The sequence below is a fragment of the Phyllobates terribilis genome, unplaced genomic scaffold (genome assembly GCF_046119375.1).
Source record: "Phyllobates terribilis strain yellow unplaced genomic scaffold, ASM4611937v1 Scaffold_5__5_contigs__length_657084704, whole genome shotgun sequence".
NCBI classification, from domain to species: Eukaryota; Metazoa; Chordata; class Amphibia; order Anura; family Dendrobatidae; genus Phyllobates; species Phyllobates terribilis.
In genome coordinates, this window is record NW_027362765.1 from 584,198,618 (window position 1) to 584,486,975 (window position 288,358).

Below are 288,358 nucleotides of genomic sequence, written 5' to 3' on the forward strand. Positions count from 1 at the left end.
TTGTCCACATCTGAGGGACCGAGGGCTGGCTATTGTGCTTAGACGGGGTTGATAAGGGTGTCCCCGGCAAACTGCCGGTCTGTGAGGAAGATGCAGGTGGACATGTTAGGTTGCCTTGATCCAAAGGTGGTGCTATCGATGTCGGACAGCGCTCAACACCAGCTGGTGTTACCACCTCCAAAGAAAATGATGACCTGCCAATCACGCTGGCTGTTGCGGGTAAAGAGGTGGCAGGTCTGCGCCCCAAAACAGGTGTGACTGCTGTCCCCCCAGTCACAGAGGATGAAGAGGCCGCGGATGCACAAGATATGGCAGACGGTGATTGGCCCGGCCAGCTAGGCCACATTGTAGCACACTGAGCTTCCCACTGCAACTTATGCTTCATGTCCATGTGCCGGTTCATGCATGAAGTACTCAAACTATGTATTTTTTGGCCTCTACTTAGCTTTTGCTGACAAATGTTACAGATAACACGAGTTGGGTCATCTTTATCGATCTGAAAAAATGCCCAGGCTATGCAAGGCTTAGCACCCATGCGACCTGAAGAGCCACCACGACTTGTGGTGAGAGGCAGAGTTGTGTTTGAGGATGCAGTTGTTGACGTGCTTCCAGTACTACGTCTCTGTCCAGGAAGGCGCAACCTGACCTCGTCGTCACTAGCATCTTCCTCCACCTCCTCTGCTGACCTCATCTCTTGGCTGACTGTGGGTTGACAGTAAGTGGGATCTCCGACCTCATCATCATCACCCTGTGCGTTATCACACCCGTCGTCCTCAGAGCCAACCTGTTCCTGCCCTGACAAAAAACTAAAGTTGTCGCTCCAATCAGGTATTTGAGTCTTATCATCGTCTTCCTCATTGTCTCCACCAACAGGAGTTACAGTTTGGGAATGAGGGTCTACACTATGGTCAGAACCTTCTGCGTCTGGTCCTGGATCCGACTCATAAAGATTCTGGGCATCAGTGCAGATCATTTCCTCGTCTGGATTCACAGAAGCGCTGGAGTCGACCTCTGATTCCCAGGCTATAGTATGAGTAAACAGCTCTGCAGACTCAACCATCTGTTCTACCTCATACTCAGATGGGCAGCTGGAGATTTGGGAGCTGTGAGGAAGCAAGTGCGATTTGGGTGACACCTTTGAGGACTGGAGTATTTGTGATGTTGAAGTTGATGTGGAGGAGAGCCCACTTAAAGGAGCACTTGATATCCGTTGAAGCACCTGCTGTTTTTGTGCCTCATCTGGAATTTGTAGTGATTGGCGTGGCCGTAAGAAAGGGATCTTATCACATTGTCCGCTAAAAGAAGTAGACATTTTAGTTTGGCTGGAAGATGGTCTTTCTTCTGCAGATGTTACTGTTGCTTTAACACCTACCCCACGGACACAACCTTTTTTCCCCTTCCCAACACGCCTATTCCCCTTTCCACCAGCAGCAGGCCTTTTTCCACTCATTTTGGTGGTTAACTAATTCACAACTCTGGAGTTGTTTGCACAAAAAAACAATGGATGGTAACCGAGCAGAGCTGAGTGGCCAAACTGTGGTATTAGGCCAAAACTATTGGCTGGGTTAGATGCAGAAAAAAATTATTTTGAATTTGCAACCTGATGGAGGTCAGTATAGATGGACTAATACAAATAGTCCCACACACTGCTAGAAGCCCAAATATTTTTTCAGAGGTACTGTAGATGCAGATAAAAATTATTTTTAATTTGCAACCTGATGGAGATCAGTATAGATGGACTAATAGACCAAGTCCCACACACTGCTAGAAGCCCAAATATTTTTTCAGAGCTAGATGCAGAAAAAAATTATTTTTAATTTGCAACCTGATGGAGGTCAGTATAGATGGACTAATAGACCAAGTCCCACACACCGCTAGAAGCCCAAATATTTTTTCAGAGCTAGATGCAGAAAAAAATTATTTTTAATTTGCAACCTGATGGAGGTCAGTATAGATGGACTAATAGACCAAGTCCCACACACTGCTAGAAGCCCAAATATTTTTTCAGAGCTAGATGCAGAAAAAAATTATTTTTAATTTGCAACCTGATGGAGGTCAGTATAGATGGACTAATAGACCAAGTCCCACACACTGCTAGAAGCCCAAATATTTTTTCAGAGCTAGATGCAGAAAAAAATTATTTTTAATTTGCAACCTGATGGAGGTCAGTATATATGGACTAATAGACCAAGTCCCACACACTGCTAGAAGCCCAAATATTTTTTCAGAGCTAGATGCCGAAAAAAATTATTTTTAATTTGCAACCTGATGGAGGTCAGTATAGATGGACTAATAGACCAAGTCCCACACACTGCTAGAAGCCCAAATATTTTTTCAGCGCTAGATGCAGAAAAAAATTATTTTTAATTTGCAACCTGATGGAGGTCAGTATAGATGGACTAATAGACCAAGTCCCACACACCGCTAGAAGCCCAACTATTTTTTCAGAGCTAGATGCAGAAAAAAATTATATTCAATTTGCAACCTGCTGGAGGTCAGTATAGAAGGACTACTAGACCAAGTCCCACACACTGCTAGAAGCCCAAATATTTTTTCAGAGCTAGATGCAGAAAAAAATTATTTTTAATTTGCAACCTGATGGAGGTCAGTATAGATGGACTAATAGACCAAGTCCCACACACCGCTAGAAGCCCAACTATTTTTTCAGAGCTAGATGCAGAAAAAAATTATATTCAATTTGCAACCTGCTGGAGGTCAGTATAGAAGGACTAATAGAACAAGTCCCACACACTGCTAGAAGCCCAAATATTTTTTCAGAGCTAAATGAAGAAAAAAATTATTTTTAATTTGCAACCTGATGGAGGTCAGTATAGATGGACTAATAGACCAAGTCCCACACACTGCTAGAAGCCCAAATATTTTTTCAGAGCTAGATGCAGAAAAAAATTATTTTTAATTTGCAACCTGATGGAGGTCAGTATAGATGGACTAATAGACCAAGTCCCACACACTGCTAGAAGCCCAAATATTTTTTCAGAGCTAGATGCAGAAAAAAATTATTTTTAATTTGCAACCTGATGGAGGTCAGTATAGATGGACTAATAGACCAAGTCCCACACACCGCTAGAAGCCCAAATATTTTTTCAGAGCTAGATGCAGAAAAAAATTATTTTTAATTTGCAACCTGATGGAGGTCAGTATAGATGGACTAATAGACCAAGTCCCACACACTGCTAGAAGCCCAAATATTTTTTCAGAGCTAGATGCAGAAAAAAATTATTTTTAATTTGCAATCTGATGGAGGTCAGTATAGATGGACTAATAGACCAAGTCCCACACACTGCTAGAAGCCCAAATATTTTTTCAGAGCTAGATGCAGAAAAAAATTATTTTTAATTTGCAACCTGATGGAGGTCAGTATATATGGACTAATAGACCAAGTCCCACACACTGCTAGAAGCCCAAATATTTTTTCAGAGCTAGATGCAGAAAAAAATTATTTTTAATTTGCAACCTGATGGAGGTCAGTATAGATGGACTAATAGACCAAGTCCCACACACTGCTAGAAGCCCAAATATTTTTTCAGAGCTAGATGCAGAAAAAAATTATTTTTAATTTGCAACCTGATGGAGGTCAGTATAGAAGGACTAATAGAACAAGTCCCACACACTGCTAGAAGCCCAACTATTTTTTCAGAGCTAAATGAAGAAAAAAATTATTTTTAATTTGCAACCTGATGGAGGTCAGTATAGATGGACTAATAGACCAAGTCCCACACACTGCTAGAAGCCCAAATATTTTTTCAGAGCTAGATGCAGAAAAAAATTATATTCAGTTTGCAACCTGATGGAGGTCAGTATAGATGGACTAATAGAATGATGCTATGCCCAAAAGATTTTACTTCACTAGGTGCAGTAAAAAAATTGGTATTCTATACACAGGTGGTATATCTTGCAACACAGATAGGCTACTCCACTGACTAACACACTCTGCAATAGGCCAAAAAGGATTAGCTTTGCTAGATTCAGCCAAATGCTGTGAAAAAAACTTGCACAGCACTGGCACAGACCTGCCTGGCAAAAACTGATAGGAACTCATGTAACCTAGTCCTGAAAAGGACTCCAATTACAATTAGTCTTTACTCCCACAACCTATCTATTTAAGAGCACAGACCTCCCTGATAAAAGTCGTAGGAAATGCTGTAACCTAGTCCTTAAAAGGACTGCAATCACAACTATTCCCTACTCCCAAGCTATCTGTATATTTGTGCGAAAATTGGCTTGAAATTAACAAGGTATAGCGCACACAGCAACAGCGGTGCCGTCTAACACGCAGCTGCAGCAGTGAGAAAATGGTGGCGACGGGAAAATGGCTTGGTCTTATAGGGCATGGACATGTGACATACACTGCCAATGACACATGCCCTTGCTTGTGTGAAAAAAAGCACTTCGCTCCGTGTGTGCGCTGCTGATAGGCTGACAGATTGCACCTCCCCACTGCAAATGCGGGAAAGAGAAAAAAAAATGGAGATCTTCATTGTTCCTGCAGAGATCCATCCCCTGCCCCTCCCCCCACCCCGCTGTACACTCAAACTGCGTATTAACATTAATTTTCATCATTACTGAGAAAAAATCCAGTTATGATTTTGGTGCACGAACAGTTATCGAACATAACCTCGAACAGCCGAATTTTTCTCAAATTGTTCGTGTTCGCCGAACGGCTCGAACACCGCCCAAAACAGCTCGAATTTGAGATTGGCGAACAGTTCGAGTAGAACAACGCTCATCTCTAATTATCAGCATTACTGTGAAAAAATCCAGCTATGATTTTGGTGCACGAACAGTTATCGAACATAACCTCGAACAGCCGGATTTTTTTCAAATCGCTTGTGTTCGCCGAACTGCTCGAACACCGCCCAAAACAGCTCAAATTTGAGATTGGCGAACAGTTCGAGTCGAACACCGTTGTTCTCTACTATTTATTCTTTGAGGTTTCTCTGTACCTTTTTTATCAAGTAAATGGAAAGATAGTAAATCTTGAGAGTCCTCAGTGGACCTTAGTGATTGTTACATTTTAATATGGAATAACTTATTTTCAATTTGCCTTTAAAAGATATCAACTATATGGGCTCCCAAATTGACTAATAAAGTAAATATGTCAGCATGTTTTTCTATGTAATCTGACAGCAGCATTAGATAAGGATAGAGACCCTGACTCCAGTAATGTATCACTTAGTTTACTGAGTGCAGGTGTTATGATAGAGAAACAGTTTTCCCTGCTGCAGATCTAGCAGAGCTCAGATGTTGAGCTGTGTATGACCCACCACACCACAGCTTTCTATGTACATTGTATAGCGACAGAAATCTCCTAATTAGTGCTGGCAGTGTGGCTGGTCTACCGGTTACGAGGCCATGATCAATAGCAATAACAGCATTTAAAAGGCTAGGAGAGGGAGGGGGCTCCCTCTCCCACCCTATCGGCACCCCTGTGGCATGATCACGGGTGGGGTCTGATGGTTGCCATGGCAGAAGGAGGTCAAATAATGACCTCCTGGTCTGCCATCTACAGTCTCTTGTTAGACCATACCAAGAGCATGGTCTAAAAGGCATTTTGTTAGTGTAACACTAACAAGTGTAATGCATTGCAGTACTAGTGCATTGCAATTCATTATACCAGTGATCAGAGTAATAAAAGTTTAAGTCTCATAGAGAATTAGTAAAAAAGTTCAAAAAAACGTTTTACAAAATTGTAAAAATATAAGACAAAAAAAATCTAATAAATAAATATAAACTAATAAATATGTATATTTATGTAAAAACAAAAATAAACAATAAAGAGCACACATATTTGGTATCGCCACATCCAGAACAGTCTTTAAAACTGTCACACTCAGTAACTACTTCAGGGAACACCGTAAAAAAATGAACAATAACCAAGGCAAAAACTATGCATTTTCATCACACCGCCAAAAAAAAATTGGAATATAACACGTTCAAAAATTCGTATGTAAATAAAAAAGATAGTGTGGAAAATGTGATCTTATCCCACAAAGATATAGCTCTCAGAATACAGCTATGCAAAAAAAATATTTTTCTATAAAATTGTTTTTACAATGTAAAAGCGGCAAAACATAAAACTAAGGATACATATGTAGTATCTCGATTATCGTACTGACTCAAAGAATAAAGCTGCCTTATTAATTCTCCCACATGGTGAATGGCATAAAAAAAAAACAATTTCTGAGTTGCTGGTTTTTGTTCATTCTTCCTCAGAAAAAAATGGAATAAAAATGAAAGGAAAATGTTATATTTCCCCTAAAAATGGTACCAATAAAAACTTCAACACATCATGCAGAAAACAAGCCCTTACATGACTCTGTTGGCAGAAATGTAGAAACAATATAGCTCTCAAAATATGCAAAAACTTTTATTCGTAAAGAAAAGTGTTTTTAGTGTTTGATAATAGCCAAACATAAAAAACTATATAAAACTAGGATCGCTGTAATCGAACTGATCTGAAGAATAATGTCGTCAAATCATTTATACGGCGCAACGAATAGCATTAAAAAATAAATAAAACCAATTCTTGATCTGCTGTTGTTTATTTTCATTCTGTCTCCCAAAAGATCGCAGTAAACTGTAAAGAAATGCAAGGGTGCAATAGGGTCTTATCCACGTTTTAAAGGTTGATATTTAAAGGTAGAACTGCTCATTTTATGTAGTTGGGTGAGACATAACACTTCAAGAGCCTAAAAGCCAGATGCAGCAGCTTCCACTGACAAAGTGGATTTAAGTAGCAAGATTGGAAGTGTTTCTCTGGAGTATGACACAAATAGTGGTGAAGAAAATTGTAGGTTTATTGTCCACATGTTTAAAAGTCCACCGACTCCTTCAGGACAACCATACATAAATAACGAGGTAGTACAGGCATACAAGGTTTAAATACATAAAAAATTCCAAAAAGGGCTCCAAGAACAGAGGGGGGGTTATGTATAGTCACATGTCAAAATACCATATGTGAAGTTACATAGTTGCATATTTTTTACAGAACAACAAAAAGAATTTCACGTGTTTAGTTGTGCTGAAAATGATATAAAAATGATTATAATAAAGGGAATTTTCCAAAATTGTTCATTTTAAAAATATATAATGTGATGTGTTCAAAATGATATGATCCTTGTGACTAGTGGGAAAGAGAAAAGATAGAACAAAACACTAATGGTGTCAAAATCATCACTAAACCTGTAGATACAATTTCAGAGGGGTGTAATTTCCAAAATGGGGTCAATTGAGGGGGGATTCTGCTCTTCTGGCACATAGGGGCTCTGTCTATGGTGTCCGCAAAAGTATTCTAGGAAAATCTGTGCTCTAAGAGTCAAATAGCGCTTTTTCACTTTCGAGTCACGCAAACAGCACTAAACGGCCACATATGGAGTATTGCCACATTCACCAGAAATTGTTTGAAATAATTTTATGCTATTTTTCACTATTTCCCCATGTGAAAATTTAAAATCTGGGGATAAAAATTTATTTTGTGCTAAAAATATAAATATTATTTTTTCTTCACCACCCAATAGTATAAAATTCTGTGACACTCCTGTTGTGTCAATATGATCACTGTACCCTTAAATGAATTCATTGAGAGGTGTAGTTTGTAAAATGTGCTCACTTATGGGGGCTGTGCTGTGCTGGCACATCAGTGCCTCTGCCAATGTAACATGGCAATCGCAAAACCTTAACAGTAAAATCGACACTATAATATGGCACTCCTTAACTTCTGAGTGTAAGATACCTGGCGGAGTCCTTGCATAGTGGTCCATCTCCCACTGTGCAAGAGCGCGCACTTGTTCTCCAATCCAGAATGTCTCTCTGGCTTCCCTCCATGCTGTCTGTTTGCCTCTGTTTCTGCTGCTCAAGGGCGGCGCCCGATCACTTCCTGCTTTTTGTACCTGCTGCAGGCACAACCCTTGTGCGTCCTCAGCCTATTGCTGTCTGTCACCTGGTATTTAAACCAGCTGCTCCAATTAACCCATGCCTGAGCATCTTGCCCTGTCAGTTGGCTTCTTGTCTCTGACATGCCAGGTCCTGTGTATGTTACCTGTCTTGCAGTATCTGTTCCCGTGTCTGTACTGTGTCATACCTGTGTACTCTAACCTGCAGTCTGTACACGCTCTCTAGCCTGTTGTCTTCTGCCTATCCTGGAGGCTGTATTTCCAGGCCAGTGTGAACACTCTCCTAGCCTGTTCTTTCCGCCTTCAAGGGGCCGCATACCTAGATCTGTTCCTGTATCTTGCCTGTTCTTGTCTGTATACTCTCCTAGCCTGTTACCTGTTTTTCTCTGTCCGTACCTTCCCTTTTCTTGCAGAATCTGATCCCGTACCTATCTCCTACTCGTTGTCTCTGTACTCCAGTTTCAGAGTTTAGAGTCCACTCGCTACTTCATTGCAAGTATCCTGTGTGTACCTGGTTCTGCCTTTCCCTTGAAGTCTGTTCCGTCTGAACAGAGCCCTGTCCCATCCGCTCTGCCTTGCTTGCCGCTTCGGCAGTTCTTGCCTGCTCAGCCTTGTCCAACGCGTCTGTGGTTTCGCTTTGCTCGGCCCTGTCCACCGCGTCTGCGGTTTCGCTTTGCTCGGCCTTGTCCACCGCGTCTGTGGTTTCACTTTGTTCGGCCCTGTCCACCGCGTCTGCGGTTTCGCTTTGCTCGGCCCTGTCCACCGCGTCTGCGGTTTCGCTTTGCTCGGCGCTGTCCACCGCATCTGCGGTTTCGCTTTGTTCGGCCCTGTCCACCGCGTCTGCGGTTTCGCTTTGCTTTGCCCTGTCCACCGCGTCTGCGGTTTCGCTTTGCTCGGCCCTGTCCACCGCGTCTGCAGTTTCGCTTTGCTCGGCCCTGTCCACCGTGTCTGCGGTTTCGCTTTGCTCGGCCCTGTCCACCGCGTCTGCGGTTTCGCTTTGCTCGGCCCTGTCCACCGCGTCTGCGGTTTCACTTTGCTCGGCCCTGTCCACCGCGTCTGCGGTTTCGCTTTGCTCGGTCCTGTCCACCGCGTCTGCGGTTTCGCTTTGCTCGGCCCTGTCTACTGCGTCTGTGGCTCCGAATTTGTCTCCCAGTCTGTACTGGACCCTACTCAGCCTGCGCTCTTGTCTGCCTGTTCCTGTATTCCCCGGTGTGGGTCAACAGCCGTGTCCGGAGTCTGACCTGGAGTAGACCCTGGTCCCTCTGCTCGGTTCCTCCCTGGTGCACTGGCGTCGTATGCCATCGTGCGACCTTGGTCGGATCGGGCAGATACTTAGTTACGCCCCTCCAGGCACTCTCTGGTTCATGGCACAGTGGAACCACTAAACACGCACACGCCAGTCAGTCCGGGCGTGTGCATTACACTGAGCTTTCCAGTGTAAAGAAAAGAAGTTGCCGATTACATGTAGGGTATTAAGCATTCAAGAGAAATTGCACAACAAACTGTGAGGTCAATTTTTTCCCATAAGCCTTTATAAAAATTAAAAATTTGGGGCTAAAACAACATTTTAGTGGTAAAAATGTAATTATTCTTTCTTCTCTGCCCAATGGAATAAAATTATGTGAAATATCTATAGTGTTAATATGCTCAATGCACACCTAGATGAATTCATTTAGGGGAGTTGTTTCTAAAATGGGGTCATTTGTCTAGAGTTTTTACTATTTAGGCACATCAGAGGCTCTGCAAACACAACATGGCATCTGCTATCCATTCCAGCCAATTTTGCGCTCCAAAAGTCAAATTGTGCTCCTTCCAATCGGAGCCCTGCAGTGCACCAAACCAGTAGTTTTCCACCAGATATTGGGAATCATTGTACTCAGAAAAAATGGCACAACAAATTGTTTGGTTCATTTTCTCCGGTTATTCTTGTGAAAATTAAAACTTTTGGAGCAAAAGCAACATTTTTAGGGGAAAAATTGGATTTTTTATTTTCACGGCTCAACACACCTCTAGATAAATTCCTTGAGGGTGTACTTTCCAAAATGGTGTCACATGTGGGGAGTTTCTAATCTTTAGGCACATTAGAGGCTCTGAAAATTTAACCTGGTGTCCGAAATCTATTCGGGTTATTTTTGTGCTCCAAAAGTCAGTTGGTGCTCCTTCCCTTCTGTGACCTGCCATGAACCTAAATAGTAGTTTCACCCCATATGGGGAATCGATGTGCTCAGAAAAATGTGCACAACAAATTATATTGTCTACTCTCTCTTTTTACTTGAGATGATCAAACCTGAACTTAAAAGTTTGTGGTTCATACTGGACAGTTAGTGTCCGGTAATAGATGCCGAAAACGGACTTCTACTAGAAGTCCATTACTATGTTCAGAGTTCCAGGGGAAGTCTGGGAGGAGAGAGAGAGAAAGTTTTCCAGCTCAAAAGTTGGGCCCCATTCTTTTCAATGGGTTCAGGTTCTGGTTAAAGTTCGTGTATAGTATTGGTACCTGAAACAAACTTTGAAATAAAGTGTGGGTCAGGTACCAGAATCTGAACATCCACGGGTCCGCTCATCCATACTTTTTACCCTTATGAAAAAACAAAATATGCAATATTTTTATGAGAAAAAAGTACATTTTTTGCTTCCATATTGCATTAATTCCAGTGAAGCACCTAAAGGCTTATTAAACTTTTTGAATGTGGTTTTGAGCATTTGAGCGGTGCTGTTTTTAAAATAATGTCAATTTTGGGTATTTCCTGTCACATAGGCCCCTCAAAGTCACCTCAAATGTGATGTGGCCTCTAAAAAAATTGGTTTTGTAACTTTTGATGGAAAAATTAAAAATTGTTGATTAAACGTTTAACCCTTCTAACTTCCTGATAAAAAAGAAAAAGAAATGATATTTCAAAAAGGATGCTAATGTAAAGTAGACATGAGGTAAATATTATTTATGATCTATTTTGTGTGGTTAATATCTGGTTTAAGGGCAAAGCAGTTCTAAATTTGAAAATTGCGAATTTTTTTAATTTATAGTCAAATTTTAGATTTTTAGAATTTTTTGTTCTAAAAATAAACGCTAATCATATTGACCAAATTTTACCACTAACATCAAGTATAACGTGTCTCAAAAAAACATACTTAGAATTACTAAAATATATTGAAGCGTTCCATAGTTATTACCAAATAAAATGACACTGGTCAGAATTTAAATAATTGGCCTGGTCAGGAAGGTGATAACTGGCTGTTGTGAAGGGGTTAAGCAATGATTACATTGGGCTACTATAGTTTATGACAATCTCTGGTTTTATGTAGAAGTAGTATGTATGTGGGTGGATTTCAAATCTCCCTAGACCAATCTATTTATATAATCATCTAATTCTGTCTGTTTGTCTGTAACGGAAAACCTGCGTCGCTGATTGGTCGCGGGAGCCGCCTGTGACCAATCAGTGACAGGCGCAGTCCGGCCGCGAATTGGCGTGGGATTTGAACCATGCTTCGCTGATTGGTCACGCCCAGCCGAACAATGACCCCAAACACACCTCCTGGCTGTGTAAGGGCTATTTGACCAAGAAGGAGAGTGATGCGGTGCTACGATAGATGACCTGGCCTTCACAGTCACCAGACCTGAACCCAATCGAGATGGTTTGGGGTGAGCTGGACCGCAGAGTGAAGGCAAAAGGGCCAACAAGTGCTAAGCATCTCTGGGAGCTCCTTCAAGATTGTTGGAAGAGCATTTCTGGTGACTACCTCTTGACGCTCATCAAGAGAATGCCAAGAGTGTGCAAAGCAGTCATCAAAGTAAAAGGTGGCTACTTTGAAGAACCTAGAATATAAGACATATTTTCAGTTGTTTCACACTTTTTTGTTAAGTATATAATTCCACATGTGTTAATTTATAGTTTGGATGCCTTCAATGTGAATGTACAATTTTCATAGTCATGAAAATACAGAAAAATCTTTAAATGAGAAGGTGTGTCCAAACTTTTGGCCTGTACTGTATATATATATATATATATGTATATATATATATATACAGTATATATATATATATATATATATATATATATATATATAACTATTTATAAAAGATGTATATAACTTTTTAGTATAAGAAAAAGCCTGCCAAACCACAACTGCCACTCACTGAATGGTAGGATATATCAAGGCATATAAATTTAGGTTTACAAAACTCAGCTACAATACGTCCACTACTTTTGTCAGCCTTTTCAGCATGTTGCATGATTAAACTTTCTTTAAGTCTCAGCCAACAGAATTAATGATTTTTTGAGAGACTAAAAGCTGAGGTAGTGACGGAAAGTTCCTTAAATAGAAATATTGAAGTCCAGTTGACAAATGAGTAAGCTGTAAGATACTACAAAGCAGTTTAGGTAAACTAAAATCAATGATTCAGAGTTTTATGGGACTCTATAGTTTAATCAGGTCTCAATATATACTTTGGAATTTTTCAAAAAAGATACAGTAGGTTGTACAACTTCCCTGAATAAAATAATACATACCTCTGAGTATGTGAATATACACTGCTCAAAAAAATAAAGGGAACACTCAAATAGCACATCCTAAATCTGAATGAATGAAATATTCTCATTGAATACTTTGTTCTGTACAAAGTTGAATCTGCTGACTAGTGTTGAGCCACCCCCGTAGTGTCCGAGTTCGGTTCGGTTCGTCGAACACCCGTATGTTCACCGAACTGTTCATCGAACTGTTCGTCGAACACCTTTGAACACCATTAAAACCAATGGCAGGCAAACAAAAATACATAGAAACACATAGAAAACACCTTCAAAGGTGTCCAAAAGCTGACAAACTGCTCAGAAGACACAACTAACACATGGAAAAGTGACAAGTACATATAGTCATGCGAAAAGAAAAGAGGTGGAGGAGTAAAAGGAGGGGGAGACACAGATATAGGCATGTCATGCCCTTCTAAAACCAAAAAAGTGCGAAGCCAACACAGCCAGTCCGTTCCTGCCCGTGCGACCTCCGTGTCGCCGGGTTTGTGCCAGAGCCGCGGTGAACGCTGACGGCCAACCCCCCTATCCCAATACTGGTGCCTGTCCGCTGGTGGGTCGAGCGAGCCCCCCTGCGGTGGAGGCAGCTCTAATCTTTTTAATTTAAATTGTCTCTCTAATTTGAATGAGTTCACTTTAAATCCTTTAACAAGGATCTATTGGAGGGCAAGTCTCATGCCAGCAGCCGCCTAATTCTAGCTCCAGTCGCATCCACTAAAGCTGCTGCAGTTAAAAAGCTTTTATAAGGATCGAGCTTGGCGGTCCACCGCAAGGCGTCCTACCGCCAGTCCCAGCCCCTATGCCTTGGGGTGCCTCCCCGATGCTCTTCACTGAGTGTCCCGGAGGCCCGAACCATTTCCTTTGAAAAAATTAAGTGTCCAAACTACAGGTGGTGTAGCTTGTTTGGTGCAGCGGCATTGCTATAACGGTCTAGTATGTCTGTTTATGCTGTCTCCTCCCCCTCAGCTGACTGGTCACATGACTGTGACATCACACAGGTCTTTTTGCACAACGGAAGGTCTGGACACGTGACTGTGAGATAAGCACAGGTCCTGTGGCTGTTTCTATAGGATATAAAAACCCTGGTAATTTGGGACAGGTGTGCAGTGGTGCAAGGGGTGTGATAGGCGTGAGGCCTGTTCCCCGTGTGTGTGGCACCATGTGAGGCCTGGTGAGGCCTGATGAAGCTTGGTGGACTCCTGGAAGGTGAAGCCTGGGTCTTGTGACTAGACGCCAGTAAGCATTGGAGGGCCAGAGGCTAGAGACCCCCATCTGGGAACCAAAAGGCCTGAAGCAGCCATAAGCCGGCAAAAGGTAAAAACACTGCTGATATGGACATTGCTTTATTATTACCATGCTGATGGCTGGACCTGGAACCAAATGGGCCTGTCTGCCACTTGGGGCTCATTTGACATTATACGTGTAATATGCCAGTGAGCACTAAGATGGACTATGTGATCAGCAGTTTATGATGAGATAATATACTTTTGGACTGTGAAACACCGCAAATTCGTGGCTGGTGTGCTTTTGTTGATGGGCTGCAGCGAGTATCCCCCAGGATGATGACTAGCGCTGCCTTACACTTGCTTAACAGCTGGGATAATCCGCTGACTAGCAGACACTGCTACTAGGCACAAAGCATTTCCTGGGTTAGATGCAGTTAAAAATTTGTAATTAGATACACTCGTTGGATGCTGAGAAAGCATTCCATAGAGTCTCCTAGCACGCCATATATTATTCTCTTAAAAAGCTTGGGGTAGGGGTCTAGGGGACCCTTTTATAGCCAAAATCACAGCCCTGTATCACAATACGTCACCTAGGCTGAATATAAATGGAACATTTTCATCACCTTTCATAATCACCAAAGGGACAAGGCAGGGATGTCCTCTGTCCCCTCTCTTATACATCCTAGTGATGGAGCACCTGCTCTCATCAATTCGCCATAACCCCAATATTAGGTGGATTGAGGTGGGAGGCACTGAGTACAAGTGCTCTGCATTTGCTGATGATGTCCTAGTATATATCACTCAATCACATATATCCATCCCTGCTGTTATGGCTGAAATAGATCACTTTGTTACATGGTCAAATTTTAAAATCAATGCAGCGAAGTCTGAGGCCCTCGATGTCTCCCTCCCCAAATCCATACAGGATTCCATCCAGTCCAACTTTCCCTTTGCCTGGCCCTCACAGGGTATCAAATACTTAGGAATTCGTATTCATAGAGACCTCTCCCGTCTATGTTATCTTAATTTTGGGCCCTTTATTGAACAACTCCATACAGACCACGGTTGGCAAGTTAGAACTGTAAGATTCACTACGTGAACCACTGGTGTTTTGTGGAAAAGCACATGTACACTGTGTTCCAAATTATTATGCAAAAAGTGTTTAGGAGTGATAAGGTAAGATTTTTTTTGTTTGTCAGTTAAACTCAATGATGGTGATGTGTGTCAGAGCTCTTTATATCACTGTAAGCAATTGCAGACACCTGTGCTAATTAGTTTGGCAGGTGTGTCCAATGAAAGGCAAGACTACTTAAGAAGGCTGTCCCACATTATTAAGCAGCCTACATTTTCTGCCAAAATGGGAAAAAGGATGTGTCGGCTGCTGAGAATCAACAAATTGTGGAGTGTTTAGGTCAAGGCATGACTACAAGCAACATTGCCAAGACACTTCATCCTGATCATCGCACAATCAAGAAGTATGTAGCTGATTCACAGTACACATGTGTGCGTGCTGGTAAGGGAAAATTGAGGACTCTTTCCTACAGGCAATTACATCAGGTTAAAAGAGCAGCGGCAAAAAAGCCTTGTCATAGCAGCAGACACGTTTTTGAAGCTGCTGGTGCCTCCAACGTCCCCTGAACAACAAGATGCAGAGTCCTTCAGAGGTTTGCAGCTGTGCGTAAGCCATCCTGTTGACCTCCTCTATCCGCTGCACACAAGCAGAAACGGCTCCAGTGGGCCAAACAATACATGAAGACTGACTTCAAAACTGTTTTCTTCACGGATGAGTGCCGTGCAGCGCTCGATGGTCCAGATGGATGGAGTGGAGGATGGCTGGTTGATGGACACCCCATGCAAACACGGCTACGGCGCCAACAAGAAGGAGGTGGAGTAATGTTTTGGGCTGGAATCATGGGGAGAGAGATTGTCGGCCCCTTTAGGATCCCTGAAGGGGTAAAGATGAACTCCATAATGTATGTGGAGTTTCTCAAACAGCACTTCCTGCCATGGTTCAAGAAGAAGAACCGTGTATTCCGCAGCAAGATAATTTTCATGCATGATATTGCACCGTCTCATGCTGCACATAACACATCTGCATCTCTGGCTGATATAGGCATAAATGGGGACAAACTTATGGTGTGACCCCCATGCTCCCATGACCTCAACCCCATTGAGAACCTCTGGAGCATCATCAAAAGGAGTGTCTATGATGGCGGGAGGCAATTCACATCTAAGCAACAGCTCTGGGAGGGTATTCTGTCCTCATGCAAAACAATTGAAGCGGAAACCATCCAAAACCTGACAAATTCAATAGACGAGAGACTTCAGAAGCTCCTTTCGAACAAGGGGTCCTTTGTGCAAATGTAACATCACCTAGAATAAAGTTTTGAGTTGAAAACTGTTTGATTTCAGTTTCTAATAACCTGCTAATGCTTATAATTTCAAAAATGACCATTTTCTTGTTCTTTATTAAAATGAAAAGGTTGATCGAAGAGTGTGGGGGATCTAAGAGTGTGGCAACCCAGTAGTCAGGATTATTTCGAATTCTGACAATCTGAGGGTCATGTTGCAGGTATTGCAGCAAGAAGGCACTCATGTGTCTTCCGCATCTAGGAGCCCCAAAATTATGTTCCGGGCTAGATGCAGCTAAAAATTATAATTAATTTGAAATCTGGTGGAGCTTAGTAGAGATGGCCTAAAAGAATCAGTACTGCAAACTGCTACAAAGCCCAAATTATTTTCCAGCCAAGTACAGATAATCATCATTAGTAATTTTAAATCTGGTGGAGTTTAGTATAGATGGCCTAATAGAATCAGTACTGCACACTGCTACAAGGACCAATTTATTTTCCAGCCAAGATACAGATAAACATGATTAGTAATTTTAAATCTGGTGGAGTTTAATATAGATGGCCTAATAGAATCAGTACTGCACACTGCTACCAGGCCCAAATTATTTTCCAGCCAAGATACAGATAAACATGATTAGTAATTTGAAAGCTTAAAACGGTTGGTGAGGTGATTTTAACAAATCATCAAGCTTTTACTTTCCCCAGGATGACACAGGGGTAAAAAAGTCGTTTTGGATCCATGATGTGTTCATCTTTATGAATGTGAGTCTGTCTACATTATCAGTGGAGAGCCGCGTGCGCTTATCTGTCAGCACACCACCAGCAGCGCTGAACACACGTTCAGACAGAACGCTGGCTGTGGGGCATGACAAGATCTCCAAGGAGTATGTGGCGAGCTCCAACCATTTATCCAGATAGGAAGCCCAAAAAGAGCAAGGGTCCAGTGACACAGTCATGGCTTCAATGTTTATTTGGAGATACTCCTGTACCATCGTCTCTAGGCGTTGACTATGTGTCATACTTCTTGTCTCCTGTGGCCTTGCAAAGGATGGGCTAAAAAAGTGGTGAAATGATTCCGCAAAATTGATGTTACCAGCAGATACTGTGTTTCTCTTACGTTTTGAGTGCTGACCACTCGACGGTCCCACGGTTGGCAAGTTGGAACTGTGAGATTCACTACGTGCACCACTAGTGTTTTTGGGAAAAGCACATGTAAGATTCTGCAACAGTCTCTGCTGAAACTCCTGCATGCGTGCATCTCTTTCTATGGCAGGAATAATTTCTGCAAATTTACTTTTGTACCGGGGATCTAACAGTGTGGCAACCCAGTAGTCAGAATTATTTCTAATTCTCACAATTCGAGGGTCATGTTGCAAGTAGTGCAGCAAGAAGGCACTCATGTGTCTTGCGCATCCAGGAGCACCAAGTCTCTGTTGTGTTGGTGGCGAGGTAACAATCATGCTTCCTTCCTCTGCCCTCTCCCCCAACCTCACACGACAGAAATGTGATCAAGGTCTTCCTCATCTGATGAGTCTTCCATCAGTTCGTCCTCCACTTCTTCCTGGGCTCCTGAACCTTCCTCACTAGTTTGGCTGCTACCTTGCGCCCTGGTAAACCATCTCCCCCACCCTCACATGCCTGCCGCCTTGGTGCTGCCGACCGTCTGGACCTTGCAGATGTTGCTGATAATGGCATCGTCAGCACTAAACATCTTCATCGCCATTTCAAAACTGTGCAGAAGGGTGCATAGGTCCCTGATCTGAGACCACTCCTCCAGCGTGATTCGCCACACCTCTGGATCTCGTTGTTCCAGGCTATACATCAGAACGTGGCTTGCCGGTTCTGCCACAGTCGCTGCAACATGTGCAGAGTTGAATTCCACCGGGTAGGCACATCGCATTTTAGCCGGTGAATGGCTGGCTGTTGTGCTTAGACGTGGTTGAGAAGGGTGTCCCCGGCAAGCTGCCGGTCTGTGTGGAAGATGCAGGCGGACATGTTAGGTTGCCTTGATTCAAAGGTGGTTCTATCGATGTCGGACTGCGCTGAACACCAGCTGGTGTTTCCACCTCCAAAGAAAATGATGACCTGCCAATCATGCTGGCTCTTGCGGGTAAAGAGGTGGCAGGTCTGCGTCCCAAAACAGGTATGACTGCTGTCCCCCCAGTCACAGAGGATGAAGAGGCCGCGGATGCACAAGATGAGGCAGACAGTGGTTGGCCCGGCCGGCTAGGCCGCATTGCAGCACAGTGAACTTCCCACTGCAACTTATGCTTCATATCCATGTGACGGTTCATGCATGAAGTACTCAAACTTTGTATTTTTTGGCCTCTACTTAGCTTTTGCTGACAAATGTTACAGATAACACAAGTTGGGTCATCTTTATCCATCTGAAAAAATACCCAGGCTATGCAAGGCTTAGCATCCATGCGACCTGAAGAGCCACCACGACTTGTGGTCAGAGGCAGAGTTGTGTTTGAGGATGCAGTTGTTGACATGCTTCCAGTACTACGTCTCTGTCCAGGAAGGCGCAACCTGACCTCGTCGTCACTAGCATCCTCCTCCACCTCCTCTGCTGACCTCATCTCTTTGCTGACTGTGGCTTGACAGTAAGTGGGATCTCCAACCTCGTCATCATCACCCTGTGTGTTATCACACCCGTCGTCCTCAGAGCCAACCTCTTCCTGCCCTGACAAAAAACTAAAGTTGTCGCTCCAATCAGGTATTTGAGTCTCCTCATCATCTTCCTCATTGTCTCCACCAACAGGAGTTACAGTTTGGGAACGAGGGTCTACATTATGGTGAGAACCTTCTGTGTCTGGTCCTGGATCCAACTCATAAAGATTCTGGGCATCAGTGCAGATCTTTTCCTCGTCTGGAGTCACAGAAGCTCTGGAGCCGACCTCTGATTCCCAGGCTGTAGTATGAGTAAACAGCTCTGCAGACTCAACCATCTGTTCTACCCCATACTCAGACGGGCAGCTGGAGACTTGGGAACTGTGAGGAAGCAAGTGCGATTGAAGTGACACCTCTGAGGACTGGAGTATTTGTGATGTTGAAGTTGAGGTGGAGGAGAGCCCACTTAAAGGAGCACTTATTATCCGTTGAAGCACCTGCTGTTTTTGCGCCTCATCTGGATTTTGGAGCGATTGGCGTGGCCGTAAGAAAGGGATCTTATCACATTGTCCGCTAAAAGAAGTAGACATCTTAGTTTGGCTGGAAGATGGTCTTTCTTCTGCAGATGTTACTGTTGCTTTAACACCTACCCCACGGACATAACCTTTTTTTCCCTTCCCAATATGCCTATTCCCCTTTCCACCAGCAGCAGGTCTTTTTCCACTCATTTTGGTGGTTAACTAATTCACAACTCTGGAGTTGTTTGAAACAAAAAACAGTGGATGGGAACCGAGCAGAGCTGAGTGGCCAAACTGTGGTATTAGCCCAAATGTATTGGCTGGGTTAGATGCAGATAAAAATTATATTGAATTTGCAACCTGGTGGAGGTTAGTATAGATGGACTAATAGAACAAGTCCCACACACTGCTACAAGCCAAAATATTTTTTCAGAGCTAGATGCAGAAAAAAATTAGATTGAATTTGCAACCTGGTGGAGGTTAGTATAGATGGACTAATAGAACAAGTCCCACACACTGCTACAAGCCAAAATATTTTTTCAGAGCTAGATGCAGAAAAAAATTAGATTGAATTTGCATCCTGGTGTAGGTTAGTATAGATGGACTAATAGAACAAGTCCCACTCACTGCTACAACCGAAATATTTTTTCAGAGCTAGATGCAGAAAAAAATTAGATTGAATTTGCAACCTGGTGGAGGTTAGGATAGATGGACTAATAGAACAAGTCCCACACACTGCTACAAGCCAAAATATTTTTTCAGAGCTAGATGCAGAAAAAAATTAGATTGAATTTGCATCCTGGTGTAGGTTAGTATAGATGGACTAATAGAACAAGTCCCACAGACTGTTACAAGCCGAAATATTTTTTCAGAGCTAGATGCAGAAAAAAATTATATTGAATTTGCAACCTGCTGGAGGTTAGTATACGAACAAGTCCCACACACTGCTACAAGCCGAAGCCAAATTATTTTTTAAGAGCTAGATGCAGATCAAAATTATTTTGACTTTGCAAACTGCTGGAGGTTAGTATAGATGGACTAATAGAACAAGTCCCACACACTGCTACAAGCTGAAATATTTTTTCAGAGCTAGATGCAGAAAAAAATTATATTGAATTTGCAACCTGCTGGAGGTTAGTATAGATGGACTAATAGAACAAGTCCCACACACTGCTACAAGCCGAAGCCCAAATATTTTTTCAGAGCTAGATGCAGATGAAAATTATTTTGAATTTGCAACCTGGTGGAGGTTAGTATAGATGGACTAATAGAATGATGCTATGCCCAAAAGGTTTTACTTCACTAGGTGCAGTAAAAAAAATTGTATTCTATACACAGGTGGTATAGCTTGCAACACAGATAGGCTTCTCCACTGACTAACTCACACTGCAAGAGGACAAAAAGGATTTGCTTTGCTAGATTTAGCCAAATACTGTGAAAAAAATTGGACAGCACTGGCACAGACCTGCCTGGCAAAAAGTGATAGGAACTGATGTAACCTAGCCCTGAAAAGGACTGCAATTACAATTAGTCTTTATTCCCAACCTATCTATTTAAGAGCACAGACCTGCCAGATAAAAGTGATAGGAACTGATGTAACCTAGTCCTTAAAAGGACTGCAATCACAATTAGTCTTTACGCCCAACCGATCTATTTAAGAGCACAGACCTGCCTGATAAAAGTCGTAGGAAATTATGTAACCTAGTCCTTAAAAGGACTGCAATCACAACTATTCCCTACTCCCAAGCTATCTGTAGATTTTTGCGAAAATTGGCTTGAAATTAACAAAGTATAGCGCACACAGCAACAGCGGTGCCGTCTAACACGCAGCTGCAGCAGTGAGAAAATGATGGCGACGGGGAAAATGGCTGGGTCTTATAGGGCAAGGACATGTGACATACACTGCCAATGACACATGCCCTTGCTTGTGTGAAAAAAAGCAGTTCGCTCCGTGTGTGCGCTGCTGATAGGCTGACAGATTGCACCTCCCCACTGTAAATGTGGGAAAGAGAAAAAAAAATGTAGATCTTCATTATTTCTGCAGAGAACCATCCCCTGCCCCTCCCCCCGCCCCGCTGTGCACTAAAACTTCGTATTAACATTAATTTTCAGCATTACTGAGAATAATCCATTAATGATTTTGGTGCACGAACAGTTATCGAACATAACCTCGAACAGCCTAATTTTTTTCAAATCGTTCGGGTTCACCGAACGGCTCGAACACCGCCCAAAACAGCTCGAATTTGAGATTGGCGAACAGTTCATCTCTACTGCTGACAACAAAATCACACAAAAATCATCAATGGAAATCAAATTTATTAACCAATGGAGGCCTGGATTTGAAGTCACCCCCAAAATTAAAGTGGAAAAACACACTACAGGCTGATCCAACTTTCATGTAATGTCCTTAAAACAAGTCAAAATGAGGCTCAGTATTGTGTGTTGCCTCCACGTGCCTGTATGACCTCCCTACAATGCCTGGGCATGTTCCTGATGAGGTTGCGGATGGTCTCCTGTGTGATCTCCTCCCAGACCTGGACTAAAGCGTCTGCCAACTCCTGGACAGTCTGGTGCAATGTGCCGTTGGTGGATGCAGCGAGACATGATGTCCCAGATGTGCTCAATCGGATTCAAGTCTGGGGAATGGGCGGGCCAGTCCATAGCTTCAATGCCTTAATCTTGCAGGAACTGCTGACACACTCCAGCCACATGAGGTCTGGCACTGTCCTGCATTAGGAGGAACCCAGGGCCAACCGCACCTGCATATGGTCTCACAAGGGGTCTGAGGATCTCACCTCGGTACCTAATGAGAGTCAGGCTCCCTGTGGCGAGCACATGGAGGGCTGTGCGGCCCTCCAAAGAAATGCCACCCCACACCATTACTGACCCACTGCCAATCCGGTCATGCTGAAGGATGTTGCAGGCAGCAGATCGCTCTCCATGGTGTCTCCAGACTCTGTCATGTCTGTCACATGTGCTCACTGTGAACATGCTTTCATCTGTGAAGAGCACAGGGCGCCAGTGGCGGCTTTGCCAATCCTGGTGTTCTGTGGCACATGGCAAGCGTCCTGCACAGTGTTAGGCTGTGAGCACAACTCTCATCTGTGGATGTCGGGCACTCAAACCACCCTCATGGAGTCGGTTTCTAACCGTTTGTGCAGACACATGCACATTTGTGGCCTGCTGGAGGTCATTTTGCAGGGCTCTGGCGGTGCTCCTCCTGTTCCTCTTTGCACAAAGGTGGAGGTTGCAGTCCTGCTGATGGGTTGTTGCCGTCTTATGGCCCCCTCCACGTCTCCTGGTGTACTGGCCTGTCTACTGGTAGCGCCTTCAGCCTCTGGACACTATGCTGACAGACACAGCAAACCTTCTTGCCACAGCTCGCATTGATGTGCCATCCTGGATAAGCTGCACTATCTGAGCAACTTCTGTGGGTTGTAGAGTCCGTCTCATGCTACCACGAGTGTGAAAGCACAACCAACATTCAAAAGTGACCAAAACATCAGCCAAAAAGCATTGGTACTGAGATGTGGTCTGTGTTCCCCACCTGCAGAACCACTCCTGTATTGAGGGTGTAATTTCCATCTATTGTCTATTCCATTTGCACAACAGCATGTGAAATTGATTGTCAATCAGTGTTGCTTCCTAAGTGGACAGTTTGATTTCACAGAAGTTTGATTTACTTGGAGTTATATTCTGTTAAGTGTTCCCTTTATTTTTTGGAGCAGTGTATTATTTGCCCACAGTAAACAGTATATATACAGTATATATATATATATATATATATACAGTATATATATATATATATATATATATATATATATATATATATATATAGTTATATTTCATGTTAGTAAATTTACTATTTGTAAAATTAAAGGGAATCTGGCGCCAGTTTTTTTCCCGTCTTATCCGAGAGCAGCATGGTATAGGGGCAGAAATCCTGATTCCAGCAATGTATCACTTATGGAGCTATTTGCTATAGTTTTGATAACATCACTATTTTATCAGAGAAGATTATTATTAGAAAACCATTAAAACTACTGCCAGGTAGTTCTCCATGTTCATGAGCTCTGTATAACCCCACATGCCTACCTACACCACGGATTTTCAGCTTTCTGCCTATGCTCAGTGTACTCAGAAAGCAGCCAATCGGTGGTGTGTGCTGGGGTATCCAGAAATCAGCTTTCAGAGAACTGATAAAACAGTGATATAGCAGTTAGTAAATATTACATTGCTGGAATCAGGGTAACTGCCCTTCATCAGTCTGCTCTCAGATGGAGTAGCAAAAACATTCTGGTTTCAATAGAAAATTCAGTTAAAGTGGCTTTTCAGATCACAGACATAAGTTATATGAGAAAGTCACCTTGTATAAGGCCCCCCTTCACATGTCTGTTTTTTTCATGGATACCACACATACCCATTATAACTAGTGATGAGCGAGCATGTTCGCCACTGCTCGGTACTCGCCCGAGCATCTCAGTACTCGAGATGCTCGGAGCTCGCCGAGTACTTGTGCGATGCTAAATACCCGGGCTAAATTGTCGGGTACCGACGTTGAATTGCCGGCCGGCTTTTTTAAAGAGACGGGTGCATGAAATCACTATTATTTTTTTTTAAATAAATCATTTAACACTAAATGACAAGTACAGTAACCAACACTGTCACTGTACTTATTAAATATGTGACTGACATGTTTCTATCCATCCAATCTATGTGTGATGCTCTATTCTTTCTGTTCTTAATTGTCGGGTACCGGTGTATACTGCTGCTGAATTGCCGGACGGCTTTTTTAAAGAGACGGGTGCATGAAAATCGGAGGGCACTAGTGTGTTCCAAGTGCCCTGCTATGTTTTTCATGCACCCTCCTATATACCCTGCCTGCCTGTCTGCCTATATATTCTGCCAATCTGACATTTAATTGAGCACTGTTCCCATCAGTTTGGGCAATTTTTGACCTTCTGCAGACCGCCGGGGGGGACCGCCAGGAAAATGCTCGAGTTTCCCATAGACTTACATTCGGCTCGTTGCTCGGGTCGAGCACCCGAGTATTCCAATGTGCTCGACCCGAGCTTCGAGCACCTGAGCATTTTCGTGCTCGCTCATCACTAATTATAACCTATGAGGCTTCTCACATATCAGACACACTGATGGCAAACTGATCCAAAACATTGATGTCACCAGTATTGTTTTTCCGGTACCTGTTTTATACGGTGTAAGATGACCACCGAACAGGTCTTTGAGGGGAGATATGTATCTCTGAGGTTAGTAGCTTTGGTGATGTAAACCTGGGAAAAGCATACTCCAGCACACATAATGCTGAGAGGGTTAATAGGTCATATCAGGGCCAGTTTTTACGAGCAGTCATAAGAGATGGGAGGGAATGGCTGCTCACATATCCCACCCCAGGCCGTGCCTCTTGTAAATAAAATGGAGACCGAGACTCTCATTCACTGTCTGTGGCTGGAGGTGTGGAGACCTCCAGCGTGTCTGTGCTAAAAGACACTGACTGTGAGCGGGCGAACCCTCAGCACTGTATGGACTGTTTATTTTTCTGTTTTGTTTCTTTCTGCCGGAAAAGGCTGTGTTTTGTTTATTTTGAAAGTGCAGTTTATGAAGTCTGAATAAACCTGCCTTGGACATTTAAAGGAAAGTGATTCCTGTGCCTACCTCAAAAGTAGCTGAGTGAGTACCAAACCCCTACAACAGACATATGAAGGGGACCTTTGTGTGTGGTCTCAGACCTAAGCTTATTTCTAGAACCAAAAGTGTCTCAGCTTCAAGAGACAGTTATAGTTTTAATTTCCTTGTGTAAATGAGCATTCTCTTTTTTATTGCTCATATTTATAAAATAGTTATTAAAACCCAAGAAATACAAGTGGGATACATTTTTTTTATACACATCATTTATGATGGTTTTTCACTTTTATATACTGTTCATTATTGTAAAAAGGTACTTCAGCAAATTTTCCTATTTTAGTATTAGCCCAGTATCTAAATGGAGATTAGAAAGAATGAAAAGTGTGACACTACATTTTTAACTTGATTTTGTGTATTTTATGTAATTTATGTATTTTGCATTAGAGTACAAGTAGATCTGGGGTCAGTCTTTCTCTGTAAAATATGGGTTCAAGATCAGCATTAATTTCCCTCAAGATACTTATGTGGGGGTTGTATGTAACATGTAGAGGGGCCCTGTTGTTATCTTCATTCTATTGTACAGTGGCATGTAAAACTTTGGGCACTCCTGGTCAAAATTACTGTTACTGTGAACAGTTAAGCAAGTTGAAAATGAAACAATGTTTAACCCCTTTACCCACGAGGGTGGTTTGCACGTTAATGACCAGGCCAAATTTTACAATTCTGACCACTGTCACTTTATGAGGTAATTACTCTGGAACGCTTCAACGGATTCCCCTGATTCTGAGACTGTTTGTTCGTGACATATTGTACTTCATGACTGTGGTAACATTTCTTTGATATAACTTGCATTTATTTGTGAAAAAAATGGAAATTTGGTGAAAATTTAGAAAATTTAGCAATTTTCAAAATTTGAATTTTTATGCCCTTAAATCAGAGAGATATGTCACACAAAATAGTTAATAAAAAACATTTCCCACATGATTACTTTACATCAACACAATTTTGGAACCAAATTTTTTTTTGTTAGGGAGCTATAAGGGTTAAAAGTTGACCAGCGATTTCTCATTTTTCCAACAAAATTTACAAAAGCATTTTTTTAGGGACAACATCACATTTGAAGTCACTTTGAGAGGTCTTTATGACACAAAATACTGAAAAGTGACACCATTCTAAAAACTGCACCCCTCAAGGTGCTCAAAACCACATTCAAGAACTTCATTAACAGTTCAGGTGCTTCACAGGAATTTTTGGAATGTGGAAGAAAAAAATGAACATTTAACTTTTTTCACAAAAATTTAATTTAGACCCAATTTTTTTAATTTCACAGGGGTAAAAAAGAGAAAATGGACCCCAAAATTTGTTGTGCAATTTCCCCTGGGCACGCAGATGCCCCATATGTGGGGAAAGACCACTGTTTGGGCGAACGGCAGGGCTCGGAAGGGATGGAGCACCATTTGACTTTTTGATTGTAAAATTTGCTTGAATAATTAGCGGACGCCATGTTGCGTTTGGAGAGCCCCTGTGTGCCTAAACATTGGAGCACCCCCACAACTTACCCAATTTGGGAAACTAGACCCCCAAAGGCACCAATATAAATGCATAGTGAGCACTTGGAACCCCCAGGTGCTTCACAAATTGATTCGTAAAAATGAAAAAGTGGAAAAAAAAACACTTTTTTATTTTTATGGATTAATTTGTGAAGCACCTGGGGGTTCCAAGTGCTCACTATGCATCAAGATAGGTGCCTTGGGGGGTCTAGTTTCCAAAATGGGGTAACTTGTGGGGGAGCTCCAATGTTTAGGCACACAGGGGCTCTCCAAACGCAACATGGTGTCCGCTAACAAATTGAATGGAAAATCGTCTCAAATTAAGGACTCATCCACGCAGATGTCCCTTTGGGGCACGTACACTTCACCAAACTTGTTGTTGAACTGCTCGATGACCGGCCAAATTTGAAAAGATGATCAAAGTTCGGGTCATCGCGTGCAGGACACCTTGCATCATCTTGTTAATGCAAGAACTTGTGGATGGCCTCAAAACATGTCCGGGTCATGACCATTCGGAACACTGGAGTGTTATACAAAATGTCAACACTCCAGTATTGCCGAACCTCTGGTTTTTCAGGATCCCCATATGAAGGACCAGGCCCCAAAACTTCATAATTTCTTCTGCATCTACAGGAGACAAGTTAGAAAATGATGAAGAGTGGTTTTGTTCCAAAAATTGATGAGCATACAAATTAGTTTGGCCCACCATGAGGTTTATAAAATCCTCAGAGAAAAAGACTTTGAAAAAGTCTATTTCTGTGAGGCTCATGGTGTCAAACTTGATTCCTGATTCCGCCATGAAATCAGGAACCAGTGGCTCAAAATTTTTGGGGGGCAAGGTCCATACGGGATCAGTAGTGGGGGGCACTGGAACATCTTCTCTCCTGCGATGACTGCGGGGCGGTCCAGCAGCACCTGAGGAGGAAGAGGAGGAAGAAGAGGAGGAAGAGGAGGACGATGAGGCATCGGAAAAGTAAAGAAACGTGGGATCCTCGCCGTCGCTGTCAGTCTCAATGTCGGAGGCAACAATAGCGTATGCCTCCTCCGCTGAATAGCGAGTTTGGGATGAGCCGGACATTTTTTTTTTCTCGTATATGTGGTGCGTGTGTGTCAGTACTTTATTTAGAGTGTGTGTGTGTCAGTGTGCTTGGTGTGAACTTTTTTTTTCTGAAAAAAAAAGAGAAAAAAAGGAACTACCGTAGGTGGTGCAAAGAGCGAGCACAAGTGCGGATCGGTGAACTATGTCACCAATCAACTCTCGGCAGCTGCTGGGTGTGTGCGCAGATGTGGTGCAAAAGGTGGGGGGGGGTGAATTGACAGGGACAAGAAAAAGTCCTGAAAAGCAGCGAGCACGGACGTTGATCAGTGACGTAGACACTGCTCAGCGCTCGGCCGCTGGAGGACGCACGAAAAAAAAAAACTGGGGGGGAGGATTGAGGGTAAAAGGAGGGGGGGAGAGGAGGAGGGGGGGAGAGGGATGGATGAGGGGAGAGCAGAGATGGACTTACCAAAGTCTTCTCTGTTCTTCTTACAGCAGGATCAGCAGCAGGTTCTGGAAGAGGCTCTGGAGCAGGATCCGCAGCAGCAGGATAAGGAGCTGGAGACCCAGGAGACAGCAGCAGGACGCCGAAGCTGGAGACCCAGCAACCTGAAGACAGCAGCAGGACTCCGGAGCAGGAGATCCAGGACCCTGGAGACCGCAGCAGGATGCCGGAGCAGCAGCAGCAACTGGAGCAGGTAGGAGAAGGGTTTTGTAGTGTAACGGAAGATTCTGTGGCACTACAAGGCCAAGCACAGTGCAGATCAGACGTGACTGCTCTGTAGCAATCCTCACCAAGTGTGAGGATCTGCAGGGCGGTCACAGGGGGGTGACAGGGTGGTGACAGGCAGGTCACAGGCCGGTCACCACCCGGGCACCTCCCAGTCAGGTACTCTGATTGGTGCGATCGATGATCAGCAATCGATGCTCTTAGGAGCACCGATCCTAGGCTGCACATCACTGTTTCCGGCAATCTGATTGCCGGAAACAGTGAGAAATGCTGTGATTGGCTTTTCAGATTTGAACAGCCAATCACAGCGATCGTGGGTGTGAAGGGGCGGCGACACCCCCCGAGATGCCGGCACCATCTACGCTAAGGTAAGATGGCGCCGGAATTTTAATGCTATCATCGCGACTTCGGTCGCGGTGCCGCATTAAAGATAGGGTGTATAAACACGTATCTGGTCCATAAGGTCCAGGGCACAGATACGTATTAATACGCCCTATGTCGTAAAGGGGTTAAAAGGGCTAAAGTTAAACATGGCACATATCCTTTGCATTTAAGGCAAACAAATATATATATATATATATATATATATATATATACTGTATATGTATATATATATATATATATATATATATATAATATATAGTTATTTTTTACATTTTAAAAATTACAAAGAGGAAAATGGGCCAGTGCAAAAGTTTGGGCACCCTGCCTGGTTAGTACCTAGTAACACCCCCTTTTGCAAGCATAACAGCTTGTAAACACTTTTTGTAGCCAGACAAGAGTCTTTCAGTTCTTGTTTGAGGGATTTTCATCCATTCTTCAATGAAAAATTCTTCCAGTTCTGTGAGATTACTAGTTGTCTTGCATGCTCTACTATTTTGAGGTCCAGCCACAGATTTCCAATAATGTTCAGATCAGGGAACTGTGAGGGCCATTGTAAAATCTTCAGCTTTCACCTTTTGAGGTAGTTTATTGTTAATTTTGACACGAGTTTAAGATCAATATCCATTTTTAGAAGCCACCCTCTTTTCAACTTCAGCTTTTTTACAGATGGTGTTAAATTTGCATCATGAATTTGTTGAAATTTCTATTGGATCCATTCTTCCCTCTACCCGTGAAATGTTCCCTGTGCCATTGGCTGCATTACAACCGCAAAGGATGATTGATCCACCCTCATGCTTAATGGTTGGCGAGATGCTCTTTTCCTGAAATTCTGTGCACTTTTTTCTTCACACATATCGTACCTTTGATCATTGTGGCCAAAGAGTTCTATTTTTACCTCTGGCTATGTGCACATTGTGCATTTTTGGTGTGTTTTTTCAGCGTTTTTTCTGTACGGAAGCGCACCAAAAATGCTAGATAATCCATGTGCCAGCAAATGCAATGACAAATCTGAAGTGCGGTGCACATGATCAGGAATTTTCCTGTCAGGATTGTCATTGCATTTAAATCTGCAGCAGGTCAATTCTTTGTGCGTTTCTGCAGTGTTTTTCATCCATAGATGTGAATTGAGTCAGTCAAATCCAGAGCAAAAACGCAGGTTTAAAAATATTTGCAAATTTGCTGCAGATGTTTGCTGCGTATTTAACTGACTCAATTCAAATCAATTAGTCAAAACTCAGCAAAAACGCACAAAGAATTGCCCGTGGGAGACTACTCCTCCCATCATCCGATGGCCGCTCCCGCTGACAATAGCGGGAGCAGGCGCAGCTGAGGGGAGAAGTAGTCACCTCAGCTGGCGTTTGTGCGCTACGTAAAAAAAATAAAAATAAATCAATATTGAAATAAAAAACACCTTATACTCACCTGTCCGACATACCCGAAATGTCCCACTGCGATATGATCACCCTGCAGCCGACAATACACTGGTGGGAGTGCGATTGCTCCTGGCAGTGTATAGCGCTGCACTGCTGCGACTGAGTCCACTGAAATGAACTCCGGAGACCTCACATATGGCATTGGTGCTGCGTGAGAATTTTCTCACAAAAAAATAAAGGCACCAAATGAGGTCACCGGAGCTCTCAGCTGATCATCAGCTGATTGAACTCAAGTGACCTCAGTACTGCAGCACAGCGTTATACACTGACAGGAGTAATTACACTCCTATCAGTGCATACAGTGCTGTCTTCTACAACAGTGACTTCAGTGATTGCTGATGTGGCTGCTGTAGAAGTAACCAGAATCATCATGGGACACTGTGTATTATGTCATCACGGTGGACAGGTGAGGGATATTGTTGTTTTTTATTTTTGGGTTCTTACAGGAGATGAGGGCATCAGGGATAAGGCATTAGGTGAGTATACAGTGTTTTTTTTTTTTAAATAAAATATTAAAACCGTGTTATGGATGTGCCAGTTTTGCGGCTGCTAAGAGCTGATATTATTAGCCTCAGGGGGGTCTAGTATCCATGGCCCCTTCCCTAGCTATTAATATCAGCTCACAGCTGTCTGCCTAGTCTTTGCCGGTTAGATTTTATAGGGGGACTCTATGTCAATTTTTTTCTGGGGTCCCCCTGTAATCTAGCCAGTAAAAGCTAAGCAAACAGCTGTGGGCTAATAATAGAACAGTGAACATTTTTGGCTAATGGCCCCTTCCTCGACTAGTAATATCAGCTCCAAGAGGTTGGCTTTTCCCCTACTGGGAGCCCACGTCATTTTTTCAAATTTTAGGCTATGTGCCCACGATCCAGACGTAGCAGCACTTTGAAAACAGCATATTTTTTCTGCATCCAAAACACTGCATTTTATTGAACTCAGGTAAATCTGCATGTGTTCACTGAACCATGCGGATCTACTGCATTAAATACATTCTAGTGGTCAAATTTCTGTTGCGGAGGCTAGAGACTCCGCAAGTGAATTTGACATGCCGTGGTCCTGAAAGACGCGCCGCATGTCAGTGTCTGCGAGTGATCCGCAGCCTTGAGATACACGCATCGTGGACAAGGGATTTCTAGAAATCCCATCCACTATGCTGTGACATCTGGTCACTGCAGGTTTGATGCTGCATAAGCACGTATCTTCAAACCACAGCATTTCCTGATCATGGGCCCATACCCATCCTAACCCGCAGCAGGTAAATTTCTATAGCGGAGGTTCTAATCTCCGATGCAGATTTTGACCGATTGAAATGTCACTAAAATGCTCTGGTACTCATTGTTCTGGTCGAGCAAATTGGAATACTCGGGTGCTCGAACCGAGCAACGAGCCCAATGTAAGTCTATGGGAAACTCAAGCATTTTTCAGGCGGCTCCCCCCCGGCGGTCTGCAGAGGGCCTAAAAATTGCACAAATCGATGGGAACAGTGCTCAAATGACATGGGAACAGCATGGGGAAGACCACTGGAAGCATTTCTGACTCCCAGATCACTGCTGTCAGCAACGTGGTCAGAGTATTACGCCACTTTTGCGGACTTACAATAAAACATACAAAAAGAAAACCAAAATGGATTTTCCTGGGAAATATGTTAAGGAACATCCTTTCCAGGGTAATGACTTGTATATAAGGCAAAATAAATAACCAGAAACAAAAATGCTCCTCCACAACTTGGGCTATGTTCACACGTAGCGTTTTTGATGTGTTTTTGCACTTTTCCATTGCTTTCAACCAAGACAAATGTATTCACCCGGAAATGTCATTTTAACATTTTACAACCTTACCTGGCCATGTGGTGTGTGACACATCATCAGACACATGCATACAGTGCTGAAAAGACATGGAAACAGCATGGGGAAGACCTCTGGAAGCAACTCTGACTCCCAGGTCACTGCATAAAAGTGTGCCCATCATAATTGATCCTTGGCGCATGCGAAGATGCCTTCCGCCATGCACCTGTCATTGCAGACTTGCAGCAATCACCGTCCACGTCCTTGTCCCACTGCAGCATTCAGTTGTCCCTACCCTATTCCTTGGAATGCAAGCGCATGTATGCAGGCAGCCACCCACCCACAGGCTGCAATACAATACTGCCAAATTTTTTACAGCTGCTTGCACTTGAAATGTGGCCTTTTAGGCTTGTGGAGGCGGAAGCTTTTCATAACCTCATGCCAGCGGCGGCCGGGTGTCCATACTCGGTCCCCAGCCACCACTATATTTCCCGGTATCGCCTCCGCCTTGCACAAGCACGGGTCCCACAACATTACCCGTGCCCTACCCCCACACTTTTCTTAGCCAATGCTGCTTTTCGGCAGGGTTGGACAGGCCCACCAGAGAACCGGAAACTCCTCTGGCGGGCCCTGGTATCTCCTTCAGGAGAGATCATAGTGCCAAGTTGAGGCCATGATGATGATAGAGGCCACCATCTGCTTAGTTTTCTGTTACTTGGAATGCAAGTGAAAGTATGCAGCCAAAAAAAGGCAGCAACACTAATCTGCCAAATTTCTGGGCAGCTCTTTGCACTTAAAATATGGCCTTTTAAGCTCGTGGAGGAGGCGTTATGATCTGCAACATGAACTAAGGAAAGATAGGGGAAAGCTATCCCTACAGTAAGACTAAGCTGAATCCCTACGATGTAGCTGGCTGCCTGTTCCTAGTGAACAGACCCACCTTAGTCCTCGGCTAGCCTGAATGAAGACCTATAGAATTAAGGGAGGGGTCCCTAAAAGAACTAAGGACTGGGACAAAAATGGGACACCTCCTAAACAGAAGTTGTTGTAGAAAACAAAAGACAAACTGACAAAATTGTACTAGAGGTCCCAGAGGACCAAGCGAACTGACAGAGATAGGCACTGAAGCAGCAGGCTAGCAAAACAGTCAAACAACACTGTTGTCCTGCAAAGCCAGAAGGGCGTAGCTGGAATATAAAGGCAGATGGTCACGTGACCGCAAAACACAAGATAGAAAAAACTAACAGGAGGGTTCTAACAGGAGGAAGCTTTTCACAACCTCATGCCGGTGGCGGCCGGGTGTCCATACTCGGTCCCCAGTCGCCACTATATTTCGCCTCCGCCTTCCACAAGCACGGGTCCCACAACAATACCCGTGCCCTCCCCAGTGCACTTACTGGTAAGGACCGCCTAACCACAAGCACGTGGACAGGTGAATGTGGCCAGGGACGGTATGGAGCCTGTCCACAACTTTTTTTGCTAAAAGTTGTATTTAGCTCGGTGAAAGGACTGGCAAAGTGGGAAACCGTATCTACCCTGATTGTCATATCTCCCAGAAAGTCCTGTAATTGAGCTTGTTGCAGTATCAGCCCGTTCAACATCAACTCGCACTTGTCGGTGGTGCTTTGACACACACACATCTTTCTTTGTGCATTTAATGTCTTGAAAACAGAGTTGGACAATGGTCTGATCTGTAATGCGTTTTGAGAAATAACATGCATAAGCATGGCCGATCCACATTAAGAAAGCAGCCATAGAGTGTAACACCTTCGGCAGGGGGTGTTACGCCGAAATGCATGTCGGGGTAGGCGCCACACATCTTTGGTAAAGTATATGGATATGAGCATATTCAATGCTAATATAGGGACCAGCCGGCATGTCGGCGATATTTTAGTTGTGATCCATAAAATTACTTATACAGACCCTGTATCATAATCATTGAAGAATTGTTTGTTTATTTCTGCTATTTTGCCTAATTTTTCTGTATCAAATTGAGCATGAATTGTGATTGTATCTCTTCATATGCACGATGTGAATAACTAGGGTGGATGCAATTTTTGGATACTGATGTGCCACAATAATTGCTTTTTGCTATATGTACATAGCAGGTGATATAATATACAGTACAGACCAAAAGTTTGGACACACCTTCTCATTTAAATTTTTTTCTGTATTTTCATAACTATGAAAATTGTACATTCACACTGAAGACCTCAAAACTATGAATTAATACATGTGGATTTATATACTTAAAAAAAAAGTGGGAAACAACTGAAGAACCTAGAATATAAGACATATTTTCAAAGTAGCTACCTTTTGCTTTGATGACTGCTTTGCACACTCTTGGTCTGTACTGTACATATGGACATAATATCCATCCCTACTAAGGTTTACCTTTAGCTATATTATGCATTTGCATGGCATTTCATCTATCCAGTATTTATTGCACTTAGACACTTTTTCTGACTTGAGGTCAGCGATACCAGCTTGGATGTATCTTGCCTGTTCCTGTCTGAACACGCTCCTAGCCTGTTCGTTCCGCCTTCTAGGGGCCACATACCTAGAACTGCTCCTGTATCTTGCTGCTGTGTCTGTTCTTGTCTGAATACTCTCCTAGCCTGTTACCTGTTTTTCTCTATGTCTGTACCTTCCCTTTTCCTGCAGTATCTGATCCCGTACCTAACTCCTACTCATTGTCCCTGTACTCCCGTTTGTGAGTTTAGAGTCCACTCGCTACTTCATTGCAAGTATCCTGTGTGTACCTGGTTCTGCCTATCCCTTCCAGTCTGTTCCGTGTGAACAGAGCCCTGTCCCCTCTGCTCTGTCTTGCTCACCGCTCCGGCGGTTCTAGCCTGCTCTGCCTTGCTCACCACTCCAGCGGTTCTAGCCTGTGCTGCTTTACTCACCGCTCTTGCGGTTTCCCCTCTGCTCTGGCTTGCTCACCGCTCTTGCGATTTCCGCTCTGCTCTGCCTTGCTCGCTGCTCCGGCAGTCTCGCTCTGCTCTCACCCTTTGCTCGCTGCTCCGGCAGTCTCGCTCTGCTCTGACCCTTTGATCGCTGCTCCGGCAGTCTCTCTCTGCTCTGACCCTTTGCTCGCTGCTCCGGCAGTCTCTCCCTGCTCTGACCCTTTGCTCGCTGCTCCGGCAGTCTCGCTTTGCTCTGACCCTTTGCTCGCTGCTCCGGCAGTCTCGCTCTGCTCTAACCCTTTGCTCGCTGCTCTGGCAGTCTCGCTCTGCTCTGACCCTTTGCTCGCTGCTCCGGCAGTCTCGCTCTGCTCTGACCCTTTGCTCGCTGCTTCGGCAGTCTCGTCCTGCTCCTCTCTCGCTCAACACCCAGGCGGCCTTGTCCTGCTCTTCTCTCGCTCACCCTCCAGGCGGTCTCGTCTTGTTCTGCTCTTGGTCGCCGCTCTGGGCGGCCTCATTCTGCTGTTTGTCCACCGCATCTGCGGTTCTGTTCCTGAGTCCCAGTCTGTACTGGGTCCTATCCACTCGGTGCTCCAACCTGTCGTACCTGCCAGTACCTCCCTGCCTGCATACCAGTCGTGCTTACCAGCATCTGCCAGTCTGCATGCCAGCCATGTCTGCCTATACCCAGCAGTCTGTGTGCCAGCCTAACCTGCCTGTTACTCTATTCCCCTGTGTGGGTCAACAGCCGTGTCCGGGGTCTGTCCTGGAGTAGCACCTGGTCCCTCTGCTCGGTTCCTCCTTGGTGCACTGGCATCGTATGCCGTCGTGCGACCCTGGTCGGATTGGGTGGATACTTAGTTACGCCCCTCCAGGCATTCACTCTCCGGCACGGTCCAGTCGAATCACTACATATACACGCACACGCCACTCAGCCCGGGCATGTGCATTACAATTACCAGTGCCCTCCTCAGTGCACTTACTGTGAAGGACCGCCTAACCACAAACACGTGGACAGGTGAATGTGGCCTGGGACGGTACGGAGCCAGTCCACAACTTTTTTTGCTGAGAGTTGTATTTAGCTCGGTGAAAGGACTGGCATAGAGGGAAACCCTATGTGCTCTGCGTTTCATTTCTCCCAGGACGTCCAGTAATTGATCTTGTTGCAGAAGCAATGGCAGCCCATCCAACATCAACTCACACTTGTCGGTAGTGCTTTGACACACACACATCTTTCTTTGCGCATTTAATGTCTTGAATACAGAATTGAACAATGGCCTGATCTGTAATGCAGTTTGAGAAATAACATGCATAAGCATAGCCGATCCACATTAAAAAAAGCAGCCATAGAGTGTCCGGGAACCTTCCCCCACACTTTTCTTAGCCAGGGCTGCTTTTCGGCAGGGTTGGACGGGCCCACCAGAGAACCGGAGACTCCTCCGGCGGGCCCTGGCTTCTCCTTCACGAAAGTTCATAGTGCCGAGGTGAGGCAATGATGATGATGGAGGCCACCATCTGCATGGTTTTCTGTTACTTGGAATGCAAATGCAAGTATGCAGCCAGCCACCCACCCACAAGCCGCAACACTAAACTGCCAGATTTCTGGGCAGCTCTTTGCTCTTGAAATATGGCCTTTTAAGCTCGTGGAGGCGGAAGCTTTTCCCAACCTCATGCCGGCGGCGGCTGGGTGTCCATACTCGGTCCCCAGCCGCCACTATATTTCCCGGTATCGCCTCCGCCTTCCACAAGCACGGGTCCCACAACATTACCCGTGCCCTCCCCAGTGCACTTACTGGGAAGGACCACCTAACCACAAACATGTGGACAGCTGAATGTGGCCAGGGACGGTACGGAGCCAGACCACAGCTTTTTTTGCTGAGCGTTGTATTTAACTCGGTGAAAGGACTGGCATAGAGGGAAACCGTATCTACCCTGCTTGTCATTTCTCCCAGGAAGTCCTCTAAAGCTGCTTTCACTTACTGCTGGTACTTTTCTGTGGGAATTTGCTTGCCTCCTACCAGCCTGGAATATTTCCAGAAAACTATGGTACAATGCCATGGTATTAGCACTGCCCCCAGTACCAGTAGCGAAGCCATCCCCAATTTCCTTCTCAGGAATTTTATTTCATAGACTGAGTGGCTGCCCAAATACATTTTCTCACAAAGTAGCTGAAGATAGAGTGGCAATAGGTGCAAGTTTCTCCAGCCTGTTGGATATTAGATGGTGAACAGCAGCACATTGGATCAGTGGTTAGCACTGAAGCCTTACAGCACTGGGATCCTAGGTTCAAATCCCAACAAGGGCAACATCTTCAAGGACTTTGTATGTTCTCCCCGTGTTTGTGTATGTTTCCTCCTCAGTAAAAATAGAGTGTCCGGGAACCTTACCACACACTTTTCTTAGCATGGACTGCTTCACAGCAGGGTTGAACGGTCCCACCAGAGAATCCTCTGGTGTGCCTTAACTTCTACCTCAGGAGAGTTCAAGATAGCGCTAATTTTGCAGCTGCTATGGGGCTCTTGAGCTGGTGAGAAAGGTTATTCCTCAGAATCAAATCCTCTGGTGTGCACAATGTTTTACATTCTGAAACAGCTTCTCAGTTGGAGTTGTATTTCACCACAGCCATATTCTTTAGCTCGGTGAAAGGACTGGCATAGAGGGAAACCGTACCTACCCCGGCTGTCATTTCTCCATCACCAGGTTCCGCCCATTGTCACACACGACCATGCCTGGCTGTATGTTCAGCGGTGAGAGCCACAGATCAGGCTGCTATGTTATAGCTTTCAGCAACTCTGCAGCGCTGGGCGGTTTGTCAATTAAGCATTAAGCATGTTTTCTTCAGCACAGCCTGATACCGCTTGGCCAAGGCAGTGTTGCAGTGTTGTCAGCTTGTGACTGATGTAGTCATTTCGGAGATGGAGGAGGAGGTGTATGAGCTGAACAATGTGATTACATTGAGGTTAAATTGGTGACACTGTTTTTTATACTAAAGAAAGATCCTATTGTTTTGTTTACGTTATTTTTTAAGACAAATGTCATTTTAACATTTTACAACCTTATCTGGCAATGTAGTGAATGACACATCATCAGACACATCCTGTTTTATTTATGATGAAGGGACTCTGAAAGTCATAAAGCCTATTTTTATAGGGCCATCAGACGGCCCTTACTATTCTTAAAAGGCCAGCAGTCGGCCCTCGCTATTGTTGGAGAGCCATCAGCCGGCTATGCTTTGTTGTTCCCAATATTAACAAGTGGGTTTCCTATACTGTTATTGTGTATCCAGTGACTGCAAGGCTGCCAAAAAATTGGACGCAACCCAATACCCCTTTGAAGAGACATAGAGGAGGGTCTCAGTAAAAAAAAATGTTCCCATTATAAAGTAGCGGGTGGTAATGCCCATGCTGTGACTGCAAGGGCTGTCAAAATTTGGGAAAAACCCAACTAAGAATTTAAAGACACATAGAGCAGGGCCACAGTAACGTCAAATTCCATTTAGAAAGGAGAGAGTCTGCTATATAGTTATAGGGTGTGCAGTGAATCCAACAGCTGACCAATTTTAGGAAAAATCCCACTAAGAATTTAAAGACACACAGAGCAGGGCCACAGTAACAAGGTAAGACATGTTCCTATTAGAAAGGAGAGGGTCTACTATACAGTTATAGGGTATGCAGTGAGTCCAACGGCTGACCAAATTTAGGAAAAACCCCACTTAGAATTTAAAGACACATAGAGCAGGGCCACAGTGACGACAAATTCCCATTAGAAAGGAGAGGGTCTGCTATACAATTATAGGGTATGCAGTGAGTCCAACGGCTGACGAATTTTAGGAAAAAACCCACTAAGAATTTAAAGACACATAGAGCAGGGTCACAGCATCAAGGTGTCAGGAAACTATTAATATCAGGGAAATGTTCTTCCATATCTGCCTGACATAGATGTTCACCCCCCTCCTTTATTCCCCTTCTGCTGAGCCCAAAAGCCCCAATTAGCACACGCCTGAGAAATAGCTAATGCAAACAGGGCCAGCCAAGGAGTGTTATAACTTCGTTAGGAAGCCAGTATCTTGTCTTTGAAAGATGCAGGAGTTAATTAAAACGCAGGCTTGCACTAATTTGCGTGTACCCGTGAGGCTGCTTCCTGAGCCTCAAAGGGAAATTTGTAGACGCACTGACTCCTATATGAAATATGAAATCTTGTGAGTTCCATAGGTCTGACAGTAACGGGACCCATATGTGTAGTGACCAAATCAGCCCAGGAATGCATAGGTAGTTTTCCAGGGCTGTAACCAAAATCAGGGAGCTGTAGTGCAAAAACACCAGAATGACAGACTGCAGCTATGTGATGTGTGATATCTAAATAAAGATAAAATCATACGGGAAAAAATGGCGTAGTTTGCAAGCTTCTGCTGTCAACGAGCGGTGAGTTATCGCAGAAGTTAGCGTTTTTAATAAAAATGTAAAGGCTGGAGACCAGCCCACATGATGTCACCACAAGGGGCGTGTGGGCAGATCTCCCCTTAGGTATAAGAGAATCCATGGAGAACACAGGAGCACTCATTGCCAGGGGTGAATAAGAATTATAAGCAACGGGTCCTGTTCAATAACAGCATATTCCAACTGGAGAGCCCCTCCTCCACCTATATTGAATCGTCTCCGTGATCGTATAGTGTAAGTTTCTTCTTTTTACCCTGTTTATTTTATGTAACTGCGTATGTATTTTAATGTCTTCTTTGTAACATACTTGTATATATTTTTCCTAAACACTGCCTCCCTTTTGGATTAAATATAAAATTTAATAGTCCTGTTTCTTTAGTTCTGTAATCGTTCCCTTCCCCGAAGCCATATACGCAACCAAAACGCAGGCGTCCGGCCACGCCTGTATTATATTTTAAACTCGGCCCGTGGTGGCAGAGAGTATTAATAATTAGGCTATCGTGAAGCTGATGACGTGCTCCCTGGGCCGTGGGGTACTCGGTGCCGGGCTGGTTGTTGCTAGGGGAGATGTCACAGTGGCGGTGACCCGGTCCGTGACCCAGGGCGGTCAGTAAAAAGGGGATTTTATAGTTTTTATGTACAAAGTTCGTGATGCCACCTGTGGTATGCGGCTAAAGGGAGCCGCCGCTGCGGAGCAGGTCCTTTGGAGCTGATGTTAGTGCAGTAAAGCTGGTGTGGCTCTCCACAGGTAGAGCTTAGCTCCAGGGCAGTGTTATAGGTGATGCTGGGCGTTGTAGTGCAGAAGTGATGGCGCAGACAATAACCACAGAGACAGCAGGGTGCACTCATCTGAATTTACTCACAGTTGTTAAGTTCCTCAGGTTACAGGTTCCGGACTACAACCTCCCACGCCGTGCTACATTCACCAGGCAGGGGTTCAGTAATCCCTCAGGTAATTCAAGAGTGCCTGACAGGACCCCTTTCTATCTGCCTTCCTCAGTCGTCTTCCTGCGCTGGCTCTCGCCCTCCTGCCATGCACCTCACAATCAGTGTCCCAATCCGGTAGCCTCGGATCTTGTTGGGCGACCTGCAGTCCCCTGGACCCTCTGTGGCCACCTTTTTGGCGATATAATTGTGGTTGTGGCCACTGCACCTTGCAAGTACAGCAAGGATTCTAGCTGAGCCTTGTAGTTCTCCACTAGTTTAGGGGCCGGTCCCCTGTGCGGCTCGATCCCTCCACCGCCTGGCAGATTCGGGCGTACGAGTGGCCTCCAGCACTTCCCATACCACTGGGATCCCTTCTGTTCCTGGAGCATTTCTCCTGCTCCCTCTCCTCTCTCAGTCTGGGGCCTCTTGGGCTACGCCCGCCTCCCGAACAGAGCTCCTGCAGAGCCTCTGCTCCTTTCACTTCTCCTCCTCTGACTCATCTGACTGAGCTCACTTTCAAAGATGGTTCCCCCTTTCATACAAATTCCTTCCATGCTCCCCTGGCCTGATTCCTCCACCCACACCCACTACATGGTTCCCCCTCACTTGGTTCCCCTCCACTCCAGCCAGGTACCAGGGACTGTGCTCTCCCGTAGGAGCAATTTCGCCATGCCCTGCTGAAGTGGATGTGTTGGATGCAGGTGTCAGGGTACCGGGCAGCACTCTATCCTTACCTGAGAGTGGGATACCACACCTCTGGGTGAGATGGAGTACCTATGTGGCGACTGTACCCTCAGGGGTGCCACACTGACAGTGACCGTACTGAGGGCGTTAAACACAGATTCCAGGCTGTGAAGCCCAGGGTGTTGCGCCATGCGCTCACTGGTCGCTTACCAATACCTACGTAGAGAGTAGTCTGGATCACGTGCTCGCGACTCTGGATGAAATACTGACAGCGTGACGGCACGGGGAGAAATTGCGTGATCTCCCCGGTGTCGTCCCTCTGTGTGTGTTTGAAATTCTTGACAAAAGGTAGGACATGTTCCCATAAGAATGGAGAGGGTCTGCTATACAGTTATAGGGTATGCATTGAGTCCAACGACTGACCAAGCTTAGGAAAAACCCCACTAAGAATTTAAAGACACTAGAGAAGGGCCACAGTAACGACAAATTCCCATTGAAAAGGAGAGAGTCTCCCATATTGTTGGCCTCTGCAGTGAATGCAAGGGCTGCCAAAAATTTGGAGGCACTTCAATGACCCTTGAAAGAGACGTGGAGGAGGGCCTCTTAAAAAAATGTTCCCATTAGAAAGGAGCGGGCCTCCTATACTTGTAATGCCCATGCACTAAGTGTATGGGCTGACAAGTATTTACCCCTGGGGGGTATACATGAATATACTGTATAAAAAACATTTTTTTACGGGCATCATAAACACCGTTTAAAAAAATTATGTGGGTGTTGCATCACGGACCATGGTCACCCTGGTGATATGGTGGTGGAGGATGAGGAGAAGGAGGAGGACAAGAGCAAACAGCCAAAATCAGAAAGTGTATACCCATGTGTGTGAAAAGGTGCATGGGAATACACCTCCCAAGAAAAGACACTGGATTTGCATTTATGTTACGCTGCTATCATTCGGTCTTGTTGAGAAGTCTGTCCCAATCCAGCCCTTGTTCATTTTTATAAGAGTCAGCCTGTCAGCATTTTCAGTTGACAGGCGGATGCGCTTATCCGTTATAATTCTACCAGCGGCACTAAAAACCCGCTGTGATAATATGCTGGTGGCAGGGCAGGCCAGGACCTCCAAGGCATAGAGAGCCAGTTCATTCCACGTATCCAGCTTGGTACCCAATCATTTTAAGGCACAGAGGAATCACGGAGGACGTTGGTACGGTGGGCAAGGTACTCCCTCAGCATCTTCCCAAACTTTGTACTCCTTGTGAGAGTACCCCGCGCCTCTGGGCCTGTGCGATGGGAGGGTCTGAGAAAACTCTCCCAGAACTTTGACACTGTTCCCCTGTCTCTGCTGGATTGAAGTTGTGCCTCTCTCGCCTGTACTCCTTGGTTGTCCATCAAAGTGTGCCCTCTGCCGCCAGTGTTTTCAGAAGGGAATTTTTTTAATAGTTCCGCAACAACGGCCTTCTGGTACAGCCCCATTTTTGTAGACATGTCTGCCTCAGGAATAAGAGATAGAAATTCTCCTTGTAGCATAGGTCTAGAAGTGTCACCAACCAGTAATGGCTGCCATCCAAATTTTTGAGAACGCGAGGGTCATAGGAAAGGCAGTGTAACATAAACTCAGCCATGCGTGCCAGACTACTAACAGGCAAGACTTCCGTGTCCTCACCAAGAGGATGACTGACCATGCTCTCCTCCTCCTCTCTGTCCTCTGGCCATCCATGCTGATCAAACGGCATGACAGCTGTGCAGGTAGTACCGTCAATAGTGCATGAAACTAGCTCCTGTCCTTACTCCTCCTCCTCCTCTTCCTCATTGTCACCCAATCCACGTTGGGATGAGATGAGGCTTGGCTGTGTGAAATCACCCGTATGTATGGTTCCTTGCTCTATCTCATCGTGCTCTGCCTGCAATGCATCCTCTTAGATTGTGAGCAGGGAGCATATAAGAAGACAGAGAAGCGGGATGGTGATGCTAATTATGGCGTCTTCGCCGCTCACCATCTTGGTGGAGTCCTCAAAGGTTTGGAGGATGGTACATATGTCTGACATCCATGTCCACTCCTGAGCTCTTATGTGTGGAGTCTGAACTGAATACCAATGGCCTTGTTAATGCTGGTACTCAACAACTGCCCTCTTCTGCTTACAAATCCTTCACAACATCAGCAGTGTAGATTTCCGATGCGTGGGGACATCACACACCTGTCTGTGAACTGGAAGCTGCAAACGCTGCTGAAGTATGGCAGGGGAGGCCAAAGCTGTAGCTGACTTTCTAAAATGGGCACACAGGTGGCGTACTTTAACAAGCAGATCCAGAAGTGCCAGGTAGGATTTGAGAAACCGCTGAACCACATGGCCAAGGCATGGTATGTGTGTGAGCTTGCTTCGTCTCAGAGCCGCCACCAGGTTCCAGCCATTGTCACACACGACCATGCCTGGCTGTAGGTTCAGCGGTATGAGCCACAGATCTGCCTTCTCTTTCAGAGTTGTCCACAACTCTTCAGCATTGTGCGGTTTTTCAGCTAAGCATATTAGCTTCAGCACAGCCTGTTGCCGCTTGGCCGAGGCAATGCTGCAGTGCTTCCAGCTTGTGACTGATGTGGTGATTTCGGAGATGGAGGCTGAAGAGGAGGAGGAGGCTGAGGAGGATATGGTGCAGGAGCTGTAGACTGTGGGTGCAACCCTGATTGACCTAGGGCCCGCAATCCTTGGCGTCGGGAGTACGTGTTCTGTCCCAAGGTCCGACTGGGTCCCGGCTTCCAATAAGTTAACCCAGTGTGCCGTCAGCGAGATGTACCGTCCCTGCCCACAAGCACTTGTCCACGTGTCTGTGGTTAGGTGGACTTTCCCGGTAGCTGCATTGTTGAGAGCACGGCTAATGTTTTGAGACATGTGCTTGTGTAATGCGGGGATGGCACACCGGGAGAAATAGTGGTGGCTGGGGACCGAGTACCGAGGGATAGCCACCCCCAACAGGTTGCGGAATGCTTAGGACTCCACAAGCCTAAAAGGCAACATTTAGAGCTGTTGTGAAATGTGAGAATTTAGTAGTGTGGCATGTGGGGCTTTGGCAGCATATTTTCCCTTGCGTTCCAAGGACTGTGGTATGGAGAACTGAACGCTGCTCTGGGAAAAGGACATGGATGTGCTTCCTGATGCTGCTGCTTGAGAGTGTGCAATGACAGGTGCAGGGCAAGAGGCATCTTCGCATGCACCATGGACAGGGGATTGGCTTGCATGCACAACAGCGGAAGAAGCAATGGTGCCAGCCGCAGACACTGTTCCCGGAACCTGGAGTTCGGCCCACAAAGTCGGGTGCTTTGCTGCCAGGTGCCTTAACATGCTGGTGGTGGTCAGGCTTGTCATTTTGCCACCCCTGCTGATGCTGGCCTGGCAGGTGGTGCAAATGGCCTTTTTGGGGTTATCGGCAGAGTCTTTAAAAAACAACCAGACTCGGGAAGACCTAACAGCTGTACTGGCAACTTCCTTTGTGTTGGTGTTACGGGGAATGGATGTCTGCCTTCTGTCTGCGGCCACCACACTGATTCTTCCTGCCTGTTGGGGTGCTCTGCCTCCCTCCCCCTGTGTGCTGCTATCCTCGCTCTGCATGTCCTCCTACCAGGTTGGGTCAGTTACTATATCATCCACCACCTCGTCTTCCACTTCCGCACCCTGGTCCTCCTCCTGACTTTCTGGCAATTGTGTCTCATCATCGTCCACCTCTTGTGACACTTTCTCACGGCCGCCTTCGTGTGACCGTGGCTACTCAAATATTTTGGCATCGCTACACGCGATCTCCTCTTGCCCCACTTCAAGTGGACCGGGCAAGAGGCCCGAATCTATAAATTAAAGAGTGAACAGCTTTTCAGAGTGTCCAAGTGTGGGATCAGTTGTCTCTGGGTACTCGGCATGGTGGGAGGAAGGAGGATCAGGGTGAGGAATAGGTGGTCCAGACTCACGGCTACTGAGACTTGACCGTGTGGAAGACAGTGTGGTGGTGGTGGTGGCTAAGTGACTGGAAGCATTATCCGCTATCCAACCAACAACCTTTTGACACTGCTCTGGGTTCAATAGTGGTGTGCTGCAGTCCCCTAGAAATTGGGACAGGAAGGTCAGGCGAGAAGATGTGGGTGTTTGTTGTGGCACAATTCCAGCTTGCCCACGGCCTTGTCCTCTGCCTCTGCATGCACCATTACCATCATGTCCAGTTTCCCGTCCCTTGTCACGTGCGTTGCCTATTTTAAATGGAGGACAGTATCTTCCACGCTCACTACAAATTACTGAGTTTGGAGCGAATTTATATGTGATCCGTGTGACGGAGAAAACAGAGTTTTAAATACCTGGCCTGTAGGTAAGTAGTTTGTACAGCAAACTGTGGTGAATTGCTTCATTGACACACTAAAGGAAATTTTTAATGGAGGCCAGAAATAGCAGTATTTTCTGACAACGTATATGTGATCCTTTTGACGGAGAAAACAGGGTTTTAAATATTTTGTCTGTTGTAGGTAAGTAGTTTGAACAGCAACCTGCGGTGAATTGCCTCAGTGATACACTAAAGGAAATTTTTAATGGAGGCCAGAAATGGCAGTATTTTCTGACAATGTATATGTGATCCGTGTGATGAAGAAAACAGAGTTTTAAATATCTGGCCTGTAAGTAAGTAGTTTGAACATCCAACTGCGGTGAATTGCTTCAATGACACACTAAAGGAAATTTTTAATGGAGGCCAGAAATGGCAGTATTTTCTGACAACGCATATGTGATTCGTTTGACGGAGAAAACACAGTTTTAAATAGCTGGATTTCTAACGCTCTAATATGGAAAGGACCTGGCTGTATTCTGCTGTGCCAACAAACAAATGGCGCAGAAAAAATGGTGTTCTCTGGATTACTTTTTAAGCAAATAATGAAGATTAAGATCCAAAGAAAAGTATTCCTGGCCCCTGAGACCTGGGCCTTTGTATTTAAATATCTAACAGCAGCAGAAGGCTGAATTGGAATGGAGCCTCTTGTGCTATATGTACTGCAGTCTGCTATATACACTGCCTGCCTATACACCCTGACTACCTGATATCTCTGCAGATGGATTAGTTCTCAGAAGGACTGTTTGTTAAGATGGATATGTGTAATGTGAGCTTTTTCTCCCTACACTACCGAATACACAAGCAAATCTGTCCATGACACAGCAGCACCTCTCCCTACACAAGCAAATGGGGCAGAAAAACGGTGTTCTCTGGATTGATTTTTAAGCAAATAATGATGATTAAGATCCAAAGAAAAGTATTCCTGGCCCCTGAGACCTGGGACTTTGTATAGAAATATTTAATAGCAGTCGAAGGCAGAATTGGAATGGAGCCTCTTGTGCTATATGCACTGCAATCTGCTATATACACTGCCTGCCTATGCACCCTGCCTGCCTGATATCTCTGCAGATGAATTAGTCCTCAGAAGGACAGTTTGTTAAGATGGATATGTGTAATGTACGGTTTTTCTCCCTACACTACCTAATACACAAGCAAATCTCTCCCTGACGCAGCAGAAGCTCACCCTACACTGTCTGATCCAGAGTGACTGTGATGAGCATGGCGGTGCCAGGTCTGATATAGAGCTAATGACTAACAGCCAATCACTGTAATGCCCACAATCAACATGGCTACGGCATTACAGTGCATGGCAGGCAATCCCTGCATGTTCATTGGCTCTCTAAAGAGAGGGAGGGTACCCGAATTCCCGCCCGAGCAGCCCGGAAATACTCGGCGAGCGCCGAACATCTCGAGCAGTGAGATGCTCGGGCAAGCACCGAGCAGTAGCGAGCATGCTCGCTCATCACTAGTCATTACATGTGGTGAAACCGCATGTAATGACAAATCAAGTGCGGCATTAGAATATAGAACTTTTGAAGCAGCAAAAATATGCTGTGTCCAAAGTGCTACTGGTTGCTGATCGTGGGGACGTAGCAGCTAACCAAACAGCTGTGAGCTGTTATTAATAGTCAGGGAATATGTTAGCCTAATAGGCCTTTGGTAATGTAAAAATAGCAGGTCTTGGCTGCCTTAGAAATGACATGAATGGGAATTAATGCTAATGGCATTAGGGTTTAAGGGATTAGATGTCACTGACACAAAGCCCTTTGTTTAGCGATGAAGAGTTGTCAACAAAACACCCTCATTACTAAACAAACCTGTAAGTAAAGAGTTAAAAAAATCACACACACAAAGTAAAATACTTTATTTGAACTACAACAGACACATTCTTTAATCATTTAAATAACTAATATACTCACACCAGGTCCGACGGTAATTCAAGGGTTAAAGAGATCTCAGGTTTTTTTTTTTTAAATGTCTTTATTTAGATCCAAAAATGCATCAAAAAACACATTAAAAAGTATCAAAAATGAGATGCAGAAACCTTGCAGAAATTTCTGCAATCAACGTGTGCACATACCTTCAAGGGTCCACAGGAATTGTGTCCAAAATGCATCCAGCTTGTTTAGATGTTCTTTTGCATACTTGTGACATTGAATGTTATAATGAGGACATAGGAGAGGTTTTCTCCTAATGGCTCTTCCATGAATGCCATACTTTATATATGCAGGTGTATCTGAAAAGTAGAACAATGTACCACAACTCCAGAGTCTGCTAAATCTTTTGAACTGAGGAAAGGGCAACTTGAAAAGGCTTTGCTGTCTTCTTTTAGCCTTCTCCTGGTTTGTGGGCCTCCACCATTTTCATTTTCAGAGTGCTAGGCAGCTTCTTAGAAGAACCCATGGCTGTTATTTTTTGGCACAAGGTTAGAGGAGGCTGGGTTTTTATTAAGCTGAGAAATTTGCATCACCTGGCCTTTCCAAACGATGATAATGAACAAGCCATAACCCTAACAGGCTCATGTCTGAAAACTTGGTCAAAGTTATCTGAGCACACAAATCTTCAAGGGTGCCAAAACTTTTGCATCTGCCCATTTTCCTTTTAGTAATTTTTAAAATGTAAAAAATGACAATATTTTTTTTGCCTAAAATACAAACGAAATGTGTCATCTTTAACTTTGGGCCTTTTAGAGATCATTTCAACTTCAACTTGCTTAACTGTTCATAATAGCAATAATTTTCACCAGAGGTGCCCAAACTTTTACATGCCACTGCATATTTCTTCTATTGTAACCTAAGAATATGTTCCAATTTTTCAAGCAGAAGACACTTCCGAAATCGCTCATTTTCTGGGGTTTTATAAACATGAAACATTTCATTTAGTGTTTTTGGTTGCTTTCCAAGCACTTTTCCAACGTTTTTTTCTACAGGCATTTCTTATAGCGTATTTTTCAAAGTTTTTTGGTCATATTTTTACTGGCATTTACCAGGCCTTTTTTAAATCTTTTAAACAATGAAAAACACACTGGTGTTTGTTTTTTTTTTTAAGTAAAAGCAGTGAAAAAATGCTCAAAATATCTTCCAAACATCTTTTTAGCCATCCCCCTTCTTTCTAGTATATTTCTAGTGGAGATCACAGAAGAATGTACATGTTGCTTCTTTTAAAGGTTTATTATCTTTGGAAGCTGTAACAAATTTAACCCCTTTCTGACATCAGGCGTAATAATACCTACATGCGCCCTGGGCCTTATTGACAGGTACGCATTATTATGCTTTGGCAATCGCGCCGGGTGTCAACTGATTCTAACAGCTGACACCCGGTACTATGAGCAAGGAGTGGTCCCACATCACTCCTGGCACATTAATCCCTGAAATGCTGAGATCGCAGCATTTCTGGGGCAAGCAGAGGTAAGAGTGCCCCTCTCACCTTGTATCAGTGACCCCGTGCTGTGAGAACGGGGTCCCGATTATTGCCATAGTCATGACGACATCCGGGTCACCAGACATCAGGAAGTTAGGTAGATCGTGCTCAGTGCACGTTCTACCTAACTTGTGTCTGCAGGGCTGATAGCCTGCATAGCACAGGGATGCTGCTGCAGCTCTATGCTATGCATGCGATCAGCCCGCAAAAAATGAAAATCCCATAGTGGGGCAAAGTCTTAAAGTGAAAAAAAAGTGTCAGAAAGTAAAAAAAAAATAAATTGTAAAAATTAAAAAAATGAAAACATAATAAAAAATATATATATTGTAACATACCTGGCGGCGTCCTTGCATGGTGGTCCATCTCCCACTGTGCAAGAGGGCGCACTTGATCTCCTGTCCAGAATGTCTCTCTGGCTTCCCTCCATGCTGTCTGTTTGTGTCTGTCTCTGCTGCTTAAGGGCGGCGCCCGATCACTTCCTGCTTTTTGTACCTGCTGTGGGTCACACCCCTTGTGCGTCCTCAGCCTATTGCTGTCTGACACTTGGTATATAGCTCAGCAGCTCCCTTCTATCCCTGCCTGAGCATAGTTTTTTCCTTCAGTGTGTGCTTGCACTCTGAAGGTGCCAGGTCCCGTCTTTGTTTCCTTGTCTGCCTTTCCTGGAGGCTGTATTTCCAGGCCTGTCTGAACTTAGTCCTGTATGTCTCCTGCTTTGCGGTATTAGTTCCCGTGTCTGAACTGAGTCCTGTATGTCTCCTGCGTTTTGTATCAGTTCCCGTGTCTGAACTGAGTCCTGTATTTCTCCTGCTTTGCGGTATTAGTTCCCGTGTCTGAACTAAGTCCTGTATGTCTCCTGCTTTTTGTATCAGTTCCCGTGTCTGAACTGAGTCCTGTATGTCTCCTGCTTTTTGTATCAGTTCCCGTGTCTGAACTGAGTCCTGTATTTCTCCTGCTTTGCGGTATTAGTTCCCGTGTCTGAACTAAGTCCTGTATGTCTCCTGCTTTTTGTATCAGTTCCCGTGTCTGAACTGAGTCCTGTATGTCTCCTGCTTTTTGTATCAGTTCCCGTGTCTGAACTGAGTCCTGTATGTCTCCTGCTTTGCGGTATCAGCTCCTGTGTCTGAACTGTGTCCTGTATGTCTCCTGCTTTGCGGTATTAGTTCCCGTGTCTGAACTAAGTCCTGTATGTCTCCTGCTTTGCGGTATTAGTTCCCGTGTCTGAACTGAGTCCTTTCTGTGTATCTTGTCTGTCCTGTCTGAACACGCTCCTAGCCTGTTCCTCCCGCCTTCTAGGAGCCGATTACCTAGACCCGCTCCTGTATCTTGTCTGTCCTGTCTGAACACGCTCCTTGCCTGTTCGTCCCGCCTCTCTGGGGGCAGTATTCCCAGACCCGCTCCTGTATCCCGCTGCAGTGTCGGTCTCCTCCGTACACTCAGTTCCAGTCTGAACTCTCTCCTATCCTTTACCTGTTTTGCCTCTATGTCCGTTCCCTTCCTTTTTCTGCAGAGTCTGAACTCGTACCTAACTCCTGCTTCTTGTCTCTGCAAGTACTGTGTGAGTATCTGGCTCTGTCTTTCCCTTCCTGTCTGTTCCGTGTGAACAGAGTCCTGTCCTGCCCTGCTTCTGCCCGCTGCTCTGGCAGTCCTGTCCTGCCCTGCTTCTGCCCGCTGCTCCGGCAGTCCTGTCCTGCCCTGCCTGTACCCCTCTGCCTGTAATGTTCCTGAGTCCCAGTGTGTACTGGGCCCTATCCCGCCTGTGTCCCTACCTGCTAGTGCCTCCCTGTCTGCACTCTAGCTGTGCTTGCCTTTACCCCCCTGCCTGCATACCTGCCTGCCTGCATACCAGTCGTGCCTGCCTATACCCTCCAGTCTGTGTGCCAGCCTACCAGCCTGTTCCTGTATTTCCCTGTGTGGGTCAACAGCCGTGTCCGGGGTCTGTCCTGGAGTAGCACCTGGTCCCTCTGCTCGGTTCCTCCTTGGTGCACTGGCGTCGTATGCCGTCGTGCGACCCTGGTCGGATCGGGTGAATACTTAGTCACGCCCCTCCAGGCATTCACTCTCCGGCACGGTCCAGTGGAATCACTACCAATCACACGCACACGCCGCTTAGCCCGGGCGTGTGCATAACATATATATATATATACTGTACCCATAAATAGTTATTATAAAAAAAAAAACAATAAAATTACACATATTTGGTAACGCTGCATCCGTAATGACATGACCTATACAACTGTACCACTAGTTAACCCCTTTAGTGAACACGGTAAAATAAATAAATAAAAACACAAGCAAAAAACTATACTTTATCATCATACTGCCAAACAAAAATAAAATAAAAGGCGATCAAAAAGACGTATGTAAATAAAAATAGTACTTCTGAAAGCGTCATCTTTTCCCACAAAAATAAGCTGCCATACAGCTCCATCAGCCAAAAAATAAAAAAGTTATAGCTCTCAGAATAAAGCGATACAAAAAAATATATTTTTTCTATAAAATTGTTTTTATTGTGTAAAAGCGCCAAACGATAAAAAAATATAAATGTAGTATCGCTGTAAACATAATGACCCGAAGAATAACGCTGTCTTATCAATTTTACTACACGCGGAACAGCATAAAAAAAAAAATTCTGAATTGTTTGTATTTGTTTATTCTACCTCCCAAAAATCAGAATTGAAAGTGAACAAAAAATGTCATGTGCCCGAAAATGGTACCAAGAAAAACATCAACTTGTCCAGCAAAAAGCAAGCTCTTACATGACTCTGTTGGCAGAAATATGTTAAAAATTATAGCTCTCAAAATATGGCGATGCAAAAACTTTGCAAAAAAATGAGTTTTTTAGTATGTGACAGCTGTCAATCATATAAACACGATATAAATCTGGTATCGCTGTAATCGCACCGACCCAAAGAATAAATTTGTCTAATCACTTACACCGCACGAGGAATGGCATAAAAAATAAATGCTAGTTTTAGGGTTGTGCTAGGGTTAGGGTTGTGCTTAGGTTAGGGTTACGGATGTGCTAGGGCTAGGGTTAGGGTTGTGCTAGGGTTAGGGTTACAGTTAGGGTTGTGCTAGGGTTAGGGTTGTATTAGGGTTTGGGTTAGGCTTGTGTTAGGGTTGTACTAAGGTGGTATTAAGGTTGGGGATAGGGTTGTGTTAGGGTTGTATTAGGGTTGGGGTTAGGGTTGTGTTAGGGTTGTAGTAGGGTTGGGATTAGGGTTGTGTTAGGGTTAGGGTTGTATTAGGGCTGGGGTTGGGATTTTTTCAAAAGCAAAGCAAAAAACAATGATGACGATATGGCGACTAGTGTTGAGCGCAAGTGCTCACTACTTGAGTTTGCATCAGGTACTCGGCTATGCACCGAGTATCGCGGGTGCTCCAGTGACATGCTCGAGTCTCAGCCCCATATGTTTCGTGGCTGTCATACAGTGAAAAAAAACACCTGGGGATTGTCTGCCATGCACAGGCAATCCCCATATGTTTTTTTGGGTGTATAACAACCGTGAAACATGTCGGCAGGGACTTGAGCATGTTTATTGAGCACCTGCGATACATGGTGCATACCCGAGTACCCGATGCAAACTCAAATAGCGAGCATTTGCGCTCAAGACTAAGGACAAGTTATTCAATATGATGACCTAATGTTATCAAATTTTATGTTGTATCTCTGGGTTCAAAATGTTCACTATGCCTCTTGATAAAACCTTGAGGGGTTTCCAATGTTTAGGCGCATGAGGGGCTCTCCAAATGCGACATGGTGTCCACTCTTGATTCCAGCCAAATTTGCATTCAAAAATTCACACAGTGCTCCTTCCCTTCTGAACCCTGCTGTGCGCCCAAACAGTGTTTTTCCTCACATATGGGGTATCTGCATGCTCAGGAGAAATTGCACAACAAATAATGGAGTCCATTTTTTCCTGTTACCCTTAAGAAAATAAAAAAAATGGGTTTAAATTACCATTTTTGTGAAAAAAAGTTAAATGTTCATTGTTTTCCAAAAATTCCTGTTAAGCACCTGAAGGGTTAATAAATTTCTTGAATGTGGTTTTGAGCACATTGAGGGGTGCAGTTTTAGAATGATGTCACTTTTGGGTATTTTCGGTCATATAGACTCCGTAAAGTGACTTCAAATGTGATGTGGTGCCTAAAAAAAATGTTTTTGTAAATTTTTTGGAAAAATGAGAAATCGCTGGTCACATTGTAACCCTTATAACTTCTTAGCAAAAAAAACATTTGATTCCAAAATTGTGCTGATATAAAGTAGACATGTGGGAAATGTTATTTATTAACTATTTTGTGTGACATATGTCTCTGATTTAAGGGCATTAAAAATAAAATTTTGAAAATTGCCAAATTTTCTACATTTTTGACAAATTTCTGATTATTTCACAAATAAACGCAAGTCATATCAAATAAATTTTACTACTATCATGATGTATAATATGTCATGAAAAAACTGTCTAAGAATCAGTGGGATCAGCAAGTCTTTTTCAAAATAAATTATTTTGATTATTTTGTTAGCACTATTAACACAATTTTTGAAACCGACCTGCTCAAAAAATGGTGAAAAAAATGCAGTGGTTTTTGGAATCCTTGTATGGATAAAAGCTGTTGATCTCGAACTCATATTTCACAGACTGAAATTTTTTCCAGATCTACTTCTCTTGTCATGCAAACAGCTACTGATCCTATGAAGTGTCCTGTTCTGAAGTTCCCTCTCAATACTATTAAAAACTAGCAATATCTCTTGTATTAATGAAAACTTCTGTGGCCACATGTTATTAACAAACAGACCAGATGTTTAATTTCTGGATTTCTGACCTCGGACATGGATGCATTTTCCAATCATATACCATAGCAGATGGCATACATTGAAATAAAAACAAAAATGATTTTATGATATTCTGCCATTACATATCTTTGCTACATGTGACTATATGTGGACAACCAATGGTTATATTGTAATTTTCAGCACATTAAATATTGTTATTAGCATGTTGCAATAATGTTGCAAATTTGTATTAATGTGGCATTAAAAACGCTAACAGAATTTAAATATAGCTAATTGTGAACCCATCTATATTTACAGTTCATACTGCTCTAGGCAAAAAGCTAGAACACATCCACACAAAGGGCTATTTACAGTCTGCAATTATAGCTTATTTCTGAATAATTGTAATGAGAAATTTGCAGCTTTAAAAGTGTTGTGCAGTGACAATATATTGGTGACCTATTCTTAGTATAGGTCATCAATGTTACATTGGTGGGAGTCCAACACCTGGTAGGCCTACCAATAAGCTGTTAATAGCTTAAATGGTGATATAACCACATTGAATGGAGCTAATGAGTTTACATCCAGCTGCAACCGGAGTGAATAACTGCTGATCTATGGGGGTGCCCCCTTCAATATTAGATATTGACAATTTTTCCTAATGATAGTTATTAATATTTTGTCACTGGACATCACTTTTAACACAAGTGATGATTACAAATGATCGGATCTTTTGAAATTCACACTCACTGACTTGGCTGACTTTTCCCCAAAATTTTATTTGTGACGAATAAATTTGTGCAGTTCTCAATACTGGAAAGGGGAGGAAAGAGAGACAACAAGAACAATACATATTGTTTCAATGAGATCTGTCTTACCCTGTGAATCTGGAGATGAAATCCAGTTCTGTTGCACATTCTACCAGCTCTGTGCCCGACTGTTCTCCACTGGGAACCACTGATCTGATACAGTGGTGTACTACTCAAACTGAAATAAGGTATGATAATCAGTGTGACTACACAGCATATAATCTTAATTATCCAGATGTAAATTCAGTCGGCCAGGAGATATACAGTATTATCTTTTTGCTGACTTTTCAATTTATGTGTTTTTCTTTGGTTGGTCAACACATACTATTGTTTGAATAAGCATGGATGTTGACACTTGAGTTGATATTTACTGCAACTTATTGTCTGATAACTTTGCAAGACTAGAATGCAGGGTCATTGAACAATGGATGTTTGCTAAATATGTTAATTTACTATTGTGTGCGCCCTGTGGCTTGTTGACCTGCAAAACAGAGAAGGATGAACAATGCAGGTCGATTAAATGCTCAAACAATGAGAGTTAAACTCATCATTCCACCTCCCCCTGACCTGTGGATGATTACCTTGGCCACAGATGTGGGTATAAAAAGGGATTTATATTGTTCTGCAAGAAGTATCAGAGTAAATTGCTTGAGCAACAGCCAGGACAACATGGCTCCATCAAGAGGGACACAGATTTGACTTCCTACAGGATGTCAGCTTAGAGGACCATGGCCCCAGCTGGAAGAACACAGATCTGCTCCATTAAATATTACTGAACTCATGAATATGTTTGGGGAAGCCAGGATTGTGACCATCTGGTCACATGGAATGCCATGGATATGTTCTTCGGGGTAGCCAGGTTGGATCCTCTGGTCATCTGGCCCAATGGAAATTTTTGTGGTGACCAGATTGAAACCCTCCGGCAGGGCCGGCTCCAGGTTTTTGTGGGCCCTGGGCGAAAGAATCTCAGTGGGCCCCTTTAACACATACCACGACTCATGATGCACAGATACCGCAGAGAAATATATATATATATATAGTACAAGGTCAAAGATTTCACTTCTTACATTACATGAGCGATATCTATTGTAAATTCCACAATAGCTCCGAAACCGGCGAATCGCTCCATTCAGAATACTGGCCCAAATAAAATGCTCCATACAGGATACTGGCCCCCATATAATGCTCCATACAGAATTCTGGCCCCCATATGACACTCCATGCAGGCTGTGCCCCCATATAATGCTCCATGCAGGCTGTCCCCCCCAAATAATGCCCCATGCAGGTTGTGCCCCCCACATAATGCTCCATGCAGGCTGTTCCCCCCACATAAAGTCCCATGCAAGCTGTTCCCCCCACATAATGCTCCATGCAGGCTGTTCCCCCCACATAATGCCCCATGCAGGATGTCACCCCCCTTCCAATGCCCCATGCAGGATGTCACCCCTCTTCTAATGTCCCATGCCAGATATCACCCCCCCTTATAATGCCCCATGCAGGATGTCACCCGCATTATAAATGCCCCATGCAGGATGTCACCCCCATTATAAATGCCCCATGCAGGATATCACTCCCCCCTTTTAATGCCCCATGCAGGATGTCACTCCCCCCATATAATGCCCGATGCAGGATGTCACCCCAATCCCTTATAATGCCCCATGCCTCCATACATTAAAAAAAAAATCAAATACGGACTCCAGTGTCGCCGGCGTTTTACCGCTCTGCGCTGTGATGGCTAAGGAGAGGGCACAGTGGAAAGACATCATCGCACCCTCTGACCTGAGACTTCACAGTCAGAGGATGCGGAAGGGACCGGAACTGCTGTAGAGGGAAGGGCAAGTATTGTACTGGCTGCCGGGGCCCTGAGCAAGCGGGGGGTGAGCCGGCGCTGACACCGATCTCCTCCGCTCATGGGCCCCATAGCACTACCGGGTGCCCGACAGCTAGTGAGCCCCCTGCCTGCTCAGTGCCCTGGAACTTGCCCCGGTGTGCCAGGTGCTGGTGCCGGGCTTGATCTCCGGTCACTTAGCCCTACAGAAACGTTTGGGGAAGGCAGGTTGGGAGCCTCAGGTTATTCACCCCCCAGGGACATGTTTGGGGAAACCAGGTTGGGACCCTTTGGTCACCTGGTCCCATGGAGATGTTTGGGATAGCTAGGTTGGGACCCTCCAGTCACCTGGAATCCATGGAGATGTTTGTAGATGCCAGGTTGGGACCCTCACCTGGTCCCATATCTCAAGGGATTGTCAGCTTTTTAAGCTTGTCGTTACTTCCTCTCTGTGGGTGCTCACTAAAAGTGGGGAGCACTGGTGGGGGTAGTCAGCCCAGGAAGCACCGTTGTCGCAACGGCTTTAATCTCGGCGAGTAAGATGAAGGGTGAGACTCTGTAATTTTGCACCATCTTGGGTATTTGCTGGGACTGTTCTATGTATATTGTCTGTTTGGTGGTTCAATAAAGTATTGCCACACTGTTTTACTCTCACCCTGTGTTGTCTGAGTAGTATTCTACCCATGGGAGACCTCCGTGTCTTCACAATCAGCTTACTAAACTAGGATGCTATGTCATTGTTGGTAGGCATTATGGTGACAGTCTTTCACCCATGCATAACTACAATAGCCTGCTCTCTAACACTTCTCCAGTGTGAGAAATTATGAAATGTTACTGGGAAAGTTTTTGTTTTTTAAGCAAATCACAAATCAAATCTTAAAGTGTTCAAATTCACATGGAACTCGATCCACTCTTACCTAGTGATAATCAACCATAAAATTATTATATACCATTAATTTTGATGCTGTCGAGGGCAGTTGGTGGCTCAGTGGTTAGCTCTGTTGCTTTTCAGTGCTGGGGTCCTGGGTTCAAATCCCACCAAGTACATGTTTGCTTTAATTTCTTCCCACACTCCAAAAACATATTAATGGGGAATTAGGATTGTAAGCCCCAATGCGGACAGTGATGATGATATCTGTAAAGTGCTGTAATACAGGATTGTGCCATGTAAGAAAGCCTAGTATTATAGCTAAACCAGTGTTGGCACAACTGATGCATGTAGTCCCGCTCATAGTGACATACTGTATACACAAGTTAATTCCACCTAGTGCAGTGGTGTGGACAATGCTCATCAAGAATCAAGAACTGTAATATAGGGTGCACTATTCTGTACCAAAATCTTTACACATTAAATATGATTACGAAATATTACCACAACATAGTGATTAAATAACATTGTTTCTAAACAATAACACCATAATGTGGCTAAACACCACCACCATACCGTGAATGAATAACAGTGACTGGGTAATAAATGAATACTATTAATGAATACAGTGACTGCGTAAGACAACAATGCTTCAAATAAATAAAACCACCATTCTGTTATTAAATAACACCAATATACTATAATTGAATTAGATCTCTATCCGATATCCCTGTTCTACCTGTTATTTCTTGTGTTATCCAAATGCTGTCTGTTTACGGTTTAACAGGTTGGAGAAGCTTGATTTTTTTTTTATAGAAAAATGGATCCTACACTGGTGATAAAATAAGAAACAAATAGATGAAAATCAGATCCAGTGCAATGTTGAACAATGGTTTATTTTTTTTTGCTTATTTAAAAAATATAGATATCTGAATGAGACCTAAGGTTGAGTTTATACTGTTGTTAGGAATTCCGTTTTTTTATGTTCCCTTACCAAAACAAACAAACAAAAAATTCCTGCAGGAAATCAATCAGTCCAATTGACTATTGTTTTGGTTAGTGAGGCTATCATAGTAACAGATGATCTTCTGATGAAACTGATGGGACCTGTGACAGAGCGTCGTAACAAAGGCTCCCACACATGTCAATCTAGCATTACACGACTGTAGCATGACAGTGAGATTGTCTAAACATTCAAAAGCATTTTACCACTTGAGATGCAATGCTTCTTAACAAAGATCACTGCTGCTGTCACATTGTAAGCATCTATGACATTATAGCATTACTATGAAGGCTGCAATTTTTAGCTAAAGTACATCAAAGGGGTTTATTATACGAAGTAAAAATGGCAGGTTTGTCATGCATGATTTTTGGAAAGTAATAATTTTTATATTCCTTTGACTATGCTTTCTTATGCATAGATAATGCTAAAGCCTAAAAGAAATATGCACATTAAAAACCTACAATGTATAGTGTTACTATAATGTGTAGTGCCTAGAGGAGCTGAATGACTCTAAGGCACCCTTCACACATCTGTTTTTTATGTCCGTATTCAGTCCATTTTTTAAGTATTCAATGGGTGTGTGCACATGTCACATTTTTTACATGTACCGTGTGTCCATGTGAAAAACCCGCTGACATGTCAGGTGTTTTTAAGCAGCAATGATAAAATACGTGCCACACATCATGCACACTGATGACTTAGCAGTACAGTTCATGCTGATTCCAGCCCCCTTCTGAAGAAGGCAACTCTCATCATTGCCACCTGGTCACTCTGAGACAATGATAGGAGTTGTATTCAGCACCCACTGTGTACATCCTATGTAAAATGAACAATTAAAGAAAATTATGTGGGCTCCTGCTGAGTATTAATAACCAGTAGAGGGAAAGCTGAACACTGGGGACTTATATTACTAGCCAGGGAAAGGGGCCATTAGCCAAAAATGTTCCTTGGCTATTAATAACAGCTGTTTAATTAGAGTTTAATGGCTTGATTACAGGGGGACCCCAGAAAATTTCTACATAAGGTCCCCCTATAAATTCTAACCAGCAAAGGCTAAACAGACAGCAGTGGGCTGATATTATTAGCGAGGGAAGGGGCTATGGATATTGTTCCCCCCCTCCCCGAGGCTAATAAGATCAGCTCTCATCAGCCCCAGAAATAGCGAATCAATCAGATGACAATTCTGGCTCTTAATCTTGTTCATCCCACTTGCCCTGGTGCAGTAGCAAGTGGGGTAATCGGGTTGGGGTTGTTGGGATTGATGTCAGCTTTGTATTCCTAGCTGACATGAAGCCCAGGGGTTAGTAATGGAGAGGCGTCTTGCCAGAAAATCATATTGTATGGTTTTTACATGATTAAATTGTATTTTATAGCATAAAATACGTATTTGATACACTAGAAAAACAGAACATAATATTTGGTACAGAAACTTTTGTTTGCAATTACAAATAAGCGATCAGATGTTGCCTTTAGTTCTTGACCACGTTTGCACCCAGGGATTTTGGTCCACTCCTCCGTAAAGATCTTCTCCAGATCTTTCAGGTTTCAGGGCTGTCGCTGGGCAACATTGAGTTTCAACTCCCTCCAAAGGGTTCAGGTCTTGATACTGGTTTGGCCACTTCAGGATCTTGAAATGCTTCTTATGGAGCCCCTCCTTCGTTGTCCTGGCTGTGTGTTTCCAGTCATTGTCATGCTGGAAGACCAAGCCACTACCCATCTTCAATGCTCTTGAGGGAAGGAGATTGTTGGACAAAATCTCGCAATATATGACCCCATCCATCCTCCCCTCAATACGGTGCTGTCGTCCTGTCCACTATGCAGAAAATCACCCTCAAAGTATGATGTTTCCCCCACCAAGCTTTACGATTGGGGCAGTGTTCTTGGGGTTGTAATCATCCTTCTGCCCCCAAACACTGTGAGTGGAGTTGATACCAAAAAGTTCTATTTTAGTCTGATATGACCAAATTATCTTCTCCCGTGCCTCCTCTAGATCATTCAGATGGTCATTGGCTAACTTCAAATGGGCCTGGACATGTGCTGGCATGAGCAGAGGGACCTTGGGTGCCCTGCAGGATTTTAAACAATGACAACATAGTGTGTTACTAACGGTAATGTTTGAGACTGTGGTCCCAGCTCCCTTTAGGTCATTGAAAAGGTCTTTCTGTGTAGTTCTATGCTGATTACTGACCTTTCTCAGAATCATCCTTACCCCACAAGGCGAAATGTTGCATGGAGCCCCAGACCGAGGAAGATTGACAGTCATCTTGTGCTTCATTCATTCTATAATAATTGCTCCAACAGATGTTGCCTTCTAACCAAGCTGCTTGCCTATTGTCCTGTAGCCCATCTCAGCCTTGTGCAGGTCTACAATTTTGTCCTTGATGTCCTTAGACAGCTCTTTGGTCTTGGCCATGGTGGAGAGGTTAGAGTGTGATTGATTGTGTGGACAGTTGTCTTTTATGCAGGTAATGAGTTTAAACAAGTGCAATTAATAAAGGTAATGAGTGCAGAGTAAGAAGGATTCTTTAAAAAAAACTAGCAGGTCTGTGAGAGCCAGAATTCTGGCTGGTTGGTAGGTGTTATTTCATGCAATAAAATGCAATTTAATCATTTAAAAATCATACATTCTAATTTCTGGATTTTTTTTTTTATTCTGTCTCTCACAATTGAATTGTACCTATGATAAAAATTACAGACCTCTCCATTCTTTGTAGGTGAGAAAACGTGCAAAATCTGCAGTGTTTCAAATACTTATTTTTCCCACTGTATGTTTATTTTTTTATAATTTTTTTATTTTGGATGGAGAAAAATGGATGATAACTTGAACTTGTTTATATATATATTTCTTTTTTTTCATTATTTTATTTTATTTTGTTTGTCACCTAAGTGGACTTTAACCAGCAATTGTCCAATTACTTATACTATACTGTATATAGCTATACCTGCAATACATGATGGCAGTGTATAAAAAATTCAAGATCTTCTATGAATGCTAGTCAAAGGCTAGTCTTCGTAGGAGCTCTATCATGACATTTCATCACAACCTATCAGGACCTTGCCAATGGGCATGTAGAACATCATGCTTCCCCCTTGTCTGCTGTAAATATCACTGTCAGAAATTGATAATGGCATGTAAGTGGATGACAGGAGTGGGTGGAGCTAGTCTCCACTCACTACTGTTGGAAACATATGTAAGCTCAAAGATGGAGACCCAACATATAAAGTAATGGTACATCATATATGGGTATGGTTAATACAGCCCTGTTTATTTCCCATGAAAAAAAATGTTTCGTGTTGTTATTTTTTTTATTTTATGCGGTGGGGACAGTGACGCCAACACTGATTGGGTGCCGGGCACTGTGTTATTCCACAGCACCAGAGCTCTAGGACCGCTAGTGCTGTTACCGCTAGAATGGTGCCAGGACGGGATGTGAGTTTCGGTCTTTTTAATTTATCGGTGCTGCAGGGTGGAGTTCCGCCTTGTTGGAACGTCACATATCAGTCAGTGAGAGGGAAGAGAAAATTTATGCTGCAATGCAGAAAGGCGAGCAGCAACTGGGTAAGAACACCAAAAGTGGGCGCACACTGCTTGCATTTTCACCAGCAGATTGGACATCTCGCGAAAATGCATCCAGAAAGTCTGCACAACCAAACTAAGAACATGGGTCAAACAAGGAATGTGTGTAGGCTTCAGGTGCAGCGGCAACAACCACACATCTGTCTGCTCCTTTATGCCAGTTCACAGCTCCTGTGTGGTGTGGGGTCTGTCCCCGAGGCAGAAGGCAGATAAGCTTCAGAACCACTTGCTGTCATTTCTCCTTGGCTGAGCTCAAATTGGTTGGGCAGGTGTTTCTGTGAGCAGATGATGGAGTAATGGAGGAAGGAGCAACATGGCCAAAGGAACATCCAGCAATCCTAGGAGGTGGTAGAACATCCGCTGGAATGCCTTCTGCCTCTGGCCCATTCACCACTACATTGACGCACTGGAAGTTAGGGAGATGTACCTTCCCTATCTGTGCTTACTGGTCCATGTATCCGTAATTATGTGCACCTTGGCACTGATGGTGTTGCGCAGTGAACACTTGATTTTGTCCTTCACCTGCATGTGCAGGGCAGGGATGGTCTACCTGGAGAATCAGTAATGGCTGGGAATCATGAACCACGTACTGTGGTACAGCAACTGCCACTAGATTTTTAAAACTGTCCGTCTCAACCAGCCAAAAAGGAAGCATTTTGAAGAGATGAATGTGGCACATTAGGATTCGTGATCGGAAGTGCGATCAAAATTTCTTAAATTCTGGAAAAATTGGCAATGTTCAGCGAATTTGCGCGGGAAAGTGATTGCGGGGCAACTGCAGCGTTTTTAACAGTTTTGAGAGCAGAGGGCTTGTGTATGACGAGCGGGGGGACGAGGTAGATGAGTTGGGGGCCTGGTGATAGCTCAAAACTGGTAAGATCAGCGGTGCGCTTTTTTTTTTCTGTAGGCGGTAACTTTATGTCAGGAAAGCGCGGCTAGCCAATCAGATCACAGGAAGCATTTACAGTGTCCAGACACAAGGGCTTCAGCAATTGGCTGCTAAAATCAAATGTTCTCTCTATATAAAAAGTGGCCATGTTCCCTCAGCTCCATTAGATCCATGTTACTGCCAAAGACAGACGCTACTGAGTGTGAAGCTGTGTACTGACAAATATTAGCTAAATAGATGGGTGCTTGTGTGTAAGTCAGATAGTGTAGATAAGTCCTCTGCTGTGTACCTGTTAATCGACCTTGCAGCACTTTATTTTTTCTTGCGCAATTACTGAGATTATGACAGAAAGAGCAGGGCCCATGCCATAGAACAGTGTTGTGCACTGGTTGTACTGTGCTCCATGCAGGAGTATACCTTCAATCTATTTTTGCACTTACTAATGTGATAAAGCAAGCAAGCAAGCTCTTGAGGGCCACTTTTTGATTTTGTGGGGTTGAAATTCAGCTATCTGCAGAGCTTGTCAGTGCAGAGCTACTGAGTGCAGAGTAAAAAAAACTTTTTTTTTTTCATTTGCTAATGTGATAGTGCAAGCTGTGTTAGCACAGTTTGTCATTTTTTTGGTGGGTGAACTTCAGCTGTATGCAAGGTAAAACAAATATTTTTTTTTCTGTTGGCAGGCAGAGTTCACCTAAGATTTTTTTGTGTTGCAAACATGATACACTCTGCTATATGTCTGCTACTACGCTAGTGGCGGTAAACTTCATCTGTTTTCAGAGTAAAAAAATTGATTTTTTGTCTTGCTGAGCAGAGTCCTCCAAAGATTTTTTTGTGTGGTAAACGTGATACACTCTGCTAAATGGCATCTACTATCTTTGTGGCGGTGAACCTCAGCTGTTTTCAGAGAAAAAAATAGATTTTTTGTCTTGCTAGGTAGAGTCCACCAAAGATTTTTTTGTGTGCCAAACGTCATACACTCTGCTGTACGTCAGCTACTATGTTAGTGGTGGTGAACTTCAGCTGTTTTCAGAGTTTCAGAGTAAAAAGATAGATTTTTTGTCTTGCTAGGCAGAGTCCACCAAAGTTTTTTTTGTGTGGCAAACATCATACTCCCTGCTATACATCAGCTACTATGCTAGTGGCAGTGAACTTCAGCTGTTTTCAGAGCTTATGCAAAGTTAAAAAATTAATTTTTTGCTGCTCCTAACATGATATAGCAGGCTAGATCTGCGTTTGAAAATATAATTTTTCTGTTGCAAGCCACAGTACAAAGATTTTTTTGTGTGGCAAACGTGATACACTCTGCTAAAAGCCACCAACTCTTTTAGTGGCGGTGAACCTCAGCTGTTTTCAGAGTTTCAGAGTAAAAAAATAGATTTTTTGTCTTGCTAGGCAGAGTCCACCAAAGTTTTTTTTGTGTGGCAAATGTCATACACTCTGCTATACAACAGCTACTATGTTAGTGGCGGTGAACTTCAGTTGTTTTCAGAGTAAAAATAAATTATTTTCTGTTGCTTGGCAGAGTCCAAAAAAATATTTTTTTCTGTCACACATGTGTTACACTCTGCTATAGGCCACCTAGTCCTTTTAGTGGTGGTGAAATTCAGCTGTATTCAGAGCTTATGCAGTGTTAAAAAAATTATTTTTTTGCTGTTCCTAACGTGATACAGCAGGCTAGATCTGAGTTTGAAATAGTTTGGAGAATATCTCGTATGTTATATAGACCTCATCCACACTAAAAAAATACTTTCTTCTGTTACTAACGTCATACACTAGGGTACATCTCAGGGTGCCAGGGGAGGGTGGTTCACTGCTATCGAGGTGGGTTGGCGATACCAGAAAAACTGTTAGCGAAGGTGTTAGTGAAGGCGAGGAACAAATGGAAGAGGAAGAGGTGATAGGCGAGCAACAGTCAGAACATGAAGAGGATAATCATCCCCTCTCTGTTCGTGTTTGGTGGTAGGGGACGGAGGAAAAAAGCATCAGAATTACCCAGCCACCTAGACCGCATGGGCTTGAACCTCATGAAAGAGCCCCACATATGAGTCTGTTCTTGATGCACTATCTGCAACATGATCCCCGTATAGTTATGATTCGAAATAGTGCTGATTACTGAGTTGCCACTCTGTTAGATCCGCATTATGAGAATAAATTTTGCCAGATGCTTCCCGCCCTGGAAAGGGACCTGTGAATGCTGGAGCACCGAAACACGCTTTTACACAACCTTAACATAGATTTTCCCCAAGCCAGCAGTGAGGCACACAGAGTTCATCGCAGCTCTACACTTCAAACCTCCGGCACCTCAATTCGTCAATGCCAAAATATTAGTAACAGCAGTAGTGTAAGTGGCAGAAGCTAATTCTGTGAGTCCTTTCACACATTTTTTATTCCAGCTCATGCACCTGCACAACAGAGTACAAGTCTGGCACGTGGTGTCAAGAGGATGGTGCACTCCTGATTGAGTCTCCATCTGCTGGATTGGCTGTAATGGAAGAGGTTTTGGTTTTCCTAATTGTACAACTTCTACTGTAGCGAAATTGATGCCACTTTGCTGGTGACTGCCACTAATTTTTGGAAATGTGGGGAATCCTGATAGGATTTCTATGTACTGAGTTGGGTGTAGGGGAAGAGGTGTCTTTCCTAATTCTACAATTTCTACTGTACTGAAATTGATGCCACTTTGCCGGTGTCTGCCACTAATTTCTGGAAATATGGGGAATTCTGATTGGGTCTCCATTAATGATGAGCGAGCACTAAAATGCTCGGGTACTCATTGTTCTAGTTGACCAAATTGGAATGCTCGAGTGCTTGGTCCAAGTAACGAGCCCAATGTAAATCTTTGGGAAACGCGAGCATTTTTCTGATGGCCCCCTCCCACTCCCCACGGTCGGCAGAGGGCCTAAAAATTGCCCAAATCGATGGGAACAGTGCTCAAATGACATGGGAACAGCTTGGGGAAGACCTCTGGAAGCATTTCTGACTCCCAGGTCACTGCTGTCAACAATGTTGTCAGAGGTATTATGCTACTTTTGCAGACTCACAATAAAACATACAAAACCAAAACCAAATTGGATTTTCCTGGGAAATATGTTAAGGAACATGCTTTCCAGGATAATGACTTGTATATAAGGCAAAATACATAACCAAAAGCAAAAATGCTCCTCCACACCTTGAGCTATGTCCACACGTAGTGTTTTTGATGCGTTTTTGCACTTAAAAAAAAGACACTGTATATGAGTTTATGTTACGCTGCTGTTGAGAAGTCTGGCCCAATCTTGCCCTAATTCATTTTTATAAGAGTCAGACTGTCAGCATTTTCAGCTGACAGGTGGATGCGCCTATTGGTTATAATTCCACCAGCGGCACTAAAAACCCCCTCCGACAAAACTGTAGAGGCAGGGCAGGCAAGGACCTCCTAGGCATAGAGAGTCAGTTCATGCTACGTGTTCAGCTTAAATGGCCAATAATTATAAGGCACAGAGGAATCACAGAGGACGTTGGTACGATTGGTAGGGTACTCCCTCACCATCTTCCGCAACTTTTCTCTCCTTGTGAGAGTACCCAGTGCATCAGGGCTTGTGCAATGGGAGGGTCTGAGAAAAATGTCCAAGAACTTTGACAGTGTTCCCCTGCCTCTGCTGGATTACTTTTGTGTCTCTCTCGCCTGTAATCCTTGGTTGTCCAACGAACTGTGACCTCTGCCGCCAGCATTTTCAGATGGGAATTTTTTTAATAATTCCGCAACAAGGGCCTTCTCGTACTGCCCCATTTTATTAGGCCTGTCCTGCGTGGGAATAAGAGACAGAAAGTTCTACTTCTAGTCTAAAAGTGTCACAAACCAGTAATGAATGTCATATAAAAATTTGGACAACGTGAGGGTTACGGGAAAAGCAGCGTAACATAAACTCAGCTATGTGTGCCAGACTGCAAAGAGGCAAGAGATCTGTGTCCTCACCAAGGGGATGACTGACCATGCTCTCCTCCTCATCCTCCTTCTCTTCCTCATTGTCACACAATCCACATTGGGATGAGATGAGACTGTGCTATGTGGAATCACCTGTATGGTTCATTGATCCATATCATCGTGCTCCGTCTGCAATGCATCCTCTTTAATTGTGAGCAGAGAGCATTTCAGAAGACAGAGAAGCCGGATGGTGACGCTAATTATGGCATTATTGCCGTTCACCATCTTGGTGGAGTCCTCAAAGTTTTGGAGGATGGTACATATGTCTGACATCCATATCCACTCCTAAGGTTTTATGTGTGGAGTCTGACCTGAATACCGACGGCCTCGTTGATGCTGGTAGTCAACAACTGCCATCTTCTGCTCACAAATCCTTCCCAACATCTGCAATGTAGAGTTCCAACGCGTAGGAACATCTCAGATCAGTCGGTGAGCTGGAAGCTGCAAACACTGCTGAAGTACGGCAAGGGCAGCGGAAGCTGTAGCTGACTCTCTAAAATGGGCATACAGGCGGCGTACTTTGACAAGCAGATCTGACAGAGGATTTGAGAAACCGCTGAACCACAAGGTTAAGCACATTGACCAGGCATTGTACGTGTGTGAGCTCGCCTCGCCTCAGAGCCGCCACCAGGTTCCAGCCATTGTCACACATGACCATGGCTGGCTTTAGGGTCAGCAGTGTCAGCCACAGATCTGCCTGCTTTTTCAGAGCTGTTCACAACTATTCAGTGTTGTGTGGTTTGTCACCTAAGCATATTAGCTTCAGCACAGCCTGTTGCCGCTTGGCTGAGGCAGTGCTGCAGTGCTTCCAGCTTGGAACTGATGTGATCATTTCGGAGATGGAGGCTGTAGAGGAGGAGGAGGTGCAGGAGTGGTAGAATATGGGGGCAACCATGATTGACCAAGGGCCCCGCTATCCTTGGCGTCAGGAGGACGTGCTCCGTCCCAAGGCCCGACTGGGTCCCGGCTTCCACAATATTAACCCAGTGTGCCATCAGCAAGATATATTATCCCTGCCCACAAGCACTTGTCCACATATCCTTGGTTTGGTGGACTTTCCCAGTAACTGCATTGTTGCGGGCACGTCTAATGTTGTGGGACACTAGCTCGTGTAATGCGGGGCGGCACACCGGGAGAAATAGTGGCGGCTGAAGACCGAGTACCAAGGGACGGCCTCGGCCATCAGGTTGCGGAAAGTTTCCATCTCCATGAGCTTTTCTGCCATGTGCCAAATCATGCTGGTGGTAGTCAGGATGCTAGTTTTGCTACCCCTGCTGATGCTGGCCTGGCAAGTGGTGCAAAAGGCCTTTTAAGGGTTATCTGCAGAGTCTTTAAAAAATAACCAGACTCAGGAAGACCTAACAATTGTACGGTTAACTTCCGTCGTGTTGGCATTACGAGGAACACTTTCTCGCCTTGTGCCTGCGGCCACCAAACTGCTTCTTCCTGCCTGTTGTGGTGCTACACCTCCCTCCCCCTGTGTGCTGCTGTCTTCTCTATGTATGTTCCCCTGTCAGGTTGGATCAGTTACTCTATGTAGCGTCGGCGTCCCTGCCTCCTGCTAGGCAGGGACGCTGTTCCCCTCACCTCTCTGCTCCGTGCCCGGCGGCTTCCTCCCGCTCTGCCTGCAGCGCCCGCTCTCCCCCGGTCACTGTGCTTAGGGTGCACGCACGCGCGCTCCCCCTCTCTTAAAGGGGCCGCGCGCGTTGCCCTAAGGCGTCCCCGGCCAATGGCCGGAGGATCCCTCCATATATAAGGCACCTCCTCCAAAATGGAGGTGCCCGAGCAATGTTGTTGCACTGTTCACTACTCTGCTTCAGCCCTCAGGTCCCGTTACCAGTTACCTGCCAGTTACCTGTCAGTCTCCTGCCAGTTTGCTGCCTGATTCCTGCCTGTCATCCGCTTTCCTGCTTGCTAGCCTGAGGTCCGACGGTCTGCCTTCCGACACCTGTCAGTCTGTCTATGGACCAGCTTGCCCGCTCACCTGGGAGGGCTCACCTGCTACCTGCCTGATAGCCTACCTGGAGGCTCCGCCGTCACGTGCTGTGACCACCTGCCGGTCCAGAGACTCTTGCCCGCTCACCTGGGAGCGCTCATCTGCTACCTGCCTGATAGCCTACCTAGAGGCTCCGCCGTCACGTGCTGTGACCACCTGCCAGTCCAGAGACTCTTGCCCGCTCACCTAGGAGCGCTCATCTGCTACCTGCCTGTTAGCCTACCTAGAGGCTCCGCCGTCACGTGCTGTGACCACCTGCCAGTCCAGAGACTCTTGCCCGCTCACCTGGGAGCGCTCATCTGCTACCTGCCTGTTAGCCTACCTGGAGGCTCCGCCGTCACATGCTGTGACCACCTGCTTATCTTGAGACTCTCGCCTGCTCACCTGGGAGCACTCATCTGCCATCTGCCTGCTAGCCTACCTGGAGGCTCAGCCGTCACAGGTCGTACCTGCCCGTTTACCCAGAGACTGCCCCGGTCACTTGCCGTGATCTCCTGCCCGTTTACCCAGAGACTGCCCCGGTCACTTGCCGTGACCTCCTGCCCGTTTACCCAGAGACTGCCCTGGTCACTTTCCGTGACCTCCTGCCCCTTTACCCAGAGACTGTCCCGGTCACTTGCTGTGACCTCCTGCCCGTTTACCCAGAGACTGTCCCGGTCACTTGCCGTGACCTCCTGCCCGTTTGCCCAGAGACTGTCCCGGTCACCTGCTGTGACCGCCTGCCTGTCTTCCCTGGTCGCTACCCGCTTCCTTACAAGGACTGTCCCCTTGTATAAGTTGCTCAGAGGTTATGCCTCCCAGACCCGTTACACTCTATCATCCACCACCTCATCTTACACTTACGCACCCTAGTCCTCCTCCTGACTTTCTGGCAATTTGGTCTCATTATCATCATCATGCACCTCTTGTGACAGTAATTGCACTTCCCACCATCACCTTCATGTGACCTTGGCTGCTCCAATATTTGGGCATCGCTACACGCGTTCTCTTCTTGACTCACTTGAAGCTGGCCGGGCGAGAGGCCCGAATCTACAAATGGAAAAGTTATCAGCTCTTCTGAATTTTCAAGTGTGGGATCAGTTGTCTCCGGGCAGTCGGCATGGTGGGAGGAAGGAGTATCAGGGTGAGGAATATGCGGTCCAGACTCATGGCTACTAAGACTGGACCATGGGGAAGACAGGGTGGTGGTGGTGGCAAAGTGACTGGAAGCATTATCTGCTATCCAAACAACAACCTTTTGACACTGCCCTGGGTTCAATAGTTGTGTACGGCGGTCCCCTAGTAATTGGGACAGGAAGGTCGAGCGACAAGATGTGGGTGTTTGTTGTGGCGCAATTTCAGCTTTCCCACGGCCACCTCCTTGGCCTCAGCCTCTGCATGCTCCATCACTATGACGTCCTCTTCCCCGTCCCTTGCTACACACTTTGCCAATTTTTAATGGAGGACAATATTTTCCACGTTCACGAGAAATGGCTGATTTTGGAACGCAGTTATATGTGATACATCTGACAGAGAACCACAATTGTAATTAGCAGGCCTATAATTTACTAATATTATTCCACACAGAGACCTAGTGTGAATAGCTTGACCGACACACTGCAACAGAATGGAAATGGTAGAAATGGATGATTTTGGAAGACTTATCGGTGATATGTCTGACAGAGAACCACGGTTTTAAATAGCAGGCCTGTAATTTACTAATACTATTCTACACAGAGATCTAGTGTGAATAGCTTGACCGACACACTGCAACAGAATGGAAAAGGAGGCCAATATTTTCCACGTTCATTTTAAATTTCTGGATTTTTATCACTGAAATATGGAACAGATCTAGCTTTATTCTGCAGTGAGAACAAGCAAATAGTGTAGAAAAATGGTGTATTCTGGACTGCTTTTTAAGCAAATAATCAGGATTAGGATAAAAAAAAGTTTGCCCTGGCCCCTGATTTCTATGTCTACAAATATCTGTAATTATTACAGCAGCAGCAAACAGGACTTTCAATGGACCCTCTTGTGCTGTATCATGCACTGTAGGCGGAGGTAGCGGTCCTGCTGCTGGGCTGTTGCCATCCTACAGCCACCTCCACGTCTCCTGGTGTACAGGCCTGGCTCCTGGTAGTGCCTCCTGCCTCTGGACACTACGCTGACTGACACAGCAAACCTTCTTGCCACAGCTCGCATTGATGTGCCATCCTGGATGAGCTGCACTAGCTGAGCAACTTCTGTGGGTTGTAGAGTCCATCTCATGCTACCACGAGTGTGAAAGCACAGCCAACATTAAAAAGTGACTAAAACATCAGCCAGAAACCATTGGTACTGAGATGTGGTCTGTGGTCCCCACCAGCAGAACCACTCCTTTATTGAGGGTGTTTTGATAATTGCCAATAATTTCCATCTATTGCCTATTCAATTTGCACAACAGCATGTGAAATTGATTGTCAATCAGTGTTGCTTGCTAAGTGGACAGTTTGATTTCACAGAAGTTTGATTTACTTGGAGTTATATTCTGTTGTTTAAGTGTTCCCTATATTTTTTTGAGCAGTGTATATATGTTATGTAATAAGTATACTAACCATAAAGAAGCAAATCTCTCCCTGACACAGCAGCACCTCTCCCTACTCTGCCTGATTCCAGAGTACACTGTGACGAGCATAGCGGCGCCAGGTCTTATATAGACCTGATGATGCTGTACGGCCAGCCAATTGCTGTAATGCCCACAACCAACATAGCTACGGCATTACAGTGTGTGGCAGGCAATCCATGCATGTTCACTGGCTCTCTAAAGAGAGCCAAACATGCAGGGAGGGGACCCGAGTTCCCACCTGAGCAACCCGGAAATACTCGCCGAGCGCCGAGCTCGTCGAGCACAGTGACGCTTGGGCGAGTACCGAGCAGTGGCGAGCACGTTCGCTCATCTCTAGTCTCCATTAGAGATGAGCGTTGTTCGACTCGAACTATTCGCCAATCTCAAATTCGAGCTGTTTTTGGCGGTGTTCGAGCCGTTCGGAAAACACGAACGATTTGAAAAAAATTCAGCTGTTCGAGGTTATGTTCGATAACTGTTCGTGTACAAAAATCATAACTGGATTTTTTCTCAGTAATGATGAAAATTAATGTTAATACGCAGTTTCAGTGTACAGCGGGGAGGGGGGAGGGGCAGGGTATGGATCTCTGCAGGAATAATGAAGATCTCCATTTTTTTTTCTCTTTCCCGCATTTACAGTGGGGAGGTGCAATCTGTCAGCCTATCAGCAGCGCACACACGGAGCGAAGTGCTTTTTTTCACACAAGCAAGGGCATGTGTCATTGGCAGTGTATGTCACATGTCCTTGCCCTATAAGACCCAGCCATTTTCCCCGTCGCCACCATTTTCTCACTGCTGCAGCTGCGTGTTAGACGGCACCGCTGTTGCTGTGTGCGCTATATCTTGTTAATTTCAAGCCAATTTTCGCACAAATCTACAGATAGCTTGGGAGTAGGGAATAGTTGTGATTGCAGTCCTTTTAAGGACTATGTTACAGCATTTCCTACGACTTTTATCAGGCAGGTCTGTGCTCTTAAATAGATAGGTTGGGAGTAAAGACTAATTGTAATTGCAGTCCTTTTCTGGACTAAGTTACATCAGTTCCTATCAGTTTTTGCCAGGCAGGTCTGTGCCAAAGCTGTGCAAGTTTTTTTTACAGCATTTGGCTAAATCTAGCAAAGCTAATCCTTTTTGGTCTATTGCAGAGTGTGTTAGTCAGTGGAGTAGCCTATCTGTGTTGCAAGCTACACCACCTGTGTATAGAATACCAATTTTTTTACTGCACCTAGTGAAGTAAAACCTTTTGGGCATAGCATCATTCTATTAGTCCATCTATACTGACCTCCATCAGGTTGCAAATTGAATATAATTTTTTTCTGCATCTACCTCTGAAAAAATATTTGGGCTTCTAGCAGTGTGTGGGACTTGTTCTATTAGTCCATATATACTGACCTCCATCAGGTTGCAAATTGAATATAATTTTTTTCTGCATCTAGCCCTGAAAAAATATTTGGGCTTCTAGCAGTGTGTGATACTTGGTCTATTAGTCCATCTATACTGACCTCCATCAGGTTGCAAATTGAATAGAATTTTTTTCTGCATCTAGCTCTGAATAAATATTTGGGCTTCTAGCAGTGTGTGGGACTTGGTCCATTAGTCCATCTATACTGACCGCCATCAGGTTGCAAATTAAAAATAATTTTTTTCTGCATCTAGCTCTGAAAAAATATTTGGGTTTCTAGCAATGTGTGGGACTTGCTCTATTAGTCCATCTATACTGACCTCCGTCCGGTTGCAAATTAAAAAAAATTTTTTTCTGCATCTAGCTCTGAAAAAATATTTGGGCTTCTAGCAGTGTGTGAGACTTGGTCTATTAGTCCATCTATACTGACCTCCATCAGGTTGCAAATTGAATATAATTTTGTTCTGCATCTAGCTCTGAAAAAATATTTGGGCTTCTAGCAGTGTGTGGGACTTGGTCTATTAGTCCATCTATACTGACCTCCATCAGGTTGCAAATTGAATATAATTTTTTTCTGCATCTAGCACTGAAATAATATTTGGGCTTCTAGCAGTGTGTGGTAATTGTTCTATTAGTCCATCTATACTGACCTCCATCAGGTTGCAAACTGAATATATTTTTTTTCTGCATCTAGCTCTGAAAAAATATTTGGGCTTCTAGCAGTGTGTGGGACTTGGTCTATTAGTCCATCTATACTGACCTCCATCAGGTTGCAAATTAAAAATATTTTTTTTCTTCATCTAGCTCTGAAAAAATATTTGGGCTTCTAGCAGTGTGTGGGACTTGGTCTATTAGTCCATCTATACTGACCTCCATCAGGTTGCAAATTCAATATAATTTTTTTCTGCATCTAGCTCTGAAAAAATATTTGGGCTTGCAGCAGTGTGTGGGACTTGGTCTATTAGTCCATCTATGCTGACCTCCATCAGGTGGCAAATTAAAAATATTTTTTTTCTGCATCTAGCTCTGAAAAAATATTTGGGCTTCTAGCAGTGTGTGGGACTTGGTCTATTAGTCCATCTATACTGACCTCCATCAGGTTGCAAATTGAATATAATTTTTTTCTGCATCTAGCTCTGAAAAAATATTTGGGCTTCTAGCAGTGTGTGGGACTTGGTCTATTAGTCCATCTATACTGACCTCCATCAGGTTGCAAATTGAATATAATTTTTTTTCTGCATCTAACCCAGCCAATAGTTTTGGCCTAATACCACAGTTTGGCCACTCAGCTCTGCTCGGTTCCCATCCATGGTTTATTTGTGCAAACAACTCCAGAGTTGTGAATTAGTTAACCACCAAAATGAGTGGAAAAAGGCCTGCTGCTGGTGGAAAGGGGAATAGGTGTGTTGGGAAGGGGAAAAAAGGTTGTGTCCGTGGAGTAGGTGTTAAAGCATCAGTAACATCTGCAGAAGAAAGACCATCTTCCAGCCAAACTAAAATGTCTACTTCTTTTAGCGGACAATGTGATAAGATCCCTTTCTTACGGCCACGCCAATCGCTACAAATTCCAGATGAGGCACAAAAACAGCAGGTGCTTCAACGGATATCAAGTGCTCCTTTAAGTGGGCTCTCCTCCACATCAACTTCAACATCACAAATACTCCAGTCCTCAAAGGTGTCACCACAATCGCACTTGCTTCCTCACAGCTTCCAAATCTCCAGCTGCCCGTCTGAGTATAAGGTAGAACAGATGGTTGAGTCTGCAGAGCTGTTTACTCATACTATAGCCTGGGAATCAGAGGTCGGCTCCAGCGCTTCTGTGAATCCAGACGAGGAAATGATCTGCACTGATGCCCAGAATCTTTATGAGTCGGATCCAGGACCAGACGCTGAAGGTTCTGACCATAATGTAGACCCTCATTCCCAAACTGTAACTCCTGTTGGTGGAGACAATGAGGAAGACGATGATGAGACTCAAATACCTGATTGGAGCGACAACTTTAGTTTTTTGTCAGGGCAGGAACAGGTTGGCTCTGAGGACGACGGGTGTGATAACGCACAGGGTGATGATGATGAGGTTGGAGATCCCACTTACTGTCAACCCACAGTCAGCCAAGAGATGAGGTCAGCAGAGGAGGTCGAGGAAGATGCTAGTGACGACGAGGTCAGGTTGCGCCTTCCTGGACAGAGACGTATAACTGGATGCACGTCAACAACTGCATCCTCAAACACAACTCTGCCTCTCACCACAAGTCGTGGTGGCTCTTCAGGTCGCATGGGTGCTAAGCCTTGAATAGCCTGGGCATTTTTTCAGATCGATAAAGATGACCCAACTCGTGTTATCTGTAACATTTGTCAGCAAAAGCTAAGTAGAGGCCAAAAAATACATAGTTTGAGTACTTCATGCATGAACCGGCACATGGACATGAAGCATAAGTTGCAGTAGGAAGCTCAGTGTGCTACAATGCGGCCTAGCCGGCCGGACCAACCACCGTCTGCCATATCTTGTGCATCCGCGGCCTCTTCAACCTCTGTGACTGGGGGGACAGCAGTCACACCTGTTTTGGGACACAGAACTGGCACCTCTTTACCCGCAACAGCCAGAGTGATTGGCAGGTCATCATTTTCTTTGGAGGTGGTAACACCAGCTGGTGTTGAGCGCTGTCCGACATCGATAGCACCACCTTTGGATCAAGGCAACCTAACATGTCCGCCTGCATCTTCCTCACAGACCGGGGACACCCTTATCAACCCCGTCTAAGCACAATAGCCAGCCCTCGGTCCCTCAGATGTGGACAAGTAAAAGACCATTTCCTCCTAGCCATGAGAAAGCTAAGAGGTTGAATTTCACCATCTGCAAGCTCTTGGCTACAGAAATGCTGCCTTTCCGCCTGGTGGACACAGAGGATTTTCGAGACCTTATGTCCGTCGCCGTGCCCCAGTACCAGATGCCCAGTCGGCACTACTTCTCAAAGAAAGGTGTGCCTGCGCTCCACCAGCATGTCGCACACAACATCACCGCTTCTTTGAGAAACTCTGTGTGTGACAGGGTGGATTTCACCACAGACATTTGGATGAGTAGGCATGGACAGGGGCATTACATGTCGCTGACTGGGCACTGGGTAACTATGGTGACAGCAGGACAAGGGGCTGCTGTCCAAGTCTTGCCGTCCCCACGAGTTGTGCGTCAATCCTCTTTATCTCAAAGTTCCTTCACTGCTTCTGCCTCCTCAACCTCCTCTCGGTTCTCCACCTGCACCGAAAGCCTGTCTGGTCATGCCACAAGCTTTCTAACTGCGCAGAAGGGATCCTGCACACCTCCTTACTATGCTGGCAGTAGGGCTCAATGTCATCAGGCGGTTTTTACTTTGAATTGTCTGGGAAATGTGAGTCGCACAGCTGAGGAGTTGTGGTCAGCTCTGGAGAACCAATTTCATGAATGGTTGTCTCCACTGGACCTGAAACCAGGGAAGGCCGTGTGCGACAATGCTGCAAACCTGGGTGCGGCCCTTCGCCGGGGCAATGTCACACACGTGCCTTGTATGGCTCACGTGTTGAACCTAGTTGTCCAGCAATTTTTAGCCCACTATCCCGGACTAGATGGCCTTCTGCAGAGGGCACGGTCTCTGTGTGCTCACTTCCGCCATTCGCATCCCGCAGCTCAGCGACTTACATCTCTACAGAAGTCATTGGGCCTGCCACTTCACCGGCTAAAATGCGATGTGCCTACCCGGTGAAATTCAACTCTGCACATGTTGCAGCGACTGTAGCAGCACCGACAAGCCCTGGTGCAATACGTTCTGACATATAGCCTGGGCCAACGAGATCCAGAGGTGGGGCAAATCACGCTGGAGGAGTGGTCTCTGATCAGGGACCTATGCACTCTTCTGCACAGTTTTGAAATGGCGACGAAGATGACTATTCCGGTGATTTACATGCTGGAGCACATGTTAAACAGAATTCGGAGTCAGGTGGTGGCACAAGAGGAGGAGGAGGAAGTAGAGGAGGAGGAGTTTTATGCGGAAGGGCTAACATCTGCAAGGTCCAGACGGTTGGCAGCACCAAGGCGGCAGGCATGTGAGGGTGGGGGAGATGGTTTTACCAGGGCGCATGGTAGCAGCCAAACTAGTGAGGAAGGTGTAGGAGCCCAGGAAGAAATGGAGGACGAACTGATGGAAGACTCATCAGATGAGGGAGACCTTGATCACATTTCTGTTGTGCGAGGTTGGGGGGAGAGGACAGAGGAAGGAAGCATGATTGTTACCTCGCCACCAACACAACAGGGACTTGGTGCTCCTGGATGCGCAAGACACATGAGTGCCTTCTTGCTGCACTACCTGCAACAGGACCCTCGAATTGAGAGAATTAGAAATAATCCTGACTAATAATAGTCGGTACAAAATCCCCGGTACAAAAGTAAATTTGCAGAAATTATTCCTGCCATAGAAAGGGATGCACGCATGCAGGAGTATCAGCAGAGACTGTTGCAGAATCTTACATGTGCTTTTCCACAAAACACCAGTGGTGCACGTAGTGAATCTCACAGTTCCAACTTGCCAACCGTGGGACCGTCGAGTGTTCAGCACTCAAACCATAACAGAAACACAGTATCTGCTGGTAACATCAATTTTGCGGAATCATTTCACCACTTTTTTAGCTCATCCTTTGCAAGGCCACAGGAGACAAGAAGTCTGACACATAGTCACCGCCTAGAGACGATGGTACAGGAGTATCACCAAGTAAACATTGAAGCCATGACTGTGTCACTGGACCCTTGCTCTTTTTGGGCTTACAATCTGGATAAATGGCCGGAGCTAGCCACTTATGCCTTGGAGATCTTGTCATGCCCCGCAGCCAGCATTCTGTCTGAACGTGTGTTCAGCGGTGCTGGTGGTGTGCTGACAGATAAGCGCACGCGGCTCTCCACTGATAATGTAGACAGACTCACGTTCATAAAGATGAACAAAGCATGGATCCGAAATGACTTTTCTACCCCTGTGTCATCCTGGGGAGAGTAAAAGCTTGATGATTGGTTAAAATCACCTCACCAACCGCTTTAAGCTTTCAAATTACTAATCATGTTTATCTGTATCTTGGCTGGAAAATAATTTGGGCTTTGTAGCAGTGTGTAGCACTGATTCTAATAGGCCATCTATACTAAGCTCCACCAGATTTAAAATTACTAATCATGTTTATCTGTATCTTGGCTGGAAAATAATTTGGGCTTTGTAGCAGTGTGTAGCACTGATTCTAATAGGCCATCTATACTAAGCTCCACCAGATTTAAAATTACTAATCATGTTTTTCTGTATCTTGGCTGGAAAATAATTTGGGCTTTGTAGCAGTGTAATAATAATAATATTTTTTAGCTGCATCTAGCCCGGAAAATAATTTGGGGGCTCCGAGATGCGCAAGACACATAAGTGCCTTCTTGCTGCACTACCTGCAACATGACCCTCAGATTGTCAGAATTCGAAGTAATACTGACTACTGGGTTGCCACACTCTTAGATCCCCCACACTCTTCGATCAACCTTTTCATTTTAATAAAGACCAAAAAAATGGTCATTTTTGAAATTATAAGCATTAGCAGGTTATTAGAAACTGAAATCAAACATTTTTCAACTCAAAACTTTATTCTAGGTGATGTTACATTTGCACATAGGACCCCTTGTTTGAAAGGAGCTTCTGAACTCTCTCGTCCATTGAATTTGTCAGGTTTTGGATGGTTTCTGCTTCAATTGTTTTGCATGAGGACAGAATACCCTCCCAGAGCTGTTACATAGACGTGAACTGCCTCCCGCCATCATAGACACTCCTTTTGATGATGCTCCAGAGGTTCTGAATGGGGTAGAGGTCAGGGGAGCATGGGGGTCACACCATAAGTTTGTCCCCTTTTATGCCCATATCAGCCAGAGATGCAGATGTGTTATGTGCAGCATGAGATGTTGCATTATCATGCATAAAAATGATCTTGCTGTGGAATACACGGTTCTTCTTCTTGAACCATGGCAGGAAGTGCTGTTTGAGAAACTCCACATGCATTATGGAGTTCATCTTTACCCCTTCAGGGATCCTAAAGGGGCCGACAATCACTCTCCCCATGATTCCAGCCCAAAATTACTCCACCTCCTCCTTGCTGGCGCTGTAGCCGTGTTTGCGTGGGCTGACCATCAACCAGCCATCCTCCACTCCATCCATCTGGACCATCGAGCGTTGCACGGCACTCATCCGTGAACAAAACAGTTTTGAAATCAGTCTTCATGTAATGTTTGGCCCACTGGAGCCGTTTCTGCTTGTGTGAAGTGGATAGAGGAGGTCGACAGGATGGCGTACGAACAGCTGCAAACCTCTGAAGGACCCTGCTTTTTGTTGTTCGGGGGACGTTGGAGGCACCAGCAGCTTCAAAAACTTGTCTGCTGCTATGACAAGGCTTTTTTGCCTCTGCTCTTTTAACCTGACGTAATTGCCTGTAGGAAAGAGTCCTCAATTTGCCCTTATCAGCACGCACACGTGTGTACTGTGAATCAGCTACTTACTTCCTGATTGCCAAGACACTTCATCCTGATCATCGCACAATGTTGGTTGTAGTCATGCCTTCACCTAAACACTCCACAATTTGTTGATTCTCAGCAGCCGACACATCCTTTTTCTTTCCCATTTTGGCAGAAAGTGTAGGCAGCTTAATAATGTGGGACAGCCTTCTTAAGTAGTCTTGCCTTTCATTGGACTCACCTGCCAAACTAATTAGCACAGGTGTCTGCAATTGCTTACAGTGATATAAAGAGCCCTGACACACATCACCATCAATGAGTTTAACTGACAAACAAACAAATTCTTCCCTTATCACTCCTAAACTTGCATATTAATTTGGAACACAGTGTACATGTGCTTTTCCACAAAACTCCAGTGGTTCACGTAGTGAATCTTACAGTTCTAACTTGCCAACCGTGGTCTGTATGGAGTTGTTCAATAAAGGGCCCAAAATTAAGATAACATAGACGGGAGAGGTCTCTATGAATAGGAATTCCTAAGTATTTGATACCCTGTGAGGGCCAGGCAAAGGGAAAGTTGGACTGGATGGAATACTGTATGGATTTGGGGAGGGAGACATCGAGGGCCTCAGACTTCGCTGCATTGATTTTAAAATTTGACCATGTAACAAAGTGATCTATTTCAGCCATAACAGCAGGGATGGATATATGTGATTGAGTGATATATACTAGGACATCATCAGCAAATAGAGAGCACTTGCATTCGGTGCCTCCCACCTCAATCCACCTAATATTGGGGTTATGGCGAATTGATGAGAGCAGGTGCTCCATCACTAGGATGTATAAGAGAGGGGACAGAGGACATCCCTGCCTTGTCCCATTGGTGATTTTGAAAGGTGATGAAAATGTTCTGACGCTCCCCCTGGGCCTTGGGACACCCGGAGCCGGACCCTTTTTGGAGGATGCTGGTGGTTGTTGTCTCCATGGCGGCGACCCGGTTCCGTGGCTCAGGGTGGTCAAACCAGTGGCGGAACTATTTATGTGGTTTTGATGTTTAAATGTCCGACTACGCCACCCATGGATTGCGGTCAGAGTGAACCGCCGCTCCAGGGCAGACCGCTGAGGCTGGTGTTGTGGGTGCAGCAGAGCGTAGCATAACTCCCCACGGGAGGAGTATAGCCTCAGGGCAGTGTATGCGGAGGATGGGGGTGATGGTGCAGGGCAGCAGCAGTAACGACACGGAGTCAGTGATGCAGTCCAGGGCCTTTACTCACAGTTCTTATTATCCAGAACACTTCTGCAGGTAACGGCTGCCCACGTCGTACTGTGCTCACCAGGTGAGGGGCTCAGACAACTCTCAGATAACTTTGGAGCGCTTCACAGGACCCCCTTTGTGTGTCCTTTGTCTGGCCTTTCTTACCAACCCTTCTGTCCAGCTGCCTCGGGCCTCCTCTTGGTAAACTTGGCACCAGTTTCACTGACCCTATGTGGTGCCTTCCTAGCGGTTGTAGCGAGGGGCTGCGCCACACAAAATGTCACAGCCTCCGGTTTCTAGCTGAGGGTCGTTTCCCGCCTCCACTAGTTTCGGGGACCGGTCTCCCCCTTTGGCCTGACCCCTCCACGCAGGTGGATTCGGGCGTGCGGTGGCAACTCGCCCGTCCGCACCCCTGGGATCCCTTCGTTCCTCGTTCCTGGAGCCTTCTCCACTCCTCTTCCTTCCTTCTCCCTCTTCCAGACCTGGGCCTCTGTTACTAGGCCCGCCTCCAGAGCAGAGCTCATGCAGAGCCCCTGCTCCCTGTCACTTCTGCTCAGACTTCTCTGCACTGAAATAAGATGGTGCCCACCTTTTATACTCCCTTTTCAATGCACCCAGGAACTGCTTCCTCCCTGCTCCTGCACTACAGGGTTCCACTTCCTCAGTGTTTCCTCCCCCCACTCCAGCCAGGGACAGGGACTGTCGTGCCCATCTCAGGGGCATATTGGTCGCCCTGCCCAGTGGCAATGTGGTGTAATGCATGCAGGTGTCGGGTCCTGATCCACACTCCATCCTTACCTGAGAGTGAGATATCACACCTCTGGGTGAGGTGCAATACCTCTGTAGCAACCGAGCCCTCAGGGTGCTACAGTTCCATTTATCTTCAGCCTAGGTGACGTATTGCGATACAGGGCCATGATTTTGGCTATAAAAGGGTCCCCTAGACCCCTACCCCAAGCTTTTTAAGAGAATAATATATGGCGTGCCAGGAGACTCTATGGAATGCTTTCTCAGCATCCAACGAGAGTATCTAATTACAAATTTTTAACTGCATCTAGCCCAGGAAATACTTTGTGCCTAGTAGCAGTGGCTGCTAGTCAGCGGATTATCCCGGCTGTTAAGCAAGCTACACCACCTGTAGTTTGGACACTTAATTTTTTCAAAGGAAATGCTTCGGGACCACAGGATACTCAGTGAAGAGCATCAGGAGGCACCCCAAGGCATAGGGGCTGGGACTGGCAGTAGGATGCCTTGCGGTGGACAGCCGAGCTCGATCCTTATAAAAACTTTTTAACTGCAGCAGCTTTAGTGGACGCTACTGGAGCTGGAATAACGCGGCTGCTGGCATGAGACTTGCCCTCCAATAGATCCTTGTAAAAGGATTTAAAGTGTATTCTTTCAAATTAGAGAGACAATTTAAATTAAAAAGCTTAGAGCTGCCTCCACCACAGGGGGGCTCGCTCGACCCACCAGCGGACAGGCACCAGTATTGGGAGAGGGGGGCTGGCCGTCAGGGTCCACCGCGGCTCTGGCACAAACCCGGCGACACGGAGGTGGCACGGGCAGGAACGGACTGGCCCTGTTGGCTTCTCACTTTTTGGATTTTAGAAGGGCATGAAATGCCTATATCTGTGTCTCCCCCTCCTTTTACTCCTCCACCTCTTTTCTTTTCGCATGACTATATGTACTTGTCACTTTTCCATGTGTTAGTTAGGTCTTCTGAGCAGTTTGTCAGCTTTTGTTCACCTTTGAAGGTGTTTTCTATGTGTTCCTATGTGTTTTTGTTTGCCTACCATTGGTTTTAAAGGTGTTCGAAGGTGTTCAATGAACAGTTCGACGAACAGTTCGGCGAACACACGGGTGTTCGACGAACCGAACCGAACTCGAACACTACGGGGGTGGCTCAACACTAGTCTCCATCTATTGGGTTGGCTGTAGTGGAAGTGGTGTCTGTCCCAGTTATACTACTTAACCGGTTTCCGACCGCCCACTGTACATAAACGTCCGCGCTGCCTGGGCTCTGTGCAGCGCGGACGTTTAAAAACGGTGGGTGGTCTCGCAGCGCTCCGGACCCCCAGGGTCCTGCAAGCGCTGCGATTCCGGTGCAGAGCGTTAGCTCTGACAGGGAACATCATCGGGACCTGATTGGATCAGGTCCCAGTGATGTTAACCCTTTGCTGTCTTCTATATGCTGCGATCTATAGTGATCGCGGCATATAGGAGACAGCAGGAGGAGAGGGGGTCGTCTTACTTACCTCCGAAGACCTCCGATTCCTTCCAGGACCTGGGGTTGCTATGGCAGCTGGAGGTCACATGACCGCCTCCAGCTCTGCCATATATGGTGTCCTGTCTGGCTCAGCCTGCAAGCTGAGCCAGACAGGAGACTCTGACTGAAACAGGGAAGATCTCATGTAATGTAATACATGTCTATTACATTACATGAGATCAGTGATCAGAAAAATAAAAATTAATGTCCCATACAGGAACTAAGTAAAAATGTAAAAAAAAGTAAAAAAAAAAAGTTTTTAAACTGTTAAAAAAAAAAATCACAAAATAAATAAAAATAAATAAATAAAATATTAAACCAATAAATCCGTATATTTTTACAAAACCAAAAAAAGAACACATATTTGGTATCGCCGCATCCAAAACGACCCGAGCTATAAAACTGCCACACTAATTAACTCCTTCTGTGCACACCGTAATAAAAATAAATAAAAAACGGAGCAAAAAAATATGCTTTTTCATCATATCGCCAAACAAAAAGTGGAAAAAAATGCGATCAAAAAGCAAAACAGAAATAAAAATGGTACCGCTGAAAATGTCATCTTGTTCCACAAAAAACAAGCCACCATACAGCTCCATCAGTTGAAAAATAAAAAAAGTTATAGTGCTCAGAATAAAGCAATGAAAAAAAAATATTTTTTTCTATAAATTTGTTTTATTGTGTAAAAGCGCCAAAACATAAAAAAATACACAGTAAGTGTAGTATCGCTGTAAATGTACTGACCCGAAGAATAACGCTGCCTGATCACTTTTACCACACGCAGAACGGCATAAAAAAAAACCTCAAAGAACAATTCCTGAATTGGTTTTTGTTAATTTTACCTCCCAAAAAACGGAATAGAAAGTGATCAAAAAATGTCACGTACCCAAAAATGGTACCAGTAAAAATGTCAACTCGTCCCGCAAAAAACAAGCCATCACATGACTGTCGGCCGAAATATGGAAAAATTATAGCTCTCAAAATATGGTGATGCAAAAACTAGATTTTGCAAAAAAAAGCGTCTTTTAGTGTGTGACAGCTGTCAGTCATAAAAACCCGATATAAATCTGGTATCTCTGTAATCTCACCGACCCGAATAATAAAGTAATCTCATCACTTATACCGCACGAGGAGCGGCGTAAAAAATAAATAAAACCAATTCTTCACCTGCTACTGATTTGTTTATTATGTCTCCGAAAGATTGCAGTAAGGCTCAGCTCACATTTATCCTGCGCTCTGCGCTGAGCACTTACACCAGAGTTTCCGTGTAAATTTCTGAAATACGTGATTCAGCCAGAACCCATGACGGAAGATTCCCTGTAATGAGGCAGATATAGACCACTGTGGACGCCATCTAGCCTGGGATCCCACGGTGTCATTTGTTTTAGGCGTGCATAAAAGTGCCAGTTTTTGGCACTTCTGAAAAAAAGGACACCGCTAAACAGAGGACAGACGAAGTCCAGAGTAACTCTGCTGCCTCATTGCAGTGAATGGATCCCGCAGGGGTTTCATCTGAATTATATCACTTGGAAATTTAGATGGAAACCCCGATGTAAGTGCTCAGCCTAGAGCGCCGGATAAATGTTACATAAAATGTTCCCAATAAAAGCTTCAACTCAGTCCTCAAAAAAAGCTAGTCCCCACTCAGGTCCGTCATCTGTTAAAAATATAAGGGACTTCCAAGTTACTGGTAGCAGAAAGGCTCTGGAAAAGCGAAATGGCCCTTGCCCCCCAAAAGAAATTCAGAAAATTTTGTTCTCCCAAATCCAAATGCCAATTCTACAATAATTTGTTCTACAATTGTCAAATAGCACTCCGTCCCCCCAAGATCTCGCCGTATGGCTGAGCGGTACGATACAGCCACATATGGGGTATTGCCACTTTTAGAAGAAATTGTGTGACACATTTCGGCACCATTTTTACCCATTGCCCTGTGTGAAAATGTAAAATCTGAGGGTAAAACATTTTTTTGTGGTAAAAATATAATTATGCTTTTTTCACTGCCCAATGGTATAAATTAAAAAATTAAAAAATACTCACTACTTCCCTAGATGAATTCCTTGAGAGGTGTAGTTTACAAAATGGGGTCACTTGTGGGGGTTTCTGCTGTTTCGGCATGTCAGCGACTCTTCAAATGTGACATGGTGTCTGCCACTTATCCCAGCCAACATAGCGCTCCTTTCTCTTCCAAACCCTGCCGTACACAAAAGCAGTGGTTTTCCCCCACATATGGGGTATCGGCGTACTCAGGAGAAATTGCACAACAAATTTCATGGTGCAATTTATCCTATTACCTTTATGATAATGCAAAATTAATGGATGAAAAACGGTTTTGTGGGAAAAATTAGAAAATTTTATTTTTACAGCTCAATATTATAATCTTCTATGAAGCACCTTGGGGTTCAAGGTGCTCACCACACATCTAGATAAGTTCCCTAAGGGGTCTAGTTTCCAAAATGGTGTCACTTGTGGGGGGTTTCCACTTTTTAGGCACTTCAGAAGCTCTCCAAACGCAACATGGCATCCGTTAATTATTTAGACAAATTTTACATTCAAAAAGTCAAATGGCGCTCCTTCCCTTTAAAACCCTGCCGTGCGCCCAAACAGTGGTTTGCCTCCACATATGGGGTATCAGCGTGTTCAGGAGAAATTGCACAACAAATTTCATGGTGCAATTTTTCCTATTACCCTTATGATAATGCAAAATTAAGGGATGAAAAACGTTTTTGTGGGAAAAATGTGAAAATTTTATTTTTACAGCTCAATATTATAAACTTCTGTGAAGCACCTTTGGGTTCAAGGTGCTCACCACACATCTAGATAAGTTCCCTAAGGGGTCTAGTTTCCAAAATGGTGTCACTTGTGGGGGGTTTCCACTGTTTAGGCACATCAGGAGCTCTCCAAACGCAACATGGCGTCTGCTAATTATTCAGACAAATTTTATATTCAAAAAGTCTAATGGCGCTCCTTCCCTTCCGAACCCTGCAGTGCGCCCAAACAGTGGTTTTCCCTCACATTTGGGGTATCAGCACGCTCAAGAGAAATTGCACAAAAAAATTTGGGGTCCATTTTTTCCTGTTACCCCTGTGAAAATAGAAAAAATTCGGTCTAAATTAACATTTTTGTGAAAAAAGTTAAATGTTAATTTTTTTCTTCCACATTCCAAAAATTCCTGTGAAGCACTTGAAGGGTCAATAAAGTTCTTGAATGTGGTTTTGAGCACCTTGAGGGGTGCAGTTTTTAGAATGGTGTCACTTTTTGGTATTTTCTGTCGTAAAGACCCCTCAAAGTGACTTCAAATATGATGTGGTCCCTAAAAAAATGTTTTTGTAAATTTTGTTGGAAAAATGAGAAATTGCTGGTCAACTTTTAACCCTTATAGCTCCCTAACAAAAATAATTTTGGTTCCAAAATTGTGCTGATGTAAAGTAGACATGTGGGAAATGTTATTTATTAACTATTTTGTGTCTCTCTGATTTAAGGCATGAAAATTCAAAATTAGAAAATTGCAAAATTTCAAAATTTTTGCCAAATTTCCAATTTTTTCACAAATAAATGTAAGTTATATCGAAGAAATTTTACCAGTATCATGAAGTACAATATGTCACAAAAAAACTGTCTCAGAATCAGGGGAATACGTTGAAGCGTTCCAGAGTAATTACTTCATAAAGTGACAGTGGTCAGAATTGAAAAAATTGGCCCGGTCACAAAGGCAAAAACAGGCTCTGGTGCGAAGTGGTTAAACTTTAGTGAAATTGATTCCAATTTGGTGGTTTTAGGCCCTAATTTATTAAAATTTGAACACTCCTGATTGAGTCTCCATCTAATGGGTTGGCTGTAGTGGAAGAGGTTTCTGTCTCAATTACACTATTTCTATTGTAGTAAAATTGATGCCACTTTGCTGGTGTCCGCCACTAATTTTTGGAAATATGGAGAATCCTGATTGGGTCTCCATCTATTAGGTTAGGTTATAGTGGAAGAGGTTTCTGTCTCCATTAAACTATTTCAACTCTGGTGAAATTGATGCTACTTTGCTGGTGTCTGCCACTAATTTTTGGAAATGTAGAGAAAGCTCATTGGGTCTCCATCTATTGTGTTGGCTGTAGTGGAAGAGGCTTTGGTTTCTAATACTAAATTTTCTACTGTAGTGAAATTAATGCCACTTTGTTGATGTCTACGACTAATTTTTTGAAATGTGGAGAATCCTGATTGGGTCTCCATCTATTGGGTTTGGCTGTAGTGGAAGAGGTTTTGGTCTCCATTAAACTATTTCTACTTTGGTGAAATTGGTGCCACTTTTGTGGTGTTAGGCCCTAATTTAGGGAAATGTGAACACCCCTAATTGAGTCTCCATCTACTGGATTGGCAAGTTCTACAGTACTAAAATTGATGCCACTTTCCTGGTGTCCAGATGACAACACGGTCCCAGGTAGGACAGACAACATTGTATACAACATCTCGTCGTACAACTTGGCCCTGGACGAGTTAACTTTGCTTCAGAAGGAACTTATGTTCTGTCCTATCCCAACAATCAACACGTTTCTCCTGGAGCAAGAGCTGCATCATTTTTACTGGACTCTCAGACTAAAGGTGCATTTTTCCACAGATAGAGGGCACATAGGCAATACTCAGGATATTCTTAATGATAACATGTTTACTTTGAATGATCTCCTATTACGTATTCCGAGTCATTTTCAAGCCCCTCAATCTTACCACCATGTTGATACATATATTGATTTGGTTCAGAGAGATATTGACAGTACATTACAGGCTATGAGGAGAGCTGAACTACACAACAAGAATAACCTCACTGCAGAAGAAAATACAGCTTTATCCTCTCTTAAAACGAGAAAAGATTTGTTTATAAAACCAGCTGACAAAGTGGGAGCAATAGTTGTGATGGACTGTTCATATTATATATCAGAGATTCATATGCAGTTAAGTGACAGTGAGACATACCTGTCCATACCCAACAACCCCACATCAGAGATAGTTGGTCTTATCCCTAACTTAATCTCTATGTTTATTAGTGTCATTAAAAATTCAGTTGTAATTGACCCTCAAAAAAACAAAAAAAAAACCATAAATGGTTAAAAGGCTGTAAAGTATTCTCAGCCCAAAAAGAGATAATCATAAATTGGGGAAGGGGCAATGCCCTAAGCTGACCCCTAATCTTTCCTACCTCACAGCGGAGGTTGGCACATTCTTAAGCGCAAATGGTGCCCCCGCTCCTTGTTGGCTCACCCTGAAGGACCCTATAAGTCCCTGATTAGGTGAGAGTGGTGGGAGTCAATTATCAGTGCAAGGGGACGAAAGACGGTAATCACTATTCAATCCCCAAGACAAATGGGCAACCACCACTGTACCTGCAGTATACAGGTGTGGTAAATCAAAAAATAGGAAATTAATGGGTACTCATTTCCTAACAGTCAGTTATCTTAATGGCCCAGATACTCAATAGGATATCAATCATAAAGCAATCAATAATATTGTATATAAATCTCAATCTGTCTGTAAATACAGAACAAGTATATGTGTATTAGTAACAAAAATGATTGCAGGGCATATTCCTGCATCCTTCACCAAACCAGAAAATAGATGTCACTTTATACCAATATATACAATAGACCAACCTTCAAGTACAATAAAAAAGATTCACTAGTTAGCCAGAAAGTCAAGAGACATAGTATGGAGGTGTCCTTGGAGCCTCCAATTCATAGGGACAAGATCAGAAATGCAAATAGACCAACCCCACAACTACACCTCTAAGTTTAAATACTGATGCAGGTATGTATCGCTCGACGCGGGCACGTTTCTCCTGCTAATCGGCTCATCAGGAGCCATATACCCTATAAATTCAGATAATATAATATGAATGCTTAATAAGAGAGACTTAGCTTGGATGAATCATGTTTGTATTCTCAGTAAGGTGCCTCATGCAAACTGCTCCACAGATGTGGCAGTGGAGATAGTGATAAAGTGCTCAGTGAAAACAGGGGGGATAATGTCCCATTCCCATGAGGTTTGTGCCTAATGACAACCACTCGCACTGACCCCATCCACACATATATATATGGATATATACATGTTTTTTGTTTGTTTTTTTTGAGGGTCAGTTACAACTGAATTTTTAATTATACTAATAAACATAATTTTTTTTTTTCAGTGAAATTATTTAAATACTATACACTTCCATTATAATCTGTGATTTTGTGTCACTAACTTAATCTCCTACCATTTACAGAAAGGCACGATTGATTCTAAAATTTCTGAATTTTTAGTTAACACACACCCGACAATACCCGTATTTTAAACAGAACCTAAGATATATTACGACCTACAAAGACCACTGGGTAGACCTATAGTGGCGTCAACAGACTGATCTTCACTGTCCTTTTAAAGGAATAGAAGAATCCAAGTTATCTGTAAACAGAAAGATTGTGAGGGAATATTTAGCTAACATAAATGAGTTCAAGTCTCCAGGTCCAGATGAATTACACCCCAGAGTACTGAAGGAGATCGTAGAAGAAATTTTAGAACCACTCTCCATAATCTTTGAAAATTCTTGGAGAACAGGAGAAGTCCCAGAAGACTGGAGAAGAGCAAATGTTGTTCCTATCTTCAAAAAGGGGAAGAAGGTGGACCCAGGGAACTATAGGCCGGTGAGTCTGACTTCTATACCAGGAAAGATCTTTGAACAAATTATTAAACAACATGTATGTAAGTACCTGGATAAGAATGAAGTGATTAACCAGAGTCAGCATGGGTTTATAACTAACAAGTCATGTCAGACTAACTTAATTTCCTTCTATGACAGAATCACTGACTGGGTGGATCAGGGAAATGCTGTAGATATAGTATATCTTGACTTCAGCAAAGCATTTGACAAAGTATCTCACACCATCCTTATTGAAAAAATGACCAAGTATGCAATGGACCAGGCAACTGTTAGGTGGATTCATAACTGGCTTAGTGATCGGACTCAAAGGGTGATTGTAAATGGCTTCACATCCAGCTGGATGAATGTCTCAAGTGGGGTACCACAGGGCTCCGTCCTGGGACCTGTATTGTTCAACATCTTTATCAATGATTTAGATGAAGGAATTGAGGGTAAACTGATTAAATTTGCTGATGACACAAAGCTAGGAGGGATAGCTAATACTAGAGAAGAGAGAGAGAGGATTCAAAAAGACCTAAATAAACTGGAGCAGTGGGCAGCAACCAACAGAATGGTTTTTAACAGGGAAAAATGCAAAGTACTACATCTGGGCAATAAAAATGAAAAAAACATATACAGAATGGGAGGAATAGAGCTAAGCAACAGTACATGTGAAAAAGATTTAGGTATACTAATAGATCATAGACTGAACATGAGTCAACAGTGTGATGCAGCAGCAAAAAAGGCAAATACAATTCTGGGATGTATTAACAGAAGCATACAGTCTAGATCACGTGAAGTCATTATTGGTCTTTACTCCTCTTTGGTCAGACCTCATCTGGAATACTGTGTACAGTTTTGGGCACCACATTTTAAAAAAGACATAGACAAACTGGAGCAAGTTCAGAGAAGAGCGACCAGAATGGTGACTGGTCTGCAAACCATGTCCTATGAGGAACGGTTGCAGGATTTGGGAATGTTTAGCGTGCAAAACAGAAGACTGAGAGGAGACTTAATAGCTGTCTACAAATATGTCAAGGGCTGTCACATTGTAGAAGGATCATCTTTATTCTCATTTGCACAAGGAAAGACTAGAAGCAATGGGATGAAACTAAATGGGAGGAGACACAGATTAGATATTAGAAAAAACTTTTTGATAGTTAGGGTGATTAATGAGTGGAACAGGCTGCCACGAGAGGTGGTGAGTTCCCCTTCAATGGACATCTTCAAACAGAGGCTGGACAGACATCTGTCTGAGATGATTTAGTGAATCCTGCTTTGAGCAGGGGGTTGGACCAGATGACCCAGGAGGTCCCTTCCAACTCTACCATTCTATGATTCTATGATTCTATGACTCTCCCCCCTAGCAATTGTATTGGAGAAAATTCTGACACCTCATATTCCAAAAATCTCCTGATATCTGAAGGATACATCTCATTTTCTAACATCCTTACATGCGCTAGGCTGTTTCCCAACTAATAGCATCTTAGTCACCATGGATGTAAACAGTTTATATACCAGCATAGACCATCATAAAAGTATCCAAGCAACATCCAATTTTTTACAGACTCATACCACCCATACAGCAGACCAAATCAATTTCTGTATTTATCTTCTCACCTTTATTCTCACTTCAAATTACTTTCTCTTTGAGGATCCATATTTACAAAAGAGGGGGATGGCAATGGGCTCGAACGTAGCGCCACCATAGGAAACCACTTTATGGAAGACTTCGAGAATGACTTTGTATATACTCACACACTCTTTAACAAATATGCGTTACATTGTAAATTCTTTATTGATGACGTATTTCTAATTTGGACTGGCACTGATAAGGAACTTACATTATTTTTTGAGGATCTTAACATCAGGGTCCTCAACCTTACTATTACCAAACATCAGGAACCACACTCCATCCATTTCCTATACACATTGGTTACACTCACCCATACTGGATCACTGGAGAGCGATCTATATGTGAAGCCTACTGATAAAAACAGTTTCTCACTATACTCAAGTTTCCATCCGTGAAATGTTAAAAGGTCTTTGCCCAAATTACAGCACTGCTGGGTCGATCGGATTGTCTCCGACAACTCCGATAGAATGGTCAGGCATAAGGAAATGGATGGGAAGTTCTATCAAAGAGGCTACCCTATTCAGGTTCTGAACCAACAAACACAACGAAATCCCACTGGGACCAAAACTTCACGATTGACATTCATGAATAAGTATCATCCCTTCAGTGGAGCAATATATAGGTGTATCCAACGTCACTGGCCCCTATTGCTACAATCTTATCCCACTACATTAGAATTTACTGATGCACTTCTACTATGCCACAAAAGTCCCTGTAATATGCGTGATCATTTGGTCAAGCCAGATGTGGGCTCTACAGGCAGGGGACCTATTCAGCGCACATTGGCGACTCCATGTAGAGGTACCTTCCCCTGTTTGGGCTGCCTTCAATGTTCAAATGTTGTGAAGGAGGACTTTTTACTAGTGATGACCGAGCATGCTTGCCACTGCTCGGTACTCGCCCGAGAATCTCAGTACTCGAGATGCTCGGAGCCCGCCAAGTACTTTCGAGATGCTCGAGCGGGAGCTCGGGTCCCCGTCCTGCATGTTTGGTGCTATTTAGAGCACCAATCATGCAGGGATTGTCTGCCACTCACTGTAATGTTACATCCATGGTGGTTGTGGCATTACAGTGATTGCCCAAATCGATGGGAACAGTGCTCACAGTGAAACATGAAAAGCAGGCAATTCAGTAGTGGCATACACCGGTACCCAACAATTTAGAACAGAAAGAATAGAGCATCCCACATAGATTAGATAGATAGAAACATGTCAGTCACATATATAATAAGTACAGTGACAGTATTGTTTACTGTACTTGTTATTTAGTGTTAAAATAAAGGATTTATTAAAAAAAAAAAATTGGTGTGGGGTTCCCCGTAATTTTAGTCTCTAGCGGAGGTAAAGCAGATGGCTGGGGCAGATGTTTGAAGCCTGGGAATGGGGTAATACCAACGGAGCTTCCCAGGCTACTAATATCATTTCCCGGCAGAATCCTGTGCCTGTACTATTTCCTGTGTACGGACAGCGCTCTTCTCCCTGCCATCAGTGTAGTGTTTTGCAGCAGGGAACTTGTGCGCAGGTAACGGTGAGTCACTCTGCCTTCCCAGCGCATGCGCACAAGTTTCCTGCTGCACAACGCTACACAGATGGCAGGAAGAAGAGCACTGTTGGTACAGAGGAAATAGTGCAGGTGCAGGATCCGGCTGGGAACTGCATGACACAGGGCCTTGTGACATGCAATGGAGGTTGGGTGAGTATGGAAACGGGGCTAGTAGGCGAGGATTTCGTGGCGTCCGGGGGACACGAAGCTTAACAGAAATAATTTAATAAAAAAGTTATTACACAGCAACCAGACCGCTAATATGGGCCATAGAGGTAGGTATAGATTCACATTTCTATCACCTGTATGCCCATATTAGCGGTCTGAAAAGTCCCAGGGGATGACAGAGTCCCTTTAATGACCTTCAGTGGCCTAAACTGTAGCTCTGCTTATGCACGTTATTTCTCAAAATGCATTGCAGATCAGGCCATTGTCCAACTCTGTAGAGATTAAATTCAAGGCATAAAGAAAGATCTTTGTCTGTGACTAAGCACCACCAAGAAGTGTGAGTTTATATCGGACGGGCTGCCATCACTTATAAGCTGCATTAGGGGACTTCCTTGGAAGTTTGTGCTATGAACGCTCCTGAAGGAGAAGCCAGGGCCCACGAAGGATTCTCCAGTTCTCTGGTGGGCCAGTCCAACCCTGCTGAGAAGCAGCCCTGGCCAAGAAAAGTCTGTGGGAAGGTTCCTGGACACTTTATGGCTGCTTTTTTTCTCTGAACTAGCTCCAGTGAGATGTACTGTCTCTGGCCACATTCACTTGTCGACGTATTTGTGGTTAGGTGGTCCTTCCCACTAAGTGCACTGGGGAGGGCACTGGTAATGTTCTGGGACCCGTGCTTGTGGAAGGCGGGGACAACACCAGGGGAAATACTGGCGAATGGGGACAGAGTATGGAGACCCGGCTGCCGCCATGAGGTTGTGAAAAGCTTCCGCCTTCACGAGCCTAATAGGCAACATTTCAAGTACAAGCAGCGGTGATTGCCAAACACAGAATTCTCCGGTTCTCTGGTGGGCCTGTCCAACCCTGCCAAGAAGCAGCCATGGCTAAGAAAAGTCTGAGGGAAGTTTCCTGGCCACTCTATGGCTGCTTTTCTTTTTACTGTGGACTGACTCCAGCAATCCATAAGATTGCAATCTATCAGATCCCTTTACAAGCTCCCAATTGCCCAGCGTATGCAGTTCAAATTACTAACACTGACGTACAAAGCCATCCATAACCTTTCTTCTCCATACATCTCTGATCTAATCCCTCGATATATTTCCTTATGTAATCTCCGGTTCTCCCAAGACCTCGTTCTCTCCACACTTATTTATTCCTCACCCAATCGCCACAAATACTTTTACCAAATATCCCCCATCCTCTGGAATTCTGTGCCTCAACATATCCGATTAGACACCTCATTCAGATCCTTCAGACACAACCTGAAAATCTATATCTTCAAGACAACCTACTGCCTGTCATTGCCTCGCTGCTTCCTCATCTCAACACCACTGAAGCTAATGCAACTCTACAACCTACAACCTACTGTCTCCTTCCCCACCATCCTGTAGAATGTAAGGCCGTAAGTGCAGGGTCTATAAGACTTAAGATTCAATATAGCACCTTGGCCAAGCCCAGTCTTTAATTTAACAAAAAATGACAAGTACAGTAACCAGCACAGTCACTTTACTAATGATATGTATGACTGACAGCTTTCTATCTATCTATTCTATGTGTGTGGATCTATTCTCTCCATTCTAAATTGTCGGGTAGCGCTGTGTTGTAACTGTATGGGGCTGATGAATTGACAGCTTTTAAAGAGACAGGGGGTGAAAATACCATAGCACTTGCATGACACTCGCATAACACTCGCATGACACTCGGACGTTTTTTCGGTCCAGAAAACTGAACTTTTTTTTCACACATATGGGTCTGAAGCCTAAGGGTTTGTATACTGCTTTTTTATTTTTATTTCAATATTTATTTATTTGTTTTCAACAACAGCAGGAATAAGCTGATAGGAGTAGTACTCTCTTATCAGCCGACGCCTGTGATCAGCGGTAAGCTTTTTATCGCCTATCACTATCATCTGATCTTACCGCTGATCAGAGCCCATGCTTCTCGCGCTGTCAAACTTTTTTTAGATGTTTGGTCGAACCCATCACTACTGGAATCTGATCTGTTTTTTTTAATTTCTTACTCATACACAGAAGAATTAAGGTGCAATTACGCAGATTGAAGAAGTGTTACTAGTAACGACTGACACACTGAAACTAGGTATAGGGAAAAAGAAAGTAAAGTAATTTGAATTAATTTAAGTATAACTTTTATCATTATATTTAAATACTACAGATAATTAACTATAGTGTTTTAATTTCTCAATTTACCTTCTCTTTTTTTCCCTATCCTTAATTTCAGTGTTTCAATTATTTCTAGTGGTAAACACTTGATGTTATCTGTAATTAGACTACCCAATGAACACTGTATATATTTAGTTCCTAGAAATACTTTTTTCATAATAATCGTGCAGTCTAATCAGGCTGCCGATCACCTGATGAACTAACAAAATTTTCATTCATAGGGAGAAATTATTTTTAGATTGCTTAAAGGATCATTGTTCGCTGCAGTAAATTGTCCTGTGTGAACAGTACCTGCACTGCCAAGAACAAAGGCAACTGAGCAATCTATTAGACTAAGTTCTCACATTGAACTTTTGGTGAGTTTTTAACCCCTTAAGCCCCGAGGGTGGTTTGCACGTTAATGACCAGGCCAATTTTTACAACTCTGACCACTGTCAATTTATGAGGTAATTACTCTGGAACGCTTCAACGGATCCCCCTGATTCTGAGACTGTTTTTTCGTGACATATTGTACTTCATGATTGTGGTAAAATTTCTTCGATATCACTTGCGTTTATTTGTGAAGAAAAAACGGAAATTTGGCAAAAATTTTGAAAATTTTGCAATTTTCAAAATTTGAATTTTTATGCCTTTAAATCCGAGAGATATGTCACACAAAAGAGCTAATAAATAACATTTCCCACATGTCTACTTTACAACAGAACAATTTTGGAACCAAACTTTTTTTTTGTTAGGGAGCTATAAGGGTTAAAAGTTGACCAGCGATTTCTCATTTTTCCAACAAAATTTACAAAACCATTTTTTTAGGGACCACATCACATTTGAAGTCACTTTGAGAGGTCTTTATGACAGAAAATACCCAAAAGCGACACCATTCTAAAAACTGCACCCCTCAAGGTGCTCAAAACCACATTCAAGAACTTTATTAACCCTTCAGGTGCTTCACAGGAATTTTTTGAATGTGGAAGAAAAAAATGAACATTTAACTTTTTTCACAAAAATGTTACTTTAGACCCAATTTTTTTTATTTTCACAGGGGTAACAAGAAAAAATGGACCCAAAAATTTGTTGTGCAATTTACCCTGGGCACGCAGATACCAAACATGTGGGGAAAAAACACGGTTTGGGCGCACGGCAGGGCTCGGAAGGGAAGGAGCGCCATTTGACTTTTTGATCGTAAAATTTGCTTGAATAATTAGCGGACGCCATGTTGTGTTTGGAGAGCCCCTGTGTGCCCAAACATTGGAGCTCCCCCACAAGTGACCCCATTTTGGAAACTAGACCCCCCAAGGCACCTATATAGATGCATAATGAGCACTTGGAACCCCCAGGTGCTTCACAAATTGATTCGTAAAAATGAAAAAGTATTTTTTTTCCACTTTTTCATTTTTACGAATCAATGTGTGAAGCACCTAGGGGTTCCAAGTGCTCACTATGCATCTAGATAGGTGCCTTGGGGGTTCTAGTTTCCAAAATGGGGTCACTTATGAGGGAGCTCCAATGTTTGGGCACACAGGGACTCTCCAAATGCAACATGGTATCAGCTAACAAATTGAATATAAAATCGGCTCAAATTGTTAGCGGACACCATGTTGCGTTTGGAGAGCCCCTGTGTGCGCAAACATTGGAGCTCCCCCACTAGTGACCCCATTTTGGAAACTAGACCCCCCAAGGCACCTATCTAGATGCATAGTGCACACTTGGAACCCCCAGGTGCTTCACAAATTGATTTGTAAAAATGAAAAAGTGAAAAAAAAACAAATTTTTAATTTTTACGAATCAATTTGTGAAGCACCTGGGGGTTCCAAGTGCTCACTATGCATCTAGATAGGTGCCTTTGGGGGTCTAGTTTCCAAAATGGGGTCACTTGTGGGGGAGCTCCAATGTTTGGGCACACAGGGACTCTCCAAATGCAACATGGTATCCGCTAACAAATTGAATGGAAAATCGGCTCAAATTGTTAGCGGACACCATGTTGCGTTTGGAGAGCCCCTGTGTGCCCAAACTTTGGAGCTCCCCCACAAGTGACCCCATTTTGCAAACTAGACCCCCCAAGGCACCTACCTAGATGCATAGTGAGCACTCGGAACCCCCAGGTGCTTCACAAATTGATTCGTAAAAATGAAAAAGTGAAAAAAAAAACACTTTTTCATTTTTATGAATCAATTTGTGAAGCACCTGGGGGTTCCTAGTGCTCACAATGCATCTAGATAGGTGCCATGGGGGGTCTAGTTTCCAAAATGGGGTCACTTGTGGGGGAGCTCCAATGTTTGGGCACACAGGGACTCTTCAAATGCAACATGGTGTCCGCTAACAAATTGTCGGCTCAAATTGTTAGCGGACACCATGTTGCGTTTGGAGAGCCCCTGTGTGCCCAAACATTGTAGCTCCCCTACAAGTGACCCCATTTTGGAAACTAGACCCCCCCAAGGCACCTATCTAGATGCATGGTGAGCACTTGGATCCCCCAAGTGCTTCACAAAATGATTCATAAAAATGAAAAAGTGAAAAAAAAAAACACTTTTTAATTTTAAGAATCAATTTGTGAAGCACCTGGGGGTTCCAAGTGCTCACTATGCATCTAGATAGGTGCCTTGGGGCATCTAGTTTCCAAAATGGGGTCACTTGTGGGGGAGCTCCAATGTTTGGGCACACAGGGACTCTTCAAATGCAACATGGTATCCGCTAACAAATTGTCAGCTCAAATTGTTAGCGGACACCATGTTGCATTTGGAGAGCCCCTGATGTGCCTAAACAGTGGAGCTCCCCCACAAGTGACCCCATTTTGGAAACTAAACCCCCCAACGCACCTATCTAGATGCATAGTGAGCACTTGGAACCCCCAGGTGCTTCACAAATTGATTCGTAAAAATGAAAAAGTGAAAAAAAAAACACTTTTTAATTTTAAGAATCAATTTGTGAAGCACCTGGGGGTTCCAAGTGCTCACTATGCATCTAGATAGGTGCCTTGGGGGGTCTAGTTTCCAAAGTGGGGTTACTTGTGGGGGAGCTCCAATGTTTGGGCACGCAGGGGCTCTCCAAACGCAACATGGCGTCCGCTAACAATTTGAGCCGATTTTCCATTCAATTTGTTAGCGGACACCATGTCGCGATTGGAGAGCCCGTGATGTGAATAAACAGTGGAGCTCCCCCACAAGTGACCCCATTTTGGAAACTATACCCCTCAAGGATTTTATTAAGGTGTATAGTGAACATTTTGAACCCAGAGGTACGACACAGAATTTGTTTACATTAGGTCATCATATTGAATAAGTTGTCATTAGTCTTGAGCGCAAGTGCTCACTACTTGAGTTTGCATCGGGTACTCAGGTATGCACCATGTACAGCGTGTGCTCGAGTGACATGCTCGAGTCCCTGCCCCGCATGTTTCACGGTTATTAGACACCCAAAAAAAAACATGCGGGGATCGCTCGTGCATGGCAGGCAATCCCTGTAAAGTTTCTTTGGCCGCGAAGCCTATGGGGCAGAGACTCGAGCATGTCACTCAATTACCCACGATACTCAATGCATACCAGAGCACCCGATGCAAACTCAAGTAGCGAGCACTTGCGCTCAACACTAGTCGCCATATCGTCATCTTTTTTTCTTTTGAAAAAAATCCCAACCCCATCACGACCCTAACCCCAGCCCTAACCCCAACCCCAGCCCTAACTGTAGCACAACCCTAACCCTAGCACAACCCTAACCCTAGCACAACCCTAACCCCAAACCCAGCCCTAACCCTAGCCCAATCCTCACCCAAGAGTTTATTTTTGACGCCGTTCCTCGTGCGGTATAAGTGATTAGACGACTTTATTCTTCGGGTCGATGTGATTACAGCAGTACCAGAATCATATGGGGTTTTTATGACTGACAGCTGTCACACACAAAAAGACGCATTTTTTGTAAAATCTAGTTTTTGCATCGCCATATTTTGAGAGCTATAATTTTTCCAGATTTTGGCAGACAGTCATGTGACGGCTTGTTTTTTGCGGGATGAGTTGACGTTGTTATTGGTGCCATTTTCAGGCACGTGACATTTTTTGATCGCTTTCTATTCCGATTTTTGGGAGGCAGAATAAACAAAAAAAAACAATTCAGGAATTGTGTTTTTTTTGTTTTTTTTATTCTGTTCCACGTTTGGTAAAATTGATAAGGTAGCTTTATTCTTCGGGTCAGTACATTTACAGCGGTACCACATTTATATCGGTTTTCTATGTTTTGCACTTTTACATAATAAAAGCAATTTCATAGAAAAAAATATTTTTTAGCATAGCTTTATTCTGAGAGCTATAACTTTTTTATTTTTCGGCTGATGGAGCTGTATGTTGGCTTGTTTTTTGCAGGACGAGATGACATTTTCAGCGGTACAATTTTTATTTATATTTGTATTTTTGATCGCGTGTTATTCCATTTTTTGTTTGGCGGTATGGTGATAAAGCATTGTTTTTTGCTTTGTTTTTTTTTTCTTTTTTTACCGTGTTAACTGAAGGGGTTAACTAGTGGGAACGTTTTATAGGTCAGGTTGTTCCGGACGCGGCGATACCAAATATGTGTACTTTTATTGTTTGTTTTTTTTTTTTTTATAATAATATTTATTGATGGGTACATTATATTTTTATTTTTGGTGGATTATTTTTTTTTATTTCTTTTTTATTTTTATTTTTTTTCACTTTCTGGGTGTTTTTACACTTTTTTACTCTGTCCCACGCTGGGACTTTCATTTTTTTTTCTCTGATCGCCTGCATGGCAAAGGAATGCAGCACCATCCCTGTGTCATGCATGCTGTCAGCGCTGGACGGGGAGAAGATTGTTTGGAGATGCACTGCGCATGTCCAAACAATCTTCCTCCTGCCTGGTGACCCGGATGTTGTCATGACGACATCGGGTCATCATGGCAACACCCGGGAAGCCTATGCAGACAGCGCTGGAAGCCGGAAGAGGAGGTGAGTATCTGCGATCACCTCCCCTTGCCCGCGCAATGCTGCGATCGACTTCGATCGACTTTGATCGCAGCATCATGGGGGTTAATGTGCTGGGAGCGGTGCAGGGCCGCTCCCTGCACATAGTATCGGGTGTCAGCTGTGACAATCAGCTGACACCCGGCGGCGATCGCGCCCGCACAGCCTGTGTGCGCGCGCGATCGCCATGACGTACTAATACGGGTCTGGCTCTTAAGTCCCAGGGCACAGACGTGTATTAGTACGTCAGATGTTGTTAAGGGGTTAATGTTGCAGAATTTCTCTGCCATTTCTGCGCCTATTATGTAAATTAGGTTACTTGTGGTCTTTCATTGCATTTTTCGCGCATTTTTGATACTGCATTTTTGGTGGGTCAGCTTTTTTTAGCTGGGCATTACACTTACATAGCTTTCAATTGCTGGGGCCCGGTCCTGCTCAGCCCTTATTCACATGGGTACCCCTTGGCGCTGGTAGGATGGCATTTACTCTTTTTTTTTATCAGAAAAGGTGTTTACTAATCACCCTATGTTATTTATATGCACTATTGCTTTTTACTTAATTACAGTAGGGTACAGTGCTGGCCAAAAGTATTGGCACCCCTGCAATTCTGTCAGATAATACTCAGTTTCTTCCTGAAAATGATTGCAATCACAAATTCTTTCGTATTATTATCTTCATTTAATTTGCTTGCAAGGAAAAAACACAAAAGAGAATGAAGCAAAAATCAAATCATTGATCATTTCACACAAAACTCCAAAAATGGGCCAGACAAAAGTATTGGCACCCTCAGCCTAATACTTGGTTGCACAACCTTTAGCCAAAATAACTGCAAACAACCGCTTCCGGTAACCATCAATGAGTTTCTTACAATGCTCTGCTGGAATTGTAGACCATTCTTCTTTGGCAAACTGCTCCAGGTCCCTGATATTTGAAGGGTGCCTTCTCCAAACTGCCATTTTGAGATCTCTCCACAGGTGTTCTATGGGATTCAGGTCTGTACTCATTGCTGGCCACCTTAGAAGTCTCCAGTGCTTTCTCTCAAACAATTTTATAGTGCTTTTGGAAGTGTGTTTTGAGTCATTGTCATTCTGGAAGATCCATGACCTCTGAGGGAGACCCAGCTTTCTCACACTGGGCCCTACATTATGCTGCAAAATTTGTTGGTAGTCTTCAGACTTCATAATGCCATGCACACGGTCAAGCAGCCCAGTGCCAGAGGCAGCAAAGCAACCCCAATCAGGGAACCTCCGCCATGTTTGACTGTAGGGACCGTGTTCTTTTCTTTGACTGCCTCTTTTTTTTTCCTGTACACTCTATGTTGATGCCGTTTCCCAAAAAGCTCTACTTTTGTCTCATCTGACCAGAGAACATTCCTCCAAAACGTTTTAGGCTTTCTCAGGTAAGTTTTGGCAAACTCCAGCCTGGCTTTTTTATGTCTCGGGGTAAGAAGTGGGGTCTTCCTGGGTATCCTACCATACAGTCCCTTTTCATTCAGACTCCGGCGGATAATACGGGTTGACACTGTTGTACCCTCGGACTGCAGGGCAGCTTGAAATTGTTTGGATGTTAGCCGAGGTTCTTTATCCACCATCCGCACAATCTTGCGTTGAAATCTCTCGTCAATTTTTCTTTTCCATCCACATCTAGGGAGGTTAGCCACAGTACCATGGGCTTTAAACTTCTTGATAACGCTGCGCACGGAAGACACAGGAACATTCAGGTCTTTGGAGATGGACTTGTAGCCTTGAGATTGCTCATGCTTCCTCACAATTTGGTTTCTCAAGTCCTCAGACAGTTCTTTGGTCTTCTTTCTTTTCTCCATGCTCAATGTGGTATACACAAGGACACAGGACAGAGGTTGAGTCAACTTTAATCCATGATAGCTGGCTGCAAGTGTGATTTAGTTATTGCCAACACCTGTTAGGTGCCACAGGTAAGTTACAGGTGCTGTAAATTACACGAATTAGAGAAGCATCACATGATTTTTCAAAGGGTGCCAATACTTTTGTCCACCCCCTTTTTTAGGTTTGGTGTGGATTTATATCCAATTTGGCTTTAGGACAATTCTTTTTGTCTTTTTTTCATTGAAGACAAATTAAATGAAGAGAATAATACCAAAGAATTTGTGATTGCAATCATTTTCAGGAAGAAACTGAGTATTATCTGACAGAATTGCAGGGGTGCCAATACTTTTGTCCAGCACTGTATATGTTCATTTTGTTTCTATCTTAGGTTTTGTCTGTTTAATGGTCAGTGTGAACATTCTCCTACTCATTACATGTATACCAACTTATACTGCAGATGACTTCTTTGGATTTTGCTTTAAATAAAGTCGCTTCATTTTTAATACTTCCTGTTTTTTTACTGTGACAAAACTTTATTGATATACTAAGGTGTGGATTACATGCGGTTTTATGCGTTCCCGCAGTGGAAATGCACTTAACATGCATGTATGTATTTTTAGCTGCTGAATTACCTAAAGTCCTTAGTTTCATGCTATATGTAAATAATGATTTTACTAGCATTTTTTCTATTGAATCCTACATATGTGTACTCTGATAAAAAGTATAGTTCACTGTTAATAAATTTATATGTAGATATAGTATTTACATACAGTATATACATTATATATATATATATATATATATATATATATATATATATTCTTTTTTTAAATGAACTACATATTATATTTTGTGAAAAGGAAATAAATATGTACAAATATGTAATTAAGAATTTATTACAGCAAATTTAAATTTAAATTGTTTATGATTAATAAAGTTCCAATATTTATTCCCTATTGGTGTAAAACAATTTATCAGTTTTGTGTTCCTAAGAATATGTCCCAAAAACCTGCATACTGAACCCTTGACTGTTGCACGCTCTGTTTACACAAACCAAATCTTTCATTAAGATGAATCTTTGGAAATTCTTTCTGTCTCTCGATTCATTTTTCTTACTGACACATAGCCTTGAGCCGGAATACACTCTGGCAAAATAAATGGCTATTCCCATTGCTTATGTCCTGTAGACGCTCACGGTAACAAGCCAAGGAGTAGAGGGGATATATTACGGCAATTGTGTGCATAGTTTCATTTTAACCTATATAAAAATAAATAATATTTGTAAATTTTGCTTGAATATTACAAAGTTTAAAAATTTGCTATTATTTGATTAATGCACCTATATGCTTTTATTTTAAAATGACAGTAACAATATTTTGGGAAAATGTCATGAAGTTTTTTTGGGGGGAAAATTCATTATTGCAAGCTGGACACATAATAGAGATGATGCTTTCTTCTCTCTGTGACTTTGTGTTAGTGCTGTATAATTGGCTAAAATAAATTAACTTCCCTTTCTCACCCTCCATCCTAAGTTGGCATCTATCTACTTCCCTGCGATCGTGGTGTGGTGAGGGGCTTCATACGATGACTGAAGAAGCCTCTTCCTTCAAACATCTTAGCTGTCCATCAACCACTACCAGAAGGACACTATATGACAGTCATTAAGGAGTACTGGGAACATTTCCTACAAAGACAATAAATGGGTATACTTAGTGAATAGTCACAGAGGAAGCACTTATACCTGCACTGCACATTATAGAAGATATACATTTTAATTAGATTGCTTCAGTACAAGGGAAAAAAATATGTAATTTAGCCTATTGCCTTCAGCAGAAATGGATTTTACTTTGCATAGTTAAATCCACAAAGAGAGATGTTAATATGGCGTATAATTTAATCTAACCATCTTTTCAAAACACATGTATAACTACTTATGGACAGCATTGTGTACAGTGAATTCTGCAGCTGGTGCCAAACATTGGCTCCTAAAAGCATAAGCAGCACTACATCAGGCTACATCTCTTAGAACCTCTTGGTTCTATAAGTTAATGAAATCTGGTGAAAGATGGGCCACAGAGGAAAAGATAATTTGGGTGAGCAAGGACGTGGTAAGGAGGTGCAAGTCTCATTTAAGGAACATGTTGTGTAGGAAGGAAGAGAGCCACATGGCCAGAAAGGCATAAGATTGTGTGTCCACTGCAAAGTGCAGAAAGTGGGTTCAAAAACAGATATAAGAAGGGTCCGGAAAGCCTACCGGATGGCAAAATGCACTAGTTCTAGAGCATAAATAAACGCTATATAGATCTAATATTCTAAGACTTGCCTACAGTAACCTTGTGTGCCCCAGAGAAACAAGTCCCCATATAGCACCTGATCTGCTCTAATATACAAGAAGCAACGCTTGAGAAGATTTTTTCTACTAAAAGTACACAAACTATTCTAGGAAGTGCTACAGCTATTTGCCCACGATCCATAATCTAAGAGTACCCGTGCTGTGTCCAAAATACTGCGTTGTACATTAGAAGCACAGTGGATGGGATTTATAGAAATCCCATGCCCACTGTGCTTCTTTTTGACCCTGCGTAAACTCACCGGTGGCGTGGCTTTATGAGCCGCGGCATGTCAATTTCATGAAATTTCCACGATAGAATGTATAGGGTTCGGTAACTCTACATGTGTTCAATGAACACATGCGGATTTACCTGCATGATCAGAATACGCTGCGCCCAAAGCACTGCTATAGCCTGATCATGGGCACATAGCCTTAAATCAGCATTAACTAGCCCCAATGGTTGGATTGTGTTTGTTGCATTGATTCATCCACAGTAAATTGTGTGTTCTCTTCTGCTAGTTAGAACGTATGTGCTAGTTTTTGCTTGCTATACTAGAGCGTGTGATCATCCTTCACTATTCGTCACAGTTGTATGTTAGGTAGAACTGTTCTGTTTCTTAAACCATAAAGTGGTTGTCCGATATATAAAAGAAAAATGAAAGGCATGGAGGAGTTAAATTAAAAATGGTCCAAGTAAAGGGAGAACTGGAAAGACACAAAGTGCAAAAAATAGGGTCTTATATAGGTACCAATATTGAGAGAATAACTTGATAGTGCTCACCTGGGCGGGTTGTGTGTGCGCAACCATTAATAATGCTTAGGCTATTGGAGACCCACCAGGGGATGAAAATGCAGGTAATGGAGAAGCAAATGGGTTAATTCTGTGCTGCCATGTAGAAAGTATGAGAGATGCCAAGTGGTTTATTTAGTCTTATTTAAACTAAATTAACCACTTACACTCGGATTGGCATTCCTCATACTTTCTACATGGCAGCGCAGAATTAACCCATATATTTCTCCATTACCTACAAATTAAAAATGGTGACATTTTCATGTTCCAGTGCCTTCTGGTTTCAGGGCATACCATTCTGAAGGTGTGTGCTAGCTCTAGAAGTGATGCCTGCTCCATTTGGAATCAGTGGACCATTGTAGTCTGTGATTTATTGAAGCAGTTATTTCCATTGTGGGGTATCTATGTTCGGGACCCGGTTCTGCTCGACTCCTAATCACATTGAAGTCACTATGACACATGGTAAGGTTTTAATACTAGAGGTTAGGACCATTCCGATTTGGGTACACCTTGACGCTGGTAGGGTGGCTTTTATCCTTTTTTTTTACCAAAAACAGTGTTTACTAAGTACTCTATGTTATTTATTTTCACTATTGCTTTTTATTTACTTACAGTAGGATATATCTTAATTTTGTTTCTATCTTAGATGTTGTCTTTTAATGGCCAGGGTGAACATGCTCCTATATTTTGCTTGCATTCAAACTTATATTGCAGTTCACTTTTCTCAATTACATACCACTCTAAAGGTCTGCACTACCTCTAGAAGTGATGCCTGCCTGCTCCATGTGGAAATCAGTGCATATAACGCCGGCATCTCTGCCTTCTTTCTCTCTCCCCTGGTAGAGACATAGACTTTCTCACCACCACGGCCCGTGGCCGAGTAGCCCCGCTCCTCCACCCTCTTCAGGCTCTGATATGTTCACAGTGTGCAGATCCTAGGGCACTGTGACTAGGTTGCTCCAATGGCTGGAGGACACTTAGTATTTAAGGCACCTCTTCCAACATGCAGGTGTCTGAGCAACATTGTAAGGTTTTTCTTAAACACTCTTCTTAGTTCTCAGGTCCCAGTGCGTGTATACATCTGCCTGTCTACCAGGCATGCCTGCCTGCCTGCCCACCAGCTGTTTCCGCCTGCCTGACAATCAGCCATTCCCGCCTGTGCTTGCCAACTCTACCATCCCTGGCCGTGCCTGCCACTTGTCCCTTGAGGGTCACCTGCCATCCACCGGAGGTCAGTCCCAGAGTAGCACCTGGTTCCGCCTCCCTTGTCTCTCCTCAGTTCACGGAGTCATCAAGGTGCCGTACATCCGAGGTCAGACTTAATAAGGTCCCTAGTCACACTCCTCCTTTCTCTCCTCTGTCCATGGCACAGTGGTTACACCACCCAGCCCTTTAAAGTTTACTCAGGCCATGGAATCCCCTGGATCTCAGGCTCCTTCCATCTCTGACCTATACGAGGAGGTCTACTTCCAGAAAACCCAACAAGACACAATCCTGTCAAATCTTTGGACTGTAAATACCCACCTGGACATGCTAACAACTACACCTGCATCCACAGCTACAACAACTTTGGTTGCGCTTCAGCAGTCTGCCAGTTATGCACCTGGATTTGTTCCTCATCTGTCTGCCCTTCCACGCTATTGTGGGGACCCTTCTCTATACCGTATATGTGTTTATTAACCAGTGCACACTACACTTCTAGCTCTTGGCCCATCAGTTAGGTTCTGATTGGGGCAAAGTGGCCTTCATTATGTCCCATCTCTCAGCAAAGCTCTGGCATGGCTCTATCCCTTATAGGAGCAAGGGAATCCCCTGGTGTCAACCCTCCAGTCCTTCTTGGAGGCCTTCTGTAACGTCTATGATGAGCCCAGCTGCGCTTCATCTACTGCCTCATTTCTGCTCAGGTTACACCAGGGTAACATCACAGTGGGCCAGCATGCAGTTTGTTTTCATACTTTGTCATCCGAAATCGCTTGGAATAATGACACGCTAGTGGCTACCTTTTGGGAGGGCCTCTTCGGGTGTATTAATGATGAGCTGGCCAGTCAGGAAATACCCACCTCATTGGATGACCTGGTGTCCCTGGCAAGCCAGATTGTTCCAAGAGCAAACGAAAGAGGTGACCCGCAAAAGAAGATCTGTGCACCCCTCCTTCCAAAGGCTGATCACCCAGTAAGCCCCTGCTGCCATTCCTCTCTTTGAATCTATGCAGACTGACCAGGTGAAAATGGCTAAGTGCCAGAAGGAGGTTCGTCATGCAGAAGTAACATGCTTCCACTGTGGCAGTCCCAAACTCCTAATCCGATCCTGCCCTGAGAAATCGGGAAACTCCAGTTCCTATGATCTGTTGGAGAGGCTACCTTGGCCAAGTATCACTCCTCTCCATCTCTGACACTGACAGTATTGGTCTCTTGTGGCAACATTTGTTTCATCTTGTCGGCTACCAGGACTCTGGTTCTACAGGCAATCTCATCCAGCAGGCCACTGTCGAGCAGCATTTGATCCCGATCCAATGTCTGCAGGATCCGCTGGTAGTTTGATTGGCTTTTTTCTGAGACCATCCAGTTCGTTACCGAGCCAGTGGAACTTTGGGTAGGGATGCTGTACTCTGAGAAGATTTCCCTCAACGTGCTGTCTCACCCTCTGCTATTGAGTTTGCCATGGCTGCGGAGACACTAGCCTGTCTTGGACTGGAAATCTGGAGAAGTACTCCGTTGGGGACAGGAATGCCACGAAACCTGTTTGGCCCCAATCCATCTAGCTCAACCTCCGGCTTCTCCATCTAACTTCCCTGGCTTGCCAGTACCGCATTGGATGTATGCCGATGTCTTTGGCAAGAGGGAGGCTGAGACCCTGCCACCTCATAGACCATATGACTGTCAAATTGATCTCCATCGAGGCGCATCACCTCCACAAGGTCGAATCTACTCCCTCTCGCAGGCCAAGACCTAAGCCGAATATATGAAAGAGAACCTGGCCATGGGATTTATCCAGAAATCTTCCTCCCTAACTGGAGCAGGATTCTTCTTTGTAAAAAAGAAGGACAGTTCGCTATGACCCTGCATCAACTATAGGGGACTATATCAAATAAAGATAAAGAAATAAACACCCTATGCCTCTCATCTTAGAGCTGTTTGATCGCCTTAAAGGTTCTAGAGTCTTCACAAAACTCTATCTTTGGAGGGCAAGCAACCTGATCCATATTCGCCTGGGAGATGAATGGACAACTGCCTTTTACACCCGTGATGGCTTCTACAAGTGTTGTGTTATGCCCATTGGGCTCTGTAACGTACCAGCTGTCTTTCAAGAACTGGTGAATGATATCTTCCGGGATCTTCTCTACATGTATGTAGTGGTGTACTTGGACGATATCATGGTGTTCTCCCCCGATCTTTCTTCACACTGTAGAGATGTTCTCCAGGTTCTGCAGAGGGTTAGGAGGAATCGTCTGTACTCCAAGTTTTAGAAATGCATTTTGAATAGTCTACCCCTCCATTTCAGGTATACTTAATCTCTGAGACCAGTCGGAAAATGGATCCAGAAAAAGGGTCCGCCGTCCCGAAGTGGCCCCATCCAGACGGTCTTAAATACATCCAGCGGTTTCTCGGATTCGCAAATTAGTACCGCCAGTTCATGCTCAACTTCTCTTCTCAAACTGCTCCCATCTCTGCCTTGACCCACAAGGGGGCCAATCCAAAGATATGGACATTTGAGGCTGAAAGCGCCTTTGTATCTTTAAAATAGGCCTGTGCTGCATCATCACTGGTTAATAATAAGCAGTTTTTTCTGGAGGTGGATGCTTCCTCCTCAGGGGCTGGAGCCGTTCTTACCCAGAAGTCCTCATCCGGTCACATGGTAACTTGCTGTTTCTTTTCTGAGATCTTTTCTGCTTCAGAACACAATTACTCTATTGGTGATTTGAAACTGCTTGCGATAAAAATGGCACTGGAGGAGCGGCGGTTCTTGCTGGAGGGGGCTATACATCCTGTGGGTATATACCCTGACCACAAGAATCTAGCCTAATTTCAGTCTGCACAACGACTTAACCCATGACAGCCAGATCGTCGTTGTTCTTCACACGCTTCAACTTTGCTCTCTATTTCTGGCCGGCGGAGAAGAATATCAAGGCAGACACACTCTCCAGATCCTTCTTGTATTCTGATCAGGAGGAGGAGCCTCAACAAATCATTGAGCCCCCAAAATAATTACGATTGCCCCATTGGATTTGTCTCAACTTCCCTCTGGAAAGACATGTAATGCCGGCATCTCTGTCTTCCGCCTCTCTTCCACGGCAGAGACGCAGACTCTCTCACCGCAGCGGCCCCCTCACTCACCCACTCCTCCTCCCTCTTCCGGCTCTGCTGCTGCCCGGGGTATGCACACAGCACTTAGATCCCCTGGGACTGTGCTTATGGCATGGGGCCATGCGTGTACAATCCTAAATTTTCCCCAGCAAATGGCCAGTGGACACTCCAACATGGAGGTGCCTGAGCAACATTGTAAGTTTGCTCTTAAACACTCTTCTTAGTTCTATGGTCCCAGTGCATGTTTTCCTATATACCTGCCTGTCTATCAGCCTTGCCCGCCTGCCTGTCTACCAACTATGTCCGCCTGCCTGACTACAAGCCAGTCCCATCTGCCTGTTCATCAGCCGTGCCCACCTTTTTGTCCATCAGCCGGGCCAGTCTGCCTGTCTACCAGCCATGTCCGCCTGCCTGACCATCAGCCATGCCTTCCTGTGCTTGCCAACTCTACCATCCCTGGCCATGCCTGCCTCTTGTCCCTTGAGGGTCAGCTGCCATCCACCGGAGGTCAGTCCTGGAGTAAAACCTGGTTCCGCCTCCCTTGTCTCTCCTCAGATCACAGAGTCATCAAACTGCCATACATACAAGGTCGGACTTGCTGAGGTCCATAATCATGCCCGTCCTGGCCCTCCTTGGTCAATGGGACAGTGGTTCCAACATCCAGCCCATTACAGTGGACCATTGCAGTTTGTGACTTATTGAAGCAATCAGTTGACTATAAGAGTACGTTATTAGAGAAAAATCATATGATGCGAATGTCTAGCCAACTAACAGCTGCAGCCAGTCATTAGCAACTAAGCAACAGCCAAACAGAGCTTCATTTCTTCTGAAGCCAGCACATATCTCCAAAGTGGTTTGTTCTTTATCCATGGAGCACTGAAACATGAGAATAACACCTAATTTTTTTTTAAGTGACTCCATGATTTTTTTTACATAGGATAACCCCTTTAAACCCATTATAGGTTATTAGACAAGGGGAAAAAAATTCTAATATTACCTCAGCAAAGGCATGGCAAATTCTTACCACAATGAGTTTAACCATACTAGAGTCATTTGTAATAAAAGATTGTACATGACTTTTATTAAGTGACTGCCGATATTTTGGTTATATTTTTTCTAGTTAGTTAGTCACTGCCTACCTCCTTAAAATTCAATAGAAACTGAAGTTTTGGAGAATTTTTACAGATGCTGAAAACACTTTAATTCTGTGCACATTTTCAGGATATGGGTCTTGGGAACACCACTCAAAAGACCTTTTTGAAGCTCACATTCTCAATCAGGCAAACTATAAAAAATTCTCCAAAAGTTTAGTTCTTTAATCTGCAAAGTATTTTTATTTCAACTTCCTGCACGTAAATGCGTATTGCACTTAGTTTTCAGAGTCAACCCCTGATAGAAGAGAAAAGCAGTAGTGCATTCATGCAGAGCTCCCAGCAAGCTTTGAATGGAGACAATGATCCATTTTGAGGTGAGAACTACAAGAACATCAATCTTGTGAAAATTAATTTCCAAATCCAATGCAGATATTCCATCTTTTATGTAAATATGTTGTTATTTTGTGTAAAAATTACTACTATAAATAATTTAATTTACCTAAAATTAGAATTATATAGTAGCTCAGCGGCATCTATAAAGGCAATTATCATATAGATCTGGAGAAAATGAAAATTTTATTTTCTATATATGATAGAAAAATATTAGCACAATGTATGCTATTCAGAACAATATCTCATTTTACAGCCTGTTGAGTTTTATTATGTCATTAACAGTTTATAATCTGCATTACTTCTGTGGATGTAACTGTTATTCATGTCTTCCTACATGATACCTAATACCAAATTTTGAAGCATATGGGATTTTAATGCATTATTTATGAGTGGTACAAATCTACTTTTACATCTTGACAATAAATGCATTAATCAGTTGTAAGGTCTATTTCACAAGGGTGATTTGTCGATTTGCATCTGTAACCTTTGCACTATAGGAAAACACATTATCTCTAATCATCAGTTACATGGTAATTATGAAGCAATTAAAGAATGAAAGGCTTGAAAGATCTCACAGTGTGATTACAGGACAGTACAGAGTTGCAGTCAAGTTAAAGACCTTCAATACATTTTATAGGATCCCCTCCAAGAGTCGTCACTCAGGATCCATGCACATTGCTGTTATATGAGCCTTAAATTCATGACTTTTTCTTGAAAGTACACAAAAATTACATTGGCAGAAGCCTAATTATCTCCTCCAGGTCTATGTGTATTGCTAAAGCAATAATCAAGTCAAACAAATGCAAGTACAGAGTTGGTCGAGATAACTACCCGACTGTTGATTGACCAAACCATTGGTTTTAACATTACGGAGGATAAAGTTGTTGTTAGATACCTATAACACTATCTGCTCTCCCCAAAAATAAAAGATCAAGTGTTGATTTTGTAATTACCTGATTTTTCACTACCTTGACACCATCTGTGGAGGGAATGTCAGGAAGTCCATCAGATTGGGGCAGTTGGCTGTTTTTATAATCCTTATTTTATCTTTTATTTTTGACAATGAAAAATGCAGTGCTAATGTCAACCAATAGGCCCGTCAAAGGATATGACAAGAGCTAAAAATTTGAACGTATCAGTATTCCATCAGTATTTTATACATTTTCTATCAATGTTTCATCAGCTTTTGCACTCATGTTTTCATTCATTTTCTTATTATTTTCTATTTGGCATTAACAGAACTTATACTGTCTCATCCAATACATGTCTGTATTGTGGGTCCGTAATAAGGACATATAACAATACTACACTCTTAAAGGGAACCTGTCATGTAAAATAACATTGTTAACCTGCAGATATGCGGTTAATATGCAGGTTATTAGCATTCTGTCACCATGTGGCACCCTTACAGAGACGCTCCTCTGCCAGGAGGAAATGAACTTTATTCTCCTCCAGCAGGCTAGCTCTTTCAGATACAGGAGTGACACCAGCATAATTTCTAGTTTCAGTCACAGCTCTGTGTATAGAGAGCAGTGGCAGTACCGTACAATTCCAGGAGCATGGTTACAGTCGACTATCTCTATACACAGAGCTGTAACTGAAACTGTGCGATGTCACTCCTTTAACTGAAAGAGTGAGCCAAGGGGAATGAAGTTAATTTTCTCTGACCAGCGGGCCTCTCAGTACGGGCAGTGCACAGTGTTAGAATGCTATTAACATGTAGTGAAAAAAAATCACAGAAAAAAATGCAGCCTTTCTAAAACAAGGTCAGATTACCAATGTACTAGCAGGATGCAGGAGACCCCAATAGTAAAGGCGGGGGCAGCACAGGTGCAAAATACTGATGGAACCACCACTCATAGACCTACTAATTCATGGAGGTGATAATTGCCTAGTATTAAAAATGCAGATGAGGTTTGTATATGACACCAGTCACACAGATACGTGTGATGCACAGTGTCTGGCTTACAGCCTATCGATGATGCCCATACTAATAGACAAGGCAGGCTTCCTATAACCATATAAGTGCACACCTCAAAGACAGACACCCCATATAACCCAACCAACACTAATAGGCCTGGCTGCATCCTGCATAAAAATTAAAAATAATGTATAACTTGCATGAGATATTGGAGGATATTTTTGCCAAAATATGCAACCTCGCAACCCACATCAAGGGTCCTCATACTTGCAAATAACCTGCAGATTAACCGTATATCTGCAGTTAATAGTGTAATTTTACATGACAGGTTCCCTATAAAGCGACCTAAGGCCTCTTTCAGACATCAGTGTTTTTTACATATGCAAAAATGGTACTGTTGTCATCAGTGTTTTAGACTTGCGCGTCATCAATGTTTCATTAGTGTTTTCAATATATGGATAAATATGTAAATAGTTTGAAAACCTTCTCCTATCCTTTGCAATGTTAAACACAGAGTGCATATGATGGCTCATACTAACTCCCGAAACTCCCTATATAAACAACACAGATTCCCCACAAAAAACAATTTGGAGCCGATTACAAAATAAAAACTTATTGCTCATAGAATATGGCAAAATCGAATAAAATTCTTGTCTAAAACATAATCATACTGACCCACAAAAAAAGCATAAATGCGCCTATTCATTAAGACTGGTGTTGTGCACACTGGTTTATTGAAGTAACATCATGAAGTAAGAAGCACCTGATTAGTTAAGAAGTACATGCCACTTAATGAATTAGGCTCATCTTACAAGAAGCAAGTCCTTGGTGTGTCTCCTCAGAAACCTTACTACAGTTTGAGACTGGAGTAAGATTTCTGGCATATGGTTTGCCACGTCTGGTAATTAATTAGACAAGGAGTTGTTGCTCCACCCACTTTGGCAAATTTGGCCAGGACTGGCGTGAAAACTTTAAAAATCTTAAAATTTTGCTCAACTTCACATTTCACAAAATATGTCAAATTTACAGAGTGCATTAAGCCAGATTTCTGAAAACATCAAAGAAAAAGATACAGCCTTTCCATCACCATTTCAGATTACCAATGCACTAGCAGGATGCAAAAGACTCCAATGGTAAAGGAGGGGGCAGCCCAGGAGCAAAATACTGATGAAGCAACCACTCACAGACCTACAAATTCATGGAGGGGGTTGCTGTGTAGTATTAAACAGTCACACAGATACATGTGATGCAGTGTCTGGTTTATAGCCTATTGATGATGGCCATACTATTAGATCAGGCAGTTTTCCCAACACTATATAAGTGCAGCCCACAGGACAGATGCCCAAATTCACCCAACCAACACTAAAGGGCCTGGCTGCATTCTGCAAAAGGGAAAAATGTACAATAAAAAGATGAAAAATAATGTATAAGATAAATACATTACATGGGGTATTGGTCAAGGGGAAGATGGATGTTACGAAAGACAGGGATATTCTTCAGCAAAACCTGTTTTCAGTCTGTCAGTGATTTGAGACTCGGATGGAGGTTCACCTTCCAACAAGACAATTACCAAAGCATACTGCTAAAGCAACACTCGAGTGGTTTAAGGGGAAATGTGTAAATGTTTTTGAGTGTCCTAATCAAAGCCCAGACCTTAATCCAATTGAGAATCTGTGGTCAGACTTCAAGATTGCTGTTCACAAGAGGAAACCATCTAACTTGAAGGAGCTGGAGCAGTTTTGCCTGGAGGAATGTGACTAAATCCCAGTGGCACGATGTTGAAAGCTCATAGAGACTTTACCAAAGCAACTTGCAGCTCTAATTGCCACAAAAGAAGGCTCTACTAAGTACTGACTTTACAGGTATGATTAGTTATGCACACTAAAGTTTTAAGTTAATTTGTCCTATTTGTCGTTGGCTTCACAATAATAAATAAAACCAAATGTTCACAGTTATAGGCATGTTCTTTAAATGAACTGATGCAAACAGTGAAATTCAAGGTTGTGAGGTATGAAAACAAAAAAATGCCAAGGGGGGTGAATACTTTCACAAGCCACTGTTTGTATATTGCATACTTATGGTTACTTGACTGCCCACTCCTGGTCCCAGCACCAGAGAATCCTGGCAATGTGAATCATGCACGCAATGTGAGGATTCACAATTCTGCCGTAAACTAGAGTTTCTATAGAACATTCTGTCAAACCTGGACAAACCCTTTAAATGAAAGCTTTTTCTACAATATAGAGAAATAAAATTGGCATTTACTTTTGGGCTTAAAATACAAGTTAAGAAGCAATAAAAAATAATTATGACACGTCTATAGTTTACGCTGTCTTAGAAAAAGTTTATTTATGCAGTATTCTGTTCTATAATTACAAACCATTGTATTTTCTATCTGAAGGTATTGTAAATTACAAGTTCCATTTCTAATTGGCAAAATAAACTAAAATATGACTAAATTGTAGTAAGTTTTAATGATTTTACATGGCTGCAATTTGCTAAGAATATTCTTAGCCCTTTTACTAAAATTAGAAAACCTCACATTTTAACAGTTTTTGTGAGGACCACTGTTTGCATTTTCTCACAAAAATTCCAGTGAAAACAATAATTATCTCAGACAATAAGTGCCTGTATTCTGCAATTCTTACACATGTTCTGTAATTTTCTGCAAGAATTGAGTTCAATTGTGTAAGATTCCCTCCCTTGTAATTTACATTTTGCTACTGTCTGAGGTTTTTCATTATCTGTCAATGATTGTTTTGTGAGGAAAGGGTATGTGGGGACTAATTAAACTTTATTGTACTGCGAGGTTCACAGATCTTTTTCAGGGTTATTGACATTAGCTGGACATGTCCCTTAAGGGTATGTGCACATGATGCAGAAATGCTCAGGATTTTTTCCTGAGCGTTTCTGCATCTCTCTGGCAGGAAAAAACGCATGCGGATTGTACATGCGGTTTCCTGCCAGGGACATGCGGAAATGAAGCGGTCTTCACTTTCATTTCCGCATGCGGGTTGACAAGCGCTTCCCAAGCGATTTTAGCATCACTTGGAAAGTGCTTGTCAACTTCACACTATATAAATCCATGCAACCGGCATGGATTTATATAGTGTGTGATGTCAAAAAATAAAAAATAAATCTATACGTTACCATCTGATGGCCCCCGGTTTCCTGCTTCATCGGTCCCGGCTGCCGGCAGTGAAGACTGTAGGACCTTCCGACGTCAGCGTCACGTGACCCGTCACATGACTCTGACGTCAGCGAAGGTCCTTCATTCAACCGCGAAGTGCGCGGGAAGCCGGCAGGACACAGCGCGGGCCGTCAGAAGGTGAGAATATATATATTTTTTATTTTATTCTTTTTTTTTTAATGGTACCTGGGTCTGGATGAGAGTCCTCTCATCCACACCCGGGTACCATCCGCACATTAGACCGCATGAAAAGCGCATCAACATATACAGTGATGCGGATTCCATGCGGTCTAATGCAAGTCAATGGCGGCAAAAGAGCAGCGTTTCCGCAAAACTAATTGACATGCTGCGGATTTTTGACCGCAGCGTTTACGCTGCGGAAAAATCCGCATCATGGGCACAGCACATGCGGATTTCCATTGGGGAACATTTCTGCCCTTCTACCATGCGTTTTTCATGCGTTTCCGCGGCGTTTACGCAACTGCAAAAACGCCGCGGAAACGCATGAAAAACGCATCGTGTGAACTCAGCCTAATACTTCCTCAAATACTTTTATTCCGTCTTATGCCACGTGTACACATTGAGTATTTGGTGAGTTTTTCACCTCAGTATTTGTAAGCCAAAATCCAGAGTTGAACAATCAGAGGAAAAGTATAAGGCTATGTGCCCACGATGCCGAAATGAAGCAAACATTTTCCTGAGCATTTCTGCATCTCCTTGGCAGAAAAAATGCATGTGGATTTTACTTGCATTTTTTCTACCAGGGAGAAGCGTTTTTTAAGCTTTTTTGCATGCATTTCGGCATGCGTTTTTTCAAGCGCTTTTCCAAGCGATTTTGAGCATCACTTGGAAAAGTGCCTGACAAGTTGCAACTGGCATGGATTTATATTGTGTGACCAACTTATGCTGCTTTAAATGCAGCATCAATAGTAAAAAAAAAGAATTAAAATGTAAAAAAAAACCATTATACTTACCTCTCCAGCGGCCCCCGGTCTCCTCTCCGGTGGCTTCCTCGGTCATCGGCGTACCCCTGTTTTCTGAAAGAACCTGCATTGACGTCATTTAGCCAGCTGACAGGTCATGCGACCGCCGACGTCAGCGGTCACGTGACCATCACATGACTAAATGACGTCACTGCAGGTCCTTTCAGAATATCGCAGGATGCCGATGACAGAGGAAGCCACCGGAGAGGAGACTGGGCGCCGCCGAAGAGGTAAGTATAATGTTTTCTTTATTTTTTACGTTTTAATTCTATTATTACTAATGTTACCCGGGTCGGATGAGATTCTCCTCTTCTCCAGACTCAGGTACCATACTTTCATTGAACCGCATAGCATCTTGTATGGTGCAATGCAAGTCAATGGCGGCGATTTCGCCGCGATTGCGCACAATAACTGGTTGTGCTGCGAATTTTTTCGCAATGATAATCCGCAGCAGAAATTTCCGCAGCATGTGCACAGCACATGCAGCTTATCATTGGGAAACATGGCAGACAACTTAACAAGCGTTTTTAATGCATTTTCAAGGCAGAAATGGTGCCGCGGAAACTCATTAAATCCGCATCGTGGGCATACAGCCTAATAGAAACACGAAACCACTTCTGTATTTTTCACCCACTCTCGGTTTTAGCTTACTAATACTGAGGTAAAATACTCACCAAACACTCAACATGTGAAATGGCCTTATAGTTAAACTCCTGCACTTGGGTTGAGTGAGAGATATATTGTGATGTAATACAACTCTGTGTGCTAGCCATTATTACTTTAAGAGTTCCAAACAGAACCAATAAATCAAATTATTACATTTATATTCCCTTGTTGAGATGAGTGGATTTTTCCATTGAGGATAGAGTTTGAATCAGAAATCCTGAAATTCTCGGCTTCATGCAATTTCAAACACTTTGAGATTTCAGTTTGCTGTATTTAAAAAAAAATGCCTGGCATCATTTACTGCTCTGACAAAGCATCAAAGAACATGCTAGTGTCTCTTTTCTTTGCGAAGCAGACTTCCCCTAAATGCCCTGCAGCTATGACATAGAGCGGTTATCATGCCTTGTACAGTGGTGGTCAGTACCGGGGCCATCACAGTCCAGTGGTTCCCAGTGGAGCACAGTTTTTAAAACAGTAGTTTTCCATATCCGTAGTCACTGGGTAAGTCATCCTGTTCTGTATAGTGATAACTTTTATAGTTAGCTTCTGTCTCTCTTTTCTGTAGAGTGTAAGCTCTTATGGTCAGCGGCATTCCCTCTCTTCTCTCCCTCACCTGTTTCCCGAGCAATTACAAGCTTTCCAGCATTGAGATCTGCTCAATTTTTTTTTGCTACAAATCCAATTACGAGTTTTACATGCATAAACCTCTTTAGGAAATGCTAAGGATTTTTTTCATCCTGAATAACTTTTTATAATATATGGTTAACATTTCCTAATGTGTTTTTGAATATATTGTTGATGTTTTTCTGCTAGCGTTTGTTAAGATTTTTTTTAATGATTATTTCCTTTAATTATTTTTCAGGTGATTTTCGAGCATTTTTTTAAATCTATTAGGGTATATTCACATTGCACCTTTTCCCTCCTTTTTTGAGCAGGCCTGCTCAAAAAATAGCCGGAAAAACAGTAGTGAAATGATATAAAGAATGGTTCTGTTAATGTATATGGCTTTTGAACATCATATAATTGCTTCTAGGAAGACACTCAAAGTTTTACAAAATATGGCAATGTGAAGGCTTAAAAGATGCCTGAGTATCTTTATTAGCAATTTATCAACATATTTGCTGAAATTTTTTTTAGCATTTTATTCTTTGTTTATTTGATTTAAAGAAAACAGATAGAAAAAAACAGCAAGAAAATGGCCAAAAATGCTGAAAAAAAACAAAGAAAACTCCATCAGAGAAAAAACTTCAAAAACTTGCACAGCACATGACCACAAATGCTAAAAAAGCCTCTTTAGATTTACAAAACGTCAGAGAATAGGAACAATTCCTGAAACATTTTCTACTTCTTAACCACTTCGAGCCAGAGCCTGTTTTTGCCTTCGTGACCAGACCAATTTTTTTAATTCTGACCACTGTCACTTTATGTAGTAATTACTCTGGAACGCTTCAACAGATCCCCTGACTTTGAGATTGTTTTTTGTGACATATTGTACTTCATGATAGTGGCATATATCTGCCTCATTACAGGGAATCTTCCGTCATGGGTTCTGGCTGAATCACGTATTTCAGAGATCTACACGGAAACTCTGGTGTAAGTGCTAAGCGCAGAGCACAGGATAAATGTGTGCCAAGCCATACTGCAATCTTTGGGAGACATAATAAACAAATCAGTATCAGGTGAAGAATTAGTTTTATTTATTTTTTAGGCCGTTCCTCGTGTGGTATAAGTGATGAGATTACTTTATTCCTCGGGTCGGTGCGATTACAGAGATACCAGATTTATATTTGGTTTTTATGACTGACAGCTGTCACACATTAAAAGACGCTTTTTTTTGCAAAATCTAGTTTTTGCATAGCCATATTTTGAGAGCTATAATTTTTCCATATTTCGGCAGACAGAGTCATGTGACGGCTTGTTTTTTGCTGGACTAGTTGTCATTTTTATTGGTACCATTTTTGGGTACGTGGCATTTTTTGATCGCTTTCTATTCCGTTTTTTGGGAGGTAAAATTAACAAAAACCAACAATTCAGGAATTGTTTTTTGAGGTTTTTTTTAGCCATTCTGAGTGTGATAAAAGTGAGAAAGCAGCATTATTCTTCGGGTCAGTGCATTTTCAGCGATAAAACACTTACTGTATATTTTTTTTATGTTTTGGCGCTTTTACACAAAACAATTTTATAGAAAAAATATTTTTTTGCATCGCTTTATTCTGAGAGCTATAACTTTTTATAATTTTTGGCTGATGGAGCTGAATGGTGGCCTTTTTTGTGGAACAAGATGACGTTTTCAGCGGTACCATTTTTATTTCCATTTTGCTTTTTTGATCACATTTTTTCCCACTTTTTGTTTGGCGATATGATGACAAAGCATAGTTTTTTGCTCCGTTTTTTATTTATTTTTATTACGGTGTGCACAGAAGGAGTTAATTAGTGTGACAGTTTTATAGATCAGGTTTTTTCGGACGTGGCGATACCAAATATGTGTACTTTTTTTGTTTTTGTATAAATATACGGATTTATTGGTTTAATATTTTATTAATTTATTTTTATTTATTTTGTGATTTTTTTTAACAGTTTGAAAACATTTTTTGACTTTTTTTTGCATTTTTTCTTAGTCCCTGTATGGGACATTAATTTTCATTTTTCTAATCACTGTTCTCTTGCAATGCAATAGACATGTATTGCATTGCATTAGAGCTTTGCTGACTGTTTCACAGTCAATGTCTCCTGCTAGAGTTCAGCTGCAGGCTGAGCCTAGCAGGACACCATATATGGCAGATCGGGAGGCAGTCATGTGACCTCCGGCTGCCATAACAACGGCAGGTCCTGGAAAACATCAGGGGACCGTCGGTGAGGTAAGTGGACGACCCCCTCTCCTCTCACTATCTTCTAAATGCCGCGATCACTATGGATCGCGGCATATAGAAGATAGCAAAGGGTTAACATCATTGGGACCTGATCCAATCTGGTCCCGATGATGTCCCCTGTCAGAGCTGTCACTCTGAACTGCAACCGCAGAACTTGCAGGACCCTGGGGGTCCTGAGGGCTGCGGGACCACCAACCGTTCATAAACGTCGGCGCTGCACAGAGCCCAGGCAGCGCCGACGTTTATGTACAGTGGGCGGTCTGGAAGCGGTTAAATGGATTTCTTTAACCACCGGAAAAAAACACAATGTGAAAATACCCTTAGATTTGCAATCGCATATTAGAACATACTCTACAGGTATATACACACTATTAGCACCAGAAAAAATGCTCAAAAAACACTCCAAAAAATGGTCCTATTAGCTTCAATGGAATAACTATTTGCTGTTTATATGCTCCGTCTTTGGTGCTTCATGCTTTCAAAGTCGCCACTTGCCACTTCTCTCTTCATGCGTTTTCAGCTAGGAAGATGCTCTATACTATACAATAAAAGTCAACAGGAAGGTTAAAAAGATGCCTGGAAAATAACTGGGTGTCTTTTTGATTGTTTTGTATTTCCAAATTAAAATATCTGCGCATTTTATTGATTGCTTACTAGATTAAAAAAAAACAGAAAAACAAGAGAACCCAATAAAAAGCATCCCAAAAGAACGCAAGCAAAATATTAATCAAAATTGGCAGCAAAAACAAAAAGGGGTTAAAGCACTTCCGGAAACATCCAAAAAAGCTCAGAGAAAATGCCATAGACAAGGAGTGATTCCTGAAGCAACTTCAGCTCGAAAAAAGGACATTTGTGAATGCTGCAAAAACGAACAGTGTGAACATACCCTTTATCAATTAATAAAATGCATCCATTTTTTTAAGCTAAAGAGCAGGCCAAATGTTCAAAAAGATGCCCACATTGCCCAGGCATCTCCCAGGCATTTCTTTTTACTTTCCATTGACTTTTATTGTAAAGTATGAAGCATTTTATGATCACTTTCTCCAGTGGGCGCACTCAAAAACACCAGAAAAACATAGTGTGAACAGATCCAAATAATTTATGTAAAGAAATTCCACTGTTGATTTTGCTCCTAAAGCAGCATGGACTGAAAGTGATCTGAAATGTCTCTTAGGTTTAGAGTACAATATAATGTAAAATATGTGCAGAATGCTAACTCCTTTAATGGAGATGGAAACGTATTGGATGGTACAAATTATAAACAAGTTTTTCTGTATAATTTGTGGCACATTTAAAGAGGTTTCATATACATTAATGGTAAATCCACAGTTTAGTTTTCATAAAGAATCATATATATAAATAAGAGAAGAAAAATCATAACAAAAGCCTTAAAATATGCAATCACACATTAGTAATGGACATATGCATAAAATGCAGGCGTAGGTGGTTGTCTAGTGTACATAACCCAGTCTATAAAACTGATTGAGGCAACTATAAGCTAGTAGAGGAATACAGGAGGATCCTTGAATCAGCATTCTTATCTTTTGGACCACAATGACAAAATGCCTCACTTCTTCTAAAGGACTTTACTTGTCATGAATTGCAGATTATTAAAAAAAAAGTCCAGAACTCAGTGGAAATTCAAATAAAATTTGCTACTGTAACTGATGACTAAGAATACGTATCTGAAATACCTAAGCCAAGCCATTCTCATGTCAGAAACATTTTGAAGCAAGAGTGACATTATCATCATTACTTTAGATACAGTATGTTATTTATGTGAGAAATAAAGCTTTCTAAAAATGTAATTACTAAAGACAGATAGATTAATGGATAGACGGACAAATTAAAAAAGCAATTCAATATATGTTTTCTGTGATACAGGTAAATAAAGGTGAGCGCACTTTTTAGATTTAAGCCAACCGTGTTTATGAATCATACTTTAATCCCAGAAACTGTATTTCTGTCTTACGTCTGGGGTATAGACATTTTGGCATTGATTAGTTATTTAAGTTCTCAGTGTAGTACATGTGCATTCAGCAAATTCTTGTCCTTTAGAAATCCAAGATGATTGATCCAAGATTTAGGCTTAAGGTCTTATTCTACAATGTGATTCATTCTGTTTTATCAAAAGTCTGAAAAGGTTATGCAAATCAATACTAAAGGCTAAACTTCTTCAACATGAATTTATGAAAGCTATAGAATTCCTTCATAATCCAAATATGCTGTAGTGATGTAAATGATGATTCTAGCTTTGATAATGTGCTGGTAACTCCTTCAATCCTTAGGCCAAAGATTTAGTATTCACTGACACTGGAATAATTGTAACCAAGCCTGTATCAGTGAGTATTTACTGTAGACCTTACTGCTGCAAACATCAGCATCTATCTCACAACGGCAAAATGTGACCCATTCCCCAACCTTTCTCTCCAATGACTCTGTTTCAGATGTAAGAGTAGATCCATGTGTAATGCTACAACTCCTAACACTACTGAAACAGGTCCCCAATTGTGAACAGGTGATCTAGGTGCTAACGGACAATCAAAATTCGAGTCACATGTTGGTAGATGGTATCTGGACCATAACGACATACAACAATTCAAGGAGATCAGAGCCCAATGTGTAAAAATATAAACATTTTTACAGGAACTTGTCAAATAGAACTGCAACAAAAAGAGTAGAACACCACGGGACTCAAATTAGTTGATGTGATGTTTATTCAAATAAATCTGTAGAAGTAGAGAGGCCAATTTTTCAATCTATAGACCTTAATCATGGCCAGAAAGGTGTGACAGAATGTTGCATGCAGCTGTGAGGCTCATAAAATGTTTTGCCACTCCTCTCTGGCCATGATCAAGGTCTACAGACCAAAACGTTGGCCTCTCTACGCATATAAATTTATTGCTGAACCTTTTGAACAAACTTCACTTCAACTAATATGAGTGCCGTGGTATCCTACTATTTATGTGAAATCTCCACTACCACTGAGTACCTATACTTACCTGGTTGGTATATCCACCATTATTTCCATCTTCTATAGAGCTGTAACAATTGATGTAAGGCACAGTATCTTTTCCACATACAGTGATTAGCAAAAGGGTAACAATGTTTTGAACTTTTGAATTTCAAGCTCCATATCTCACCACCCACTACTGCTTCGAAAGTGAGACTATCAGCATTTTATAGGCAATCATCTTGGCTATCTCATACATAAATTTGACTATTTGACTTGCAGCTATTTAGCATATGATTATATCTAGCTCATCGATAGCAGTCTTTCGGTCAAATAAATGCCAAACTGCATCATTTGAGTTCCATGACAGCTGGAAGAATATGAAATGAAGTCCGTCCATCCATTCAAAAGCCAAGTGGTGTACGTCCAGGCAAAATATCGGAGTAAACAAGTAGGCTCATCACAAGGTCTATCAGTTCTGGTGTGACAAACATGGCAGTGGAGGTGGCTAGTATGCTTCTAAATAGTAAGATCACAGGCACTCATGCAAGCACCATGCGATGCATGTTACACAAGTCTGGAATGGTGGCCCAAAAAAAGGTAAAACGGTGAAGATGCCTCGAATTCAATATTGTCATGCAAAGCATTGGCTGAAGTTTGCAAAAAAGTACAAAAACTGGACAGTAGAAGATTGTAAACGGGTGACTTGAAGCAACAACATGAAAAACAATAAACTATGCTCTGATGGGTGCAAATGAGTCTGGAAGAAACAGGAAAAATGGCTAATGGATCGAGAAATTGAAGGAACTGTCAAGATCGGTGGAGGAATCATGATGATATGGGGTTGTATCACAGCAATTGATCGATGGAGGTCTTAATGCGGAACTATATGTGAGTATCCTACAAGACGAGTTACTTTGTACACTCGAGTACTATGGGAATGAAAAGGACAACATAGTCTTCCATCAGCACAACAACCCAAAGCATACATTGAGATTGTCAATGAAATAGTTCAATAACAATGAAGTAGAGGTGCTGGATTGGCCTGCACAGCACCCGTACCTCACCCCAATCAATCACTTGTGGTTAGAGTTGAAGAAAAAGCTGCATACAAACCCAAGTGAGTCGAGCAGTATGCACCAACTTTGTGAACGTGTAGAAGAGACCTGGGATCATGTTTCAGTCTAGACATGCTTGAATCTGATCGAGAGCATGCCAAGAAGGATTCAGGCAGGGTTGAAAGCCAAAGGCCGATTTACAAAATACTAGCATAATAATAAAATTTAAAATTTCCCGTGCCCTCTGTTCTGCAACTGATCTAAGACTAACATCCTCCTTAATCCGAACCTCACACCTTCATCTCCAAGACTTCTCTCGTGCCGCGCCAGTTTTGTGGAATGCACTACCCCAAACGATCTGACTGATATCTAGCCCCCATGTCTTCAAATGCGCTTTAAAAACACATCTGTTTAGACAAACCTATCACCTCAACTCACCAACCTAACTCTCCCCTGTCCCCTCCTAATCCCTTTAACTCTGTATTTATGCAACTCAATTAATGCATACAGAGCAGATTATTGGCATTCCTTTGACACTAAGGATTGGATGTGTCAAGTTCCATCAGGTTTGCCTAAATTGGATGTTAAAGGATGGTAAAATATTTGCAGGCTCAGGAAATTGGGCAGAAGACAAATCTGTGCATAAATCCTCCCTTGAATCAATTATGTCTGTGTCCTTAGAACTCAAATACAATTGAAAAATCTAATGTGTTTACTCTGATACAGTAGGTCCTTGCTTCTTCTGATCATGCATGGCTCCTGCCCAAAAATGTCTGTAGAGTTATCACAATATTGCATTTCAGGTGTCATAGTGCAAGAGCTGGGCCTAGCAGAAGAGGCCAAACCTGCATCATTGGATGGCATTGTGGGGCCTGGAAGAGTTGAGTGTTGAGCACGGGTCACAGTAATTAATGAAAAATGGTTATTAGAATGTATTCTAATATAGTCAACCACAAGAAAATAGGGCTGGCACTACTATGTCAGGGCAAGAAAGGCAAAATCCACAGGTCTCCACATTAACCCCTTCACCCCGAAGCCAGTTTTCACCTTCCTGACCAGGCCAATTTTTTGAATTATGACCACTATCACTTTATGAGGTAATTACTTTGGAGCACTTCAACGGATCCCGGTGATTCTGAAACTGTTTTTCAATACATATTGTACTTCATGATAGTGGTAAAATTTGTTTGATATGACACGATTATTTGTGACAAAATTGGAAATTTGGCGAAAATTTTGAAAATTTTGCAATTTTCAAAATTTTCATCTTTATGCCCTTAAAACAGAGAGTCATGTCACAAAAAATAGTTAATAAATAACATTTTCCACATGTCTATTTTACATTAGCACAATTTGGGAACAAATTTTTTTTTTGTTAGGAAGTTATAAGGGTTAAAATATGACCAACGATTTCTCATTTCTCCAACAAAATTGACAAAACCATATTTTTTGGGACCACATAACATTTGAAATGACTTTGAGAGGACTTTATGGCTGAAAATACCCAAAAGTGACACCATTCTAAAAACTGCACCCCTCAAGGTGCTCAAAACCACATTCAAGAAGTTTATTAATCCTTCAGGTGCATAATGTGGAAATGTTAAAATGTTTTTTGGAATGAAAAAATGTTAAATGAACATTTTACTTTTTTCACAAAAATGTTACTTTAGACCCCAATTTTTTATTTTTGCAAGGGTAACAGGAAAAAATGGACTCAAAAATTTGTTGTGCAATTTCTCCTGAGCAAGCCAATACCCCATATGTGGGAGAAAAACACTGTTTGGGCGCACGGCAGGATTCGTAAGGGTAGGAGCGCCATTTGACTTTTTGAATGTAAAATTTGCTTGAATAATTAGTGGACGCCATGTTGTGTTTGGAGAGCCCCTGATGTGCCTAAACAGTGGAAACCTCCCACAAGTGACACCATTTTGAAAACTACAACCCTTAGGGAACTTATCTAAATGTGTGGTGAGCACCTTGAACCCCCCGGTGCTTCACAGAAGTTTACAACATTGAACAGTGAAAATTAAAAAAATTTAAATTTTCCCGCAATAATGTTTTTTAGCACAAAATTTTGCATTTTCACAAGGATAACAGGAGAAAATGGACCCCAAAATTTGTTGTTCAATTTATCTTGAGTATACAGATACCCCATATGAGGTTGAAAACTACTTTTGAGGCATAGTGCAAAGCTCAGAAGGGAAGAAGCGCCATATTGGAGTTCATATTTTGCTGGACTGGTTTGAGGGTGCCATGTCATATTGGTAGAGCCCCTGAGGTGCCAGAGCAGCTGAACCCCCCCATATGTGACCCAATTTTACAAACTACACCTTTCAATTAATTCATCTAGGGATGTAGTGATCATATTGACACCACAGGTGGATCACATAATTTTATATCATTAAGCCCGCTGGATCACCGCGCCATATATGTACTGCTCTTTGCGAGAACGCAACTCCCACAGAGCAGTACATGTACTGCACTTGTCGGGAAGGTGTTAAAAATGAGTGGAGCGCTATGTATGGACTAACAAATGTAGTGATAAAGTGGAGAATATTAAACATGTCTAAGAAGAAATTATTCTCAACCAGTAAAAGATATAATTTATTAATACCTTTTTAACAAGGAAACTATATATATATATATATATATGTGTTCATAGTCAGAAACCAACAATCATACTAATAAAATGTGCAGAGTGCCATTGGTTTTTAGACAATCCTGTGTACAAACACAAGGCCACACATAAAAACACAGAGCTTTAAAGCAGGTTGGGGAAGGTAAAGAAAAATGCACCTCAATGCTTTGACTTTTTGCTTTCCTCTATTGATGCCCTTACCGGACCACGTAGGTTTGCACCCTAATAAAGCACGCAAGTTATGGCGCCCCCGCTCACTGTCATCTTGTCCTAGTAATAAAGTGACAGTACATAAGACAACATAGGTAGCAATTAGTGATGAGCGAGCATGCTCGCCACTGTTCGTTACTCATCCGAGCATCACAGTGCTTGAGATGCTCAGTGCTCGGTGAGTAATTTTGAAATGCTTGGGCGGGAACTCGAGTCACCACACTGCATGTTGGGCGCATTTTAGGCAGCCAATTACTATGCAGGGATTGCATGACACTGTAATCCTGTAGCCATTATGGTTGTGGCATTACAGTGACTGACTGGCCGCATAGCGTCATTGGGTCTATATAAGTCAAACAGGCAGAGTAGGGAGAGCTGCAGCTGAGCGAGGAAGAGAATTGGTGGTTATTTTAAACAGAGATTTCACACCACTATTAAAAATCTACTCTAACAGTCCTTGTAAGGGCTCATTCTGAAGAAAATATTAATCCTGATGATAGCACTAATTAGGCAGAGTTTGTGGAGAGCTAGTATAGTACAGAATAGGGTCCATTGCACATTCTTTCTGCTGCTGGAACTCCTATCAATAGCACTAGATATCAAGGCTGATAATATTCTTTTTGCTCTTAATCCTGATAATCTTGGTGAAAAGCAATATAATACACCATTTTTACTGCTCCATTTGCTTTTTAGCAGCATACAGCCAGATTTGGTTGATTTGAATAGCATTGCTGTATTATGGAAGCAGAGAAACTTGTCCATCATCTCAGGTGATCAAATATTACTGCAGCATTAATCCTGTTTTTTCTTTTGCAACCTGCAAAAGATAATACTACATTCAAAGTCTGCTACTTGTGTGTCAAAAATATATCCACACTTGTTCACTGACCAATAGCATCGCTATACCCTCACTGGGCAAAATAATTGGTCATCAGACGTGATCAAATACTGCGATATTAATCCTGATTTTTTTGGCAAGCTGCAAAATATTATAGTACATTTAAAGTCTGCTGCTTGTGTGTCAAAAATATCTTCACAGTTGTTCGCTGACCAATAGCATCGCTATACCCTCTCTGGGCAAAAGAATTGGCCATCAGACGTGATCAAATACTGAGGTATTAATCCTGATTTTTTTTGCAAGCTGCAAAATACTACAATCCATTTAAAATAGGCAAGGCGCGTGGCAAGGGACAAGTAAGTGGACGTGATGTTGAAGGCACCTGCAGAGGCCGAGGTCGTGGGTAAGATTAAACTGTGCCTGCTGAGGGAGCACAACAAACACCCACATCATGTCGACCTACCTTCCTGTCCCAATTTCTAGGGGGCTGCAGACACCACTCTTGAAGCCAGAACAGTGTGAAAAGGTTTTGGTTGGATAGCAGATAATGCTTAAAGTCACTTTGCCACCACCACCCTGTCTTCCACACAGTCAGGTCTCAGTAGCCATGAGTCTGGACCACATATTTCTCACCCTGATCCTCCTTTCTCTCACCATGCCGAGCGCCCTAAGACAAGTGATCCCACACTTTGACACTCTGAAGGGCTGTTCACATTTCCATTTATAGATTCTGGCCCCTCGCTCGGTCCGCTTAAAGAGGGGAAGAGGAGGTCCCATGTAGGGATTCCCAAATATTTTAGCAGCCATGGTCACATGAAGGAGACAGTGGGAAAGTGCAATTACTTTCACAAGAGGTATATGGTGATGATAATGAGACACAATTGCCAGAAAGTCAGGAGGAGGCCCAGGGTGGAAGACGAGGTGGTGGATGATGAAGTCACTGACCAAATCTTGAGAGGTGACATGCATAGCGAGGACAGCAGCACAGAAGGGAGGGTGTAGCACCACAACAGACAGGAACAAGCAGTGGGGTGGCCACAGACACAGACACAAGGTGAGCAACTGCTCCCCAAAACACCAATACCAGGAAAGTTGCCAGTCCAACAGTTAGGTCTTCCCGAATCTGGCTCTTTTTTTAAGGATTGTCCAGTTAACCCCAAAAAGGCCATTTACAGCATCTACCATGCCAGCATGAGCAGGTGCAGCAAAACTACCAGCCTGACCACCACCAGCATGCTTATGCACATGACAGCAAAGCACCCGACTAGCTGGGCCAAACGCCAGGGTCCAGAAACAGTGTCTTCGGGTGACACCTTTGCCTCTTCCTCTGTTGTACATGCATGCCAAGCCTCTGTCCCTGATGTAGTCAAAGATGCTTTTCACTCTGCATCTGTCGTAGCATACTTGCAACCAGCATCATCAACCACGTTCATGTCCTTTTCCCATCTCAACATTCAGTTGTCCCTACCCAAGTCCTTTGAACACCAGTGTAAATAAGCAGCCAACCACCCACAGTCCACAACACTAAACTGCCACATTTCTCAACTGCTTGAAATGGAAATGTTGCCTTTTAGGCTCACGGAAATGCGAAACATGCAGTCGCTAACTGTGTTTTTTGGCATTTTGTGGCGCTCAGAAGGGAGGGAAAATTGGATTTGGGAGTGCAGATTTCACTGGATTTATCTGGGTTGGAGCCATGTCACTATCCAGAGCCACTGTGTTACCATTAACGTGAACACCCCCTATATTTCTGTTAACAAATGACGGATGTAAGTGGGGATGTTTTTTGTCAATTGAATTGAAGCTTTTATTGTTGGCATTTTGGGGTACACAACATTTTGGATTAGCTCACACTTACCCTGTGCTCTACGCTGAGCACTTACATTGGGGATCCCTCTAAACCTATAAAATATGTAATTCAAATTAAACCCTCGAGGGATCCATTTACTAATGAGACAGCAAGGAAACTCTGCACTCTTTACGGTTTCTGTTCGGCGGTATCCGGCTTTTAAGACAAACAGTGTTTGACCGTGCTTTAATGCACTCCCAAAAAACAGGCAGAGCAGGATCATAGGCCAGACAGAGTTCAAAGTGAGTCCTCCTGCCTCATTATAGGGAATATTCCTTCAGGATTTCTGTATGAATCATGTATTTCAGAGATTTACATGGAAACCCAGGTGTAAGCATTCAGCGTACAGCGCAGGTTAAATGTGGGCCGATCCTTACGATGATGTTTGGGAGGCAGTATAAACAAATCAACAACAGGTCAAGTATTGTTTTTATTTATTTTTTACGCTGTTCCTCGTGCGGTATAAGTGATTAGATGACTTTATTCTTCAGGTCAGTGTAATTACAGAGACGCCAGATTTATATATTTTTTATGTTTGGTTGCTATCACACTCTAAAAAACTTTTTATTATTTTTTTACAAAAAAACGTTTTTGCATTGCCACATTTGAGAGTTATAATTTTTCCATATTTCTTCTGAAAGAATCATGTTAGTGCTTGTTTTTTGTAAGAAAAGTAGGCGTTTTCAATGGTACCATTTTCTGGCACATAATCGTTTTTATTGCTTGTTTTTCTGATTTTTCTGAGGCGGAATGAACAAAAACCAGCAATTCAGAAATACTTTTTTTTTTCATGCCGTTCACCGTGTGTTAAAAGTGATAAGACAACTTTATTCTTCGAGTCAGTATGATTACAGTGACATCAAATTTTTATCATTTTTTTATCATTTGGCGCTTTTACACAATAGACATTAATTTATAGAATAAACATTGTTTTTGCATCACTGCATTTTTAGGGCTATAACTCTTTTATTTTTCCACTGATGGAGCTGTATGTGGGCTTGTTTTTTACGGAACAAGATGACGCTTTCAACTATACTATTTGTTCTTACATTTGTCGTTTTGATCACGCTTTATTCCACTTTTTTTGGTGGGGTAATAAAACAGCAGTTTTTTGCCAATTTTTTTTTTCTTACGGTGTTCACTGTAGGGTTTAACTAAAGTAACAGTTTTATAGATCAGGACATTCTGGATACGGTGATACTAAATATGTGTACTCTGCTTATTTTTGTTTAAATAAATCTAAATATGCGTATTTATTGGTGTAGTATTTTTTGTTTTTTATTTTGTCAGGGTTTTTTTTTTTTATTAACAATTTCTGAAATTTTTACTTAGTCCCTCTGGGGGACTTTAACTTTTATTTGTCTATTTGTCTGAACATTGGTCTCTTGCATTGCAATACAGATGTACTGGCAGATTACACTCTCAGAATGCCTGCTAGACCCTGCCTATGGCTGGGTCTAACAGGGCACGATACCAAATTAGATAATTCATGCTAAGTTGCTGGATGCAAGAAGAAAGGAGGAGTAAGTTTAAAATTGATAAAAAAGAGTTTATTTAAATAGAATTAAGATACGAAATGACATTTTTTAGGATTGCTTCCAGAGGGGTAGATTAGATATGAGAGACAAGATGAGGTCCGATTGTTAGTAGATAACAGCCTGTAATGTCAGAGTGGTCAATAGGTTGTAGTGAGCGACCCTGGATGGAGAAAAAGGTGTGTGGGTTAGAGTGGATCAATGCTCCAAATGGTGGACTAATAGAGAGGAAACCGATGTATTACCTTAATGGTTGTAGGCACAATTCCTGATTATTTGCACCTAGTGCAGTTATGCAGGTGACTTAGGTGTATCCAGGCACCTAGTATACAGAAGACCTCAATTGAGTGTAGGAAAAAAAGGGATTGTATCGTTAGAGATTAGTCTGACAATAGTTACCTAATATGAGGGTACTATGTTTAGTCCTAGGAAGTACTTTAGGATGAAAGGGGAATCCTTTTGAAAGCAGAGCGAATATTTCACCTGGAGAGATAGAGAAGGGGATGGTATTATTTAATTAGAGCAGGTGTAGGTATGTTGATCAATTCCACTATAGCATACCTAATGTACCAGATGATTAATAGTTTAGTGGCATTTTATTCTTCCCTGGGTTGGCTCCAGTGTGGGCTATCTACCTTAGTTATTCTTAGTTTGTGAGGTAGTTCCTATTAGTAGGTAGATGGAGGGACCTGGTCTGCTGATTGTCAGGCAGGTGTTACAAAAAGCATGGTCCTACTAATACCAGGAAAGATGAATGACCAATATTATTGCTGAAAAAGGAAAAAAGGGGGGGGACTGAAGTCGCAATTCTCAAAATTTAGTGCAGTGATCACCACCAAAAACCCCAGCGTGGACACCCCGCTGAGATAGGTCATTTGTTTGTCATCTTACCTCATGAAAGATGTGGCGATACTAGTGTGGCAAACAGAGGCGACAAGAAAATTGTCGGAGTTGCACGTTGAGAGCACTGGTGTTATCTCATCGCTGTCTTCCTCCGGACTGCTGAGCAATTCTGAAATGATGGAGTTAAAGTGAAGCAGAGTCCCGGCCGGTGACTCTAGCTTCAGGCGGTGTAATGCTCGTTGGCGCGCTTGCTTGTGGTGAGGCAGGTGGGACGAGCAGGACCTGATGTGATGTCACAATCACGTGATGATCATGTGGTTGAACAAGCTACAGAGAGCTGAGAGGACCAATTCTCTGCAGGTCAGCTGGTTATACCTTTGAGAGCGCCACTGTATTATCTCCCTTATGAGGACACGATACCAGTCACTCCAGAAAGTCATGGTTTAAGGTCCAGGTGCCATGACAACCATCGGCTCCCAGTGATTTTGTCGCGTAGTGCAAATGGGGCTAAGAGAGGGAGCCCCCTCCCTCTCACAATCTCCTAAATGCAAGATCGCTATCAATTGCAGCATCTGGTGGGCTATTTAGCCATGGGGCAGTGCTGGCACAGAAACTGTTGTTACCACAAAAACTTGGCTGTCAGCTAAATCGCACTCTCAGCAGTGATCATGCAGAAAAGTGAAAATGCTTCAGAACTTCCCACTGATCAGATGCCGTGATTGGTTAATCAGATTGTCTGACTGATCACAGCGATCCTATGTCCGTTATGCAGTGTTAAAAGATTAATTCCAGCAAGTAAGGAAGCTAGGTTGTGTAAAAGTGCCACAATGATATTTTAACAATGCTCAACAGACATATTATTTCTCATGTACACTATATTTTAGATAATGGAGGCTAAAGTAAAGATCGGTATTATACATTTTTCACCATTAGGCTATGTGCCCACGATGCAGAAATGCTCTGGATTTTTCCTCAGCGTTTTTATATCTCCCTGGCAGAAAAAACGCATGCGGATATTACATGCGTTTTTCCTGCCACTGACAAGCGGAAGTGAAGCGTTTTTGCATGCATTTCTGCATGCAGGTTATCAAGCGCTTTTCAAGCGATTTCAGCATCACTTGGAAAGTGCTTGACAACTTGGTCACACTATATAAATCCATGCAACCGGCATGAATTTATATAGTGTGACCGTAAAAGAATGGTACCCGGATTTGGAGAATAGGAGACTCTCCTTCAGACCCGGGTACCATAGTACCTTTAAAAAAAAGAATAAAATAAAAAATATACATTATACTTACCTTCTGATGGCCCCTGGTGTATTTATCCAATGCGTCCTGGCTTGCCGGCAGCTCGCGGTACAATAAAGGACCTGCCGACGTCAGCGGTCGAATGACCCGTCACATGACTAAATGACGTCAATGCAGGTCCTTTTTAGACCATCGCGAGCTGCCGGCAAGCCACGACGTATTGCTAAATACATCGGGGGCCATCAGAAGGTAAGTATAATGTTTTTTTTTTATTTATTTATTTTTTTTACAGGTACTATGGTACCCGGGTCCAGAGGAGAGTCTCCTCTTCTCCAAACCCGGGTACCATCCACACATTGAAATGCATGGAATCTGCATCTGCAGATGCAGTGATGCGGATTCCAAGCGGTCCAATGCACGTCAATGGCGGCGAAAATGCTGCGATTCCACAAAATAGTTGGTAGTGCTGCGGATTTTTCCGCAATGATAATTCGCAGCGGAAATTTCCGCAGCATGTGCACAGCACATGTGGATTATCATTGGGGAACATGGCAGACCTTCTACCAAGCGTTTTTTAAGTGTTTCTGCAGCGGAATTGCGGAAATGCTTAAAAAATGCATAGTGGGCACACAGCCTTAAAGTCACACATGGGTAAGCACTTTTGATTGACTAAGTTGGAAATTTATGCCCACTTAACCAATCACAACTTCACAAGTAGTTTCTTTGTCAGTTTCTAGATAGAATATTGGCCATTCTCATTCAATAGTCAACACAAAGGTCTCATTCATACATTTGTGTGTTCACAAATTTGTTCTAGCTGTGTTTTTAATCAATAGAACAAATACACTTTTAATCTATGGGTCTGTTCACATGACTGTGTTTTATGTGGTTAGTGTGCACAAAAAGACCCAAATACAAATTATTTAAATTTTTAAATTCAAGTCACAGATAAAAAATCACAAGTATAAGACTATGGCTCTGTGAAAAACTCAGAAAGCACACTGATGAAAATTGGTCCTCTTTTTCCACGTATGAAAAAAAATGGACGTCTGAATAAGTCCTATACTAGTTAGACGGTCCAAAGCATTTTAGAAAAGCTTAGTCACAGCATTCCCATTGTTTGATGTAAATTTTCATAATGAATTTCTATATCACTGCAAATACACAGACACCAAAAGAAATATAGACTTCATGGATATTAGGCTTTTCTAATTTTTTGGTGCATTAAAAAACATTTTCATCACTATGAGGCTTTAATTTTAAAAGCACCTCCAAGGGAATGCCATCAACTATTTTTTCTTTATATATGATTTTCTCGACCTTCCTAATATTCCTTGATTAAGAAAAAAAAGGTAAGTATAAAAGACTTTTACAAGAAAACACATATTACTAAAGTATTCTACAGACTGAATATTTCTTACTAAAATTAAATATTTATACAGAAAAATAATGAGGTTCAATCAATCACTGCATTTGGAAAAACAATAAAACTCAGTGTAAGACTACATTCACACATCTGTGGCAATTTTCGTATCAGTGAGAAATTAACCATTTTTTTCTCATGTACACTATGCAATCAGGAAAAGCACTTTATAGTGTAATACTGTGTGGCACTTATGGTAAAAAGAAGGAGGATTGTACACACAAAAGAACTTCTGCAACATGAGGTACGATGCAGAAAAAAAAAGCATATAAGGTAGAACTTCCTCTCCTCCCGCAGAAGACATTTCACCTGTTTTTTCCTGATAAACTGTACAATCCTGCACATAATATGTGCATGAAAAGTTTTTTTTTCCTTTTTCCAATTACTGGTGCCTAATGGAATAATTATTTTTATCATTCAGCTGGACATTTCCATTTGATCAGCTATGAGGACAAATATACTCTTGATGCTGAAACTTTATTTGCCTCATGTGACCACGCCTCCTGTTAGTCAAGTGCTGGAAGAGTAGGCGGACAGCATCACCAGAATGAGGAGCATTGTGAAAGCAGCCAAGGACCAAGGGTAAGAATTACTCTTTAGGGAGGGCGGCATTGTCAGTCTCACGTGACCACACTGGTACAGTTCCTGACCTCAGTGGACTTTTTCATTAAGTTCTCAACTGTCGGTATCTACTTTTTTCTACCTATGGAGACTGCTTTTAATGATTGGGCAGTGTCATTTTGAAATAAAAGTACACACCCACAGATAAATGATAAAAAAAAAATAATACATTAGCCATTAGTAATTTCAGTACCCTTTATATCCACAATGGAAGGAAGAACACAAAAAAATGCATTTTTATGCGCATTTCTTTTACGATTTGCAGGAATTAGTGATGAGCGAACGTGTTCACCAATACTCAGTTCTCGCCCGAGCATCACTGTGCTTGACAAGCTCAGTGCTCAGCGAGTATTTTTGGGTTGCTCTGGCGGGAGCTTGGGTCCTTGCCCTGCAAGTTTGTTGCTCTTTAGAGAACCAATGAACATGAAAGGATTGCTTGCCACACACTGTAATGCCGTAGCCATGTTGGTTGTGGCATTACAGTGATTGGCTGGCCGCATAGTGTCATCGGGTTTATTTAAGACCCGGTGACGCTAGGCTCGTCACAGTCTACCCCAGAAACAAGCAGAGTAGGCAAAGCTGCTGAGTCAGGGAGAGATTTGCTTGTTTAAAGTTAGTAAAAGTATTCCAGAGCACATCTATATATCCATTTGAACTAACAGTCCTTCTGAGGACTAATCCAGCTGCATATATTCAGTGATGATAGCAGGAGTGAGGCAGGCAGGGTTTGTGGCAGACTGCAGTGCATACAGCACAAGTGGGTCCATTGCATGTTTTGACTGAACCTGCTGTTGCAGATATTTGTAGACATAGCCCCAGATATCAGTGGCTAGGGCTATTTTTTATGTTAATCCTGATTATTTGCTTAAAAAGCAATCCAGAGTACACCATTTTTCTGTTCCATTTGCTTGTTAGCACTGCGGAATACAGCCAGATCTTTTCCATATTACAGCGATAAAAATCCAGAAATTTGTAGTGAACTTGGAAAATATTGGCCTCCATTTACAGTTTGTTGCAGTGTGTCAGTGAAGCTATTTACACGTGGTCTCAGTAAAGAATAGTAACCTACAGGCCCGCTATTTAAAACTGTTGTTGTCCGTCAGACGTATCACATATAACTGCGGTCCAAATTCAGCCATTTCTGGCCTCGATTTATATTTTGTTGCAGTGTGTCAGTGAAGCTATTCACATGAAGTCGCTGTGAAAAAAAGTATTAGTAAACTACAGGCCCACTATTGAAAACCTTGGTTGTCCGTTTGACGTATCACATATAACTGCTGTTCAAATTCAGCCATTTCTGGCCTCCATTTACATTTTGTTGCAGTGTGTCATTGAAGCCGTTCATGCACGGTCGCTGTGAAGAATAGTAAAGTTCAGGGCCGCTATTTAAAACCGTGGTTGTCCGTCAGACGTATCATATATAATTGCGGTACAAATTCAGCCATTTGTAGTGAACGTGTAAAATATTGTCCTCCATTTACAGTTTGTAGCAGTGTGTCAGTGTACAACATTTTACAGCTCCATTTGCTTGTTCACAGAATACAGACAGATTTTTTCACTTTTATTCACATTACTGTATTGTGGAAGCAGAGGAACTTTTTTCAATGAGCAGATGCACATGGTCCATATGACTGCCATAATAATACAGAAATTTTGTGGAGCATGCCAAATATTCCACTCCATTTAAAGTCAGCCACCTGTGCGCTGTTGAACTAATTTACACTTGGACGCTGACAAATGCCATACTATTAGGCGACTGCCTGAAACCGTGGCCATCAGACGTTATCCCATTTGACTGCCCTAATAATCCAGCAATTTTGTGAGCGGGTCAAATATTACACTCCATTTAAAGTATTGTAGTTGTGGGTTAAAACCTATTCACAGTTGGCCGCTGACAAATAGCATATCTGTGAACAATGTTGGCAGAGTATTGTGCCACTTTTGCAGACTGACAAAGAAAAAGCATACAAAAAACAAGCTAAAATGGAAAAAATGCTAAGAAACATTCTTTCCAGGATAATGACTTGCATATAACGCCAAAGAATTATAAAAAAAAATTATGGACTGTGGAAGACATTGATGTGACCAGAATGAACACTCATCTGTATTTTGTGATGATACCACCTAGCGGCACCTGTCCTATTTAAATGCATCTAACAGTATAATTGATAGGGAGTACAATAGATTTTAAAAAATTTTGGGCAGCACCAGCAGCACGCAGTATAAGGCAATAATACCTGGCTGGATCGGTGCAATACTCTATCCATACTGCGATACCTCACCCTTAAAGGAATTTCACATAAGACAGTAAATATTCTAAAATATAGAATCTATTTGAATTGTCATTCCCATTACTAAGGAGTGTGTCTCCTATACTGTTATTGCAAATGCAGCAGTTTCAAGGGCTGCCAAAAATTAGGACACACTCCAATACACATTTCAAGAGACGTAAAATAAATAAATAAATAAATAAAAATACAGTAGGATCTTTCTTTAGTATAAAAACCAGACTCTAAAATGTAACCTTAATGTAATCACATTGTTCAGCTCCTGCACCTCCTCCACTTGTTCGGCCTCCACCTCTGAAATGACCACATCAGTCACAAGCTGGAAGCACTGCAGCACTGCTTTGGCTAAGCTGCAACAGGCTGTGCTGAAGATAATATGCTTAATGCTTATTTGACAAATCGAGCACCTCTGCAGAGTTGTTGAAAGCTGTAACACAGCAGGCTGATCTGTTGCTCTCACTGCTGAACATACAGCCATGCATGGTCAGGTGGGACAATGGCCAGAACCTGATGGCAGAGAAATGACCACCAGAGTAGATGTAGCATCGGCGTCTCTGCCCCCTGAAAGGCCTTCCTGGGCACTGTGCTTAGGGTGTGCGTGCACCCTCCCTCTTAAAGGGGCCACGCACGCCGTCCTAAGGAGTCCCTGGCCAATGGCCGGAGGACTTCTTATATAAAAGGCACCTTGTAACATACCTGGCGGCGTCCTTGCATAGTGGTCCATTTCCCACTGTGCAGGAGCGCGCACTTGATCTCCTGTCCAGAATGTCTCTCTGGCTTCCCTCCATGCTGTCTGTTTGTGTCTGTCTCTGCTGCTTAAGGGCGGCGCCCGATCACTTCCTGCTTTTTGTACCTGCTGTGGGTCACACCCCTTGTGCGTCCTCAGCCTATTGCTGTCTGACACTTGGTATATAGCTCAGCAGCTCCCTTCTATCCCTGCCTGTGCATAGTGTTTTCCTTCAGTGTGTGCTTTCACTCTGAAGGTGCCAGGTCCCGTCTTTGTTTCCTTGTCTGCCTTTCCTGGAGGCTGTATTTCCAGGCCTGTCTGAACTTAGTCCTGTATGTCTCCTGCTTTGCGGTATTAGTTCCCGTGTCTGAACTAAGTCCTGTATGTCTCCTGCTTTTTGTATCAGTTTCCGTGTCTGAACTGAGTCCTGTATGTCTCCTGCTTTTTGTATCAGTTCCCGTGTCTGAACTGAGTCCTGTATTTCTCCTGCTTTGCGGTATTAGTTCCCGTGTCTGAACTAAGTCCTGTATGTCTCCTGCTTTTTGTATCAGTTCCCGTGTCTGAACTGAGTCCTGTATGTCTCCTGCTTTTTGTATCAGTTCCCGTGTCTGAACTGAGTCCTGTATGTCTCCTGCTTTGCGGTATCAGCTCCCGTGTCTGAACTGTGTCCTGTATGTCTCCTGCTTTGCGGTATTAGTTCCCGTGTCTGAACTAAGTCCTGTATGTCTCCTGCTTTGCGGTATTAGTTCCCGTGTCTGAACTGAGTCCTTTCTGTGTTCTCTTGTCTGTCCTGTCTGAACACGCTCCTTGCCTGTTCGTTCCGCCTCTCTGGGGGCCGTATTCCCAGACCCGCTCCTGTATCCCTCTGCAGTGTCGGTCTCCTCCGTACACTCAGTTCCAGTCTGAACTTTCTCCTGTCCTTTACCTGTTTTGCCTCTATGTCCGTTCCCTTCCTTTTTCTGCAGAGTCTGAACTCGTACCTAACTCCTGCTTGTTGTCCCTGCAAGTACTGTGTGAGTATCTGGCTCTGTCTTTCCCTTCCTGTCTGTTCCGTGTGAACAGAGTCCTGTCCTGCCCTGCTTCTGCCCGCTGCTCCGGCAGTCCTGTCCTGCCCTGCTTCTGCCCGCTGCTCCGGCAGTCCTGTCCTGCCCTGCTTCTGCCCGCTGCTCCGGCAGTCCTGTCCTGCCCTGCCTGTACCCCTCTGCCTGTAATGTTCCTGAGTCCCAGTGTGTACTGGGCCCTATCCCGCCTGTGTTCCTACCTGCTAGTGCCTCCCTGTCTGCACTCTAGCTGTGCTTGCCTTTACCCCCCTGCCTGCATACCCGCCTGCCTGCATACCAGTCGTGCCTGCCTATACCCTCCAGTCTGTGTGCCAGCCTACCAGCCTGTTCCTGTATTCCCCTGTGTGGGTCAACAGCCGTGTCCGGGGTCTGTCCTGGAGTAGCACCTGGTCCCTCTGCTCGGTTCCTCCTTGGTGCACTGGCGTCGTATGCCGTCGTGCGACCCTGGTCGGATCGGGTGAATACTTAGTCACGCCCCTCCAGGCATTCACTCTCCGGCACGGTCCAGTGGAATCACTACCAATCACGCACACGCCGCTTAGCCCGGGCGTGTGCATAACAGCATGCACAGGCCATGGTTCCCGTTGAGCCCCACGGCCTTCGCTCTCTGAGAAGTTTTCCAGCGAATATATGCATTAAAATAAAATAAATAAATTTTTTTTTCTCCTAGCTGAGTTCCAGGCGAAATTACGCACCGTCTAGATGGATCTATCAGCTCTCGTTCCTGCGGATCCGCCACGTTACTATGGGGATCCAAGACAGTGTCGTGCATTTGTGGAGCAATGCATGCTACACTTTAAGGCCTACCCTCTCTATTTTCCTTCCGATTGGGCTAAAGTGGCCTTTATTATGTCTTACCTGGCGGGTGATGCCTTGGAATGGATCAACCCCCTATATGAAACACAGGATCCGATCCTCCGGGACCTAATGGCCTTCCTGGTGGCCTTTCTAATGGTCTTCGATGATCCTAACCCGGAGGCTCCTGCTGAAGCTTCACCTCCCAATATCCCGGAGCAGCCCCGATGGGTAATGTGTGTGGGTAGCGCAATAGTCCTCCAGCCCATTGAGACTACTGCCCACCCAGAATCCTCACAGGGTGACTACGCTTTCCGGAATACTTCTCTCAACCTCAAGAGGCAGTCCAGACGTGCTAGACGTAGAGGCAAGCCGTCACGCCAGGGTCTGTCCTCCCTGAGACCTCCTGACCCCAACCTTGAAGTCCCTACTGAAGCTTCATCTCCCTGTATCCCGGAGAAACCCCAATGGGTAATGTGCGTGGGTAGTGCACCAGTTCTCCTGCCCAAAGAGACTTCTGCCCATCCAGACTCCACACAGGAGAACTTCCTGCACCCGGCATCAGATGCTTCTCTCTCTTTAACCGGTGTGCATGTCCAAGGATGCTCCAAAGCTGTGGTTACCTCTGAGTCTGTGCACCTCTACTACCTGGCGGAGGATCCCCTGTTGCCTCCTGAATCCTCCGGGATACCACTCGATGACAAATGGAGAGAGACTTCTCTACCCCCGGTACTCAATACTTTGTCCGCTTCGTCCTGTGAGCCTGACAATGGGTACCCCAAAGTGGTAGTTACCTCCGAGTCTCTACACCCCTCCGACCAGGCGGAGGATCTCCAGTTGTCTCCTGAACCCTTCGGGGTGCTACCTGGTAGCGAAAGGACAGAGACTCTCCTATACTCTGTACCTGATACCTCGCTCGCTTCGTCCAGTGAGTCCAACCTAGTGTACTCCGAAGCAGAAGTTACTCCCGAGTCTCTACACCCCTCCGACCAGGCGGAGGACCTCCAGTTGTGTTCAGAACCCTTCAGGGTGCCACCTGGTGGTGAATGGACAGAGACTTTCCTATACTCGGTACCCGATACCTCGCCTGCTTCCTCCAGTGAGTCCAACCTAGTGTACTCCGAAGCAGAGGTTACTCCCGAGTCTCTACACCCCTCCGACCAGGCGGAGGACCTCCAGTTGTGTTCAGAACCCTTCGGGGTGCCACCTGGTGGTGAATGGACAGAGACTTTCCTATACTCGGTACCCGATACCTCGCCTGCTTCCTCCAGTGAGTCCGACCTAGTGTACTCTGAAGCAGTTGTTTTCTCTGAGCCTCTGCACTCTTCTGACCCGGCGGAGGACCTCCAGTTGTTTCCTGAATCCTCCGGGGTACCACCAGATAACAAAGAGACAGTGACTTTTCCTCATTATGTACCTGATAACCCGTCTATTTTTTCCTGTGAGCTTGACAAGATGTACCTCGAAGCAGAGATTACCCTCAAGTCTCTGTCCCCCTCCAGCCCAGTGAACGACTGGTCCTCGAATTCCCTGCGGAAGATTCTGGCAGGCCTGAAGAAGAGGGGGCGTAAGGGGGGAGGTACTGTAACATACCTGGCGGCGTCCTTGCATAGTGGTCCATTTCCCACTGTGCAGGAGCGCGCACTTGATCTCCTGTCCAGAATGTCTCTCTGGCTTCCCTCCATGCTGTCTGTTTGTGTCTGTCTCTGCTGCTTAAGGGCGGCGCCCGATCACTTCCTGCTTTTTGTACCTGCTGTGGGTCACACCCCTTGTGCGTCCTCAGCCTATTGCTGTCTGACACTTGGTATATAGCTCAGCAGCTCCCTTCTATCCCTGCCTGTGCATAGTGTTTTCCTTCAGTGTGTGCTTTCACTCTGAAGGTGCCAGGTCCCGTCTTTGTTTCCTTGTCTGCCTTTCCTGGAGGCTGTATTTCCAGGCCTGTCTGAACTTAGTCCTGTATGTCTCCTGCTTTGCGGTATTAGTTCCCGTGTCTGAACTAAGTCCTGTATGTCTCCTGCTTTTTGTATCAGTTTCCGTGTCTGAACTGAGTCCTGTATGTCTCCTGCTTTTTGTATCAGTTCCCGTGTCTGAACTGAGTCCTGTATTTCTCCTGCTTTGCGGTATTAGTTCCCGTGTCTGAACTAAGTCCTGTATGTCTCCTGCTTTTTGTATCAGTTCCCGTGTCTGAACTGAGTCCTGTATGTCTCCTGCTTTTTGTATCAGTTCCCGTGTCTGAACTGAGTCCTGTATGTCTCCTGCTTTGCGGTATCAGCTCCCGTGTCTGAACTGTGTCCTGTATGTCTCCTGCTTTGCGGTATTAGTTCCCGTGTCTGAACTAAGTCCTGTATGTCTCCTGCTTTGCGGTATTAGTTCCCGTGTCTGAACTGAGTCCTTTCTGTGTTCTCTTGTCTGTCCTGTCTGAACACGCTCCTTGCCTGTTCGTTCCGCCTCTCTGGGGGCCGTATTCCCAGACCCGCTCCTGTATCCCTCTGCAGTGTCGGTCTCCTCCGTACACTCAGTTCCAGTCTGAACTTTCTCCTGTCCTTTACCTGTTTTGCCTCTATGTCCGTTCCCTTCCTTTTTCTGCAGAGTCTGAACTCGTACCTAACTCCTGCTTGTTGTCCCTGCAAGTACTGTGTGAGTATCTGGCTCTGTCTTTCCCTTCCTGTCTGTTCCGTGTGAACAGAGTCCTGTCCTGCCCTGCTTCTGCCCGCTGCTCCGGCAGTCCTGTCCTGCCCTGCTTCTGCCCGCTGCTCCGGCAGTCCTGTCCTGCCCTGCTTCTGCCCGCTGCTCCGGCAGTCCTGTCCTGCCCTGCCTGTACCCCTCTGCCTGTAATGTTCCTGAGTCCCAGTGTGTACTGGGCCCTATCCCGCCTGTGTTCCTACCTGCTAGTGCCTCCCTGTCTGCACTCTAGCTGTGCTTGCCTTTACCCCCCTGCCTGCATACCCGCCTGCCTGCATACCAGTCATGCCTGCCTATACCCTCCAGTCTGTGTGCCAGCCTACCAGCCTGTTCCTGTATTCCCCTGTGTGGGTCAACAGCCGTGTCCGGGGTCTGTCCTGGAGTAGCACCTGGTCCCTCTGCTCGGTTCCTCCTTGGTGCACTGGCGTCGTATGCCGTCGTGCGACCCTGGTCGGATCGGGTGAATACTTAGTCACGCCCCTCCAGGCATTCACTCTCCGGCACGGTCCAGTGGAATCACTACCAATCACGCACACGCCGCTTAGCCCGGGCGTGTGCATAACACACCTCCTCCAAAATGGAGGTGCCCGTGCAAGGTTGTAGCTCTGTGTACTTACTCTGCTTCAGACCTCAGGTCCCCTTGCCAGCCTCACTACCAGTCTAGCCCGCCAGTCTGACTACAAGTCCAGCTTTCCAGCCTGACTACCAGTCCAGTCCGCCAGCCTGACTACCAGTCCAGTCCACAAGCCTGACTTCCTGGCTCCGCCAGCCAAGTACACTCTCCAGCCCGACGGTCTGCCTAGGGTCCAAACCCACCAGTTTGTCTATGGGCCGGGCTTGCCTGCCTACCCGGAGAATGTACCAGTTACCTGCCGTGCCTACTAGCCATCCTACCTGGAGGCTCTGCCAGTTACCCATGGTGTCTGCCAGTCCGTCTATCCAGATCACCCGTCAGCCTGCCTGCTGTGCTCTTCTGCTGTACCAGTCAGTCCCTGCCTTCTGACCCGTGGGAGTCACCTGCTCTCATACAAGGACTGGTCCAGAGTAGCACTTGGTCACTCTGCTCGGTCCTTTCCTGATTCACGGAGTCGATTGAGCCGCTGTGCGACCTTGGTAAGTCCGAGTCGATACCTAGGTACTTCCCTCTGGTCCCTCCTTGCACCGCAGCACAGAGGTTCCACCACCCGGATCCGTAACAGTAGATACGGTTTCCCTCTATGCCAGTCCTTTCACTGAGCTAAAAAATATGGCTGTGGTGAAATTCAACTCTCACCGAGAAGCAGTGTCAGACTGAAGAACATTGGGCCCACGAGAGGATTTTATTCTGAAGGCCACCTTTCTCCCACGCTCAAGAGCCACAGAGCAGCTACAAAGTTTGCGCTGTCATGAATTCTTCTGATGGAGAAGCTTGGGCCCACTGGAGGATTCTCTAGTGGGCCCGTCCAGCCCTGGCCAAGAAAAGTCTGTGTGAAGGTTCCTGGACACTCTATGGCTGCTTTTTTACAGAGGGGGAAGCCCACACAAACACGGGGAGAACATACAAAATCCTAAAAATGTTGTCCTTGCTGGGATTTGTTCAGGACCCCAGTGCTGCAAGGCTTCAGTACTAACCACTGAGCCACTGTTATCCCTCTGATATCTAACATGCTGGAGAAACCTGCATCTGCTGTCACTCAGTATCTTCAGCTCTTTGGTGAGAAACTAATGTATTTGGACAGCCACTCAGTCTACGAAAGAAAATTTCTGAGAAGGAAATTGTGGATGGCTTGGCTTCTGGTTCTGGGTGCCAATACCAAACCACTGGAAATATTCCAGGCTGGTTGGAGGTAAGCTGATTCCCACAGATAAGTACCAGCAGCAAGCTAAGGAGAAGGTGGCCTCTATCATCATCAAGACCTGCAAAGTTTGTGCTATGATTTCTCCTGAAGGAAAAGCCAGGGCCCACAGGAGGAGTCTTCGGTTCTCTGATGGGCCCTTCCAACCCTGCCGAGAAGCAGCCCTGGCAAAGAAAAGTCTGTGTAAAGGATCCTGGACACTCTATGGCCGCTTTTTTACTGAGGGGGAAACCCACGCAAATACGGGGAAAACAAATAAAATCCTTGCAGATGTTGCTCTTGGAGGGATTTGAACCCAGGACCCCAATGCTGCAAGGCTTCAGTGCTTACCACTGAGCCACTGTGCTGCCCTCTTTGCTCTTCCTCTAATATCTAACATGCTGGATAAACTTGCACCTACTGTCACTCAGTATCTTCAGCTCCTTTGTGAGAAACTAATATATTTGGGCAGCCACTCAGTCTACCAAATAAAATTCCTAAGAAGGAAATTGTCGATGGCTTTGCTACTGGTACTGGGGGCACTGCTAATACCATGGCATCGTGCCATAGTTCACTGGAAATATTCCAGGCTGGTTGGAGTCAAGCTTATTCCCAAAGAAAAGTAACATCAGCAAGCTAAGGAGATAGTGGCCTCTATCATCATCACGACCTGCAAGGTTTGCACTATGAACTCTCCTGAAGGAGAAGCCAGGGCCCACCAGAGGAGTCTCCTGTTGTCTGGTGGGCCCGTCCAACCGGCTGAGAAGCAGCCTTGGCTAAGAAAAGTCTGTGGGAAGGTCCCTGGACATATTATGGCTGCTTTTTTTTTACTGCGGACTGGCTTCAGCAATCTATAAGATTGCCATCTATAAGATCCCTTCACTGGCTTCCCATTGCCCAAAGACTCCAGTTCAAAACCCTTACCATGACATGCAAAGCCATCCACAACCTATCTGCTCCATATATCTGTGACCTAGTCTTCCGGTTCATACCTGCATGCAATCCTCACAAGATCGCCTTCTCTACTACCGTCTTATCTCCTCTTCCCACAATTGCATACAAGATTTCTCCCGTGCATCCCCCTACTCTGGAACTCTCTACCCCAACATTTCTGACTCTTGCCTACTGTTGAAACCTTCAAAAAGCACCTGAAGACCCACCTCTTCAGACAAGCGTACAACCTGCAGTAACCCTCGCTCCACCATACCACTGCACGACCAGCTCTATGCTCACCTACTCTATCTTCTCCCATCCCTTGTAGACTGTGAACCCTCATGGGCAGGTTCCTCTCCTCTCCTGTGCCAGTTGCTGTCACATTTTTGTTCAAGATTATTATAATTGTTTTAGCTTTGTATTTGTATACCCCTTTTTCACACGTAAAGCGCCATGGAATAAATGGTGTTAACGTAATAATAATAATGTGGTCCAGACTCATGGCTACTGAGATTGGACCATGTGGAAGACAGGGAGGTGGCTGTGGCAAACTGACTGGAAGCATTATTATCTGTTTTCCAACAAACAACCTTTTCACACTGCTCGGACTTCAATAGTGGTGTTCTGCGGCCCCCTAGAAATTGGGAAAGGAAGGCAGTTTGACATGATGTGGGTGCTTGTTGTGCTCCCTCAGCAGACACAGTTTCATCTTGCCCACGTCCTCAGCCTCTGTGTGCACCATCACAATTACGTCCACTTCCCTGTCCCTTGCCACACTCCTTGCCCATTTTAAATGGAGTTTAATATTTGTCACGTTGCCAAAAATGTCTGTATTATTACCGCAGTAATATAGGATCACGTCTGATGAGATGACCACAGTTTTAGGCAGTGACTGGGAGTCAGAAATGCTTCCAGGGGTCTTCCCTATTCTGCTCCCATGTCTTTTCAGCACTGTATGGATGTGTCTGATCATGTCTCACAGACCACAGGGCCAGATAAGGTAGAGAAATGTTAGAATGACATTTACTGGTGAATGTATTTTTCACCGTTAAAAGCAATGCAAAAGTGCAAAAACGCATCAAAAACACTATGTGTGAACATAGCCCAAGGTGTGGAGGAGCATGTTTGTTTTTGGCTATTTATTTTACCTTATATACAAGTCATTACCCTGGAAAGGATGATCCTTAACATCTTTCCCAGGAAAATCCATTTTGGTTTCGTTTTTGTATGTTTTATTGTGAGCCCGTAAAAGTGGCATAATACTTTGACAACATTGCTTACATCACTGACCTGGGAGGCAGAGATGCTTCCAGGGTTCTTCCCCATGCTGTTCCCATGTCATTTCTAGGTCCCCTGCAGACCTACAGGGGGGGCACTGGAAAAATGCTCGAGTTTCCCATAGACTTACATTAGGCTTGTTGCTGGGTTCGAGCACTCGAACATTCCAATTTGCTCGACTCAAGTGATGAGTACCCGAGCATTTTAGCGCTCGCTCATCACTAGTAAAGGTGCCAAAACATAATAAAAGATATAAATTTGGTATCGCTGTAATCGTATCTATCTATCTATCTATCCCGAAGAATAAAGCTGCCTTATCAATTTTACAACACGAGGAACAGCATAAAAAAACACAAAAATCAATTCCAGAATTGTTGGTTTTTGTTCTTTCTGCCTCCTAAAAATTGAAACAGAAAGGGATCAAAAAATGACATGTGCTTGAAAATGATACCAATAAAAATGCTAACTCAACCCACAAAATATAACTCCTCACATGATTCTGTCGGCAGAAATATGGCAATGCAAATACTAGTTGTATTTTTAAAAACATCTTTTAGTGTTTAACAGTAGCCGATCATAAAAAACATATAAATCTGGTATCGCTATAATCACATCTCCCCGAAGAATAAAGTCTTCTAATCACTTATACCGCATGAGAAACGGCATAAAAAATAAATAAGACCAATTCTTCACCTGCTGCTGATTTGCTCATTCTGCCTCCCATAGATTGTAGCTAGGCGCCACTCACAATTATCCTGCACTTTACGCTAACCGCTTAAACTAGGGTTCCTGTGTGAATTTCTGAAATACGTAATTCAGATGGAACCCCCAATGTGAAAATTCCCTATAATGAGGCAGATGAGTACACTGTGTATGTCATTTGACCTGTGATCTCGCGGTGCCCTCTTTTTATGAGTGCATAAAAGTGCCATCGGCCACAGCTTTGTGCACCTCTAAAATAAAGGACAAACTGAACAGAGGCCAGACAGAGTCAAGAGTAACTCTGCTGCATCTTCTAATGAATAGATCACTCGGGGGTTTCATCTGAATCATGTCACTCTGAGATTTAGATGGAAACCATGATATGTGGTCAACGTAGTGCGCCGGATAAATGTGATTCAAAATGTTATGTAAAATTTTCCTAACAAAAGCTTCAAATCAATCCACATAAAAATAAAGTCCCAACTCAAGTTTGTCATCTGTCAATGGAAGTATAGGGGCTTCCACGTTACTTATAGTATAAAAAGTTTGTCAATAGGGGGAAGCATGAAGTGCTCTCAAATTTCCTTTTGTGTTTTCATTGGCTTTAAGCCATAATCATCAACATTAACATAAATAAACACTTGAAATAGATAATTCTGTTTACAATGACTCTATGTAATATATGAGTTTCACTTCTGTATTGAAGAACTGAAATAAATTAACTTTTTGATGATATTCTATTTTAGTGATATGCACCTGTATATACACTGCTCAAAAAAATAAAGGGAACACTCAAATAACACATCCTAGATCTGAATGAATGAAATATTCTCACGGAATACTTTGTTCTGTACAAAGATGAATGTGCTGACAACAAAATCACACAAAAATCATCAATGGAAACATATTTATTAACCAATGGAGGCCTGGATTTGGAGTCACCCCCAAATTAAACTGGAAAAACACACTACAGGCTGATCCAACTTTGATGTAATGTCCTTAAAACAAGTCAAAATACGGCTCAGTAATGTGTGTGGCCTCCATGTGCCTGTATGACCTCCCTACCATGCCTGGGCATGCTCCTGATGAGGTTCCGGATGGTCTCCTGTGGGATCTCCTCCCAGACCTGGACTAAAGCATCCGCCAACTCCTGAACAGTCTGTGGTGCAACGTGATGTTGGTGGATGGAGCGAAACATGATGTCCCAGATGTGCTCAATCGGATTCAGGCCTGGGGAACGGTCGGGCCAGTCCATAGCTTCAATGCCTTCATCTTGCAGGAACTGCTGACACATCCCAGCCACATGAGGTCTGGCATTGTCCTGCATTAGGAGGAATCCAGGGCCAACCGCACCAGCAGCATATGGTCTCACAACGGGTCTGAGGATCTCATCTCGGTACCTAATGGCAGTCAGGCTACCTCTGGTGAGCAAATGGGGGGCTGTGCGGCCCTCCAAAGAATTGCCACCCCACACCATTACTGACACACTGCAAAAGCGGTCATGCTGAAGGATGTTGCAGGCAGCAAATCGCTCTCCATGGCGTCTAAAGACTCTGTCACGTCTGTCACATGTGCTCAGTGTGAACCTGCTTTCTGTGCAGAGCACAAGGCGCCTGTGGCGACTTTTCCAATCCTGGTGTTCTGTGGCAAATACAAAGCGTACTGCACGGTCTTGGGCTGTGAGCACAACCCTCATCTGTGGACGTCGGGCCCTCATACCACCCTCATGGAGTTGGTTTCGAACTGTTGTGCAGACACATGCACATTTGTGGCCTGCTGGAGGTCATTTTGCAGGGCTCTGGCAGTGCTCCTCCTGTTCCTCCTTGCACAAAGGCAGAGGTAGCGGTCCTGCTGCTGGGTTGTTGCCCTCCTCCGACCCCCTCCACGTCTCCTGGTGTTCTGGCCTGTCTCCTGGTAGCGCCTCTAGCCTCTGGACACTACGCTGACAGACACAGCAAACCTTCTTGCCACACCTCGCATTGATGTGCCATCCTGGATGAGCTGCACTACCTGAGCAAATTCTGTGGGTTGTAGAGTTCGTCTCATGCTACCACGAGTGTGAAAGCACAACCAACATTCAAAAGTGACCAAAACATCAGCCAGAAAGCATTGGTACTGAGATGTGGTCTGTGGTCCACACCTGCAGAACCTCTCCTTTATTGAGTGTGTCTTGATAATTGGCAATAATTTTCATCTATTGTCAATTCCATTTGCACAACAGCATGTGAAATTGATTGTCAATCAGTGTTGCTTCCTAAGTGGATAGTTTGATTTCACAGAAGTTTGATTTACTTAGAGTTATATTCTGTTGTTTAAGTGTTCCCTTTATTTTTTTGAGCAGTGTACATCTCTCATAGATCATGGCTATATATATATCTATCACCCCTCCCAAACAATATTTTCAATAGAATTAACATATCCATATTGGTAAGGGGTATAACAGTGCATATGGTATGACCCTGCAGCAGTAGAACCTCATACACATATACAGCAGAGTGATGACATATTTTAATAATAATTATTTTTTTAATACCTGGGGAGCAGGGGAGAGAGGGAGCACAGTAGACTCCAGTGGCAGCTCGTCCGCCTTTCATTAGGGGCTCTCCAAACACAACATGGAATCCACTATTGATTCCAGCCAATTTTGCGTTCATTCCCATGATTAAGGCTAACACCTAGCTGAAACGCGTTGGGACTACCATGCTCTGTGGATTAGTATTCCGTGTTTTATCCTTGTGACATGGCTGCTTTTATATGTTTCCAATAAAAGCTATATTTTAATGAAGATCCGCTGGAAACCTGGTGCTCTCTTTTTCCTTGATCTATATTCCAAGTGATTGCCTGGAACCAAGGCTATTCCGCTGTCGGATCACTGCTAACACAGAGCCTCCAGCTGTCTACTAAAGGGTGAGCTGATATTTTTTCCCTCTCCCTCTTCCCTGCTATTTTGCCAACTTTATATCCCCCACCACCAGGCAGTGGGAGGAATGGATAGGTGAGGGAAACAGGGGGAAAGGGGAGGGTTAGGGGGAGAGGCCAGGTAAAGTATAGGTTTAATCATGTGCCTATTTAACCCTTGCTCTGTACTTTTGTGTGGAACCATAGTCACATTGTGGCACCCTAGACCTGATTCTGTTTTATATTTTTCCGCCACAAGGAAAAATTAAATTACTAAAATCAATCTGTTCAATATATAGTGCATACAAAAATGCAATAACACAGTACAAAAACATTTAAAAAAAATAATAAAAAAAATAAATGTAATAAAAATAAATTAAAAAATGTAATTAAAATAGAAAAAAAAATAAAAAGAAATAAAAATTAAAAAAAGAAGAAAATTTGTTATTCCCATATATAGTGTAATTGGCAAAGATGGGACTAATTGGGTTCATATAAATTAACTGACATTAAACATACAGAAAATATAGGTGTGTAAACACCCACATTTCCTTTCTGTTTCCAAAATCTGTATATTGGTCTTATATTTGATTTCATATTAAAAATATAAATATATAAAAAAACATATGGGGTATTGGCATACTCAGTAAATATTGCACAAAAAAATCTATGGTGCGACTTCTCCTGTTACCCTTGTAAAAATAAAAAAATTGGGGCTAAAATAAATTTTTTGTGGGAAAGATGTGATTTTTTATTTTCACAGCTCAACATTATAAACTTCTGTGCTCCCCACATATCTAGATAAATTCCTTGAGGTGTCTAGCTTCCAAAATGGGGCACTTATGGGGGGTTTCCACTGTTTAGAAACATCAAGGACTCTCCAAACGCGATATGGTGTCCGCTCTTGATTCCAGCCAATTTTTCATTCAAAAAGTCAAATGGCGCTCCTTATCTTCTGAGCCCTGCCACATGCCAAAACAGTAGTTTTCCCCCACACATTGGGTATCAGCATATGCAGTAGAAATTGCACAACAAATTTTCCCATTTTCTCCTGCTACTCTTGTGAAAATAAAAAAAATGTGAAAAAAGTAACATTTTAATTTTTTGCTTCCACATTCCATTAACTCCTGTGACGCACCTGAACGTTTAGTAAACTTCTTGAATGTGGTTTTGAGCACCTTGAGTGGTGCAGTTTTTAGAATGGTGTCAATTTTAAGTATTTTCTGTCATTAAGTCCCCCCAGAGTCACTTCAAATGTGATGTGGTCCCTAAAAATATGGTTTTGTAATTTTGCTGGAAAAATGAGAAATTGCTGGTCAACTTTTAACCGTTATAACAAAAAACAATATGATTCAACAATTGTGCTGATGTAGAGTAGACATGTGGGAAATTTTATTTATTAACTTATTTGTGTGACATAACTCTTGGATTTTAGGGCATTAAAATTAAATCTTTGAAAATTACTACATTTTTGCCAAATTTCAAATTTTTTCACAAATAGACGCAAGTCATGTCGAACAAATTTTACCACTATCATGAAGTAAAATATGTCACGAAAAAAACAGTCTCAGAGTCAGTGGGATCCGTTGAAGCATTCTAGATTTAAATTACTGCATAAAATGAGACTGGTCAGAATTGTAAAATTTGGCCTAGTCATGAAGATGAAAACAGGCTTGGGGTAAAAGGATTCAGATCACTTTTTTGCATCAACTATCTTGTGCAGATCCAAAAGCTGCATTTGCACTGTAAGATAATTGTGAAGATACATTGTTAAAAATACTTGCTTCCCAATTATGTTGGAGTGTAAACAGGCTGCTGCAAACAAAATGCTCATTCATCAGGCGGAATGATCTTTTGCATATTTCAAAAGATCATTGTTTTTGGCAATGCATTGTCCTGGGAATATAAGAGTTGCACTGAAAATAACTATGGTAGCCTGTGTAATAGATCACCTAGTGTGCATTGTTCACTTTGGTCTACCTGTGTAAACAGGCATGTAAATGATTGCCGATGGGTAAAGGGTTATCAAACGGCGGTCGTATGTGACATTGGTCGGCTCATGTAATTGAATCCCAATTTAAGATTTATATTACTTTATATTGTTGCATTCATACTTGCATTTTTTGCAAACATAGGGAATTGAGCTAAATTTTGAATGAAGAGCAGATATGTAATTATATAAATGCAGTTCTATTTCTATAAATTTCTCCCATAAGTTATTTGTTAACTGATAGCCCTATCAAGCTATGCTTATCCCTCTTCTACATTATTTCTCAGAATCTTATCCACTCATCCATTAGTAGCCCCACACTGTGTGCACTTCTCACTTCAGGTTGACTAGTGCTGGTTTATGTGCACTACCTTTTGCATCAGCCCTTTTTCTACTACATGGCATGCTTTACGAGCCCAACCCCTACTTCTCTTTGAATTGTTCAAATTCGTTGACTAGATTTTCTTTGCATAGTACATGCGCCCTGTGAAAATCTAATGCAATATGTTGGCACTAGATAAGGATTATTACTACTATTATTTTTAAAAGTCATACAAATAAAACACATTTGTAAAGTGAATTATTTACTCCCAGATAGTCTGATCAAAAGACCATTAAAAAAATAATGTCCTGCATGATATGCTGCAATTTACGGTATACTTACAGTTCCTCATGAACTTCAAATCTCTATGACTTTTATCGCAGCTTCTGTCTGGTTTTTACCCCATTTCAGTATAAGACACTTAACACAATTTTATTGTTTAGCATTACTGAGATGTACTGTACTTTTTCATCTTCAATCCTTCTCAAGATTTAAAGGGGTATTCCCATCTCCAAGATCCTATCCCAATATGTAATAGGTGTAATAATAGTAATATTAGCAAATACCTCCAATTAGAAATGCAGTATAGATTTTCTGATTCGCTATTTCTCTTTCCTCATGTGCAGGCATTGCAGGACCTTAGGTACCCATGGTTACGATCACTGATATATTGAAAGTTAGTTAGCTAGTTGCTAGTGGTCATAACCATGGATACCTAAGGTCCTGCAATGCCTGCACATGAGGAAAGAGACATAGCGAATCAGAAAAACTATTCTACATTTCTAATTAGAGTTTTTTTCTAACTCTGCGTCCTATCCCTGCACCACCTTTTGCAGGTCTGGGGTCGCTCTCTATCAGGGTGAGTCTAGTGCAACATAATTTTTGGGACTTTTGGGAGTATACAACCCACATGGGAGAGATTCCTAATTATTTCGACTACATGTCCCTCTCCCTGTCTTAATTTTAGCACCATGTCCTGACCCTCGGGGTGAACCTTCTGTTTAGACCTATTTATATGCAATATGAGGGATTATATATTCGCTTGTCCTATCTATATGTCATTGTTACTAAAGTGATGTACTGTCTTTTAATATTTATACAATAAAGTTTTTCTATGCCATTTTACTCAGCTGTTCTCCCAATTTCTATTTCTAATTAGAGGTATTTGCTAATATTATAATTCTTACATCTCCTACATGTTGGGATAGGATCTTGGAGATGGGAATACCCCTTTAAATATATCTTAAAAGAAAAAACTGAGATTGAGACATATTTTTAAGCATAGAAAGCAACTAAATAGTTTTATGACTTACTTTTACGATCCAACTCAATAAAGAGCAATGCATAAAGCTATTTTGAATATACCCTGGTGATCTTGAGCTAACAGAGGTCAAAAGAAAGGCAGATAAAACAGTTGCAAAGCAAAAAGAATGTTCATTTCATGTTTCAATTACAGCCCCTGTCAGTAAAATATATATATATATTTTGAACACATACATTCATATAGAATAAGCTGACTATGAGAGTGCTAACTCATAATTTATACTTTTTAAAAATATGCAACACACAGATATGACAAATAATTTTTGTTTAATTGGTGAATATAATATACTGACTTTGTAAAGATTAGGGAATCTACCGAGATTCAAATTCGGCACATCACTCTAATTTGGCAAGGAAATTCAATGCGCTTTAAAAGTTATTCTATGCGAATTTAATATTCCTTATTATGATATTCGGTCTCTTCAGACACAAGAGCATAGTATCCACATTCTGCAAAAAAAAAATAATAATCACCTTGACGCTCACCTTTCCGACCGCCAAAACTGCCTGCCGTCCAGGCCTTATGTGCTTCTGTCTCTTCTTTTAGATGACGCCAAGCTTGCATTATATTCCATAACCTTCTTCAGTCTACACCAAGACTTCCAACACTGACTAAACTACAGACATAGGGCACACCTGCGGCCATGGGAAAAGCCACCTTGATTCTAATGGGTGAATTATCTACAGTATGTGTAAAAATAACAGAAAGAACACGTACCAGAAAAAATTGATGTTTGAAGTTATTTTATTGACAATAAAAGTGTTTTTTTATAGAAACTTATATTTTTATTTAACTTGTTTACATAGCACCATTAATTTCTATAGTGCTTTGCAGACATCATTTTCACATTTCACATTCTGCCTCACAATCTAATTTCTGAACCCAACACTCCAGCGCTATAGTAATAACCACTGAGTCACCATGAAATATTGTGCTGGGAATGCATTTATTTGTGGCCAGAAAAAATATTTTAAAACAAACCTTGCACATTAAGTTTAGTAATATTTTGAAATTAAAATTCTCAGTTTCAGTGAATTTTTGCACAAAAAATACTGTATGATTTTGGTGAATCAATTCACCACTAGAGATTACACGATCTTTAGAAAATCGAATTTGGAGGCTTTGCTGAATTTTCCCCCAAAAATTAATATATAGTGAATAAGTTTGCATAAATTGCAAGATTAAGAGCCTGTAACTAAAAAATGTGTGAAGAACTATGTGAGTTCCCCTTGGAGTCAATTAAACATGTTTTGAGCACTATAATACAAATAAAGCCTTTTTAATATCCAAATGACTTCAACCTATTTGGTAAGGCAAAAAGGCATGGCAACCAGAAGTTAACATGGTATTTAAAAGTAGACTGCAGTATCAGACTTTCTAGGCTACCAAAATTATATTAAAGATATAAATGCCCCTTGGGGTAGATGTATGCACTGATGTTATTTATGGAGAGTTGAGCAAACAAAGCAGACGTAACGTAGCTTTTTCACAAGGTTGGGTGCAACAAATATCCATGGTTGGGAAGTATAAAAAAGTTTTACATTTTGCTAAATGAAGAAATGATAGATTTTTCATAAGCTGTCCAAAAATTACCCCTATATTTCTGGTGACAAAACAGGCATACTGTACTATTTTGAATGTGAAGAAGTAATAGTCTCTCAACTGGAAGTGAAAAAAATTATCCCATATTTGGGTTGCGATACTGGTTTGCTAATCACAAAATCATTAGCAAGGTTTTTTTTATCATATTTTTTTCTGGAGACAAAACAGCTGCACAGTTGTGTACAAAAAGTTACGGCTTCTTAACCAGAAGTGAAATATGTTCCCGTTTTAAGGGTCCACAACTGCTTTGCTAATCAAAAAATGATTAGGCAATTGCAAAGGCTTTTTATCAATGGTTCCAAAAATTATCTTTTTTTCTGGTGACATAACTGGAGTACTGTTTTAAATAGGCAAAAGATATAGTTTGCTTTTCAAAAATGAATACTATTTTGTGAGCTGTTTCTAAATGAGAGCATGTTTCTTTGCATCAGTACTTGCTAGCACTATAAAACACAGTGGGCAGTCAGTAGATGTGATTGGCATGGCTGTGACAAAAGCAGCAAGGTAGAGAGTTATGACAGGGAATACAAGGAGATGCTTGGAAGTTTGGGGCAAGCATTCGGAACCCCAGTAGCAGCAGTACTACAGTATAGATGACATAAAGGACAAGGAGTACCAGTGCCAGGCACAGTGTTGTATATCAGCATTGGTGGAGAAGAACAGTATAGATTACAGTTAACAGATAAAAAGATAGATGGCATGGCTGATTTAATCATTGCCATTAACCATCAGTATGTGAAAGTCAAGAAAGTCTTCACTGATCCATGCCTAAATCATTTTGACAAATTTCAGGTTTTCCATGGTTATGACAGATAACCTGGTCTGCATTGGTGTGAAAAATCATCTGGCTGCATTACATACTTTCTCTAAAATGAGAAAAACTTAAAATAAGAAGGTCTGTCAAGCAAAACTAAAGTTAAAATAAATCTTTATTAACAATACATTCAATAAAAAATGCAATAGGATAAAAAATGCCTAAAAATAACAGACAGGAAATAACAGAGAATGCTGGGCAGCAGTGTGTCCAGGATATCATAATACTTTGAGCTGCCGATAGCTCCAAAAGAATGCCATCACTGGATCACATTATTCATAGAGGAACATACTATAAAAATGCCTTTAGTTCACAGTGGTGAACAAATAATGGTATGCAGGCAATACCAGCCACAAAAAGTATCTAAGTACATCATATACCATATACTTGAGTCAAAAGTGGAATACATAGACAGCAAACACTGAAAAGTGCCAGGGAGATCCCAGGGACATTTACAAAGGAGGAGCCAAATTAAATATATCATAATTAGTAGAGAATTCCCAATAGAATATACATGTAGACCTTCCCTTTTGTATTTGGGCACAAGGTCTGTCAAGCACATAATGGTTGATTAGGCGTAAGCCTGGAGCAAAGCAAGTAGACATATAATGAAAGAGTATCAGAATAGTTTCTATTACCTAGACCACCACCATTAAGGGGTGACACTGCCACGCTCTGTGGTCTGGGTAAAAGAGACTTTTCAGATACTCTTTCATTATATATCTACTAGCTCTTCTCCAGGCTTCCGCCTAGTCAACCATTATGTCCTTGACAAACCTTGTGCTCATATACAAAGGGGAGGTTTACATGTATATTCTATTATGAATTTTCTACTAATCAATTATGATATACAGTTAGGTCCACATTAGTGTTGAGCGATACCTTCCGATATCGAGAAATATCGGATCGGATTGGATCGGACTGATACCCTAAAAATATCGGATATCGCCGATTCTGATACCGGAAACCAATGCAAGTCAATGGGACACAAATATCGGAATGAAAATTAACCCTTTCTTTCCTTGTAGGTTAATTCTACATGAAGGAAAACAACTAAGAATAATGTAGAATGTATTGGGGGAGGTGGGGGAGACAATAAAGGCATAGAGGTTTAGCCCAATCAAATGGAATAGCAGGAATTAATATTTTTTTTAAGACGTTCTGAGTTACGGAAATATTGACTTTGTTAAGTTTTTTTATATTTTGTCAGATAATTATGTTTCACTAATTCCATGCTCTTCACCTTCTTTTTTACTTCTCCCACACTTTCTCCTTCATCATCCTCAGCATCAGCATCTTTTTCATCAACTTCTTCTTCACCTTCTTCATCTTTTTCTTCTTCACCTTCTTCATATTATTCTTTTTTTATATTCTTCATATTCTTCTTATTCAACTATTATTCTTCTTCATATTCTACTTCTTAATCTTCTTCATATTCTTCATCTTCATCATATTCTTATTTGTGACAGGCTTTCCTGTAGTTGTTATCTATAAAAGTTTGAACATTACACCTTTCATTCTGCCCGTCACAAAAGATTTACAACAGGATTTGTCCACGTTCAGTTTGGCCTGCAGCAGCGGTCTTTTCCAGGGGCACCACGAGGAGGAACAGACTCACCCCCATACACTGCTTAATCTTCTTCTGCTTATGATTTAGATAATATCTTTTGCTCTGATTTTTAGTCTTATGCTTAATGTTCTTCCGCTTTTTGTTCTGCAGCTTGTGTGTTTGGAGGGAGAAGGCCTCCTGTGCTTGGCTGTCTCCAGACCGAGCCAGGATACTGGACGCTACGCAGCCTGTGTGGCCACAGGACTGCCTAAGCAGAGATTTGCTTAAAGGACACTTTACTTTGTTTGCCTGAACAAAAGGCTGTTTATTTTTTATTTTTTTTTTGTTGGTTTATGGAACAATATACCGACATGGACTCTTAAAGGAATATGCTTCCTGTTTTCCTCCCGTCGCACCCAAACAGGAGGAGGAGGAGGTGCATTGAGCTCCAGACAGGAAGAGGAAGAGGAGGAGCCTGTTGGTGCTGGGAGTTTGTGCTGCTGTAGGAGCTGGGAAGGAGGGAAAAACATCTCCAGGGCTTTTTCATCTGACCCCTTCCCAGCTACAGAGAGAGCACGTGACCGGAAGTGAGAGCGCGCGCGGGGTGTGAGCACGTGGGCTGTGGTGTGGCTGTGGTGAGCGGCGGGCGGCGAGGTCCGACTCGGCTCGCGGCCCTCCGGCGAGGGAGCCAGGCGGAGGTGACCAAGTGGACCGGGTGGACCGGTAGGAGGCGACCAGAGGGACGAGCGCAAGAGAGCACTGTGATAGCGTGCAGCGCCGGCCGGCGGAGGGCGCCAGGTGGTGGTGAACAGGAGGTGACCAGGAGGACTGGTAAGAGGCGACCGGAGGGGCGAGCGCACTGTGATAGCATGCAGCGTCCCTAGAGGAGGAGAGTGAGGGGCAGGAGGCCGCGATAAGCGGCCCTACTGAACCCGAGTGTGTACTGTACTGTACTGTATTGTATTTGTATTTGTATTGTAATTGTATTATATTTAAGTGCTCCCCCCCGGCCTTATTTAAATTAATCCCCTGTCCATATTAGATCGATCTCCCCCCTATCCATATTTAATACAACTCCCCCGGCCATCTTTAGTGATCCCCCAGTCCATATTTAATTGATCACCCCCCCTCCATATTTAAATTGATCCCCTGATCACCCCCCGTCCATATTTAACTGATCCCTCTGACCACATTTAAATTGACCCCCCGTCCTCATTTAATTGATCCCCTAACCACCCCCGTCCATATTAAATTGATCCCCCCGACCACATTTAACTGATTGACCCCCCCAGCCCATAATCAATTGATCCCCCTTGTCCATATTTAATAGATTCCCCCTGTCCACTTTTACTGATCCCCAGTCCCTATTTATTTGCCTTATCCCCATCCATATTTAATTAACCCCCTGTCTATAATTAATTGATTGATTCCCCAGTCCACAATTAATTATTTCCTCAGTCCATACTTATTGATCCCCAGTCCATAGTTAATTGACGCACCGTCCATACTTAATTAATCCACCTGACTTACTTAGCTGATTCCCCTGTCCATACTTGATACTTAATTGATCCCCCGTCCATACTTAACTGATCCCCCGCCGATATCTAATTGATACACTTGCACATCCCTAATTGATCCCCGTCCATACACCTATATATAAATAATTGTGTTTTGTACTTGTATATATATACTGACTGTATATCCATATTTAGAATGACTTCCATGTTGGCCGGAGCCGTGCAGTGTACATCTTGCGCAATGTATGCATTCCGTGAGCAACCGCTCGAGGATCCATACTGCTGCGAGAGATGTGAGCATATCGTGCACTTGGAAGCCCAAATCCTGGATCTAAGTGCTCACATAGCGATACTGAGGAGCATCGACAACATGGAACGGAGTTTGCTGCTCACCGAGCAGACACTCAATGGGTCAATACTAGTGTTGAGCCACCCCCGTTGTGTTCGAGTTTGGTTCGGTTCGTCGAACACCCGTGTGTTCGCCGAACTGTTCGTCGAACTGTTCGTCGAACACCTTCGAACACCATTAAAACCAATGGCAGGCAAACAAAAACACATAGAAACACATAGAAAACACCTTCAAAGGTGTCCAAAAGCTGACAAACTGCTCAGAAGACATAACTAACACATGGAAAAGTGACAAGTACATATAGTCATGCGAAAATAAAAGAGGTGGAGGAGTAAAAGGAGGGGGAGACACAGATATAGGCATGTCATGCCCTTCTAAAATCCAAAAAGTGAGAAGCCGATACGGCCTGTCTGCTCCTGCCCGTGCCACCTCCGTGTCGCCGGGTTTGTGCCAGAGCCGCGGTGAACCCTGACGGCCAGCCCCCCTCTCCCAATACTGGTGCCTGTCCGCTGGTGGGTCGAGCGAGCCCCCCTGTGGTGGAGGCAGCTCTAAGCTTTTTAATTTAAATTGTCTCTCTAATTTGAATGAATACACTTTAAATCCATTTACAAGGATCAATTGGAGGGCAGGTCTCATGCCAGCAGCCGCGTAATTCCAACTCCAGTAGCGTCCACTAAAGCTGCTGCAGTTAAAAAGCTTTTATAAGGATCGAGCTAGGCTGTCCATAGCAAGGCATCCTACTGCCAGTCCCAGCCCCTATGCCTTGGGGTGCCTCCTGATGCTCTTCACTGAGTATCCCGTGGTCCCGAAGCATTTCCTTTGAAAAAATGAAGTGTCCAAACTACAGGTGGTGTTGCTTGCTTACCAACGGGGAAAATCCGCTGACTAGCAGACACTGCTACTAGGCACTAAGTATTTCCTGGCTAGATGCAGTTAAAAATTTGTAATTAGATACTCTCGTTGGATGCTGAGAAAGCATTCCATAGAGTCTCCTGGCACGCCATATATTATTCTCTTAAAAAGTTTGGGGTAGGGGTCTAGGGGACCCTTTTATAGCCAAAATCATGGCCCTGTATCGCAATACGTGACCTAGGCTGAAGATAAATGTAACTGTAGCACCCTGAGGGCTCGGTTGCTACAGAGGTATTGCACCTCACCCAGAGGTGTGATATCTCACTCTCAGGTAAGGATGGAGTGTGGATCAGGACCCAACACCTGCATGCATTACACCACATTGCGGTGGGGCAGGGCGACCAATATGCCCCTGAGATGGGCACGACAGTCCCTGTCCCTGGCTGGAGTGGGGGGAGGGAACACTGAGGAAGGGGAACCCTGTAGTGCAGGAGCTGGGAGGAAGCAGTTCCTGGGTGCATTGAGAAGGGAGTATAAAAGGTGGGCATCATCTTAGTTCAGTGCAGAGGAGTCTGAGCAGAAGTGACAGGGAGCAGGGGCTCTGCATGAGCTCTGCTCCGGTGGCGGGCCTAGTAACAGAGGCCCAGGCCTGGAAGAGGGAGAAGGAAGGAAGAGGAGCGGAGAAGGCTCCAGGAACGAGGAACGAAGGGATCCCAGGGGTGCGGACTGGAGAGTCGCCACCGCACGCCCGAATCCACCTGCGTGGAGGGGTCAGGCCAGAGGGGGAGACCAGTCCCTGAAACTAGTGGAGGCGGGAAACAACCCTCAGCTAGAAACCGGAGGCTGTGACATTTTATGTGGCACAGCCCCACGCTACACCCGCTAGGAAGGCACAACATAGGGTCAGGGAAACTGGCGCCAAGTTTACGAAGAGGATGCCCGAGGCAGCGGGACAGAATGGTTGGTAAGAAAGGCCAGACAAAGGACACACAAAGGGGGTCCTGTGAAGCGCTCCAAAGTTATCTGGGAGTTGTCTGAGCCCCTCACCTGGTGAGCACAGCACGACGTGGGCAGCCGTTATCTGCAGACGTGGTCTGGATAATAAGAACTGTGAGTAAAGGCCCTGGACTGCATCACTGACTCCGTGTCACTACTGATGCTGCCCTGCACCATCACCCCAATCCTCCGCATACATTGCCCTGAGGCTATACTCCTCCCGTGGGGAGTTATGCTACGCTCTGCTGCACCCACAACACCAGCCTCAGCGGTCTGCCCTGCAGCGGTGGTACACTCTGACCGCAATCCACGGGTGGCATAGTCGGACATTTAAACATCAAAACCACATAAATAGATCCGCCACTGGTTTGACCGCCCTGAGCCACGTAACTGGGTCGCCGCCACGGAGACTACAACCACCAGCATCCACCAAAAAGGGTCCGGCTCCGGGTGTCCCAAGGCCCAGGGGGTGCATCCAAACATTTTCATCACCTTTCATAATCACCAATGGGACAAGGCAGGGATGTCCTCTGTCCCCTCTCTTATACATCCTAGTGACGGAGCACCTGCTCTCATCAATTTGCCATAACACCAATATTAGGTCGATTGAGGTGGGAGGCACCGAGTACAAGTGCTCTCTATTTGCTGATGATGTCCTAGTATATATCACTCAATCACATATATCCATCCCTGCTGTCATGGCTGAAATAGATCACTTTGTTACATGGTCAAATTTTAAAATTAATGCAGCGAAGTCTGAGGCCCTCGATGTCTCCCTCCCCAAATCCATACAGGATTCCATCCAGTCCAACTTTCCCTTTGCCTGGCCCTCACAGGGTATCAAATACTTAGGAATTCCTATTCATAGAGACCTCTCCCATCTATGTTATCTTAATTTTGGGCTATTTATTGAACAACTCCAAACAGACCATGGTTGGAAAGTTAGAACTGTAAGATTCACTACGTGAACCACTGGTGTTTTGTGAAAAAGCACATGTACACTGTGTTCCAAATTATTATGCAAAAAGTGTTTAGGAGTGATAAGGGAAGAATTTGTTTGTTTGTCAGTTAAACTCATTGATGGTGATGTGTGTCAGGGCTCTTTATATCACTGTAAGTAATTGCAGACACCTGACCTAATTAGTTTGGCAGGTGTGTCCAATGAAAGGCAAGACTACTTAAGAAGGCTGTCCCACATTATTAAGCAGCCTACATTTTCTGCCAAAATGGGAAAGAAAAAGGATGTGTCGGCTGCTGAGAAGCAACAAATTGTGGAGTGTTTAGGTCAAGGCATGACTACAATCAACATTGTGCGATGATCAGGATGAAGTGTCTTGGCAATCAAGAAGTATGTAGCTGATTCACAATACACACGTGTGAGTGCTGATAAGGGCAAATTGAGGACTCTTTCCTTCAGGCAATTACGTCAGGTTAAAAGAGCAGCGGCAAAAAAGCCTTGTCATAGCAGCAGACAAGTTTTTGAAGCTGCTGGTGCCTATAACGTCCCCCGAACAACAAGATGCAGGGTCCTTCAGAGGTTTGCAGCTGTGCATACGCCATCCTGTCGACCTCCTCTATCCACTTCACACAAGCAGAAACGGCTCCAGTGGGCCAAACATTACATGAAGACTGATTTCAAAACTGTTTTGCTCACGGATGAGTGCCGGATGGCTGGTTGATGGACACCCCACGCAAACACGGCTACAGCGCCAACAAGGAGGAGGTGGAGTAATGTTTTGGGCTGGAAAAATGGGGAGAGAGATTGTCGGCCCCTTTAGGATTCCTGAAGGGGTAAAGATGAACTCCATAATGTATGTGGAGTTTCTCAAACAGCACTTCCTGCCATGGTTCAAGAAGAAGAACCGTGTATTCCACAGCAAGATCATTTTTATGCATGATAATGCCCCGTCTCATGCTGCACATAACACATCTGCATCTCTGGCTGATATGGGCATAAAAGGGGACAAACTTATTGTGTGACCCGCATGCTCCCCTGACCTCTACCCCATTCAGAACCTCTGGAGCATCATAAAAAGGAGTGTCTATGATGGCGGGAGGCAGTTCACATCTAAGCAACAGCTCTGGGAGGGTATTCTGTCCTCATGCAAAACAATTGAAGCAGAAACCATCCAAAACCTGACAAATTCAATGGACGAGAGAGTTCAGAAGCTCCTTTCGAACAAGGGGTCCTATGTGCAAATGTAACATCACATAGAATAAAGTTTTGAGTTGAAAACTGTTTGATTTCAGTTTCTAATAACCTGCTAATTCTTATAATTTCAAAAATGACCATTTTTTTGGTCTTTATTAAAATGAAAAGGTTGATCGAAGAGTGTGGGGGATCTTAGAGTGTGGCAACCCAGTAGTCAGGATTACTTTGAATTCTGACAATCTGAGGGTCATGTTGCAGGTAGTGCAGCAAGAAGGCACTTATGTGTCTTGCGCATCTCGGAGCCCCAAAATTATTTTCCGGGCTAGATGCAGCTAAAAATTATTATTAATTTTAAATCTGGTGGAGCTTAGTATAGATGGCCTAATAGAATCAGTACTGCACACTGCTACAAAGCCCAAATTATTTTCCAGTCAAGATACAGATAAACATGATTAGTAATTTTAAATCTGGTGGAGCTTAGTATAGATGGCCTAATAGAATCAGTACTGCACACTGCTACAAAGCCCAAATAATTTTCCAGCCAAGATACAGATAAACATGATTAGTAATTTGAAAGCTTAAAATGGTTGGTGAGGTGATTTTAACCAATCATCAAGCTTTTACTCTCCCCAGGATGACACAGGGGTATAAAAGTAATTTCGGATCCATGATTTGTTCATCTTTATAAACGTGAGTCTGTCTACATTATCAGTGGAGAGCCGCGTGCGCTTATCTGTCAGCACACCACCAGCAGCGCTGAACACACGTTCAGACAGAACGCTGGCTGCGGGGCATGACAAGATCTCCAAGGCGTAAGTGGCTAGCTCCGGCCATTTATCCAGATTAGAAGCCAAAAAAGAGCAAGGGTCCAGTGACACAGTCATGGCTTCAATGTTTACTTGGAGATACTCCTGTCCCATCGTCTCTAGGCGTTGACTATGTATCAGACTTCTTGTCTCCTGTGCCCTTGCAAAGGATGGGCTAAAAAAGTGGTGAAATGATTCCGCAAAATTGATGTTACCAGCAGATACTGTGTTTCTGTTACGGTTTGAGTGCTGAACACTCGACGGTCCCACGGTTGGCAAGTTGGAACTGTGAGATTCAGTACGTGCACCACTGGTGTTTTGTGGAAAAGCACATGTAAGATTCTGCAACAGTCTCTGCTGATACTCCTGCATGCGTGCATCCCTTTCTATGACATCAATAATTTCTGCAAATTTACTTTTGTACCGGGGATCTAAGAGTGTGGCAACCCAGTAGTCAGGATTATTTCTAATTCTCACAATTCGAGGGTCATGTTGCAGGTAGTGCAGCAAGAATGCACTCATGTGTGTTGCGCATCCAAGAGCACCAAGTCCCTGTTGTGTTGGTGGCGAGGTGACAATCATGATTCCTTCCTCTGTCCTCTCCCCCCAACCTCACACAACAGAAATGTGATCAAGGTCTCCCTCATCTGATGAGTCTTCTATCAGTTCGTCCTCCACTTCTTCCTGGGCTCCTGCACCTTCCTCACTAGTTTGGCTGCTACCATGCGCCCTGGTAAAACCCTCTCCCCCACCCTCACATGCCTGCCGCCTTGGTGCTGCCGACCGTCTGGACCTTGAAGATGTTAGCCCTTCTGCATACAACTCCTCCTCCTCTACTTCCTCCACCTCCTCTTGTGCCACCACCTGACTCCGAATTCTGTTTAACATGTGCTCCAGCATGTAAATCACCGGAATAGTCATGCTGATAATGGCATCGTCAGCATTAAACATCTTCGTCGCCATTTCAAAACTGTGCAGAAGGTTGCATAGGTACCTGATCTGAGACCACTCCTCCAGCGTGATTTGCCCCTCCTCTGGATCTCGTTGGCCCAGGCTATACGTCAGAATGTATTGCACCAGGGCTTGTTGGTGCTGTCACAGCCGCTGCAACATGTGCAGAGTTGAATTCCAGCAGGTAGGCACATCGCATTTTAGCCGGTGAAGTGGCAGGCCCAACGACTTCTGTAGAGATGTAAGTCGCTGAGCTGCGGGATGCGAACGGCGGAAGTGAGCACACAGCGACCGTGGCCTCTGCAGAAGTCCATCTAGTCCAGGATAGTGGGCTAAAAATTGCTGGACTACCAGGTTCAACACGTGAGCCATACAAGGCACGTGTGTGACATTGCCCCGGCGAAGGGCCGCACCCAGGTTTGCAGCATTGTCGCACACGGCCTTCCCTGGTTTCAGGTCCAGTGGAGACAACCGTTCATGAAATTGGTTCTCCAGAGCTGACCACAACTCCTCAGCTGTGTTACTCACATTTCCCAGACATTTCAAAGTAAAAACCGCCTGATGACGTTGAGCCCTACTGCCAGCATAGTAAGGAGGTGTGCAGGATCCCTTCTGTGCAGTTAGAAAGCTTGTGGCATGACCAGACAGGCTTTGGTTGCAGGTGGAGGACTGAGAGGAGGTTGGGGAGGCAGAAGCAGTGGAGGAACTTTGTGATAGAGAGGATTGACGCACAACTCGTGGGGACGGCAAGACTTGGACAGCAGCCCCTTGTCCTGCTGTCACCATAGTTACCCAGTGCCCAGTCAGCGACATGTAACGCCCCTGTCCATGCCTACTCATCCAAGTGTCTGTGGTGAAATGCACCCTGTCATACACAGAGTTTCTCAAAGAAGCGGTGATGTTGTGTGCGACATGCTGGTGGAGCGCAGGCACACCTTTCTTTGAGAAGTAGTGCCGACTGGGCATCTGGTTCTGGGGCACTGCGACGGACATAAGGTCTCGAAAATCCTCTGTGTCCACCAGGCGGAAGGGCAGCATTTCTGTAGCCAAGAGCTTGCAGATGGTGAAATTCAACCTCTTAGCTTTCTCATGGCTAGGAGGAAATGGTCTTTTACTTGTCCACATCTGAGGGACCGAGGGTTGGCTATTGTGCTTAGATGGGGTTGATAAGGGTGTCCCCGGCAAACTGCTGGTCTGTGAGGAAGATGCAGGTGGACATGTTAGGTTGCCTTGATCCAAAGGTTTTGCTATCGATGTCGGACAGCGCTCAACACCAGCTAGTGTTATCACCTCCAAAGAAAATGATGACCTGCCAATCACGCTGGCTGTTGCGGTTAAAGAGGTGGCAGGTCTGCACCCCAAAACAGGTGTGACTGCTGTCCCCCCAGTCACAGAGGATGAAGAGGCTGCGGATGCACAAGATATGGCAGACGGTGGTTGGCCCGGCCGGCTAGGCCACATTGTAGCACAGTGAGCTTCCCACTGCAACTTATGCTTCATGTCCATGTGCCGGTTCATGCATGAAGTACTCAAACTATGTATTTTTTGGCCTCTACTTAGCTTTTGCTGACAAATGTTACAGATAACACGAGTTGGGTCATCTTTATCGATCTGAAAAAATGCCCAGGCTATGCAAGGCTTAGCACCCATGCGAGCTGAAGAGCCACCACGACTTGAGGTGAGAGGCAGAGTTGGGTTTGGGGATGCAGTTGTTGACGTGCTTCCAGTACTACGTCTCTGTCCAGGAAGGCGCAACCTGACCTCGTCGTCACTAGCATTCTCCTCCACCTCCTCTGCTGACCTCATCTCTTGGCTGACTGTGGGTTGACACTAAGTGGTATCTCCAACCTCATCATCATCACCCTGTGAGTTATCACCCCCGTCGTACTCAGAGCCAACTTGTTCCTGCCCTGGCAAAAAACTAAAGTTGTCGCTCCAATCAGGTATTTGAGTCTCACCATCGTCTTCCTCATTGTCTCCACCAACAGGAGTTACAGTTTGGGAATGAGGGTCTACATTATGGTCAGAACCTTCAGCGTCTGGACCTGGATCCGACTCATAAAGATTCTGGGCATCAGTGCAGATCATTTCCTCGTCTGGATTCACAGAAGCTCTGCAGCCGACCTCTGATTCCCAGCCTATAGTATGAGTAAACAGCTCTGCACACTCAACAATCTGTTCTACCTCATACTCAGACGGGCAGCTGGAGATTTGGGAGCTGTGAGGAAGCAAGTGCGATTGGGGTGACACCTTTGAGGACTGGAGTACTTGTGATGTTGAAGTTGATGTGGAGGAGAGCCCACTTAAAGGAACACTTGATATCCATTGAAGCACCTGCTGTTTTTGTGCCTCATCTGGAATTTGTAGCCATTGGCGTGGCCGTAAGAAAGGGATCTTATCACATTGTCCGCTAAAAGAAGTAGACATTTTAGTTTGGCTGGAAGATGGTCTTTCTTCTGCAGATGTTACTGTTGCTTTAACACCTACCCCACGTACACAACCTTTTTTCCCCTTCCCAACACGCCTATTCCCCTTTCCACCAGCAGCAGGCCTTTTTCCACTCATTTTGGTGGTTAACTAATTCACAACTCTGGAGTTGTTTGCACGAAAAAACAATGAATGGGAACCTAGCAGAGCTGAGTGGCCAAACTGTGGTATTAGGCCAAAACTATTGGCTGGGCTAGATGCAGAAAAAAATTATATTCAATTTGCAACCTGATGGAGGTCAGTATAGATGGACTAATAGAACAAGTCCCACACACAGTTAGAAGCCCAAATATTTTTTCAGAGGTAGATGCAGAAAAAAATTATATTCAGTTTGCAACCTGATGGAGGTCAGTATAGATGGACTACTAGAACAAGTCCCACACACTGCTAGAAAGACAAATATTTTTTCAGAGGTAGATGCAGAAAAAAATTATATTCAGTTTGCAACTTGATGGAGGTCAGTATAGATGGACTAATAGAACAAGTCCCACACACTGCTAGAAGGCCAAATATTTTTTCAGAGCTAGATGCAGACAAAAAATTATTTTGAATTTGCAACCTGATGGAGGTCAGTATAGATGGACTAATAGAACAAGTCCCACACACTGCTAGAAGGCCAAATATTTTTTCAGAGCTAGATGCAGACAAAAAATTATTTTGAATTTGCAACCTGATGGAGGTCAGTATAGATGGACTACTAGAACAAGTCCCACACACTGCTAGCAGGACAAATATTTTTTCAGAGCTAGATGCAGAAAAAAATTATATTCAATTTGCAACCTGATGGAGGTCAGTATAGATGGACAAATAGACCAAGTCCCACAGACTGCTAGAAGGCCAAATATTTTTTCAGAGCTAGATGCAGATAAAAATTATTTTTAATTTGCAACCTGATGGAGGTCAGTATAGATGGACTAATAAAACAAGTCACACACACTGCTAGAAGCCCAAATATTTTTTCAGAGGTAGATGCAGAAAAAAATTATATTCAGTTTGCAACCTGATGGAGGTCAGTATAGATGGACTAGTAGAACAAGTCCCACACACTGCTAGAAGGACAAATATTTTTTCAGAGCTAGATGCAGATAAAAATTATTTTTAATTTGCAACCTGATGGAGGTCAGTATAGATGGACTAGTAGAACAAGTCCCACACACTGCTAGAAGGACAAATATTTTTTCAGAGCTAGATGCAGAAAAAAAATTATTTTGAATTTGCAACCTGATGGAGGTCAGTATAGATGGACTAGTAAAACAAGTCCCACACACTGCTAGAAGGACAAATATTTTTTCAGAGCTTGATGCAGAAAAAAATTATATTTAATTTGCAACCTCATGGAGGTCAGTATAGATGGACTAATAGAACAAGTCCCACACACTGCTAGAAGGCCAAATATTTTTTCAGAGCTAGATGCAGATAAAAATTATTTTTAATTTGCAACCTGATGGAGGTCAGTATAGATGAACTAATAGAACAAGTCCCACACACTTCTAGAAGTCCAAATATTTTTTCAGAGCTAGATGCAGATAAAAATTATTTTTAATTTGCAACCTGATGGAGGTCAGTATAGATGGACTAATAGAACAAGTCCCACACACTGCTAGAAGGCCAAATATTTTTTCAGAGCTAGATGCAGACAAAAAAATATTTTTAATTTGCAACCTGATGTAGGTCAGTATAGATGGACTAATAGACCAAGTCCGACACACTGCTAGAAGGCCAAATATTTTTTCAGAGCTAGATGCAGACAAAAAATATCTTTAATTTGCAACCTGATGGAGGTCAGTATAGATGGACTAATAGAACAAGTCCCATACACTGCTAGAAGCCCAAATATTTTTTCAGAGCTAGATGCAGACAAAAAATTATTTTGAATTTGCAACCTGATGGAGGTCAGTATAGATGGACTAGTAGAACAAGTCCCTCATACTGCTAGAAGGACAAATATTTTTTCAGAGCTAGGTGCAGAAAAAAATTATATTCAATTTGCATCCTTATGGAGGTCAGTATAGATGGACTAATAGAATGATGCTATGCCCAAAAGGTTTTACTTCACTAGGTGCAGTAAAAAAAATGGTATTCTAGACACAGGTGGTGTATCTTGCAGCACAGATAGGCTACTCCACTGACTAACACACTCTGCAATAGGCCAAAAAGGATTAGCTTTGCTAGATTCAGCCAAATGCTGTGAAAAAAACTTGCACAGCACAGGCACAGACCTGCCTGACAAAAACTGATAGGAACTGATGTAACTTAGTCCTGAAAAGGACTGCAATTACAATTAGTCTTTACTCCCACAACCTGTCTATTTAAGAGCACAGACAAGCCTGATAAAAGTCGTAGGAAATGCTGTAACCTAGTCCTTAAAAGGACTGCAATTCTAACTATTCCCTACTCCCAAGCTATCTGTAGATTTGTGCAAAAATTGGCTTGAAATTAACAAGGTATAGCGCACACAGCAACAGCGGTGCCGTCTAACATGCTGCTGCAGCAGTGAGAAAATGGTGGTGACGTGGAAAATGGCTGGGTCTTATAGTGCAAGGACATGTGACATACACTGCCAATGACACATGCCCTTGCTTGTGTGAAAAAAAGCCCTTCGCTCCGTGTGTGCGCTGCTGATAGGCTGACAGATTGCACCTCCCCACTGTAAATGCGGGAAAGAGAAAAAAAAATGGAGATCTTCATTGTTCCTGCAGAGATCCATCCCCTGCCCCTCCCCCCACCCCGCTGTACACTCAAACTGCGTAATAACATTAATTTTCATCATTACTGAGAAAAAATCCAGTTATGATTTTGGTGCACGAACAGTTATCGAACATAACCTCGAACAGCCGAATTTTTCTCAAATCGTTCGTGTTCGCCGAACGGCTCGAACACCGCCCAAAACAGCTCGAATTTGAGATTGGCGAACAGTTCGAGTCAAACAACGCTCATCTCTAGTCAATACTGGGGGTGGAGCATAGAGGGGAAGTGCAGGCTGAACAGGCAGGAAGCTGGATAACAGTTAGGAGGGATAGAGGGAAGAAGTATAGGAAGGCTGGTTCAGAACCGGCATTATTGGAGCACGACAGATCCTCTGACCGCCGGGGGAGTGTATGCTCCATTAATGAGGAGGAGGGGGGAAGTGTAGGGCAGGCATGACAGGTCCTGGTAGTGGGTGACTCTATTATTAGGGGGACAGACAGGGCAATCTGTCACAAAGACCGGGATCGCCGAACGGTGTGCTGCCTCCCTGGCGCTCGAGTCCGGCACATCGCGGATCGGGTTGACAGGTTACTGGGTGGGGCTGGCGAAGACCCAGCGGTCATGGTCCACATCGGCACCAATGACAAAGTGAGTGGTAGATGGAGGGTCCTTAAAAATAATTTCAGGGACCTAGGTAGGAAGCTTAGGGCAAGGACCTCCAAGGTAGTTTTCTCAGAAATACTACCAATCCCGCGAGCCACACAGGAGTGCCAACGGGAAGTTAGGGAGGTGAATAAGTGGCTAAAGAGTTGGTGCAAGGCAGAAGGGTTTGGGTTCATGGAGAACTGGGCCGACTTCGCGGTCGGCTACAGGCTCTACCGTAGGGACGGGCTGCACCTCAATGGGGAGGGTGCAGCAGTGCTGGGGAAGAAGATGGCTAATAGGTTGGAGGAGTTTTTAAACTAGAGACGGGGGCGGAAACCAAAGAAATAGGTGGGATGTGAGGCAAGCAAGGGGGAAGGGGAGAAGTGAATATAATGAGGGTGGAGAGGGGGGTGGGGATAGTACAGTTAGATCGTTAGAGAAGAATAGGATGCTAAATAACCCCAAAGTTTTATCTTGCATGCTGACCAACGCAAGAAGCCTGACCAATAAGGCGGATGAGCTGCGGGCGCTTATATCGGAGGAGAGGTATGACATCGTAGGTATAACAGAGACTTGGCTAGACGATAGCTACGACTGGGCGGTAAATTTATTAGATTATAGTTTATTTAGAAGGGACTGGAAACAGGGGAAAGGTGTAGGAGTCTGCTTATATGTAAAGTCATGTCTAAAGCCCAGACTAAGGGAAGATAGAGGAGAGGGAGAAGAGGGGGTCGAGTCCATGTGGGTAGAGATAGAGGGGGCAAAAAATAATAATAAAATATTACTGGGGGTCTGCTATAAGCCACCAAATATAACAGAGGAGAATGAGAATCTGCTATTAGGACAAATAGACAAAGTAGCAAAACATAATGAAGTGATGGTAATGGGGGATTTCAACTACCCGGATATTGACTGGGAAACAGAAACCTGTAGATCTCAGAAAGGAAAAAGGTTCTTGACAAATATTAAGGATAATTATCTCTCCCAACTAGTGCAGGAACCAACGAGAGGGAAGGCCGTGTTGGACTTAATATTGACTAATAGGCCTGATAGAATAACTGAGGTACAGATAGGGGGGCACCTAGGTAATAGCGATCATAATATTATCGACTTCAAAATGCCCTTCAGTAGGGTTTATCAATAAGGGAACAACAAAAACATTAAACTTTAGGAGGGCGAAGTTTGATCAGCTGATAGAAAACCTTCAACTTATTGACTGGGACAAAGTACTTAATCAAAGGAATACGAATAGTAAATGGGAAACCTTCTAAAGAATTCTGAATACTCAGTGGAGAGGTATATACCGTATGGGAATAAAAGGGCCAGAAATAAGAGGAAACCAATATGGTTGAACAAGAACGTGAAAGGGGCGTTAAATAGCAAAAAAGAGGCATTCAAGAGATTAAAACAGGAAAACAGTAAGGAGGCACTAATGTGTTACAAGGAAAAAACGAGAACCTGTAAAAAAGAAATAAAAATAGCGAAGGAGGAAACAGAGAAACGTATTGCTAGGGAAAGTAGATCAAATCCCAAACTGTTCTTTACGTATATAAATAGTAAAAGGATTAAATCGGATAATATTGGACCGATAAAAAGTGAGGAAGGCAAAATCATAGAGAAAGATGAGGATAAAGCTAATCTATTAAATAATTTTTTTTCGACAACTTTCACAAAGGAAATAGAACTAACAGGCGAAATGAGAAGTGACAAGCTTAATCCTCCGCTAAGTATGACTAATCTAACCCAAGTTGAGGTACAGAAATGCCTCAGTAACATTAAAATAAACAAATCACCAGGACCTGATGGCATACACCCACGGGTACTAAGGGAACTAAGTAATGTGATAGACAGACCGTTATATCTTATATTTAAGGACTCTGTTGAGACTGGGTCTGTACCACTTGATTGGCGACAGGCGAATGAAGTGCCAATATTCAAAAAGGGAGCAAAAAGTGACGCCGGAAACTATCGGCCGGTGAGTCTGACGTCCGTTGTGGGCAAAATTTTTGAAAGCTTCATTAAAGAGTCAGTTACGGTGCATCTTGATGCTAATAATCTTTTAATCCCGAACCAACATGGATTCATGAGGAATCGCTCCTGCCAAACAAACCTGATTGACTTCTACGAGGAGGTTAGCTCTCGAGTAGATCAGGGGGAACCAGTGGATGTCGTGTATCTCGACTTCTCAAAAGCGTTCGATAGCATGCCACATAATAGGTTGGTATACAAAATGAGAATGATGGGGCTGGGGGAAAATGTTTGCAAGTGGGTAGCAAACTGGCTAAGGGATAGAAGGCAGAGGGTGGTTATAAATGGAATATACCCAGGTTGGTTAAGTGTCACTAGTGGGGTACCACAGGGGTCTGTACTAGGCCCAATGTTATTTAATATCTTTTTTAACGACATAGTCAACGGGATAAATAGTAAAATATCAATATTTGCAGATGACACAAAGTTATGTAAAACAATTAATACAAAAGAGGACAGTGCAGACCTACAGAGGGATTTGGATAAGCTGGGTAGGTGAAGCATTAAATGGCAAATGAGGTTTAATGAGGAGAAATGTAATGTCATACATATGGGAAGGAAAAATGGAAGTCACCAGTACTCACTGAATGGGAAATCATTGGGGAATTCAGAGATGGAGAAGGACTTGGGCATCTTGATTGATAGCAAACTAAATTGGAGTGCCCAAAGTCAGGCCGCTGCTGTAAGGGCAAACAGGGTAATGGGATGTATCAGAGGAGGTATAGCTGCAAAGGATGAGAACATTGTTCTTCCTCTGTGCAAAGCACTGGTCAGACCACACTTGGAATACTGTGCTCAGTTATGGGCCCCAATATATAGAAAGGATATAAATGAGCTTGAAAATGTACCAAGGAGGGCAACAAAATTAATAAAGGGAATGGAGGGACTGCAATACCCAGAGAGGTTGGCAAAACTAGCACTATTCAGCCTTGAAAAGAGAAGGTTGAGGGGGGACATAATAAATGTGTACAAATATGTTAGGGGACAGTATAGAGATCTTGCCCGGGATTTGTTCAAAAGGAGGGATATCACGGTAGCAAGAGGGCATTCACTAAGACTGGAAGAGAAAAGGTTTCAGCACCAGCATAGGAAGGGGTTCTTTATGGTAAGAGCAGTGAGAATATGGAATTCACTGAGTGAGGAGACGGTAATGTCGGATTCACTACACCAGTTCAAGCGGGGACTGGATGCATTTCTAGATACCAGGCAGATTTCAGCGTATACTTAAACATAAAATAAAATAGTAGGTTGATACAGGGATTTATTCTGACTGCTGGTTTCAGAGTCGGGAGGGAATTTTTCATCAGGCGAAGATTGGCTAAATCATTTGGGGTTTTTGCCCTCCTCTGGATCAACTTTAGCAATTACAGAACTAACAGGTCGAACTTGATGGATTCAAGTCTTTATTCGGCTTTACAAACTATGTAACTATCTATGTAACTATGTAAGCTTCTTGGTCTTCTGCTTCTTGGTTTTCTGTCTCTTGGTCTTCTGTATCTTGGTGGTTGTCTTCTTGTTCTTTGTCCTCTTGGTCATCATCTTCAGTGTCATCTTCTTGGTCTTCTTCGGGTGGTCTTCAGGGTCGTCGTTTTCAGGGTCATCGTCTTCGGGGTCCTCGTCTTCTTCGGGGTGGTCTTCAGGGTCCTCGTCTTCAGGGTCATTGTCTTCAGGGTACTCGTCTTCTTCGGGGTGGTCTTCAGGGTCCTTGTCTTCAGGGTCATCGTCAGTGAGATCCAGAGTGATTACCAAGAACCATTTCAAAAAGCTTGAACTTGGAAATAAAGAAGAAGGTACAAGAAGGCTGAGGTACTGCCGAGAACCAGCTGACGGCAATGGAACCCGGATGGGTAGCAGAAGGTACAAGAGCCAATGGAACTACAGAGGACCAGCTGACGGTACTGGAACTCGGTTACTAAGCAGGAGGTACATGTGCCAGAAAGCACTACCAAGGACCAGCAGACATTGGTGGAACTTGGATACAGAGAAGGAGGCACCTAAGCCAAAGGCACTGCCGAGAACCAGCTGACGGTACTGGAACTCGGATGGGTAGCAGAAGGTACCCATGAAAAAAAAAGTTGCAAGTCCGCGAGCCGGCCGCAGTTACCGAAACCCACAGTCCTACAGGGGGTGCTTGTCCTATTGGCACTATGGAACCAGCCTTCATTGGCAGATCCCGCAGCCCACAGAGGAGTCTCCTAAACTGCAGGCACCATAGAGTCGGCTAACCCGAACACAACACGACAGGACAACGTATTAGAGGCAAAGTGACGTTGACACTACCTGGAAACAGCTGGCGTGCTGGAACCAGGCTGGGCAGGATGGAGTACCTGTGACAAAAACACTGCCAAGAAAGAGCTGATGGTACTGGAACCAGGATGGTTATTAGAAGGTACAAGAGCCAATGGAACTACCGAGGACCAGCTGACAGTACTGGAACTCGGTTACTAAGCAGGAGGTACCTGTGCCAGAAAGCACTAACAAGGACCAGTAGACGTTGGTGGAACTTGGATACCGAGAAGGAGGCACCTAAGCCAAAGGCACTGCTGAGAACCACCTGGCGGTACTGGAACCTGGATGGGTAGCAGAAGGTACAAGAGCCAATGGAACTACCGAGGACCAGCTGACGGTACTGGAACCCGGTTACTAAGCAGGAGGTACCTGTGCCAGAAAGCACTACCAAGGACCAGCAGACGTTGGTGGTACTGGGATACCAAGAAGGAGGCACCTAAGCCAAAGGCACTGCTGAGAAACAGCTGACGGTACTGGAACTCGGATGGGTAGCAGAAGGTACCCATGAAAAAAAAAGTTGCAAGGCCGCAAGCCGGCCGCAGTTACCGAAACCCACAGTCCTACAGGGGGTGCTTGTCCTTTTGGCACTATGGAACCAGCCTTCATTGGCAGATCCCGTAGCCCACAGAGGAGTCACCTAAACTGTAGGCACCATAGAGTCAGCTAACCCAACCACAACACGACAGGACAACGTATTAGAGGCAAAGTGACGTTGACACTACCTGGAAACAGCTGGCGTGCTGGAACCAGGCTGGGCAGGAGGGAGTACCCGTGCCAAAGACACTGCCGAGAACATGCAGAGGAAGACATGTGAAGACTCAAACTTCAAGGTTAGATTTTAGAAAGGCAGATTTTAAGAGACTCAGAAAGAGAATAGGAGGGATCCAATGGCTGGATGTCCTTACGGACAAAAATGTCCAGGAAGGATGGGAAATTTTTAAAAATGAGATTCTCAAAGCACAATCGTTAACAATGCAGAAAAGTAGGAAGAATGGGAAGCATTTAAGGAAACCAGGATGGATGAACACAGAACTTAAACACATGCTAAAAAGAAAGAAAGAAATGTTTATTAAATGGAAAGAGGGAGACATATCTAAAGAAGATTATAATGCAGTCTGCAGATCCTGCAGGGCACGTATCAGGTTAGCTAAAGCTGACAATGAATTAAGGCTTGTAAGAGATGTCAAAAGCAATAAAAAAGGATTTTGGGGGTATGTCAAAAGTAAAAGAAAAGTCAAAGATGCTATAGGATTTTTACAGGATGAAAATGGAGAAATGGTAAGAGAGGATGTTGAGAAGGCCGAACTTTTTAATTCCTATTTTGCATCTGTTTTCTCTCAGAAAGAAAATGTAACATCAACTGATCTTCACTGTCCTTTTAAAGGAATAGAGGAATCCAAGTTATCTGTAAACAGAAAGATTGTGAGGGAATATTTAGCTAACATAAATGAGTTCAAGTCTCCAGGTCCAGATGAATTACACCCCAGAGTACTGAAGGAGATCGTAGAAGAAATTTTAGAACCACTCTCCATAATCTTTGAAAATTCTTGGAGAACAGGAGAAGTCCCAGAAGACTGGAGAAGAGCAAATGTTGTTCCTATCTTCAAAAAGGGGAAGAAGGTGGACCCAGGGAACTATAGGCCGGTGAGTCTGACTTCTATACCAGGAAAGATCTTTGAACAAATTATTAAACAACATGTATGTAAGTACATGGATAAGAATGAAGTGATTAACCAGAGTCAGCATGGGTTTGTAACTAACAAGTCATGTCAGACTAACTTATTTTCCTTCTATGACAGAATCACTGACTGGGTGGATCAGGGAAATTCTGTAGATATAGTATATCTTGACTTCAGCAAAGCATTTGACAAAGTATCTCACACCATCCTTATTGAAAAAATGACCAAGTATGCAATGGACCAGGCAACTGTTAGATGGATTCATAGCTGGCTTAGTGATCGGACTCAAAGGGTGGTTGTAAATGGCTTCACATCCAGCTGGATGAATGTCTCAAGTGGGGTACCACAGGGCTCCGTCCTGGGACCTGTATTGTTCAACATCTTTATCAATGATTTAGATGAAGGAATTGGGGGTAAACTGATTAAATTTGCTGATGACACAAAGCTAGGAGGGATAGCTAATACTAGAGAAGAGAGAGAGAGGATTCAAAAAGACCTAAATAAACTGGAGCAGTGGGCAGCAACCAACAGAATGGTTTTTAACAGGGAAAAATGCAAAGTACTACATCTGGGCAATAAAAATGAAAAAAGCATATACAGAATGGGAGGAATAGAGCTAAGCAACAGTACATGTGAAAAAGACTTAGGTATACTAATAGATCATAGACTGAACATGAGTCAACAGTGTGATGCAGCAGCAAAAAAGACAAATACAATTCTGGGATGTATTAACAGAAGCATACAGTCTAGATCACGTGAAGTCATTATCGGTCTTTACTCCTCTTTGGTCAGACCTCATCTGGAATACTGTGTACAGTTTTGGGCACCACATTTTAAAAAAGACATAGACAAACTGGAGCAAGTTCAGAGAAGAGCGACCAGAATGGTGACTGGTCTGCAAACCATGTCCTATGAGGAACGGTTGTAGGATTTGGGAATGTTTAGCTTGCAAAAAAGAAGACTGAGAGGAGACTTAATAGCTGTCTACAAATATGTCAAGGGCTGTCACATTGTAGAAGGATCATCTTTATTCTCATTTGCACAAGGAAAGACTAGAAGCAATGGGATGAAACTAAATGGGAGGAGACACAGATTAGACATTAGAAAAAACGTTTTGACAGTTAGGGTGATTAATGAGTGGAACAGGCTGCCACGAGAGGTGGTGAGTAGAGATGAGCGGTGTTCGACTAGAACTGTTCGCCAATCTCAAATTCGAGCTGTTTTGGGCGGTGTTCGAGTTGTTCGACGAACCCGAACGATTTGCAAAAAATTCGGCTGTTCGAGGTTATGTTCGATAACTGTTCGTGCACCAAAAGCGTGTCCTGCATGTCTGGCGCTATTTAGAGCACCAATCATGCAGGGATTGTCTGCCACTCACTGTAATGCCACAGCCATGGTGGTTGTGGCATTACAGTGATTGCCCAAATCGATGGGAACAGTGCCAACAGTGAAACATGAAAAGCCGGCAATTCAGCAGCGGCATACACCTGTACCCGACAATTTAGAACCGAAAGAATAGAGCTTCACACATAGATTAGATAAATATAAACATGTCAGCCACATATATACGAAGTACAGTGAAAGTGCTGCTTACTGTACTTGTCATTTAGCGTAAAGGATTTATCAAAAAAAATAATAGTGTTTTCATGCACCGTCTCTTTAAAAAAGCCGGCCGGCAATTCAGCAGCGGTACCCGACAATTTATAACAGACAGAATAGAGCTTCACACATAGATTAGATAGATAGAAACATGTCAGTCACATATATATGAAGTACAGTGATAGTGTTGGTTACTGTACTTGTCATTTAGTATTAAAATAAAGGATTTATTATTAAAAAAATTGGCGTGGGGTTCCCCTTAATTTTAGGCTCTAGCGGAGGTTAAGCAGACGGCTGGGGCAGATGTTTGAAGCCTGGGAAGGGGGTAATACCCACGGAGCTTCCCAGGCTACTAATATCAGCCCCCAGCTGAATACATAGCCTTTACTAGCTATTAAAATGGGGGACACCCCAAAAAAAATGACGTGGGGTCCCCCCTAATTTAATAGCTAGCAAAGGCTAGGCAGACAGCTGGGGGCTGATATTAATAGCCCAGGAAGGGAGCCATGAATATTGGCCCCCTCCCAGGCTAGAAACACCAGCCGTCAGCCGCCCCAGAAATGGCGCATTCATAGGATGCGCCAATTCTGGCACTTAGCCTCGCTCTTCCACGCTGCCCTGTAGCGGTGGCAGGGGGTAATAGGGTTGGGGTTGATGTCAGCTTATAATGCCAGCTGACATCAAGCCCAGGTTAGTAATGGAGAGGCGTCTATAAGACACCCCCATTACTAACCCCATAGTCAAAGTTAAAAAAAACACAAACACCCAGAATAAAGTCCTTTAATTGAAATAAAGACACAATCCTTTATTGTTCTAAATTAAACCATACTTACCGTCACTCCCATTCCAGCTGAAGCCAACGATCTCCTGCAATAAAAGAAAAATAATAAAGCAACCTCATCCTTACCTTTCCATGGTTCCCACGACAGCTTCAGCTCTGCTACATCGAGATGACAGGCTGGACCGCAGCAGAACGCTGCCATCCAGCCTCTCATCCCGCAGACACTGAGAAGCGCAGGCTTGCTTGCGCTGCTCAGCGTCTCTCTGTGACGACATCCAGATGAGCCGAGTTCATGTCCAATGAACTCGGCTCACCTCATGCACGTCACTGACAGCGTGGGAAAAGTCTCACGCTGAAGCGGTGAGTGCAGGAGAATTCTCCCACGCTGTCAGTGACGTGCATAAGGTGAGCTCATGTCCAATGAACTCAGCTCACCTCCTGCACGTCACTGACAGCGTGGGAGAATTCTCCTGCACTCAGCGCTTCAGCGTGAGAATTCTCCCACGCTGAAGCGCTGAGTGCAGGAGAATTTTCCCACGCTGTCAGTGACGTGCATAAGGTGAGCTCATGTCCAATGAACTCAGCTCACCTCCTGCACGTCACTGACAGCGTGGGAGAATTCTCCTGCACTCAGCGCTTCAGTGTGAGAATTCTCCCACGCTGAAGCGCTGAGTGCAGGAGAATTTTCCCACGCTGTCAGTGACGTGCATGAGGTGAGCCGAGTTCATTGGACATTAACTCGGCTCATCTGGATGCCCTCACAGAGAGACACTGTGGAGCGCAAGCAAGCCTGCGCTTCTCAGTGTCTGCGGGATGAGAGGCTGGATGGCAGCGTTCTGCTGCGGTCCAGCCTGTCATCTCGATGTAGCAGAGCTGAAGCTGTCGTGGGAACCATGGAAAGGTAAGGATGATGTTGCTTTATTATTTTTCTTTTATTTCAGGAGATCGTTGGCTTCAGCTGGAATGGGCGTGATGGTAAGTATGGTTTAATTTAGAACAATAAAGAATTGTGTGTTTATTTCAATTAAAGGACTTTTTTCTGGGTGTTGTGTTTTTTTTAAATACTTTACTAGAAATTCATGGTGGTCATGTCTAATATTGGCGTGACCCCATGAATTTCGGGCTTAGGGCCAGCTGATAATGCCAAGCTGGCCCTAACCCCTTTATTACCCAGTGAGCCACCGCATCAGGGCCCTGGATGAGTTGGGTACAGCGCCAGAAGATGGCGCTTCTATGAACGCGCCATTTTCCGGGGTGGCTGCTGACTGCAATTTGCAGCGGGGGGGGGGGCCCAGAAAGCTTGGGCCTCCCTGCGCTGCAGATTCCAGCCCCCAGCTGCCTAGTTGTACCTGGCTGGACACAAAAATAGGGCGAAGCCCCACGTATTTTTTTTTTAATTATTTCATGAAATTCATGAAATAATTAAGAAAAAAAGGCCTTCCCTATATTGTTGTGTCCGGCCAGGTACAAATAGTCAGCTGGTGGTTGGGGGCAGCCCGTTCCTGCCTGCTGTACCTGGCTGGACACAAATATAGTGCGAAGCCCCACTTCAATTTTTTTTAATTATTTCATGAAATTCATGAAATAATTAAGAAAAAAAGGCCTTCCCTATATTGTTGTGTCCGGCCAGGTACAAATAGGCAGCTGGTGGTTGGGGGCAGCCCGTTCCTGCCTGCTGTACCTGGCTGGACACAAATATAGTGCGAAGCCCCACGTCAATTTTTTTTAAATTATTTCATGAATTTCCTGAAATAATTAAAAAAAATTGAAGTGGGGCTTCGCACTATATTTGTATCCAGCCAGGTACAGCAGGCAGGAATGGGCTGCCCCCAACCACCAGCTGCCTATTTGTACCTGGCCGGACACAACAATATAGGGAAGGCCTTTTTTTCTTAATTATTTCATGAATTTCATGAAATAATTAAAAAAAAAAGTACGTGGGGCTTCGCCCTATTTTTGTGTCCAGCCAGGTACAACTAGGCAGCTGGGGGCTGGAATCTGCAGCGCAGGGAGGCCCAAGCTTTCTGGGCCCCCCCCCGCTACAAATTGCAGTCCGCAGCCACCCCGGAAAATGGCGCGTTCATAGAAGCGCCATCTTCTGGCGCTGTACCCAACTCATCCAGGGCCCTGGTGCGGTGGCTCACTGGGTAATAAAGGGGTTAGGGCCAGCTTGGTATTATCAGCTGGCCCCAAGCCCAAAATTCATGGGGTCACGCCAGTATTAGACATGACCGCCATGAATTTCTAGTAAAGTATTTAAAAAAAACACAACACCCAGGATAAAGTCCTTTAATTGAAATAAAGACACAATTCTTTATTGTTCTAAATTAAACCATGCTTACCATCACACCCATTCCAGCTGAAGCCAACGATCTCCTGCAATAAAAGAAAAATAATAAACCAACCTCATCCTTACCTTTCCATGGTTCCCACGACAGCTTCAGCTCTGCTACATCGAGATGACTGGCTGGACCGCAGCAGAACGCTGCCATCCAGTCTGTCATCCCGCAGACACTGAGAAGCGCAGGCATGCTTGCGCTCCTCACTGTCTCGCTGTGACGGCATCCAGATGAGCCGAGGTCATGTCCAATGAACTCGGCTCACCTCATGCACGTCACTGACAGCGTGGGAAAATTCTCACGCTGAAGTGCTGAGTGCAGGAGAATTCTCCCACGCTGTCAGTGACGTGAATGAGGTGAGGTCATGTCCAATGAACTCAGCTCACCTCATGCACGTCACTGACAGCGTGGGAAAATTCTCCTGCAATCAGCGCTTCAGCGTGAGAATTTTCCCACGCTGTCAGTGACGTGCATGAGGTGAGCCGAGTTCATTGGACATGAACTCGGCTCATCTGGATGTCGTCACAGAGAGACGCTGAGCAGCGCAAGCAAGCCTGCGCTTCTCAGTGTCTGCGGGATGACAGGCTGGATGGCAGCGTTCTGCTGCGGTCCAGCCTGTCATCTCGATGTAGCAGAGCTGAAGCTGTCGTGGGAACCATGGAAAGGTAAGGATGAGGTTGCTTTATTATTTTTCTTTTATTGCAGGAGATCGTTGGCTTCAGCTGGAATGGGCGTGATGGTAAGTATGGTTTAATTTAGAACAATAAAGGATTGTGTCTTTATTTCAATTAAAGGACTTTATTCTGGGTGTTTGTGTTTTTTTTAACTTTGACTATGGGGTTAGTAATGGGGGTGTCTTATAGACGCCTCTCCATTACTAACCTGGGCTTGATGTCAGCTGGCATTATAAGCTGACATCAACCCCAACCCTATTACCCCCTGCCACCGCACCAGGGCAGCGTGGAAGAGCGAGGCTAAGTGCCAGAATTGGCGCATCCTATGAATGCGCCATTTCTGGGGCGGCTGACGGCTGGTGTTTCTAGCCTGGGAGGGGGCCAATATTCATGGCTCCCTTCCTGGGCTATTAATATCAGCCCCCAGCTGTCTGCCTAGCCTTTGCTAGCTATTAAATTAGGGGGGACCCCACGTCATTTTTTTTGGGGGGTCCCCCATTTTAATAGCTAGTAAAGGCTATGTATTCAGCTGGGGGCTGATATTAGTAGCCTGGGAAGCTCCGTGGGTATTACCCCCTTCCCAGGCTTCAAACATCTGCCCCAGCCGTCTGCTTAACCTCCGCTAGAGCCTAAAATTAAGGGGAACCCCACGCCAATTTTTTTAATAATAAATCCTTTATTTTAATACTAAATGACAAGTACAGTAACCAACACTATCACTGTACTTCATATATATGTGACTGACATGTTTCTATCTATTTAATCTATGTGTGATGCTCTATCTTTCTGTTCTAAATTGTCGGGTACCGCTGCTGAATTGCCGGCCGGCTTTTTTAAAGAGACAGTGCATGAAAACACTATTATTTTTTTAAATAAATCCTTTACACTAAATGACAAGTACAGTAAGCAACACTATCACTGTACTTATTATATATGTGACTGACATGTTTCTATCTATCTAATCTATGTGTGAAGCTCTATTCTTTCTGTTCTAAATTGTCGGGTACAGATGCTGAATTGCCGGCCGGCTTTTTTAAAGAGACAGTGCATGAAAACACTAATATTTTTTTTAATAAATCCTTTACACTAAATGACAAGTGCAGTAACCAACACTGTCACTGTGCTTCTTATATGTGTGACTGACATGTTTCTATCTATCTAATCTATGTGTGATGCTCTATTCCTTCTTGTCTAAATTGTCGGGTACCGGTGTATGCCGCTGCTGAATTTGCCGGCCGGCTTTTTTAAAGAGAGTGTCTTCTGAGCAGTTTGTCAGCTTTTGGACACCTTTGCAGGTGTTTTCTATGTGTTTCTATGTGTTTTTGTTTGCCTGCCATTGGTTTTAACGGTGTTCGACGGTGTTCTAAGGTGTTCGACGAACAGTTCGACGAACAGTTCCTCGAACATCCCGGTGTTCGACGAACCGAACCGAACCCGAACACTACGGGGGTGGCTCAACACTAGTGGTGAGTTCCCCTTCAATGGACGTCTTCAAACAGAGGCTGGACAGACATCTGTCTGAGATGATCTAGTGAATCCTGCTTTAAGCAGGGGGTTGGACCAGATGACCCAGGAGGTCCCTTCCAACTCTACCATTCTATGATTCTATAATTCTATGACGGTACTGGAACCCGGATGAGTAGCAGAAGGTACAAGAGCCAATGGAACTACCGAGGACCAGCTGACAGTACTGGAACCCGGTTACTAAGCAGGAGGTACCTGTGCCAGAAAGCACTACCAAGGACCAACTGACATTGGTGGAGCTTGGATACCGAGAAGGAGGCACCTAAGCCAAAGGCAATGCCGTGGACCAGCTGATGGTACTGGAACGCGGATGGGTAGCAGAAGGTACAAGAGCCAATTGAACTACCGAGGACCAGCTGACGGTACTGGAACTCGGTTACTAAGCAGGAGGTACCTGTGCCAGAAAGCACTACCAAGGACCAGCAGACGTTGGTGGAACTTGGATACCGAGAAGGAGGCACCTAAGCCAAAGGCACTGCCGAGAACCAGCTGATGGTACTGGAACTCGGATGGGTAGCAGAAGGTACCAATGAAAAAAACAGTTGCAAGGCCGCGAGCCGGCCGCAGTTGCCTAAAACCGACAGTCCTACAGGGGGTGCTTGACCTATTGGCACTATGGAACCAGCCTTCATTGCCAGATCCCGCAGCCCACATAGGAGTCACCTAAACTGCAGGCACCATAGAGTCGGCTAACCCGACCGCAACACGACAGGACAACGTATTGGAGGCAAAGTGACGTTGACACTACCCGGAAACGCCTGGTGTGCTGGAACCAGGCTGGGCAGGAGGGAGTACCCATGCCAAAGACAATGCCGAGAACCAGCCGACGGTACTGGAACCCGGATGAGTAGCAGAAGGTACAAGAGCCAAGGGAACTACCGAGGACGAGCTGACAGTACTGGAACTTGGTTACTAAGCAGGAGGTACCTGTGCCAGAAAGCACTACCAAGGACCAGCAGACATTGGTGGAACTTGGATAACGAGAAGGAGGCACCTAAGCCAAAGGCACTGCCGAGAACTAGCTGACAGTACTGGAACCCGGATGGGTAGCAGAAGGTACCCATGAAAAAAAAAGTTGCAAGGCCGCGAGCCGGCAGCAGTTACCGAAACCCACAGTCCTACAGGGGGTGCTTGTCCTATTGGCACTATGGAACCAGCCTTCATTGCCAGTTCCCGCAGCCCACATAGGAGTCACCTAAACTGCAGGCACCATAGAGTCGGCTAACCCGACCACAACACGACAGGACAACGTATTGGAGGCAAAGTGACGTTGACACTACCCGGAAACAGCTGGCATGCTGGAACCAGGCTGGGCAGGAGGGAGTACTCGTGCCAAAGACAATGCCGGGAAACAGCTGATGGTACTGGAACCCGGATGGGTAGAAGAAGGTATCCATGAAAAAAAAAGTTGCAAGGCCGCGAGCCGGCCGCAGTTCCCGAAACCTATAGTCCTACAGGGGGTGCTTGTCCTATTGGCACTATGGAACCAGCCTTCATTGCCAGATCCCGCAGCCCACATAGGAGTCACCTAAACTGCAGGCAACATAGAGTCGGCTAAGACGACCACAACACGACAGGACAACGCATTGGAGGCAAAGTGACGTTGACACTACCCGGAAACAGCTGGTGTGCTGGAACCAGGCTGGGCAGGAGGGAGTACCCGTGCCAAAGACACTGCTGGGAAACAGCTGGCGGTGTGGGAACCCAGGGTGAATACTAAAAACACAGTGGAGCCAGAGGCCTAATTGGAGCAAGTTTAAAATCAGTAGTAGTGTGAATGTGGACAGAGCAGGAGAAATTGCCGGACACACAGCAGGGGATGAGCTGACGTTACTGAACCCCAATAACACGGCAGCAAGTGTTGACTGTGCAGGCAGCACTTTTGAGCGGCAACTGGCGGTGTTGGAGCAAAGGGTAAATACTAAAAACAGAGGAGCCAGAGGTGTAATTGGAGCAAGTTTTAAATCTGTAGTAGTAGTGAGAATGTGGACAGAGCAGGAAAATTTGCCGGACATACAGCAGGGGTACAGCTGACGTTATTGAACCCCAATAACACGGCAGCAAGTGTTGACTGTGCAGACGGCACTTCCGAGCAGCAACTAGCGGTGTTGGAGCCCAGGGTAAATACTAAAAACAGAGGAGCCAGAGGTGTAATTGGAGCAAGTTTTAAATCTGTAGTAGTTGTGAGAATGTGGACAGAGCAGGAGAATTTGCCGGACACACAGCAGGGGAACAGCTGACGTTACTGAACCGCAATAACACGGCAGCAAGTGTTGACTGTGCAGTCGGCACTTCTGAGCGGCAACTGGCGGTGTTGGAGCCCAGGGTAAATTCAAAAAACTGGGGAGCCAGAGGTGTAATTGGAGCAAGTTTTAAATCTGTAGTAGTAGTGAGAATGTGGACAGAGCAGGAGAATTTGCAGGACACACAGCTGGGGAACAGCTGACGTTTCTGAACCCCAATAACACGGCAGCAAGTGTTGACTGTGCAGACGGCACTTCTGAGCGGAAACTAGCGGTGTTGGAGCCCAGGGTAAATACTAAAAACAGAGGAGCCAGTGGTGTAATTGGAGCAAATTTTAAATCTGTAGTTGTAGTGAGAATGTGGACAGAGCAGGAGAATTTTCTGGACACACAGCAGGGGAAGAGCTGACGTTACTGAACCCCAATAACACGGCAGCAAGTGTTGACTGTGCAGACGGCACTTCTGAGCGCCAACTGGTGGTGTTGGAGCTCAGGCATAATACTGAAAACAGAGGAGCCTGAGGCCTAATTGGAGCAACTTTAAAATCTGTAGTAGTGTGAATGTGGACAGAGCAGGAGAAATTGCCGTACACACAGCAGGGGAACAGCTGACGTTACTGAACCCCAATAATACGGCAGCAAGTGTTGACTGTGCAGACGGCACTTCTGAGCGCCAACTGGTGGTGTTGGAGCTCATGAATAATATTGAAAACAGAGGAGCCTGAGGCCTAATTGGAGCAACTTTAAAATCTGTAGTAGTGTGAATGTGGACAGAGCAGGAGAAATTGCCGTACACACAGCTGGGGAACAGCTGACGTTACTGAACCCCAATAGCACTGCAGCAAGTGTTGACTGTGCAGACGGAACTTCTGAGCGGCAACTAGCGGTGTTGGAGCCCAGGGTAAATACTAAAAACAGAGGAGCCAGAGGTGTAATTGGAGCAAGTTTTAAATCTGTAGTAGTCGTGAGAATGTGGACAGAGCAGGAGAATTTGCCGGACACACAGCAGGGGAACAGCTGATGTTACTGAACCGCAATAACACGGCAGCAAGTGTTGACTGTGCGGACGGCACTTCTGAGCGGCAACTGGCAGTGTTGGAGCCCAGGGTAAATTCTAAAAACAGAGGAGCCAGAGGTGTAATTGGAGCAAGTTTTAAATCTGTAGTAGTAGTGAGAATGTGGACAGAGCAGGAGAATTTGCCGGACACACAGCTGGGGAACAGCTGACGTTACTGAACCCCAATAACACGGCAGCAAGTGTTGACTGTGCAGACGGCACTTCTGAGCGGAAACTGGCGGTGTTGGAGCCCAGGGTAAATACTAACAACAGAGGAGCCAGTGGTGTAATTGGAGCAAGTTTTAAATCTGTAGTTGTAGTGAGAATGTGGACAGAGCAGGAGAATTTTCCGGACACACAGCAGGGGAACAGCTGACGTTACTGAACCCCAATAACACGGCAGCAAGTGTTGACTGTGCAGACGGCACTTCTGAGCGCCAACTGGTGGTGTTGGAGCTCAGGCATTATACTGAAAACAGAAGAGCCTGAGGCCTAATTGGAGCAACTTTAAAATCTGTAGTAGTGTGAATGTGGACAGAGCAGGAGAAATTGCCGTACACACAGCTGGGGAACAGCTGACGTTACTGAACCCCAATAGCACGGCAGCAAGTGTTGACTGTGCAGACGGCACTTCTGAGCGGCAACTAGCGGTGTTGGAGCCCAGGGTAAATACTAAACGAAGAGGAGCCAGAGGTGTAATTAGAGCAAGTTTTAAATCTGTAGTACAGTGGATGTGGACAGAGCAGGAGAATTTGCCGGACTCACAGCTGGGGATCAGCTGACGTTAATGAACCCCAATAACACGGCAGCAAGTGTTGATTGTGCAGAGAGCACTTCTGAGCGGCAACTAGCTGTGTTGGAGCCCAGGGTAAATCCTGAAAACAGAGGTGCCAGAGGTCTTATTGGAGCAACTTTAAAATCTGTAGTAGTGAGAATGTGGACAGAGCAGGAGAATTTGCAGGACACACAGCTGGGGATCAGCTGACGTTACTGATCCCCAATAGCACGGCAGCAAGTGTTGACTGTGCAGACGGCACTTCTGAGCAGCAACTAGCACTGTTGGAGCCCAGGGTAAATACTGAAAAAAAAAGGAGCCAGAGGTCTAATTGGAGCATCTTTAAAATCTGTAGTAGTGAGAATGTGGACAGAGCTGGAGAATTTGCCGGACACACAGCTGGGGATCAGCTGAAGTTACTGAACCCCAATAACACGGCAGCAAGTGTTGACTGTGCAAACAGCACTTCTGAGCGGCAACTAGCAGTGTTGGAGCCAAGGGGTAAATACTGAAAACAGAGGAGCCAGAGGTCTAATTGGAGCAACTTTAAAATCTGTAGTAGTGAGAATGTGGACAGAGCAGGAGAATTTGCCGGACACACAGCTGGGGATCAGCTGACGTTACTGAACCCCAATAACACGGCAGCAAGTGTTGACTGTGCAAACGGCACTTCTGAGAGGCAACTAGCGCTGTTGGAGCCCAGGGTAAATACTGAAAATAAAAGGAGCCAGAGGTCTAATTGGAGCATCTTTAAAATCTGTAGTAGTGAGAGTGTGGACAGAGCAGGAGAATTTGCCGGATACACATCTGGGGATCAGCTGAAGTTACTGAACCCCAATAACACGGCAGCAAGTGTTGACTGTGCAGACGGCACTTCTGAGCAGCAACTGGCGGTGTTGGAGCTCAGGTATAATATTGAAAACAGAGAGGAGCCAGAAGTGTAATTGGAGCAAGTTTTACATCTGTAGTAGTAGTGAGAATGTGGACAGAGCAGGAGAATTTGCTGGACACACAGGAGGGGAACAGCTGATGTTACTGAACCCCAATAACACGGCAGCAAGTGTTGACTGTGCAGACGGCACTTCTGAGCAGCAACTAGTGGTGTTGGAGCCCAGGGTAAATACTAAAAACAGAGGAGCCAGAGGTGTAATTGGAGCAAGTTTTAAATTAGTAGTAGAGTGGATGTGGACAGAGAAAGAGAATTAGCCGGACACACAACAGGGGATCAGCTGATGGCAGCAAGCATTGACTGTGCAAACAGTACTTCTGAGTAGCAACTGGCGGTGTTGGAGCTCAGGGATTACAGTTCAGGTGGTAGAAACATGAACACAACAGGAGACGTTGATACTGTTGCCAACCAATTATTTATTCTGTAAGAGGACTGGCAAATTCATGCGAGATCCAGGCCTTGTTCATTTTCAGAAAAGTAAGCCTGTCAACGTTATCGGAGGATAGGTGCATGCGACGGTCTGTTAGTACACCACCTGTGGCACTAAAGACGTGTTCCGATAATACACTAGCAGCAGGGCAAGCCAGCACCTCCAATGCATACTGGCTAAGCTCTGGCCATGTATCCAGCTTAGAGACCCAAAACTTGAAGGGGGAAGAGCCGTCTTGGAGTACAATGAGAGGGCAAGACATGTAGTCTGTCACCATCTGATGGAAACGTTGCCTCCTGCTGACTGGAGCCGTCTGTGATGGTGTAGACATTTGTGGCAGCGGGGACACAAAACTTTGCCACATTTGGGCCATACTGGTCTTGCCTTGTGCTGAGGCGCTGCTTCTGCTCCCTCTTTGTGCAGAGCTTCCTCTCCTGCCTCGACGCACTGAGCTGCTTTGTAAAGCACTAGCAACACTGCTCGTGGTTGGAATGGAGAACATGATGGAATGCACCAGTGCGTCTTGGTACTCCCGCATTTTACACTCCTGGTTCAACGGTGTTATGAGGCTTTGTAAGTTGTTCCGGTAGCGAGGATCTAGGAGGGTGGACATCCATTAATCAGCCGATTTGAGAATGTGGGCGATGCGACGGTCATTTCTCAGGCACTGCAGCATGAAATCAACCATGTGCTGCAGACTGCCAACTGGCCAAGAAATGCTGTCCCCTGCATGAGGCGTGATCTCTGCCTGCTCTACATCACCCCACCCTCGCTCTAGATACTGACTACTAGAGCATTGTGTACCTCCCTCCTCTGGACAGGTGTCTTCTTCCTCCATTGACTCCTCCTCATACTTCTCACAAAGTGTCCCCTGCCTAGGCCTTTGTGAGGAACCACGTTGCGCAGACTGTACAGAAGCAGATGGCATTTGTGACTCCTCATCCTCCACCTCTTCCAAAACCTCCTCCCTTAGTGCTTGCAGTGTTTTTTCAGGCAGGCAGATAAGGGGGATAGTCATGTTGACTAGTGCATCATCTGCACTCGCCATTAGTGTTGAGCCACCCCCGTAGTGTTCGAGTTCGGTTCGGTTCGTCGAACACCCGTGTGTTCGCCGAACTGTTCGTCGAACTGTTCGTCGAATACCTTCGAACACCGTTAAAACCAATGGCAGGCAAACAAAAACACATAGAAACACATAGAAAACACCTTCAAAGGTGTCCAAACGCTGACAAACTGCTCAGAAGACACAACTAACACATGGAAAAGTGACAAGTACATATAGTCATGCGAAAAGAAATGAGGTGGAGGAGTAAAAGGAGGGGGAGACACAGATATAGGCATGTCATGCCCTTCTAAAATCCAAAAAGTGAGAAGCCGACACGGCCAGTCCGTTCCAGCCTGTGCCACCTCTGTGTCGCCGGGTTTGTGCCTGAGCCGCGGTGGACCCTGACGGCCAGCCCCCCTATCCCAATACTGGTGCCTGTCCGCCGGTGGGTCGAGGCCCCCCACGGTGGGGGGGGAGTAACATCTGCAGAAGAAAGACCATCTTCCAGCCAAACTAAGATGTCGACTTCTTTTTGTGGACAATGTGATACGATCCCATTCTTACGGACACGCCCATCGCTACAAATTCTAGATGAGGCACAAAAACAGCAGGTGCTTCAACGGATATCAAGTGCTCCTTCAAGTGGGCTCTCCATCACCTCAATTTCAACATCACAAATACTCCAGTCCTCAGAGGTGTCACCCCAATCGCACTTGCTTCCTCACAGCTCCCAAGTCTCCAGCTGCCCGTCTGAGTATGGGGTAACACAGATGGCTGAGTCTGCCCAGCTGTTTACTCATACTATAGCCTGGGAAACGGAGGTCTGCTCCAGAGCTTCTGTTAATCCAGATGAGGAAATGATCTGATCCGATGCCCAGAATCTTTATAAGTTGGATCCAGGACCAGATGAAGAAGGTTCTGAGCATAATGTAGACCCTTGTTCCCAAACTGTAACTCCTGTTGGTGGAGACAATGATGAAGACGATGATGAGACTCAAATACCTGATTGGAGCGACAACTTGACTTTTCGATCAGGGCAGGAAGAGGTTGGCTCTGAGGGCGACGGGTGTGATAACACACAGGGTGATGATGACGAGGTTGGAGATCCCACTTACTGTCAACCCACAGTCAGACAGTCGATGAGGTCAGCAGAGGAGGTAGAGGAGGATGTGACTAGCCCTGGGGATGGGGATGACTCGGTACCCGGGCATTTGCCTGGCCTTGGGGATGTCGCGGTGGTCGGCTCCCTGGCCCGTACCCTGGGGTCTCTCTTTAAAGGGGTGGATAATTGTTAATTTTATAAGAGTTCATGACGCCACCTGTGGTATCTGGTGACAAGCACCAGCGATGCAGCAGTCCACTGAGGCCGGTGATAAGGCAGCTCGATGGTATAGCTCCCCACAGGTGGAGCTAGGTCTCAGGGCAGCGTATGCAGGGGGAATGCAGGACAGGCGAGACCCAGCTGGGTCAGAGCAAGAACGGGAACGCACACGGTAGTCACTTCAGTACCTTTTACTGGTGGAAATTGAGGCACATCCCGGAGCACTGTAGGGTGAAGGGTGCATATCAGGATCCTCCCCAATGACCGGGTGTAGGGCCTCCTGTTTCTTGCCTCTGCGTAGTAAGTTTCTGACCTGCCTGGAGCTAGGCCTAACTTTGTCTCTGTCCTGCGCTGGCTGACCTTGTGGTAGGGCCTTCTCTTGGAGTTCACGCTCCCAGTATGCGGGGCCTAAGCGTCTCCTGGCTCTGTTACATATCAGCACCTTAGCGATTCTGGGACTTGTAGTTCTCCAGGGATTCCGGTTATGCCTTACTGGGTCATAGAGATACCGGTAAGCTCGGATCATGTGTCCGGTAAATGCTTCGGGGTGAGCTGGTTAAGCTCTTCTGCCCCTTATGTACTAACTCGCCACTCGCCTTCGGCCTACTCGGGCCCTCACTAGGCTATACACACTAACGGCAGCTTGCCGCGCTTCACTGATCTTACGGCACCGGCACACCTTAAGCTCTATCTGGGCTCCCTGAATCTAGCAAGCAGGAGCCTCGTGCTCCACTGCTGAACTATTAACTGCGTTCTCTAGACTAGACTGAGCTCCACTGCAGACTGACCTCTCTTAGGCTTCTCTACTGCAGGAACTTTTCAGAGGAACTGAACTGCCTAGCTCCACCTTCCCTATTTATATCCCTAACGGGCTCCCTCTGCTGGTCTGAGGTGGAAGGTGGAGATGTGTGAATGTTTATGGGGGCCTCTTGTGGAGGATTCCATCAATGCACTCTTGTAGGATCTGTGATACCAAGCGCAGCGGGGCATCACAGATGCTATTGACGACGAGGTTAGGTTGCGCCTTCCTGAACAGAGACGGAGTACTGGAAGCACGTCAACAACTGCATCCTCAACCACAACTCTGCCTCTGACCACAAGTCGTAGTGGCTCTTCAGGTCACATGGGCTCTAAGCCTTGCATAGCCTGGGCATTTATTCAGATCGATAAGGATGACCCAACTCGTGTTATCTGTAATATTTGTCAGCAAAAGCTAAGTAGAGGCCAAAAAATACATAGTTTGAGTACTTCATGCATGTACCGTCACATGGATATGAAGCATAAGTTGCAGTGGGAAGCTCACTGTGCTACAATGCGGCCTAGCCGGCTGGGCCAACCACCGTCTGCCCCATCTTGTGCATCCGCAGCCTCTTCATCCTCTGTGACTGGGGGGACAGCAGTCACACATGTTTTTGGACGCAGACCTGCCACCTCTTTACCCGCAACAGCCAGTGTGATTGGCAGGTCGTCAGTTCATTGGGAAGTGGAAACACCTGCTAGTGTTGAGCGCTCTCCGACATCGAGAGCACCACCTTTGGATCAAGGCAACCTAACATGTCCGCCTGCATCTTCCTCACAGACCGGAAGTTGCCGGGGACACCCTACTCAACACCGTCTAAGCACAACAGCCAGCCCTCGGTCCCTCAGATGTGGAAAAGTAAAAGACCATTTCCTCCTAGCCATGAGAAAGCTAAGAGGTTGAATTTCACCATCTGCAAGCTGTTGGCTACAGAAATGCTGCCTTTCCACCTGGAGGACACAGAGGATTTTCAAGACCTTATGTCCGTCACAGTGCCCCAGTACCAGATGCCCAGTCGGCACTACTTCTCAAAGAAAGGTGTGCCTGCGCTCCACTAGCATGTCGCACACAACATCACCGCTTCTTTGAGAAACTCTGTGTGTGACAGGGTGCACTTCACCACAGACACTTGGACGAGAAGGCATGGACAGGGGCGTTACATGTCGCTGACTGGGCACTGGGTAACTATGGTGACAGCAGGACAAGGGGCTGCTGTCCAAGTCTTACCGTCCCCACGAGTTGTGTGTTAATCCTCTTTATCTCGAACTTCCTCCACTGCTTCTGCCTCTTCAACCTCCTCTCGGTCCTCCACCTGCACCCAAAGCCTGTCTGGTAATGCCACCTGCTTTCTAACTGCGCAGAAGGAATCCTGCACACCTCCTTACTATGCTGGCAGCAGGGCTCAACGCTTCAGTGTTTACTTTGAAATGTCTGGGAAATGTGAGTCACACAGCTGAGGAGTTTTGGTCAGCTCTGGAGACCCAGTTTCATGAAAGGTTGTCTCCACTGGACCTGCAACCAGGGAAGGCCATGTGCGACAATGCTGCAAACCTGGGTGCGGCACTTCGCCGGGGCAATGTCACACACGTGCCTTGTATGGCTCACGTGTTGAACCTGGTTGTCCAGCAATTTTTAGCCCACTATCCCGGACTAGATGGCCTTCTGCAGAGTGCACGGTCGCTGTGTGCTCACTTCCGCCGTTCGCATCCCGCAGTTCAACGACTTACATCTCTACAGAAGTCGTTGGGCCTGCCAGTTCACCGGCTGAAATGCGATGTGCCGACACGGTGGAATTCAACTCTGCACATGTTGCAGCGACTGTGGCAGCACCGACAAGCCCTGGTGCAATACGTACTGACGTATAGCCTGGGCCAACGAGATCCAGAGGTGGGGCAAATCACGCTGGAGGAGTGGTCTCAGATCAGGGACCTATGCACCCTTCTGCACAGTCTTGAAATGGCGACGAAGATGTTTAGTGCTGACGATGTCATTATCAGCATGACTATTACAGTGATTAACATGCTGGAGCACATGTTAAACAGAATTCGGAGTCAGGTGGTGGGACAAGCGGAGGTGGAGGAAGTAGAGGAGGAGTCGTATGCGGAAGGGATAACATCTCCAAGGTCCAGACGGTTGGCAGCACCAAGGCGGCAGGCATGGGTGGGTGGGGGAGAGGGATTAACCAGGGCGCATGGTAGCAGCCAAACTGTTGAGGAAGGTGCAGGAGCCGAGGAAGAAGTGGAGGACGAACTGGCAATGGGCATGGAAGACTCATCAGATGAGGGAGACCTTGATCACATTTCTGTTGTGTGAGGTTGGAGGGAGAGGGCAGAGGAAGGAAGCATGATTCTTATCTCGCTACCAACACAACAAGGACTTGGTCCTTCTGGATGCGCAAGACACATGAGTGCCTTCTTGCTGCACTACCTGCAACATGACCCCCGGATTGTCAGAATTCGAAGTAATCCCGACTACTGGGTTGCCACACTCTTAGATCCCCGGTACAAAAGTATATTTGCCGAAATAATTCCTGCCATAAAAAGGTATTGACGAATGCAGGAGTATCTGTTGCAGAATCTTACATGTGCTTTTCCACAAAACACCAGTGGTGCACGTAGTGAATCTCACAGTTCTAACTTGCCAACGGTGGGACGGTCGAGTCTTCATCACTTAAACAGTAACAGTAACACAGTATCTGCTGGTAACAGCAATTTTGTGGAATCGTTTCACCACTTTTTTAGACCATCCTTTGCAAGGCCACAGGAGACAAGAAGTCTGACACATAGTCAATGCCTAGAGAGGATGGTACAGGAGAATCTCCAAGTGAACATCGAAGCCATGACTGTGTCACTGGACCCTTGCTCATTTTGGTATTCCAATCTTGAAAAATCGCCGGAGCTCGCCACTCACGCCTTGGAGATCTTGTCATGCCATGCAGCCAGCGTTCTCTCTGAACGTGTGTTCAGCGCTGCTGGTGGTGTGCTGACAGATAAGCGCACGCGGCTGTCCACTGAGAATGTAGACAGACTCACGTTCATAAAGATGATCAAATCATGGATTCGCAAGGACATTTCTACCCCTGTGTCATCCTTGGGAGACTAAAAGCTTGGGGATTTGGTAAAATCTCCTCACCAACCGTTTTAAGCAACAGTAGGGCAATTGATGCCACTTAACCCTAGAACGCATGACCATAAAAATCTACACTTTCACATACCTGGGGCCCTTTAGGCCCGTGTGCAAATAACATGGAATAACTCAAACTCAAATGACAAACAACTATATACATGAAGAATACCTAGAGTTTCAAAATTCTAACTAAAGCAATCTTGCAGAAAATAGAAAACAATTAACTGGGCGGGCCTGCAAGGCCACAGGTATGCGTTCTAGGGTTAAGTGGTGTCTGTGCCACAATTTTGGGAGTCCCCTTGCTGTGTCTTACGTGACGTTGGCATCGTCAATTCCAGGTGGGTTGGGTCGCACCCCCCACTTTTAACTGTATGAAACTACATACACTATGGCTTGGGGTAACACAGATAGTTTAGTCTAAAGAGCTGTTTACTCAGAGGTCTGCTCCAAATCTTCAGTGTCTGCTAGTCAGCGTAGAATTTTTAACTGCATCTAGCCTAGGCAATACTTTGGGCGTAGTAGCCCAGCTGCGAAGCAAGCTGCGCCACCTGTGTATCTAATAAGAATTTTTAAATTAATCTAGCCTAGGCAGACTGTGGGGACCCCCAACCAAACCCAGATGCTCAGCCCCCCTACCGCCCCCCTTTCATGGACAACCCAATAATGTAACTCTTACAACTGGATGGGTGAGGATCGGTCACAGCTTTATTAACTCTTTATACTCATTCCATTAGAAAGGCATTTTATTTCTAAAATAATTCAGCTTGTTGCAGCATGCCCTAGGTCCCCACTCCGGCAAGTTGGCCAACAAGTGTAACTCTCCAACGTGTCCTTTCTATTTCCAGGCCATGGAGGATCCAGCGTACTCGTATGCAGGACTCTGACCCCCACCCATCACTCTTAACGCTTGTTCCTCTCCGTCCTGGAGTCCTGACAGGAATATGTCCAGTCCAATATCTATTAAGTGAACACCGTCGGGCCGTATGAGGCCTGCTTTATCTCCTTCCAGTTGTCGGTGTCGTATCACTACACCGCCTCTGTCTCTTCTAAATTTTGCCATCCGAATATTTATTATCTGCCTTGTCCATTCGATGGCCGTGATGTCTCGCGCACCTTGCCATACCGCTATCGGCACAATCTCTGACCATACTATAGCTAATTTTGTGAAAAATTCTCTGAAGCGCTCAGTGTCTAGTTTCATTATTGCCATTAGTTATGCGCTCTTGTGATGACCTAGGTTGTTTCCCCCGGCCTGTATAACTAAGATGACCGGACCTCTTGCCTCTCTCCCTACCTTGATTACCTCCATTAGTACCTGTGGCCATAGCAGGCCTCTAATACCTCTCCAGTTGAAATATGTGTTATGAAACTCTAATTTCCTCCCGCCTGGGCGGACTTTCGCCCTTTTTTGTGCCCAATATATATACGAGTGGCCTATCAGTCACACTGTTGGCTTAGCGTCACCTGTAAAAGAAACAAACCACGTTAGGATAACAAGTCCGGTCTTATGTATCTCGCCAAACACGTGGATCGCCATCTCCCTATCCTCTGAACTTCCGTTTCTGACAGTCTTGCTCTTGCTGCTTCCGTGGCCGCACCTATGCGGAATGAGTGTGTCCCGTAATCTTTGGGGTGGTTCCCTGCCGATGTTATGCATTTATTAAATATAGCTTGGAACAGGTATCTTGATAATGGAGTTCCATCAATGTGTGATACGAAGAAATTACTTTGTGATCTGATGGTTAGATATGTTTTTACTATTGTTACCCGACTCAGTGTACCGTTTGTGGGTTGTAGAAGTACCCAAGTACCCCTGCCCGCTGGAACCGTTTTCGATTTGTGTATGCGTACACGTATTGCATTATTGGCTATGACTACTTCCTGGTGTAATAAGCGTCCACTGGTGGTAATTTTGGATTGAGGAACTAATTCGCTTATACATAGCGCCCCGAAGAAGGCGATCACAAATGCAGTAGACATTAGTGTTGCTTCAAATTGTGAGTGTCATGTTAATGGTGTTAGGGATAAGATGTGAGAAATCAGTTTTAGTGACACGGGACGGGACGTCTACATTCCTGACTTGGCTGACCCCTTTTCCACCCTTTTATGGATTGTCTGATGATGAATCTTTGTCAAATCTCCCCAATTCAGTAGTTGGAAGTGAAATTCTACTCCAGTCAGACACCGCTGCGCTGACGCCCCTGATATGCCCCTCATCATTAGCTAGTGGAGAAATTCTATGGTGACTTGTGATCTGGCTTGTTCACATTGGTCAACCCGTCTGCCTGCTACTAGTCGTGTCCACTCTTCCCATGCCTTACCGTATGCTTGCCACGTAGACGGGGCAACTGACGCTCTGATTAATGGCATCAACTATTCGCCACTAGATCCCATAGGGAGGGTGGGCAACTGTTGCCCGATGGGTGGGCGTTGTGGAAGAGCTCTGTGAAAATCTGCCAATTGAATTGTTATAAAGCGTTAGCAGCAGCTTTATACCCCTCAGCATAGTGGTAAGCGCGGACCCATACATTGTGTTTTACGCACAGGAATACTAGCCTGCGTAGTAGGCCTAGCACTGGGAGAGACGATGATGCCATCTTATTAATGCAGTGCGCTAGGCTGGTGTTTTGTGTTATGAAGCGTATATTTTTGTTAGCCAGGCGCGCGCCCCATATTTCTATTGCTACCACTATTGGGAAAAATTATTTTCAGGGCTAGATGCAGCTAAAAATTATTATTAATTTCAAAGCTGGTGGAGCTTGGTATAGATGGCCTAATACAATGAGTCCCACACACTGCTAGAAGCCCAAATATTTTTTCAGAGGTAGATGCAGATAAAAATTATTTTTAATTTGCAACCTGATGGAGGTCAGTATAGATGGACTAATAGAGAAAGTTCCACACACTGCTAGAAGGCCAAATATTTTTTCAGAGCTAGATGCAGATAAAAATTATATTCAATTTGCAACCTGATGGAGGTCAGTATAGATGGACTAATAGAGAAAGTCCCACACACTGCTAGAAGGCCAAATATTTTTTCAGAGCTAGATGCAGATAAAAATTATATTCAATTTGCAACCTGATGGAGGTCAGTATAGATGGACTAATAGAGAAAGTCCCACACACTGCTAGAAGGCCAATATTTTTTCAGAGCTAGATGCAGACAAAAAATTATTTTGAATTTGCAACCTGATGGAGGTCAGTATAGATGGACTAATAGAGAAAGTCCCACACACTGCTAGAAGGCCCAATATTTTTTCAGAGGTAGATGCAGAAAAAAATATATTCAGTTTGCAACCTGATGGAGGTCAGTATAGATGGACTAATACAACAAGTCCCACACACAGCTAGAAGCCAAATATTTTTTCAGAGGTAGATGCAGAAAAAAATATATTCAGTTTGCAACCTGATGGAGGTCTGTATAGATGGACTAATAGAGAAAGTTCCACACACTGCTAGAAGGCCAAATATTTTTTCAGAGCTAGATGCAGATAAAAATTGTATTCAATTTGCAACCTGATGGAGGTCAGTATAGATGGACTAATAGAGAAAGTCCCACACACTGCTAGAAGGCCAAATATTTTTTCAGAGCTAGATGCAGATAAAAATTATATTCAATTTGCAACCTGATGGAGGTCAGTATAGATGGACTAATAAAGAAAGTCTCACACACTGCTAGAAGGCCAAATATTTTTTCAGAGCTAGATGCAGATAAAAATTATATTCAATTTGCAACCTGATGGAGGTCAGTATAGATGGACTAATAGAGAAAGTCCCACACACTGCTAGAAGGCCAATATTTTTTCAGAGCTAGATGCAGACAAAAAATTATTTTGAATTTGCAACCTGATGGAGGTCAGTATAGATGGACTAATAGAGAAAGTCCCACACACTGCTAGAAGGCCCAATATTTTTTCAGAGGTAGATGCAGAAAAAAATATATTCAGTTTGCAACCTGATGGAGGTCAGTATAGATGGACTAATACAACAAGTCCCACACACAGCTAGAAGCCAAATATTTTTTCAGAGGTAGATGCAGAAAAAAATATATTCAGTTTGCAACCTGATGGAGGTCTGTATAGATGGATTAATAGAACAAGTCCCACACACAGCTAGAAGCCCAATATTTTTTCAGAGGTAGATGCAGAAAAAAATATATTCAGTTTGCAACCTGATGGAGGTCAGTAGAGATGGACTAATACAACAAGTCCCACACACAGCTAGAAGCCCAATATTTTTTCAGAGCTAGATGCAGACAAAAAATTATTTTGAATTTGCAACCTGATGGAGGTCAGTATAGATGGACTAATAGAGAAAGTCCCACACACTGCTAGAAGGCCACATATTTTTTCAGAGGTAGATGCAGAAAAAAATATATTCAGTTTGCAACCTGATGGAGGTCTGTATAGATGGATTAATAGAACAAGTCCCACACACAGCTAGAAGCCCAATATTTTTTCAGAGGTAGATGCAGAAAAAAATATATTCAGTTTGCAACCTGATGGAGGTCAGTATAGATGGACTAATACAACAAGTCCCACACACAGCTAGAAGCCCAATATTTTTTCAGAGGTAGATGCAGACAAAAAATTATTTTGAATTTGCAACCTGATGGAGGTCAGTATAGATGGACTAATAGAGAAAGTCCCACACACTTCTAGAGGGCCACATATTTTTTCAGAGGTAGATGCAGAAAAAAATATATTCAGTTTGCAACCTGATGGAGGTCTGTATAGATGGATTAATAGAACAAGTCCCACACACAGCTAGAAGCCCAATATTTTTTCAGAGGTAGATGCAGAAAAAAATATATTCAGTTTGCAACCTGATGGAGGTCAGTATAGATGGACTAATACAACAAGTCCCACACACAGCTAGAAGCCCAATATTTTTTCAGAGGTAGATGCAGAAAAAAATATATTCAGTTTGCAACCTGATGAAGGTCTGTATAGATGGATTAATAGAACAAGTCCCACACAGCTAGAAGCCCAAATATTTTTTCAGAGGTAGATGCAGATAAAAGTTATTTTTAATTTGCAATCTGATGGAGGTCAGTATAGATGGACTAATAGAGAAAGTCCCACACACTGCTAGAAGGCCAAATATTTTTTCAGAGCTAGATGCAGATAAAAATTATATTCAATTTGCAACCTGATGGAGGTCAGTATAGATGGACTAATAGAGAAAGTCCCACACACTGCTAGAAGGCCCAATATTTTTTCAGAGGTAGATGCAGAAAAAAATATATTCAGTTTGCAACCTGATGGAGGTCAGTATAGATGGACTAATACAACAAGTCCCACACACAGCTAGAAGCCAAATATTTTTTCAGAGGTAGATGCAGAAAAAAATATATTCAGTTTGCAACCTGATGGAGGTCTGTATAGATGGACTAATAGAGAAAGTTCCACACACTGCTAGAAGGCCAAATATTTTTTCAGAGCTAGATGCAGATAAAAATTGTATTCAATTTGCAACCTGATGGAGGTCAGTATAGATGGACTAATAGAGAAAGTCCCACACACTGCTAGAAGGCCAAATATTTTTTCAGAGCTAGATGCAGATAAAAATTATATTCAATTTGCAACCTGATGGAGGTCAGTATAGATGGACTAATAAAGAAAGTCCCACACACTGCTAGAAGGCCAAATATTTTTTCAGAGCTAGATGCAGATAAAAATTATATTCAATTTGCAACCTGATGGAGGTCAGTATAGATGGACTAATAGAGAAAGTCCCACACACTGCTAGAAGGCCAATATTTTTTCAGAGCTAGATGCAGACAAAAAATTATTTTGAATTTGCAACCTGATGGAGGTCAGTATAGATGGACTAATAGAGAGAGTCCCACACACTGCTAGAAGGCCCAATATTTTTTCAGAGGTAGATGCAGAAAAAAATATATTCAGTTTGCAACCTGATGGAGGTCAGTATAGATGGACTAATACAACAAGTCCCACACACAGCTAGAAGCCCAATATTTTTTCAGAGCTAGATGCAGACAAAAAATTATTTTGAATTTGCAACCTGATGGAGGTCAGTATAGATGGACTAATAGAGAAAGTCCCACACACTTCTAGAGGGCCACATATTTTTTCAGAGGTAGATGCAGAAAAAAATATATTCAGTTTGCAACCTGATGGAGGTCTGTATAGATGGATTAATAGAACAAGTCCCACACACAGCTAGAAGCCCAATATTTTTTCAGAGGTAGATGCAGAAAAAAATATATTCAGTTTGCAACCTGATGGAGGTCAGTATAGATGGACTAATACAACAAGTCCCACACACAGCTAGAAGCCCAATATTTTTTCAGAGGTAGATGCAGAAAAAAATATATTCAGTTTGCAACCTGATGAAGGTCTGTATAGATGGATTAATAGAACAAGTCCCACACAGCTAGAAGCCCAAATATTTTTTCAGAGGTAGATGCAGATAAAAGTTATTTTTAATTTGCAATCTGATGGAGGTCAGTATAGATGGACTAATAGAGAAAGTCCCACACACTGCTAGAAGGCCAAATATTTTTTCAGAGCTAGATGCAGATAAAAATTATATTCAATTTGCAACCTGATGGAGGTCAGTATAGATGGACTAATAGAGAAAGTCCCACACACTGCTAGAAGGCCCAATATTTTTTCAGAGGTAGATGCAGAAAAAAATATATTCAGTTTGCAACCTGATGGAGGTCAGTATAGATGGACTAATACAACAAGTCCCACACACAGCTAGAAGCCAAATATTTTTTCAGAGGTAGATGCAGAAAAAAATATATTCAGTTTGCAACCTGATGGAGGTCTGTATAGATGGACTAATAGAGAAAGTTCCACACACTGCTAGAAGGCCAAATATTTTTTCAGAGCTAGATGCAGATAAAAATTGTATTCAATTTGCAACCTGATGGAGGTCAGTATAGATGGACTAATAGAGAAAGTCCCACACACTGCTAGAAGGCCAAATATTTTTTCAGAGCTAGATGCAGATAAAAATTATATTCAATTTGCAACCTGATGGAGGTCAGTATAGATGGACTAATAAAGAAAGTCCCACACACTGCTAGAAGGCCAAATATTTTTTCAGAGCTAGATGCAGATAAAAATTATATTCAATTTGCAACCTGATGGAGGTCAGTATAGATGGACTAATAGAGAAAGTCCCACACACTGCTAGAAGGCCAATATTTTTTCAGAGCTAGATGCAGACAAAAAATTATTTTGAATTTGCAACCTGATGGAGGTCAGTATAGATGGACTAATAGAGAGAGTCCCACACACTGCTAGAAGGCCCAATATTTTTTCAGAGGTAGATGCAGAAAAAAATATATTCAGTTTGCAACCTGATGGAGGTCAGTATAGATGGACTAATACAACAAGTCCCACACACAGCTAGAAGCCAAATATTTTTTCAGAGGTAGATGCAGAAAAAAATATATTCAGTTTGCAACCTGATGGAGGTCTGTATAGATGGATTAATAGAACAAGTCCCACACACAGCTAGAAGCCCAATATTTTTTCAGAGGTAGATGCAGAAAAAAATATATTCAGTTTGCAACCTGATGGAGGTCAGTATAGATGGACTAATACAACAAGTCCCACACACAGCTAGAAGCCCAATATTTTTTCAGAGGTAGATGCAGAAAAAAATATATTCAGTTTGCAACCTGATGGAGGTCTGTATAGATGGATTAATAGAACAAGTCCCACACACAGCTAGAAGCCCAATATTTTTTCAGAGGTAGATGCAGAAAAAAATATATTCAGTTTGCAACCTGATGGAGGTCTGTATAGATGGATTAATAGAACAAGTCCCACACACAGCTAGAAGCCCAATATTTTTTCAGAGGTAGATGCAGAAAAAAATATATTCAGTTTGCAATCTGAATGGAGGTCTGTATAGATGGATTAATAGAACAAGTCCCACACACAGCTAGAAGCCCAATATTTTTTCAGAGGTAGATGCAGAAAAAAATATATTCAGTTTGCAACCTGATGGAGGTCAGTATAGATGGACTAATACAACAAGTCCCACACACAGCTAGAAGCCCAAATATTTTTTCAGAGCTAGATGCAGACAAAAAATTATTTTGAATTTGCAACCTGATGGAGGTCAGTATAGATGGACTACTAGAGAAAGTCCCACACACTGCTAGAAGGCCACATATTTTTTCAGAGGTAGATGCAGAAAAAAATATATTCAGTTTGCAACCTGATGGAGGTCTGTATAGATGGATTAATAGAACAAGTCCCACACACAGCTCGAAGCCCAATATTTTTTCAGAGGTAGATGCAGAAAAAAATATATTCAGTTTGCAACCTGATGGAGGTCAGTATAGATGGACTAATACAACAAGTCCCACACACAGCTAGAAGCCCAATATTTTTTCAGAGCTAGATGCAGACAAAAAATTATTTTGAATTTGCAACCTGATGGAGGTCAGTATAGATGGACTAATAGAGAAAGTCCCACACACTGCTAGAAGGCCACATATTTTTTCAGAGGTAGATGCAGAAAAAAATATATTCAGTTTGCAACCTGATGGAGGTCTGTATAGATGGATTAATAGAACAAGTCCCACACACAGCTAGAAGCCCAATATTTTTTCAGAGGTAGATGCAGAAAAAAATATATTCAGTTTGCAACCTGATGGAGGTCAGTATAGATGGACTAATACAACAAGTCCCACACACAGCTAGAAGCCCAATATTTTTTCAGAGGTAGATGCAGAAAAAAATATATTCAGTTTGCAACCTGATGAAGGTCTGTATAGATGGATTAATAGAACAAGTCCCACACACAGCTAGAAGCCCAAATATTGTTTCAGAGGTAGATGCAGATAAAAATTATTTTTAATTTGCAACCTGATGGAGGTCAGTATAGATGGACTAATAGAACAAGTCCCACACACAGCTAGAAGCCCAAATATTTTTTCAGAGGTACTGTAGATGCAGGTAAAAATTATTTTTAATTTGCAACCTGATGGAGGTCTGTATAGATGGATTAATAGAACAAGTCCCACACACAGCTAGAAGCCCAATATTTTTTCAGAGGTAGATGCAGAAAAAAATATATTCAGTTTGCAACCTGATGGAGGTCAGTATAGATGGACTAATACAACAAGTCCCACACACAGCTAGAAGCCCAATATTTTTTCAGAGGTAGATGCAGAAAAAAATATATTCAGTTTGCAACCTGATGGAGGTCTGTATAGATGGATTAATAGAACAAGTCCCACACACAGCTAGAAGCCCAATATTTTTTCAGAGGTAGATGCAGAAAAAAATATATTCAGTTTGCAACCTGATGGAGGTCTGTATAGATGGATTAATAGAACAAGTCCCACACACAGCTAGAAGCCCAATATTTTTTCAGAGGTAGATGCAGAAAAAAATGTATTCAGTTTGCAATCTGAATGGAGGTCTGTATAGATGGATTAATAGAACAAGTCCCACACACAGCTAGAAGCCCAATATTTTTTCAGAGGTAGATGCAGAAAAAAATATATTCAGTTTGCAACCTGATGGAGGTCAGTATAGATGGACTAATACAACAAGTCCCACACACAGCTAGAAGCCCAAATATTTTTTCAGAGCTAGATGCAGACAAAAAATTATTTTGAATTTGCAACCTGATGGAGGTCAGTATAGATGGACTACTAGACAAAGTCCCACACACTGCTAGAAGGCCACATATTTTTTCAGAGGTAGATGCAGAAAAAAATATATTCAGTTTGCAACCTGATGGAGGTCTGTATAGATGGATTAATAGAACAAGTCCCACACACAGCTCGAAGCCCAATATTTTTTCAGAGGTAGATGCAGAAAAAAATATATTCAGTTTGCAACCTGATGGAGGTCAGTATAGATGGACTAATACAACAAGTCCCACACACAGCTAGAAGCCCAATATTTTTTCAGAGCTAGATGCAGACAAAAAATTATTTTGAATTTGCAACCTGATGGAGGTCAGTATAGATGGACTAATAGAGAAAGTCCCACACACTGCTAGAAGGCCACATATTTTTTCAGAGGTAGATGCAGAAAAAAATATATTCAGTTTGCAACCTGATGGAGGTCTGTATAGATGGATTAATAGAACAAGTCCCACACACAGCTAGAAGCCCAATATTTTTTCAGAGGTAGATGCAGAAAAAAATATATTCAGTTTGCAACCTGATGGAGGTCAGTATAGATGGACTAATACAACAAGTCCCACACACAGCTAGAAGCCCAATATTTTTTCAGAGGTAGATGCAGAAAAAAATATATTCAGTTTGCAACCTGATGAAGGTCTGTATAGATGGATTAATAGAACAAGTCCCACACACAGCTAGAAGCCCAAATATTGTTTCAGAGGTAGATGCAGATAAAAATTATTTTTAATTTGCAATCTGATGGAGGTCAGTATAGATGGACTAATAGAACAAGTCCCACACACAGCTAGAAGCCCAAATATTTTTTCAGAGGTACTGTAGATGCAGGTAAAAATTATTTTTAATTTGCAACCTGATGGAGGTCAGTATAGATGGACTAATACAACAAGTCCCACACACAGCTAGAAGCCCAATATTTTTTCAGAGCTAGATGCAGACAAAAAATTATTTTGAATTTGCAACCTGATGGAGGTCAGTATAGATGGACTAATAGAGAAAGTCCCACACACAGCTAGAAGCCGAATATTTTTTCAGAGGTAGATGCAGAAAAAAATATATTCATTTTGCAACCTGATGGAGGTCTGTATAGATGGATTGATAGAACAAGTCCCACACACAGCTAGAAGCCCAAATATTTTTTCAGAGGTAGATGCAGATAAAAATTATTTTTAATTTGCAACCTGATGGAGGTCAGTATAGATGGACTAATAGAGAAAGTCCCACACACTGCTAGAAGGCCAAATATTTTTTCAGAGCTAGATGCAGATAAAAATTATATTCAATTTGCAACCTGATGGAGGTCAGTATAGATGGACTAATAGAACAAGTCCCACACACAGCTAGAAGCCCAAATATTTTTTCAGAGGTAGATGCAGATAAAAATTATTTTTAATTTGCAACCTGATGGAGGTCAGTATAGATGGACTAATAGAGAAAGTCCCACACACTGCTAGAAGGCCAAATATTTTTTCAGAGCTAGATGCAGATAAAAATTATATTCAGTTTGCAACCCGATGGAGGTCAGTATAGATGGACTAATAGAACAAGTCCCACACACAGCTAGAAGCCCAAATATTTTTTCAGAGGTAGATGCAGATAAAAATTATTTTTAATTTGCAACCTGATGGAGGTCAGTATAGATGGACTAATAGAGAAAGTCCCACACACTGCTAGAAGGCCAAATATTTTTTCAGAGCTAGATGCAGATAAAAATTATATTCAATTTGCAACCTGATGGAGGTCAGTATAGATGGACTAATAGAACAAGTCCCACACACAGCTAGAAGCCCAAATATTTTTTCAGAGGTACTGTAGATGCAGATAAAAATTATTTTTAATTTGCAACCTGATGGAGGTCAGTATAGATGGACTAATACAACAAGTCCCACACACAGCTAGAAGCCCAATATTTTTTCAGAGGTAGATGCAGAAAAAAATATATTCAGTTTGCAACCTGATGGAGGTCTGTATAGATGGATTAATAGAACAAATCCCACACACAGCTAGAAGCCCAATATTTTTTCAGAGCTAGATGCAGAAAAAAATTATATTCAATTTGCAACCTGATGGAGGTCAGTATAGATGGACTAATAGAATGATGCTATGCCCAAAAGATTTTACTTCACTAGGTGCAGTAAAAAAATTGGTATTCTCTACACAGGTGGTATATCTTGCAACACAGATAGGCTACTCCACTGACTAACACACTCTGCAATAGGCCAAAAAGGATTAGCTTTGCTAGATTCAGCCAAATGCTGTGAAAAAAACTTGCACAGCACTGGCACAGACCTGCCTGGCAAAAACTGATAGGAACTGATGTAACCTAGTCCTGAAAAGGACTCCAATTACAATTAGTCTTTACTCCCACAACCTATCTATTTAAGAGCACAGACCTGCCTGATAAAAGTCATAGGAAATGCTGTAACCTAGTCCTTAAAAGGACTGCAATCACAACTATTCCCTACTCCCAAGCTATCTGTAGATTTGTGCGAAAATTGGCTTGAAATTAACAAGGTATAGCGCACACAGCAACAGCGGTGCCGTCTAACACGCAGCTGCAGCAGTGAGAAAATGGTGGCGACGGGGAAAATGGCTTGGTCTTATAGGGCAAGGACATGTGACATACACTGCCAATCACACATGCCCTTGCTTGTGTGAAAAAAAGCACTTCGCTCCGTGTGTGCGCTGCTGATAGGCTGACAGATTGCACCTCCCCACTGTAAATGCGGGAAAGAGAAAAAAAAAATGGAGATCTTCATTGTTCCTGCAGAGATCCATCCCCTGCCCCTCCCCCCACCCCGCTGTACACTCAAACTGCGTATTAACATTAATTTTCATCATTACTGAGAAAAAATCCAGTTATGATTTTGGTGCACGAATAGTAATCGAACATAACCTCGAACAGCCGAATTTTTCTCAAATTGTTCATGTTCGCCGGACGGCTCGAACACCGTCCAAAACAGCTCGAATTTGAGATTGGCGAACAGTTCGAGTAGAACAACGCTCATCTCTACTCGCCATCCGCAAATGGCAAATGTCCTTCATAGAGGCCCACTCAGTGGTGGTGAAGTGTGAACGGCGCGCACAGCGACTTGTTTGCGCCTGCTGCAGCTTGTACTCCATTACTGCCGCCTGCTGCTCACAGAACCTCTCCAACATATGTATCGTTGAATTCCACCTGGTGTGTAGGTCACATATGATGAGATGTTTCGGAAGATTTAATCGGCGCTGCAGAGCTGCAATGAGCGATCTTGCGTTGCTGGTACGCCGCAAGTGAGCGCACTCTATGCGGACCTTGTACAGCAGTACATCAAGATTCGGATAGTCCCTCAAAAAACTCTGCACGACCAAGTTGAGCACATGTGCCAGACATGGGATGTGAGTGAGGTTGCCTAGGCCCAGAACTGCCACCAGATTTCGGCCATTGTCACACACTACCATACCTGGCTGGAGATTCGCTGGCACAAACCACACGTCGCTCTGCTGCTTGATGGCATTCCAGAGCTCCTGCACTGTGTGGCTTCGATTCCCCATAGAAATAAATTTAATATGGCCTGTTGACGTTTGGCCACGGCTGTGCTCATATCGGTCGGAACAGGTAACCGTTCACGGGTCGATGTGGAGGTAGACCGTGACGGCTCCTGCAGTGCTGATTCAGAGGAACTGGAGTATGAGGAGGAGTTAATGTGTACAGACTGGATTCCTGCAATCCTTGGAGTTGGCAGAACACGTACAGCGCCACTCTCAAGATCTGTACCCGGCTCCACAACATTTACCCAATGGGCAGTGAGGGAAAGGTATCGTCCCTGTCCATGCTTACTGGTCCACGCATCGGTGGTCAGGTGGACCTTGCTACTGACGGCGTTTTGTAGCGCATGTATAATTTTTCCCTCCACATGCTGTAGCAGGGCAGGGAAGGCTTGCCTGCTGAAATAAACGCGGCTGGGCACGTTGTATTGTGGGACTGCCAATGCCATCAAGTTACGGAAGGTGTCATTCTCCACCAGCCTGAATGATAGCATTTCAAGGGCCAGTAGTTTTGCAATGCCAGCATTCAGAGCCTGTGCTCGGGGGTGGTTTGCCGAGTATGGGCGCCTTTTCTCCCATGCCTGTGCTAATGATGGTTGTAGACTGGCCTGGGAGTGTGAGGATGACAGGGAACATGGTGCTCTGGGTGGAATGACACTGTGTCTCTGTACAACAGTGCCAGAGGTTCTTCCATGGCGATCCTGTGAGGAAGCAGAACCAGCTGTGTGTGAGCTGGAGGAAGAGGCTACAACATGAGCTGAAGAGGTGGTAGGAGGCACTGTAGGTTGGCCTAGGTCTTCAGTGTGTCTTTGTAACTCCACCACGTGCTTGGTCCGCACATGTTTCCACATATTTGTGGTATTGAGGTTGCTGACACTTTTCCCTCTTTTCACCTTCTGATTACACAGCTTACATTTGACAAAGCAAATGTCATCTGCAACTGTGTCAAAAAAGGACCAGGCACTGCAAGTCTTGGGAGCACCCGCTTTGGGTTTTGGAAGAGCCATGCTCCTAATGGGTGCCGAAGTGGAGGCTACAGGCAACCAAGTCTACCCCCTCCCTCTCCCTCCTTTTTGGGCCGTTCGGGGAATCTCTTCCTCTGAGCTGCTCGCACCACCTTCCTGTCCCTCACGCCATGATGGGTCAAGGACCTCATCATCTACACCACCCTCTTCAAACAACTGCTTCTCCTGGGTAGTCTCGACAGCACAGTACGCACCAGAAAGTGGCACCTGAGTCTCATCATCAGATGCATACTGAGGTGTGCTGCTGACCTTAGGCACTGGCCCACCCACCTCTTCAGATTCAGAGAGACAAAACGGTAGCGCAACACTGCATACTATCTCTTCATCAAATTCTCAAATTCTGCTTGGCTGGCCCCCTCTTTCCAAGCCAAGAGATTGAGAGAACAGAAGTAGAGATGGCTCCTGTCCAGGGCTCTCTGACTGCCTGGGCAATTTGGCAGGTGGTGAAGAGACAGATGGGTGCTCTTCAGTGCTCAGGACCTGAGAGGATCTGGAACTAATTGAAGTCGATGCGTTAGCTGCCTTCCATCCGTCAACGGCTTAAATTTGGTCCTCCCGCAGCAGTGGGGTATGGCTAGCTCCTACAAAGCTGCGCATAAAGGACTGTTCCATGGTAAAACTGGGGGATGCTGAGTCACTGGTGCCCGCAGAAGGCACAGAATCCCCACATCCTCTCCCTGCAGGCACAGAATCCTCACGTCCTCTCCCTGCAGAATCACCACGCCCACGACCACGACCACATGCCTTACTCCCTGCCTTCTTCATCTTGGTAGACTGATAAAGATAGGCAGAAAAGTACTAAGGGCTTAGTGTGCTTATTCCTGAACAGCTGCTAACAGGTATAAGAAACACTAATTTTATAAAGTGTGGACTAGACTTTAATATGAGCTAATGTGGCCTACACAACTGTAAAGTGGAGTGTTTGGTGAACTTTATTTAGGTTTTTTTTTGTCACAAATAGACACTGTATGTGCCCAAAGATGTTATACCGATAGTATCACGAACTTTTTTCAGCTATTACAATGCAGGAAGGTAACCTACAATGCAATAGATGTAGGTACAAAAAATAGGCTAATACTAATCTGGCTGGGGCAGCAGGGCACAATGCTGCAGAAAGGCTCCTCTATCTACTCCTATATAGTGTGTTTGGAACCAATGTAGCTGAATACGGATGGAACCACCACACTAATAGGAGAAATCAGAAAAAATGATCAATTAGCAAAAAAGGACAATGTATGATGCAGTGACGCACGATGAGCGCACTACAACCAGACTTGGCTGAAGCACACACTACAGCGTGAGCTGCACTCACACACAGAGACCTTGCAGACAGCGGTGAACAGCACAGAGAACTGTGCACCAGCGCTGCAAGGCACAGCGATTTATTAAGTAGCTTGGGTAAAGCAGAATAGAGCTAAAAGGTAGCTAAAACTGTCCCTCAGAACAACAGCGTCCCATCCCTAACTGAATTCACAGCAGAGTGAGCTCAAAATGGCAGCGGCGGCTTTTATAGTGCATCATGACATCATTTCAGCAGCCAATCACAGCCATGCCATTAGTTAACATGCCTACATGCCTAACAGGATGTGCCCACACTTCTTAGGATCCTCATTGGCTGAATAAAATGAAACTGGCTCATTGCATTATGGGAATTTCTGATTCCAGTATCCGATATTCTAAAAGTATCAGAATTAAGTATCGGAATTCCGATACCGCGAATATCGGCCGATACCCGATATTTCAGTATCGGAATGCTCAACACTAGTCCATATATATCTGGACAGAGACAACATTTTTCTAATTTTAGTTCTAGACATTACCACAATGAATTTTAAACAAAACAATTCAGATGCAGTTGAAGTTCAGACTTTCAGCTTTCATTTGAGGGTATCCACATTAAAATTGGATGAGGGGTTTAGGAGTTTCAGCTCCTTAACATGTGCCACCCTGTTTTTAAAGGGACCAAAAGTAATTGGACAGATTAAATAATTGTAAATAAAATGTTCATTTCTAGTACTTGGTTGAAAACCCTTTGTTGGCAATGACTGCCTGAAGTCTTGAACTCATGGACATCACCAGACGCTGTGTTTCCTCCTTTTTGATGCTCTGCCAGGCCTTCACTGCGGTGGTTTTCAGCTGCTGTTTGTTTGTGGGCCTTTCTGTCTGAAGTTTAGTCTTTAACAAGTAAAATGCATGCTCAATTGGGTTGAGATCAGGTGACTGACTTGGCCATTCAAGAATATTCCACTTCTTTGCTTTAATAAACTCCTGAGTTGCTTTGGCTTTATGTTTTGGGTCATTGTCCATCTGTAGTATGAAACAACGACCAATCAGTTTGGCTGCATTTGGCAGGATTTGAGCACACAGTATGGCTCTGAATACATCAGAATTCATTCAGCTGCTTCTGTCCTGTGTCACATCATCAATAAACACTAGTGACCCAATGCCACTGGAAGCCATGCATGCCCAAGCCATGACACTGCCTCCGCCGTGTTTTACAGATGATGTGGTATGCTTTGGATCATGAGCTGTACCACGCCTTTGCCATACTTTTCTCTTTCCATCATTCTGGTAGAGGTTGATCTTGGCTTCATCTGTCCAAAGAATGTGCTGGCTTTTTTATGTGTTTTTTAGCAAAGTCCAGTCTAGCATTTTTATTCTTGATGATTATGAGTGGCTTGCATCGTGCAGTGAACCCTCTGTATTTACTTTCATGCAGTCTTCTCTTTATGGTAGATTTGGATATTGATATGCCTTCCTCCTGGAGAGTGTTGTTCACTTGGTTGGCTGTTGTGAAGGGGTTTTTCTTCACCATGGAGATTATTCTTCTATTATCCACCATTCTTGTCTTCCTTGGGTGCCCCGGTCTTTTTGCATTGCTGAGTTCACCAGTGCTTTCTTTTTTTCTCAGGATGTATCAAACTGTAGATTTTGCCACTCCTAATATTGTAGCAATATCTCAAATGGGTTTTTTCTGTTTTTGCAGCTTAAGGATGGCTTGTTTCACATGCATGGAGAGCTCCTTTGACTGCATGTTTCCTTCACAGCAAAACCTTCCAAATGCAAGCACCACACCTCGAATCAACTCCAGGCCTTTTATCTGCTTAATTGAGAATGACATAATGAAGGGATTGCCCACACCTGTCCATGAAATAGCCTTGGAGTCAATTGTCCAATTACTTTTGGTCCCATTAAAAACAGGATGGCACATGTTAAGCAGCTGAAACTCCTAAACCCTTCAACCAATTTTAATGTGGATACCCTCAAATGAAAGCTTAAAGTCTGAACTTCAACTGCATCTGAATTGTTTTGTTTAAAATTCATTGTGGTAATGTCTAGAACCAAAATTAGAAAAATGCTGTCTCTGTCCAAATATATATGGACCTATCTGTATATATATATATCTTCTTGTTGTGATTAAGATGAAGGATGAGACATATGCTCTATTATGCCCTCCACTTCCTCCTGTCAAAGGTGGACAATTGTGACTTATGCTTGGTACTACTACAGTTCCTGCCAGCACTTCCTGTGGTGTTAGAGCTGCTAGTGGCATCCACATTCTTATCCTTGGTAATAGTTTTTTTTGTATCACCCTGCAAAGTTAGTCGCCCATGACATATTTTAGTTTAGCATACATTTTGGACAAAAGTATAATGTTTCATTTGTTTCTAAACTTTGTAAAGAAACTTAATACATTTTTGGTTTAAAATTCTCCCATCTTTGACATACAAAAAAGTTGCAATGTAAGTACATGAATGGAAAGTAATTTCTGCCTACTAAAACAGTATGCGCCTAGTAAAATAGTTGCAAAATCTTAACTTTTCATTGTTGTGTTTTTATTTTTGTTATTCTTTTAATCTATACTTCATTCTATGTTGTTTTTGCTCTTGGTATGTTAACGTTGTGGTGCAATTATGTTAAGATGATCTTCTACATTTCCTTTTTTTTTTTTTTCTCTCTTCTTCTCTACTCTTCCTCCCTACCCCATTTTCTCTTCTCCTTTATTTGTTTGATCATCAAATTAATGAAATTTGTACAGAATTCACATTAGTTATAATTAATTCGCTCATTTCTACTGGCATACTGTCAACATGAAGCTGGTATTAATATCAATTACTGTTTTTAAAGATTTTTGTTTCTAATAAATAGATTTTAACGATTGTGTAAGACATCTGCTCATTTTCTTACATCGCTGACAAAACTTCTGCCCAGTTGGCCAGTATAATACGGTTTAAGCGATCAAGGTCGCACTGTGCGCAGATGGGTTGTCATGAAAGCTGTTGGTCTTCTGAAGACCCCAGTGCCTGTCATAATGATCCTCCTGTGAAAGCCAGTCCATGGCTGGCATTCATAGGAGCTTGTGATTTTAGCCATTGTGAAAATATCACTTGTAAAATACTGGACGGGAGATATGTGTCACTGAGGATGTTAGCTTCAGTGGTATGAACATGGGAAAATTCTCCAGCATACTATGTGCTGAGAGGGGTTAATCAGCCATATTAAGGGCTGAGTTTTTGTGAACAGCTCAAGAGTGGGTGGGAGGCAGTTCACCATATCTCGATCTCCAGGGTGTGGTCCAAAAATTAAATATGGAGCCTTTGCACTCATTCAGCTTTGGTTGTGTCTGGAGATGAGAGCTCAAGAGCTGTGCTCATGATAAAGGGAGCTGAACCTTGTTTTGCTCCCCTGAGTGGGCTGATCCCCGCAGCCGCACAGAATGTATTGTATGCTATTTTTTTTGTTTCTCCAGTTATGCAAGGAGGGCCATGTTTGTTTTTCCTAATTTTGGACTGGTTTATGCAGTATGTTTTTAATGAACCAGCTGAAAACTTAATCGGAAAGTACTCCTTTGACTACCTCTTTAAGAAGCCAAGTGAGTTGATCTACCACACTATATATAGCAGTGCTTATGCACTACTATGCATTTCACAAGTGATCAGATGATAGCAGCTTTAAGTCCTCTTAGGGGACTATTAAAAACAGTAACAAGTGACCAAAAAAGTTTTTTAAAATATGAACAAATTAAAACACAAAACTTCAAATCACCCTCTTTTTGCTCTATTAAAAAATAAAATAAAAAAATACACGCTCGGTGCTACTGCTTTCGTAAAACACGATATATCAAAATATAAACTAAATTAATCCGATCAATGAACGGAGCAGCAAAAAAAATCAAAACACCAGAATTACATTTTTGGCGACCACAACATTGAAATAAAATTCATTAAGAGGCAATCAAAACATTGTATCTACTCCAAAATTGTATCAGTAAAATTGTCAACTCAGGGCACAAAAATGAGCCATCACAAAAGCCCACTGAAAATTGAAAGTGTTACGGGTCTCGGAAAATGGCAACAAAAGGGAAATTTTTTTTTTTCAAGTTTCCAAATAATTTTTACCACTTACATAAAAAAACAATACGTTTGATATCTGGGTACTTGTACGTACTGATGTAGAGAATCTTTTTACCAGGTCAGTTTTACCACATAGTGAATATGGTAAATAAAGAAACAAAAAAAACCATTGTGGAATTGGACATTTATTTGCAAATTCAACGCACTTGGATTTTTTTTTCTATTTTCCAGTACAGCATGTGGTAGAATGAATGGTGTCATTCAAAAGTACAACTTATCCCACAAAAACAAGCCCTAATTTGGCTATTTTGATGGAAAAATAAAAAAGTTATGGCTCTTCGAAGAAGGGGAGGAGAAAATAAAAACAAAAAATCGGAAAATCACCATTTGATGAAGGGGTTAAAAAAGTTGTAAAGTTCTAATATGGCAATTTTTTTTTAAGGTGCCTATATACAGTGCTATCAAAACCTACATCAAGTGACTAGTATTATTTCTCAAAGTTTTATGATTTTTCAGAAATATAGCCTTTGCCCCTTTCAGTACATATGAAGTTTATTACATACGACTTTTAGGATCACAATAAAGTGTATTTTGTGAAGTTGTTAATGGTGCACAAAGGCTTTTCTACAACATAACATGAAGCTAGTATTTTAAAGGGCAGTTAACAGGTTAGCACTAGAGATGGGCAGATCATTAGAAATTTGAATTTGTCAGCTTTACTGTATTTCTCCCCTGATGCAAAGCCTCTAATTGCAAGGAAAATATGTGCATAAGACATGAAGGTCTCTTAAGACTGTATTGAAGCCTTTTGAGCTCTTTAATGTAAACATAGTCTTATTAATGTCCAAGTGATCTGAACCAATGTTAGGCTGGTACGCAGGAGAAAGGCTTTCTCGCGGCGTTCAGCCAGGCCCTTTCCTGCTGGTCAGTAAGTGTCAACATTTAGGTTCTGTTCTAGGGATTCTAAGTGTGGTTTCTGCATTTATGCTTATGTGCAACTAAGCCACGCCCATTTTGATCATGTGCCACTAAACCCCGCCCCCTTGTGGTCATGTGTCGCTAAGCCACGCCCCTGCTGTCTGGTACAGCGTGGTTGGTTGTCCTGGGGGGCTGTACAGCGTGGTTGGTTGTCCTGGGGGGCTGGGGCTGTCTCTAGTGTATTTAAGGGCTCCGTGGGCTCCGCCCCAGTGCCTAGTCTATCTCTTTCTATCCTGGGGTGAAGTCTCTGGCTGTAAATGCAGTGTGTGAGAGTCGTTGTCAATGGTTCCTGCTGTGTGTTCCCTAGTCATCCAAGCCATCAATTATGGCTAGGGGAATGCTGTGAGCAGCACGCTCTACCGTGTTGATTCACCGGTTGGTGTCCATGCCACGGAGGCGTCCTTGCTACCGATCCAGTATTCCAGGGTCCACCATTGTATATGTGGTCACACTGTCGCTTTTACACCCATGTGTTGGGTGCTGCAGAGATCCTACCTCTCTTTAAGAACTTAGGTTCCAGGCCTTTCCTGGTCTGCAGCTATCTGCAGCTCTATACGCCGCCATCTAGTGCTCAGGTGTTTCATGCTGCCAAATCCTTCCTGCTCTGCACAGCGGTGTCTTGCAGTGCAGAAGTTTATTAGTTTCATTTCTGGAGTGTTGTTAACTCCCACCATTGTACCTTGTTTAGTTACTACTTGTTTGTGCACTTAGCACACTAGTTCATTTCTTTCTCTGTGCTTAGCTGAACATTCCTCTGGGACTCAGCTGCTGCAGCTCCTCTGCAGTCCTGTGGACCCCGACGTGTCCTTTAAGTTTTATTTTATTTTATTAAAGGACATGCCAGCGTAACAACCAATCTAGCTAGGGGAAAGAGAATGGTGAATGGTGGTAACTAGCAGTGGTATTCAGGTAGTGTGTATTGGACAACATTTATAACAACAAAAAAGTGTGCAAAGAAAACATCTTTTTTTAAAACATGCACATTTTGTGAGGTAGACTGTTGTTTTTAAATTTCTGGATTATGGAGATTTTACTTTTAGCTGTAAAAAAAAGAAAGTCATGGCTTGCTCCTCTCATTATTCAAGAATCATACTTTCTGTGACTCACAAGTCTTGGTTTCAAGATTTTTGTTTAAGTCTTCAATACTAGGACAGATGGGTATTAAACTGCCTTCCTTTCTTACAGTGTGAGAAGAATAAAAAAAATGCTGCAATGAAAGTGCTGCTTCAACAGTATGTCACAGATCAGTCAATACACAGTTACACTGACTCTACAGGTACAGAACCTCCCTATCAATTGAATTTTTGGATTATTATTCACCAACTGGCTCTACCATGCCCATTTTCAATGTTCTTAAACACATTAGTACACATCAGTCAGATTTAGGCCTTTTTCTGTCCTTATTTGCACTCTGAGCTCCCTCTCTTTAAAAATGTAAAATCCTAAAATGACGTTCCTTGGCCAGCACTAATCTTTTATAGTCCCTGTGACAACCCTTCTAATTGGCTTTGATAAACCATATGATGTGATAGCTGAAAGGTATTATGGGAAAGCTCATGGGGCCAAACTTGACAATTTAGTCAACTCTGAGTCTTCAGCAGTAGGAGAAATGGCACATTTTTTTTAGATCCTCGGAAATCGAATCGCAAAGTGTTTGAATTTACAAGAACATATAAATTTCAAGAAATTCAACTTGAAATCGATCCTCTATGAATTGATCCCCTCATCTCTAGTTTGCTTCTGTTAATGATTTTACATTGGACAACAGTATGTAAAAAAACATTTATAATAGAGAAAAAATAAATAAATCGAGGTTACTTCACACTTATTGGATACTCCTCAATTTTTTTTAGTATTTCATAAAGTAAAAATTAAAACACTGATTGCTGAGTCTTATTGTTGTACAACGAATCTGTGATAAGTTTTGGCTCTTTTACCTTGAACAACTGCATGTCATGCTGTTTCAAATTGAACAGTGCTTTCAAGATATATCATACCTGACTCGCAACTACTTAAAGAGAATCTGTCACTATTTTTGAGCATATATTATAATGTTATTTTTAACATTAAGCTGTTACTTTATAAAACTAAAATGGGAGTAATTTGAGTAGCCTAGGTTTTATCACATATTTTGGTTTGCTTCACACATGTTTCTTCACTCCTTGCTTCCATAAATTTTTCTTCATTCTTTTGCTGCTTTCAGTCTAAATCTGCAATGTGCACATTCTAATAACAAAAAGGAAAATTATTGCATGAATAAGTATGTCCAAGCTTTCAAATGGTACTGAATAACGTTATGCATAGATTCAATATAATTTTATTTATTTACCGTACATTTTTAAGTCTTGAGCTGGTGTTTTAAAATTCAATTGATTTTATTGAGGTTGTTAATAGCGCTTAAAAAATATATCTAGCTCCGACTCATTCTCAATTATAGAGCCTCAGTAATAGCTCTGACAGGTGCACAGAAGTGTATAGGAGGCAGTATGACAGGCCAATTAGCTGTCAGATGCTAAATTATGTATCCAAACAAGTTCATACCCAAATGAATATTCCCGATATAATCCATGATTGCTGCTGACTCATTTAGCATTCCATGAATTACCATTTATTGCTTCTTATGGCTAGTATTTTCAATAGATTTACCATGATTTCCGGAAACCCAGGAGACATTGAACTACCCTTATCTTTTTGATTCTTGCATCCTCAATAATTAGATTTCTATCATTGTATTACAAATTTAGCTTTATTTACCTATTCACAGAGCCGGACTGGCCATCGGGCAAATCTAGCAAATGCGAGACTGTTAACAGCTGTGGTGGAGCAGACAAAAGCCGGCTCCTTTCTCCTTCACTTACTACAGCAGTACGCAGGTGTAGCTCTATTCCTGCGCCCCTGCATGGTTTCCCCTTCTGCCTCCAGGCAGGGACGCCAGCTTACTCACCACCCCAGGTGCTCGGCATGCTTCCTCTCTTCTGCTGTGCATGCCGCACTATATTCTGGCAGCGAGCATGCTCCCCTGCTCTTAAAGGGCAGCGAACACTTTGTAAATGACTCCAGCTAACAGCTTGGAGGCATTTAGTTAAAGTCTGTTACCTGAAAGGTGTCTACCAGCTTATAGCTGGGAGGTATTTTGTATAAAAGGCACCCTCCCCAATAGGGAGGTGCCTGAGAAACCCCTATTGTTATTGTTAGGTGGTTTGGTGTGCAACTGTATGTTGCCAGGTCCCCCATCCCTAGTCTGTTAAAGTATTTCCCATATCCTACGTCCCATTAGTCCAGTATAGTTTGTCCATGTTCCTGTGACTGCCTTGGCGGTGTCCATATTCTAAAACCACATTGGTGGTATCTGTCTGCTACCCTGCGGGCTGAGTGCCCAGGCCTGAACCCAGAACCTGTAACCGCATCAGTGGTAGCAGAATTGTAACATGGGACCTGTGAGTCTGAACCTGTCCCAGTTGCCATCCTGTCTGTACAGTCTAAACCTGTCCCTGTTGCCATCCTGTCCTCAAAGTCCCCTGTCCCCAGTGCAGCCATTATCTGAATGTTTTCCCTATCTGAGTTTCCATGTCAGTGATTCTGAACTAAGCCTACTAAGTCTGAACGGAACACTTATCAGTGTCAGCTCACCTGACCCTGGGGTCTTCTGCTTCTGCAGGATGCAGCCTGAAGTGGCACCTGACATCTACCTGCCACACAAGCCTTACCTTACCACTAGAGGCTCCAGCAAACACCAAGGTATCTGCTTAGCCATGCCCCTCTAGGGTAAATCCGGTCTGTCCACAGTGGGTCCACAAACCACATGCGTCACCGAGGAGCGTAATAGCAGGCTACTTTCTACCTGCATCCTGCTGGAGTCTGTGCCATGCAGAGGATGCCAGAAGGCAAGATAACATCACTGCATCGCTCCACCTGTGTCGACTTACTGTGAGACTAGATAGAAATTTAGACAAAAAATGCAGTGGACAGCAACCCTGGATTAGGTGAGTATGTATCTTTTATATAAATTTTTTACTTTATTGGGTGGGGACATCGCACTAGTAGGAGAAGCAATACTGTGTATAGGGAGCTGTGCAGTCATCATACTCTATGGAGACTCTAGAACTATAGAAAACATCGTACTATATAGGGACTGTGGGGAATTCATACCATATATAGGGCTATGGAGGACAATAGTGTGTATAGAAAGCTGTGTAGCCATCATAATGTATGAAGGCTGTGAGGGGCAACATACTGTGTAGTAGGCTATGATGAGCTTCATATTATGTGGGGGGTCTATTGGGGCCATCATATTGTGTTTGTGAAGGCTGTATAGTCACTATATTGTGTGAAGGACTGTAGGGATGATCATACTATTTAGAGAGGGGCTGTGGTGATCATTATACCATGTATGGTAGGCTGTGGTGACCATCATACTGTATGGGGAGCTGTGTTAACCATCTTACTGTGTGGAAGACTGTGGTGACCATCATACTGTGTGGTGGCCGTGATGACCATCATGCTATATAGCGGGGTCTATGGGGCCATTATACCTTTTGTGGAGCCTGTTGCGCCATCATACTGTGTTTTAGGCTGTGGCGACCATCATACTGTATGGGGATCATTATTAACAATTACACTGTATGGGAGGCTGTGATTACCATCATACTGAATGAAGAACTGTGAATCCCATCATACTCTGTGGGAGTCTTTAGGCACCATCATACTTTGCGTGGAGCTTATGAATCAATCATACTGTCTGGAAGACTGCATGGGGGGCTGTGGTAACCATATTAATGTGTCAGTTTGTGGAGCCATCATATTGTGTAGATGGAGGAATGTGGGTCATCATTAGTGTTGAGCCACCCCCGTAGTGTTCGGGTTCGGTTCGGTTCGTCGAACACCGGGATGTTCGAGGAACTGTTCGTCGAACTGTTCGTCGAACACCTTAGAACACCGTCGAACACCGTTAAAACCAATGGCAGGCAAACAAAAACACATAGGAACACATAGAAAACACCTTCAAAGGTGTCCAAAAGCTCACAAACTGCTCAGAAGACGCTTTCTTTAAAAAAGCCGGCCGGCAATTCAGCAGCGGCATACACCGGTACCCGACAATTTAGACATGAAGGAATAGAGCATCACACATAGATTAGATAGATAGAAACATGTCAGTCACATATATATGAAGTACAGTGACAGTGTTGCTTACTGTACTTGTCATTTAGTGTAAAGGATTTATTAAAAAATATAATAGTGTTTTCGTGCACCGTCTCTTTAAAAAAGCCGGCCGGCAATTCAGCAGCGGTACCCGACAATTTATAACAGACAGAATAGAGCTTCACACATAGATTAGATAGATAGCAACATGTCAGTCACATATATATGAAGTACTGTGACAGTGTTGCTTACTGTACTTGTCATTTACTGCAAAGGATTTATTTAAAAAAATAATAGTGTTTTCATGCACCGTCTCTTTAAAAAAGCCGGCTGGCAATTCAGCATCTGTACCCGACAATTTAGAATAGAAGGAATAGAGAATCACACATAGATTAGATAGATAGAAACATGTCAGCCACATATATACGAAGTACAGTGACAGTGTTGCTTACTGTAATTGTCATTTAGTGTAAAGGATTTATCAAAAAAAATAATAGCGTTTTCATGCACCGTCTCTTTAAAAAAGCCGGCCGGCAATTCAGCATCTGTACCCGACAATTTATAACAGACAGAATAGAGCTTCACACATAGATTAGATAGATAGAAACATGTCAGTCACATATATAATAAGTACAGTGATAGTGTTATTTACTGTACTTGTCATTTAGTATTAAAATAAAGGATTTATTATTAAAAAAAATTGGCGTGGGGTTCCCCGTAATTTTAGTCTCTAGCGGAGGTTAAGCAGACAGCTGGGGCAGATGTTTGAAGCCTGGGAAGGGGGTAATACCCACGGAGCTTCCCAGGCTACTAATATCAGCCCCCAGCTGAATACCTAGCCTTTACTAGCTATTAAAATGGAGGACCCCCCCCCAAAAAAATGACGTGGGGTCCCCCCTAATTTAATAGCTAGCAAAGGCTAGGCAGACAGCTGGGGGCTGATATTAATAGCCCAGGAAGGGAGCCATGAATATTGGCCCCCTCCCAGGCTAGAAACACCAGCCGTCAGCCGCCCCAGAAATGGCGCATCCATAGGATGCGCCAATTCTGGCACTTAGCCTCGCTCTTCCACGCTGCCCTGGTGCGGTGGCAGGGGGTAATAGGGTTGGGGTTGATGTCAGCTTATAATGCCAGCTGACATCAAGCCCAGGTTAGTAATGGAGAGGCGTCTATAAGACACCCCCATTACTAACCCCATAGTCAAAGTTAAAAAAAAACATAAACACCCAGAATAAAGTCCTTTAATTGAAATAAAGACACAATTCTTTATTGTTCTAAATTAAACCATACTTACCATCACGCCCATTCCAGCTGAAGCCAACGATCTCCTGCAATAAAAGAAAAATAATAAAGCAACCTCATCCTTACCTTTCCATGGTTCCCAGGACGGCTCCAGCTCTGCTACATCGAGATGACAGGCTGGACCGCAGCAGAACGCTGCCATCCAGCCTGTCATCCCGCAGACACTGAGAAGCGCAGGCATGCTTGCGCTCCTCAGTGTCTGACTGTGACGGCATCCAGATGAGCCGACAATGAACTCGGCTCACCTCATGTACGTCACTGACAGCGTGGGAAAATTCTCCTGCACTCAGCGCTTCAGCGTGAGAATTTTCCCACGCTGTCAATGACGTGCATGAGGTGAGCCGAGTTCATTGGACATGACCTCGGCTCATCTGGATGCCGTCACAGCCAGACACTGAGTAGCGCAAGCATGCCTGCGCTTCTCAGTGTCTGCGGGATGACAGGCTGGATGGCAGCGTTCTGCAGCGGTCCTGCCTGTCATCTCGATGTAGCAGAGCTGAAGCTGTCCTGGGAACCATGGAAAGGTAAGGATGATGTTGCTTTATTATTTTACTTTTATTGCAGGAGATCATTGGCTTCAGCTGGAATGGGCGTGGCGGTAAGTATGGTTTAATTTAGAACAACAAAGAATTGTGTGTTTATTTCAATTAAAAGACTTTTTTCTGGGTGTTTGTGTTTTTTTTAAATACTTTACTAGAAATTCATGGTGGTCATGTCTAATATTGGCGTGACCCCATGAATTTCGGGCTTAGGGCCAGCTGATAATGCCAAGCTGGCCCTAACCCCTTTATTACCCAGTGAGCCACCGCACCAGGGCCCTGGATGAGTTGGGTACAGCGCCAGAAGATGGCGCTTCTATGAATGCGCCATTTTCCGGGGCGGCTGTGGACTGCAATTTGCAGCGGGTGGGGCCCAGAAAGCTTGGGCCTCCCTGCGCTGCAGATTCCAGCCCCCAGCTGCCTAGTTGTACCTGGCTGGACACAAAAATAGGGCGAAGCTCCACGTATTTTTTTTTTAAATTCATGAAATTCATGGAATAATTAAGCAAAAAAGGGCTTCCCTATATTGTTGTGTCCGGCTAGGTACAAATAGGCAGCTGGTGGTTGGGAGCAGCCCGTTCCTGCCTGCTGTACCTGACTGGACACAAATATAGTGCGAAGCCCCACATCAATTTTTTTTTCATTATTTCATGAATTTCCTGAAATAATTGAAAAAAAAATGAGGTGAGTTCATTCATGTCCAATGATCTCAGCTCACCTCATGCACGTCACTGACAGCGTGGAAAAATTCTCCTGCACTCAGCGCTACAGCGTGAGAATTCTCCCACGCTGTCAGTGACGTGCATGAGGTGAGCTCATTCATGTCCAATGAACTCAGCTGACCTCATGTACGTCACTGACAGCGTGGGAGAATTCTCACGCTGAAGTGCTGAGTGCAGGAGAATTCTCCCACGCTGTCAGTGACGTGCATGAGGTGAGCCGAGTTCATTGGACATGACCTCGGCTCATCTTTATGCCGTCACAGCCAGACACTGCAGAGCGCAAGCAAGCCTGCGCTTCTCAGTGTCTGCGGGATGACAGGCTAGATGGCAGCGTTCTGCTGCGGTCCAGCCTGTCATCTCGATGTAGCAGAGCTGAAGCTGTCGTGAGAACCATGGAAAGGTAAGGATGAGGTTGCTTTATTATTTTTCTTTTATTGCAGGAGATCGTTGGCTTCAGCTGGAATGGGCGTGACGGTAAGTATGGTTTAATTTAGAACAATAAAGGATTGTGTCTTTATTTCAATTAAAGGACTTTATTCTGGGTGTTTGTGTTTTTTTTAACTTTGACTATGGGGTTAGTAATGGGGGTGTCTTATAGACGCCTCTCCATTACTAACCTGGGCTTGATGTCAGCTGGCATTATAAGCTGACATCAACCCCAACCCTATTACCCCCTGCCACCGCACCAGGGCAGCGTGGAAGAGCGAGGCTAAGTGCCAGAGTTGGCGGATCCTATGAATGCGCCATTTCTGGGGCGGCTGACGGCTGGTGTTTCTAGCCTGGGAGGGGGCCAATATTCATGGCTCCCTTCCTGGGCTATTAATATCAGCCCCCAGCTGTCTGCCTAGCCTTTGCTAGCTATTAAATTAGGGGGGACCCCACGTCATTTTTTTTGGGGGGTCCCCCATTTTAATAGCTAGTAAAGGCTAGGTATTCAGCTGGGGGCTGATATTAGTAGCCTGGGAAGCTCCGTGGGTATTACCCCCTTCCCAGGCTTCAAACATCTGCCCTAGCTGTCTGCTTAACCTCCGCAAGAGCCTAAAATTAAGGGGAACCCCACGCCAATTTTTTTAATAATAAATCCTTTATTTTAATACTAAATGACAAGTACAGTAACCAACACTGTCACTGTACTTCTTATATATGTGACTGACATGTTTCTATCTATCTAATCTATGTGTGAAGCTCTATTCTGTCTGTTATAAATTGTTGGGTACAGATGCTGAATTGCCGGCCGGCTTTCTTAAAGAGACGGTGCATGAAAACACTATTATTTTTTTTGATAAATCCTTTACGCTAAATGACAAGTACAGTAATCAACACTGTCACTGTACTTCATATATATGTGACTGACATGTTTCTATCTATCTAATCTATGTGTGAAGCTCTATTCTTTCGGTTCTAAATTGTCGGGTACCGGTGTATGCCGCTGCTGAATTGCCGCTTTTCATGTTTCACTGTTGGCACTGTTCCCATCGATTTGGGCAATCACTGTAATGCCACAACCACCATGGCTGTGGCATTACAGTGAGTGGCAGACAATCCCTGCATGATTGGTACTCTAAATAGCGCCAGACATGCAGGACACGCTTTTGGTGCACGAACAGTTATCGAACATAACCTCGAACAGCCGAATTTTTTGCAAATCGTTCGGGTTCGTCGAACAACTCGAACATCGCCCAAAACAGCTCGAATTTGAGATTGGCGAACAGTTCTAGTCGAACACCGCTCATCTCTAGTCATCATACTGTGTGAGGACATTTTGTGGGGCATCATATTCAATCGAGGCTGGAAACAGCTATTCTCGCTGGCATTTTATTATTTTTTGGTTGGTTTAATTTTTTTTTTCAATTATGCATTTTTATTAATGTATATATTTTTCATGTATTTCACACACTGTCACACCATAATGTCTTGTAAGACATTTGGTGGGCATTTGAACACATTAGCACTTTTGTTTTATTGCTGATTTCTCCTGAAAGTGGGACTGATATATTTGCCCCAGTTACAGGAAAAGACTGGTCTCTTCTCTGCGTAGCAGATCTGTCGAGGTTTCCCATGATCCAGCAGCTCATATTCTATATCTACCCTCAGAGATCACATGATCTTTGCATCTGAGGAGAAATGATGGAAAATTCTTCATAATTTCTTCTTAATCTGTTTACACCTTGCTTGTTCAGCACTGTACATACAAAGATCTAGACTATAGACATGATAATAAATCATGTCTGCCTTCTCTGCAGGGAGTCTAACTCAATACAATAGCTGGTTCTCTTCCCCCACAGCTGCACAATTGCATGCAGCAGCTCTATTACGCAGTGACACTGCAGAACAGATTAAGGACCGACCAGGTGTATAAAGTCTATGAGCAGTCCAGAAGTAGTTTATGCTTTGGACAATCCACTGCAAAAAAATGTATGTCTTTTATGAAGATTTTGGGTGTTTTAGCTCTCTGGTCATCACTTGGACACACAGACACTTGGATTTAATGAAAACAAAGTAAAGTTTATTGTCCTTCAGAAACTTTTCAGCTCAAAAAGGAAAATAGGTTTCTTCAGCACAAATGAATATCAAAATAGTCCTTGCTTTTGGGTAGGGCAAAACAAATTAAATGATTACATCCTGTCACAGGCACTTCTCAGACTTTAACACAAACTAGCCATGATGAATTGTCTTTATCCAGCCTCAGCACAACACCATCTACTGAGTTAACTAAGCTGGCTGTTATTAGGCCTGTAAGACCCAGACTGGAGTATGGGAGTGACCTTTCCCATCCCCTTTTGGTCACTTCTAAGTCCTGAACCAAAAATCCAGTCAATATAAAAACCATCTCAGTAACCTATTGTTAGTGGTGCACTTTCTCCCGAACTTACATCATCGAGGCCTGCCCCCTTGATGACACATACCTGCCCTCCAGGACCTTACCTCCTGCTTTCTTACAGGATATTGTGGAGGATTGTTGAAGAATTGCTCCAAATTTGACCCTTTCTATTCCTCTGCAAATCTGTACCGTGATCTTCATACAGTATAAGACAGAAGATTTTGCAGACGATTTGTTTGTGGCATAACATTATAGGTCATGCAAATCCACCCAGAGGGTGCTCTATCAGCAAATAAACATGAAAGACATGTAGATGTTGCGGAGACTTTGTCTGTGGCATAACAATATGAGCCTTTTAAATCCATCCAGGTACAGAGTTCGATATGCATTAATAGTAAAAATGCAAAACATTCAGATTTTGCAGGAGATTTGTCTGTGACAAAAAATGCAAGCCTTCATTAATTTATCTCTAAAATGAATCTTCACTGGATTTTTTAATCTAAACTGAGTACCTCTTCCAATTGGTGCTTCTCCACTGATTCTGGAACACTTTTTCTTTTTCTTCTGTTCTTCTCAGTTCCAAAGATATGCTCCCATATAATAAAAATGCAGATTTTCCCTTAAGCCAATTGGGTGCATAACACAGAACTTCTCACTGGGCATGTTCATGTTTTGATTGACCAGCATCAGACAGCAAACACCCACCCCCGACGTTCTGTAATAAATGCCAAGTTTGACCCTTTGTTACCCGGGAACATAATTATGGAAAAGAGCGGCAAGAAAAAATATAAAAACTGCTCCAGAATCATTGGAGCAGCTGCAATTGAAGAAGGTACTCAGTTAAATTAAAATATCCAATGAAAGGTCCTCTTTAAAGGAAAATTATTGCTGAAACATTTGTTAAAACATTTTAAAAGTTGTAGAAATTGGACAATGTCTGTATAAGGTAAAGCCACTGCCATTGTCATCAGGCTTTAGAATATCAATGAAGGTCAGAAGTACTGTTGCATTATATTTAGAATTTATCAGGTTTCAGGGGTAATGTGACCTTCCGGGATTCAACCAAAAACTAATGATGTACAATACAAAGTTCTATTGTGGTACCGTGTTAGCCAGAAAATTTGATGTAAATGCTTTTATGCCCAAAAATGACAAAAGTATTCTCAGAGTCATAGCTTTATTGGCTAATCACAAAAAATTTATATGCAAGCTTTCAGAACTCTGTGCTCTGAAAGCTTGCATATATATATTTTTTGTGGTTAGTCAATAAAGGTATCATTGCGAAAATAATTTTGTAATTTTTGGGCATAAAAATATTTACAACCAAAAAGTAAAAAAAGAAAAACCGAAACAAATCTTGGGCCTCTTTCATTTATGGAAATAATATTCTTTATTATAATCTAAAATAAAAAGAGCATTTATAATTGACTGGCAGCAGCTCAAGGCTTTTAAAAGAATTGTTGACTGACAAGAGACCATCAGACTTATAGTTAGGTTTAGGCTGCCTGAAACCACCACTAGATGGAGCTCAATGCATACTGTTACATCAAGCTCAACACATTATACAGAAATACCATAAGAAGCCAGAATTTTATAATTTTATATATGTTTATGCAGCATGTTCTCAGGCTAAAGAAAATCATTTGAGCTTTTAATTATAAAAATGTATGGTCAAATATTTATTTTGACAGAATTGGCAACCATTATACTCATTATCTTGAGCTCTTACTTCATAATGCAATATTGGGGAATGATTAAAAATGGTATGTTTGCTGTGTAGGTGGGCCCAGGTGGGGGCTGTCGGGAAGCATTTGTTTTCTAGCTAATGGAGTTTTCTTCAATAAATGTCTTTCTTAGTCTTTGTCAAGGAGGCTGTGCTAAAATATTATTGCCCAGAAAACATGACTTGTGAGTGACCTTAGTTGAGCAGAATTAGATACCTTTGGGTAAAAAATAAAGCAAGCTTTAAAGGTTATCTTCTATAAACCAATTCCTATTTCCTATATTCTCCAACAACCCACTAACAATGACAAGTGATAAGGCAGAATACAATTGTTATACAGGTTCAGAAAAAAAATTCCATGCTACTATGCGTTTCTGTGGGTTCAATCAGTCAAGCAGTACAATATGGCTGGTGTAAGAACTGAGGTTCATAACTCACCCTTTTATAAGAGTCAGATAATTCATTATTGTAGCTTTTGTTGTAACATTCTGTATCTTTAGGGAACATTAATAGTAAACCACGGGATACAACTGTTCAGCATTCACTGATGTCGTGACAGAGTTTAATTCTTGAATTTGTACAAATGCATCCTAACAAAGTGAGTACTTGAATTAACAATAGGGTTTTATCAATTCATTTGACCTTTCCTGGGCTTCAGCTGCATTAGCAATTCACCTTCCTTAGTAACACTACTAGAAGAAGCTGGCATGTATCATCACTGGTAATGAAATGACCTGAAAACGCTTTAGAAATATATCTGCTAATATTTCTAGTTGTGTTAGATGGTGACATACAGACAAGCTATAATAAAGTTATATTTTTCATGCCCTGTAGAAAGTATGGTAGAAATAAAATTTAAGTTATTGAACAAAGACCTACGCATGACAAAGCCAATGGCATTAATCCTTGAAATTGGCACATGCCTGCTTACTAAGGAAAAATACTACACTATGCTTATCTAACAGATAAGTACAGCATCCAATACTCCAGATAATGATTAAACTGGAGGCATATAGAAGTTGCTTTGAAGGCCTTTATATTCATGATCTGTCTGATACATATCCTGAATACATCAACGTGCTGTACTAGTGATATACTGTGTGTTTATGACTTTTTATGTAGTGAGTGCTGATGTAAAGAATTTGCTTCTTTCATAGATTCAAGTTTTAAAGTTTTTACGGTTGAAGGTAAAAACAAACAGTACAGACCAAAAGTTTGGACACACCTTCTCATTTAAAGATTTTTCTGTATTTTCATGACTATGAAAATTGTACATTCACACTGAGGGCATCAAAACTATGAATTAACACATGTGGAATTATATACTTAACAAAAAAGTGTGAAACAACTTAAAATATGTCTTATATTCTAGGTTCTTCAAAGTAACCACCTTTTGCTTTGATGACTGCTTTACACACTCTTGGCATTCTCTTGATGAGCTTCACAAGGTAGTCACCGGAAATGGTCTTCCAACAATCTTGAAGGAGTTCCCAGTGATGCTTAGCACTTGTTGGCCCTTTTGCCTTCACTCTGAGGTCCAGCTCACCCCAAACCATCTCGATTGGGTTCAGGTCTGGTGACTGTGGAGGCCAGGTCACCTGGCGTAGCACCTCACCACTCTCCTTCTTGGTCAAATAGCCCTTACACAGCCTGGAGGTGTGTTTGGGGTCATTGTCCTGTTGAAAAATAAATGATGATCCAACTAAACGCAAACCGGATGGAATAGCATGCCCTGGCAAGATGCTGTGGTAGCCATGCTGGTTCAGTATTGCCTTTAATTTTGAATAAATCCCCAACAGTGTCACCAGCAAAGCACCCCCACACCATCACACCTCCTCCTCCATGCTTCACGGTGGGAACCAGGCATGTAGAGTCCATCCGTTCACCTTTTCTGCGTCGCACAAAGACTCGGTGGTTGAAACCAAAGATCTCAAATTTGGACTCATCAGACCAAAGCACAGATTTCCACTGGTCTAATGTCCATTCCTTGTATTCTTTAGCCTAAACAAGTCTGTTCTGCTTGTTGCCTGTCCTTAGCAGTGGTCTCCTAGCAGCTATTTTACCATGAAGGCCTGCTGCACAAAGTCTCCTCTTAACAGTTGTTGTAGAGATGTGTCTGCTGTTATAACTCTGTGTGGCATTGACCTGGTCTCTAATCTGTGCTGCTGTTAACCTGCGATTTCTGAGGCTGGTGATAAACTTATCCTCAGAAGCAGAGGTGACTCAGGGTCGTCCTTTCCTGAGGCAGTCCTCATGTGAGCCAGTTTCTTTGTAGCACTTGATAGTTTTTGCAACTGCACTTGGGGACACTTTCAAAGTTTGGCCAATTTTTCGGACTGACTGACCTTCATTTCTTAAAGTAATGATGGCCACTCATTTTTCTTTACTTAGCTGCTTTTTTCTTGCCATAATACAAATTCTAACAGTCTATTCAGTAGGACTATCAGCTGTGTATCCACCTGACTTCTGCACAGCACAACTGATAGTCCCAACCCCATTTATAAGGCAAGAAATCCCACTTATTAAACCTGAAAGGGCACACCTGTGAAGTGAAAACCATTTCCGGTGACTACCTCTTGAAGCTCTTCAAGAGAATGCCAAGAGTGTGCAAAGCAGTCTTCAAAGCAAAAGGTGGCTACTTTGAAGAACCTAGAATATAAGACATATTTTCAGTTGTTTCACACTTTTTTGTTAAGTATATAATTCCACATGTGTTAATTCATAGTTTTGATGCCTTCAGTGTGAATGTACAATTTTCATAGTCATGAAAATGCAGAAAAATCTTTAAATGAGAAGGTGTGTCCAAACTTTTGGTCTGTACTGTGCGTCCTTTGAATTCAACATACAACCTAACATGTTAATCCAGAGGAAGGCAAAAACCTCATGGTCCAGATGTTTATTACCCCAAATTAGAAGAAAAAATTCCTTCCTGACTCCAGATATGGCAATCAGACTAGTTCCCTGGATCAAGGTCCCATCACAGAATTTAGTACTAATAAGCTGTAATATTTATATTTTTCAAGAAAGACATTAAGGCCGTCAATGAACTTTTGTAGTGAATCAACCATTACCACGTCAAGTGGCAGAGCGTTCCATAATCTCACTGTTGTTATAGTAGAGAATCGCTATCTGAAACTATGATTAAACCTTCTTTCCTCTATAAAATAAAGGACGGCCCCTTGTTACCATTGCTGTCCTAGATTTCTGTACTGTTCCTTATTATATTTGTAGATTGTATTAAGATCGCCCCTAAACCTTTGTTTTTCTAAACTGATTTTCACTAAATTCTATACTGTCTTGCCATTGCTCTTCTCAAAACCCATTCTAGTTCAGCTGTGTATTTCTTATATTTTTTATTGAGATTATTCTTGTTGAGATACTCTAGGAGAGCATCTCTTAGAAAATCCTCAAGGATTTTACACACAGTATTAATTCATTTGTAAATGAAATGAAAAATAATTAAACTTACCAGCCTACAATTTCCAAGCCCAGATTTTGTCCACTTTTTGAATATTGACAGCACAATGGCTATGCATAAAACCTGTGGTACAATCACTGTTATTATAGAATCTTTGAATATTAAAAATGTATAGTCAGTCAGGGTACTTAATTCCTGTAATACTCTGGGGCATATGCAAACTGGGCCTGGTGATTTGTCTACCTAAGTGTGTTTGAGCCGACCCCGTGAATTTTGCTGGTTTAAGCAGTTGACATTTAATTGAGAATTTATGGTATCTCTGATTATGGTATCACTGATAATGTCATCTGTCATGCTTTAATTCCCTAAAGGCTTTCTTTTTAAGAGTCAGCTGCTGAAACATTGTACACTAACAATGGTAGCAACTTTGAAGTAAATTCCTTAGTATCTCATATCACTGTGAGTGGCCAGATCTTTGGATTTACTATGTTTGGCAGCCAACATCAGAAGGTGGTACAGCAGCGACCACAACACCAGCACCTTGACCAGGTGAGAATTTAGGTGGCAAACTAGTGAATGACTGGTAATGTTCCCTCGACACACAGTCAATGATAGATATTTGCCTGCGCAATGGAGAAGGAGGAGGAGGCATACTGGGAATATGAGAAGCAGTAGTGATGCATGATAATTATGATGATGTTGTTCCCACCAACCAGGTATTGCATGAGAATGTGTACTGGCTGACAGAATAATGAGCATGAGAAGAGGGAGGAGGACAACTGGAGGCTTGCTCTGATTATTGACCTCAGTTATTTTCCCCTTTAGGCAGGTGATATTGCTTCATGTGCTAAAGGAGAGGCATAGTTCCTAGTCTACGTGAGCCAGCACATACATGGCTTATTTTCCTCTTGAAGAACCTGCAAACCTTTTGACATTAAAGGCGCTGTCCTCCTCTACCAATAGCACATGCAGCATCACCTACTCCAAAGCTGACAGCAGAGCAAGCAGATTTAGCCCCACGGAATCTTTTAGCCACAAATCACCTGTGCTGTGTATCATCAAGACCAACACCCTGCTCTTTTGATGTCACCATCTTCTCAGCACCGCTGTTTGGTTACCACCACAGAATCATAATCATCATCCTGGATTTGGCTAATAATTGCCTCTGTGTGAAAAATGGCATCAGCTCCTTGCCTCTCTGTTTGATTCCCATCAAGAGGTTTGCCCCGGCTCATAGAGTTTCTACCCCTGCTACAATGGTCTGCAGAGCCAGTAACACATCTTGCCATTAGAATTGGATCCTACATTTCCACTGGCCCCATGTCTTTCAAGTATAAAGGCTGACTGTTCATGGTTCCAAGATAGACAATGTTCTGGTATAGTAGGTTCCTTTGTCTCTGAGGTACTGTTGGTTATTGGACTATAAAGTAGAACAGAAACAGCTATCATTGATAGAAAGGAAATACCACTCTGTACAACATTAAGGCTATGTGCACACGCTGTTTGCGTTTTTATGTGTTTTGATGAGGTAAATCCACCTGGAATTGGCCCCAAAAATGCATTTTAAACCTTATCCCAGCATTTTATATGAGGATTTTTGCAACATCTGTACACATGATCGGATTTTTCCTTACAGAATTTTATGTGTGTTAAAAGAAGCAACATGTCCATTCTTTGTGCGTTTTTGCCTGCGTTTTTCCTATTCAATGCATTGGAAAAAACGCATGGAAAACCTGCAGGCAAAAACGCATCAAAAATGCATGAAAACTAATCAAAGACTATGCAGATTTTTTGCAGCGTTTTTGCTGCCAAGAGGTTCAGGACATTGCAGAAACTCTTCAGAAATGTTTGCAAGCAAATCCTGATCGTGTGCACATAGCCTAATTGTTATGGCAGTGGAGGAGGTATACTCAGCAAAATACTGACTCAAGGTGATGGTGATTGTGTACCGTATCCTAATGTGACTATGAGGAGTGAAGGGACATACTTACACTATCTGCTTTCTACCCATTGATACTCTTGCCAAAGTAAGTAAGCCAATTGTGATCTGTATTTCATAATACTACCACTGCTGGGATGGTTTCTGCCAGAAGTATCGTAGTGTGGCTGTTTTTTTTCTCATGGTAACGCATGGTACCATGTCCATTGCCAGTACTACATTTTGGTTTAGCATATATTTTGTACAAAAGTATAAAATTTAAATCTTTTACCAAAATTAATTAACACAACTAAGCTATCCTGGAAAACTATAATAAAAAAAACACTAATACAAGGAAGGGTCTATGTGACGGACAAAAATGCTAATACATCAGCCTGCCTGTAATGTTGATGTGGCATGTATGTGTCTCCAGCATGACAATTTAAACATGTGTACCAAAACTGACATGCATTATTAAAGGGAACCTGTCATGAAAATGCTGTCCATTCTGCAGGCACCATGTTATAGAGCTGAGTAGATTACTATATTCAGTATAGATTCAGTATAACCTGTGTTTTAATCATTAAACCTCTGCTCTTTCTGGGATACTATCAGTGACTGACAGGTTTCTTTGTATAATTGGGCATACAGGGATAAAGGTCAATTATTGATAGGGCTGCCCACTGATCTGAAAATCCCAGAAAGAGCTGCTGTTTAAATGCAGAGGAGAGATTACCGTATTTTTCGGACTATAAGATGTACCGGACCATAAGATGCACCTAGGTTTTAGAGAAGGAAAATAGGGAAAAAAATGTAAGCAAAAAGTGTGGTTATGATTAGTGTTGAGCAAATAAGTTCGGCATTTCAAATTCGGGTTCGTGTTCGGGGTTCCGGCTTGTTTGCACCAAAAAATGAGCTCCGCCCATGAACATCCCTGAGTTGCCACGATGTCACGCAGATGTTATCTGTGTAACAGCATGGTAAATCCGGGATGTTCATGGGCGGATCTGATTTTTTTGCGCGAACAAGCCGGAACCCCGAACACGAACTCGAATTTCAAATTCTGAACAAATTCGCTCAACACTAGTTATGATGCGCTGTTATGGGGGGGGGAGATTTTCTGCTGACACTGTTATTGGGGTAATGTCCCCCAATTCTGTACTAATATCCCCCATCCTGGCATATATATGTCCCCATCCTGGTATCCAGGTGCTTCTCACAAAATTAGAATATCATCAAAAAGTTAATTTATTTCAGTTCTCCAATACAAAAAGTGAAACTCATATTATATAGAGTCAATACCAACAGAGTGATCTATTTCAAGTGTTTATTTCTGTTAATGTTGATGATTATGGCTTACAACCAATGAAAACACAAAAGTCATTATCACAGTAAATTAGAATACTTTATAACAACAGCTTTAAAAATGTTTTTAAAATCCCAAATGTTGGCCTGCTTAAATGTATGTTCAGTAAATGCACTTAATACTTGGTCGGGGCTCCTTTTGCATCAATTACTGAATGAATGCGGCGTGGCACGGAGGCGATCAGCCTTTGGCACTGCTGAGGTGTTATGGAAGCCCAGGTTGCTTTGATAGCAGCCTTCAGCTCATCTGCATTGTTGGGTCTGGTATCTCTCATCTTCCTCTAGACAATACCCCATGAATTCTCTATGGGATTAAGGTCAGGCAAGTTTGCTGGCCAATCAAGCACAGTGATACTGTTGTTTTTAACCAGGTATTGGTACTTTTGGCAGTGTGGGCAGGTGGCAAGTACTGATGGAGAATGACATTTCCATCTCCAAAAAGCTTGTCGGCAGAGGAAAGCATGAAGTGCTCTAAAATTTCCTGGTAGACGGCTGCGCTGACTTTGATCTTGATAAAACACAGTAGATCTACAACAGCAGATGACATGGCTCCCCAAACCATCACTTCATACTAGACCTCAAGTAGCATGAATTGTGTGCCTCTCCACTCTTCCTCCAGACTCTGGGACCTTGATTTCCAAATGAAATTCAAAATTTTCTTTCATCTGAAAACAACACCTTGGACCACTGAGCAACAGACCAAGTCTTTTTCTTCTTGGCCCAGGTAAGACGCTTGTCTATTGGTCATGAGTGGCTTGACACAAGGAATGTGACACTTGTAGCCCATGTCCTGGATACGTCTGTGTGTGGTGGCTCTTGAAGCAATGACTCCAGCAACAGTACACACCTTGTGCATCTCCCCAAATTTTTGAATGGCCTTTTTTTAACAATCCTTTCAAGGCTGTGGTTATCCCAGTTGCTTGTGCACCTTTTTCTACTACACTTTTTCCTTCCACTCAACTTTCCATTAATATGCTTGGATACAGCACTCTGTGAACAGCCAGCTACTTTATCAATGATCTTTTGTTACTTACCCTCCTTGTGGAGTGTGTCAATGACTACTTTCTGGACAACTGTCAAGTCAGCAGTCTTCGCCATGATTGTGGAGCCTAGTGAAACAGACAAAGCGACCTTTTTTAACTCTTAGGAAGCCTTTGCAGATGTTTTTTGTTAATTATTCTAATTTACTGAGATGATGACTTTTGTGTTTTCATTGGCTGAAAGCCATATACATCAACATTAACATAAATAAACACTTGAAATAGATCACTCTGTTTGTAATGACTCTATATAATATATGAGTTTCACTTTTTGTATTGATGAACTGAAATAAATAAACTTTTTGATGATATTCTAATTTTGTGAGAAGCACCTGAATATGGCCCCCATCTTAATCCTGATATGCAGGGTCTCCTAATCCCCATCCTGGTATGCATGGCCCCCCCATCCCCATCCTGGTATGCATGGAACCCCTCATCCCCATCCTTGTATGCATGGCCCTCCATCACCATCCTGGTATCCATGGCTCCCATCCTCATTATGGTAAGAATGACCCCCCCATCCCCATCCTGGTATCCATGGCCCCGATCCTCAATCTGGTAAGAATGACCCCCCAACCCCATCCTAGTATACATGGCCCCATCCCCATCCTTTTCTGCCCCCAATCCTCATCCTGGTATCCATGGCCCCATCCCTATCCTGGTAAGAATGCCCCCTCATCCCCATCCTGGTACACATGGCCCCCCATCCCCATTCTGGTGTGCATGGCACCCCTCATCCCCATCCTGGTATGCATTGCCCCCATCCAAATCCTGGTATGCATGGCCCCCTCATCCCCATCCTGGTATCCATGGCCCCCATCCCTATCCTGGTAAGAATGCCCCCCATCCCCATCCTGGTATGCATGGCCACCCTCATACCCATCCTGGTATGCATTGCCCCCATCCCCATCCTGGTATCTATGGCCCCTCATCCCCATCCTAGTAAGAATAGCCCCCATCCTGTAATACATGGCTCCCCATCCCCTTCCTGATATGCATGACCTTCTTATCCACAATCCTGGTATGCATTGCCCCCTTATCCCCAATTCTGGTATACATGGCACCCTCATCCTTATTCTGGTAAGCGTTGTTTCCTCATCACCAATCCTGGTATGCATTGCCCCCACATCCTCAATCCTGGTATGCATGGCCCCTTCATCCCCAATCCTGGTATGCATGGCCCCCTCATCCCCATTCCAGGTATGCATGGCCCCCTCATCCACCAACCCAGTTATGCATGACCCCCCTATCACCAATCCTGGTATGCATGGCCCACTCATCCCCATCCTGGTAAGCATTGACCCCTCATCAACAATCCTGGTATGTATGTCCTCCTCATCCCAAATTCTGGTATGCATGGCACCCCATCACTGTACACATGAAAAAAAAATAAACAATTCAACTCAAATTCCTTCCCTCTGCTCCAGCGCTGTTTCCTGCTCAGCCAGCAGCTGATCTCAACATGCATGCAGCGCAGAACATCACTGCCATACTCACACTCTGATATCAGCTGCCAGGATATTCACTCCTTACCACACCGGGACTATTGTCATGGAGAGGAGTTAATTTTCATTTTCTTTAATAGCGCACAATGTCAGTCGCAGCCATTGGCTTCCTGCTGCTGCTCGGTGATCACGTGTGCCCGCTACTAAAGAGAATGAATATTCATTCCTCTCCATGCCCATGGGAGTGGGGAGGAGTGAATATTCATACTCTCTAATAGTGGGCAAACAGGATCGCTGAGCCGCTGCAGGAGGCGGCGGCTGAGACTGACAGTGTGCGCTATTAAGGAGAATGAATATTCACTCCTCTCCATTCCCATGGAGTGTATATTTATTCTCTTCAGTAGTGGGCACATGTGATCGCTGCAGCAGCTGGCTACAGCTACTGCCTGTGCCCGCTCCTGTGCCGCTGCTTCTCCCTCCCCCACCCCACCATCCCCATGCAGAATCTATTATCCGGACTATAAGACGCTCCCCCCACTTTCATTTTGGAGGAAAAAAATGCGTCTTATAGTCTGAAAAATACGTTATATTGAAAATTTTCCTAGAAAACTATATATCGTCTACTTAGCTTCCTCTGAAGATGATGATGCCTGTAGATTGGACTGCATTTTCATAGTGTAGGTTCCCTGTAACCCCTTCATGACCTTGGACATGTCCATCTGTCAAGGTTGGTAAGTACGTATCTATCTTCAATGCGGCACCACAACCACATTAAGGTGCCTGCTTAATATTACAGGAGGGCACTGGGAGTCATCGTCACGGGGGGTAGTGTTGCCCCCTCACCCCCCGCAACTGCAATCGCTGTGATTGGCTTATCAATTTTAAACAGTCAATCACAGTGTGCGAATTAAATTGCCTGAAACACTAATGTCCAGCCTATGATCGGTGCTGTAACAGCACCAATCATAGGCTGGAGCCTAGCAATGGCAGCATCCCCAGACCCAGCTCTGATTGGTGTGATCAGACTATGACGTGGATTGCACCAATCAGAGTATAGAGACTAGATCTGACCTTGCTATGACCATCCTGCACTTCCTCATTCTAGCTTTGGACATGCGCAGAATGATCATAATGCTATTCTGTCGCACTGTGCTTTGCTTTAAGGTGCCACAAACTTTTGGAAGCAAATTACATCACTGCTGGTGTTGCTACTGCTGTTGAAGAAAGAAGAAAGAAGGCGTTCCTGATCCTTCCCAGATCCCTGAACTTTCCTAATCCTCCTCTTCCCCCTTTCTCCCCTTTTTCCACCTCTACCCCTCACCCCTCTCCCTAACCACCACCACACACCCCCTCTGCAACAGAGTGCTGATTATCTATCTAATGGCTTCTTGCCTTGCTTTCAGGGAATCTCTATATGCACTCATTATTACTAGCAATGAGTGAGCACTAAAATGCTCGGGCACTCGTTGTTCGAGTCAAGCAAATTAGAATGCTCGAGTGATCAAACCGAGCAACGAGCCCAATGTAAGTCTATGGGAAACTTGAGCATTTTTCCAGCGGATCCCTCCAGCTGTCTGCAAAGGGCCTAAAAATTGCCCAAATCGATGAGAACAGTGCTCAAGTTACATGGGAACAGCATTAGAAAGATCTCTGGAAGCATTTCTGACTCCCAGGTCACTGCTGTCAACAACGCTGTCAGAGGTATTACGCCACTTTTACGGACTCACAATAAAACATACAAAAACAAATGGAGCATTCTTTCCAAGGTAACGACTTGTGTATAAGACAAAATAAAAAAACAAAAATGCTCCTCCACACCTCAAGCCATGTTGAAACGTAGTGTTTTTGATGCATTTTTGCACTTTAGCACTGCTTTCAACCAAGACAAATGCATTCACCGGGAAATGTAATTTTAAAATTATACAACCTTATCTAGACATGTGGGTGTGAAATATCATCAGACACATCCTGTTTCATTTATGATGGAGGGACTCTGAAAGTCACAAATACTATTTTTATAGGTCCATCAGGTGGCCCTTACTATTCTTAAAGTGCCACCAGTCGGCTATGCTTTGTTGTTCCCATTATTAACGAGTGGGTCTCCTATACTGTTATTGCGTATGCAGTGACTGTAATGGCTGCCAAAAATTTGGAGGAACTCCAATGCCCCATGCAAGAGACATAGAGGTAGGAGGGCCTTCTGGAAAAAATTCTCCCATTAGTAGGAAGTGTGTCTCCCATACTGTTTTCCTATGCAGTGAAACAACGGCTGCCAAAAATTTGGAGGAAGTCCAATGCCCCTTGCAAGAGATGTAGAGGTCGGAGGGCCTCCTGAAAACAATGTTCCCATTATTAGGAAGTGTATCTCCCAAACTGTTTGCCTATGCAGTGAAGCAACGGCTGCCAAAAATTTAGAGGAACTCCAGTGTCCCTTGCAAGAGACGCAGAGGTCAGAGGGCCTCCGGAAAACAATGTTACCATTATTAGGAAGTGTGTCTCCCATACTGTTGCTTATGCAGTTAAGCAACGGCTGACAAAAATTTGGAGGAACTCCAATGCCCCTTGCAAGAGACGTAGAGGTCGAAGGGCCTCCTGAAAACATTGTTCCTATTATTTGGAAGTGTATCTCCCAAACTGTTTGCCTATGCAGTGAAGCAACGGCTGGCAAAAATTTGGAGGAACTCCAATGCCCCTTGCAAGAGATATAGAAGTTGGAAGGCCTCCTGCAAAAAATGCTCCCATTATTAGGAAGTGTGTCTCCCATACTGTTTGCCTATGCAGTGAAGCAACGGCTGACAAAAATTTAGAGGAACACCAATGCCCCTTGCAAGATATGTAGATATGTTGATATGGTACATTTGGTGAGGATGAGGATGCGGAGAAGGAGGAGGACAAGTGCAAATAGACAAAATCAGGAAGAGTATACCCATGTCTACCCATAGAGTAAAACCTCCCCAAAAAAAGACACTATATTTGAGTTTATTTAACGCTGCTATCATTCAGTGGTGTTGAGAAGTCTTGCCCAATCCAGCCCTTGTTCATTTTTATAAGAGTCAGCCTGTAAGCATTTTCAGTTCACAGACGGATGCGCCTATAGGTTATAATTCCACCAGCGGCACTGAAAATCCGCTCTGACAAAACGCTAGTGGCAGGTCAGGCCAGGACCTCCAAGGAGTAGAGAGATAGTTCATGCCACATGTCCAGCTTGGATACCCAATAATTATAAGGCACAAAGGAATTACGGAGGACATTGGTACGGTTGGCAAGGTACTCCCTCTCCATCTTCCAAAACTATTCCTTCCTAGGGAGAATACCCCACGCCTCAAGGCCCGTGCGATTGGAGGGTCTGAGAAAACTCTCCCAGAACTTTTACAGTGTTCCCTGCCTCTGCTGGATTGCATTTGTGTATCTCTTGCCTGTACTCCTTGGTTGTCCAATGAACTGTGACCTTTGCCGCCAGCGTTTTCAGATGGGAATTTTTTTAAATAATTCAGCAACAGGGGCCTTCTCGTACTGCCCCATTTTATTAGACAGAAAGTTCTCCTCGTAGCGTGGGTCTAGAAGTGTCGCCAACCAGTAATGACTGTGACCCAAAATTTGGACAACGAGAGGGTCACAGAAAAGGCAGCATAACATAAACTAAGTCATGTATGCCAGACTGCAAAGAGGTAAGACTTTCGTGTCCTCACCAAGAAAACAACTGACCATGCTCTCCTCCTTATCCTCCTCCTCTTCCTCCTTCTCCCTGTTCTCAGGTCATCCACGCTGATCAGACAGTATGACAGTTGTGCAGTAGGGACTAGTGATGAGTGACTATGTTTTGTTAACCCTTTCGCCGAGTATGCTCGGCCGAGCATCGAGTATTTATAGCGTGCTTGGTGATATGTTTGAATCACTCCCGTGTGCATGATTTGCGACTTTTTGACAGCTTTGATACATGTGAGGAATGTGTAAGAAGCAGACATTCCTCAAATGTATTAAAGCTCTCAAACAGTCGCAAATCATGTTCACGGAGCGACGAAAACTTAACCCCCGAGCACTCTGTAAATACTCGGTGCTCGCCCGACTATACTCGGAGAAAGGGTTAACAGAACATATTCGCTCATCACTAGTAGGTACTAGTGATGAGCGAGCATGCTCGTTACTGCTCGGTGCTCACCCGAGCATCTCACTGCTTGAAATGCTGGGTGCTTGATGAGTATTTCCGGTGTTGTTCGGCGAGAGCTCGGGTCCCCTCCCTGCATGTTTGGCGCTCTTTAGAGCACCAATCAACATGCAGGGATTGCCTGCCACTTATTGTAATGCCGCAGCCATGGTAGTTGTGGCATTACAGTGGTTGGATGGCTGCATAGCATCATCAGGTCTATATCAGACCTGGCGCTGATGTGCTCGTCATAGTCACTCCGGAATCAGGTTGAGTAGGGAGAGGTGCTGCTTCGTCAGGGAGAGAATTGCTTGTGAATTAGGTATTGTAGGGAGAAAAAACATACATTACACATATCCATCTTAACAAACAGTCCTTTTGAGGACTAACTAATCCATCTGCAGAGATATCAGGCAGGCAGTGTATATAGGCAGGCAGGCAGGGTATATAGCAGACTGCAGTGCATATAGGACAAGAGGCTCCATTCCAATTCAGCCTTCTGCTGCTGTTTGATATTTCTATACAAAGACCCAGGTCTCAGGGGCCAGGAATAATTTTTTTGGATCTTAATCCTCATTATTTGCTTAAAAAGCAATCCAGAGAACACCGTTTTTCTGCGCCATTTGCTTATTGGCACTGAAGAATACAGCTAGGTCCTTTCCATATTACATCGCTAGAAATCCAGCTATTTAAAACTGTGTTTTCTCCGTCACACGGATCACATACACGTTTTCAGAAAATGCTGCCATTTTTGGCCTCCATTCCAATTTTTTTCACTGTGTCAGCGACATTTTTGACACAGGTTTGCTGTTCAAACTAGTTACCTACAGGCCAGATAATTAAAACTCTGTTTTCTCCATCACACGGATCACAAATATGTTGTCAGAAAATACTGCCATTTCTGGCCTCCATTAAAAACTTCTTTCAGAGTGTCAGAGAAGCAATTGACACCAGTTTTCTGTTCAAACTAGTTAAATACAAGCCAGGTATTTAAAACTCTGTTTTCTCCATCACACAGATTACATATAGATTGTCAGAAAATACTGCCATTTCTGGCCTCCATTAAAAATTTATTTCAGTGTGTCAGTGAAGCAATTCACACCAGTTTGCTGTTCAAACTAGTTACCTACTGGCCAGGTATTTAAAACTCTGTTTTCTCCGTCACACGTATCACATATATGTTGTCTAGTGATGAGCGAGCACTAAAATGCTCAGGTACTCGTTGTTTGTGTCTAGCAAATTGGAATACTCGGGTGCTCGACCCGAGCAACGAGCCCAATGTAAGTCTATGGGAAACTCGAGCATTTTTCAGGCGGCTCACCCCGGCGGTCTGCAGAGGGCCTAAAAATTGCCCAAATCGATGGGAACAGTGCTCAAACGACATGGGGACAGCATGGGGAAGACCCCTGGAAGCATTTCTGACTCCCAGGTTACTTCTGTCAACAATGTTGTCAGAGTATTATGCCACTTTTACAAACTCAGAATAAAACATAACAAAACGAAACCAAATTGAATTTTCCTGGGAAATATGTTAAGGAACATCCTTTCCATGACATGTACAATGTATATAAAGCAAAATAAATAGCCAAAAACAAAAATATTCCTCCACACCTTGGGCTATGTTCACACGTAGCGTTTTAGATGCGTTTTTGCACTTTTGCATTGCTTTGAACCAAGACAAATGTATTCACCGGGAAATTTCATTTTAACATTTTACAACCTTACCTGGCCATGTGGTGTGTGATACATCATCAGACACAAGCATACAGCGCTGAAAAGTCATGGGAACAGCATGGGGAAGACCTCTGGAAGCATCTCTGACTCCCAGGTCACTGCCTAAAAGTGTGCCCATTATAAGTGATCCATGGCGCATGCGAAGATGCCTCCCGCCATGAACCTGTCATTGCAGACTTGCAACAATCACCGTCCACGTCCTTGTCCCACTGCAGCGTTCAGTTGTCCCTACCCCATTCATGGGAATGCAAGCGCAAGTATGCAGGCAGCCAGCCACCCACAGGCTGCAATACTATACTGCCAAATTTTTGACAGCTGCTTGCACTTGAAATGTGGCATTTTAGGCTCGTGGAGGCGGAAGCTTTTCAGAACCTCATGCCGGCAGCAGCCAGGTGTCTATACTCAGTCCCCAGCCGCCACTATATTTCCCGGTATCGCCTCCACCTTTCACAAGCACGGGTCCCACAACATTACCCATGCCCTCCCCAGTGGACTTACTGGGAAGGACCGCCTAACCACAAATACGTGGACAGGAGAATGTGGCCAGGGATGGTGCGGAGCCAGTCCACAACTTTTTTTGCTGACAGTTGTATTTAGCTTGGTGAAATGACTGGCATAGAGGGAAACCCTATCTGCCCTGCATGTCATTTCTCACAGGAAGTCCTGCAATGCAGCTTGCTGCAGAAGCAATGGCAACCCGTCTAACATCAAATCGCCCTTGTCGGTGGTGCTTTGACACACACACATCTTTCTTTGCCCATTTAATTTCTTGAATACAGAGTTGGACAATGGCCTGATCTGTAATGCGGTTTGAGAAATAACATGCATAAGCAGGGACGATCCACATTAAAAAAGCAGCCATAGAGTGTCCGGAACCTTCCCCCACACTTTTCTTAGCCTGGGCTGCTTTTCGGCAGGGTTGGATGGGCCCACCAGAGAACCGGAGACTCCTCCGGGGGGCCCTAGCTTCTCCTTCAGGAGAGTTCATAGTGCCTAGGTTAGGTCAGGATGATGACATTGGCCGCCATCTGCTTATTTTTCTGTTACTTGGAAAGCAAGTGCAAGTATGCAGCCAGCCACCCACCCACAGGCTGCAACACTAAACTGCCAGATTTCTGGGCAGCTTTTGCACTTGAAATATGACCTTTTCAGCTCGTGGAGGCGGGAGCTTTTCACAACCTCATGCCGGCTGCGGCCGGGTGTCTATACTCGGTCCCCAGCCGCCACTATATTTCCCGGTATCGCCTCCGCCTTCCACAAGCACGGGTCCCACAACATTACCCATGCCCTCCCCAGTGCACTTACTGGGAAGGACCGCCCAACCACAAACATGTGGACTGGTGAATGTGGCCAGGGACGGTACGGAGCCAGTCCACAACTTTTTTTGCTGACAGTTGTATTTAGCTCGGTGAAACGACTGGCATAGAGAGAAACCTTATCTACCCTGCATGTCATTTCTCACAGGAAGTCCTGTAATGCAGCTTGTTGCAGAAGCAAAGGCAGTCCATCCAACATCAACTCGCCCTTGTCGGTGGTGCTTTGACACACACACATCTTTCCTTGCCCATTTAATTTCTTGAATACAGAGTTGGACAAAGGCCTGATCTGTAATGCGGTTTGAGAAATAACATGCATAAGTTTGGCCGATCCACATTAAAATAGCAGCTATAGAGTGTCCGGGAACCTTCCCCCACACTTTTCTTAGCCAGGGCTGCTTTTCAACAGGGTTGGACGGGCCCACCAGAGAACCGGAGACTCCTCCGGCGGGCCCTGGCTTCTCCTTCAGTAGAGTTCATAGTGCCGAGGTGAGGCCATGATGATCATAGAGGCCACCATCTGCTTAGTTTTCTGTTACTTGGAATGCAAGTGCAAGTATGCAGCCAGCCACCCACAGGCCGCAACACTAAACTGCCAGATTTCTGGGCAGATTTTTGCACTTGAAATATGGCCTTTTAAGCTCGTGGAGGCGGAAGCTTTTCACAACCTCATGCCGGCGGCGGCCTGGTGTCCATACTCGGTCCCCAGCCGCCGCTATATTTCCCGGTATCACCTCCACCTTCCACAAGCACGGGTCCCAAAACATTACCCGTGCCCTCCCCAGTGCACTTACTGGGAAGGACCGCCTAACCACCAACACGTGGAGAGGTGAATCTGGCCAGGGACGGTACGGAGCCATTCCACAACTTTTTTTGCTGACAGTTGTATTTAGCTCAGTGAAAAGACTGGCATAGAGGGAAACCCTATCTACCCTGCCTGTCATTTCTCACAGGAAGTCCTGTAAAGCTGCTTTCACTTGAAATGTGGCCTTTTAGGCTCATGGAGGCGGAAGCTTTTCACAACCTAATGCCTCATGCCTCGTGTCCATACTCGGTCCCAAGCCGTCACTATTTCTCCCGGTGTTGTCTCCGTCTTCTACAAGCGCGGGTCCCTGAACATTACTGCTGGTACTTTTCTGTGGGAATTTGCTTCCCTCCTACCAGCCTGTAATATTTCCAGCAAACTATGGTACGATGCCATGGTATTAGCACTGCCCCCAGTACCAGTAGCGAAGCCATCCCCAATTTCCTTCTCAGGAATTTTATTTGGTAGACTGAGTGGCTGCCCAAATACATTTTCTCGCAAAGGAGCTGAAGATAGAGTGGGAGTAGGTGCAAGTTTCTCCAGACTGTTAGATATTAGAGGGTGAATGGCAGCATATTGGATCAGTGGTTAGCACTGAAGACTTGAAGAGCTGGGATCCTGGGTTAATATCCCAGCAAGGGCAACATCTGCATGGATTTTGTCTGTTCTCCCCGTGTTTGCGTGTGTTTCCTCCTCAGTAAAAAAGCAGCCATAGATTGTCCGGGAACCTTTCCACATACTTTTCTTAGCCAGGACTGCTTCTTGGCAGGGTTGGACGGTCCCACCAGAGAATCCTCTGGTGTGCCTTGGCTTCTACCTCAGGAGAGTTCATGATAGCGCTAACTTTGCAGCTGCTATGGGACTCTTGAGCAGGGGAGAAAGGTTAGCCCTCAGAATCAAATCCTCTGGCACAATGTTTTTCAATAAGAAACAGCTTCTCAGTGGGAGTTGTATTTCACCACAGCCATATTCTTTAGCTCGGTGAGAGGACTGGCATAGAGGGAAGCCGTATATACCTTGGCTGTCATTTTTCCGTCACCAGGTTCCGCCCATTGTCACACACGACCATGCCTGGCTGTATGTTCAGCGGTGAGAGCCACAGATCAGGCTGCTGTGTTACAGCTGTCAACACCTCTGCAGCACTGGGCGGTTTGTCAATTAAGCATTAAGCATGTTATCTTCAGCACAGCCTGTTGCTGTTTGGCCAAGGCAGTGCGGCAGTGCTTTCAGCTTGTGACTGATGTGGTCATTTCGGAGATGGAGGAGGAGGTGCATGAGCTGAACAATGTGATTACATTGTTGTTAAATTGGTGATGCTGTTTTTTATACTAAAGAAAGATCCTATTGTTTTGTTTTTTTTTACGTTTTTTTTTAAGACAAATGCATTCACCGGGAAATGTCATTTTAACATTTTACAACCTTATCTGGCAATGTGGTGTGTGACACATCATCAGACACATCCTGTTTTATTTATGATGGAGGGACCCTGAAAGTCATAAAGCTTATTTTTATAGGGACATCAGACGGCCCTTACTATTCTTAAAAGGCCAGCAGTCGGCCCTAGCTATTGTTAGAGAGAGCCATCAGCCGGCTATGCTTTGTTGTTCCTATTATTGACAAGTGGGTCTCCTATACTGTTATTGCGTATCCAGTGACTGCAAGGTCTACCAAAATTTTAGACGCAACCCTATACCCCTTTGAAGAGACATAGAGGAGGGTCTCAGTAAAAAAAATGTTCCCATTATAAAGGAGCGGGTCTCCTATAGTGGTAATGCCCATACTGTGACTGCAAGGGCTGCCAAAATTTGGGAAAAACCACACTAAGAATTTAAAGACACATAGAGCAGGGCCACAGTAACAATGTACAACATGTTCCCATTAGAAAGGAGAGGGTCTGCTATACAGTTATAGGGTATGCAGTGAGTCCAACGGCTGACAATTTTAGGAAAAACCCAACAAAGAATTTAAAGACACACAGAGCAGGGCCACAGTAACAAGGTACAACATGTTCACATAAGAAGGAGAGGGTCTGCTATACAGTTATAGGGTATGCAGTGAGTCCAACGGCTGACAATTTTAGGAAAAACCCCACAAAGAATTTAAAGATACACAGAGCAGGTCCACAGTAACAAGGTACGACATGTTCACATTAGAAGGAGAGAGTCTGCTATACAGTTATAGGGTATGCAGTGAGTCCAAAAGCTGACCAATTTTAGGAAAAACCGCACTAAGAATTTAAAGACACACAGAGAAGGGCCACAGTAATGACAAATTCCCATTAGAAAGGAGAGACTCTCCCATAGTGTTGGCCTATGCAGTGAATGTAAAGGCTGCCAAAAATTTGGAGGCACTTCAATGCCCCTTGGAAGAGACGTGGAGGAGGGCCTCATAAACAAATGCTCCCATTAGAAAGTTGCGGGCCTCCTATAGTTGTAATGCCCATGCACTAAGTGTATGGGCTGACAAACATTTACCCCTGGGGGCCATACATGTACATACTGTATAAAAAATTTTTTTTACGGGCATCATAAACACCCTTTAAAAAAATTAGGTTGCATCACGGACCACAGTCACCCTGGTGATATGGTGGTGGAGGATGAGGAGAAGGAGGAGGACAAGAGCAAATAGACAAAATCAGGAAGCGTATACCCATGTCTGGGTGTGAAAAGGTGCATGGGAATACACCTCCCAAGAAAAGACACTGGAGTTGAGTTTATGTTACGCTGCTATCATTCGGTGGTGTTGAGAAGTCTGGCCTAATCCAGCCCTTGTTCATTTTTATAAGAGTCAGCCTGTCAGCATTTTCAGTTGACCGGCAGATGCGCTTATCAGTTTTAATTACACCAGCGGTATTAAAATCCCGTTCTGATAAAAGGCTGGCGGCAGGGCAGGCCAGGAACTCCAAGGCATAGAGAGCCAGTTCATTCCACGTATCCAGCTTGGATACCCAATAATTATAAGGCACAGCGGAATCACGGAGGACGTTGGTACAGTCGGCAAGGTACTCCCTCAGCATCTTCCCAAACTTTGCACTCCTTGTGAGAGAAACCGAGCGCCTCAGTGCCTGTCCGATGGGAGGGTCTGAGAAAACTCTCCCAGAACTTTGACAGTGTTCCCCTGCCTCTGCTGGATTGAAGTTGTGTCTCTCTCGCCTGTACTCCTTGGCTGTACAGCGAAGTGTGCCCTCTGCCACCAGCGTTTTCAGATGGGAATTTTTCCTGTCCGCCTCAGGAATAAGAGATATAAAGTTCTCCTTGTAGCGTGGGTCTAGAAGTGTCACCAACCAGTAATGACTGTCACCCAAAATTTTGAGATTGCGAGGGACATGGGAAAGGCAGCATAACATAAACTCAGCCATGCGTGCCAGACTACTAACAGGCAAGACTTCGGTGTCCTCACCAAGAGGATGACTGACCATGCTCCCCTCCTCCTCCTCTCTGTCCTCTGGCCATCCACGCTGAACAGACGGTATGACAGCTGTGCAGGCAGTACCATCTATAGTGCATGAAACTAGCTCCTGTCCTTCCTCCTCCTCTTCCTCATTGTCACCCAATCCACGTTGGGATGAGATGAGGCTGGGCGGTGTGGAATCACCCTGTATGGTTCCTTGCTCCATCTCATCGTGCTGCGCCTGCAATGCATCCTCTTTGATTGTGAGCCGAGAGCGTTTCAGAAGACAGAGAAGCTGGATGGTGATGCTAATTATGGTGTCATCACCGCTCACCATCTTGGTGGAGTCCTCAAAGATTTCGAGGATGGTACATATGTCTGACATCCATGTCCAATCCAGAGGTCTTATGTGTGGTGTCTGAACTGATTACCTACGGCCTTGTTGATGCTGGTATTCAACAACTGCCCTCTTCTGCTCACAAATCCTTCCCAAATTCTGCAGTGTAGAGATCCAATGCGTGTGGACATCACACACCAGTCTGTGAGCCGGAAGCTGCAAACGCTGCTGAAGCACTGCAAGGGCGGCGGAAACTGTAGCTGACTTTCTAAAATGGGCACACAGGTGGCGTACTTTAACAAGCAGATCCGGCAGCTCCGGGTAGGATATGAGAAACCGCTGAACCACGAGGTTAAGCACATGGGCCAGGCATGGTACGTGTGTGAGCTCGCCTCGCCTCAGAGCCGCCACCAGGTTCCGGCCATTTTCACACAAGACCATTCCTGGTTGCAGGTTTAGTGGTGTGAGCCACAGATCTGCCTGCTCTTTCAGAGCTGTCCACAACTCTTTAGCATTGTGAGGTTTGTCACCTAAGCATATTAGCTTCAGCACAGTCAGTTGCCGCTTAGCCAAGGCAGTGCTGCACTGCTTCCAGCTTTTGAGTGATGTGGTCATTTCGGAGATGGAGGCTGAACAGGAGGAGGAGGCTGAGGAGGATGAGGTGCAGGAGCTGTAGACCATGAGGGCAACCTTGATTGACCTACGGACCGCAATCCTTGGCGTCGGGAGGACGTTTTCCATCCCAAGGTCTGACTGGATCCCGGCTTCCACTATGTTAACCCAGTATGCTGTCAGCAAGATGTACCGTCGCTGCCCGCAACCACTTGTCCACGTGTCCGTGTTTAGGTGGACTTTACCGGTAACTGCATTGCTGAGAGCACTGCTAATGTTTTGGGACACGTGCTTGTGTAATGCGGAGACGGCACACCGTGAGAAAGAGTGGCGGCAGGGGACCGAGTACCGAGGGACGGCCGCCGCCCTCAGGTTACAGAATGCTTCCGTCTCCACGAGCCTAAAAGGCAACATTTCGAGTGCAAGCAGTCGTGAAATGTGAGAATTTAGAAGTGTGGCCTGTGGGGCGTTGTCTGCATATTTGCGCTTGCGTTCCAAGGACTGGGGTATGGACAACTGAAGGCTGTGCTGGGACAAGGACATGGACATGTTTACTGATGCTGCTGCTTGACAATGTGCAACGACAGGTGCAGGGCAGGAAGCATCTTCGCATGCACCATAGACAGGGGATTGGATTGCATGCACAACAGCGGAAGAAGCAATGGTGCCACCCACAGACACTTTTTCTGGACCCTGGGGTTTGGCCCACAAAGTCGGATGCTTTTCTGCCATGTGCCTGATCATGCTGGTGGTTGTCAGGCTGGTTGTTTTGCCACCCCTGCTGATGCTGGCCTGGCAGTTGTTGCAAATGTCCTTTTTGGGGTTATCGGCAGAGTCTTTAAAAAACAACCAGACTCGGGAAGACCTAACAGTTGTACTGTCAACTTCCTTCATATTGGTGTTACGGGGAATGGTTGCCTGCCTTCTGTCTGCGGCCACTACACTGCTTCTTCCTGCCTGTTGGGGTGCTCTACCTCCCTCCCCCTGTGTGCTGCTGTCCTCGCTCTGCATGTCCTCCTGCCAGGTTGGGTCAGTTACTATATCATCCACCACCTCGTCTTCCACTTCCGCACCCTGGTCCTCCTCCTGACTTTCTGGCAATCGTGTCGCATCATCGTCCACCTCTTGTGACACTTTCCCACCGTCACCTTCCTGTGACCGTGGCTGCTCAAATATTTAGGCATCGTTACACGCGATCTTCTCTTGCTCCGCTTCAAGTGGACCGGGCGAGAGGCCCGAATCTTTAAATGGAAAAGTGAACCTCTTGTCAGAGTGTCCAAGTGTGGGATCAGTTGTCTCTGGGTACTCGGCATGGTGGGAGGAAGGAGGATCAGGGTGAGGAATAGGCGGTCCTGACTCACGGCTACTGAGACTTGACAGTGTGGAAGACAGGGTGGTGGTGGTGGTGGTGGCTAAGTGACTGGAAGCATTATCCACTATCCAGCCAACAACCTATTGACGCTGCTCTGTGTTCAATAGTGGTGTGCTGCGGTCCCCTAGAAATTGGGACAGGAAGGTCAGGCGAGAAGATGTGGGTGTTTGTTGTGGCACAATTTCGGCTTGCCCACGGCCTTGTCCTCGGCCTCTGCATGCACCATTACCATCACGCCTCCAAATTTTTGACAGCCATTGCATTCACTGCATAGGCCAACACTATGGGAGACTCTTTCCTTTCTAATGGGAATTTGGTCAGCCATTGGACTCACTGCATACCCTAAATCTGTTTAGCAGACTCTCTCCTTTCTAATGGGAACATGTCGTACTCGTTTTTTTGGCCCTGCTCTATGTGTCTTTCAGAGTCCCTCCATCATCAATAAAACAGGATGTGTCTGATGATGTGTCACACACCACATTGCCTGATAAGGTTGTAAAATGTTAAAATTACATTTCCTGGTGAAAGCATTTGCCTTAAAAAATACCTTAAAAAAAAAAAACAGTAGGATCTTTCTTTAATATAAAAACAGAGTCACCAATGTAACCTCAATGTAATCAGATTGTTCAGCTCCTGTACCTCATCCTCCATCTCCGAAATGACCTCATCAGTCACAAGCTGAAAGCACTGCAGCACTGCCTTGTCCAAGTGGCAACAGGCTGTGCTGAAGATAACATGCTTAATGCTTAGGTGTCAAACCGCCCAGCGCTGCAGAATTGTTGAAAGCTGAAACACAGCAGCTTGATCTATGGCTTTCACCACTGAACATACAGCCAGGATTGGTTGTGTGTGACAATGGGCGGAACCTGGTGATGGAGAAATGACAGCCGGAGTAGATACGGTTTCCCTCTATGCCAGTCCTTTCACTGAGCTAAAGAATATGGCTGAGAAGCTGTTTTAGATTGAAAAACATTGTGCCCACCAGAGGATTTGATTCTGAGGGCTCACCTTTCTACCCACTCTCAAGAGCCCCATAGCAGCTGCAAAGTTAGCGCCATCATGAACTCTCCTGATGTAGAAGCCAGGGTACCGTCCAACCCTGCCGAGAAGCAGTTCTGGCTAAGAAAAGTGTATGGGAAGGTTCCCGGACATTCTATGGCTGCTTTTTTACTGAGGAGGAAACCCACGCAAACATGGGGAGAACATACAAAGTCCTTGCAGATGTTGTCCTTGCTGGGATTTGAACGCAGGATTCCAGCGCTGCAAGGCTTCAGTGCTAACCGCTGATCAAATGTGCTGCCGTCGTACCATAGTTTACCGGAAATATTCCAGGCTGGTAGGAGGGAAGCAAATTCCCACAGAAAAGTACCAGCAGTAATGTTCAGGGACCCGCGCTTGTAGAAGGCAGAGACAACACCGGGAGAAATAGTGACGGCTGGGGACCAAGTATGGACACAAGGCATGAGGCATGAGGTTGTAAAAAGCTTCTGCCTCCAAGGAAAGTGTGGGGGAAGGTTCCCGGACACTCTATGGGTGTTTTTAATGTGTATCGGACGTGCTTATGCATGTTATTACTCAAAACGGATTGCAGATCAGGCTAATGCCCAACTCTGTAGTCATGAAATTAAATGCACAAAGAAAGACGTTTGTGTGTCAAAGCACCACCGAGAAGTGCGATTTGATGTTGAACGGGCAGCCATTGATTCTGCAAAAGCTGCATTAGAAGACTTCCTGTGAGAAATGACACCCAGAGTAGATACGTTTTCCCTTTATGCCAGTCCTTTCACCGAGCTAAAGAAAATGGCTGTGGTGAAATACAACTCTCAGCAAAAAAAACTGTGCACTGGCTCCATACCATCCCTGGCCACATTCACCTGTCCACGTGTATGTGGTTAGGTGGTCCTTCCCAGTAAGTGCACTTGGGAGGGCATGGGTATTGTCGTGGGACCCATGCTTGTGGAAGGTGGAGACGACACCGGGAGAGACAGTGGCGGCTGGGGACCGAGTATGGACACCTGGCCGCTGCCGGCATGAGGTGATGAAAAGCTACTGCCTCCACGAGCCTAAAAGGCCACATTTCGAGTGCAAGCAGCTTTAGAGAACTTCCTGGGAGAAGTGAGAGCTGGGTAGATAAGGATTCCCAAATCCTTTCACCAAACTAAAGAATATGGCTGTGGTGAAATACAACTCAGCAAAAAAAAGCTGTGGACTGGCTCCGTACCATCCCTGGCCACATTCACCTGTCCACGTGTTTGTGGTTAGGCGGTCCTTCCCAGTAAGTGCACTGGGGAGGGCACGGGTAATGTTGTGGGACCCGTGCTTGTGGAAGGAGGAGACAAAACCAGGAGAAACAGTGGCGGCTGGGGACTAAGTATGGATACCTAGCCACTGCCGGCATGAGGTTAGGAAAAGCTTCCACCTCCACGAGCCTAAAAGGCCACATTTAAAGTGCAAGCAGCTTTCAAAAATTTGGCAGTATAGTATTGCAGCCTGTGGGTTGGTGGGTGGCTGGCTGCATACTTGCGCTTGCATTCCAAGGAATGGTGTAGGGACAACTGAACGCTGCACTGGGACAAGGACGTGGACGGTGATTGTTTCAAGTCTGCAATGACAGGTACATGGCGGGAGGCATCTTTGCATGCACCAAGGATCACTTATGATGGGCACACTTTTAGGCAGTGACCTGGCAGTCAGATATGCTTCCAGAGGTCTTCCCCATGGTGTTCCCATGTCTTTTCAGCACTGTATGCATGTGTCTGATGATGTGTCACATACCACATGGCCAGATAAGGTTGTAAAATGTTAAAATGACATTTACTGGTGAATGCATTTGTCTTTGTTGAAAGCAATGGCAAAAGTGTAAAACCGCATCAAAAACGCTACGTGTGAACATAGCCCAAGGTGTGGAGGAGTATTTTTGTGTTTGGTTATTAGTTTTGGCTTATATACAAGTCATTATCCTGGAAAGGATGTTCCTTAACATATTTCACAGGAAAATCCATTTTGGTTTTGTTTTTGTATGCTTTATTGTGAGTGGCGTAATTCTCTGACCACATTGTTGATAGCAGTGATCTGGGAGTCAGAGATGCTTCCAGGGGTCTTCCCCATACTGTTCCCATGTCATTTGAGCACTGTTCCCATCGATTTGGGCAATTTTTAGGCCCTCTGCAGACCGCCTGGGGGAGCCGCCTGAAAAATGCTTGAGTTTCCCATAGACTTATATTGGGCTCGTTGCTCGGGTCTATCATCCTAGTATTCCAATGTGCTCGACCCGTGCAACAAGAACCCGAGAATTTTAGTGCTCGCTCATCACTTGTAGGGACAACTGAACACTGCGTTGGGACAAGAACGTGGACAAGCTTGCTGATGGTGCTAGTTGAGAGCGTGCAACGACAGGTGCAGGGCAGGGGCATCTTGGCATGCTCCATGAACAGGGGATTGGCGTGCATGCACAGCAGCGGATCAAGCAGTGGTGTCACCCACAGACACTGTTGCTGGACCCTGGGGTTCAGCCCACTTAGTCGGGTGCTTTGCTGACATGTGCCTGATCATGCTGGTAGTGGCCAGGCTGCTAGTTTCGCTACCCCTGCAGATGCTGAGCTGGCAGGTGGTGTAAATGGCCTTTTTGGAGTTATCTGCAGAGTATTTTAAAAATAACCGGCTCGGGAAGACCTAACAGTTGTATTTGCAACTTTTGGCATGTCGGCGTTACAAGGAACGCTTTCCAGTCTTGTGTCTGTGGCTACCACACTGCTTTTTCCTGCCTGTTGTGGTGCTACGCCTCCCTCCCCCTTTGTGCTGCTGTCCTTGCTCTGTATGTCCCCCTGCCAGGTTGGGTCATTTACCATATCATCCACCACCTCGTCTTACACTTCCGCACACTGGTCCTCCTCCTGAATTTCTGGCAATTGTGTCTCATCATCATCATCATCCACCTCTTGCGACAATAATTGCACTTTCCCAACGTTGCCTTCGTGTGACCATGGCTGCTCCAAAATTTGGGCATCGCTACACGTGTTCTCCTCTTGACTCGCTTGAAGCTGGCCGGGTGAGAGGCCCAAATCTACAAATGGAAAAGTGAACAGCTCTTCTGAGTGTCCAAGTGTGGGATCAGTTGTCTCCGGGCACTCGGCATGGTGGGAGGAAGGAGGATCAGGGTCAGGAATATGTGGTCCAGACTCACGGCCACTGAAACTTGACCGTTTGGAAGACAGGGTGGTGGTGGTGGCTAAGTGACTGGAAGCATTATCTGCTCTCCAACCAATAACCTTTTCACACTGCTCTGTGTTCAATAGTGATGTTCTGCGGTCTCCTAGTAATTGAGACAGGAAGGTCTAGCGACAAGATGTGGGTGTTTGTTGTTACACAAATTCAGCTTTCCCACGGCCACGTCCTTGGCCTCTGCATGCACCATCACCATCACGTCCACTTCCCCACCCCTTGCCATGCACCTTGCCTATTTTTAATGGAGGACAATATTTTCCATGTTCACGAGAAATGACTGATTTTGGAATGCAGTTATATGTGATACATCTGACAGAGAACCACGGTTTTAAATAGTTGGCGTGTAATTTGCTAATACTATTCTTCACAGACACCTAGTGTGAATAGCTTGACCGACACACTGCAACAGAATGGAAGGGAGGCCAATATTTTCCACTTTCAGTTTAAATTTCTGGATTTTTATCGCTGAATTATGGAACAGATCTGGCTTTATTCTGCAGTGAGAACAAGTAAATGGAGTAGAAAAATGATGTACTCTGGATTGTTTTTCAAGCAAATAACCAGGATTAAGATAAAAAAAAAATTTTCCTTGCTCCTGAGGAACGTTCAATGGACCCTCTCGCACTATATGCACTCCAGTCTGCCTGCCTACGTAATTCCTGCTATCACCACTGAATATATGCAGGACGTTCAATGGACCCTCTTGTGCTGTATCATGCACTGCTGTCTGCCACATACACTGCCTGCCTGCCTAACTCCTGCTATCATCACTGAATATATGCAACTGGATTAGTCCTCAGAAGGACTGTTAGTTCAGTTGGATATACTGTATATATATTGTTGTGGAATACCTATACTAACTATGAAGAAGCAAATCTCTCCCTGACACAGCAGCAGCTCTACCTACTCTGCCTGGTTCTGGAGTAGACTGTGACGAGCATGGCGGTGCCCGGTCTTATATACACCTAATGATGCTGTGCGGCCAGCCAATCAATGTAATGTCCACAACCAACATGTAATGCCCACAACCAACATGGCTACGACATTACAGAGCGCCAAACATGCAGGTAGGGGACCCAAGTTCCCGCCCTAGCAACCCAGAAATTCTCGCCGAGCGCTGTACATATTCATATGCTCCATTAACTTATATCTTTGGTAGTACTATCTTATATCCATTATATTTGCAAGTACTATCTCATCTTCAAGTAACAACTTCATTTTACCTCAAAATAATGGACTCACAGGCTCCTTAACATATATATTTAGTAGTACCTTATATCAATTATTTTAAGAGGTACTATTTCATTTTCAAGTAACAGCTACAAATGTATACATCCCTTTCTCCCAAAATGATCCCATCGCATTATCTCACCTGTTAATTATTTCATCACCATTTCATAATGAAACATTCTACCAAAATACAACTATATAGACTACCAAAAAATACGGATCTCATCGTCCTTATACGTCATGTCAATCATTTTAGATTATGCAAGTAAGTATTCTATAGTCATTATATTTATTGATTTTTAATATCTAAGTGTTAAGAGGGTGGTTGCAAACAACGTTAATATAATGGAACGCAACCAACCCCGGGGACCGCAATGCAGCCTGGTGGACCACTGCCGAATACTTTCTGGGTGGAAAGGAAAGCGACAAACTTAAATGTTAAACCCTTCCGTCTTTCTGCAGACAAGAACGGGTATAGCGGTTCGCTCTATCTCCGTTAACTGCATGGGAGAAGAGCGTCCGGGATAGCACCTACTTAACAGATAAACCACTCCGTGTTAAAGCACATGGAGCGGGTTTCAGCGGTTCACACAATCTCCAAGAACCGCAGGGAGACGTGCGACCGGGGGAAATGCAGTAGCCCTGTCTTTGATACAGGCGCTACGCAGTAGGAGTTGGCGCTAAGATGCGTGTATGACTCACGCCGACGGGTACATGCCCTCTGCCAGCGTGCTACTGGACAGAGGAGTATTTCTCCACGGGGACCACAGGTGTCTACAGTGAGTAGGACGTCTGCAGGCTGCTCGGGGTGTAAAGCCACCCCCTCTGACAGAGCCAGACTGCAAGGCGAAGCTACCTGCCTACTTTCACTAGACCTGCCTGAGGAAACTACACATGGAGCACAGTCGTCCACACAACAGAATGATGCTCAATGATCCGAGCGCGCCGCAATGTTTGTGGGCGGTCCTTTTAAAGACTAAGCCCTGCCCACCGATACGCCATTGGTGACGCCACCCGTGGACCAATCAGACGGTGCCAGGTCACCGGATCAGGCGGTTACCAACCACCAATCATGGTCTGCCAGGTCACGGACATGCTCAGTGTTGTGAATCCTTGTCTTAGACTCCACAAGCCCTGTCTCCCTCTGCAACCCAGGCTTAACATTGCTAGGCACAACTACCTGGGAGACAATCTGTACAGCTTGTGGACCAGATAGGTGTTGAGGCTGACGGTGATGCTGAGCAGCATCAGCATCAGCATCAGCCCCAGCTGCACTGAAATGGGAGACCGCAGAAGGTCCTGGACCCATTTCGAATCCAGCACGAGACCGACGCCTAACACTAAGTTTTTAGTTATCAACAACCTAGTTTTCCACAGATAGTGCTAAATCTTCAAAAGGTCATAAAAAGGCAATAAATGTGAAGCCTTCATTCAGGCCAACTGGACTTTGTGAACTGAGTCGGAAAATCCATTTGGCCTCCTCTTGTAAAATTAATCTCACCAGATCACATGTCTAATCTCCCATATTTTTAGATCTAGTGGATCCCTTGCATGGCAAGTTCTATTGTGTATCAATAGAGGGATATCTAACTTCATAGTGATGGAGATAACGTCCGATATCCTCCTCCTTAATGTCTCGGATGTGTCAGATGTGACAAACAGTCGCCCTGCAGTTGGTTGCAGAAGATCTTTGTTTGGCATTACAGACACCTTCTTAGCTGTTTCACTCTAGTATTACAGCTGCCGAATTGCTGATCAGATGCACATCACTGATTAGCACACGTTCTCACTTTTGCAAGGACTTTTTTTTGTTTCCTTTCTATTATTTTTTATCCCCTTTTTGCACCACATTTGTACATGTATCCAATAGCCGTCATGTGCTGGTCAGTGACGCACATCAGGGATCGGCCCCCGGTCGTTGTTTTTTTTGTATGTTTGTGAAAAAATAATAAAAAAATAATAATTTAGATTAGTTGATAGGACCAGATTAGGGACAGTAAAAATATACTGTAGTAATTGGCATCTACTACAATATTTTTACTAAAGTTAGTCAGGGTTAGTTTCAGATAGTAAAAAAGAAAAATAATAAAAAAATAATAATTTAGATTAGTTGATATGACTAGATTAGGGACAGTAAAAATATACTGTTGTAATCAGTGTCTAATACAGCATTGTTACTGAGTTTAGTCAGGGTTAGTGACAGATAGTAAAGCGGGAAAAAAAATAGAAAATAAAGTAGATTAGTTAATAGGACTAGATTAAAATATACTGTAATACTCGGCAGTTACTACAGTATTTTTACTGAATTTAGTCAGAGTTAGGGTCAGATAGCGCGGAAAAAAGAATCACATCCATGCATGCATCCTACAGCCATCAAGCGGTGATCAGCGACTCATCACTGATAGTCATCCATTTGTTGTTGTTTTTTTATGCGAAAAAATAATAAAACAAAATTAGATTAATTGGTAGGACTAGATTAGGGACAGTAAAAATCTAGAATAGTATTCGCAGCGACTACTATAGTATTTTTTACAATATTTAGTCAGAGTTAATGTCAGATAGCAAAGCGGAAAAAAAAATCACATCCATGCGTGCGCCCTTCAGCCGTCGAGTGCTGATCAGCGACACATCACTGATTGGCATCAAGTGGTTTTTTTTCGGTGTTAAAAATTAATAAAACTTTTCAAGATTAGTTAAAAGAACTAGCTTAGGGACAGTAAAAATATACTGTAGTAATCGGCGACTACTACAGTCATTTTTGTTAAATATAGTTAGGGTTAGTGTCAGATAGTTGCAGGCACTCAGCAATTTATTTTTTACTGACATGCATTTAGTAAGTTTGTTTTTAATTTAACAAATTTTTATATTCTTTTTATTTTATTTTTAACTTTCTAGATTATTTTCTTTTTTTTTCTCTTCTACATAAAAAAAGTTTACACCAAATACTCGCACACACACGCACACACACACACACATACTGATAGTAAGGGAGAGGATGCCACCTTCATTTATTTTATTTTTCATGCTCCTCCTCTTCTTCAAGTGATACTGAACCACTACACAGATGCCCAAGGACAGAAAATGAGCAAACACCCACTGTTACTGACCCCATACGGACCTCACACCTCAAACATTATATCTGATTTTGTTGCGCAATCAGGAATCAATTTTGACACCACTGGCCTCACAGAAATAGACTTTATCCAAGTCTTTTTCTCTGAGGATTTTGTAAAACTCATGGCGGCCCAAGCAAATTTGTGCGCCCAGAAATTTTTGACACAAAACCCCCTTTATCATTTTCTAACAGGATCCCTGATGTCACAGTAGAAATGGTGACCTTTTGGGGCCTTGTCTTTCACATGAGGTTAGTGAAGAAGCCAGATCTTCAGCTATATTGCAGTATTGATGTTTTATACTACACTCCACTCTTCCGCATGACTTTGACCTGTAAACGATTTTAAGCAATCCAGAAATTTTTGCATTACAGTGATAATGCACAATGTCCTTTCCGAGATGACCCCAACTTTGACTGACTTTTCAAAGTTCGCTGGTCAATGATCATTTCAACAACAAGTTTGCTGAGGTGTATGTTCCTTAAAGGGACATCTGCGTGGATGAGTCCATAATATATTTCAAGGGGAGGCTCAAATTCCAGCAATACCTGCCCAGTAAGAGGGCCAGGTATGTAATTAAAAATAACAGCAATAAATTCTTGCAGAGTCATAAAAGGCAAGAATAATATATTAAGAGCCACATGTATGTGAGTTTCTATATATAGTATAATTATATCATTGTTACAAGTCATGGAACAATAAAATAATCAAGGCTGTAAAGAGAAGATATTTAACACTCAATATATAATATATTTACATTCTAAAAAAAATTAGATATCTGGCAGGGTAATAAAGTATGCCACTCACATTATACCCTTAGAAATATTTATTACTATAAATACAGCATAGCTAGAGATGTGCTTTGCATAATACACATGAATACATCGGCATAAAAACACATTTATGAAGCCGTTACCTTATAAGGTTAAATTTCCAGGAGACCACCACACCCGATGCGCGTTTCGCATTGAAATTCTTCGTCCAGGGGTTTTATCACATATGGAGTATCAGCATAATCCGGAGAAATTGCACAACAAATTTTACAAGCTGTGCAAGAGTACCTTTGGGTACACCCACAGGTTTAGAGTTTATAAAGGGAAGGATGCCCAGATTTAACTCCCTGAATGTCCCTTTGTCCTGGGAGCGAGTGGGAAAATTGTGTGAGATTTGGTGCACCCACTGCTGGATCAAAGATATCACCTCTATGTAAATAACTTTTATAACAGCATTTCAGCATGCGGTACTGTCCATAAAATCAGAAAGGCCTCCTTTAAATGCTCATTGGGCTGCTGCTCAGAAAGGGTGAGAGCAGAGCCAATGTAACGTCAACATGCTGGTGATCACGTACAAGGACAAGAGGGATGTAATTTTCTTGACCACCATACATGGTGATGACAACACCCCCTGCACTGTATGAAGCATGCCTACATAGGTCACCAAACCAGACTTTGTGCTTGGGTACAACAAGGACATGGGGGGAGTTGATTTCTCTAATCAAGTCCTCCACCCATACAGTGTCATGAGAAAAGCCAAGGTGTGGTATAAGAAGCTGGCCGTGCACATTGTACAGATGGCAATGTACAATGCTTATGTGCTATCACGATGTGCAGGCCAGACCAGTATGTATCTTCAGATCCAGGAGGTAGTGATCAAGTCTCTAATCTTTGGAGGTCAGGATGGAATGGGCCCCAGTACTTTTTTAAAATATTAATATTCTTACTGACCAAAGAACCTATCCCAGAATGCTAAGTTGTTTGCTTGGTACAAACACGGTAAGTAATATGAGAGCAGTCAGCAGTATTGCTGTGGCATGTGTACTTGTTAAAATGAACTAATAAAACAGTTGTAAAACCTTAAACTTAAAAAAATGCAATACTTCATACCCTAAATTAGTATGTTACTTGGAGGGAACAAGCACATAAATTAATTGTAGCAACAGGCAGCAATATTATTCTGGTGCATACTGTTGATAAATGTAAACAGTTGTAATGGTTTAACCCTTTTTTTATTTTATATTTTTATAATGTCTCTTTACTAGTGTTGAGCGAACATGCTCGACACTGCTCGGTACTCGCCCGAGCATCACGCTACTTGGGATGTTCGGCGAGCACCGAGCATTTCCAGGTTACTCGGGCGGGAGCTCGGGTCTCCGCCCTGCATGTTTGGCGCTCTTTGCAGAGCCAATGAACATGCAGGGATTGCCAGCCAGTCACTGTAATGCCGCAGCCATGTTGTTTGTGGGCATTACAGTGATTGGCTGGCCGCACAGCGTCACCTCGAGTATTTAAAACCGGGCGCCGCCATCTTGGACACAGTCGCTCCGGATCAGACAGTGTAGGGACAGCGCTGCTGATTTAGGGAGAGATATATCCTGCAAAATAGTTAGTGTAGGGTCTGTAAAGGCTGCCAGATCAAACAAACAGTCCTTCTCAGGACTAATATCCATCCCAGGTATATCAGGCAGGCAAGCAGGCAGGCTGTATAGGAGACACAGTGGTTATACCAGCAAACGCTGCATTACAGTCCTGTGTGCTGCTCCTGTTGCTGAAATTGCTGGACTTAGCTCCAGGTCCTGGGGGCCAGGAAAAATCCTTTTTTTTTTATCTAAATCCTCTTTTTTTTTTCCTCCTTCACAATGTACAAATACCCATCTTATTAACCTTTTGGTGCCCCCTCCCCAAAAAAAAAAAGTGTGCCTCTGATTTTTCAGACACAAATATATCTGTTGAAAATAGTCTGGTGTATGCCAGAGAGACAGAAGTGTGCTTTTGCTGTTCCACGGAAAAAAATCTCTATTATCCTGCTTTTTGCATTTTTTGCTGTAAAAAAAAAAAAATAGTGTCTCCCTGATTTTTCAGACACAAATATATCTGTTGAAAATAGTCTGGTGGAGGCCCGAGAAATACAAGTGTGGTTTTGCAGTTCCACGGTAAAAAATCTCTATTATCCTGCTTTTTGCATTTTTTGCTGTAAAAAAAAAAACAAAATAGTGTCTCCCTGATTTTTCAGACACAAATATATCTGTTGAAAATAGTCTGGTGTAGGCCAGAGAGACAGAAGTGTGCTTTTGCTGTTCCACAGTAAAAAATCTCTATTATCCTGCTTTTTGCATTTTTCGCTGTAAAAATAAAAAAAAATAGCGTCTCCCTGATTTTTCAGACACAAATATATCTGTTGAAAATAGTCTGGTGTAGGCCAGAGAGACAGAAGTGTGCTTTTGCTGTTCCCCGGTAAAAAATCTCTATTATCCTGCTTTTTGCATTTTTTGCTGTAAATAAAAAAAAAAAATAGTGTCTCCCTGATTTTTCAGACACAAATATATCTGTTGAAAATAGTCTGGTGTAGGCCCGAGAAGTACAAGTGTGGTTTTGCAGTTCCACGGTACAAACCTCTGTATTATCCACTTTTGGGCCATTTGTATCTAAAAAAAACAGTTTGAGTGAGTCGCTCACTGTTCAGCCGCAAATATATATATATTTTAAAAAGCCTGGTATACACAAGTAAATTATAACTGTGGTTTTGCAGTTCCACGGTAAAAAATCTCTATTATTCAGGTTTTGGTAGTTTTTTCCGTAAAGAAAAACAGTAGTGTCTCCTGACTGTTGTGACACAAAAATATATCTGTTGAAAATAGTCTTGTGTAGGCCCAACATCCCAGTGTGGTTTCGCAGTTCCACGGGTCAAATCGCTGTACTATCCAGTTTTGGGCCTTTGGTATCTAAAAAAAAAGCAGTTTGAGTGTGTCGCTCACTGTTCAGCCGCAAATATCTCTATTTAAAAAAGTGTGGTATACCCCAGTAAACAATAACTGTGGTTTTCCTCTTCCACGGTTCTAATCTACTCTTTATTACCCTTTTTCTATTGATAGTGCAAGTGTAAGCTATTTTACTTCATTTACAATGGGCAAGGCGCGTGGCAAGGGACGTGGAAGTGGACATTCTGGTGATGGTTCGTGCAGAGGACGGGGCCGTGACCAAGGTGAAAATGTGCCACAACCAACAGCCACATCTTCTCGCTCCCACTTCTTGATCGAATTACTAGGGAAGCACAGAACAACACCAGTATTGAGAACTGATCAGTGTGAACAGGTTATTAATTGGATAGCAGACAATACTTCCAGTTACCTGGGCACCACCACCTCCGGTCTGTCTTCCACACGGTCAACTCTTAGTAGCCATGAGTCTCGACCGCATACTCCTCCTCACCCTGATGCTCCTTCCTCCCACCATGCCGAGTGTCGTCAGACAGCAAGTGATCCCACACTTGGACACTCTGAAGAGCTGTTCACTGGTCCATTTCCATATTTGGGCCCCTCGCCTGATACGCTTGAAGTGGTGGAAGAGGAGATCCCATGTTGTGATGCCCAAATATTTGAACAGCCACGGCCACAGGAAGTCGACGTTGGCAATCTGTCACAAGAGGTGGACGATGATGAGACACAATTGCCAGGAAGTGAGGAGGAGGATCGTGGTGCGCAAGTGGAAGAGGAGGAGGTGGTGGATGATCTAGTAACTGACCCAACGTGGAAGGAGGACATGCAGAGTGAGGCCAGCAGCACACAGGGTGAGGGAGGCAGAGTACCCCAACAGGCAGGAAGAAGCAGTGTGGTGGCCGCAGACAGAAGGCAGGCAACCGTTCCCCGTAACACCAACACGAGGGACGTTGCCAGTACAAGCGGTAGGTCTTCCAGAGTCTGGAATTTTTTTAAAGACTCTGCTGATAACCCCAAAAAGGCCATATGTTCCACCTGCCATGCCAGCATCAGAAGGGGTGACAAAACTACCAGCCTGACCACCACAGCATGATCAGGCACATGGCAGCAAAGCACCTGACTTTGTGGGGCGAAACCCAGGGTCCACGACCAGTGTCAGCGGGTGTCACCACTGCTTCTTCCACAGTTATGCGTGCAATAGAACCCCCTGTTGTGTGTGAAAGGCAATCCCCTGTCCATACTGCATGTAAAGATGCCCCCTCCTCTCAGTCTTCACTTGTTATGGCAGTTTCTCAAGAAACAGCATCAACGTCCACGTCCACGTCCCACCGCAGCGTTCAATTGTCCATATCCCTGACCTTTGAACGAAAGCGGAAATTCGCAGCTAACGCCCCACAGGCCGCAGTCCTAAATTCGCACATTTCACGACTGCTTGCATTGGAAATACTGCCTTTTAGGCTGGTGGAGACGGAATCCTTCCGCAATCTTATGGCGGTGGCCGTCCCTCGGTACTCGGTCCCCAGCCGACACTATTTTGCCCGGTGTGCCATCCCCGCACTACACAAGCACGTATCCCAAAGCATCTGCCGTGCCCTCAACAACGCAGTTACTGGGAGAGTCCACCTGACAACGGACACGTGGACAAGTGCTTGTGGCCAGGGATGGTACATCTCTCTGACGGCACACTGGGTAAACATAGTGGAAGCCGGGACCCAGTCGGACCTTGGGACGGAACACATCCTCCCCACACCGAGGATTGCGGGCCCTATGTCAGTCAGAGTTGCCTCCACAGTGTACAGCTCCTGCGCATCCTCCTCCTCCTCCTCATGTTCAGCCTCCCTCTCACATATCACCACATCAGTTACAAGCTGGAAGCATTGCAGTACTGCCTCCGCCAAGCGGCAACAGGCTGTGCTGAAACTCATAAGCTTAGGTGATAAACCTCACACTGCTTGTGAGTTGTGGACAGCTGTGAAAGAGCAGGCAGATCTGTGGCTGAGACCGCTGAACCTACATCCCGGCATGGTCGTGTGTGACAATGGCCGTAACCTGGTGGCGGCTCTGAGGCGAGGCGAGATCACACACGTACCATGCCTGGCTCATGTGCTTAACCTCGTGGTTCAGCGGTTTCTTAAATCGTACCCCGAGTTGCCAGATCTGCTCGTGAAAGTACGCCGCCTGTCAGCTCATTTTCGCAAGTCGGCTACAGCTTCCGCTGCCCTTGCTGTGTTGCAGCAGCATTTGCAGCTTCCGGCACACCGACTGGTGTGTGATGTCCCCACACGTTGGAACTCTACCCTCCACATGTTGCAAAGGATTTGTGAGCAGAAGAGAGCAGTTGTGGAGTACCAGCTGCAACAAGGCCGTCGATATTCAGGTCAGACTCCACACATAAGACCTCAGGAGTGGACCTGGATGTCTGACATACGTACCATCCTGACAAACTTTGAGGAGGCCACCAAGATGGTGAGTGGCGATGACGCCATCATTAGTGTCAGCATCCCACTTGTCTGTCTTTTGCAATGCTCTCTGCAGAGAATTAAAGAGCATTGCAGCCAGAGTATGATGAGATGGATCAAGAAGCCGTAGCTGGCGATTACACACAGCCCAACCTCATCTCATCCCAACGTGCATTGGGGGACAATGAGGGAGAGGAGGAGGAGGAGGAGGAAGAACAGGAGCTGCTATCATGTGTTGTAGACGGTAGTACCTGTACAAGTGTCACACCGTCAGTTCAGTGTGGGTGACCTGAGAACAGGGGGGCGGAGGAAGAGGAGGAGGAGGAGGAGAGCATGGTCAGTCGTCATCTTGGTGAGGACACGGAAATCTTGCCCGTTACCAGTCTGGCACGCATGGCTTACTTTATGTTACGCTGCCTTAACCGTGACCCTCGCGTTGTCAAAATGTTGGGTGACAGTCATTACTGGTTGGTGACACTTGTAGACCCCCGCTACAAGGAGAACTTTCACTCTCTTATTCCTGAGGTGGAGAGGTCTACAAAAATGGGGCAATACCCAAAGGCCCTTGCTGCAGAACTCTTAAAAAAATTCCCATCTGAACACGCTAGCGGCAGAGGTCACAGTTCGTTGCCCAACCAAGGCGTACAGGCGAGAGAGATGCAACTCCAATCCAGCAGAGGCAGGGGAACACTGTCAACGTTCTGGGACAGTTTTCTGACACCCGCCCAGCTTACAGGCCCTGAGGCACGGGATACTCTCACAAGGAGTGGAAAGTTTCAAAAGATGGTGAGGGAGTACCTTGCCGATCGTACCAGCGTCCTCCGTGATTCCTCTGTGCCTTTTAATTATTGGGTATCCAAGCTGGACAATTGGAATGAACTCGCTCTGTACGCCTTGGAGGTCCTGGCCTGCCCTGCTGCTAGCGTGCTATCGGAGCGTGTTTTTAGTGCCGCTGGGGGAATTATAACTGATAAGCGCACTCGCCTGTCAACTGACAATGCTGACAAGCTGACCCTTATCAAAATGAACAAGAGCTGGATTGGCCAGACTTCTCATCACCACCAAATGACAGCAGAGTAACATAAAGTCAAATCCACTGTGTTATTTCGGGAGGTGTATTCCCATGCACCGCTTCACACCCACACATGGGTATATGCTTCCTCATTTCGGCTGTTTAATCTTCTTCTCCTTATCCGCAGCCTCCACCACCACTATACCACCAGGGTGCCAGCATTGCAAGTTCCTCCGTCCTAATTTGTGGCAGCTTTTGCTGGGAAATCATAAGCAAATACCATGGGACACCCACTCCCCAATAATGGGACTTATGTTTGTAATATGCTCTACTGCATGGCTCTTGTAAGGGGCATTGCAAGTTGCTCCGTCCTAATTTTTGGCAGCTTTTGCTGGGAAAGCATAAGCAAATACTATGGGAGACCCACTCCCCAATAATGGGACTTATGTTTGTAATATGCTGTACTGCATGGATCTTGTAAGGGTCATTGCAAGTTGCTCCATCCTAATTTTTGGCAGCTTTTGCTTGCAAGGCATTAGCAAATACTATGGGACACCCACTCCCCAATAATGGGACTTATGTTTGTAATATGCTGTACTGCATGGCTCTTGTAAGGGTCATTGCAAGTTGCTCCGTCCTAATTTTTGGCAGCTTTTGCTGGGAAAGCATAAGCAAATACTATGGGAGACCCACTCCCCAATAATGGGACTTATGTTTGTAATATGCTGTACTGCATGGATCTTGTAAGGGGCATTGCAAGTTGCTCCATCCTAATTTTTGGCAGCTTTTGCTTGCAAGGCATTAGCAAATACTATGGGACACCCACTCCCCAATAATGGGACTTATGTTTGTAATATGCTGTACTGCATGGCTCTTGTAAGGGTCATTGCAAGTTGCTCCATCCTAATTTTTGGCTGCTTTTGCTGGGAAAGCATAAGCAAATACTATGGGAGACCCACTCCCCAATAATGGGACTTATGTTTGTAATATGCTGTACTGCATGGCTCTTGTAAGGGCATTGCAAGTTGCTCCATCCTTATTTTTGGCAGCTTTTTCTTGCAAGGCATAAGCAAATACTATGGGACACCCACTCCCCAATAATGGGACTTATGTTTGTAATATGCTGTACTGCATGTGACGCGCCCCCTGAGCCATGTGTACACGTGTGTGGGATACCCGGTGTTTTGTCTCTGGGGTCTGTAGTCTCCGTGGCGGTGACCCGGTCCCGTGGCTCAGGCTGGTCAAACCAGTGGCAGTCTTTCTTAGGTTTTGAGGTTAATTGTCCGACTGTGCCACCCGTGGATTGCGGTCAGGGAGTACCACCGCTGCGAGGCAGACCGCTGAGGCTGGTGTTGTGTGGGCAGCAAAGAATGGGATAACTCCCCTCGGGAGGAGTATAGCCTCAGGGCAGTGAGTGTGGATGATGAGGGTGATGGTGCACGAGCGCAGCAGGAACGACTCAGAGTCTTTGCAGTGCAGTTCAGGGTCTTTACTGATGATTATAAGGTAGACCCTCCCGGGAGTACTGGCTAGCATAAGAGGCCTGGTAAGTCTGTGAGCAAGCAGGAGTTCCCCTGGCCAGGTGGAGTTGTAGGCCTCCCCGTCTGTCTGCACTCTTCCTGGCTACCTTGCTGCAAGCGAGTAGAAGTAGCCCACGTCCCTGAGTGTACCGTGTAGTGCTCACTCGTATGGCTGGTGACTTGGGGCCTTCTGTTAGCCTCCGCTCCACGACGGCGGTGCTGGTCCCTTGCTTGTGACTGAGCCTCCGGCTTCTATGGCCAGAGGACCTGAAATCCCCTGCCGGCTGGTTTCTGCTGCTGGATATATAAGTCCCCACAGCTTCTGACTCCTGTGTCCGGTTCCTATTGTCTTCTGCCAGGGCGAGCTCTGCTCAGCTTCCAGCCCCTGGTCTTTAGCTCCTAGCTCCTAAAGAGCTCCTTGCTGTTACTTTCCCTTGCTCTCGCTCTGACTATGACTGTTCTCTGACTCACTCAACCCCGCCCCAGATCCAGTTTATAAGGGCAGAATTCTCCCCTCCAGGACTGGGGCAGGAGGATGCTGCATGTTTAAGGGATCCTGACCAGGAAACCTCCCACTTGCTCTCCGACGTAATATCTCTATTACTGTGTTGACCAGACCCCTGGGGTGCCACACATGGCTCTTGTAAGGGGCATTGCAGATCCTCATAATTTTTGGAAAGCCTTCCATTCACTGCTTAGGCCAACAGTGCACGGGAGACCCAGTTGCTATAAATCGAAAGAAAGGTTTAGTTAACGCCCTCTCACCTCCATGTCATTTCCAAGGGGCATTGGAGTGGCTCGAAATTTTTGGTAGGCATTGCACTCACTGTATGCCCTAAAACTGTGTAGCCGAACCACTCCCTTTGATACAGAAACATATCCTACAAGACATATATGGTTGACTGGCCTGATATTGATGTGAATGGTCCCTGTTCCTCCTGCTCTTTCTCCTTTGCCACCACCTCATCCATCATTTATCACGTGAAGCTTTGTTTTAACGGGAGTCATAGAACTGGGATAGCAGCAGGAAAACATCCAGCAATCCTCGGAGGAGGTAGGATATGCACCAAAACGCGGACCACCTCAGGCCTAGCCACTGCTACATACATGCGCTTGCATTCCAAGAAAACAAAGCAGATGCTAACTTCTATCATCATCATCATGCTCCTCACCTAGGCACTCTCAACTTCCCTGATGGAGAAGCCAGGGCCCACCGGAGGAGTCTGGTTCTCTGGTGGGCTCATCCAATGCTGCCCTAAAGCAGGCCAGGCTAAGAAAAGTGTGGGGGAAGGTGACAGGAGAAATCAGGGCGGCTGGGGACCGAATATGGACACCTGGCCGCCACCTGGCGGCTGGGGACCAAGCGTGGACACCCGGGCGCCGGGAGGCTGGGGACTGAGTATGGATACCTCGCTGCCGAAGTGGCCATGAGGTAGTGGCCAGCTTCGGCATCCTCCAAACTAAAAGGCCCCATTTCAAGTGAAAGCTAGCAGTATGGTATTGCAGCCTGCGGGTGGGTGGGTGGTTGGCTGCATATTTTCGCTTGCATTGCAATGAATGGGGGAGGTACAATTGAACACTGCCCTGGGACAAGGACTTGCATGGGGATAGTTGCAAGTCTGCATCTTCTGATGCGGCAAGGATCACTTCTGATGGGCACACTTTTAGACAGTGACCTGGGGGTCAGAGATGCTTCCAGGGGTCTTCCCCATGCTGATCCCTTGTCTTTTCAGCACTGTATGCATGTGTCACACAGCACATGGCCAGATAAGGTTGTAAAATGTTAAAATGACATTTCCCGGTTAACGCATTTGTCACGGTGGAAAGCAATACAAAAGTGCAAAAACGCATGAAAAATGCTACTTGTGAACATAGCCCAAGGTGTGGAGGAGTATTTTTGTTTTTGGTTATTTATTTTACCTTATACACAAGTTTTTACCATGGAAAGGAAATTCCTTAACATATTTCACAGGAAAACCGTTTCAGTTTTGTTTTTGAACGTTTTATTGTGAGCCCGCAAAAGTGGCTTAATTCCTCTGACCACATTGTTGACAGCAGTGACCTGGGGGTCAGAAATGCTTCCAGGGGCGATCCCATGCTGTCCCCATGTCATTTGAGCACTGTCACTATAGTTTTGGGCACTTTTTAGGCTTTCTACAGACTGCCGGGGGAGCCGCCGCAAAAATGTTCGGGTCTCCCATAGACTAACATTGGGCTCGTTGCTCGGGTCGAGCACCCAAGTATCACAGTGAGCTCGGCCCGAGCTTCGAGCACCCGAGCATTTTAGTGCTCTCTCAACACTACTCTTTACCTATACAAAAATTAATTGTAATCTAAAATGCAATGATGCAAAATAAGTACACGTATATTCACATCTGGAAAAGAAAATGTGGCAACAGTGTGCAGTGTGGTTGTGGGATGTGCGATTGATAAATTTGACTATTAAAACAGGTATTCACATTTTTTTTTAAACAAGAAAATGCACCATCATACTTTCCAATAAATAAACTGGACAAGAAATACGTATTAGTTTTACATCACACAAGCGAGCACCTGCAACAGGCCACTGTATTTAGTTGTATGGGTCTACTAATGAACTAATGCAACAAAAATAAAAAATACAACATGCACAGTTTTTGAGTTGATTTTAAATTTCTGGATTGCTGAGATTTGTGATTTGCATTTGAAAGAAAAGAATATGGCCTTGTTTCCTACACAATCCTAAATTTTAGAGTTCTTCATTATAAGGAATCAAAAAGACCTGAACAAACTGGAACTGTGTGCAGCAACTAACTGAATCGTTTTTAACAGGGAGAAATGCAAAGTCCCACATCTGGGCAAGAAAAATGAAAAAGCATATACAGAATGGGAGGAATAGGGCTAAGCAACATCACATGTGAAAAAGACTTGTATACTAATAGATCACAGACTGAACATGAGTCAACGGTGTGATGCAGCAGCAAAAAAGGCAAACACAATTCTGGGTTGCATTAACAGAAGCATACAGACTAGATCACGTGAAGTAATTATCCCCCTCTACTCCTCTTTGATCAGACCTCATCTGGAAGTTCAGAGAAGAGCTACAAGGATGGTGACCGGTCTCCAAACAATGTCCTATGAGGAATGGATAGAGGATTTGGGAATGTTTAACTTGCAAATCAGAAAACTAAAGGCCCCGTCACACTTAGCGACGCTACAGCGATCCCGAGAACGATACGACCTGTCAGGGATCGTTGCTGCATCGCTATGTGATCGCTGGTGAGCTGTCAAACAGGCAGGCTCACCAGCGATCAGGGGAGCAGCGACATCGTGGAAAGAATCTTTCCATGATGTCCTGCTCCTGGTTACCAGCCTGCTGAAGCAGGAGCAGGCTGGTAACCATGATAAACAGCGGGCTACAAGGGCCTCACGCGCACCTAGTAACCCGCTGTTTATCATGGTTACCACTCTGCTACGGTGAGCGGGAGGTTACCGCTCACCGTAGCAGAGTGGTAACCATGATAAACAGCGGGTTACTAAGTGCGCGTGTGCCCCTAGTAACCCGCTGTTTATCATGGTTACCAGCCTGATCGCTGGTCCCGCTGGTCACACACAGTGATGTGTGCTGACCAGCGGGAGGGCAAAGACCAAAAAATTTTCCAGGACATTTTGCAGCGATCAGCGACCTCACAGCAGGGGCCTGATCGCTGCAAAGTGTCACACATAGCGACATCGCTGGTGAGGTTGCTGTTGCGTCACCAAAACCGTGACTCATCAGCGATCTCGCTAGCGATCTCGCTATGTGAGACGGGGGCTTAAGAGGAGACTTATTAGCTGTCTACAAATATCTCAAGGGCTGTCACACTGTAGAGGGATCAGTTTTATTCTCATTTGCATAAGAAAACACAAAAAGCAATGGGATGAAACTCAAAAGGGAGAAGATACAGATTAGATATAAGAAAAAACTTTTTGACAATGAGGGTGATCAATGAGTGGAACAGGCTGCCATGAGAGAGTTCTCCTTCAATGGAAGTCTTCAAACAAAGTCTGGACAGATATCTGAGATAATTTAGTGAATCTTGCAGTGAGCAGTGGGTTGGACACGATGACCCTTAAGTTCCCTTCCAACTTTAACATTCTATGATACAAGCAAAATTAGAAAATTAGAACATAAGGTATGAAACTGCTCTTGTGGATTGCAATTGCAGTAAAGTTTCTTTTTTTTATAAATGCTGTTATTAAGATGTTGTGCTGTTACAATGAATTCATAGTCACATAACTATGCATGTACAGCACTTCCCTATTTCAGTTGAATCTTTAATTTATTATAAATAGACCAACCAATTACCACTCACATTTTCAACATGCTTCAACAACAGTGCAGTGGTACAATGCTATCCACTTTTTCTATCTCTATATGGAAATATTTGCGCACCCTGACCTCCTATCCCTATGCTATAAAAGTATAAAATGGCACATGCTAGGCTTTCCTTCATTTTTTATGTTGGCTGTGATAGTCCCCCTGATAGGCTGCACTCCATAGACCATGGGATGTGGTAGTTGCAGGACATTATGAGGGTGCCCACCTTGCTGCGTCAGATATTAATAGCCCAATTAACTCACTCTGTGACTCTTTAGCAGTGTGTGAAATGGTGCCAGGTATTTTGTATTTTAGCCAATCTGCACCAATTGAACCACACACTGTTCATTGCCATTGCAACCTGTGAATTTCTGGAATTTCCGTCTCTATTAGCCAGTGTTCCTTTAACTTTCAAATTGTAAACTACGTATGTTTTCAACTGTATCTCTAGGAACATTCAATGCCTTTGCTTTCTTTTTTATAATTTACCTTGTTTATGTAATGCATTGATCTATTCTCTTAAAGGGAACCTGTCACCAGAAAAAAATGCTATTTATCTGCAGATATGAAGTTAATCTGAATTTTAATAGCGTTATAAACCTGACCTGCGACAGCACTTAACTGAACACTGTGGGGATAAAATTAACTTTATCCCCCCCCCTCTCCCGCAGCATTCCAGTTTCAGTCATGGGGCAGTGCTAGTGTTGGTTCAGTCACTGCTCTGCCTATACAGGGCGATTGTATCCTCATTGGTGACTCAGAGAGGTGACTGAACCAGCGCCCAATATCTGCAGGTTAATAGCATTTTTTCTGGTGACAGGTTCCCTTTAAGTCTTTGGACCTCTGTTTCCAACATGCAATCAAAAGTCTAAAAATCTTTAAAAGTCTCAGCAAACAAATAAACAAACCTGTAGCCATTTGAGGTATTTAATGTGTTCTTCTCAAGCATACCTGATGCAAGTTATGAAGCCCTTGATTAGTTGCATCAGGTGTGCATGAAATAACACCTGATTTGCAAATGTGTGTTCTTATGAGGGATTCTATTGAAGATGATGAATAATTCTGAGACTTTAATAATCATTACAAGTGGAATTTTGTCTTGAATTTGGATCAACCACTTGTTATGTTACTTGTGTTGAGATATTTAAATTGTTCATGTTTCATTGTTTATCACAAACAGCAGAAAGTTTGAAAATTATGAGGTGATTCAAATTTTTATAGATTTTATTAGAACGTTTTTCTATATTTTTACTCCTGTTAGGGTGCTTAAACCAGCGATCATATGGTTGCTGATAATATATACAGCAATACAACAGTATTGCAGTATATAGTCTAAATTGCGATCTCCAATGAAGCTTAAATGGCTTCATTGGAGTATCAAGATGGCAGCGATAGGGGTCTTCAGTAGTCCCCCAGCTTAGATAATAGCTCATCATTGCACTGCAAGAGACAGGGGATCTAAATGATTACCAGCAGTCATGCTAGCTCAGCACTGTCTTTTATGTAAAATAGCCAGCAGCTATCATGTGTAGAGGGATTTCAGTTTACAAGCCCCATCCACACACATTCACACCAGCACTGATGTGCATGTATTTTATTTTGTGTAAGGGGTTAAAATTAAAAAAGGTCCAAAAATTATCATTTTTTTGTGATCAAGCAGACCATCCTGTCATTAGTAGGAACATGTCTTTTTTAAATGACAAATACAGAGTTGGGGCCTTGATGTCAACCACCAATTTGGGTGTGACTGGCTGCTTTACCAAATTTGTATGCTGCTTTCTGTGTGTACCTTGCTGACTGGAACATGGTTAATGTAGAATCAGGATTCGATTCCTAGATAGATTACCTTCTTCACCCATGGCAGTAGTGATGAAAAATAACTCCATAACAGCCTTTTTAGCTCTAGTCATGGGCTCAGACACAGTTTTGCATAGGTGCACAGTATGATATTGGAATCAGACCTTTCTAAATTTTGCGAAGTTTGAGTGGTGCATTGTCACAGCTTCAAACAATTGACGTATATTATGTAGATGAACTATGAAATGCTATAACAACCTTTTTTTCTCCAATTCTGCACATGGGCCTATTGGAGAAATTCACACCTGCAATTGTTTTAAGCAAAAATTATGGAAATCATAAATAAGTAATCATGGAAGTAATGCCTTATTTTATAAGCCATGACAAAACATACTTTTGGGCAGCTCAGCAATCAAATACCTAAAAATGCTACATTTTCTTGCTCACCACATCATTAAGAGATCACCAAGAAAGTATTCATTATATTTATAAAGCAATGTGCAGCATTAGGGGTAGGCCCATACACTAAGGCCCTTGTAAAAGTAACGGGAAGGTGCTCGAGACTCCAACACACCCAGAGTGGAGGGGAAAGTTTGGAAGTTTCTCTTTTTCCTTCATCATAGAAGAAGAAGAGGAAGAGGGAGTAGATGATGATGATAATGATGATGGCAATGATCAGGTAAGTTTTGAGGATGTGGCCTGACTAATAAATGACAATGACTATAAGGATTAGGATTACAGTCTTGCTTACATTGCTGGCCAGTTGGCTTTTCCCATGCCAGCTGGTGATACCTTTTCATGTGCTGATGGATTGTTCCTAGATGATTTATGCCAGAACATAAATATATTCTGTACATGTCCCCGCTTAATTGTAAAGTGCTGCAGAATATGTTGGAGCTAAATAAATAAAATTATTATTACTTAGAACATCAGAACATTTATTTTGATTCTGCAGAGTTTTCACTCTCCAATTGATTGAAGTGTGGAAATTCTTTATTACATTGCCAGCGGATCAGATAGTCATCACCATCATGTCAATAACCAGAGCTTTGGGGCACTTATGTGCCTTCTCCTCCAAGAACAATAGTGGCTTAACCTGCTATGAAGCTAACCAAAGTAGAAGCAGATCTGCGCTTAGAAGAATTAGATATTTTGGAAGATCATTGGCTCCTCTCTTTATCACTGATGCCATCACCCCCTTCTCTGATGATGATATCACCTCCTCGTCCACAGAATATGCAAAACACTTATTCTAATTGACCATGTCACTACTGAGATGAGTGATAAAACATATAATCCATAACATCCTCACCTTCCTCCCCACTGGAGGCAAAAGAAGACAATTGTAACCTGTGTTTGGTTGTACTACTTGCCAAACAGGTGGTGCCAGTGGTGGTGCTATGCTGTTGCTACTTGACGCTTCGCATGTGTCAACGGGCCACACTGCTGTGGTGACTTGTATATACATCAAATTAGACTAATAAAACAAGTTAACTTAGAATGAGTACTGACTTTAAATAAGTGTTAAATGTTTTTTTCTTACAGAAATACTGGTGTCTTGCATTTTCATAAATGCAAAAATAATATCTGATTGAATTGCGGCAGAAGTGTTATAAGACACTGATCATGCAAGCAGCAGCAATTTCCAGCTATGTGATCCTCCCTGGTACTGTCTCACAGATTTGATCTGCTCTCATATGTTTCTCCATTTAAATTAAAACGTGAAGAATATTGGGGATATAATTACATGTCAATCACTGTATCCTATTTGTCTGAGGATTATAAAGCCCTTCATTGTGCAATTGTAACTGGACACCTAGCACCTAGGAGGGGGGCGTGAAAGAGAGAGTGAGTGACAAATATCTCACCTGGCCAGATTCAAACAAAGGAGTTACACCCTCACAAGCTAGCTGGTGAACTACTACAGGAAGACCCCCTGTGGATCCAAGCCATGGGGTCTCCTTTTGTTTCAGACAACTTTAAGTCAATATCGAGTTATGGAAACACTATACCTCCTAGGCCTACAACGAATAGATTTTTGAAAGTTTGAGGACATGGAGAATGTCCGCAGGGGTTTCAACCCAGTCTAGCACATAAAGATAGGGAGATACACGGCACAGCTATTTGGAAACCCCCAGGGCCACTGTGTTTAGTCTCTATGCATAGCTGGGGCCCAGCTGGATCCGATGACACCAGTGCCGGCTCCCTAGAAACATCCCTTCAGGACTTATGACCTTAGTTTCTGGAGTTTATATCTGTTAGAAGCCAGGGGTGGAGATTTGGCTCCAGCCCAGGGGGCAGAAGAGAGGTGACCCAGGGGGTATGAAAGCTCCTACAGCTCTTGGCCTATTGCTTTTTCTCTGGGAGGTCACGACGACACATCACGTGAGAGAAGTAACCCAACAGGGGGAACCACAGCTGTGGCAACCCCTCCCCCGAAAGCTAGGCCTTTCATCTGACTGGTAACTGACTCTTAATATCTGCTTATATCTTTTGTACCACTATTATTGTGCTTGCATCTCTGACCATTTGTACCACTATTATTGTGTTTGCATCTCTGACCATTATGGATGTATAACTCTTATGTATGAAGTGTATTGTCTAGCGTGCCCTTAAGGTGATTAAATATATAATTTAACCTTGGGCTGCTCTTTTATCTCGATCCACGAATCTACATGTCCGTTGTTCGGTTCAACTCACATGCTACCGGGACTGGTTTCTGGCCCAATATGATTCCCATTTCAGACTGGGGCTTATGTCTAATAGGAACTTGTGGCAGCTCTATCGGGTTGATAAGGTTCTATTTCATTGGGGTCAGTAAGAGGGGCCTCTCAGCCTGTCAGAGGTGTGAGCGAGTTTGGTGACACCTCAGTGACTGAGTGAGCCTCCTCTTCTCACCCCCGGTACCATCCTGGACCAATGTGGACAGGGGGACTCTGCATAGAACTGTACCAATCTGACCTTACATGTCCCCCAAGAGGTGCGGAAGGTCATGTTGGTGCAAAGTTCAGATCCCTATCACGTGATCTGTCTGACGTAATAGCAATGTCAGGCAGGGATGCAGTGGGGATCCGTCACATGGGGAGGCAGCAGTGGGATTCTGTGTGATCTCTCTGTTGTCATTCATCACAAATCTGTATTCTCTTTTCTTCACACACTAATCTTCTTCACTGCTGTGCCTTTACCTATTACTCCTTTCTCTCCCTATATCTGCTGATAAGCTGTGAGCTGTGCTATCCTATAATAATCAAGATTTATCTCAAAATGGCTGCTGTTTTTTCATATTTCTGTGTTTATGCAGGCTATGATAGTCCCTCTGGATTGGCTGTGCTATTATATGTGACTTGATATGGAAATGTCTGACTGGGTGTGCTCCAGGTCATTTCATTTGTTTTATGACTAATACAATCTTCTGCAATAAGTAATAAGATGACACCCATTTAAGTGATTCACACAAAATTAATCACATATTGCTTGGATTTACCAGTTTCAGCAAATTCTTAAATATTCAACAGAAATTTGATTTGCTTATCTCTAGTGTTTATATTAAGTGTCTGATGCACATAGGACTGACAGTTGATTTTCTAGGGGTAATATCATGTTCAAACATGATTGATAGGTTAGGATATCAAAGGTTGTTTCTGCATTTGGGACTTCAGTTCGACCATTCACGAGGGCAAAAGTCCTTCCCTTGAATTGCACATAGTAGTATTTAAATCCATTAGGCACATATAGGTACAGAATATGCCCATAAATGGTTATGGGTGCACAATTCTGCATCGATGTAATGCAGAAACAAAATATGCCCATTTACATGGGTTCCATGAATTAAAAAAAAACAGATACATATTACAAGAATCAATAACATAGTTAGTCATAAAGCTTACGTAAAAGAGGAAGGATGGCAAAATTGGAAGGACTGCTGCGAGTCCCTCTATCAGTGATTACTTATCATAAGGCTAGATTATTAATTTAAAGACTTGGACAACTTTTTTAATTACAAGCTTCTAATATGCATGATGTGAATACTCGCAAGTCCTGCAAGTTGTGAAGAATTGAATCTAATCAGACTGAATATCTGCTGTCTTATGGTGTCTGATTGTTTGCTATGACCTCATGTACATTACTCTGTAATATGGAGTCATAATATGGTAATATAGATTCGTATGCAATAAGTAGACTGTTTTCTTTTAAAAATAAAACTTTAAAAGGGTTGACAAGGGAATTAACATTGATGGGCAGTCCTTAGTATAGGTCATCGATGTCTGATCAGTGGCAGGGGATATCTGGCACCCCTGCTGATTAGCTGTTCTCTGTGTTTGCATCAGCCAGAACTGCTCAGTTGCGGAGCTGCACAGCACAGCTCTGTCAACGGAATAGTGGCCACATTCAGGGGCAGCACAGGCACCCTCTATTTATTTGAACAGGGGGCTTATGTGCAGTAGCAGGCCACAGCCACTATACAGTCGACAGAGCTGTACTCTGCAGTTCCACAACTGAACTGGCTGCCACCGACACTGGGAACAGCTGATCGACAGAGGTGCTGGGTGTCACACCCCACATGAATCAGACATTGGTGACCTATCCTAAGGATAGGCCATCAATATTAAAGTCCCAGACAACCCCTTTAACAAACTTACATTTATTAAAGTTTTGCTAATAAGACACTTGTTCAAGATCATCAAGAATAATGATACAAACTGAAGCACCAGAACTATTATTCCCAGACAGAAGTTTAATTGTGCACATCCATCAGACAGCACTAGAACTATTAATAGTCCATTTATACTTAGTTTTAGTTCAATTACTGCACTAGATGGGAGCACAGAATTGTGATATTTTGAGTCAACAACAAGGGTTTTCTTTTCCATTAATAAATCTTTCCATTTATCTACAGAAGATTCTGATAATAACCAGGATTCACTTTACCCAGTATGTGCTTTGTTGCCTGATTTACTGTCTCATATGCCATTTGATCCAGTTACAGTATCATATCTGTTTGAAACATAGAGATTTAGTGAATCATGGACTATTTCTTTCTAGAAGCGTTCACTTTCAGGTGAAAAGTACTTTACCTTTCTGGTGGGAAAAAGCTTGTGTACTTTCTTAAAGGAAAGCATAAAACTCCCACTATCTTTGTCATGTTTAGAAAGGTTGTTGATGTGGAGTCATATCCTGGAGAACTTAAAATATACGGAAAGAGTATCTTTAGCAGCTAAAACCTTTGCAGTCTCCTTCAAACATCATGAATGTTAGGCTGCCTCCAGTACGTAGAGTGCATTCACCGACCCATTCTCATTTTTTCCTGTCAAAAAGAACAATTTTCCTACCTTTTGTCATCTGTTTGTTCTCTATTTTGCGCCGTTTTTTTATTTATGTTCTTAAAGACTGAAGGTGTTAATCTGTCAAAACACTTTTTGTCCATTGCCAATTAGCAATAGATCAGCTAAAAATGGATGAAAAACAAATGGAAAACTGATGGAAAAAGGATGACTTTTAGTTTTCATCTGTTTCGAAGGACCTTCATAGACTTCAATGGCCAAATCTAAACCGCAAAAAGGAATGCAAGTAGAAATTGTACTGAGTTTAATAAAACAGAAACGTAATCAAATGAAAAAAAGGAATCAGATGTGTGAATGAGCTAATTAAACCCTTTGGGTAAGCATGCTGTCTGTTTTAAAAATGGACAGCACTAGTGATGAGCGAGTATGTTCGGTTAACTCTTTCGCCGAGTATACTCTGCCGAGCACCGAGTATTTATAGAATGCTCGGGCTTTAAGTTTTCATCACTCCGTGAACATGATTTGCAACTGTTTGACAGATTTAATACATGTGAGGAATGCTGGAAAAAAAGGCATTCCTCACATGTATTAAATCTGTCAAACAGTCGCAAATCATGTTCACAGAGCGACGAAAACTTAAAGCCCGAGCATTCTATAAATACTCGGTGCTCGGCCGAGTATACTCGGCGAAAGAGTTAACCGAACATACTCGCTCATCACTAGACAGCACCTGAATAAGAAAAAGTGATGTGTGAATTCATGCTTACAGCCAGGATTTCTAACTATTTCTCTGGGACATTCTGCAAGTACTTTAGTATATGTTTCACTATTTTCAGAAAATGATGATCAAGATGATCTTACAGAATAGAATTGCTGAGAGTTGATATTCATAGAGCATAAAAATCAGATGTTCTAAGATGCATAACCTTAGAGGGGAGCAAAGGACTATTTGTCAAGAGTCTTATGAACTGGAGTTTCATGGACCTGCAACAATATGTTCAAGCTAATAAGATGAAAGCACAAAGATGTAACTACAAGGGTCTGTGACGACCAGCTCCACTGAATAGTAAAGTATATTGTAAAATTAATATTAAAGTACAATATGAAGGAAGCTTTCGCCTCTTTCTCTAGCAGCAGGTAATCATTCCATAAGGGAGTGAGGATTCACATCTCACACAGTATTGGCCCAACTTGAACCTCCATAATGACAGGGGAATGTTGTGAATTCTTAATAAATAAAGGCACATCATTGCCACTGTAACACAGACAGGGCCATACGCTCAGGTTACACCATTGCCTCTCCAGCACTTTATCTCTGCTGATGATCCACCATTGGCAACCTTTTGTGGCAAGCTGTCATAGTGAGTCACCTTCCTCTCTGTAAGGCCATGTTCACACGTTCAGTATTTTATCAGTATTTTACATCAGTATTTGTAAGCCAAAACGAGGAGTGGGTGAAAAATGCAGAAGTGGTGACGTGTTTCTATTAGACTTTTCTTCTGATGTTTTCACTACTGATTTTGGTTTATCAATACTGATGAAAAATACTGACCAAATACTGAACGTGTGAACATGGCCTAAAACTCAATGTCATCATGCGTAGCTCAGATTCTCTGGGCATTCATTTATCTCTTCGACTAGATCTGATTTACCACTGATTCAAATACATTGCAATAGTCTCACATTGTCATCTGCACCTAGCATTTTGTTAGACAGAAGTCTCCACCGTTCTATCTACTGTAAGCTCTGCATTTTGCCACACTCAAGGCACTCTGACGGCACTCTGCAAATATTTTATCTGCTAAGCACCTAAACTTACAAGGAATGCCCTGGGCAAAAAAGGGTACTTCATGGTCACTTGCCCAAATTGATAATCTCTGTTTACAGCCAGCGCCTATATGTTGCATCATCCTTTGAACACCATGGCACACAGGAGGATCATCGGTATGTTCCCGAGGCTGACTCATTCTGTAGTGGTAGGGTATAAATTTATTTGGAAAAATAGATATTTTTTACTGATAATTCCAATAATAGAAAAAACTACAAATAGCTCACAGCGACTCCAATATAAACCTAGGTGTGTTATAATTGCAGTATATCTATTTTTGTTGTAATCTCAGAACTTGTTCTAGTATAAAACCTTGAAGAGCTGATCATCTCTTCTGTTGATAACATCCACTGAAGTTCTAATATTTCTTCTTAAGAACAAGAACAGGATAATCTCATTGAACCTGAAAACAATATTCCTGATAATCCCTTTACTAGAATGAAAGTGCATTGATCGTCCTCCTAGCCAGCAAGGGCATTTACTTCAGTAGTAAATTCACATAAAAATATCCTGAGGGATAGAGCAAGGGCAGTTCACTCTTTGACATGCCGTACATGATGGGATAACCCAACTGATATTTTATTTAAAAAAAATAAAAAGCCTGACGCACCCCAAACCCAAGCTCCGAACAGCTCATGTTCCACCAAACAAATCACTTACCCCAATTATGAGAGGTTCAGGATTCTGCATTGTTTTTCTATATACAATTTTTTTTTTTACAAAGAATTAGAAATCATTTTACTATAGCACCTTCCATCTGCTAGGAATCGACTGCAAGAAATCACACACAGACACATTCAGTGTCTGACAACAGAGTTAATTCTCCTAATTTTACACTTGGGATGTCACATTTATGATTTTCTAATAATATTACAATAGGATTTTACCATTTGCTGCTTTAGATTATGGAAGGTCTAAAAATAAGGACGGACTGAATTATTAACGGCTTTTTGTTATACTGTATTTTAGTCTCCTATGTGGCCTGAAATGGCTGCAGGGCATCACACATGTAACATGAAACCAGTCAAATTTTCTGAATGCTTTGAATAAGATCAATAGTCATTTACTAAGTGTCAGGAAAGGATATTAAAAAAATCAGGGACAGTACATTAAAATTTATTAGAAAGTAGAAGGAAGAAGTGCAATTAAAAATGTTATTATAGGCAGATTTTTGCAATAAAATTAGAAAGTTTAATCGCTCTCCTCAATCGTCCCAATTTAACAAGCATGTGACTGTATTAAATAGAAGCGATCAGCTCATTACCACAAGTTTAACTTCGGAAACCTCCAGTGATCAGCCAAGGCAGTCCGGATTTGACTATATATAATAGATTTAAATTGCTGCTATGGGCAGAAACTAAAAATTTACCTTTATTCCTTGAGGAAAAAAAATGTTTTTGCAACATGGTCATTAGATTAATGCAAGTCAAGTGACTGTAAGTTACTATGTGAATGTTAAAAAGCTAAATTCATAACTCCGCAGGCTTCATTCCTGGCGATGGTTTAATAGAAATTCTGGATATTGCACCTCTACACTAGAGATGAGCGTTGTTCTACTCGAACTGTTCGCCAATCTCAAATTCGAGCTGTTTTGGGCGGTGTTCGAGCCGGTCGGCGAACACGAACAATTTGAGAAAAATTCGGCTGTTCGAGGTTATGTTCGATAACTGTTCGTGCACCAAAATCATAACTGGATTTTTTCTCAGTAATGATGAAAATTAATGTTAATACGCAGTTTGAGTGTACAGCGGGGCGGGGGGAGGGGCAGGGGATGGATCTCTGCAGGAACAATGAAGATCTCCATTTTTTTTTCTCTTTCCCGCATTTGCAGTGGGGAGGTGCAATCTGTCAGCCTATCAGCAGCGCACACACGGAGCGAAGTGCTTTTTTTCACACAAGCAAGGGCATGTGTGATTGGCAGTGTATGTCACATGTCCTTGCCCTATAAGACCAAGCCATTTTCCCCGTCGCCACCATTTTCTCACTGCTGCAGCTGCGTGTTAGACGGCACCGCTGTTGCTGTGTGCGCTATACCTTGTTAATTTCAAGCCAATTTTCGCACAAATATACAGATAGCTTGGGAGTAGGGAATAGTTGTGATTGCAGTCCTTTTAAGGACTAGGTTACAGCATTTCCTACGACTTTTATCAGGCAGGTCTGTGCTCTTAAATAGATAGATTGTGGGAGTAAAGACTAATTGTAATTGGAGTCCTTTTCAGGACTAGGTTACATCAGTTCCTATCAGTTTTTGCCAGGCAGGTCTGTGCCAGTGCTGTGCAAGTTTTTTTCACAGCATTTGGCTGAATCTAGCAAAGCTAATCCTTTTTGGCCTATTGCAGAGTGTGTTAGTCAGTGGAGTAGCCTATCTGTGTTGCAAGATATACCACCTGTGTATAGAATACCAATTTTTTTACTGCACCTAGTGAAGTAAAATCGTTTGGGCATAGCATCATTCTATTAGTCCATCTATACTGACCTCCATCAGGTTGCAAACTGAGTATAATTTTTTTCTGCATCTAGCTCTGAAAAAATATTTGGGCTTCTAGCAGTGTGTGGGACTTGGTCTATTAGTCCATCTATACTGACCTCCATCAGGTTGCAAATTAAAAATAATTTTTTTCTTCATTTAGCTCTGAAAAAATATTTGGGCTTCTAGCAGTGTGTGGGACTTGTTCTATTAGTCCTTCTATACTGACCTCCAGCAGGTTGCAAATTGAATATAATTTTTTTCTGCATCTAGCTCTGAAAAAATATTTGGGCTTCTAGCGGTGTGTGGGACTTGGTCTATTAGTCCATCTATACTGACCTCCATCAGGTTGCAAATTAAAAATAATTTTTTTCTGCATCTAGCTCTGAAAAAATATTTGGGCTTCTAGCAGTGTGTGGGACTTGGTCTATTAGTCCATCTATACTGACCTCCATCAGGTTGCAAATTAAAAATAATTTTTTTCTTCATTTATCTCTGAAAAAATATTTGGGCTTCTAGCAGCGTGTGGGACTTGTTCTATTAGTCCATCTATACTGACCTCCATCAGGTTGCAAATTAAAAATAATTTTTTTCTGCATCTAGCTCTGAAAAAATATTTGGGCTTCTAGCAGTGTGTGGGACTTGGTCTATTAGTCCATCTATACTGACCTCCATCAGGTTGCAAATTAAAAATAATTTTTTTCTGCATCTAGCTCTGAAAAAATATTTGGGCTTCTAGCAGTGTGTGGGACTTGGTCTATTAGTCCATCTATACTGACCTCCATCAGGTTGCAAATTAAAAATAATTTTTTTCTTCATTTAGCTCTGAAAAAATATTTGGGCTTCTAGCAGTGTGTGGGACTTGTTCTATTAGTCCTTCTATACTGACCTCCAGCAGGTTGCAAATTGAATATAATTTTTTTCTGCATCTAGCTCTGAAAAAATATTTGGGCTTCTAGCGGTGTGTGGGACTTGGTCTATTAGTCCATCTATACTGACCTCCATCAGGTTGCAAATTAAAAATATTTTTTTTCTGCATCTAGCTCTGAAAAAATATTTGGGCTTCTAGCGGTGTGTGGGACTTGGTCTATTAGTCCATCTATACTGACCTCCATCAGGTTGCAAATTAAAAATAATTTTTTTCTGCATCTAACCCAGCCAATAGTTTTGGCCTAATACCACAGTTTGGCCACTCAGCTCTGCTCGGTTACCATCCATTGTTTTTTTGTGCAAACAACTCCAGAGTTGTGAATTAGTTAACCACCAAAATGAGTGGAAAAAGGCCTGCTGCTGGTGGAAAGGGGAATAGGCGTGTTGGGAAGGGGAAAAAAGGTTGTGTCCGTGGGGTAGGTGCAGAAGAAAGACCATCTTCCAGCCAAACTAAAATGTCTACTTCTTTTAGCGGACAATGTGATAAGATCCCTTTCTTACGGCCACGCCAATCGCTACAAATTCCAGATGAGGCACAAAAACAGCAGGTGCTTCAACGGATATCAAGTGCTCCTTTAAGTGGGCTCTCCTCCACATCAACTTCAACATCACAAATACTCCAGTCCTCAAAGGTGTCACCCAAATCGCACTTGCTTGCTCACAGCTCCCAAATCTCCAGCTGCCCGTCTGAGTATGAGGTAGAACAGATGGTTGAGTCTGCAGAGCTGTTTACTCATACTATAGCCTGGGAATCAGAGGTCGACTCCAGCGCTTCTGTGAATCCAGACGAGGAAATGATCTGCACTGATGCCCAGAATCTTTATGAGTCGGATCCAGGACCAGACGCAGAAGGTTCTGACTATAATGTAGACCCTCATTCCCAAACTGTAACTCCTGTTGGTGGAGACAATGAGGAAGACGATGATAAGACTCAAATACCTGATTGGAGCGACAACTTTAGTTTTTTGTCAGGGCAGGAACAGGTTGGCTCTGAGGACGACGGGTGTGATAACGCACAGGGTGATGATGATGAGGTCGGAGATCCCACTTACTGTCAACCCACAGTCAGCCAAGAGATGAGGTCAGCAGAGGAGGTGGAGGAAGATGCTAGTGACGACGAGGTCAGGTTGCCCCTTCCTGGACAGAGACGTAGTACTGGAAGCACGTCAACAACTGCATCCTCAAACACAACTCTGCCTCTCACCACAAGTCGTGGTGGCTCTTCAGGTCGCATGGGTGCTAAGCCTTGCATAGCCTGGGCATTTTTTCAGATCGATAAAGATGACCCAACTCGTGTTATCTGTAACATTTGTCAGCAAAAGCTAAGTAGAGGCCAAAAAATACATAGTTTGAGTACTTCATGCATGAACCGGCACATGGACATGAAGCATAAGTTGCAGTGGGAAGCTCAGTGTGCTACAATGCGGTCTAGCCGGCCGGGCCAACCACCGTCTGCCATATCTTGTGCATCCGCGGCCTCTTCATCCTCTGTGACTGGGTGGACAGCAGTCACACCTGTTTTGGGGCGCAGACCTGCCACCTCTTTACCCGCAACAGCCAGCGTGATTGGCAGGTCATCATTTTCTTTGGAGGTGGTAACACCAGCTGGTCTTGAGCGCTGTCCGACATCGATAGCACCACCTTTGGATCAAGGCAACCTAACATGTCCGCCTGCATCTTCCTCACAGACCGGCAGTTTGCCGGGGACACCCTTATCAACCCCGTCTAAGCACAATAGCCAGCCCTCGGTCCCTCAGATGTGGACAAGTAAAAGACCATTTCCTCCTAGCCATGAGAAAGCTAAGAGGTTGAATTTCACCATCTGCAAGCTCTTGGCTACAGAAATGCTGCCTTTCCGCCTGGTGGACACAGAGGATTTTCGAGACCTTATGTCCGTCGCAGTGCCCCAGTACCAGATGCCCAGTCGGCACTACTTCTCAAAGAAAGGTGTGCCTGCGCTCCACCAGCATGTCGCACACAACATCACCGCTTCTTTGAGAAACTCTGTGTGTGACAGGGTGCATTTCACCACAGACACTTGGACGAGTAGGCATGGACAGGGGCGTTACATGTCGCTGACTGGGCACTGGGTAACTATGGTGACAGCAGGACAAGGGGCTGCTGTCCAAGTCTTGCCGTCCCCACGAGTTGTGCGTCAATCCTCTTTATGTCATTTTTCCTCCACTGCTTCTGCCTCCTCAACCTCCTCTCGGTCTTCCACCTGCACCCAAAGCCTGTCTGGTCATGCCACAAGCTTTCTAACTGCGCAGAAGGGATCCTGCACACCTCCTTACTATGCTGGCAGTAGGGCTCAACGTCATCAGGCGGTTTTTACATTGAAATGTCTGGGAAATGTGAGTCACACAGCTGAGGAGTTGTGGTCAGCTCTGGAGAACCAATTTCATGAATGGTTGTCTCCACTGGACCTGAAACCAGGGAAGGCCGTGTGCGACAATGCTGCAAACCTGGGTGCGGCCCTTCGCCGGGGCAATGTCACACACGTGCCTTGTATGGCTCACGTGTTGAACCTGGTTGTCCAGCAATTTTTAGCCCACTATCCCAGACTAGATGGCCTTCTGCAGAGGGCACGGTCGCTGTGTGCTCACTTCCGCCGTTCGCATCCCGCAGCTCAGCGACTTACATCTCTACAGAAGTCGTTGGGCCTGCCACTTCACCGGCTAAAATGCGATGTGCCTACCCGGTGGAATTCAACTCTGCACATGTTGCAGCGACTGTGGCAGCACCGACAAGCCCTGGTGCAATACGTTCTGACGTATAGCCTGGGCCAACGAGATTCAGAGGTGGGGCAAATCACGCTGGAGGAGTGGTCTCAGATCAGGGACCTATGCACCCTTCTGCACAGTTTTGAAATTGCGACGAAGATGTTTAGTGCTGACGATGCCATTATCAGCATGACTATTCCGGTGATTTACATGCTGGAGCACATGTTAAACAGAATTCGGAGTCAGGTGGTGGCACAAGAGGAGGTGGAGGAAGTAGAGAAGGA